General features: G+C 37.4%; 2 protein-coding genes across 3 annotated transcripts; one reads left to right on the top strand and one right to left on the bottom strand.

The window, feature by feature from the left end:
• The first annotated feature begins 24,409 nt into the window (after positions 1-24,409).
• Positions 24,410-147,749, top strand: waw (Translation factor waclaw). The gene is made up of 17 exons (XM_090383233.1): positions 24,410-24,510; positions 31,639-31,678; positions 39,183-39,288; positions 54,944-55,092; positions 56,680-56,760; positions 62,235-62,396; positions 85,036-85,100; positions 93,330-93,533; positions 98,128-98,257; positions 103,695-103,804; positions 105,935-106,062; positions 112,059-112,129; positions 117,600-117,701; positions 121,350-121,483; positions 135,225-135,270; positions 138,272-138,484; positions 147,577-147,749. The coding sequence occupies exons 1-17, from the start codon at positions 24,410-24,412 to the stop codon at positions 147,700-147,702; spliced, it is 1,968 nt and encodes a 655-aa protein (XP_090239359.1). The 3' UTR covers positions 147,703-147,749.
• Positions 147,750-158,473: 10,724 nt separating this feature from the next.
• LOC150079778 (methionine adenosyltransferase 2 subunit beta-like) lies at positions 158,474-182,490 on the bottom strand. 2 transcript variants are annotated; one of them, XM_090382730.1, is made up of 6 exons: positions 182,416-182,490; positions 178,446-178,653; positions 175,201-175,315; positions 166,378-166,530; positions 162,377-162,570; positions 158,474-159,107 (listed from the first exon to the last, which is right to left on the bottom strand). In XM_090382730.1, the coding sequence occupies exons 2-6, from the start codon at positions 178,632-178,634 to the stop codon at positions 158,835-158,837; spliced, it is 924 nt and encodes a 307-aa protein (XP_090238856.1). In that variant the 5' UTR covers positions 178,635-178,653; positions 182,416-182,490; the 3' UTR covers positions 158,474-158,834. The 2 variants fall into 2 exon arrangements, with proteins under 2 accessions (XP_090238856.1, XP_090238857.1); XM_090382731.1 differs by lacking the exon at positions 182,416-182,490 and adding an exon at positions 181,700-181,743.
• Between the last annotated feature and the right edge of the window lie 43,413 nt (positions 182,491-225,903).

Here is a 225,903-nt window from a genome sequence, read left to right as displayed (position 1 = left end):
CTGCGAATCTCTCTGCAACCAACAACCCCTTTTCTTTTTCCCTGTCTATATATATAGGTCCACACTTTTCCATTCCCCTCAACTTGTATCGTTTTGCAGGTCAGCTCTTCGGGAGGAGTAAAAAGCCAGGGACTGTCATCCAGGAGACTTGACACAGCCCAACATGAGATTTATGAGGGGTAAGGGAAACATAATATTTGTATAGGGTTGTTTCTCCAGACTGCCTGGCAGCGGTTACAAGACATAAAGCTCACTCACTCCTACGCAAGGCATCTTCAAACAACAAATATCCTGTTGTTACCTGGTTCAGATTACACTAAAAGGGTGTTTCTTTTTAGCGGTACTCTTCTTTCCCGACAAAAGTCGCATACTTTCTCACCGTTTTTGTAAATATAACATCCATGATGCTTGTCCGATTGGATCGAATAACGACCCCTCGCTGTAACCCAGCCGGACAAATTACGGTGCAATAATGTTTCAACCGCTGCTTTTCGAGCGTGGCGTCAAAAGGGCGTATGTTTGTGCGGATAAAAATAGCTTTCTGCAAGGAGTGGTTATTAGTCTTTAAATAAAGTAGGGGCAAAAATACAGGGTGACTTGGAGAGGAGACTGCTTCTTAAAGGCATGCCAAGAGGTAAAAATGAAAGTATTTTTACATATTTCACACCTCCGTTCGTTCGAAAGACCTGTCCAGCTGAGCCTTAAATTTATTTAGGATATTAATTTCCACAACGAAGGATGGAAGTCTGTACCACTAACAAACCACCCGCTGGCTAAAGGCAAATTTCCTCAAGTCTATCCTACATCAATCTTTCCTCAATCTGAATTTATGCTCTCTCAGGTGATTATTCTGAGCAAGAGTAAGAATCCCATCGGCATTGAGCATGCTCAAACCATTCAAGGTTTATACACCTCTATCAGATCACCTCACCGGTGATTAGTCTCCACAAACTGTAATTTGCAAAATTTAAGCCTTGCTTCGTAAGAGCAATCCTTTGTTCCATTCACTAATCTTGTTCCCCTTCTCTGTACTCGTTCCAGCAGCTCTACATCCTTCTTGAAATGAGGCCTCCAGACCTGTATACAGTACTCAAGGTGTGGCCTGACCATTGCCTTATACAAGGGAATAATCACGTCCTTATCCCTGCTAGAAATATTTCTGTATATCATTGACAATCCCGATGAGCTACTCTTGCAGCCCGTCTGCACTACTCAGAAAATTTTATATCTGCCTGCAAAATAACCCCCAGGTCCTTTTCATTCTCTACCACTGTCATTTTAGTACCACAGAGTTGATATGTTGCTCTATGGTTGCTGTTTCCCCTATGTAGTACTTTACATTTGTCAATGTTAAACTTCATTTGCAACCTCTCAGCCGATCTGCCCAACCTTTCCAGATCCTGTTGCAGCAGCATAGCGTCAGTAGTGTCCTTAACAACCCTGCCAACCTTTGTATCGTCTGCAAAATTGGATATTTAGCTTGATATACCATCAACAATATCATTTATACATACAGAAAACAATAATGGACCCAACACAACTGAACCCTGAAGGACTCCACTAGTAACATTAGTCCACGATGAGCAGTATCCATTGATTACCACTCTCTCTCTTCTGCCTCTCAACCATCCCTTTATCCATAGCAGCAATTTGCCTGCAATGCCACACTGTCCCAATTTGTGCAGCAGTCTTCCATGTGCAACAGTATCAAAAGCCTTTCTAAGATCCAAATATATGATATCAAAATTATTCTTTGCATCTAGCTCCTTTGTGACCACACCATAGTATCCAATCAAATTGGTCAGACATGACTTCCCCTTAACAAAACCATGCTGTGTCAGAACTATAAATATAATGTAAGAGCAATAATAATAATAATAATAATATTTTAAATTCGTTTAGTTAGCATTAGCATTAGTAGAGGCATTTGATGCAAGAAAGCAAGCTTATGCAGCATCAGCCAAAAAAAAAAAAAAAAAAAAGAAACCACTTCCACTTCACCCCTCTGTTCGTGCAAAATACCTGTCCAGCTGAGCCTTAAACTTATTTAGGCTATCAACCTCCACCACAAGGGATGGAAGTCTGTTCCACCAACCAACCACCCGCTGGCTAAAGGCAAATTTCCGCACGTCTATCCTACATCTGTCTTTCCTCAATTTGAATTTATGCCCTCTCAGGTGATTATTCTGAGCTAGAGGAAGAATCCCATCAGCATTGAGCATGCTTAAACCATTCAAGGCTTTATACACCTCTATCAGATCACCTCGCTGGTGCCTAGTCTCCAGACACTGTAATTTGCAAAACTTAAGCCTTTCTTCGTAAGAGCACCCCTTTGTTCCATTCACTAATCTTGTTGCCCTTCTCTGTACTCGTTCCAGCAGCTCTACATCCTTCTTGAAATGAGGCCTCCAGACCTGTATACAGTACTCTAGGTGTGGCCTGACCATTGCCTTATACAATGGAATAATCACCTCCTTATCCCTGCTGGAAAAATTCCTGTATATCATTGACAATACTCCTTGAGCTACTCTTGCAGCCCGTCTGCACTGCTCAGAGAACTTCATATCTGCCTGCACAACCACCCCCAAGTCCCTTTCATTCTCTACCACTGTCAGTGTTGTACCACAGAGTTGATACGTTGCTCCGGGGTTGCTGTTTCCCATGTGTAGTACTTTACATTTTTCAATGTTAAACTTCATTTGCCACCTCTCAGCCCATCTGCTCAACCTTTCCAGATCCTGTTGCAGCAGCATAGTGTCAGTAGTGTCCTTGACAACCCTGCCAACCTTTGTATCGTCTGCAAACTTGGACATTAATCCCGATATACCATCATCAATATCATTTATAAATACAGAAAACAATAATGGACCCAACACTGAGCCCTGAGGGACTCCACTAATAACATCAGTCCACGATGAGCAGTGTCCATTGATTACCACTCTCTGTCTTCTCCCCCTCAACCACCCCTTTATCCATAGCAGCAATTTGCCTCCAATGTCACACTGCTCCAATTTGTGTAGCAGTCTTCCATGTGCAACAGTATCAAAAGTCTTTCTAAGATCCAAGTATATAATATCAAAGTTATTCCCTGCATCCAGTTCTTTTGTGACTGCATCATAGTATCCAATCAAGTTGGTCAGGCAAGACTTCCCCTTAACAAAACCATGCTGTGTCTGAGCTATAACTGAAGTCTTGTCTAAATGATCCTGCAGTGCGTCTTTAACCAGTGCCTCCATTAATTTTCCTGGAACAGAAGTTAAGCTCACAGGTCTATAATTACTTGTGTCAGCCTTTGATCCTCCTTTGTGAATTGGGGTTACATTTGCACATCTCCAGTCTATGGGTACCTCCCCTGAGTCCAAAGAAGCTCTCATAATTATGGCTAGGGGTTTGCGTACTTCCTTTGCTGCCTCCTTTAATATAACTGGATAGATCCCATCCACCACGGGTGCCTTTCTTGTGTTTATCTTCAACAGTTTCTCCTCCACTTTACTCCCAGTTATTTCAAGATTCTGTAACTTACTGCTAGAGTTGAATACACCTATGGCATTCCCCTCGCTGAATAACTCCTCATGTGTGAATGTCGATGCAAAATATTCATTTAGTTTGTTAGCCACCTGAGCAGGATCATCAACACTTGACCCATCAATATCAAGTGGACCAATCTGATTCATCCCTTTCCTTCTAGAGTTTACATAAGTAAAGAACTCTTTGCTGTTTTTCTTTGCATCCCTTGCCAAGGATTTCTCGTAATCTGCCTTCGCCTGCCTAACCTCCTTTGTAACTTGGTTGCATATCAACTTGTATCTATCATAGACTTCTGTGTCATGTGTTAATTTGTAACTATCCCATGCATTTTTCTTCTCTGCCATATGCCTCATTAGTTCATCTGACATCCATTTTGGCCTAAACCTTGAACAATATTTCTTAGTTGGTATGTAAAGCCTAGTAGCTTCCAAGATAAGTTCTTTGAATGCTTCCCATTTTGAATTTGCTGTTGGTAACATCATCAGTTGGTCCCACTGTATAGAATTTAAATACTGTCTCAGTCCATCGTAGTCGCCTTTACGGAAGCAATAACCCTTCCCTTTACCCCTAATGGTAGTTACCTCTTTGAGTAAATCCCACTTCAGCACACTGTGATCACTGCCACCTAGTGGTTCATTTATCTGCAGATTCTTAATGCATGAAGAATCACTGCTGATAATCAAATCAAGAGTATTACTCCCTCTAGTTGTCTCCCGAACATGCTGATGTAGAAAACAATCATCCAATAAATCCACAAAAGCCCTGCTAGTGTGTGAGTATCCAGCCCCCAAATTCCAGTCAATATCTGGGAAATTAAAATCTCCCATTATAAGACACTCTGATTTACTGGCCCACTCTATTTCCCTGTACAGTTCCTTATTATATTCATCAGAGTCATTAGGCCTATAGCACACTCCTACTCTCAATTTTGATCTCCCAATGTTTATGTCACACCAAACTGACTCCACACTGCACTGTCCAGCGATATCGACTGGCTTCACTTCCTTGGTTTTTATGTGTTTCTTAACTAATAGCATAACCCCTCCCCCCTTCCTATCCTGTCTATCCTTTCTGTAGACGTTGTACTGCCCAAATTGCAGTTCCGCATCCCTTATATCTGTGTGACACCACGTCTCTGATATCCCAACAATATCTGCCTTCGATGTTTTGAGCAATACCTCAAATTCATCAAATTTATTTACTAAACTCCTAGCATTGGTGTACACGCAAGTATACCTGCACCTGTTTCTATTCTTAGCTACCCTAACACAACCCATGTGTTTACTTGTACCACAATGGCTCCCAGCAGTCTCTGAAATACCATGCATCTTGTTTTTCAGGCTTCTGCTCATTCTAATAGAAGCAGTGCAAGAATCTCTTTCACCTCTGCCAGTGGCTACTGTCAATCTATTGGTCTTTGTCTCCCCCCAAGCTAGCAGTTTTCCGACCCACCTAACACTGCCTCGATAGCATCAGCAAATATTCTTGCACCCTTTCTATTTAAGTGTATCCCATCCCTGTAGAAGCAATCTCTCCTGTTAACAAGTACAGTCCAGGCTGAAAAAAATTCTACCCCTTGAGCCTTGCACAATCTTTCCAGGGCCGAATTGATCGACAAGGCTCTCATCATATACTCCCTCCTATCGTGTCTGTGCAGAATTGCAGACACTTTCAAATTCAACCGTAATTCTCGGCTTTTGTTCAACAGTGACCTGTACTTGTTAAGTAATTCTGCCGGTCTCCTACTCTTAATATTATTAGTGCCAACGTGTACAACTATATCACCTTTTGTGCCCTTAAAAGATGATATTCGCTCTACAACGTCATCAACCTTTGCCCCTGGCAGACATAACCTGGTCCTGTTCCACCTATCTTTTTTACAAAGCATGTTCCCCGTTTCCCTGACAATAGAGTCACCAACAACTACTAGTTCCTTCGGGACCAGCGCATTCTGCCTTGGGGGTTGTCTCTGTGTCACGCGATGCCCAAGTGCAAGCTCTGGCGTTGATGTGGGCAGCTGAGAGCTTGATGGGCCCCTCAATTTAGTTTCTTCGAGGGCATCCACCCTGTCCTTCAAGCTCTCATATAGGCCCAAAAGAACGCCGAGTTGTTGCCTGATATCGATACACTCCTTGCATCGCGCACACACAAAGACATCCCCCTTGGCTGTATCATGTCCCGTACCCGATTGCTCTGCAAACATCAAGCAAACAGTGCATTTTATAAGGCTGTGAGTCAGAGGACAACTGCCCCCCTCAGTTCTGCTCTGAGCCACAGCACTTCCATTAGCTTGAGCCTTTTGCTTTGCTGCTCTGGTCTGAGTCATGATTCTATTAATTTATTAATTAATTATGTTATGTTATTAATTATATTACGTTTGTAATCTAAGTCGTTATATGTATTTATTTAAACGTACAATTTAACTGCTAACGAAGTTCAACTAACGCTATCTAGTACGGTATATAACCTACGGTATATCTAGTACGGTATCACAATGGCGGGAAAGTTAATAACGGTAGCGGTAGTTACGAACACGTGGAAACCCTTACCGATACTTTTACAAGGCCGAGTAAAGAATAAATACACCAAATTAATCAAAAAATCACAAAATAATGTTATACTACTAAATTTAAATCAAAAGTTTTAGAAAAACGTAATTGGAGTGTTCATATCAATTGTACTACTTTGCATGGCTTTACTTTATTTATAAAACTCAGCGTTTCATACCAAACAACTACACTTATAATAAATTTAAAAGAAGTAATTTCTTTTAAGAAATCTTGTATTTCAAGGAATGAGAGAGAGAGAGAGAGAGAGAGAGAGAGAGAGAGAGAGAGAGAGAGAGAGAGAAAATTAAAGCTACTGCGCGGATAGCACAGTAGTATCGTCATCGTCCTCCCCACACCGGTGGAAAAGGCCTGAGTTCAAATACCGTCGATTACGCGAGGAATTTTAATGGGTTTTTCACTCAGTTTCTGAGTTAGTCGGTCTCAGGCACAGACAGCAAGGTTTCCCCTCAGAAATTGGGAGTTCTCCATCCAGCAAATCGACCAGAGACAACGCAATTTACAGACATATTATACACTGATGAGCCAAAACATTATGACCACCTACCTAATATGATGTCGATCCTCACGTGCAGCCAAAATAGCTCGCACCCGGCGAGGCATGGACGCTACAAGATTTCTAAATGTGTCTTGTGGTATCTGATACCAACACGTAACCAGCAGATCCTTTAAGTCCTGTAAGGTTCATGGTTGAGACGCTGCAGATCGGAGTTGCCGTTCCAACACAAACCATAGATGCTCGATGGCATTGATGTCTGGGGAATTTGGAGGCCAGGGCAATATCTGGAAGTCTTCATGTTCCGCGAACTAGTCTCGAACAATTCGGGTGGTGTGGCATGGTACGTAATCCTTCTGAAAGACGGCACCACCAGAGGGGAAGACCGTTTCCATGAAAGAGTGTACCTGGACAGCAATGATGTTTAGGTAACATACTATAATATTTAGGCAACCTGGATAATTAAATTCATGTGCAGTGCTGTATGTTATGTCTGTTCTATGGTTGATTTGTCTGTTTGCTGGATAAAAAACCCCAGTTTCTGTGGAAAAACCTTGCTATCTACGCCTGAGACCGACTAACTCAGCCACTGAGTGAAAAAATCCCATTAAAGTTCCTTGCGTCATCGACGGGATTCGAACCCAGGCCTTTTCCACGGTGACTATACCACTGTGCCACCCTCGCAGACCGATGTTTAGGTAAAGTTTAAAGTGCATTTAGGGTCAGAGGGCACACCAGGGGTTTCCCCCATCTCCGCATAGTTTACCTTTTTTTTTTTTTTATGAAAACCCCAAACATGAAAGGTATCAAAACCTATAGTACTTAGTACCGTGCATGGGTTGAAGGAGAAGTATGGGGGGAGGGGGATGCCGCAAACTTTGCTCTAGAGACTAAACATGGGTTTCACCACTTCAAGCCTCCAGTAAGCAAAGTGGTGGTATTTCACCGGTTGATGAAAGTCATCTACCACCTATTGTGGTGTTATGCAGTTCCCTGTAAACGCCAGAGATTTAAAAGTGTGTGGATCTTGGAATATGTGGTGTCATGTACCGTTGTTCTTCTGGCCATTTAGCCGCCAGACTTTGCCCGCACTTAGCCCCATGGAGACAGACCAGGTACCTAATAGTTTGTATTTACACTGGCAGGTCCTGCCACCTAATTTCCTGAGATTTCAGTGGCTAAGACCTTTAAAAAAATAATAAAAATAATAATAAATAAATAAAAATAAATAAATCTATATATACATATAGTGATTATTTAATAATCGATTGCGTGGGGAGAGCACTTGAACTCTTCTTCTTCTTCTTCTTTGGTCCTTAGCTGGCAGCTGGGGGAGGCGGTTGGCCACGCAACCAGTATGCTGCTGTAGGTGCCGCAGGGTTTCGGACTTGCTCTGTGATGTTCTTCCATACCTTATGATCAATGGCGTCAGTCCTGGCCTGGTTAAGGTCGAGACGTCGGCTCCTCAAGTCATTTTCCACTTGCTTGGCCCACGTTTTCCTAGGCGCGGTCCGTTGGATGCTCCATTGGGTGGGTCGTTGTCTCCAAAGGAGTCTGGATGGTATTCTGTTCGTGCCCATTCTACATACGTGGCCAAACCATCTAAGCCTTCGCTTCTGGATTTGGTCGGCAATGGTTGGTTGCTGTTGGCATCTGGCGAGGATGGTATCATTAGTGATGCGGTCGCGAAGAGAGATGCCCAAGATCTGCCGCAGGCATCGCATTTGGAATACCTCAAGTTTGTTCAAATCTAACTTGAGACAAATCCATGTTTCCGATCCGTAAAGAAGAATGGGCAGAATCAAAGTCCGGAAGAGTCGGATTTTAGTCTTTGTGGAAATGTTGGTCCTCTTCCACAGACACCATTTGAGCGAGGCGAACGCAGTGGCCGCCTGTCCAATTCTGCTGTGGATTTCCATGGTGGATGCAACTTTCTTCTCCTGGACCAGCGACCCAAGGTATTTAAAGTCCTGCACTTGCTCGATCTGGACGCCTTCGAGATAGATGGTGGCTTGCGACCCATCTGTTGTCAGGGCCTTTGTCTTACCAGCATTGATCTTCAAACCGTATGGCCGGGCAATGCGGGCAATGTCGTAGAGGATGTCCGTGGCTTCAGCGTCGTTACTGGCAAGGATAGCACTATCATCAGCAAACATCAGGTCAGTCATATAGTGATCCTTGTCATATTGTATGCCCTGTCTGTTTCTGAATGCTTGCCTCATAATGGCGTCGACCACGATGTTGAAAAGCAACGGGGAGACTACATCCCCTTGGCGGACTCCAGTTTGGATGGTAAATTCCTCAGATAAATCGTTCTGGATGCGCACCTGGCTGGTTAAACCGTTGTATGCAGTTTGGAGGAGTGTGATGACTTTTCGAGGTACATGTTCAACCTCTAGTAGTTTCCATAAGGCAGGCCGGTGGACACAGTCGAAAGCAGACTTAAAGTCAATGAAAACAATGACGGTTCGCTATCCACACCGGATCCGCTCCTCCATTAGCTGACGAATGGCAAAGATTTGATCACAGCATCCTCGCCCGGGTCTAAATCCTGCCTGTTCTTCTCGACTAGTTTGCTCGCGATGTTTTTGCAGTCTTGACTGGATGATCTTCATAAAGACCTTTCCGATGATGGAAAGGAGGCTGATGCTACGATAGTTCTTGCAGTCCCGGTTAAACTCTGAGAAGCCAAAATGTGAGCGAAAAGTAATTTGGACAAAGTTAGATTTTGACGTGTGGGGCGTATGCTAGCTTGAATATAGAGAGGGGGGGGGAGACTGAAGGCTGGGGGCAGAAAGGCAGAAAGATGGGGTAAATAGTGAAGACGACCTCAATCAGATGTCAGTGGGGCATGCCCATGTCCCAGCGGAGAGAAAAAGAAGGGTGGCAAGAAGGGGACAGGAGGCCTGTCAACCTCCCCGCCACTAAGGAGGCTAAATTGGGCCAGGAAAGGGAACTGGCACAGATCGCCAATAAGGCTCGGTGACAATATACTTGTTATTTGATCAAATCTTTGGGTCGAGTCTGTGGGTCATGTCCGTGGTTATTACATCGAGGTGTTTAGTCCAGTCCGTGATTGTCACGTAGTAGCAATATATCTGCTTTTGTTCAGTTCCTTGGGTCGAGTCCATGGGTCTTGCCTGTGGTTGTCACATCCAGGGTCTGGTCCAGCCCAATCAGTGTTTATCTTTCATGGGATGTGGTCCTATCCTAAGTAGTTTGGTTCAGTTGGCTGAGTGTCCGTCCATGGAAATTGTGTAGTGGTTTACATGGCCAGGTTATTCATGGTTGGTTTGGTAGATTCCAATGATTTTTGGTGGTTTCGTTGAGGGAGGTAGCTTGGGTTTACATTGATTGTGGTTGCTGGATTGTGGCACAGTGAAGGGTCATCTTCTGTCAAAGAGGTCCTGTGCATATTTTATTAGTGCCCTGTAACTACCCTCCTCCTCTAGTATACGGTCCTCTTGGTTCTGTAATACATATTGGATTTCAGTGATAAGGCAGCATCGCAGGTCGTCAGATAAATGACAATGGTGCATAAGATGCTCCCATGTTTCTATCATTGTACAATAGCATGGGGGGGTGTCACTGAGTCCAATGTTTGTTAGTTTATGTCTGATGGCGCCGTGACCAGTAAGCAGGTATGTAACCAGCAGTCCTGGGGAGAACCAGTGCGGATATTCCGGGTAGACGGCTTCTATTATTGGCACGAATTTCAGTGTAATTTGTCCTTTTTATGAGTTCTCCCAGCGTGTTTGCCAGATTTGTTGAAGATGTAAGGTGAGTCTCCTCTTCTCTATTTTCATTGGTTAAGTTTAGTGTGAAATCTTGACATGTTACTGGTTTACCTTTGGAAGGGTTGTAGAGGAGTCCACAGCGAACTATCTCGAGGTCCAGGGGAAGGGCTCCCATAAGGACCTGGGGTGCATGAGTGCTGACCGTGTTGCAGGCTCGGGAGATCGTGAACAGTATGTATCTCTGTGCAGTTTCAAGCTTTCTTCTGTTTGTAGTTGTCGCTTTTTTATACCAGACTCCCAACGCATACAGGATGACTGACAGAAAGACAGTTTTTTGGAAGAGGGTGAAGGACCTTTTCCTCAGACCCCAGTTCTTACGGGTGATTCTTGCAAAGAGAGGAGAAATTTCTAATTTTGTTCCGGAGGTTGTTTATATGGGGGGGAGTGAAGGATAAATTTCTGTCTAGAATGACACCGAGGTGTTTCATTTCTGTTGTGAGCTTGATAATTAGCATTAGCATTAGCATTAGCATTAGTAGAGGCATTTGATGCAAGAAAGCAAGCTTATGCAGCATCAGCCAAAAAAAAAAAAAAAAAAAACCCCACTTCCACTTCACCCCTCTGTTCGTTCAAAATACCCGTCCAGCTGAGCCTTAAACTTATTTAGGCTATCAACCTCCACCACAAGGGATGGAAGTCTGTTCCACCAACCAACCACCCGCTGGCTAAAGGCAAATTTCCGCACGTCTATCCTACATCTGTCTTTCCTCAATTTGAATTTATGCCCTCTCAGGTGATTTTTCTGAGCTAGAGGAAGAATCCCATCAGCATTGAGCATGCTAAAACCATTCAAGGCTTTATACACCTCTATCAGATCACCTCGCTGGTGCCTAGTCTCCAGACACTGTAATTTGCAAAACTTAAGCCTATCTTCGTAAGAGCACCCCATTGTTCCATTCACTAATCTTGTTGCCCTTCTCTGTACTCGTTCCAGCAGCTCTACATCCTTCTTGAAATGAGGCCTCCAGACCTGTATACAGTACTCTAGGTGTGGCCTGACCATTGCCTTATATAATGGAATAATCACCTCCTTAATGGTCCTATTTCCTTTGATTTGGGGAGGTCTCCTGACGTCCAGGGTCCCCCGGAGTAGGACAGAGCTTGTTTTTTCTGAACATATTGCTAGGTTGTTTCTATCGGCCCATTGTTGGTGGCAAGCGCCCGGTTTGCTGTATTTTCCAAATTTGCTCTGCTGTCCTCGGCCAGCATCAGAATGAGGTCGTCTACGTAGGCTTGGGATGTGACATTTCCGAGATTGAGATTTAGAAATCCATCCATGACCTCGTTCCAAAGAAGTGGGCCCGGAACGGAGCCTTGTGGGCATCCTCTGTAAATTGATCTTGTTACTGTGCAGTATGGAGCAGTGACTTTGACAGATCTGTTGGACAGATATGTACTTATGCACTTAAATAGGTTGATTGAAAGGTTGGCCTCCCGGAGCCTGTCGAGGATGCTTGGCCACCAGAGGGTATCAAACGCCCCGACGAAGTCGATTGCAGTGACTAGGAAGTATTTCCGATCTGTTGTTGTGGCAGCATTGACAATGTTTTGCAGGGTACTGGGGTTTTTTTGGTCCAGCAAAACAGGCAAATCGACCAGAGAACACACGCAATTTACAGACACGAATACGGATTAATGTAATCATTTACGGGTAACCCTAATATAGTAATTTAATTTTTTTTCCCCTTTCCGGAAGCCGAACTGATTAGAGGACTCTAGAGCTGTATTTGAATAGTGTAAAGTGTAAAGTGTGTTTAGGGTCAAGCGGCACCAGGGGTTTCCCCCATCTCCGCGTAGTTTACATTGTGGGTGAACCAGTTGACTGGAAAAGCCAGAGATTTAAAAGTGTATGGACTTTGTATATATTTGATGCCTTGTACCGTTGTTCATCTGGTCATTTAGCCGCCAGACCCCTACTGAGGCCCGACGTTGTCCCACTTTAGCCCCGTGGAGGCAGACCAGGTACTCACTAGTATACAGTTCACTCTGGCAGGTCCTGCCACCTAATTTCCTAAGATTTCAGTGGCTAGGACCTTAAAAAAAAAAAAAAAAAAAAAAAAAATCGCGTACGCGTCGCGGGGAGCGCTAGAAGTCCAAAATGTTGGGCAAAATTAATTTAGATTGGTGATTTTAGATTGTGTGGAGCGTGTTCACGTTGCTATCAGATAGAGCGGGGTGAAGGCTGAAGACTGCGGGGCAAATAGACAGAAATATGGAGCCGAAAGGGAAGGCAACTCCAGTTTACAGTGGGGCATGCCCATGCCCCACCAGAGGGAAGAAAAAGGGTGGCAGGGTGGGGAGGGGACAGTTTACTGTCCCCTCCCCACCCTGCCAGGAAGAGGTTGAGACAGTGAGCCAGACAAGAGAGCTGGCTCAGGTTGCCAATGTGGCCTGTGTGCATGGGTGGGAGCAAACCAGACCGCAGGGTCAGGTCAGCACCATCCAGAAAAACTTGAGGCCCAGCAGAGGCGATCCAATGTTGGTTTGGCTGAACAGGTTGTGCAAAATGTCACAGTTGGGAGTCATTCATGGGAGTGTTGTCCCGTCCGGTAGTCAATGTTCTGGGAAGTGGAGTTTTCTCACTTCTCATAAGAGTTCCAGTTTTGTCTTGCATGAAGGATCAAGCAGTCAAACCTGACATCTGGTAGGGGGTCTTTGAGAAGCTTTGTTTGACACATCTATTCGAAGTTTGCAGGCAGAGGAATGGTCAAGCGTCTAGCATACAGGTTCTGGGCAAACTTGGAGAACGCTATATATGAGGCTTCATCTTCCAGTAAGTAGTGTTCCCGGTTTTTGGGATTAAGGCGCACTTGGATGATTAATTCAACACGAAGATCTTCATAAAATTCGCAGTCATACATCTGGTGTCCCCAGATGTATGACTGCGAAGGTCTCCACAGAGCCACATGCACACATTGGGTTGTTTTCGAGTCCTAGAAGGTGTAATTTGTGGCGGATCGCTCCATGTCCTGTTAGGATATACGTGCTGTACAAGCCAGGGCAAAGCCATACCGGATACTGTGGGTATATTTGTTTTAGATCGGGGGGGAACCTCCGCGTGACTTCCCCTTTTGTGGAGGTCGTCCAGCGCTGCTGCCATATCGATCGCAAATAGATCTGGAGTCTTTTCTTCTCCACTGTCCGATTTGCAGTTGGGTCTGTGGTGTGATCCTGGAAGGTAGTTGGATTTTAGCATTAGCATTAGCATTAGTAGAGGCATTTGATGCAAGAAAGCAAGCTTATGCAGCATCAGCCAAAAAAAAAAAAAAAAAAAAAAAAAAAGTAACATAAATAAATAAAAATAACCACTTCCACTTCACCCCTCTGTTCGTTCGAAATACCTGTCCAGCTGAGCCTTAAACTTATTTAGGCTATCAACTTCCACGACAAGGGATGGAAGTCTGTTCCACCCACCAACCACCCGCTGGCTAAAGGCAAATTTCCGCACATCTATCCTACATCTGTCTTTCCTCAATTTGAATTTATGCCCTCTCAGGTGATTTTTCTGAGCTAGAGGAAGAATCCCATCAGCATTGAGCATGCTCAAACCATTCAAGGCTTTGTACACCTCTATCAGATCACCCCGCTGGTACCTAGTTTCCAGACACTGTAATTTGCAAAACTTAAGCCTTTCTTCGTAAGAGAACCCCTTTGTCCCATTCACCAATCTAGTTGCCCTTCTCTGTACTCGTTCCAGCAGCTCTACATCCTTCCTGAAATGAGGCCTCCAGGCCTGTATACAGTACTCTAGGTGTGGCCTGACCATTGCCTTATACAAGGGAATAATCACCTCCTTATCCCTGCTAGAAAAATTCCTATATATCATTGACAATACACCATGAGCTACTCTTGCAGCTCGTCTGCACTGCTCAGAGAACTTCATATCTGCCTGCACCACCACCCCCAGGTCCCTTTCATTCTCTACCACTGTCAGTGTAGTACCACAGATTTGATACGTTGCTCTGGGGTTGCTGTTTCCCATATGTAGTACTTTACATTTGTCAATGTTAAACTTCATTTGCCACCTCGAAGCCCATCTGCTCAACCTTTCCAAATCCTGTTGCAGCAGCATAGTGTCAGTAGTGTCCTTGACAACCCTGCCAACCTTCGTATCGTCTGCAAACTTGGACATTAAGCCTGATATACCATCATCAATATCATTTATAAATACAGAAAACAATAAAGGCCCCAATACTGAACCCTGAGGGACTCCACTAATAACATTAGTCCACGATGAGCAGTGTCCATTGATTACCACTCTCTGTCTTCTCCCCCTCAACCACCCCTTTATCCATAGCAGCAACTTGCCTCCAATGCCACACTGCTCCAATTTGTGCAGCAGTCTTCCATGTGCAACAGTATCAAAAGCCTTTCTAAGATCCAAGTATATAATATCAAAGTTATTCCCTGCATCCAGTTCTTTTGTGACTGCATCATAGTATCCAATCAAATTGGTCAGGCAAGACTTCCCCTTAACAAAACCATGCTGTGTCCTAGCTATAACTGAAGTCTTGTCTAGATGATCCTGCAGTGCTTCTTTCACCAGTGCCTCCATTAATTTTCCGGGAACAGAAGTTAAACTCACAGGTCTATAATTACTTGTGTCAGCCTTTGATCCCCCTTTGTGAATTGGGGTCACATTTGCACATCTCCAGTCAATGGGTACCTCCCCTGAGTCCAAGGAAGCTCTCATAATTATGGCTAAGGGTTTGCTTACCTCCTTTGCTGCCTCCTTTAATATAACTGGATAGATCCCATCCACCCCAGGTGCCTTTCTTGTGTTTATCTTCAACAATTTCTCCTCCACTTTGCTCTCAGTTATTACAAGATTCTCTAGCTTACTGCTAGAGTTGATTTCCGCGACTAAGCTGCTGTAACATGCCTAGGCGAATCACTTCAAGATCAAGAGGGAGGGTCCCAGTGAGTACTTGCAGTGCATGAGTAGATACAGTACGGCACGCTCTGGTGAGGGTTAATAAAATCGGTCGGTGAATGATGTTGAGTAGCCGACGATTTACCGCCGTAGAGGCCTTATGGTGCCAGATGCCAGAAGCATATGCAATCGCAGGGATGATGGCTGCTTTGTAAAGTATTGCAAGGGTTCTTCTTTTCAGCCCCCAGTCGCGGCGGGTAATCCTGGCAAGCATGGCAGCATAGTTTTTCATTTTCTTCTGGATGTATTTTAAGTGGGGTGTAAATGATAAATTTCGGTCCAGGATCACTCCTAGGTACTTGAGTTCTGTGGCCAACTTGATCGTTCTGTTGTAGATTTTTATCTGCGGTGGTCTGGTAGGAGTTAGATATCCCTTTAGTAGGATGGATTGGGTTTTGGTGGCAGAGATATTAAGGTGATGAGTTTCGGTCCACTCTCTTAGTGTAGAAAGTGCTGAGTTGGCAAGCGTTTCCAGTTGTGCTCTTGAATCAGCAGAGAGGATTAGGGAGAGGTCATCTGCGTATGCGAGCGCTTGCACACCCCCAGTTCCAGGGAGAGGAACTCATCCAGCACATAGTTCCAAAGGAGGGGACCCAGTACAGAGCCCTGAGGGCAGCCCCTGTGTAACTGACGTTCAACCTTGCAGTAGGGAGCCTGAACTAGGACCTTCCTATTGTTCAGGTAGCTCTGAATGCATCCATATAGGTTTGATGGCAGGTTGGCAGCTCTTAGTCTTGCGAGGATGCTCTGCCACCAGAGGGCGTCGAACGCCCCTGCAAAGTCCACAGAGATGAGAAGAAGTTACTTTCGTTGGCAGTTTGACGCGGCATTCATGATATATTCTAATGCATCCAGAGTGGATTTCCCCGTTTTGAATCCGAATTGTTTGTCTGTTGTTAAATTTGCTGCGGTGTAATGTACTTCAAGCCTCTGTCTAAGAAGTTGTTCCAGGACTTTGCTGAGTACAGACAGGGGAGATATAGGTCGGTAGGACTCCGGTATATGTTGCTGCTTTGATGGGTTTTTTATGATTAATTTTATGCTGGCTACCTTCCAGTCCGAGGGGAACCAGCCCTGACGAAGACAGTGGTTATATAAGTCTAACAGCAAGTTCGGGACATACTCAGCCACCTTTTTTACCAGTTCTGGTTCAAGCATGTCCAGTCCTGGGGTTCTTTTGTTTTTTATTTTTTGTATGGCAGTTTGTAAATCTTGCAGGGTGAATGGTTGTTCCACTCGGGCCGATTGGTAGGTTTTGTTGGCGTGGCACAGCTGATGCTGTTGAGGTGTGTTGTCCTCTTCGATGGGTTTGAAGGTGGCATTGAGAATGTTGTTGACGGTGTCGTGCCAGTTTTTTGTCATGGTGCCTTGTGGGGTGATGGTGGAGGGCGTGACCTCTCCCCTTGGTAACTTGTTTGTGGTTATTCTATATATGATGCTCCATGGGTCTGTATTGCCGACTGTGGAAACCAGATGCTCCCAGGACAGTTTCTTCCGCTGCCTGATCATCGCAGTGTAGTTATTCCTGGCTTCCCTGTATTGTTGTCTGAGGGGTTCAACCTCAGGAGGAGGCCAGGATCGTCTGGCTCTTTGGAAGGCACGTCTTTTCCTGTTCATATCTCTCCTAAGTAGGTCAAGTTCCTGCGACCACCACGGCACAGCGCCTCGCCGGGGGGCCCTTCTCCGGATCGACTGGTCTGCTGCTTGTAGGATGGCATTAGTGACAGCACGCTGGTGTTGATCGGGGGTTTGGTTGTGGAGGTTATTGGAAGACAGGTTCTCTGTGTTCCTAATTATGGCTTCTTTAAATTTGTTCCAGTTGGCCTTATCAACGGCATATCTGTTGAGTTTGTAGCTGTTTGTTGGAGCCCGGTGAAGCGATCTGTGCATCGTGAAGGTGATAGCCCTATGGTCTGAGGAGGTCCAGTCTTCCTGTACCTTCCAATCATTTAGGTGCCCAGCAAGGGATCTGGTAGCCATTGTTGCATTTATAGTGACCTCCCAGAGAGTGGAACTAAATGTGGGGAGATTGTTTGGTCGATTTAGGACAACGAAGCTGCTGTTAGCCAGGAATTCCTCCATATATTGGCCATTCCTAGTTCCTCGACGTTCAGGAGTTTCACTATGTCACAATGGCGATCGACAGTTTAGGTCCGCAGATACGAGGCTCCTAGAACCCACAAGTTCTGTTTGTACTTGATTTAGGTATTGGATGGCTGGTTGGATGTCTGCTCCTGGGCGGCAGTACAGAGAGATTATATATAGCTCTCCCAGTGGAGTAACAATGTGAGCGCAGGCCGCCCACTCCAAGCACAGGTGTGTTATTCTTGTCACAGTTATGTCAGGATTCCTGACAGCCACCGCAGCCCAGGGGGTGGCTCCCTCTACCTGAACAATTTTGTAGCTGAGTGGGTAACCCCGGACAGCACCCGCACAGGTGTAGGGCTCCTGCAGCAGAAGGATGTCCAGGTTCTCTTCTTCAGCTTTTTGTCTAATTTGACCAGCTATGGCAATAGCCCGCTGCGCATTCAGTTGAAGAAATTTGATACAGTTGTTATTGTACCTTTTAGGGAGAGTTCCCATAATTTATTCTTATTTGTTGTGCACTTCTTGCTTTTACGTATACCAGGCATTTGTTGTCTCGAACAGAGTACATGTGGGGAAGCTTCTGCCCCTTGCAGTTTGCGCAGGCTGGTTCTTTTCCTTTGTTCGGGCAGTTAGCATAGTTGTGCCCCTTCTCGGCACAGTGTCCGCAGGTTGGTTCCTGTTGGGCGCATGTATGGGTGGTGTGACCGAATCGGCAACATCGGAAGCATTTTGGCACCGCGATGTGTTCCCTAAAGCGGTGGGAGCTCCAGCATATGTAGATCCTTTCTTGTTTTGTGATGACTCTCCACGCTTCAGGGGTCAATCCGACCACCCAGTTGTTCGAGCTGCCATCCCTGGTCCTGGTTTGATGTTTGGGCACTACTAAACCTTTGTAGTCTCCGTCGGGGAAGTCTTGTTGCAGATTTCGCATGAAGATTTCTTTACAGATTGTCTCCGGAGTCAGATTCGGGTCTACGCCAAATATGATGACTGAGGGACCTTTTTCTTTAGGAGTTTCCGCCATGAGACCGAGTGTAGGGATCTTGGTGTTGTTGATAATCAATTTAGCGTCTTCTTTATTTTCCGTTTCGATTATCACACCAGTGTTTCTAGTTTTCCGTATGGAGCGGATTCTGGCTGTTTTAAATTCCTGCGTTAGCGAGTCAATAACCTTTTTTTTGACATCTTCACTTGTTTTCAGCGTATCTGAGTTGGTCGGTTTGAGTAGCACGAGATGTAGGGTGGGAGCAGCGTCTTCCTAGTTGCTGATTTGGTGGTTGTAGTGGTCGGAGCGCATTTCCCGTTCAGGTATTGGGACATTTTCTTTGCGGTTTTTCCGCTTCATTGGGGTGAGCCCGGATGGGATGTCCTCCCCCTCCTCCTGCAAGTAAATGATGACAGGATCATCCTTCTTCCTCTGAAACTGGTTATCGCCGTTTTTACCTTGTTTTCCTTCCATTTTAGTGTAATCCGGTGAATCGAGAACAGTTCGGATTATCAGGGTTACACCTCTATGTCAGGATTGAGCTTTTGGAATGTTGCAGGATGTGGTAGCGATTGATTTACTAACATCAGCTGACTCAATAACTGCTGTTAAAGCAGTAGCAAGTAGCGAACACGCTAAGCCTAATCACTGCGTTTACGGTGAAACAACCCGTGACATAACGTATTAGCATACGGTCAGCAGAAAGCTAAGCCTAATGAGACAAACTTTATAATATGTAAAGGAAATACCTGATAAAATAGACAAAACTTGCACAGGAAGTTAGATAGCGTCCACCTAGCTATAGGAAAAGCCTTCTTTCAGTTTATAATGCAAACATTACCTTAAAATAACAGCTACAGCATAAGCATCAATTTCTAAAGCATCGGTCAGCAGCGCCACCGCTGTGCATAGTGGTTTCCTGTCCTATTTCTTAGCAGGTGTTCCAGCAGTTAGTTGAGTACTGTTCCACAGCGTTTTCCGTCGTATTATGCGCTTGCCTATCAACGTACTCGTGAATCACTCGGCTTCCAGCAAGACCGCACAATACCATGTGAATCCAGAAAACACTGGGTTTCAAATGATCTTCTAGCAGTTAAATTGGGACAAAAATCTAGTGTTCTAAATTTACTCTGAGAAGTAAAGAGCAAATTGCAACATCTAGACACCCTGTGATTTTCACTCAGAGGAACCTCTTAGATAAGGGGGCCCCGGAGTGACCGCAATTAATGGTTCTTCTACAAGTTTGTTCAGTGAATTGCATGTAACTAGAAGGAACGGTCAGTTCGCAAAATAGTAACAAACAAGACAAGGTTTATTAAACATGTAAGTATACAAATGAGCACAATAGAACTGGTACATAATTTAAATTAATTGGTATGTAATTGTTAGGTAAATTAACTGAATCAAGCATTATCTTGCTGTTAGCAATATTATAGTTTTGTAATGTTCTTCATGTGGCTTTTGCACCAATTCGCTAGCAAGTACAAAATGATTGGTGTTTGTCAACACACATAACTGTTCAAATACTAGACAGGGTACTATATTAACTTAATAGTGTAATTAGTATTTTGACAGCTAGATTAATAAGTTGCAATATCTATTAAAACTAAGTACTAAGAAAATGATACAACAATTGTCTGGGTATATATATATATATATACATGTGAGGAAAGATGTCTTATAAATGTATTAAAACGTGTGTAGATGATAGGTTAGGCTTTGGGCAATTTAATACAGTTTGTTATTAAACAATAAGGGTTGACTTAACCGAATAATTCGGCACCGGCTCGGAGGGGGGGGGGGAATCTGTATCAGACGTCAATATGGTTCTTTTCTCATCTTTTCTTGGTAATTATTATTTTACTTCTTCTTCACACAATGACAAAAATCGGCCAACACTCTCACTGCTTTCATCTTCCTGTCATGTCTCACCCAAAGTTAATGTGTGTCTTTTTGCTTTGCCTCTTTCCAAAATATATATCTCTGCATCCCCTCTCTGAGCTCCCTAAGAATTGTTCTGATCTCACGAGTCAACTATGTGGGGGGGGGAGAAATAAATGGATATTGTACCATGCACGGAGTGTTGAAGTGACAGCTAATATGTTTATAAAGGTCTCGTTACGCAAGACGTGCTGTGTCTTGTCCTGCTAATTTTCGTATAACAATCTACTCCGTTCTTGGGACCTTGCGTGATCGACGGTCTTGTCCGCTCACAGGAGAACAGGTGACGTCATTGTAGTGTAGTATTACAGCGACCGCACCCCTGGAGTGATTGGAAACGAAAGTAAAAGTTTAAGCTCCGTCGAAATGACGCTGTCTTAAGTATATAGGGCTGTGGCAAAAGTAAAGGGCATCTTGAGGTACTGAATACCTCTTTTAAGGGCAAGAAAAAAAAACTAACAATGAAAATGTTTTCTTTTTTTTTTACAGTACTGTCAGGAGTGTTATGGGTCGGTAGGACCCAGGGAGGTCCTGCCGCTTTGATGGATTTTTTAGGATTATTCAGAGCGTTGCAATCCTCCAAGCGCGGTGGAAGTATCCTTCTTTTAGGCATTTGTTGTATAGTTTTAATATTTCCTCCGGAATGGTCTCGACTGTCTTCTTAATAATCTCTGGTTCTAAGAGCTCTTCCCCTGGGGCCTTTTTGTTCCTCAGCTTGGCAGCTGCAATCTCCAGCTCAATCCTCCTGAAGGGTTCCTTTTCCTGTGTTGTTGTTGTTGTGTTGGGGATATTTTGTTAACAAAGCTGTGTTTGCTCCAGGGTGGATGGATCCAGATGTTCTGGAAACATTGCATCTAGGATGTTGTTAATTGATTCTTGCCATGTCTTTGTATATTCTCCTTTCTGTTTCCTGGTTGCGGGGATGACTTCTCCTCTTAGGAGTTTGTTAGTGGTCACCCAATAGATCACTCCCCAGGGGTATTCATTTCCTGCAGTGGAGACTAGATGCTCCCACGTGCGTCTTTTTTCTTTCTCGAATTTTGGCTGTGTGTCGATTCCTTGCTGTACGATATTGCTCTCATAGCGCTTCGACTTCTGCAGCTGGCCAGCTACGTTTGGTGCGTTGGAAATTTTTCCGGCATGCGTTTGCTGTCTGCCTTAGCAGTTGCAGCTCAGGACTCCAGCAGGGTACTGCTTCTGGAGACGGTTTCTTCCTTTTTATGGATTTGTCTGCAGCCTCTGTGATGAGCTTCAATAGTTCAGCTTGTTGGTCTGTACTTGATTGTTCCATTTTGAGTGTATGTGCAGTCATCTGTAAGATTTCCTGGAATAGGGGCCAATCGGCCTTTTCAATAGCATACCTGTGTTACATTTGTCTAGGTATTGTGTTTCTGACTATTGATCGATTCAGTTGGAAAGTAATTGTTCTGTGGTCGGATGTAGTCCAGTTTTCAGTGACAGTCCAAGAGGTGATGTGTCCGCGATAGATCTGGTGGCCAGAGTAATGTCTATCGTGGTCTTTCCCATCGTACTAGAGAATGTCGGGAGATTGTTTGGCTGGTTTAGTATTGAGTAGGAGCTATTTGTAAGATACTCCTCAAGGCGCTGCCCTCTTCCCCGCACCGCGTCATTCCGGGGTTTCACTATACTACGCCGGTGAACAGCAGTTAACATCAGCGCCTATGATGATTCTTGCATTTGGAAATTCTGTACGGATGGTCTGCAGGTAGGTTATAGTCGGGAGGATGTCAGCTCCAGGCCGACTGTATAGTGAGACTGCATAAAATTTAGGTAAAGTGTATCTAGGGTCAAACGGCACCAGGGGTTTCCCCCATCTCCGCGTAGTTTACTTTGTGTGGTGATACAGTTCACTGTAAAGGCCAGAGATTTAAAAGTGTATGGATCTTGAAATGTGTGGTGTCATGTACTGTTATTCTTCTGGCCATTTAGCCACCAGGCTCCTGCTGAGGCCCGACGTTGCCCCACTTTCGCCCCGTGGAGGCAGACCAGGTACAGAGTAATTTGCATTTACTCTGGCAGGTCCTGCCACCTATTTTCCTGAGATTTCAGTGGCAAGGACCTATAAAAAAATTGCACGTTGTATGTTGATCACATACATGTTTCCCGGTTTGAAGGGGTTGCGTTTGAAAATTTAATGGCCGAGGAGAGGGCGAAATAATTTAAAGAAGCTAGAATTTTGGTGTGGGTCTTGGCTAGCATAGAGATAGAGAGGGGAGGAGAATGAAGGCTAGGGGGGAATAGCTAGGAAATACTGGGGTCAATAGAGTAGACGACCCCAGCATGTGGCAGTGGGGCATGCCCATGCCCCACCAGAGAGAAAGATGTGGGATGGCAGGGGGAGACAACGAGAAGGCTGTCACCTCCCCCTCTGCCAGGGGAGGGAGGAAAGTGTGCCCGGCAAGGGAGCCGGCACAGGTCGCCATATGGCCTGGCAGCTGCATGTCTACTTGAGTCAGGTCTTTGGTTGGGTACTAGTTGTCCAATCCGGGTGTAGGTTCCTGTCTGTGGTTGTCACTTGGCAGCAGGACAGGTGCCTTAGTCAGGTCTGTAGTTGTGGGTATTTAGTCCAGTCTGTGGTTACTTATGTCTCTGTCTGGAGTCATGGTCATTTGTTGTTTCTTCCTGGGATACAATCCCTTTGTGGATTGTCTTGATGGTGACTGTCCGTGCACCTTATATGGTTGTTTGCAAAGTCATATATTGTGGGCTTGGGAATCGCTATTGTGGTTGTGGGGGCGGAAGAGTATGCCTTCTGTCAAAAAGATCTTGTGCAAAGTTTGCCAGTGCTTTGTAGCTGTGCTCCTCCTCCAGTAAGCATTCCTCTTGATTCTCTGGTACATAATGTAATTCTGTAAATAGTCGGCATCGGAGGTCTTCATAAAGATTGCAATGGTACATTAAATCCTCCCACGTTTCCACTAAGCCACAATGACAGAGGGCAGTGTTGCTCAGTCCAAAGGTCATAGGTGGTAAAAGTCAGTGCGCCTGGTACATGGATGACTGGACCCAGGGTATTCCTGCAGAACATCGCCCAAAGCATGACACCGCCGCCACCGGCTTGTTTGTTCCATGGTACATCCAGGCGCCATCACTTCCCCAGGTAAACGACGCACAAGTACCCGGCCGTCTAGAGCAGGAAACTTGATTCATCGGACCAGACGACCTTCTTCTAATCAATCAAGGTCCAGTTTCGATGCTCGCGTGCCTATTGTAGGCGCTGTCGCCGGTGAACCTTGCTTAGCATGAGCCCTCAGAGCGGCCTGCGTCTATGCAGCCCCATTTTTAGCAGAATTCAATGCACTCTGTGTTGTGACACATTGCTCCCGTCACCAACATTTCAATTACCGGCGAGTTGCACTACAGTCGCCTTTCTGTTGCCACGTATCATCCAGGAGATCCTTTGTTCACCTCGAGCATCGATGAGCCGTGGTCGTCCAACACCTCTCCGGCGGTTCTTGGGTTTCTCCTCCTCGGACCACTTTCGGCAGTACTAACCACAGCTGACAGTAAGCACCCCACCAGCCGTTGCGTTTAGGATATGCTCTGATCCAGTCGTCTGGCCATTACAATTTGGCCTTTGTCAAACTCGCTTAAGTCCTCTGCCTTTTCCATCTGAAGAACAAGAGTAACACTGCTTAACGGAACTCAGCATCAGGTGTTTTTATATCGTGTCCCGACCGCGCACGCGCATTAGTTCACCTGCAGTTGCTTCGATTTACAAAACGACTCGCTGGTCATGTTTTGGCTCATCAGCGTATAAATGGGTATATCGAAGAAATTCCGGGTGACTCTAATAAAATAATTTGAATTTTTGAATTTGTTTAAATTCTATGAAATATCATAGGTGTGTTTTCTCTAGAAATGTTGAAAACTGACTCTTTCCCATTGCATTTTTCTGGGCTTTCGTAGCAGGTGGCGCGCTAGCAAACGAAAATTTATATAATGTGGCAGAATAATGTTGTTGCATGTGTAGTTTCAAAGGTTGCAATGAGAATCTTAATACATGCATCTTTTTCGAATATATAACCGCTATTTCTAGCTTTATTAGAAATTATGGTTTTTAAATTGTCCTCTGGTGGTAGTTGTAATATAAAATGGATAAATCATTATTTAAAAAAGTGTTTAAGTAGGACGCATTTATTTCAACATTACAAGTGAGTAGTGAGAACTGCAACAGCCCTATACGTAGTTTTGTTGCAAGATCAGTTCACAGTTCGTGGAATATATCATGATGAAAATAAGTCGAAAATATAATTTTTTGACAGTTCTTTGTCATGGCCTAATCGGAAAATTTCTTTTTTGCTCGGTTCTCCCACCTTTCTCTCTCTTTCACATACATAACCCCAGGGGCTCACATTTGGTGAGTATGGGCTTGGCACACCCAGGGTTCTGAGTTGGATATCATCATTTTTCTCTTTCTTGGTGATTCCCTTCTCTCTCTCTCCCTCAGGGTAACTCAGGAAATTTTTTTTTTTTTTTGGCTAGTGCAGCATAAGCCTCGGGCTTCCTTGCACCATATAGCTAATAATAATAATGAAATAATAATAATAACAACCGTAAATGTTGCATAATGTGTGGGAGGAATCCGAAAAACATTCTTCAGAATGACTGTACAGTACATACTGTCATTTTGAATTTAGGGTCATAATGCCACTGGTGGTTTCCTATGCAGTGTATGTAGTCTGTGATGGAATGCAGAACTACTGCAAAAGCCAGGAAAAAGTGTAGTGTCTAGTTTATGCAGTACATGTATTGTGTTTTGTTCTGTTGCATCTCTAGCTGCTTGGCCTCAGGGTACCAGTGTTGCCCGCCGCCACCGCTGGGAGGTGAACCAGGCTGCTCGTCATACCCTGGCTGGTCTCCACCAGGGTCAGTTGAGCTTTCTGGATGGAGACCAAGTAAAAAAAAAAAAAAAAAAAGGAAAAAGGGGAGAGTGGGGAAGATAGTACAAGTGGTGGAGTCAAAGTAGGCAAAATGAGGAGGATGAGAAAAGAAGGTATCCTCCAGTGGAAAGAAGAAATGGGGGAAGGGAGGAATAGGAATCACCCATGGTCTGGGAATCCACCGAAGGCCAGGAAAAGGAGGACAGCTTGCACAACAAGGGAGGTCTGCACAGGTGAGCTCCAGATTGGAATTCCACATCTGGCAAATGTAGAAAGCATGTCCGCTGCACCTCACCAGTCCGAGAGTATAATACAGGTGTGAGAAAACCTTGACAGTCCGTTGGTAAGGCGATGCTCTGGCACCTTAGAACAGGGTGTAGTGCAGTAGAACATTTATTATTAGTAGTATGATGAGAGGAAAGTTTACATAGCACCAACAACAACAACAAAAACAGTAAAAAATAACGAGCTGATGTGACTGGCTAGGTCACATCAGGTGCCACGTAATGACACCTGATGTGACCTAGCCACAGCTAGACATGACATGATAATTTACTTTAAGAGAATGTAGAAAGAATTTATCAGAAATTTTTTATTTATTTATTTTTGCTTATGCTGCTGCATATTTGGTGTTTATTGTGCAAAAAGGGGTAAGAAGAGAAAGAGTATAATGAATGCAAAGCAAACAGCCCCAAGCATTCATTATAATAGAAGATGGGCAGGAAGGCCCAGAATCTTATTGCATGGTGAATCTTATTCCCTACTGTAGTTGCCATTTCAACTTGTGAATTTTGCACAGTGCTGGATGGTCTAGCTTTATGATGATTTTGGTGTTCTCCTTTGGACATTAGTTTACTGGCTTTCCAAGTTTATATAAAATAAATTTGATTCAACAAGTTTTTAAGTTACTTTTATGAGCTTCCTCTAAGTCAGGTTCATTCTGAGTGTGTTTATTCTAAAGTTCATTCTAATCCCATTTCTTTTGTGATACATAAAGGTAAGGTAAACTGTAACCATTATCAACCCACTGCAGGATGGAAGCCTCCTCAACAATTCGTGTTGAGGGAAATGGACCATAATCTGCCATGCTGGTTCAGTGCGGGTTGGCAGATTGACCGTATTTAGCACTCGGGTTTGAACCCTGGTCTACTCAGAGTGTGTGCCACTGCACTCCCACTCTTGACCACTTGGCTACTGACTACCAATTGACATTTGCACATATGCAATAAACACTGTAGTCTTCGTTTCTGTGTGAATCTCAGCAACTGAACACACTGATTTCCGGTTAGTTAAAGCATGCTATTATGTGTTATGTGCCACATTAAAAATGTCAAAATGATCACTATCACACAGTACCACGGAGAAAAGAATATTCTTGCATAAAATGAGTAGCGGAGGTCAAAAACATTCCATGTACTGTTTATTGTGTAGGTGCGATATTGACATACCAAATAATTGAATGGATTGTGCAAGCTCAATGCTAATGGCATTCTTCCTCTTGCGTGTACTACACATGAAGGGGAATAAATTCAAATTGAGGAAGGACAGTTGCAAGATAGGTGTGCAAAGCTTTGCCCTTCAGCCATTGTGTGGTTGATTGTTGGAACAAACTTCCATCTGTTGTTGTGGAAGTGGGTAGTTTGAATAAATGTATGGAAGATCTGGACAAATTATTGGAGGTGATGGACAAGTGATTTGGGAGGTTTTTTTTTTTTTTTTTGGCTGATGCTTTATAAGCATGCTTTCCTGCATCATATGTTAATACTAATAAAAATAAAAAAAAATGATTATTTTACTAAACATGTAAATGAAAAACAAATTGAATCAAAGAAGTTCATCGGATTTGCTGAACATACACCTGTTGTTTAAATATATATATATTTACAAAGTATTTTTTTTTAAAAAATTATTTTATTTTATTTTATTATTTATTTTTTTTATAATTATGTTATATACCCAAAACCCGTATTTCATTCTGAAAAAAGTTAGTATCTTTTTTTGGATAACAAAAGGAGGACAGCAACATTATGCTCTCCTTTTTGGATTTTAAAATGTAGTGACCTTATTGATACTACATGGAATGAATGAATGGCTTTCTGAGTTTATACATATTGATTAATGCTGGGTATCTAGTGATTATCAGTAGTGGAATTATGCCAATTAGAAGGGGAATAAATTCAAATAGATTCATTTTTCAAAAATTTCCATTCCTGTTAGCTTTAAGTCAAAGTCAATGCAACAAGGCATCATTCGAGGTAGTGCAATACATGGCAACTCGTGAAGGATGAGCACAATAAGAGATACAGATAAAATTATGCCATTTTACACTACAAATGTAGTTTTTTCGTTTAAGAGTTTTCTATGGTGTATTTACACCAATAGGCCACTCCGTAGCCAGGTGGGAAGGAGCAGCAGCAGTGCGTAGCACAGCTTCTTGATTAGACCGGGGTTCGAGCCCGTCACCACCAAATATGGAGGATGTGGAAAGGTCAGGGAATGACCACCGCATATCCCGGAGCAATATGGCCTTAGTTGCTAATGCTCCTAAAAACCAAATAACAAACAAACAATTTACACCAGTATTATATAGATTCCAGTTAGCATGTATAGTGGCCCTCCATAATTGATCTTCATTGTAATGGTCTACAGGGCTGGCTCAAGTTACTTCTAAGGGTGCACTGTATATAGGCGCCTCCGTAGCCAGGTGGGAAGGAGCGGCAGTGCGTAGAACACGCTTCTTGATTAGACCGGGGTTCGAGCCCGTCACCACCAAATACGGAGGATGCGGAAAGGTCAGGGAATGACCACCGCATATCCCGGAGCAATATGGCCTTAGTTGCTAATGCTCCTAAAAACCAAATAACAAACAGCACTGTATATAGGCATCACAAGCATAGGTGCATAAGACAGCTATGACTTTCTTGTCTGATATCAGCAAAAAATGTTTGTTAATGCTTAGCTGTGTTGGCTATTCAAATGTCTTATGAAATTCATTATCAGTGTAAGAATTTGAGATAAAATATAAATTTCAGTATCACAAGTTTTAATATTTTTAGACCTCATACAGTACTGAAACTACATCTTGCACACATCAAAATGAAACTTCAAGCAAGTATTAAGACATTTTGATTCTTATATAGCCAATGAAAGTTAATTTTAAATTAGTTGTGCTGTACATAGCAAGCATTCACTTAGCATGATTGAAGCTCAGGGATCACATTTATGGCTGGGAGGTGAAATCTTCAAACTGTGTGATCAGAAAAGGGAAGGGCGATGTGAGTTTTTATTTGGTTGACTCAGATAGTGCCTGTAATTTAGAAAAACAGAGTTGATGCTATTGACAATGAAGAAAAATATTACTAATCAGGATATAGATGGAAGCAGATAACTAATTTATTTATTTTTGAATAATCACTGGATTACAGTTGCTTTTTTTTTTTTGTGTAACATGTACATCATCTAATGTAACGTGATTTTTTTTGACATGTTCAGAAACATCTCAAAAACAATCAAAACATCTCAAAAACTCTTTGAACATGTTTCTGAGACAACATGCACAAACTGGTTAAATTTGTTACATACTAGCAGTGGATACCAGATCAAATAAATGCTTAACTGAAACAGATGAGAGGAATGAAAACCTGATAAGTTTTAATCAGCAGTATTTCTTATTTATTTTATTTTTTAAAGGCTGATGCTACATAAGTATTGCTTCCTTCCATTATTTTGTTAATACATGTTCATAGGGAAACTTCTTATTGACTCATTATTACTATCATTCCTTTAAACATTGTCAAATTTATTACTGTCACTTGGACATTAATTCGTTAATTTATTCTTTTCCTTATTTCCTATTTATGCACTATACTGTAAACTGGATTCCTGTAAACATGTCTCATTTGGAAGTTTGGGATCATTATATGAGAAATTGACGATTTTGAAATTTTAATTTTTAAATATATAAAGCATTCCTGTTAATGTTTTTATTTTAAAGTATGGCATTATGAAAAAAAAAAAACTGCATTTGCCATTTAAAATGTTTAACTCATTGAAAGAATAGTAGAAGAGGAGTTGTTAAAGCTCAACATAAAAAAAAAAAGGCACCTGGGATGAATGGAATCTATCCAATTATATTAAGGGGGGCAGAAAAGGAGGTAAGCAAACCCTTAGCCATAATTATGAGAGCATATCTGGATTCAGGAGAAGTTCTTTTGGACTGGAGATGTGCAAATGTATACCAATTCACAAAGGGAGGTCAAAAGTAGTAGTAGTAGTGGCATGTGATGCAAGAAAGCATGTGTATGAGCTTATACAGCATCAGCCAAAAAAAATCACACCATTCCCTCCAAATGCCTGTCCAGTTCTTCCTTAAATTTATTCAACCTATCAACTTCCACAACGACAGATGGAAGTTTGTTCCAGCAATTAACCACCCGCTGGCTAAAGGCAAATTTCCGCACATCTATTCTACATCTGTCTTTTCTTAATTTGAATTTATGCCCCCTTAGGTTCGTAATCTGAACAAGTGGAAGGATCCCATCAGAATTCAGCGTGCTGAACCCATTCAAGGCCTTATACACCTCAATCAGATCACCGTGCAGGTGCCTAGTCTCCAGCCACTGCAATTTGCAGAACTTAAGCTTCTCTTGGTAAGAGGATCCCTTCATTCCCCTCACCAATCTTGTTACCCTTCTCTGTACACGCTCAAGTAAATCTACATCCTTCCTAAAATGAGGCCTCCAGACCTGTACGCAGTACTCATGGCGTGGCCTGACCATTGCCTTATACAGAGGGATAATCACCTTTTCCCTGCTAGAAAAATTCCTATTTATCATTGACAAAACTCCATGACCTGCCCTGGCAGCCTGTCTGCATTGCTCAGAAAACTTCATATCTGACTGCACAATTACTCCCAGGTCGTTTTCATTTTCTACCACCTTAAGTGAAGTACCACACAGTTGGTACATTTCTCTGGTGTACTTCTACCCATATGCAGTACTTTGCATTTGTCAAGGTTAAACTTCAGTTGCCACTTCTTAGCCCATCTGCCCAAATTATCTAGATCCTGTTGCAGTAGCACACTGCCATTACTGTCATTAACAACCCTGCCAACCTTTGTATCATCTGCAAACTTTGACATTAAGCCTGATATACCTTCATCAGTATCATTGATAAATATACAAAACAACAGTGGACCCAACACCGAACCCTGTGGGACTCCACTAATAACATTAGTCCACGAAGAGCAGCACTCATTGATTACCACCCTCCGTCTTCTCCCACTGTGACATGAAAAAATTAGGCCCGTTAGCTTAACATCTGTTCCGATGAAAATAATGGAGTTTCTGGTTAAAGATGTAATGCATGATCATCTAGACAGGAATGAACTTATACTGCAGTCACAGCATGGATTTGTTAAGGGGTCATCTTGTCTGAAAACAATTTTAAAAAATCGAAAATCTTACATTACAGTAAGAAATAATTAACAATAATTAAAAATCAATTTAATGCAATTAAAAATTAAGTAAAAAATTAATTTAACGAAAAAAATGCAAAACGATTTTCCTTCCTAAGAGTTTCCTTCCTTTTGTACCCCTGATTAATCATCTGGTTCTTCTCTGCACCTGTCCCATCAGATCCACATCTTTTCAAGGGAAGGAAAATAGTTTTGAATTTTTTTGTTAAATTAATTTTTTACTTGAATTTTAATTGTGTTCATTTGATTTTTAATTATTGTTAATTATTTCTTACTGTAATGTAAGATTTTCAATTTTTTAAAATTGTTTTTGTTTTAATTTATGGAGAGTATTATACGGAAGTGTCCTACGTATCATATTGAGGTAAATTTCCCTTATTCTTTTACAAATATTGATATTAACCTAGAATGTATTGAGCATTCTAGGTTAATATCAACGTATTTAGCATTCTAGGTTAATATCAATGTATTGAGCATTCATAAAAGACTGATTTTTTTTTTTTTTTTTTATTTTGGTAGTTGTTGGCGCATCGGCTTCTGTGGCCATATTGCACCTCCCAAGGTTTTTACAGTACTTTGATCCAAGCCCGAGGCGGGAATCGAACCCGCAACCTTTGGGTTGCCGGGCAGGTACTTTACCCACTCGGCTAGCCCGGTCGGCAGCATCATAAAAGACTACTGTACAAATTGGAGCAATGTGGCATTAAGAGTAAATTTCTGCTCTGGATAAAGGTAGAAGAGGTGTTATTGTTTGTGCTAATTTTAGATTGCTAGAAAATGTTTAATTTTGTTTGGGGTAGGATGAGTCCACATGTTTAATTACAAGCTTATTTATTTTAGGTATTATTGAAAATTTTGATATAATACATAAATAAAATTTTGACATAATATATAATTATAATATCTAAATTTTGCCATTGTAGGTTATGTTCATCAGTAAAGTATGTAAAAAAGAAGGAACAAGTAAGTATGATTCATTTTCTTTTTAAAAATACTTAACTAATTTTTGCAGGATACAGGGCTTAAAATTAGATAGATAAATTAGTTGTGATGTTCTCAGAAGGCAATCTTATTATTGTGTATATGAAGTCTTCTTATGTGTATATCTTTTGGGAGCCTTCATGACTAGCACAGTGATTATGGTTGATTACTATTATTCCATTCATATGGAAAAGGCTTGGTTTGGGATGGGAGAAACTTTTTCCCCCCTCCACACTACTGTAACTGAATTAGTTGGTTTTGGGCATGGATCATCAGGAATCAACTTGAAGCCCAAGACAAATAGTCTGACTGGGCTGACTTGTGTTGCTGTAAGGAGCCTGGACTCCAATTTCATCCCCCCCCCCCAACACACACAATGTCCAGGCTTTGGACATTTGACCTGGCTCTTCTCAATGCATTTGATCCCAGGTAAGAAGTTGCATTACTTTTTCTGCTGGAAACTCAGGTTTCTTGTGCTAAAAAACACGCAAAGCAACTCAAAAATATATACAATTTACAGACACAACACTGACTAGCTGTCTTGGAGTTTATACTGAACAGCATACTCTGGAATCAGTTTTGTTTTAAAGTAGTTAAAAATTTACAATAGAGTTACCTCAATTTTTTTCCATAGGGTGACTTCTCTTCAAAACTCTTCAAATCTGACATCTATTACTCACGGTTTAAAATTATTCAAATTATATATATATATTTTTAAAATATTTAAATGTGTTCAATCATCTAAGCTCATGAATGAGCAGACACCCCCAGGATTTGTCTGCTCTCCCTTTGCTGCCATCTCCATGGCAGAGAAGAAAAATGCATGGGATACATATAAATTAATGTGTGACACAGAAGCCTATGATAGATATAAGCTGGTCTGTAACCAAGTCACAAAGGAGGTTAGACAGGCAAAGCCAGATTATGAAAAATCTTTGGCAAAAGATGCAAAGAAAAATAGAAAAGAGTTCTTTACTTATGTAAACTCTAGAAAGAAGGGGATAGATCAAATTGGTCCACTTGATATCGATGGTTCAACCGTTGATGATCTTACTGAAATAGCTAACAAACTAAATGAATATTTTGCATCGACATTCACACATGAGCAGTTATTCAGGGAGGGGAATGCCAGAGGTGTATTCAACTCTGGCAGTGAGCTAGATGATTTTGTAATAACTGAGAGGAAAGTGGAGGAGAAATTGTTGAAGATAAACATAAAAAAAGGCACCCATGGTGGATGGGATCTATCCAGTCATATTAAAAGGGGCAGCAAAGGAAGTAAGCAAACCCTTAGCCATAATTACGAGAGCTTCTTTGGACTCAGGGGAGGTACCCATGGACTGGAGATGTGCAAATGTGACCCTAATTCACAAATGAGGATCAAAGGGCGACACAAGTAATTATAGACCTGTTAGTTTAACTTCTGTTCCATGAAAATTAATGGAGGCACTGGTTAAAGAAGCATTGCAGGATCATCTAGACAAGGCTTGGGTTATAGCTCAGACACAGCATGGTTTTGTTAAGGGAAAGTCTTGCCTGACCAATTTGATTGGATACTATGATGTAGGCACAAAGGAACTGGATGCAGGGAATAACTTTGATATCATATATTTGGATCTTAGAAAGGATTTTGATAATGTTGCACATGGAAGACTGCTGAACAAATTGGAGCAGTGTGGCATTGGAGGCAAATTGCTGCTATGGATAAAGGGATGATTAAGTGGGAGAAGACAGAGAGTGGTAATCAATGGACACTGTTTATCGTGTATTAATGTTATTAGTGGAGTCCCTCAGGGTTCAGTGTTGGGTCCATTGTTGTTTTCTGTATTTATAAATGATATTGATGATGCTTATGCTTAATGTCCAAGTTTGCAGACGATACAAATGTTGGCCGGGTTGTTAAGGACACTAATGACAGTACGTTGCTGCAACAGGATCTTGAAAAGTTGAGCAGATGGGCTGAGAAGTGGTAAATGAAGTCTAACATTGACAAATGTAAAGTACTACATATGGGAAGCAGTAACCCCATAGTAATGTATCAACTCTGTGGTACTACACTGACAGTGGTAGAGAACGAAGAGGACCTGGGGGTAATTGTGCAGGCAGATTTGAAGTTTTCTGAGCAGTGCAGACAGTTTGCAAGAATAGCTCATGGTGTCTTGTCAATAATATATAGAGGAATTTTTCTAGCAGCGATAAGTAGGTGATTATCCCCTTGTATAAGACAATGGTCAGGCCACACCTTGAGTACTGTATACAGGTCTGGAGACCTCATTTTAAGAAAGATGTAGAGCTGTTGGAACGAGTACAGAGAAGGGCAACAAGATTAGTGAATGGAACAAAGGGTTGCTCTTATGAAGAAAGGCTTAAGTTTTGCAAATTACAGTGTCTGGAGACTAGGTACCTGCGAGGTGATTTGACTGAGATGTATAAAGCCTTGAATGGTTTGAGCATGCTGAATGCTGATGGGATTCTTCCTCTTGCTCAGAATAATCACCTGAGAGTGCATAAATTCAAATTGAGGAAAGACAGATGTAGGATAGATGTGTAGAAGTTTGCTTTTATCCAACGGGTAGTTGGTTGGTGGAACAGACTGCCATCCTTTGTTGTGGAAGTTGATAGCCTAAATAAATTTAAGGTTGAGCTGGACAGGTATTTGCAACGAACGGAGGGGTGAAATGGGAGCATTTTTTTTTTTTTTTTTTTTTTGGCTGTTGCTGCATAAGCTTTCTTGCATCATATGTCTCTACTAATGCTAATATTTAAACTGTTATGAAATGTATGGTGAAAAGGGTTATTTCGGAGTTTTATTCCTGTTTTTTACTATCTGTTTAGAATGCAGGACTTTCATCCATTTGCTACACAGGAAATGAGGATCATTAATAAATATGGTCAATATTTATTAATGATATTGAAGAAATCATATCAGGCTTAATGCCAAATTTTGAGATGATACAATGGTTGATAGGTTGGTCAATGACTATAGTACTGCATATGGGTAGCAGTAACCCTAGAATAACATATCAACTGTGTGGTACTACACCGAGGGTGGTAGAGAATGAAAAGGACCTAGGGGTAATTGTGCAGTCAGATATGCAGTTTTCTGAGCAGTGCAGACAGTCTGCAAGAGTAGCTCATGGTGTCTTGTCAATGATATATAGGAATTTTTCTAGCTGGGAAAAAGGATGTGATTATCCCCTTGTATATGGCAATAGTCAGGCCACACCTTGAGTACTGTATACAGGTCTGGAGGCCACATTTTAGGAAGGATGTAGAGTTGTTGGAATGAGTACAGAGAAGGGCAACAAGATCAGTGAATGGAACAAAGGGTTGCTCTTACAAAGAAAGGCTTAAGTTTTGCAAATTACAGTGTCTGGAGACCTGCGAACTGAAGCGTATAAGGTTTTGAATGGTTTGAGCATGCTCAATGCTTATAGGATTGTTCCTCTTCCCTAGATTAATTGCCTGAGGGGACATAAATTCAAATTGAGGAAAGACAGTTGTAAAATAGATGTGCGGAAGTTTGCTTTTAGTCAGCGGATGGTTTATTTCCGGAATAAACTTCCATCTGTCGTTTCAGAAGTTGACAGCTTAAATAAATTCAAGGCAGAACTAGAGAAATATCTGGAGCGAATGGATAGGTGAAATGGGAAGGGTTTTTTTTGCTGATGCTGTCTAAGTTTACTTTCTTGCATCATATGCCTCTACTAATGCTAATCAGTGGATGTTACTTCAACAGCTCTAAGAAAATTAGGGAAGTGGTCTGGTAAATGGCTATTGAAGTTTAATGTTGGGCAAATGGAATATACTTCATATGGGAAGTAGTAATCCTAGAATATAACATACCAACTGTATGTTACTGCACTGAAAGTAGCAGAGAGTGAAAAAGACCTGTTATACAGCAATTTTTATGAGAATGGATGAGGAGGGATTTATTCTGCTGTGAAAGGCAGTGGTTATGCCACATCTTAAATACTTAAGGTCTGGAAGCCTCATTTTAGGGAGGATGTGGGTCTATTGGAATGCATGTAGAGAAGAGCACTGAGATTGGTGACATTAACAAAAAGGTACTCTTATCAAGAAAGATCAGTTCCACAAATTGCAGCATCTGGAAACTAGGTCTCTGTGACGAGATCTGATTGAGGTGATTAAGGCTTTCAGTGTATTGAGTAAGCTAAATGTATGCCCCCCCACACATGTAATGTCTACTCTTGTTAGACATTACATGTGTGGGGGCATAAATTTAAATTGAAGAAGGATGTTTGCAGGAGAGATGTGCAGAAATTTGCTTTTAGCCAGAGGATTCTTGGAACAAACTTCCATCTAATGTTGTACAAGTGGGTAGTTTAACTGAATTTAAGGAAGAACTAGACAAATTATTACAGGTGATGGGAAAAGTGATATGAAAGTGTTTTTGTTTTGGTTGATGCTGTATATGCTCTGCTTCCTTGTATCATTTTCCACTACTGATACTAATATTAATCTCCTTTCTCCCTTAGAACAGCCTCAATTCATCAACATGGACTTTATAAGGTGCCAAAAGCATTCCACAGGAATTCCATTCTTTAGTTCTGTGCTGCAAACAGCTCATTCCACCTCATCCTACAGATACTCAATTGGGTTGAGATCCATGACTACACTGCCCAATGATGGTAAAGTTGCCCTCATGCTCCTAAAACATTCCTGAACAATTCGTGCCTTATGAGATGGTGCATTATCCTGTCTGAACCCACTGTTTCTAGATGGATGGATAGACTGTGAGCATGAATGAATGTGCTTGGTCAAGAAAAATGTTCAAGTTGGCTGTGGCATTCATAAATTGATGCAGCTGTATCAATAGACTTAATATGTACCACAAAAACACTCTTCCACACTACCATACTTCTACCACTAACTTGCAATTTTGATATCTCGCACTATGGATTCATTGATTCGTGATGTTCTCGTCATACTCTGGTCTTGCCATCAGCATAGAGCAACTGGATGGTGGCAGATCTTTGGATTCAGAGACCTTTTTTACACATCTCAAATGTCCATTGGTGTCCATGTGCCCAGTATACCAATAGCTGCTCATTTTTTAGCTGGTGAGAATGGAACCTGGTAAGACTACCTACAAAACTTGTTCTTAAGTTCCAGTACATACTGCTTTTTCTCCTCTTCTGTTATCTCAAAGACCTTTGTATTATTTACTCGAGTCAGTTTTTTCCTTTCCTTTCCAACATCTATATCAAGTGTACATCTTACCATTCTGTGATCACTTCCAACATTTACCTTATTCAGGACGGTAACATCATTCACAATATATCTTCTGTTAGTGAGGATGAACTCGATTTCATTAGTAGTTAATCCATTTGGACTCTTCCATGTCCACTTTCTGTTCACCCTTTTCTTGAAAAAAAGTGTTCATTACTGACAGTCCTTGAGATTCTGCAAATTGCACAAGTCTTTCACCTCTTTCATTTCTTTCACCAATTCCAAAGTTTCCTATAGTTCCCCTTTCTGCACTGTTTTGTCTTTTTCCAACCTTAGCATTGAAGTCCCCCATAATAATAGTGTAGTGGGTTTTCTGCTCATCTAGAAGACTCAGTTTCGGTGTACATTTCTTCAACCTCTTCATCATCATGGCTCGATGTTGGTGCATAAATCATTATAATCTTTAGCTTGTACCTCTTAGAAATCTTGAGTATTAGTCTTGACACTCTTGGTGATGTACTTTTGAATTCCAAAATGTTGTTTTTAAAATCTTTATGGACCAGAAACCCAACTCCACCTTCACTCCTTTCACTGTTTCCATTGGTGTACAGTAGATTTCCACTTGATAAACTTATAAGTGATTCATTTCTTCTTCTTGTTTCAGCCAAACCGATGATATTCCAATTCACATTTTCTAATTCCTTTTCCAGCTCTAATATCCTGTCTTCACCGATGAGTGATCTTACGTTATAACAGGCCAAGTTCAGTTTCTGTGCATGGCAGCCTGGTCATACCCAGAGATTCTTAGCACCCTCTGCTTCCACTCTGATCCTCTTGCTGCCGTAAGAGGGAGAGTGAAAGCTGCTGGGGACTGAGGGCCATTTGTATTGTCGTGCTGTCATATGTTGGAGTGTTTGGTCTTTTCCTCTTCACACTGACCAGGCATCTTGAAGAGAACCACTCTACACGTTAGTTGCCACCTAAGTGATGTAACAGGGCTTACTATTGAGGTGTGCATGAGTGGATTTTAGGGAGGCAGGCCAACCGGACTTCTCCTAAATCTTCTGTGATAGAGAGATATTGGATCCATCCGTGTTTTAGGCTGAGTGTCTGATAACACACAGGATACCTGTTCCACACCAAATAACAAACAACAAAATAATAAAACCAAATAACAAACAACAAACAAACATCTTCTGCAACATCTAGATTTCATGTACCTTCTACTCTCTTTAAAATTCACAAACTGCACACTTCGAAATCATAATTTTTTATATTCTCAAACAAGCACAAGTTCAGTAGCACAGAACCCAGGGATCTGCCAACAAAATACAATGGACCCCTGCTTTAAAGATATAAAGCACACATTTAACTTTATTATCTTACCAATTAACAAAGTTAAATGATACGTGAAAATTGGAAGAATATTTTTCAGTTAGCAAAATAAAAATAAATTTATGCTCACGTACGTAGCTTAATTAATACGTACTGTAATATGTACATACTAACTAATTGATATTTCTGTTCACTGACTTTTTGGTTGTAAAATTTAAAACAGTAAAAATGATAAGCAATTAATAACAAAGAACACGATACTCACAAGTGAGATACGGAGTAACGAGTTTCTGAAAATTTATTTATGTTTTTTATATGATTGAATATTTCATGGAAGGGGAAACACATTTCACCACAATAATATGAAAACCCACGGAATTCCAGCTATTGGTACTGTAGCAAATGCAAGAAGATCGAGTTTACTACCAGTTTATAATTGATTACACTAACAGAAAAGACCAATAAACCAGAAACTGCAAATTGTTTTTATTGTTTTTTAGTAGTGACCTCCAGATTAATTTTCTTAAAAAAAATAAGAAAATTAATCTGAAAAATTTATCAAATTTTTGTAACATTAGTTCTCTTGTAAATTTTAACTCAGCTTATTATGCCAGTGATACATGATGACGATCTTGAAAATATTCCATTTATTATGATAATTCCCGCTTTTCATTTGTCCTGAAAATGCATGTGCACAAGTTTCAATAAACTAGCTTGGCATTCATTTACAGTTGTGAATTATTTATATAATATTCCCGTGCTGATAAATTTTTCAAATGGTTACTAAATACTGCCTTAGAAAAAAGAGAACATTTTAATAAATTTAAAGTGCAAACATGTGTAAACACAAGAGCTTAAAAATCCTTGTTTTCATTATCAGCTTGCTCATGAGGTTGGTGTTACTAACATATTAAATTTGTTATATTATATACATTATTTATTTATTTTTAAATTGTAGATTGATACAACAAAGTTTGAAGTTAAAAATATTCGAAATTTTGGAATTATAGCCCATATTGATCATGGGAAAAGTACTCTTTCTGACAGACTTTTGGAATTTACAGGTTAGTATATGGAAATATTATATGGAATTAGTTTTAGTTCAGGGTTTTCATCTTTAGATCACACTATATAATTCAGAGTGATTCAAAAAAAGAAGTAAACTGTGAACTACGAGTAAGCAAGGTTCTGGTTTATTCCTATTAAGAACAAGTTAAAAATATGGTTTCTATATTTTAAAACCAGTGAGAATTTTCTGGAAGCTCAGTGAACAATGTCAACATAAAATAAGAAACAAAGGATATATAATTTCATCACTAAAGAAATACATGTAATGAGAATATAACATCACTTCACAAATGTAAGTTCTATTTCTGCTCAATATTACAATGGTCAAATGGATCGAATGCTACCACACTCTCAGTAAGTTAAATTGTGTTCGTGCTTAGCAAACTTAAAATTTTTGAGCTTTATTTTTTTTAGTTTATTTGTTTTAATTAGCAAGTTAATTATTACTTTATCGATCAGACTATTAATTCATTTTCAGGATTTATTTTCTTAACAGGATAGCATACTGAATGTTCCATTTCATAATTAGCAATACAAATTAAACAGTATCAATTGGTGTCAATACTTTACTTCTAACTCATGTATTAATTTGCCTTGTTACTATACACTGTGCTGCCACTTTATTGGGTACACCTACCTAGTAGCATGTTGAGCCTCTTTTAGCCTTCAAAACAGCCTGAATTCGTCTAGGCGTGGATTGAACAAGATGCTGTAAATGTTGTGCAGGAATGGAGTACCGTGTAGACACGAGTGTGTCGTGTCACACAGTTCCTTGAGATTCGACGAAGGTGTACAATGTTTTGGGATGAGCTGGAAAGGGCTGTTTGCCTGCAGCAAACAGCCCTTTCCAGCTCATCCCAAAGATGTTCAATAGGATTGAGATCCACTGACTGAGCGGGCCACTGCAGCAAAGAAAAGTCATTGTCATGTTCCTGAAACCATTCCATAGTGATTCAGGCTTTGTGCACTGGCACATTATCCTGCTGGAAGTAACCATCTGACTTAGGATAAACTGTCAACATGAACGGATACACTTGGTCAGCAACAATGTTTAGGTACGATGTGGCATTCAGATGTGAATCTGTGGGTATTGATGGACCAAACGTGTGCCAAGAAAACATTCCCCACCACCTTGCACAGTAGTTGTCAGACATGACGGGTCCATGGATTCATGTTGTTTTCGCCAAATTTTGAGCCTTTCATCAACATGATGCACCAGGAACTTTGACTCGTCAGACCAAGCAACTGTTTTCCAATGCTCGATAGTCCAGTGCTGGTGTTGCTGTGCCCACAGGAGGAGTGCTCTCTCATTCTTCATTGATAACAAAGGTACGCAATGTGGCTGTTGGCTGTTGTAGCCCATTCGCGACAAAGTGTGACTAGTGGTCTGTTGCGATATTTTGTTCTGTGCACCAAGGTTGTATTCTGATGTGATGTGCGACATTGTGGCTTGTCTGTTTGCTTGCACAAGTCTAGCCATCCTCCTCTGACCTCTCTCATCAACAAGTGATTTTCTTCCACAAGAATGCCATTGAGAGGATGTTTTCTGTTCATTGCATCATTCTCAATACACCCTTGAAACTGTGGTGCATGAAAAGTTCAGCAGAACCGCCGTTTCGGAGATGCTTTGTCCAGCACGTCTTGCACCTACTACCATGCTACGTTCGAAGTCCATTAGATCACTCCTTTTCCCTATTCTTGCTACGGTTTGCATGCTTAACTGATACTAGAAAGGTTGTTCTGCTGCATTTATATCCACAACTGTGGTCATGTGACTTGCAATGTTGTGGCACAGCAGGGGTGTGCCTAATAAAGTGGCAGCACAGTGTATGTCTTTCAGCACCTTAAAACTTAAGCTTCCACTAGTTTCTTTAGCCACAAACATATATTAACAACAAATTTATTTACAACGGATAAAAGACTTGTGTATAAAAACAGTCTCTCTAACTCAGCCCTTTTTTGTGTACTTTGTATCACATCCATTATTTTCCTAGTATAGACATATCTTACAGATAGTGTGAGTTTTTTGCTAGCAATTCTTTAGCTATCTTATCTATAAGCTAAATAAAATATACAAAATTGCATTATTCCTTCTTTTCATACCTTCATAACCCAGTCTGTAGTGTATTATAAGTCCATCCCTCAGCTGGACATTTTATTGCATAAATAAAACGAATTAACAAGGAACAAAAGAGTTGACTTACAATTTTCCATTCCAGATGTGTGTTTTACAACAAAAAGCACATTTTGGATTGTATGAAATCTACAAAACAGTTTCAAAAAAATCATAGGAATGAAAATTGGCATTTATTATTCATGGAATGTACAGTTATTAGGGTGACCTTGTATATGCCCCAGCAATAATATAGGTCAACAATAGAATATACCACCCCTTTTGTGACCCTGAGTCATCCCCTTGCAGATACATCCTTTACTTTTAAACTGTTTATACCAATTGTAACTTACGTTGGTGGTGGATCCTTTTAATAGTGTATACAAAAATCACATTGCACATTAATTACTGAAATCGTCTTTGCAAAATAGATGACACAAAATTCTTAGCTTTTACTTCGGAGAAGCCAATGTAATATTTTCTGCCTGTCAGATGTGACAAAAATTGTTTTACCTATCAAGGTATTTAAAAAAAATTACATTTTGTGTATTATGGGACATTTGAGAATTTACTGTCATATGAACATCTGAAGTGTTTACTTCTTTTTGAATTACCTTTGTATAACAGAATATAGTTTGTGCTTTTTAATTTTTGACATATGTAGGTTTTCAAACTGCTATCAATGAGACAGTATTCGATATTAATGAGATGGTATTTTGAATATTTTAGCAGTTTGTGCATGTTCACAAAAGCCGACCGGGCTAGCCAGGTGGGTAAAGTGCCTGCCTGGCAACCCAAAGGTCGCGGGTTTGAATCCCGCCTCGGGCTTGGATCAAAGTACTGCAAAAACCTTGGGAGGTGCATTATGGCCACAGAAGCCGATGCACCAACAACTACCAAGTTCACAAAAATGATGCAAAGAAAAACAGCAAAGACTTCTTTACTTATGTAAACACTGGAAGGAAGGGGTTGAATCACATTGGTCCACTTAATATTGATGGTTTAACTACTGATCCTGCTCAGGTTGCTGACAAAACTGAATATGTATTTTACATTCACACATGAACTCTGTAGGGTGGTGGACGCCAGAAGTTTATCAAATGCAGTTTATTAAACGGGGAGCTAAATGAGTTTGTAACAACAGAGAGGAAAATGAAATAGAAATTGGTGAAGTTAAAGTAACCATTAAAAAAAAAAAGCTTAACTTCTCTTCCATGGAAAATAATGGAAACAATGTTTAAAGAATTAATGCAGTACCATTTGGACAGGAGTGTCAGTTATACTGCAGTCACAGCATGGATTTGTTAAGGGGTGATCTTGCCTGACCAGTTTGATTGGAAACTATGATGCAGTAACCAAGAAACTAGATGCATAAGATATTTTATACTTGGATTTCAGTAAGGCTTTTGACTGGTGATTCAAAACTCTTCTGCTAGACTTTTGGAGCACGTTGGGAGATAAATGTAAAACTCTTATAAGCATGAGTCCAAAACACACCTTGTTGAGTTAAATAAACTTGAAATTTTCTAGTTAAATAAGTATATGAAATAAATCACAATGAGTCAACACCATATTCCTTTATGTATATCACTTGTTTTAGGGGCCTCACCAAGTATAAATTTAAAATTAAGGTGATGCCATGTAAATACCAATATTCTGTTTATACTTTGTCATGACCACATAGCTTCATATCTCAGGAGTTTACAATTAATTAATTTGACAAGAATATTTACTATCATTATACTATATTTAGCAGTTAGGTGGACTCAAACCAAAACTGAAATGTCTATGCCAACAACACTCCCATATTGACCACCAGCTATTTTATGCTCTGTTTCCAACAGAATTTGCCTTTTCATTGGAATCACTTACTCCTATATGCCTTACATTGATGAATTTTGGTGAATTTTTGGTGAATTTTTTCATGTAAAAGAAATGAAATAAATTAAAATAATAAATGGTAGACTGTTTCTTGCTTTCAATAATCATCAGAAAATAAATATGATCCATAATTTTAAAAGAACTTCATTTGTGTAATAGATGACTCGCGTTACAATTACAAGACTCCCTGGATTTGAATGGCTGAACAATGTTGAAATACAGCCTTTACACATGTTACTATTATATAGTGTCACAGCATCTGCTTTGAGGACAAAAGCAGAAAACCATTAATAGTTAATAGACACTAATACAGAAACGGTGTGTATAGAGTCATTTGTGTGAAATTAGACATTTCTGTTGCATTTGTAACTTTGCATTTCATAGGTGGTGGAGTCAATAAGATTATGCCTTAATTAGATAAATAATTAAACAATTTAATCAAATAATCACTTAAATCATGTGAAAGGAATAGTGCTGAAACTCCAGCACATTACATATTTAGGTAACTACTACTGTTATCATATTAGATTTTTTACATTTACACAAGCCTCAAAACATCATTTTGAAGCTTGCAATATTTATTTGAACTCATATTCTCATACCCTTCTCACTATTTCAAGACCTCTGACCAGTTGGTGTCTCTCTATATGTATATATAATATTAAAATTGTGTATAAAAATATTGTATATATAATATTAAAAGAATAAGTGCATTGTAAGCTAAACATTTATCTTGAGCTATCAGACATTTTAAAGACGATAAAAAAATGTTCTTGATATAGTCATTATTTGCATGGCGTTGTAACCTTTGTAACCTTTTGGAGAGAATTGAGATGAATTTAACACCATGATTGATGTTTAATTTATATTCATCATTAACTCTTTCATGAGTGAGTTATCCAGTATGGGTTCCCTATATCATGAGTAGGTTCCCTATAACCAGTTTTCAATAGGATTAGGGTCTGCAGAGTGAGTTTCTTCATGAAATTTTGGAGTATTGTGAAAATGAAAACTTTGTATGTTAATTTTTTTTTTAATTTCAACTTGATTGCCCACTAATAAAATTATTTTCAAAAATCAGATAAAAATTTAAAATTTAAAATTCACAAGAATTGTTTAAAAAGTAAACTTGTCATTTGTGTGTGTGTGTGTGTGTGTGTGTGTGTGTGTGTGTGTGTGTGTGTGTGTGTGTGTGTGTGTGTGTGTGTGTGTGTGTGTGTGTGTGTGTGTGTGTTAATTTGATTTCATCAACTTTTTTATCTGAATTCCAAAGAATTTCTTCAATTGTGGATGCTCTTTCTAAAATTGGACAACAGTGGCTGACTAATGCAATTTTCAAAGCTGTTTTTGTTTTGCCATCTTTTAACTGTCTGTTATTTAGTTATGCGTGTCCAGATTGTAGTACATTCTGGAAAAATTTCAAGATAATTCATACATAAATGTAATAATTATTATGTAAATGTAAAGGAGTTCATACATAAATGTAAAGGTATTCATACAGTTTATATGTGTATAAAATGTATGAATTACATACAATTTATGAGAGCAGTGGAAAATGAAAAAGACTTGGGGGTGATTGTGCAGTCAGTTATGAATTCTCCAAGCAATGCAGACAGACTGCCAGGACAACTCATGGGGTTTTTTCAATAATATACAGGAATTTTGCTAGCAGGGATATGGAGGTGGTTATCTCATTGTTATAAGGCAATGGCCAGGCCACATCATGAATACTGCATACAGGCCCGGAGACTTCATTTTAGGATGTAGAGCTGTTGGAGATACAGAGAAGGACAATGAGATTAGCAAGGGGAACAAAGGGATTTTCTTACCACAAAAGACTTCAGTTTTTCAAATAGCAGCATCTGGAGACTAGGCACCTGCAAGATGATCTGATTGAGGTGTTTAATGCTTTGAATGGATCGTGCAGGCTCAGGGCTCAGTGCTGATGGAATTCTTCCTCTTGCTCAGACTACACACATATGGGAGCATAAATTCAAATTGAAGGATGGTTGCAGAATAGATGTGTGGGAGTTTGCCTCTAGCCAGCAGGTGGTTGATTGCTGGAATCAACTTCCACCTGTTGTTGTGAAAGTGGATGGCAAAAATAAATTCAAGTAAAACCTAGACAAACTATTGGAGGGGATGAATAGTTGAAATGGGAAGGGGTTTTTTTATTGTTTTTTTTGGCTGATGCTGTGTAACCTTGCTCTCTTGAATCATTTTCCACTACTAATACTGAGTGATCAGCTCCCAGGAGCCCTTTGTAGTATAATTTATTTTAGCATTTATTATACTACCCTCATGAAATTTCTTAGCATAAAAACCAAAGAAAAAAAAATTTTCTTAATCTTTTCTTTTTGTAATTTGTTTTTCAAATACAGTCCATTCTGGTTATTTGGGACATATCGGGACTAGTGCATTTTGCCCCGATTAAGCGGCTGCCCCAATTATCCGAAGTTTCACATAAATAGTTACAAATACAATGTACCCCCCCCCTTTACAATTAGTTCACTGTACAATCAAATCACATTACGACGAACTCACCATAGTAAAGTACCGTTCACTATACAATGTGTAGTAAGCACCGGTCATTGTGGTCACGTTTGTGAATTGAATTTTAATTCTATTAAACAGCGATTCTAATTAGAGAAAATATGAGGAATATTATCCACAGGCTATAAAAGTAAAGATATATTAAGCACAAATTTACCCTTTATTACCTTACCAATTAAAAAATTAAATGATATGTGAAAATCGGAAGAATACATGTGAAAATCGGAATAATTAATACGTATTGTAATATGTACATATGAACTAGTTGACATTTCTGTTCACTGACAATTGTGGTTGGGGGTTAAAATTTAAAACAGTAAAAAGATAAGCAATCAATAACAAAGAACACGGCACTCATAAATTGCAAGTAACACTATACGCGCAAGTGAGAATGGAGTAACGAGTTACAAAGCTATAAAAATAGGAATGAAGAGATGATCTGAAAATTAATTTTTTTTTATATGATTGAAGATTTCATGAAAGTGTAAACTCATTTCACCATAACAACCCACAGAATTCTAGCTGTCGGTATTATCGCAAATTCAGTAAGATCAAGTTTACTGTCCGTTTATGATAGATTTCACTAACAGAAAAGCCCAATAAACAGGTGACTGCTAATTGTTTCTATTGTTTTATGGTTGTGACCTCCAGAATTTTGACCAAACCACGTGGTACCATCGGAGACAATCGTAGGTAATTTCCAGTGCTGCGGTCTCCTGCCCCGATTAAACAGCATGCTGTCCCAATTAAGCGAAATAAACCACGGCTATTTTCTCGACTGGTTTCTGTTTTTTAAGATTTGCCCCAAATAAACGGCTGCCCTGATTAACCGGTAGCCCAAATAACCAGAATCCACTGTATTTTTATTGTTCTTGCTTTTATATGTTGATTCTGCATAAAAATATACAATCATATCTATTGGTTTTCTATGCCCTTGTAGCCAAGCACAAATTCTCAAATTGAGAGCAAACTGGCTGTCTTTCATGGGTAATTTATGTGGTCACCATTATGCATGATGAAAGATAATTAGCATTAGTAAAGACACATGATGCAAGAAAGCAAGCTTATATAGCATCAGCCAAAAAAAAAAAAAAAAAAAATACCCCTTCTCTTCTCATTTCACCCATCCACTTGATCCAAATGTTTGTATAGTTCTGACTTGAATCTATTTAAGCTATCAACTTCTATGATGACAGTTGGAAGTTTGTTCCAGCAATCAACCACACACTGGCTAAAGGCAAGCTTCCCCACATCTATTCTACAACTTCAGTTGCCACCTCTCAGCCCATCTGCCGAACTTTTCTAGATCCTCTTGCAGTAGCATACTGTCTGTAGTGTCATTAACAACGCTGCCAACCTTTGTATCTTCTGCAAACTTGGACATTAAGCCTGATATATCTTCATTGATATCATTGATAAATACAAAAAATAACAATGGGCCCAGCACTGAACCCTGGTGAACTCCACTAATAACATTAGTCCATGTAGAGCAGTGTCCATTTATTACCACTCTCTGCCATCTCCCATTCAACCATCCTTTTGTCCATTGCAGCAACTTGTCTTTAATGCCATACTGCTCCAATTTGTACTGCAGTCTTCCATGTGCAATAGTATCAAAAGCTTTCCTAATCCAAGTATATGACATCAAATTATTTTTTGCATCCAGTTCCTTTGTGACCACATCATAGTATCCAATCAAATTGGTCAGACAAGACTTCCCTTTAACAAACCCATGCTGTGTCTGAACTATTACTGCAGTCTTGTCTAGGTGATCCTGTATCACCTCTTTAACCAGTGACTCCGTTATTTTCCCCGTAACAGAAGTTAAACTAACAGGTCTATAATTATTTGTGTCACCCTTTGAACCTTCTTTGTGAAATGTGGACACATTTTCACATGTGCAGTCCATGGGTACCTCCCACAAGTCCAAGGAAGCTCTCATAATTATGGCTCCGGGTTTGCTTACTTCCTTTTCTGCGTCCTTTAATATAACTGGATAGATCCCATCCACCCCAGGTGCCTTTCTTATGTTTATCTTCAACAATTTCTCCTTCACTTTGCTCTCAGTTATTACAAAATCATCTAACTCACTGCCACAGTTTAATTCACCTCGCATTCTCCTCCCTGAATAACTCCTCATGTGTGAATATAGATTCAAAATACTCATTTAGTTTGTTAGCTATTTCAGTAGGATCATCAACGGTTGAACCATCGATATCAAGTGGACCAATTTGATCTATCCCCTTCCTTCTAGAGTTTATATAAATAAAGAACACTTTGCTGGTTTTCTTTGCATCCTTTGCCAAAGATTTCTTGTAATCTACATTTGCCTGCCTATCTTCCTTTGTCTCAAACCATTAAAGTTTTGGTTTCTCTCAAACCATTAAAGACTTGGTTACAGACCAGCTTATATCTATCATAGGCTTCCGCGTTGCCTGTTAATTTGTATGTATCCCATGCATGTTTCTTCTCTGCCATATGCCTCATTAGTTCATGTGACATCCATTTATGCCTGAACCTTGAAAATATTTCTTAGTTGGTATGTAAAGCCTAGTAGCTTCCAAGATAAATTCTTTGAATGCTTCCCATTTTGAATTTGCTGTTAGCATTAGCATTAGTAGAGGCATTTGATGCAAGAAAGCAAGCTTATGCAGCATCAGCCAAAAAAAAAAAATAAATAAATAAATAAAAAATAACCACTTCCACTTCACCCCTCTGTTCGTTCGAAATACCTGTCCAGCTGAGCCTTAAACTTATTTAGGCTATCAACTTCCACGACAAGGGATGGAAGTCTATTCCACCAATCAACCACCCTCTGGCTAAAGGCAAATTTCCCCAGTCTATCCTACATCTGTCTTTCCTCAATTTGAATTTATGCCCTCTCAGGTGATTATTCTGAGCAAGAGGAAGAATCCCATCAACATTGAGCATGCTCAAACCATTCAAGGCTTTATACACCTCTATCAGATCACCTCACCGGTGCCTAGTCTCCAGACACTGTAATTTGCAAAACTTAAGCCTTTCTTCGTAAGAGCACTCCTTTGTTCCATTCACTAATCTTGTTGCCCTTCTCTGTACTTGTTCCAGCATCTCTACATCCATCTTGAAATGAGGCCGCCAGACCTGTATACAGTACTCTAGGTGCGGTTTGACCATTGCCTTATACAAGGGAATAATCATCTCCTTATCCCTGCTAGAAAAATCCCTATATATCATCGACAATACACCATGAGCTACTCTTGCAACCCATCTGCACTGTCCAGAAAACTTCATATCTGCCTGCACAACTACCCCCAGGTCCCTTTCATTCTCTACCACTGTCAGTGTAGTACCACAGAGTTGATACGTTGCTCTGGGGTTGCTGTTTCCCATATGTAGTACTTTACATTTGTCAATGTTAAACTTCATTTGCCACCTCTCAGCCCATCTGCTCAACCTTTCCAGATCCTGTTGCAGTAGCATAGTGTCAGTAGTTTCCTTGACAACCCTGCCAACCTTCATATCGTCTGCAAACTTGGACATTAAGCTTGATATACCATCATCAATATCATTTATAAATACAGAAAACAATAATGGACCAAATACTGAACCCTGAGGGACTCCACTAATAACATTAGTGGAGTCCCTCAGGGTTCATTGATTACCACTCTCTGTCTTCTCCCCCTCAACCACCCCTTTATCCATAGCAGCAATTTGCCTCCAATGCCACACTGCTCCAATTTGTGCAGCAGTCTTCCATGTGCAACAGTATCAAAAGCCTTTCTAAGATTCAAGTATATAATATCAAAGTTATTTCCTGCATCCAGTTCTTTTGTGACTGCATCATAGTATCCAATCAAATTGGTCAGGCAAGACTCCCCTTAACAAAACCATGCTGTGTCTGAGCTATAACTGAAGTCTTGTCTAGATGATCCTGCAATGCCTCTTTAACCAGTGCCTCCATTAATTTTCCAGGAACAGAAGTTAAACTAACAGGTCTATAATTACTTGTGTCGCCCTTTGATCCTCCTTTGTGAATTGGGGTCACATTTGCTCAACTCCAGTCCATGGGTACTTCCCCTGAGTCCAAGGAAGCTCTCATAATTATGGCTAAGGGTTTGCTTACTTCCTTTGCTGCCTCCTTTAATATAACTGGATAGATCCCATCCACCCCAGGTGCCTTTCTTGTATTTGTCTTCAACAATTTCTCCTCCACTTTACTGTCAGTTATTACAAGATTCTCTAGCTTACTGCCAGGGTTGAATACACCTCTGGCATTCCCCTCGCTGAATAACTCCTCATGTGTGAATGTCGATGCAAAATATTCATTCAGTTTGTTAGCTACCTGAGCAGGATCATCAACAGTTGACCCATCGATATCAAGTGGACCAATCTGATTCATCCCTTTCCTTCTAGAGTTTACATAAGTTGAGAACTCTTAGCTGTTTTTCTTTGCATCTCTTGCCAAACATTTTTCGTAATCTGCCTTCGCCTGCCTAACCTCCTTTGTAACTTGGTTACAGATCAACTTATATCTATCATAGGCTTCTGTGTCACGTGTTAATTTGTATGTATCCCATGCATTTTTCTTCTCTGCCATATGTCTCATTAGTTTATCTGACATCCACTTAGGCCTAAACCTTGAACAATATTTCTTAGTTGGTATGTAAAGTCTAGTAGCTTCCAAGATAAGTTCTTTGAATGCTTCCCATTTTGAATTTGCTGTTGGTAACATCATCAGTTGGTCCCACCGTATAGAATTTAAATCTGTCTAAGACCACCGTAGTCACCTTTACGAAAGCAATAACCCTTCCCTTTACCCCTAATGGTAGTTACCTCTTTGAGTAAATCCCACTTCAGCACACTGTGATCACTGCCACCTAGTGGTTCATTTACCTGCAGATTCTTAATGCATGAAGAATCACTACTGATATTCAAATCAATAGTATTACTCCCTCTAGTTGCCTCCCGAACATGCTGATGTAGAACACAATCATCCAATAAATCCACAAAAGCCTTGCTAGTGTGTGAGTGACCAGCCCCCAAATTCCAGTCAATATCTGGGAAATTAAAATCCCCCATTATAAGACTCTCTGATTTACTGGCCCACTCTATTTCCCCATACAGTTTCTTATTATACTCATCAGAGTCATTAGGCCTATTGCACACTCCTACTGTCAATTTTGATCTCCCAGTGCTTATGTCACACCAAACTGACTCGACACTGCACTGTCCAGCAATGTCGACTGGCTTCACTTCCTTGGATTTTATGTATTTCTTAACTAATAGCATAATCCCTCCTCCCTGTCTATCCTTTCTGTAGACATTGTACTCCCCAAATTCCAGTTCAGCATTCCTTGTATCTGACAGCACATCTCTGAAATCCCCACAATATCTGCCTTTGATGTTTGAGCAATACCTCAAATTCATCAAATTTATTTACTAAACTCCTAGCATTGGTGTACACGCAAGTATACATGCACCTGTTCTTTTTCTTGGCTACCCTAACACAACTATGTGTTTATTTGTACCCCAATGATTCCCAGCAGTCTGTGAAATATCCTGCATCTTATTTTCCAGGCTGTGGCTCATTCCAATAGAAGCAGTGCAAGAATCACTTTCACCTCTGCCAGTGGCTACTGTTAATCTGTTAGTCCTTGTATCCCCCAATCTAGCAGTTTTCCGACCCACCTAACACTGTCTCGATAACATCAGCAAACATTCTTGCACCCTTTCTATTTAAGTGTATCCCATCCCTGTAGAAGCAGTCTCTCCTGTTAACAAGTACAGACCAGGCTGAAAAAAATTCTACCCCTTGAGCCTTGCACAATCCTTCTAGGGCCGAATTGATCGACAGGGCTCTCATCATATACTCCCTCCTATTGTGTCTGGGCAGAATTGCAGACACTTTCAAATTCAACCCTAATGGTAACATCATCAGTTGGTCCCACCGTATAGAATTTAAATACTGTCTCAGACCACTGTAGTTGCCTTTACGAAAGCAAAAACCCTTCCCTTTACCCCTGATGGTAGTTACCTCTTTGAGTAAATCCCACTTCAGCAGACTGTGATCACTGCCACCTAGTGATTCCTTTATCTGCAGATTCCTAATGCATGAAGATTCACTACTGATAATCAGATCAAGAGTATTACTCCCTCTAGTTGCCTTCCGAACATGTTGCTGTAGAAAACAATAATCCAGTAAATACTGAAAAGCCTTGCTAGTGTGCGAGTGACCAAACGCAAATTCCAGTCATTATCTGGGAAATTAAAATCCCCTATTATAAGACACTCTGATTTACTGGCCCACTCAATTTCCCTGTACAGTTGTTTATTATACTCATCAGAGTCATTCGGCTTATAGCAGACTCCTGCTCTCAATTTTGATTTCCTAGTGCTTATGTCACAACAAACTGACTTGACACTGCACTGTCCGGCCATGTCAACTGGCTGTACTGTTTGGATTTTGTGTTTGTTAACTAGCATAACCCCTCCACCCTTCCTATCCTGTCTATCCTTCCTGTACACGTTGTACTCCCCAAATTCCAGTTCTGTATTCCTTATATCTCTGTGACACTACGTATCTGATATCCCAACAATATCTGCCTTTGATGTTTTGACCAACACCTGAAATTCATCAAATTTATTTACCACACTCCTAGCATTGGTGTACATGCAAGTATACATGCACTTGTTCCCATTCTTAGCTACCCTAACACAGCTCATGTATTTACTTGTTTTGCAATGACTCCTAGCAGTCTCTGGAATCCCCTGCACCTTGTTTCCCAGGCTGCTGCTCATTCCAATGGAAGCAGTGCCTGAATCATTTTCACCTTTGCCAGTGGCTACCGTTAATCTATGAGATCATGTATCCCCCCAAGCTAGCAGTTTTCTGACCCACCTAACACTGCCGCAAATATTCTTGCACCCTTTCTATTTAAGTGTATCCCATCCCTGTAAAAGCAATCTCTCCTGTTAACAAGCACAGACCATGCTGAGAAAAATTCTATCCCTTGATCCTTGCACAATCTCTTCAGGGCTGAATTGATCGACAAGGCTCTCATCATATACTCTCTCCTATCGTGTCTGGGCAGAATTGCAGACACTTTCAAATTGAACCCTAACTCACAGCTTTTTTTCAACATTGACCTGTACTTGTTAAGTAATTCTGCCAGTCTCCTACTCTTAATATCATTAGTGCCAACATGCATAACAATATCTTTTGTGCTGTTAAAAGATGATATCTGCTCTACAACGTCATCAACCTTTGCCCCTGTTAGACATACCCTGGTCCTGTTCCACCTATCATTTTTGCACAATATGTTCCATTTCCCTGACAATAGAGTCACCGACAACAACTAGTTCCTTTGGGACAAGCGCATTCTGCCTTGGGGGTTGCCGCTGTGTTGTGTGATGTTCAGGTGCAAGCTCTGGCATTGATGTGGCGAGCTGAGAGCTTGATGGGCACCTCAATTTAAATCCTTTGAGGGCATCCACCTTGTCCTTCAAGCTCTCATATAGGCCCATAACAACGCTGAGTTGGCGCCTGATTTCCTCACACTCCTTACATCGTGCACACACACAAAGACCATTCCCCTTGGCAATATCATGTCCCATTCCTGATTGCTCCACAAACATTAAATAAGCAGTACATTTCAAAAGACTGTGATTCAGAGGACAGCCCCCCCTTCCAGTTCTTCCGTGAACCACAGCACTCCCATTAGCTTGAGCCTTTTGCTTTGCTGCTCTGGTCTGAGTCATGATGTCGATTTAATTTCAAATAAAATTTCAATTTCAATTCCAAAAATGTAACCCTAAACTTATATCCCAATGCAGTTATAACACTTTATATATATATTTCAGTATCGAGTATTATCTCTGAGTTACGTTATATGACTTTCGTATCTCCCGTCAAGTTATATTTATTAATTTACAATGTTACGTTTGTAAAATCGTTATATGTGTTTAGTTAAAAAAGTACAATTTAATTGACAATGAGGTGCCTCCGTAGCCAGGTGGGCAGGAGCAGCAGTGTGTAGCACACGCTTTTTGATTAGACTGGGATTCGAGTCCATTCCCACCAAATATGGAGGATGCGGAAAGGTCAGGGAATAACCACTGCATATCCTTCCGAAGCAGTGTGGCCTTAGCTGCCAATCCTCCTAAAAACCAAATAACAAACAAACAACAAACAATTGACAATGAAATTTAATAAGATTAATAAATTTTACTGATTAATTGATAATACTATACTATACTAAGCTAACAGATTTCTAATACAGTGCTACGTGTTTTGCTATCTACTTTTATGTTAAACTTTATGCTATCTAGTTCGGGATATATGTTGTATCGTATAACAATGACAGAAAGTTACGGCGCCTCTGTAGCCAGGTGGGAAGGAGCAGTGGTGCGTAGCACACGCTTCTTGATTAGACCGGGGTTCGAGCCCGTCACAACCAAATACGGAGGATGCGGAAAGGTCAAGGGAATGACCACCGCATATTCCCAGAGCAATATGGCCTTAGTTGCTAATGCTCCTAAAAACCAAATAACAACAACGACGGAAAGTTACGAACGGTAAATCTACGGACGCCAAGTATTAATTAACTTTCAAAATCACTATATAAATTGAAAATAAACTGAGGAGCTTGACTAGGTCTATAAGCTACTTATAGAAAATAATTTAATATAACAATTAAATCAATAAAACGGCTAAATGTAATTAAAAACTTAGTGTTCGCCGGAGCTGGAAAATCTTGTCCAACATGCAGATTGGATACCCTTGCCAATAAAACTTATATATTGCCACAAAAGAGTCCTGAGCCTTTTGATAAGTGTGGCACTGGTATACTGGCTGCCAAAAAATGGCCACATGGAAGATGTAAACACCTGTAGCCACCTTGGAACTGTGTTGTCATATAAAAAGAATTTTTAAAAATTTTTATTTCTCTTTTAAATGAAAGCTTTACTACTATTTGGTGTTATTTTTATAACACCAACAAACATTTAATTTATGTTCTTCCTCAATTATAGGAATGGATAGTTTATTTATTAGCAAACTTTCTAGATTAATTTAACAGTTATTTTCATTTTAAGCACAATAATTTTATTGAATATTATTGCAGGTACAATTTCAAAAAGTGAAAACCATCAGCAATTTCTTGATAAACTTCCAGTGGAGAAAGAACGAGGAATCACGGTAAAAGCACAGACTGCATCATTATTCTATAATTATAATGGAGAAACATACCTTCTTAACCTAATTGACACTCCTGTAAGAATTACCATTGATAATATTTTTAGAAAAATAATAATTGAAATTTTTTGATTCCACTCTTCTTATTGCAATAAATTTCATTTATGTTGTTTATCTAAATGGTAACATCAGATGAGACCAATCTGTTTTATTCAGAGAGTGTTTTATTAGCTACTCTTGAGTATAAATAGCCGTTATAAAATGTAGAAACTGCAATTTATAATGTATATTATGTTTTTCTAGCTTATTAGCTTATCAGTTAAGTGGAAAAGTTGTCCGTGATATTTGGTTATTTTTTTATAATCATATAATGGCAGTAGTTATTTTTTTAAAAAACACCTTTCATAACTTTAGTGGTTACACAGAATTATTTTTATGAAAAAAATTAAAAATGGTTAAAAAATTAAAAAGCAGTATCAGAGTATAATTTTTTAAATTTTTTTCTGTGCTGTAAGTATGTAAACTTAAGTACTGTAAGTTTCTATTCTGCTTTTTCACTACTATAAGCATGTGAAATATACAAATTTGTACATTGTGAGAGATTGAGCCAGTACACTTCTACAAAAAAGTGTACAGCTCATTGATAACTGTGGCACTGAAAGCAGGACAATATGTAAGCATCTTAGTCAGAGAAGTTTTAATGTATATTAAATGTACAGAAAGCTGTATCAGAGTGTAAATAGAATTTTTTAATTTAAAAAAAATGTGTTAAGTAACTTTTGTAATTTTTTCATATTGTTTTATTCATTTACTTTTTGTAGTTAACCTTCACACCTTAGCTCCTCCTTTGTGGATTCGAATCCCCCAAATTCAAAGTTGATTCCCTAATGGTTAGCCTCTTGATTAAAGCTAATGGTTTGGCTTCTGCTTTGAAGCCTTCTTCAGTATGACTGGACAAATACCATCAGTACCCCATGCTTAATCACTATCAAGCTCAGTAATTTTTCTATTTGGCTTTCCTCTGCAATATCGATAAAATTTACCTTACAGTGCTCAGTTATGCTAGCACAGTATTTCCCAGCCTCTGACTATCCTTGCAAATAGTGACAATGAAGAGGGCAGCTCATAGTCGTGCCTGTAAAATCTGTGAAGGATGATTGGTGCTGCCTATGACATAAGGAACTAAAGAGATTAGGAACAATTAAGTTACTATACAACTAGCAGTTGATAATGCTGTCTTTTTGACAAGAATAAGTGGCGATTCATATGCATAATTCTGACTTGTCTTTCTTAGTGACCTTAATCTGGGAAACAGTACGGTGGGATCATGGTGACTATGATAATCATATTAGAGTGGGATAGTGCATCAGAATGAATTTGAACTGAATTCTAGAGGAGTTTTGACCTATCTCAAAGGTTAAAGAACGGAACTATGTACCTCATTCCCTGTATGATATTGTAAATATTTGTTTGGGTTGCCAAAGGTTCCTGGGACTGCCTAGTACAATAAAAAAAAAAAAAAAAGTGCAAATTGATGCAAGTATTCAGCTCGCCAGACACATTTGCTGACTTAAAGAATTAATTTACCAATATGCATTTTCTAGTACTAATTTCAATGCTAATATTGCTTTTTCATATCAGTGAAAATGTATAATTTTTTTTTAGGGTCATGTAGACTTTCACTTCGAAGTGTCCCGCTCATTAGCAGCATGTCAAGGAGTCATTTTATTAGTGGATGCTAATCAGGTATTGCCATGATAGGACAATTTAAAATTAAGATACAACTTCACTTTAGGTTCTTAATAAGGAATAACTTAACTAACTGAAATTTACATGCTAAACATTTCAAAACTCTGTTGCTCCCTCATCACTGGATATATTACATGACAATAAAAGCTTACTTACATGACAACAGCAAGAGAACACCTAATTTTTTAACACTGTGTTTGAAAATGAGCAGTAAGTTGAAATATTGTCTGTATAAATTAAATTCAATTTGCAGTCCTGTTAATGTGATATGTTACTCCCTGTAAATGGCCGACCGGGCTAGCCAGGTGGGTAAAGTGCCTGCCTGGCAACCTAAAGGTCGCGGGTTCGAATCCCGCCTCGGGCTTGGATCAAAGTACTGCAAAAACCTTGGGAGGTGCACTATGGCCACAGAAGCCGATGCACCAACAACTACCACAAAAAAACTATCCCTGTTAACAAGTTACTTCAGTTCAGATGTTACATTTTCAAATCTCTTCACAGTATATCAGAATTTTTTTGTTTGTTTGTTTTTCATGTATATTATGTGACCAAATGCACTATATGTACAGATACATTATAAATACACTATATAACTAAAAGTATTCAGAGACATATAGGTAGTTCTCTTTTCATTCAAAAACCTAATACACAGGGCTACCTTCATCCCTTTCTGGGTATAAAGGGTAAGCAACAGCCATTATCAATCCTGTTGACATAAATGGACAGTGCAATGTTGAGTCAGTTTGGTGTGACATAAACACTGCAAAAGGGAAAATGAGAGTAGGAGTGTGTGTTATAGGCCTAATGACTCTGATGAGTAGAATGAACAGTAGTGCAGAGAAATAGAGTGGGCCAGTAAATCCTAACGTCTTGTAATGGGGGATTTTAACTTTCCGGATATTGACTGAAACTTGTGGGTTGGTCACTCGCATGCTAGCAAGACTTTTGTAGATTTATTGGAGGATTGTTTTCTACAGCAACATGTTCGAGGGGCAACTAGAGGGAGTAATACCCTTGATCTGATTATCATCAGTGATTATTCATGCATTAAGAATTTGCAGATACCACTAGGTGACAGTGATCACAGTGTACTGTTGTGGGATTTACTAAGATATAACTACCATCTGGGGTAAAGGGAAGGGTTTTTGCTTTCGCAAAGGTGACTACAATGGTCTCAGACAGTTTTTAATTCTATATAGTGGGATCAACTGATGATGTTACCAACGTTGAATTCTAAATGGGAAGCCTTCAGGAACTTAATCTTGAAGGCTACCAGGCTTTTCATACCAACTAAGAAATACTGTTCAAAGTTCAGGCCTAAATGGATGTTAGATGAATTAATGAGGCTCGTGGAAGAGAAAAAAAAACGCATGGGATGCATATAAATTATCAGGCGACACAGAAGCCTATGGCAGACATAAGCTTATCTGTAAACAAGTCACAAAGGAGGTTCGGCAGGCAAAGGCAGATTACGAAAAATCTTTGGCAAAGCAAAACAGCAAAGAGTTCTTTACTTATGTAAACTCCAGAAGAAAGGAGATGAATCAAATTGGTCCACTTAACATAGATGGTTCAACTATTGATGATCCTGCTCAAGTTGCTGATAAACTGAATGAGTATTTTGCATCTACATTCAACATGAGGAGTTATTCAAGGTGGGGAATGCCAGAAGTTTATTAAACTTTAACAGGGAGCTAAGTGATTTTGAAATAACTGAGAGCAAAGTGAAGGAGAAATTGTTGAAGATAAACATAAGAAAGGCACCTGGGGTGGATGGGATCTATCCAGTTATATTAAAGGAAGCCGAAAAGGAAGTAAGCAAACCCGGAGCCATAATTATGAGAGCTTCCTTGGACTCGTGGGAGGTATCCAATGGACTGCAGATATGAAAATGTGTCCCCAATTCACAAAGGAGATTCAAAGGGTGACACAAATAATTATAGACCTGTTTGTTTAACTTCTGTTACGGGGAAAATAATGTAGTCACTGGTTAAAGAGGTGATACAGGATCACCTAGACAAGTCTGCAGTAATAGTTCAGACACAGCATGGGTTTGTTAAGGGGAAATCTTGTCTGACCAATTTGATTGGATACTAAGATGTGGTCACAAAGGAACTGGATCCAAAAAATAATTTGATGTCATATACTTGGATTAGGAAAGCTTTTGATTCAATTGCACATGAAAGACTGCAGTACAAATGGCATTAAGGACAAGTTGCTGCAATGGACAAAAGGAGTGGGAGATGGCAGAGAGTGGTAATAAATGGACACTGCTCTATGTGGACTAATGTTATTAGTGGAGTTCCCCAGGGTTCGGTGCTGGGCCCATTGTTATTTTGTGTATTTATCAATGAAGGTATATCAGGCTTAATGTCCAAGTTTTCAGAAGATACAAAGGTTGGCAGTGTTGTTATTGACACTACAGGCAGTGTGCTACTGCAAGAGGATCTAGAAAAGTTCGGCAGATGGGCTGAGAGGTGGCAACTGAAGTTTAACATTGACAAATGCAAAGTACTGCATATGGGTAGCAGTAACCCCAGAGTAATGTATCAACTGTGTATTACTACACTGACAGTGGTAGAGAATGAAAAGGACCTGGGGGTAATTGTGCAGGCAGATATGAAGTTTTCTGAGCAGTGCAGACAGTCTGCAAGCGTAGATCACGGTGTCTTGTCAATGATATAGAGGAATTTTGCTAGCAGAGACAAGGAGGTGATTATCCCTTTGTATAAGGCACTGGTCAGGCCACACCTTGAGTACTGCATACAGGTCTGGAGGCCTCATTTTAGGAAGGATTTAGAGTTGCTAGAACAAGTACAGAGAGTGGCAACAAGACTTGTGAGAGGAACAAAGGGGGTGCACTTATGAAGAAAGGCTTAAGTTTTGCAAGTTGCAGCATCTGGAGACAGGAACCTGCAAGGTGATCTGATTGAGGTGTATAAGGCCCTGAATGGTTTAAGCAGGCTCAATGCTGATGGGATACTTCCGCTTGCTCAGACTAAGAACCCGAGGGGGCATAGATACAAATTGAGGAAAGACAGTTGTAGAATAGATGTGGGGAAGTTTGCCTTTAGCCAGAGGGTAGTTGATTGTTGGAACATACTTCCATCTGTTGTTGTGGAAATTGATAGCTTAAATAAATTTAAGGCTGAACTAGATAAACATTTGGAGTGACCGGATGGGTGAAATGGGAAGTTTTTTTTTTTTTGGCTGATGCTGTATAAGCTTGCTGTGCTTTCTTGCATCATATGGCTAACTAATGCTAATCTACTGCAGGATGGAAGCCTTGTCAACAATTCATGTTGAGAGAAATGGACCATAATCTGCCAAGCTGGTCCAGTGTGGGTTGGCAGATCGGCCGTATTTAGCAGTCAGGTTCTGGAGTCCTGGCAAACTCAAAGAATGTGTGCTACTGCACTCCTGGACCACTCGGCTACCCTCTACTAACTTCCAATAGGTTCGAATGCATATCCATTTTTCCTGCAGCTATCAGATCCAGTTTGGTAGAGGATCATGTTTTGCTGCATCTAATCTGATGCACCAGTTTGTCCATGAGTGTTCAGTGGGGTTGAAGTCCAGGTTTTGAGCCAGCTAGTCCAACATTTCCACTAACAGACCAAGTCTGAACTAGGTGAAATAGCTCCATAGCATCAGACCGTCTCCATCAAAATTCATGGTCAGGGCAGTACATCCAACAGCAAGCACTCTCTGGAGTCTTTACACCCAGACATATCAATTGGAATGAAACATTGTGTAGAAAGATTTCCCATCTCATAGCACCTACTGCCACTGTTCTAGAATGCTTGAATGTTATGAATGTCACCGCTCCCATTGGCCATTTCATGTAAGTAACCATGATGGTAAGCTTATACACAACTGCCCTGCCAGTGAAGCCATGGCTATGCAGCTTCCTGCAGATTTTTGACATACCAACCGATGTTTTGTGTTTTCCACAGATGACTTATGTGAGGCTCAAACTACCTTACCTTCTTAATCATTCATAAAAGTTTGCAAGTTCTGTAAATTTGTGAGATTGTTCTGACCCTTTTTTTTATTTTATTGTTGGATTAGTATAAAACAAAGCTACGATGCTCAGTATGTTCTACGTTGTATTTCAGTATTTGCAGAAGAATAAGAGAAATAAGATGGAAGGTTCTATGCAATTATATTGAGGTAAATTTCTCTTATTCTTCTTCAAATACATTTATTGTTGGATGTATCACCTACAGTCTTCCCTCTTTGAATATCATTCACCAAAGTGGATTTTAGGAGGTTCAGATGAGTCTCAGTTGTGTGCTCAGAAAGATTACTAATATGGCATCCAGCCACCGATATTGAAAATCTGTAAGCATCAATCCATGACTAATACTAGCTTCTCACATGCTGCTGCCCAAGTAGATCCATGAGATCTGTATTGGTATGTCTGAGCTGATACAAGCACACAGGAGATGTCGGGTACAATACACAGTATGCATGGAGGAATGCATTTGATCATATAGTGTATTTCCTCTCAAATGTTTTTTGGTCTGTGTGTTTAGAGGAGTTCTCCTCCCCTCTTAATTAATATCGAGATTAACCCCTGTTTTGTGAGAATTTTAACGCTAAATATTTAATTTAAAATTTAATCCTCTACTTCTAAAATGGCATCCAACATATGCCACCTTTAAAAATTTTTCTGTTATTTTTTAAATTTGTAAATAAAGTTAGCTCCTGCCAGTATCTCTAAATGATTATACAATATTTTCTATTTTTGTTTTGATATACTATGAATTACAAGAAATCAATCTTTTTGTTTAATTTTTAATGGATGCCAGTGAGAGCTGTCTAATCTTGAAATGAAATGTGAACAGCTGGCAAAAACCCGATGCTCATGTGACACCTGTCAGGTGCTACACAAGCATCTGTTTCTGTTTGGGGGATGAGTGTCCTTGGAAATTCAGAAGAAATTTTTAAAAAAATTCTCTGTTATTATTATTGGTTTCTGTCATTTATCTTTGTTCAGTGTTTTGTAATTGAGATTAGCAATTCATAATTAATAGAATGCCATTTTTTATTTAAAAAACCTTAAAATTAAATTCTTATTCTAATTCTATTAAATCTCACAGATGCCATATGAGCATATGTGTTCCATTTAGGATGCGGCGCCTCCATAGCCAGGTGGGCAGGAGCAGCAGTGCATAGCACACACTTCTTGATTAGACCGGGGTTCGAGCCCGTGCCCACCGAATATGGAGGCTGCGGAAAGGTCAGGGAATGACCACCGCATATCCCCGGAGCAATATGGCCTTAGTTGCTAATGCTCCTAAAAAAAAAAAATAACAATTTAGGATGCAAGTCATGGAGGGTTAATGTTAACTTTTTTTACCAAGTTGATTAAATGAACTGTATGTAATTTTACATAATAATGCTATTTTTTATAGATCATGATATGTATTATATGTGAATTTATTTGTGCCTAAATTTTCTAATAGGGGGTTCAAGCTCAAACTGTAGCCAATTTCACCCTTGCTTTTTGTGGTGATCTCACTATCATACCTGTTCTAAATAAAATAGATCTCAAAAATGCTGATCCTGAAGGTGTTTCCTTTCAGATGGAAAAGCTTTTTGGAACTGATAAAAAGGATATTTTACAGGTTGTATTTTTTTTTTCTTTGCATTTTTTTAAAAAATATATTATAAGTGAAAGTTTAAGTTAGGTTTCTTTAAAATAGTCCATTCATTTATGATTATTATAAGGTAGCATTTATTAAAATTTACCATGATATAAAGTAATTAGGGGTCTAAAGCCTCATGCTACGAGGTAGAATGACTAACATGTAGGTTAGTGCAAATGCATCATTTTAACATAACTATCTACCAAAGTAGTTAAATTAATGAATTAAATTGAGATATAACCAAAACGATGCCAATTTAATTAATTAATTTAACTACTTTGGTAGATAGCTATGTTAAAATGATGCATTTGCACTACCTACATGCTAGTCAATTTACCATGATTTAAATTTTTAGTGTGTTAGCAAAGAAACAAGGAATATATACAGTGGACCCCCACTTTACAATTGATTCACTGTATGATCAAATCAATTTACGATGGACTCTCCATAATAAAATACTGTTCACTACACAAGTAAGCGCCAGTCATTGTGATCATGTTTATGAATTGAATTTTAATTCTATTAAACGATGATTCTAATAAGCAAAAATAGGAGGAATATTATCTACATTCTATAAAAGTAAAGATGTAAAGCACAAATTAACACTTTATTATCTTACCAATTAACAAAATTAAATGATACATGAAAGTTGAAAGAATATTTTCCACAGGTTACAAGTGAAAATAAATTTACTCTTATGTACATAGCTTAATTAATACTGTAATATGTGCACATATTACAGTTAATATTAAAGTTAATACTAATTGATATTTTTGTTCACTGACATTTTTTTTTTGGGTTGTAAAATTTAAAACAATAAAAAAGATAAGCAATCAGTAACAAAAGACACAGTACGCACAAATTGCAACTAACACAATATGTGCAAGTGAGATATGGAGTAACAAGTTTATGAAGCTTAAAAAGTAGGAATGAAGAGAAGATTCAGAAAATTTATTTATTTAGTTTTTTATATGATTTAAGATTTCATGGAAGGGAAACAATTTCCCATTCCATGAAATTTTTACGTAATAGTGTAAAAACCCACAGAATTCCAGCTATTGGTATTATCGCAAATGCAATAAGATTGAGTTTACTACCCATTTATAATAGATTGCACTAACAGAAAAGCCCAATAAACTGGAAACTGCAAATTGATTTTATTGTTTTATGGTAGTGACCTCCAGAAATGTGCTTTAGAAAAATATCACAAAGGCATTCAAAATTGATTCTTATAACGGAACATATGATAAAAATGAAAGTGTAGTGCATTTTAATTATTTGAATTGGATTTTTAAAATATAATTCTATAAAGTGGCTGATTCTACTAACCAGTGATCATGTTAACCGGCACCTACTTATTTCACTTTATGATTGGTTTAAAATTGTCCCTGACTAGACCATATGGCCCTCCCTCTCAGCCAATAGCAGCATTTGTAAACATCGAACTTGTGTTTTGTTTTTGCATCCTTTAGTTGAAGTGATTTTTTGTGCTGTGCTTATTTGACATAAATTTAATGTATTGAATTCGTGTACATACAACATTATGTAAACTGATAATGTGGTCCCTAAAGAGCGTAGCAAGAAGAAAATTTCAACTTCCAAGGTCTTGGAACGAATTACCAAAGAGCAACATATTATTGGGTTCACATTATGATATTTTCATGATACAATGGTGTCTCTGGAACTGATTAATATCGTAACGTGGGGGTCCACCGTAGTATCTTGTAATATTTAAAATAAATAAATTTATGTACGTTAAAAACGATTTATACGTATATTGGATTACCTCCAAATTAGTCTCAAGAAGTGCTATATTTGCAAATTTTAATTTGTATAAAAACAGTGATAGACAATACAACATATTGTATTGTATTGTATTACATTACACAATATAATACAATACAGTGATAGATTGTATTGTGTAAGGGATGGTAAAAATGTGGCATATTTTTACCATGTCTGCATAAAATAGTATGAATGTTAATCCTTTTTCTCAGTTGTGCTTATTTTCAGAATTTATAGATTTAAGATTTATATGATTTAAGATTTCATAAATCATATAAATTCCATTTAATTCAGAATTTATAGATTCATAATTTTTAGATATTTCTGATGCCATTGTTCTTAGAAATCCTCTTTAATTTATATTGAAAAATTTTAATTATATTAAAATTTACACAGACTACTGCAAGGTAAAAATTTTTGGAAGCGATCCAAAATCTTGCTTTTTAGCAAAACTATAATAAAAATATTCTGCTAGTGATTTTTGTACTTAACTGACAAAAAGGGGAAAAAATAGTATCAGTACTCACACATACATCCAATTCAAATAAAGAGTTATATCCCGTTCTTTAGAGAGAAAAATATCTCAATACTTCTCCTTCTAATTGAGAAAATTAATTTATATTTTGTCATCCACTGAACTAAACCATAAACTGCTTTAAAATAAGAGTTATAATGGTGTGCACCAAAAACAGATACTTAGAACCCTTAGATATTGGAAACCTAACCCACATGAATTCTGATATTTGATAACCTAACCTATTAATTTGAGTAAATTAGTGAGGTTTTTTATTTCAATAATTAATGCTAACATGGCAAAACTTTCATATTCTCTCAGCTATTTTAATCTTAATCTTAATGTTTCATCAGAGCTTTTACATTTATTTCCCTGGCACATACTACAAGGTGCACCAATGAACTGACATCAGAACTTCTTTTAAACTGGCTTCAGTGCATTGTCACCTTAGCTAGTTTTTATTCTGAAAAATGCAGGAAGCATGGTGTCCAAGATCTTATCTTTCTCTAATATTGCTAGGATGCAGAATTTTCCAATATCTTTAAATGGAAACAAACTGGTTTGTTTCCATTTAAAGAAAAAAAAAAAACAACATTAATGCTCTCAAACATTTCTGAATACAATACAGCAAAAGCTCTATTTGTTACTCTGTAAAAAACAGAAAATTGATGTATATCTTAAAGACAGGAATTCCTGTGCAAAGGTGATTTTACCAACTGCAGTCTCTTCTTCAAACCTCAAATTCTCTGAGTTCAATACTTTGTTTAATTTTGTCATTTTAATGAGACGGACCAAGAACATGATGCCATTACCATTGAAAATCCTTTTTCAAACCGGCTGCTGGAGAAGTTCACATTTAACAAAGAAACAATTAAATCTGAGATTAATAGATTGCTTCTTCCTAACTTCATAGGACTGATTTAATTCCTAAGTTTGTTATCAAGATTCAAGCCTTTATTTATTTTTGATGCACTCAGCAGTATTTTTTAACAGATGCCTGCACCAAAATATTTTTCCTAATAGCTGGTCAAAGTAAAATATCTTTTCCTTTCCCAATTTACCTAATCCATCTCATCTAAAGACTGGTGATCCATAGCCATTTCCTCACCTGCTTTAAAGTTGAGCCATTTCTGCACCCAAAATTACCATACAAATCTTTCCAAGTTTTTTGCCATAATGTTTTACAAATTCGTTATGACAAAAAGGGTGCTTCCACCACCATTAACTTTGTTGCCACAGAATCTCTGCACAGTGTTTCTCAGTTGAATATCATTTATCTTGATCTTTCATCTGCATTTTATGACCATTAGACCTTTGCAATTCGTGACCTTTCTCTCTGAGATAGTGCCGTTTTTGTAGACATTCTCACTTTTATCTAACTCTCCCTTTTTATGATAAAACCCTAATTCTTTCTAACATGTCCGTCCTCCGCTCTGTCTAGTTCAGTTTCCTTGGGTATTCCTCCTTTCCTGCAAATAAATATTTCTCTTATTACTTATTTGTAAAAGAATAAGAGAAGTTTACCTCAATATGATACATAGAACACTTCCGTATGATACTCTCCAGAAAGCAAAACGAAAACAATTAAAAAAAAAAAAAATTGAAAATCTTACATTACAGTAAGAAATAATTAACAGTAATTAAAAATGAAATGAACAAAATTAAAAATCAATTTAACGCAGTTAAAAATTAAGTAAAAAATTAATTTAACGAAAAAAATGCAAAACGATTTTCCTTCTGAAGCTGACAATGCTTTTCGACTGGAACTTAAGTAGGGATTATTTGTCTTCACGCATGCGCATAAAGGACCACGAGTCAGAGATTAGATATGGCCGGCAAACATTAACAAACTTCTCATGTAATTTAATTTCAACAGTTTCTGCACTTAATAGTCTCGTATAGTTACGTTGGACACTAAGTATTTTGGTCTCATTAAATAAAAAAGTATGTTTTTCATTAATGGCATTAAAGGCTAACTCTGATGCTGCTGAACAAGAAGCACGAACTGAGGCTGCTTGTTGATTAACACGAAAATTCAGAGGAAACCACATAGAACCCTGATAAGACGTCGCAATCACCGCAAGAAATGTTGTATAATAGGCCATTTATTTGTGTTGCGAACGAGGAAAGGACTGAGCGATTGTTCAGTATAGTGTGTAATTTCCGTACTGGCCTGGCTACAATTTAAATTTGGTATCTTTAAAGAATCTGTTAAGTTGTTTGTGCCACTGTTCAACATATGGGACAGAAATAAAGTATTTTTTGATATTACTATTGTTGGTTGGCTGTATTTTTTTGTACTCTATTCTTAGCTTGTACTCTAATTCTGTCTATTGTAGTAAGTGGGTAACCCCTGTTTAAGAATCTGCTGGTTAATATTTGTATTTCTGAGCCCAAAGCAGATTCTGTCGTTGAATATTTATAAGCATTGAGAAATTGATTAAAGATAATTGATCTTTTGTAGGTGAACGGGTGATAGCTGTTATAATGTAGAAGCATACCGGTATTTGTAGGTTTATGATAGATGTTAAATTGGATTTTATTCACAAACCGAGTAAGTGTGAAATTTAATGACTTAGTATCCATGTTCTACCTCTCCAATGTAAATTTGAGTCTAGAATGAATATTATTAAATGAATGTAAAATGTCTTGGATAGTATCATCAAAGTTTCTTGCGACAACCGACTAACTGGTTAAAATAAATTTTATTAAAATAAAAAATGATATATATACATAAGATAAAACAGAAATAAAATAAGATAAAAGCGTTAAAATACAACAAGATAAGAAAGTTAAAATACAACAAGATAAGAAAGTTAAAATATATATAATAAAAGCGTTAAAATACATAGATAGTAGCTTTTGAAGCGGAGTGCCTCTTCATCAGCTAGTGTATGAATGGTGTACTTCAGTATATATTAATGATCACAATAGCACAAGTCAGCTGGGCATGATCATGTATCGCGAGTCTGGTGTCGGTAAAGCAGAATTACGTACATATGATGATCACCAGCGCTCATCGCACTGCTATACAGTACATTCTATAATAGGGTGTAAGTATACTCCCCTCGTCCCATTCATAGTACTATTATTGGTGGCTACGTGTAGTGCTTCAAGCCATGAGCGCTGGCAGTAATCATGTGAACAGTTGACGATTTCAATATCCCGTTGAGGATCAAGATTGTGCTGCTCAACCCAATAATGTTCGGCGACTGCGGAGCGTTCAAAATTAGCGGTTTGCAGAGCCACCTCATGCTCAGAAACCCTATCTTTTAATGAACGCTCCACAGTCGCCGAACATTATTGGGTTGAGCAGCACAATCTTGATCCTCAGCGGGATATTGAAATCGTCGACTGTTCACATGATTACTGCCAGCGCTCATGGCTTGAAGCACTACACATAGCCACCAATAATAGTACTATGAATCGGACAAGGGGAGTACACTTACACCCTATTATAGAATGTACTGTATTGCAGTGCGATGAGTGCTGGCTATCATCACGTGTACGTAATTCTGCTTTACCGACACCATTAATATATACTGAAGTACACCATTCACACACTAGCTGTTGAAGAGGCACTCCGCTTCGAAAGCTACTATCTATGTATTTTAACGCTTTTATCTTATTTTATTTCTGTTTTATCTTATGTATATATCATTTTTATTTTAATAAAATTTATTTTAACCAGTTAGACGGTCGTCACAAGAACCTTTGATGATATAGTGCTACTATTGGTAATGGCTAGAACATTGTCTAAATACCTCCCACAGTATGTGATATGGGGTAGAAAAGGTGTCAAATGTATATGTTCAATTGTTGAGAGGTAGATCTCCGATATTAGGCAGTTCAGGCTTAATTCCATTGACAAACCAAAAATTTGTTTGTATGCTTTGTCTCGAAAGGTGATATAGTTGGCTTCAACTAAGAGTATAATTAAGAGAAAAATTTCCTTAAATGGAAGCTTCGTATAATTAATCAGTATCGCATTATTATTTAACATATCCCAAAGAATATCTAATGTGTATTCAGCGTTTACATTCATATACAATGATGTAACATCTAGTGAGAATAAATTATCATTATTGCCAAATCTACAGTCCTTAAGCTTATTAAATAGTGTATCATAGTTCTTAATCCCAAATTGTATCGCCCGTCTAAAGGCTTTTATAATGCTATATACACGTGTAGCCAAGGATGAAAATGCAGAGTTTCTGTAGGAAACAGTAGGCCGAATAGGAAAGCCAGTCTTATGTAATTTTACCTGACTGAAAAGTGTAGGAATATTGTATGTTCTGGCCTTCAATTCCTTTAACCGAGCCATAGTAATGTAGTCGTTTTTTTCGATACGTGGTTAACATTTTATTGTACTGATTGACCAAATTGGTAAATAGTGCCAGGTCTGCTTCAACATAAGCGGAGGTATCTGATACAACTGACTCTAACTTATTAATATAATCAGGTTTATTGAGTGTTACCACTGTATCTCCTTTGTCAGCTCTCTGAATAATAATGTCTTTATTTTCCTGAAGTTCACGTAAAGCTGAACTGTCATGTGTATTCAATTTAGACAGTCGCGTTTCTTTTATGTTATTCACCACCTGGTTAACTTGTTGTATAAATAAATCTTTTTGTGGAACATTACGAAGTCCAAATTCAATATCAATTACGCACTGTTTTTTAGGTAGTTTTCGAGGTGGTTAATTATAATTTAATTCTTTGGATAAAAGGGAAATCTGGTCTTGCGATAGCAAATACGAGGAAAGATTTGTAACCTATTGATATGTCAGTTTGTTAGTTTGTTGCATGTTGGGCGAGGGGTGTTCGCGAACTAGCTGAAGTATTCTGTGGTAGACTGTTGTGCGTATGTAGTGGGGGGACCTCGTCACACAACTCATATGCATTTGGTAGCAAGCTCGCGACAATGTGTTAGAACTCGTATGAATGTGTCTTGACCCTCCTGATAATGTATTCTCTTTTTTAACGTCTCTTTTTTATTTCTGAGGCCTGTACTTCACGTCATAAATCAAATCGCCCCTATTCAGTAATTTTCATTCCTGTGATTATAACATACGGTTGAAAAGCATTGTCAGCTTCAGGAAGAAAAGACGTTTTGCATTTTTTTTGTTAAATTAATTTTTTACTTAATTTTTAATTGTGTTAAATTGATTTTATGTAAAATGCAAAATTTTCGTTTTTTTTTTTTTTTTTTTTTAAATGTTTTTGTTTTAGTTTCTGGAGAGTATCATATGGAAGTGTTCTATGTATCATATTGAGGTAAACATCTCTTATTCTTTTACAAATATTGATATCAACGTAGAACGTATTGAGCATTATAGCTCTGGTTCATACTATCTTATTACTTATGTAGGTGACTTAAAAATTTAAATTTTTTCTCAATTTGCTGAGAGCAGTATCATAAAACAACCATCTTGAAACATTCAACAGCTGCACTGGTGTGCAAAATTTAAGGACCAGTCAGGTTTTCACCTGTAGCTTCTCATAGGAGTGGCCTGGATATGGGAAAAGCATACCATAGGAACCTCGTGAGGTACAGAAATTATGAAGGAAAAAACACTGACACAACAACGGAAACAAAACGGTACAGAGGGACTTTATTTGAAAATGGCAACGTAGTACTGGCTGCCATGATACAGATGCATCACTGCCAAAGATGGAACAAAGGGAAGAGGTGGTCCTCAGTAGGAGATATGGCCACTCCCTAATGTCGATGCAGGCTTTGCATGACCTGTGTGGCACCTCCGTAGCCAGGTGGGCAGGAGCAGCAGTGTGTAGCACACGCTTCTTGATTAGACCGAGGTTCGAGCCCGTGACCGCCAAATACGGAGGATGTGGAAAGGTCAGGGAATGACCACCGCATATCCCCGGAGTAATATGGCCTTAGTTGCTAATGCTCCTGAAAACCAAATAACAAACAAACAAACAGCATGACCTGTCCATATTTAGAACAATGTTGTTGATAAGTTCTTGCGGTTACATTGTTATTCCTCTGTCAGCACCATCTTCAGCTGGTGAACATTTTCTGGTGAGTGTGGACGTTCTGCTAGATGTCTCCCCAGAGCATCCCATATGTGTTCGATGGGATTTAGATCGGCTGAACAAGCAGGCCAATCCATACGAACAGTGTCCTCACTTTCCAAAAGCATATCAACAGCTGCAGTGCGATGGGGTGTGGCGTTATCATCCATAAACACGAACTCGGGACCAATGGCACCTCGGAATAGGTGCACATGGTGAAGGATTACCTCAGTACAGTAGCGTGTACCGGTTACAGTGTACCGCCTTCCAGTATCTGGAGTTGTGTACATCTATCCAAGATAATGCCTCCCCAGATGAGAACACCTCGACTGCCATATCGATCTCTTTCAGTGATGTTTGTGGAGTGATATCGTGTGCCAACCTCTCACCAGATTAGCTGACATCCAGAATTGCTGCTGAGACTGAATCTACTCTCATCAGTAAAGAGTACCTTAAGTAAAGATTTTGTGTAACCTTTTGAAATAGTGTTGATCCTTAAGTTTTGCACACCAGTATACTTTAGTCAGTTTGTTTAACTTTTGTTTTAAAAACTGATCTCTTGAATATCAAGGTTAAAACTATTAAAAGCAATTCACAGAAGGGTACACCCTCCGGACTGTCGGCGATATGGTAGTGATTGACAGGAGGAGATGTCCACTGCTTTCCCCCTCTTCCCTACTCCGTCCACTGCTTTCCCCCTCTTCCCTACGTACATTCCAGAGAATGGTCACATTATCTCCAGAATACTTGTCACTGCGTTGGGGGTTTATGAATTTTGCTGTTCGGAATGTCATCATCATCATCATCAGCCATTTTCAATCCACTGCAGGATGAAGGCCTCTCCAGCGACTTTCCAGTTCCTTCTGTTTTGAGCAATGGCCATCCATTTACTACCCACAAACTCATGAATTTCATCTATCCATCTCCGCCTTTGTCTTCCAGGTTTTCTTCTAGCTCCTCTTGGATACCATTCTGTTATTTTCTTAGTCCATCTGTCATCATGTCTTCGAGCTATGTGTCCTGCCCAAGACCATTTTAGTTCTTTAGTTTTGATAAGAATGTCCTTTACTTGAGTTTGCTGCCTAATCCATGTGTTTCTCTTCTTATCTAACAGTCTGATTCCCAATATAATTCGTTCCATTCATCGCTGTGTAGTTCTCAGCTTCTCTTCCATTCTTTTGGTGAGTGCCCAAGTTTCACTTCCATGTCATGGTGGGGAGTATACATTGGTTCATTATTTTACGTTTCAGACAAACTGGGATATTGCTTTTCAGTATGTGACTATACTTCCTGAATGCTATCCATCCAAAATTTATTCTTCTCTTGACTTCCAGCCATTTATCATTATTACAGCTAATAACTTGTCCCAGATAAGTATATGACTCCACCTTTTCAATTACTGCTCCTTCAATCATTATTTCCCTTTCTGTGGCATACTTGTTCATCATTACTTTTGTTTTAGCCATATTCATCTTTAGTCCAAAATCCTTACTAACTGTGCATAACTGATTTAAGATTTTCCTCTAGTTCTTTGTGATCGTGGCTTATGACTACAATGTCATCTGCAAATCGTAAATGGTTTAGGTACTCTCTGTTCACATTGACTCCTTTCTGCGACCAGTCTAATTTTCTGAAAGCTTCCTCAAGGGCAGCAGTAAACAGCTTCAGAGATATTGTGTCTCCTTGTCGAACTCCTTTCTCAATTTTAAATTTCCTACTGTCTTTGTCTAGTCTAATAAAGGAGGTAGCATTCTCATATATTTTCTTAAAATTCATAATATGTGGGGTGTCTATGCCTTGTCTTTCCAGTGCCCGAAACATTGCCTTATGCTGTATGGAGTCAAATGCCTTTTCATAATCCACAAATGCCAGGCATAATGGTGTTTTATATTCATTTGCTTTCTCCATTAGCTGTGATATTACGTGAAGGTGATCCATAGTTGAGAATCCTGTCCTAAAGCCAGCTTGCTCTTTCGGTTGATTCTCATCAAGTATTCTTTCTAATCTGTTAGTTGTGAACCCTTGTGAACAACTTGTAGATGTGGGATAACAAGCTAATTGGTCTATAATTTCCAATTTCTGATTTATCTCCTTTCTTATGCAGCAAAACTATGATTGCATTATTCCACTGCTTAGGCGTCACACCTTTTCTAATGCATTTTGTGAAGAGCCTTGCCAGTTTTTGTGTTATGTCTCTTCCTCCCAATTTTAACAACTCTACAGTAACTTCATCTTCCCCCGGGGCTTTCTGATTCTTCATTTTCTTCAATGCATGTTCTGCCTCATCAGGAAGAATATCGGGTATGTCATATGTGTTGCTAATTTGCAATACATCTTCCTCACTGCTGACATCATTCCCTCGCTCCTTGTATAATTCTCTATAGTAGTCTTCTGTTATTTGAATTATGCCTTCTCTGCTGTTTATAAGTACACCATCGCTATTCTTCAGTTTCAGTATCATTTGTCTTTCTGTATTACTGCTCATGGCTGCTGATTTAAATCCTTTGTTTTCCCTTAATGCTTGTTCTACTTTTCTTGTGTTAAATCTTCTTATGTTCTCTCTGAGTCTCTTTCTAATGGCTTTGCATAACTCAGTATACTCAATTTTCTTCTTGTCAGTGTTTATCTTGCTCTTCATTTTTTACTTTCGGTTCATCATAACAAGTGTTTCTTGACTAATTTTTTCTTCCTTGGATTTCTTTTTCCCTATAGGTTTCTTGGGCTTTATCACTTTCAGAAAGTTGTAATATTCCTCGTCAATATCTTGGTCTTGAGCAGTCTGCAGAAGCTCAAACTTGTTCTTAAGTTCCAGTACATACTGCTTTTTCTACTGTTCTGTTATCTCAAAGACCTTTTTATTATTTACTCGAGTCAGTTTTTTCCTTTCCTTTCCTACATCTATATCAAGTGTACATCTTACTATTCTGTGATCACTTCCAACATTTGCCTTATTCAGGACGGTAACATCACGACGGTAACATTCGGAATGTCACATGGTGTTAAATTTGCTTTGTCTTTGCATTTTTTTGTTTGTTTGTAGGTTTGTATCTGATTGGCTGATTAGGAATGCGTAAATTTAAAAAAAGTGGTGTTTGGTTTTGCTTGTTTGGGGCTGAATAATATTGGGAGTGTGGGGACCCCAGAAACAAAAATTAATTAAGAAATGTTACCTGATGAGTTATCTGATTAGGAATGCGTAATTTCCTACATTCAGCTTTTGCCTTCGTTGTGTGTGTGGATGCTGCTGTGTTACTGCCATGATTTTTTCCATTTCTCGATGCCATATCAGAGATATACAAGCCGGCAGTTCAGGATAGTAATTGATCAAGGACATAGAACTGGTTAGGTGATTTTTTTTTTTTTTTTTTTGTCTTTTTCACATGAAATCGTCTAATAATGTATGCCCACAAAAGGAGAAGTTATGGAGTGGCAGCCATCACCAAAAAAAAAAAAAAAAAAAGTATTTCTGTCACTGACGTGCATCAGCATTTGTCGTTGTGTAGAAGCAGTTGCATGTGGTGTGAATTTTTGTTCCTGAAATTATCTAGTAATATACAGCAGCAAAAGCGGGGGTTAGGGGGCTGCTGTCCCCACCAAAAAATGAAAAAAAAAAAAAAAATGTTCATGAAATCATCTAGTAATGTATGGGCGAGAAGAATCAGTTGATGGGCTGTACATGGCGCGAATTTTTGTTATTTATTTTTAAAAAAAATTGCTGTTCTGTTTTCTTCATTTCATCTCCTACATTGTGATCTCATGTGATATATTGTGATCACCGAATAGCGTGCATTTTTGTTACTTGATTTTTAAAAAATTGCCATTTTGCCATTTCTTTTTCTTCATTTTTAGCTCTGACATATTGTTATGTCACATGACATCCACCTGTAATGTGCAGTCAAGGAGAGGAGGGGGAATGCAGTGAGTGGGCAGGTCACAACCCATCAATCACTGCTTTCCCCCTCTTTTCCTCGATGCCCTTTTGCAGGGTGTACTCATCTCTGAACCTTCACCGCACTGGCTATTAAAACAGAATCTAGCTCATGTATCTCAGTCATCTAAATTATGAAATATATCAAAACACATCTTACCAGTAATGTTGTATGGCTCAGAAAGTTGTGCTCTGGCAGTGCCTCTTATCTTAAAATTCTTAAATCCATGGAATATCATATGCTCTGCTGGTGTAATGTGAAAGCCAGATTTCCCTTTTTCATATCTCGAACTACCATTTATTTTGAACTACATGTACTACATGTACTTCGACTATACTCCACGTACTGTGTACTTTGGCTGTACTCCATTTGACACTCTATTACAGCTGAAGTCTGAAAAATGTTTCTAAACCACATTTGGGCTCCTAGCATATTTCCCCCAAGGACAACAGAAAGAACAACAGCTGCACTTGACAGGTTTTTCACTGTTCCCACAATTAACATTATTAACAAACCGGAATTTGATCCTGAGCTATTATCTTGTAATCCCTATTACTTTAACCAGCATATTAAACAAACTCCAAGACAGCAATGACTATGTTATGTTATATGTGAAAAGTGTATTAAATTTATAAGCAATTATATGTTTGTATGTTTGCTTACTTAGGCTACATTAAATTATTCTAATTTACTGCAATATATCTAATTTAAAAGTAAATGGCCATTACAATTTTGTAATATTTGTGTTAGCCCATCTGGCTTGTATGCTCTAATGGTCATCACTACGAAGTGTATTTATTAAAAATACATGAATAAATAAACATCATAAATTATGTTTGTTTATTTATATATTTTTGTGATTCTGTCTTGTGGATAATAATGTTATTTCTAAAAACAGGTATAAACCCAAGCTTTTCACTATCTCAGGAAGGAACAAAGCAGCATTAGACATCACAATAGAATTAAAATGCAATGATAGCATTAATTATTAAAATATTGATATTTGGGAACCTAGTTCATGAATTTTAATATTAGAATGAGTTGGATGAATTTGTATCCTTTATTTGTCATTTCCATACCACTTAATATGTCCAGCATATTGTAGGAATGTTATGACTGCACTGTATCTCAGCATTACCCGTGGCTGGCTGACAAATATAAATTAATGATCTTGTTAAAAAATACTGCAACAAACACTGATTGATATATAACCACCTGCTTATTGTAATAGCATATATGTCAAATTTACAACACTGTGTTGACATCTGTGTTTTCTGAACTTCTTTATACATAGCTTTAATATAAATTTGAATGATGTATTGTTTGCAGTTATATATGAATGTATTTTTTTAAGCAGGCTTTGTGCCCTAAACACTGATTTGTAACCACCTGCCTATTGTAATGACATATATGCCAACTTTATAATACTGTTTTGACATCTCTGTGCTCTGTACTTCTTTATACTTTTTTATAATATAAAATTGAATAATATATTGCCTGCAGTTATATATGAATGTATTTTTTTAAGCAGGCTTTGTACTCTAAAACATTGGACAGGCCCACCATAGAATATATCATTTTTCAAAGTTTTTTTTGCCATCAAATGAGAAGATTAGTATTAGTTCTATATATTCTGGGAACGAGAGTAGCCTGTGCGGCTGAAGCTCTTTGACGCTCTTGGAACAGAGAAGTTTTTCCTGATTTATTTTCTGATTTTTTAGCTTAAATTGTCATATTAACTTATTTCTAGAGTAGCTTTATAGTTTAAAGTTTAACTTAGACAGAGATTTTGTAGGTATTACTTAGTATCGGTAACAGTATCAAATCCACGTGTTACAAATTGAACGAGAGGTCTTTTTTTTAACCAAATTTAGTCGATTTATTAACCAATTGTTATATTAAATTATCTTCTATAAGTAGATTATAGACCTAGTCAGGATCCTTAGTTTATTCTAAATTGAGATAGCGAGATTTGGAAGCTAATCAATATTTAGTCCGTAGAAGTACCGTTCGTGAATTCCCTCCATTTTTACACAATAGCATAAGCTTATTGTAGTATAGTGCATAATATAATATTGTCAATTAAATTGTACTTTTAACTCTATATATATACATATACATATATATAACGACTTAATCGTAACAAATAATTAATACATAACTATAGTGGTACACGTGATACGGAAGTTATATAAAGGGAACTCATAGAAAACACTAGATACCGAAAAAATAAATATAGCGTTATAACTGTTTTGGGATATAACTTAAAGATTTAATTTTGTTTTGAAATTTTATTGAATTAAATCGGAATCATGACTCAGACCAGAGCAGCAAAGAAAAAGGCTCAAGCTAATGGGAGTGCTGTGGTTCAGGGGAGAACTGAGGGGGGGCAGTTGCCCTCTGAATCACAGTCTTTTAAAATGCACTGTTTGCGGAGCAGTCGGGTACGGGACATGATACTGCCAAGGGGGATGTCTTTGTGTGTGCACGATGTAAGGAGTGCAAGGAAATCAGGCGACAACTCAGTGTTGTTATGGGCCTTTATGAGAGCTTGAAGGACAGGGTGGATGCCCTCGAAGGAAATAAATTGAAGGGCCCATCAAGCTCTCAGCCGCCCACATCAACGCCAGAGCTTGCACTTGGTCATCAGGCAACACAGAGGCAGCCCCCTAGGCAGAATGCGCTGGTCCCACAGGAACTAGTAGTTGTTGGTGACTCTATTGTCAGGGAAGCGGGGAACATATTTTGTAAAAATGATAGGTGGAATAGGACCAGGGTATGTCTGCCAGGGGCAAAGGTTGATGACGTTGTAGAGCGGATATCATCTTTTAAGGGCAAAAAAGGTGATATAGTTGTACACATTGGCACTAATGATATTAAGAGTAGGAGACCGGCGGAATTACTTAGCAAGTACAGGTCACTGTTGAAAAAAAGCCGTGAATTAGGGTTGAATTTGAAAGTGTCTGCAATTCTGCCCAGACACGATAGGAGGGAGTATATGATGAGAACCTTGTCGATCAATTCGGCCCTGGAGGGATTGTGCAAGGTTCAAGGGGTAAAATTTTTTTCAGCCTGGACTGTACTTGTTAACAGGAGAGATTGCTTCTACAGGGATGAGATACACTTAAATAGAAAGGGTGCAAGAAGTTTTGCTGATGCTGTCGAGGCAGAGTTAGGTGGGTCGGAAAACTGCTAGTTCGGGGGGATACAAGGACTAATAGATTAACAGTAGCCACTGGCAGAGGTGGAAGTGATTCTTGCACTGCTTCTATTGAAATGAGCAGAAGCCTGTAAAACAAGATGCAGGATATTTCAGAGACTGCTGGGAGTCATTGCGGTACAAGTAAACACATGGGTTGTGTTAGGATAGCCAAGAATAGAAACAGGTGCATGTATACCTGCATGTACACCAATGCTAGGAGTTTGGTAAATAAATTTGATGAATTTGGGGTATTGCTCAAAACATCAAAGGCAGATATTGTTGGGATATCAGAGACGTGGTGTCACACAGATATAAGGAATGCGGAACTGGAATTTGGGGAATACAATGTGTATAGAAAGGATAGACAGGACAGGAGGGGCGGAGGGGTTATGCTATTAGTTAAGAAACACATAAAGTCCAAGGAAGTGAAGCCAGTCGACATCGATGGACAGGGCAGTGTCGAGTCAGTTTGGTGTGACATAAGCATAGGGAAATCAAAATTGAGAGTAGGAGGGTGCTATAGGCCTAATGACTCTGATGAGTATAATAAGATATTGTACAGGGAAATAGAGTGGGCCAGTAAATCAGAGAGTCTTATAATGGGGGATTTTAATTTCCCAGATATTGACTGGAATTTGTGGGTTGGTCACTCACACACTAGCAAGGCTTTTGTGGATTTATTGGATGATTGTTTTCTACATCAGCATGTTCGTGAGGCAACAAGAGGGAGCAATACTCTTGATCTGATTATCAGTAGTGATTCTTCATGCATTAAGAATCTGCAGATAAATGAACCACTAGGTGGCAGTGATCACAGTGTGTTGAAGTGGGATTTACTCAAGGAGGTAACTACCATCAGAGGTAAAGGGAAGGGTTTTTGCTTTCGTAAAGGTGACTACGATGGTCTGAGACAGTATTTAAATTCTATACAGTGGGACCAACTGATGATGTTACCAACAGCAAACTCAAAATGGGAAGCATTCAAGGAACTAATCTTTGAGGCTACCAGGCTTTACATACCAATTAAGAAATATTGTTCAAGGTTTAGGCCTAAATGGTTGTCAGATGAACTAATGAGACATGTGGCAGAGAAGAAAAATGCATGGGATACATACAAATTAATGGGTGACATGGAAGCCTATGATAGATATAAGTTGGTCTGTAACCAAGTCACAAAGGAGATTAGGCAGGCAAAGGCAGACTACGAAAAATCCTTGGCAAAGGATGCAAAGAAAAACAGAAAAGAGTTCTTTACCTATTTAAACTCAAGAAGGAAAGGGATGAATCAGATTGGTCCACTGGATATTGATGGTTCAACAATTGAGGATCCTGCTCAGGTGGCTAACAATCTAAATGAGTATTTTGCATCTATATTCACGCATGAGGAGTTATTCAGGAAGGAGAATGATGTAGGTAAAGTAAACATTGGCAGTGAGCTGGATGATTTTGTAATAACTGAGAGGAAAGTGGAGGAGAGGTTGTTGAGGATAAGCATAAAAAAAGGCACCTGGGGTGGATGGGATCTATCCAGTTATATTAAAGGAGGCAGCAAAGGAAGTAAGCAAACCCCTAGCTATAATTATGAGAGCTTCTTTGGACTCAGGGGAGGTACCCATAGACTGGAGATGTGCAAATGTAACCCCAATTCACAAAGGAGGATCAAAGGCTGACACAAGTAATTATAGACCTGTTAGTTTAACTTCTGTTCGAGGTAAATTAATGGAGGCACTGGTTAAAGAAGCACTGCAGGATCATCTAGACAAGAATTCAGTTATAGCTCAGACGCAGCATGGTTTATTTAAGGGCAGGTCTTGCCTGACCAATTTGATTGGATACTATGATGTAGTCACAAAAGAACTGGATGCAGGGAATAACTTTGATATTATATATTTGGATCTTAGAAAGGCTTTTGATACTGTTGCACATGGAAGACTGCTGCACAAATTGGAGCAGTGTGGCATTGGAGGCAAATTGCTGCTATGGATAAGTGGATGGTTGAGTGGCAGAAGACAGAGAGTGGTAATCAATGGACACTTCTCATCGTGGACTAATGTTATTAGTGGAGTCCCTCAGGGTTCAGTGTTGGGTCCGTTGTTGTTTTCGGTGTTTATGAGTGATATTGATGATGGGATATCAAGTTTAATGTCCAAGTTTGCAGATGATACAAAGGTTGGCAGGGTTGTTAAGGACACCACTGATGCTATGCTGCTGCAACAGGATCTGGAAAGGTTGAACAGATGGGCTGAGAGGTGGCAAATGAAGTTTAACATTGACATATGTAAAGTGCTACATATGGGAAACAGTAACCCCAGAGCAACGTATCAACTCTGCGGTACTACACTGACAGTGGTGGAGAATGAAAAGGATCTGGGGGTAATTGTGCAGGCAGATATGAAGTTCTCTGAGCAGTGCAGACGAGTTGCAAGGGTAGCTCATGGTGTCTTGTCAATGATATACAGGAATTTTTCTAGCAGGGATAAGGAGGTGATTATTCCCTTGTATAAGGCAATGGTTAGGCCACATCTTGAGTACTGTATACAGGTCTGGAGGCCTCATTTCAAGAAGGATGTAGAGCTGCTGGAACGGATACAGAGAAGGGCAACAAGATTAGTGAATGGAACAAAGGGTTGCTCTTACGAAGAAAGGCTTAAGTTTTGCAAATTACAGAGTCTGGAGACTAGGTACCGGCGAGGTGATCTGATAGAGATGTATAAGGCTTTGAATGGTTTGAGCATGCTCAATGCCAATGGGATTCTTCATCTTGCTCAGAATAATCAGCTCAGAGGGCATAAATTCAAATTGAGGAAGGACGGATGTCGGATAGATGTGCGGAAATTTGCCTTTGGCCAGCGGGTGGTTGGTTGGTGGAACCGACTTCCATCACTTGTTGTTGAAGTTGATAGCCTAAACAAATTTAAGCCTCAACTGGACAGGTATTTCGAACGAACGGAGGGGTGAAATGGGAGTGGTGTGTTTTTTTTTTTTTTTTTGGCTGATGCTGAATAAGCTTGCTTTCTTGCATCATATGCCTCTACTAATGCTAATATAACTTTTTAATTTAAAAAATATGCCTTTTTGTGTTAAAAAGGTTTTTTGTATTAAAGAGTATGCCATAGTATGCCAAGTCTGTGTACTTTGCATTAATTTCAAATAATACTGTTGTTATGAGCCACACTCTCTTGGCTCGAAAAGTTTTATCTACAGATAAATATAACTTCATAAGGAAGTGAAATACTATTTATTTTAACATTCTAGCCTGATATGGCCATTTTGATGGATATTGGCATCATGTCATCATAAAATGACCAGTCCTATCATTGCTGCATTTGACTTCTCAGTGATGATTTACATCTCAAGACAAATTATGCCAAATGGTACAGGGAACAAAAAGTTCAAAAGAATTAGCTGTTTTTACAACATCACAGTTCATACAGAAATATTTAATTGAATAACTTTCACCTATTTGTAAATGCATTGAGTTGCCATGCAGCTTATCACTGTGCAAGTCCTGCTGCTAAATAACTTCTTAATACACATACTGGCCAAAAAATATGAACCTTTGTATTAAGATAGTCACAGACAGAAGAAATGAAAATAAATGCATGAATAAATGCAAATAGATGCAAAGAAAACTGATGTGGGGCGATGATATGTTGCCTCGTTGAGTATAAAGACTGCACAGGCTGTTTGACTGCAGTAATCTGGAGCCAGAATGGGGAAAATGCACGATCTATCAGACTTTGAAAAATATCTTATCATGGGTGCATGTTTAGCAAGAGCCATGATTCAAGAAATGAAAAACATAACTATTTACACTATAAGCACCCATCTCAAAGGTTTTTAAAGACTGGAAGCCAGCAGTTCTTCCACATCTCAGAAGCACTACTTCAAGAGCAAAGCTGTCATGCTCTAAGGAGGACTCTATGAAAAAATAGGACATCCAGTATGCAACAAATAACATCTGAATTTAGCCAAGCCCAGAACTGCCCTATTTCAGCCCTTACCTTGTGCAGGGAATTGAAAAAATTGGTATTGGCAGTTGCTTGGCTATTCGGAAGCCACTTGTTTCAAAGAAAAACAGAAAAACTTGCTTACTTCACAATGTCGAAAAATTCACAAATGTCAAGAATATTGGTTTTTATTATTTTTTTTTTATGTAAACCCCAAACACGAGAGGTGTTAGAACCTATAGTACTTAGTACCGTGCTTGGGTTGGAGGTTGAGAAGACGAAAGAAGATATTTGTTGACATTGGAGACTTCTGTAGACTGTAATTTTCACAAAATACGTATTGAAGGAAGGTTGTTCCAGAAAACGGCAGTTGAATGAATAAACAAGGAAGATGAAAAGTTGGTTCTGTGAGTTTGAAGTTGGACAGTAAATGGATGTTGGCTGGTGGCGGCACGTGTTCGGACTGTTTTGAAAGAGAGAGCAGGAATTATAGAAGCTAATTCAGAAGAACAGTGCCCATGGAAGTATCTGTAGAAGAGGCATGCAGCAGAAACAGTACGTCTATGAAACAGCGAGTGCAGAGACTCTGTTAGAAATGAGTCATTAATTAACCTAACTGCCCTCTTCTGAATGGAATCAAGAAGCCTGAGAGAGGTTTTGGAGGCACCACCCCAGGTGTGGGAACAATGTTCCATGGCAGGGCGGATTTGCGATTTATACAGAGTGAGCAGCTGTTTGGAAAGTAACGCCTAGAGCGAGAGAGAAAACCAAGTTTAGATGCAGAAGAAGCAATATTTGCAGTGTGCTTGTGCCAAGAGAGATTAGAAGTCAGGGTGATCCCCAAAAGAGATATATCATTTTGCCTAGAAATCGGAGTGTCACTAAAGATAAGCATAGGAGCAGAAGAATCCTTTTTGCGAGATATAAGACAAGACTGAGTTTTAGAAGAGTTGAAATCAACTAAGTTGTCTTTGCCCCACTGGAGAATTACCCGAAGATCGCCATTTAAGGAATTGGTAGCAGATTTTCGAGAAGTTGAAGCTGATTGAGCAAGACAAGGTTTCTCAAAATGGAAAGTGGAATGCAATGTGCTTTCATCGGCAAAACTATGGATAGGATTTCCAGTCAATGGAAGAAGGTCATTAATATACACGAGGAAAAGAGTGGGGGAAAGAACTGAACCTTGGGGGACACCAGCATTATTGGAGAAGTTAGAAGACAGAGAGCCATCTACCATCACCCTCAGTGAGCAATCAGAGAGAAAACTGGATAACCAATACTAAAAACAGTTGGCAAACCATAAGATGGAAGCTTGTTTAGAAGACCTTTATGCCAAACACGATCGAAAGCCTTTGAGGTGTCAAGAGCAACTACTTGTGTTTCACCGAACCTTTCCATTGAATTAGTCCATAAATGGGTAACATAAGCCAGAATATCACCAGTGGATCGACACTGACGGAATCCATACCAGCGATCGTTGATCAGACGGAAGGTTTCTAGGTAGTTTAAAATTTGGCAGTGTGAATGGATAGTGGAACAATGGAAAAAAGTCATGTGGTCAGACAAATCACAACATGTTTTGCTTAGCCCTAATGGTAGACAGAGTGTGGCAAGAACCTCACGAAGCAATGGACTCTGCTTGTCTTGTTAAGACAACCCAAGCATCTGGATGTGGTAACATGGTATGGGGAATGTTTTGTTGGCACGGATTGGATTTGTTGATACCAGTGAATGGTCGAATGTCATCTGTGGAGTACTTTAAATTTGCGTCAGCTCTGCTGCACCCTGCAGCGGTACACTTTTATCCCAAAGGTGATGGTCACTTTATGGATGACATTGCAACAACACATCTTGGTTTGGAGAAAATGACATGGATTTCCACCATTTTCCCTGGCTCCCACTTTCACCTGATCTGAATCCTATTGAGAATGTGTGGGATATGCTGGAAAGAGCTATTCAGAAATGAAAATCTATTCCTTCAACTTTCCGCAGCCAAGAATATTTTTCTGGAAGAAGAATTAAACCAAAATGCCCTAAACCACCTCATAGAATCCATGCTGCACACTTGTTGTTATTATAAACAAAGGCATTCTGATTCAAAACCGGTTCCCTGGTGCAGTAGAGATTATTCCGAGATAGGATTGGGTACGAGAGTACACGTGAACAAGCAAAGTTTTTATGGCTCCAGCTAATAGAGAAATTTTCTTAAATTTTTGCTTTTTTATTGATTTAAATTGGCATATTAATTTACTTTCTAAAGTTGCTTTATATTCCTAGTAACAATACTTTAGTTTAATTTGAACTTAGTTAGCTATTTTGTAGGTTATTACTTAGTATCGGTAAGGATATCTAATCCATATGTTGGACAAGTTTTGCAGCTTCTGCAAAAGCTAAGTTTTTAATTATATTTAGCTGGTTTAGTCACTTAATTGTTTGATTAAATTATTTTCTATAAGAAGCTTATAGACCTAGTCAAGCCCCGTGGTTTATTTTGAATTTAGATAACACAATTTTGAAAGTAATTAATACCTCGTGTCCATAGATTTACTGTTTGTAACTTGCTGCCATTGTTATACAATACAACGTGTACCCTGAACTAGACAGCATAAGTTTCAACGGAAAACTAGATAGCGAGTATAGTAGTATCAGTTAATCAGTAAATTTACTAATCTTATTAAATTTCATTGTCAATTTAGTTACATATAAATTTCATTATATGTAACTAAATACATATAATGACCTAGTTTTACAAATGTAACATTATAAATTAATACATATAACTTGATAGGAGATAAGAAAAAGTCATATAATGTAACTCGAAGATAATGTTCGATACTGAAATACATATATGTAGTGTTATAACTGCATTGGGATTAAGTTTAGGGTTATATTTCGTATTGGAATTTTATTTCAAATTGAATAGAAATTATGACAGACCAGAGCAGCAAGGCAAAAGGCTCAAACTAATGGGAGTGCTGTGACTCAGGGGAGAACTTGTTTTTTTTTTTTTTTTTTTTTTTTTGGCTGATGCTATATAAGCTTGCTTTCTTGCATCATGTGCCCTTGCTAATGCTAATGCTTAAACTGAATAAAGATTCATATTTTTTTAGCCAGTATGTGTATAAAATGTTCTTAAGATAGAATTATGCTTTCATTTGCATATAATTTACGTTAATATTCATTTCATTTACATACACAGGTCTCTGCAAAAAATGGAACTGGTATAGAAGAATTACTAAATGCAGTAATCGAAAGGATACCACCGTGAGTATTATGTATACTTATTCATCTGGCAAAAAATTAAAGAAATACAAAGATGTTTAACTTAATTTTCACCTGAAAATCTCTATTTTTTTGTCTTAAATGCCAACATAACATTGACTGCCTTGTGTTTGTCTTTTTTTTTTTTGTTTTTTTTCCCCAATTATTTTGAACACCTTATTTTAATTTTTTACTTAAATTTAAAATTGTAATTATTTGCTATGATATGGAAAGCTTGAACATGTGAAGTTTGAAAGATTATTCAAGCAGACTAATGTTTCATGTTCTTTGGAATCAAATCACCTCCACTTTTGGCCTTTCCTAACCAGCAAATGATTGAAGCTCATCTTCAATTATTTGCTGGTTAGGAAAGAAGAAGAAAGTAAGAAGCTAGAATGATAATGGATAAGTTGTCCTTTTATGATAGAAATGATGTATAAAAGTTTTCTGTTCATGGTTTCTTTTGATTTTGATAATTTCTGATAGGCCAGATTTTTCTTGATGCTGTTTGCTGGTAAGCTCTGATACTTAGTTACATGAGTAGCTGTGTGATGTTGTTTGTGTTTGTTCATGCACAGTAGTTAGTTTTCTGTTTATGAGGGGGGAAATCAGAGCATTCCAGAGAAAAACTGTATGACCACAAACCATGGCCACCCAACTCAGAATTTCTTGGAAATATATTTTTTTCCTTCAGGCAAGTGGGAAAAAAATGCCTCTATTGTCAGTGAGAAGTATGTGGGACCACCCCTCAACCACCTATACCTGAAATACACTCTATTTTTATTAATTCTGTGTTATTTCAAAATTCGAGATTTTCTGAAATCCACATGTAGTATTAAATATATATAAGCTAGAAATTATTTTATTATGAGATTTTTCAGATAATTTTTGGATAGTAGTCTTTTTATGTGGAAAAAGTGTGAAAATATAGAGGTATCACCCTGACCAGTCACATAGGGAAATTGTACAAAAGAATAGTAGAGAGTGGAGTACAAGAAAAGGTTGAGAGATGGATAAGGGAAGAGCAGACTGGCTTCGGAAAAGGTAGATTAATCACAGATCTAGTTTTTGCTGTGAGACAAATGATAGAAAAACATCACAAGTATGGAAAGGAGCTGTGCATGGCTTTTTTGGATATTGAAAAGGCAGCTGATAGCATAGAGAGAAGATATGTATGGGAAGGGTTAACAAAATAAGGAATACGAACATCGTTGATAGAGAGTATTGTATTAAAAGTCTATACAAAGGGAGTGAAAGCTGTATGAAAACAATGGTTGGAAACATGGGCTGGTGTGGAATTAATAATGGACTGAGAGTAGTGCACTCTCACTGCTATTGATCATAGTGGTTATGGATGATATAGCAAATGCTGTGGAGACAAGGATTGGGACTAAAAAAAATGAAAGTGATGATGTTTGTCAATGATTTCTTTATTTATGGGGAGAAGGAGCTGGTGGAAAGCTGGATGGAGGAGACAAACAAATACAATTTAAAGTTTAGTGATGCAAAGAGTAATGTAATGAGAATGTCAAGAAAGGAGGGGATTAGCATCTTTATTGAGAGAAAGAAGATTGAAAAAGTGGACAGTTACAGTTATTTAGGGAGTACAGTAGATAAAGAAGGGAGAATTAATAACAAGATATGTAGAAGGGCAGAACAAGGAAGAATGTTTTTTTAACTGTGTAAAAGATCTAATTTGGAGAAAGGAGGTACCCGAGAAGTGCAAGATACTCTATAGAGTTTATTATGTGCCAGTAATGGCCTATTGATCAGAATCATGGGTAATGAGGGAGAAGGATATTAGCAGAATGCAAATGTTAAAAATGAAATTTTTGAGAGGGGCGTGTGTGTGTGGGAAAAGACCAGGAGAGATAAAATAAGAAACATGGCCATTCAAGGAGAAAGTGGGAGAAGAACAATTACAAGTGACTGAGAGGAAAAGACTGAAGTGTTTTGGACATGTAAAGAGAATGGAGGATAAAAGATTGCCAAGAAGGATATTAGAAATAGTAGTAGTGGCGGCATGTGATGCAAGAAAGCAAGTGTATGAGCTTATGCAGTATCAGCCAAAAAAAAAAAAAAAAAAAAAAAAAAATTACAAAATAATCCCCATATCTGACTGCACAATTACTCCCAGGTCTTTTTCATTTTCTACCACCTTAAGTGTAGTACCACACAGTTGGTACGTTTCTCTGGGATTACTTCTACCCATATGCAGTACTTTGCATTTTTAAATGTTAAACTTCAGTTGCCACTTCTCAGCTCTTCTGCCCAAATTTTCTAGATCCTGTCACAGGTGCCTAGTCTCCAGCTGCTGCAATTTGCAGAACTTAACCTCTCCTGGTAAGAGTATCCCTTCATGCCCCTCACCAATCTTGTTGCCCTTCTCTGTACACACTCAAGCAAATCTACATCCTTCCTAAAATGAGGCCTCCAGACCTGCACACAGAACTCAAGGCGTGGCCTGACCATTGCCTTATACAGAGGGATAATCATCTCCTTTTCCCTGCTAGCAAAATTCCTATATATCATTGACAAAACTCCATGACCTGCCCTGGCAGCCTGTCTGCATTGCTCAGAAAACTTCATATCTGACTGCACAATTACTCCCAGGTCTTTTTCATTTTCTACCACCTTAAGTGTAGTACCACACAGTTGGTACGTTTCTCTGGGGTACTTCTACCCATATGCAGTACTTTGCATTTGTCAATGTTAAACTTCAGTTGCCACTTCTCAGCCCATCTGCCCAAATTTTCTAGATCCTGTTGCAGTAACACACTGCCATTACTGTCATTAACAACCCTACCAACCTTTGTATCATCTGCAAACTTTGATACTAAGCCTGATATACCTTCATCAATATCATTGATAAATATACAAAACAACAGTGGACCCATCACCGAACCCTGTGGGACTCCACTAATAACATTAGTCCATGAAGAGCAGCAACCATTGATTACCACCCTCTGTCTTCTCCCACTCAACCATCCTTTTATCCATTGTAGCAACTTACCCTTAATACCATTCTGCTCCAATTTGTACAGTAGTCTTCCATGTGCAACAGTGTCAAAAGCTTTCCTGAAATCCAAGTATATGATATCAAAATTATTTTTTGCATCCAGTTCCTTTGTAACCACATCATAATAACCAATCAAATTTGTCAGACAAGACTTTCCCTTAACAAACCCATGATGTGTGTGTGTGTGTGAATTATTGCTGCAGTCTTGTCTAGATGATCCTGCAATGCATCTTTAACCAGTGACGCCATTATTTTACCTGGACCAGAAGTTAAACTAACTGGTCTGTAATTACTCATGTCACCCTTTGATCCCCCTTTGTGAATTGGGGACACATTTTCACATCTCCAGTCCGTGGGGACCTCCCCTGAGTCCAAGGATGCTCTCATAATTATGGCTAAGGGTTTGCTTACTTCCTTTGCTGCCTCCTTTAATATAACTGGATAGATCCCATCCACCCCAGGTGCCTTTCTATAAGTTAAACATAGACAATTTCTCCTCCACTTTGTTCTCAGTTATTACAAAATCATTAAGCACCCTGTTACAATTTGATAACCTTGTGGCATTTTCAAACCTTAATAACTCCTCATGTGTGAATGTAAATGCAAAATACTCATTCAGTTTGTTTACTATCTGAGCAGGATCATCAACAGTTGAACCATCGATATCAAGTGGCCCAATCAGATTCATCCCCTTCCTTTTAGAGTTTATATAAGCAAAGAAATCCTTGTTGATTTTCTTATCCTTTGCCAAAGATTTCTCGTAATCTGCCTTCACCTGCCTAACCTCCTTTGTGATTTGATTACAGACTAGCTTATATATCATAGGCTTCTGTGTTGCCTGATAATTTATATGCATCCCATGCATTTTTCTTCTCTGCCATGAACTGAAAATGGAGAGTAAAAGACCAAGAGAATGCTGAGAATAAAGTGCGTGAAGAGTAATGTGGAGAGGAGAGCCATTTGCTGGGAGGAACTGGAGAGAGAGAGAATTGGTGGGAACATAGACTGAAATGAAAAGGACTGATTTCTTTATTGACCCAGCAAGAAGTTATAACAACAGTGGATAAGTTGTCCTTTTATGATAGAAATGACCCAGCAAGAAGCTAGATCTACAATGGATGTTGTCCTTTTATGGTAGAAACAATGTATAAAAGTTTTTTGTTCATGGTTTCTTTTGAGTTTGATAATTTCTGATGGTTTCACAATATCATAAAAGAGTTCAGAATAAGTAAATGGATATAATATAATTAATATTTTATGATTTTAAACTCTAATAATCTTAACCATATGTTTTCATTTATAAGTGAAGTTTGAGGATATCATTAGTAGTAATATTATTTTAAGATATAAAATAGAATGGTGTAATCAACTAATAGTGTCTCAAATTAAACACATTTTATATCACATATGAAGATTGCTGCTAACTGCAACAAGTGATATGTACACTGGCCAAAAACATACACTGGTGTACAAAACTTAAGGACCAACACTATTTCTGAAGGTTACAACCACAAAATCTTTACTTAAGGTATTCTTTACTGATGAGAGTAGATTTAATCTTAGCAGTGATTCTGGACATCAGCTAAGCTGGCGAGAGGTTAGCACACGGTATCACCCCCCGCAAACATCACTGAAAGAGATCGATATGGCGGTCAAGGTGTTCTCATCTGGGGAGGCGTTACCTTGTATGGATGTACACAACTCCAGATACTGGAAGGTGGTACTGTAACCGGTGCACACTACTGTACTGAGGTAATCGTTCACCATGTGCATCTGTTCCGAGGTGCCATTGGCCCCGAGTTCGTGTTTATGGGTGATAATGCCACACCCCATTGCACTGCAGCTGTTGATATTCTTTTGGAAAGTGAAGACATTGTTCGTATGGATTGGCCTGCCTGTTCCACCAATCTAAATCCCATCTAACACATATGGGATGCTCTGGGGAGACACCTAGCAGTATGTCCACACCCACCAGAAATATTCACCAGCTGAAGATGTCACTGACGGAGGAATGGACTATGTTACCACAAGAACTTATCAACAACATTATTCTAAATATGGACAGGTCATGCAAAGCCTGCATCGACATTAGGTGTGGCCATATCTCCTACTGAGGACCACCTCTTCCCTTTGTTCCATCTTTGGCATTGATGCATCTGTATCATGGCAGCCAGCGCGGTTGCCATTTTCGAATAAAGTCCATCTATACCGTTTTGTTTCCTTCATCATTTCTGTACCTCACAAGGTTCCTTTGGTATGCTTTTCCCATATCCAGGCCACTCCTATGGGAAGCTACAGGTGAAAACCTGACTGGTCCTTAAATTTTGCACACCAGTGTACAAATCTTTGTATTAAGACAGCCACAGACAGAATAAATGCAAATTGGTGCAAAGAAAACTGTGATTTGGGTGATGATTGTTGCCCCGTGAAATATAAAGACTGCACAGGCTGTTCAACTGCAGTAACCTTAAGTCAGAATGAGGAAAATGTATGATCTCTCACACTTTGAAAAAGGTCTTGTTATTGGTGCACATTTAGCAGGAGCTGACTCAAGAAATGTAAGACATAACTGCTTTCTCAAAAACATCCATCTCAAAGGTTTTTAATGATGGAAAGCAAGTGGTTCTTCCACATCTTAAAGGCATAAATGTAGCAGAAAAACAATACTTCAAAAGCAAAGCTGTCATACTCTAAGGAGGACTGTATTGGAAAAATATCACATCCAGTATGCAGGAAATAACGTCTGAATTTAACCAAGCCCTATTTCATCCTGTATACCCCGTGCAGGGAATTGAAATTGGATATGGCAGTTGCCTGCCTATTCAGAAGTCACTTCTTTCAGAGAAAACAGAAAAATCCACTTACAGTGGTGCCAAGAACATTGTGATTAGGCAGTGGAACAATGGAAGTAAGTCATTTGGTCAGAAAAATCATGATACACTTTGTTTTTCACTGAGGCAGCAGAGAGTGTGGTGAGAACCTCACACAGTAATGGACCCTACTTGCCATGTTAAGCATTTGGAGGTGGTATCATGGTATAAGGAATGTTTTGTTGGCACAGACTGGGGCTGTTGATACTGGTGGAAGTGTAGTGTTGATTGTCAAGTGGCACAGGGGGTCGCCCCTCCCCCAACTCTGCATTTGTATACTCTTTTTTAATACTCCATGTCGCAGTACAAACTCTGTAAAGGCAAAAGATGGTGTGAGTTTGTGTTGATCTGTTGTTCCTCCAGCCATTTAGCTGCAAGGCCCACGTTGCCTATCCACTACCTCAAGGAGGCAGGCCGGGTGTAGTAGGGAATAGAAAGGCCTCTGGCGAGGGTGAATCCTGGGTTCCCTCCTGATCTGTCTCCTCCTCTCCCTTTTTCACCTTCCAGAGGGGTCTTTTCTGGTAAGTAAAAAAGGGAGGGGGACAGACGAGGGGGGGAGGAACAGATGAAGAAAAGGTGGATGGTAGGAAGACTTTCCACCAGGAAATGAGAAAAGGGCTAGAGGGACATTCCTATGGGAGGAGCCCATCCTCCATGCAAGGGGAGGGGATTATTAAGAACATAAAAAGATTTGTGGTGTGGAGTTTCCCCACCTCCCATCCCAACCAGGCAAAATGGTTGGGATGGGAGGTGGGGAAAGGAAAGAGGTATTATGGAACATCAAGTCATATGGCCGGAGTGCCCCATGTAGGAAAGGACATCACACTGTGGACATGCAGAACTCCTCTGTTAGTAATCCCATAGTGGTTAGGCCAACTGAAACCAGTGTCAGCATACTCACACCATGCTTTGGATCAGGGGGCATGATATCAGCAAGACAGGGGGTTTTCTAATAGGTTTCTTCCACTGGAGCAAATTAGGATGACCTGTTAGAACAAAACACACACACACACACTACATGCACTTAGCCCAACTGCACACCTGTTATACTTACATTTACACAATCACACACTTTTTTTTTTTTTTCTTTGCACCTCCGTAGCCAGGTGGGCAGAAGCAGCAGTTCTTCAGCAGTTCATAGCACACACTTCTTGATTAGACCGGGGTTCGAACCCATGACCACCAAATACGGAGGATGCGGAAAAGTCAGGAAATGACCGCCGCATATCCTCGGAGCAAAATGCCTTAGTTGCTAATGCTCCTAAAAACTAAATAACAACATAACAACAACAACACAACAACAACAACAACACTTTTTTTTAAATGCATTTTGGAACAGAATGAATAACAACACGTAACACTCTCTCACGCATTTGTCTTCTTACATTCATCATTATACAGACAGACAGAACACAGGTGCTACCTAAATATTATGTACAGAGCAGTATACCCTGAATAGGACACAGCACACTCAATTTTTTTTTTTTTTTTTTTAGTTAGGAAACTGATTACTGGTGGAATGTTGAATATCATCCAGCGAGTACCTGAATTTTGTATCAGATCTACTGCACCCTGCAGCATTACACTTTTATCCCAAAGGTGATGGCCACTTTATGACTAAAGTGGCCATCACCACTTTATGCTTCGTGCCAGAATCATGCAAGAATTTGTCATGTCAGAGAACATGACACAAAGTTCCACCATCTTCACCTGATCTCAACCCTATTGAGAATGTGTGGGATGTGCTGGCGATAGCTCTTTGTCCTCTTCCTTCAACTTTGTTGCATCTGTGTGATATTTTGCTGGAAGAATCATTACAATTAGACTAAAACATACTAAAACATCTTATAGAATCCATGCCATGCCACATGCTTGCTGTTATGTGAAAAAGAGATGGCCTGATTCAATATTGAATAAAGGTTCATATTATTTTGGCCATTGAGTGTGTGTGTACTTGGAGAGGTGCCAACTATTACTACCTACAACTAAGTAATTAAAATAAACAAGTTAAAGAAAACTATGAAACTACAAAATGGAAGTATTTCATTTGAGATATTAGGTAATTGTTATTGCTAGACACTTTTGTTTTATCATTTTAGTTACAAACTTAAGTTTCATTATAATGGTTGGATATTTGTATAAGTTTAGTAATTAAGTTTTCATTTATGATTTAATGGTGTGAAGTAGGAGAATTTTTTTTTATAATAACTGTACAAATAAATAAAAATTATTAATAAAAAATCTTTTCAGATTTATTACTCAAGATATATATAAAATAGTCTATTTTTTGACAAAATATTTTATTGCAATATTGTAATTTGGTGTATTAATTGTGATTTTTAGGCCTTCTGGTAATTCACAGAAACCATTTCGTGCTTTACTAGTTGATTCCTGGTATGATCGTTTTCACGGTGTGGTTGCCCTGTTAGCTGTTATAGATGGTAATGTAAAAGCAGGGGATCAGGTAACATCACATATGACAAATAAGTCATACGAAGTTCGTGAAGTAGGGATTTTGCATCCTGAGGAAACTCCTGTTGATCAGCTGTGAGTAAGCCTGACTGAGGTTATATAACAACTAAGCCTGTTGATTAGCTTCATTAAGAGCTAGTATATTGATTTAAAAGGATTTGGATAGTATAATTTATTAAATGATATTTAAATATTATCATGCAGATCGTGTAAAGTTGCATAAAACTGCACATAATAACAATAAACAATATTTCATATGTAACTATTACTCAATTGTATGGCAGCCATTTCATCTCTGTTGTAGTAGCTGTGTAATTTTTTTTTGTACACTATCACTAACAGTATTGGGGCACCAACAAATAACCAGAATTGCGCAAATTGTTATATATTTGTTAATTACTCTTTATGAATTGCCTAAAACATGGTTTTGGGCAATTTGATTTGTGGATATCTCCCACAAAGAATTCAGTAATATAATTCACTGTTAAAACTTTAGACAACAGGAAATGTAACGGATGCAAAAAAAATGAAGGAAATCAGTAAGAACTGAAGAAATGATTAAAATAATGGGTATATGAATCAGTGATAAGATATTAAACTAGGTATACAGTTGTGAAGACTTAATTTATACAAGTGTGTATTCATGAGCTGATTTAATGGTTATAAAGGCTAAGAAACTTGAATAATTCTTGGAGGAAATTCTGCTCCCTCTGCGATCAACCAACTGCAGCCCTGATTTAAGAATTCCTCTGCACCCTGATGGGGTTAAAACCCAGACCTTTTCATATGGTGGTGAAACCACTATACTGTCACAGAACATTTGAGAAGAAAAAAAGATCTTAGTTTGTATCCCTACAAAATGAAAGTGAAACAACAGTTGAAGCTGGCATAATCAAAGCTACCTGGTAATATGTTGCACTCTCATGGGACTTTTTGGATTGCTGGGCATATTTTATATATATATAATGTGTGGTTTGTAAAATATATAAAGTGTCTGTGAAAATGGAAATGAAAAGTACACAAGATGCCTGAACTTAGAGAAGTTTAAGGGATAGTCGTAAGTGGAAGTGAAGTAGCGGTTAAACAGTGAAAATAATTTGAAAAACCTAGTACAAATATGACCTGGGACTAAGGAAAAAAATAAAATAAAATAATAATAAATAACAAAGAAATAAATAAATAACACTATATTCAGATATGGGAGGGCAATTTTAGTAAGTGGTCGAATCAGGGGATGGCAAATATGCAAAATCTGAATATAGTAGATGAAAAAATGATACATAGTCAGGAAATTCACTACTTAGTTAGTAATCACTGTTCATGACTTCCATTTAAAGTTCTTTCTCAGAATGAGATTACTGTTGCTTTACTCTCTCTAAGTTTTTCACATGTTTAGTTCGAATTCGTCTTTTCTACTTTTTGGAATCCTGTATATTTGGCTTTTTATTCATGGGCTTATTAAGTGTGTTTCTTCCCTTATTACAACCACTAGGTTTGGCACTTTGCTTCTCTGACATCGTCTCAGATCTACTATCTGTATGGTAACCTTGAATCATTTAACCAGGCCTTTTATTTGGTGGGATAAATTTTATCTATGGATACGAAAATTCTTCTTCAAGGTTTTTAATTCTGTTTCCATCTATAGTTTTTTTGCCTACCAGAATTTTTGTCACGCCCTTCAATGGATTCACTAAACCTTCAGTCAACCTCAGTTGTGCCAAACTGAGTTTTTCTCTTTCTACCATGGTTTGTCATCTCGGAAGTTTGGAGCTGTGATCTATAAACAGTGTTCTCTGATCATCTAAATTTTCCCAGAATTTATCTTTTGTAATTTTTGGAATTATTCTTGTTCTACTTTCTGCCTCACATGTTTGTATGTCAGCGGCCTTTTGTTTGGTGTTCATGTTTTTAGGCCATCTTTCCCACTTTTTTTTTTTTTTTCAACTATAGAGGTCATCCCTATCTGTTTCTATAAATCTATATAACTCGGTGGCTTGTCATTGTTTCTCCCTTTTGTATCCTGACTGTGTACATCTCTCCTCCACTCTGCTTAATGACTCCAGGTAACTCCCACTTTTAGTTTTGGTTTTGATTTCCCTTCTTCTCTACAAGCCTATGGTATTACACCCATTTTTTCTAATGTTTGCTTATACCAGAACCCTTTCTTTAAGGTTCGGCCTTACACACCCAGTAAGTTCATGGCTTATGTATTTATTTTTATATTAACTATTGATTATGTACTGGGCATCATGTGGAGGATGTGCATTTTGCTGCCTCTAATGATAGCTTTATATTTATTTATTTTATTATTTCATTTCACTTCATTCTAACTTTTAAGCCATTATTCAAATATAAATCAGGTGGTAGTAGTGGGTTTGATGTGCTAAAGCTGCACCTATACTGCCATCTATGTTTTCTTTTCTTTCTGTCTATATAAGCTAGTTAAGCTTACATTATGTCAGTGGTGTGGCTCTGCTTTGGAGTGCTGGTCTGTTCTATAGTTTATTTTTCGCTGCATAAGGACCACCACTATGCAAATCCTCTGCATTTGTGGATCGATCAGGGAATGAAGGGGTGGTTCAGTCCTTCGATCGGTTTGCCTTTGTAACGATTTGTCTAGCGATTGAAATGCAGCATTTCCACGACCATTATTGGCCTCGTGGTCCTCTGTCGATATGGAGCATAATGGTCAGTCTATTATTTTGTTACTTTGTTTTATTTTAGTAGTTCATTTTAGTCTCGTTTTGGTGATATTTCATGTCTCTTGGAACTGGTACCTTACAAGGGGGTTGCCGCTAAATTATTATATAATTGGCTTTATATTTTAAATTTAAAATTTAAAATGGATTTATTATTAATTGGGTTTAATTGAACTTCTAAATTATTTGGAGACTTTCGGCTGCAGTTTCAGTCTTGTTACCTTTACTTTTTCCCTCCCTGTTGATTTCATTTTTATCTTAATTTTTGGCTCTACAGTTTTGCCATGCTACTGGCATATGTATTTATTTTTATATTAACTATCGATTATGTACTGGGCATCATGTGGAGGATGTGCATTTTGCTGTTTATTTTCTTATTTCATTTCACTTCATTCTAACTTTTAAAGCCATTATTCAAATATTTATATATATATATATTTTTTTTTTTATATATACAGTCCATTCAGGTTATTTGGGACACATCGGGACTAGTGCATTTTGGCCCGATTAAGCGGCTGCCCCAATTATCTGAAGTTCCACGTAAATAGTCAAAAATACAATGTACCCCCCTTTATGATTGGTTCACCGTACAATCAAATCACGTTACGACGAACTCAACATAGTAAAGTACTGTTCACTATATGATGTGCAGTAAGCGCCGGTCATTGTGATCACATTTGTGAATTGAATTTTAATTCTATTAAACAGTGATTCTAATTAGCAAAAATAGGAGGAATATTATCCATAGGCTATAAAAGTATAGCCAAATTTACCCTTTGTTACCTTACCAATTAAAAATTAAATGATACATGAAAATCGGAAGAATATACGTGATAATCGGAATAATTAATACGTACTGTAATATGTACATACTAACTAGTTGACATTTGTGAATGGGGGTTAAAATTTAAAACAGTAAAAAGATAAGCAAACAATAACAAAGAACACGGCACACACAAATTGCAAGTAACACAATACATGCAAGTGAGAATGGAGTAACGAGTTACAAAGCTTTAAAAATAGGAATGAAGAGAAGATCTGAAAATTAATTTTTTTATATGATTGAAGACTTCATGGAAGTGTAAACACATTTCACCATAATAACCCACAGAATTCCAGCTGTCGGTATTATCGCAAATTCAGTAAGATCGAGTTTACTGTCCGTTTATGATAGATTTCACTAACAGAAAAGCCCAATAAACAGGTGACTGCTAATTGTTTTATGGTTGTGACCTCCAGAATTTCAACCGAACCACGTGGTACCATCGGAGACAATCGTAGGGTAATCTCCAGTGCTGCGGTCTGCTGTCCCAATTAAGTGAAGTAAACCCTGGCTATTTTCTCGATTGGTTTCTGTTTTTTAAGATTGCCCCAAATAAACAGTTGCCCCAATTAACCCATGGCCTAAATAACCGGAATCCACTGTATATATATATATATATTTTTTTTTTTTTTGGTGTGTGCGGCTCCAACCAAACTATGGCAACTCCATGTGTAAATGTACAGATACCATACAGATCAATCGTGCATAAGATCAATCAGTGTGACTGACCACTTGCCTAGCTCACAGCAGCCTGCTGCTGTGAGCTAGGCAAGTGGTCAGGCAATTTAGCCTACTCCCCTAGGCTAAATTTAAAAATAAGCTAATGAAAATGACTGGGACTATTAAACTATTTATTGAACATAGTGTAATGTGTTAATTAAATCAATTTGACATAGCTCATTTTTGAGAAATGAAATGAATATCACCTATATTTCCATATTTTGTTATTTTTGTTATCTGATGTTCTGAAGATATAGTCTGTCTTTATTGTGTCCAAATAAAACAATCAACAAATCAGATGTGTTCATGTATTATCTGTCATTTTGTATATGAAATATTAAGGTTTTTATTTATTTATTTATAAATTTTTTAAATATGTATATTTATATTGTATGTGTATCTATGAGGCAATAGTTTGTAATTTTAGGTGTACTGGCCAAGCTGGTTATATAACAGCCAACATTAGAGATTCAAAAGAAGCTAAAGTAGGAGATACATTTTTCCATAAGAATCAGAATGTAGATCCTCTTCCACAAATTGCCTCTGCAAAGCCTATGGTTAGTGTATGTTTTACTGATATGCTTCTTATTTCTTCATGTTACTTTTCTTGATTTCGTACAAACTTTTCAGATTCTTTTTAATTACCAACATCCCTTCTTCTAAAGTAGTATTTGAAATTTTTATGCATAGAAAGTTTAACCTGGTGGTAGTGACACATCACATAACAGATCACTTGAAAATAACGATCCCACTTTTACATTAATCAATGATTAAATATTAAATATTTTACAACTTTTCTACACACATTCTTCATGAGAACCTGTCAGGTGACCTGCCATGTCTTTGCAACTATTTGACTTTTTGCTCGAAGGGTGGTGTGGTACTGGATCAGCACTGATGCTGTTTGTTTATAGCTTCAAGTTACTTGTTTTAGTTCACCCATTTGTTAACTAAACATCTACAGCCCAACAGTGGTTTTTGATTGTTTTTCACATGGTGAAGATGGAAAAATAAAATCTGATATTCTCTCCAGATGGTCTCTATACTACAGGAAGCAAGATACGGTTTTGAATTTTGAAATAAACTTGAAAATGGAAGTAACTAACAGTATTGAATATATACTCTATAATATGTTTTAATTTTTTAATAATATTTAGCATTAGCATTAGTAGAGGCATATGATGCAAGAAAGCAAGCTATGCAGCATCAGCCAAAAAAAAAAAAAAACCACACTCCCATTTCACCCCTCCATTTGTTCCAAGTACCTGTCCAGCTCAGCTTTAAATTTATTTAGGCTATCAACTTCCACAACAAAGGATGGAAGTCTGTTCCACCAACCAACCACACGCTGGCTAAAGGCAAACTTCCACACATCTATCCTACATCTGTCTTTCCTCAATTTGAATGTATGAACTCTCAAATGATTATTCTGAGCAAGAGGAAGAATTCCATCAGCATTGAGCATGCTCAAACCATTCAAGGCTTTATACACCTCAATCAGATCACCTCGCAGGTGCCTAGTCTCCAGGCACTGCAATTTGCAGAACTTAAGCCTTTCTTCGCAAGAGCAACCCTTTGTTCCATTCACCAATCTTGTTGCCCTTCTCTGTACTCCTTCCAACAGCTCTACATCTTTCTTAAAATGAGGCCTCCAGACCTGTAAAAATTCCTGTATGTCATTGACAAGACACTATGAGCTACTCTTGCAGACCATCTGCACTGCTCAGAAAATCTCATATCTGCCTGCACAATTACTCCCAGGTCCTTTTCGTTCTCTATCACTGTCAGTGTAATACCACAGAGTTGATACATCACTCTGGGGTTGCTGCTTCCCATATGTAGTACTTTACATTTGTCAATGTTAAACTTTATTTGCCACCTCTCAGCCCATCTGCTCAACTTTTCTAGATTTTGTTGCAGGCAGCATACTGTCATTAGTGTCCTTAACAACAGTACCAACCTTTGTATCGTCTGGAAACTTGGACATTAAGCTTGATATACCATCATCAATATCATTTATAAATACAGAAAACAAGAATGGACCCAATACTGAACCCTGAGGGACTCCACAAAGAACATTAGTCCACGATGAGCAGTGTCCATTGATTACCACTCTCTGTCTTCTCCCACTCAACCATCCCTTTATCCATAGCAGCAATTTGCCTCCAATGTCACACTGCTCCAATTTGTGTAGCAGTCTTCCATGTGCAACAGTATCAAAAGCCTTTCTAAGATCCAAATATATGATATCAAAGTTATTCCTTGCATCCAGTTCCTTTGTGACCACATCATAGTATCCAATCAAATTGGTCAGGCAAGACTGTGCCTTAACAAAACCATACTGTGTCCGAGCTATAACTGAAGTCTTGTCTAGATGATCCTGCAGTGCTTCTTTAACCAGTGCCTCCATTAATTTTCCTGGAACAGAAGTTAAACTAACAGGTCTATAATTACTTGTGTTGCCCTTTGATCCTCCTTTGTGAATTGGGGTCACATTTGCACATATCCAGTCCATGGGTACTTCCCCTGAGTCCAAAGAAGCTCTCATAATTATGGCTAAGGGTTTGCTTACTTCCTTTGCTGCTTCCTTTAATATAACTAGATAGATCCCGTCCACTCCGGGTGCCTTTTTTATGTTTATCTTCAACAATTTCTTCTCCACTTTACTCTCAGTTATTACAAAATCATTCAGCTCACTGCCACAGTTTAACTCACCTCTGGCATTCCCCTCCCTGAATAACTCCTCATGGGTGAATGTAGATGCAAAATACTCATTTAGTTTGTTAGCCACCTGAGCAGGATCATCAACAGGTGAACCATCAATATCCAGTGAACCAATCTGATTCATCTCTTTCCTTCTAGAGTTTACATATGTAAAGAACTCTTTGTTGTTTTTCTTTGCATCCTTTGCCAAGGATTTCTCATAATCTGCCTTTGCCTGCCTAATCTCTTTTGTGACTTGGTTAGAGACCAGTTTATATCTATCATAGGCTTCCATGTCACCCATTAATTTATATGTATCCCATGCATTTTTCTTCTCTGCCACATGTCTCATTAGTTAATTTGACATCCATTTAGGCCTGAACCTTGAACAATATTTCTTAGTTGGGATGTAAAGCCTAGTAGCTTCCAAGATAAATTTTTTGAATGCATCCCATTTTGAATTTGCTGTTGGTAACATCATCAGTTGGTCCCACCGTATAGAATTTAAATACTGTTTCAGACCACCGTAGTCGCCTTTACGAAAGCAAAAACCCTTCCCTTTACCCCTGATGGTAGTTACCTCTTTGAGTAAATCCCACTTCAGCAGACTGTGATCACTGCCACCCAGTGGTTCCTTTATCTGCAGATTCCTAATGCATGAAGATTCACTACTGATAATCAGATCAAGAGTATTACTCCCTCTAGTTGCCTCCTGAACATGCTGATGTAGAAAACAATCATCCAATAGATTTGCAAAAGCCTTGCTAGTGTGTGAGTGACCAACCCACAAATTCCAATCAGTATCTGGGAAATTAAAATCCCCCATTATAAGACTCTCTAATTTATTGGCCCACTGTATTTCCCCGTATAGTTCCTTATTATACTCATCAGAGTCATTAGGCCTATACACACTCCTACTCTCAATTTTGATCTCCCAATGCTTATGTCACACCAAACTGACTCGACACTGCACTGTCCAGCAATTTCGACTGGCTTCACTTCCTTGGATTTTGTGTTTCTTAACTAATAGTATAACCCCTCCTCCCTTCCTATCTTGTCTATCCTTCCTGTACACATTGTACTCCCCAAATTCTAGTTCTGCATTCATTATATCTGTGTGACACCACATCTCTGATATCCCAACAATATCTGCCTTTGATGTTCTGAGCAATACTTCAAATTCATCAAATTTATTTACCAAAATCCTAGCATTGGTGTACATGCAAGTATACATGCACCTGTTCCTATTCTTAGCTACCCTAACACAACACATGTGTTTACTTGTGCCACAATGACTCCCAGCAGTCTCTGAAATACCCTGCATCTTGTTTTCCAGGCTGCTGCTGATTTCAATAGAAGCAGTGCAAGAATCAGTTTCACCTCTGCCAGTGGCTACTGTTAATCTATTAGTTCTTGTATCCCCCGAAGCTAGCAGTTTTCCGACCCACCTAACACTGCCTCGATAGCATCAGCAAATATTCTTGCACCCTTTCTATTTAAATGTATCCCATCCCTGTAGAAGCAGTCTCTTCTGTTAACAAGTACAGACCAGGCTGAAAAAAATTCTACCCCTTGAGCCTTGTACAATCTTTCCAGGGCCAAATTGATCGATAAGGCTCTTATACTCCCTCATATACTCCCTCCTATTGTGTCTGGGCAGAATTGCAGACACTTTCAAATTCAACTGTAATTCATGGCTTTTTTTTCAACAGCGACCTGTACTTGTTAAGTAATTCTGCCAGTCTCCTACTCTTAATATCATTAGTGCCAATGTGTACAACAATATTACTCTTTGTGCCCTTAAAAGATGATATCTGCTCTACAACGTCATCAACCTTTGCCTCTGGCAGACATACCCTGGTCCTGTTCCACCTATCCTTTTAAAAAGCATGTTCCCCATTTCCCTGACAATAGAGTCACCAACAACTACTAGTTCCTGTGGGACCAGCGCATTCTGCCTTGGGGGTTGCCGCTGTGTTGCGGCAACCTTGCTGCTTATTTATATACGTAATAAGCAGAAATATATGCACATGTGCATGTTTGAAATTTCAAGCACTTAATGGTCTTTTAAACTGGAATGTGGAAGAGTATAAGAGATTGTTTCTGTTTTATGTCTAAAACATTTTTTTTTTTTCGATTTTCTTTAGAATTAATATTTTTAAAATTCATTTAAAAACACATAGCATGTTTTAAAATTTTTACTGTTTTATTAAAAGTTAAAAGGTAAATATAGTAATTACTGAAATCCATTAAGAATATTGACATTGTGTGAGCAGAATTCAAAAATCCAAAACATTTTCCAGAAATTACAATGAAAGTTGTGCATCTGTGAGGTGACCCGCCACCATTTTTGTTTTTACATTTTGGGTGCCACAACTGCTGGAAAATTATTATTACTTTTAATATTAATACAGGTATAGCAGTGCAAAGTACTCTGTCATGTAAATACAAGAATTTAATTCACACCAGTGATAGATAAAATGTAATACAGTTATGAATTTTAATTACAAAGAGTACTGGAAATTCACACTTGGCAGCTGGCAGTGAATAGTGTTAGATGAAAGAGAAAATCACTAGTACTGAAGAAAATTAAGTAAAACAAAACAGCATTTAGTAACAAACTGGGTTCTCTGATTGATTTGGGTCATATATTAGTCATTTGTTACTAAATACTGTTTTACTTCCTATGCATTTTGCACTAATGGTTATTTCATTGTCTTTAATTGCTAATTTGACTCCCTTCATTATCTGCCACCAACCACTGGCTTTTGATACAAGTATTGCTTTGTAAGCATGTCAGGGTTTCTCTGTCACAAATTGAGAATTACGATCTTCTATTTTCTTCCCATGTATTTTGTGTTCACTTTGCCTGCATTATTGCTGATTTATTATTTTTATTGATAAAAGAAATAAAACAAAATAACATAAAATGGTGGTATGCCTATGAAGATAAAACAGCTAGAGTTTACAACACACAGAAAACTTAAAAACTAAATTAAAGTATAAATTACTAGTGTACTATTGAAACAGGTTCCTAGCTTTGTTAACATTCTGGTCCCAAAGTAGATTTGGCTGTGTTGGTACCTTCCTGTCTTGCTATGCTATGAATTTAATTTTCGTGACTGTAAAGGAAAGTTACCTCTTTCATCTGAAATAAAAAAAAAATATATATATTTTATTTAAATAAATTTTAAACTTATATAAATTAAACCATCAGTATTTATAATTATCCTGTATGCATTTTTTTTTTTTTTTATAATATACACTTATATATTCCATATATAATTTTAGGTGTTTGCAGGAATTTTTCCTATGGATCAGTCAGATAATATATCATTGAAAAGTGCAATAGAAAGGTTACTCTTAAATGATTCAAGTGTTGCAGTGACGTTAGAAAGCAGGTGAGTGTTAGCATTATACCTGAGATATTTACAGTAATCACACATGTGTACATACATGCATGCACATTTCCAAAATTCATGTTTAGGTGGTGAAAAGGACATTTACCTAAATTACTATATGAATTAACCTAACTTCACAAGTTTACATATGAATAGTCGAGTTACCTACACTACCTTCTGGTAACTTTCTCATAATTATTTTTTTTAGAGAAAAGCATTTTTGATTTTTTAAATGTTTAAAGTTCTTTTCGATGACTATATATAAATTGGCTGTTTATTTTTAAAAGAATGCATTTTCACTTATATAGGAATTTTAGAGCATAAAAGCTTCAAGATATTACATTTGTAATCTGTATGTGGTCTGAATAAAAATCCATGTTTTTCTGTGGTCTGAAGTAACATTAATAAGGTTTCAAATTTGAGGCAAAATATGGTTTTCTAGTCAGTATATAGATATATTACTGCTGTTTGCTGTTTAAAGCATTTGGTTTGATTATTGCTGCATGTTTGAAGGATTTCCTGTATTTTATATTAAATAAAAACTATATTAGGATATAATATTATTCAGTATCAAGGAATATTCAAACAACTCTAATATTATCTCACTATATTATGACTATCTGCTATGCTCATTTAAATTTACTAGTACACATTCATTTGTCAGTTCTGCAGCCAACAATTTGATATATTTTGCAGGGGATGGAAAAGGATTTCATCACTTTAATATCATTTATTCTGTTTATTCTGATTCAGTGTTTTTTTATTTTATTTTCATTATCAAAAAAAAATCTAGTTTTATATTTTCTACAATTAGTTCAGGTTCTAAAGACTAGCAGCTCTATTTTTCACGGAACACAAGTAGTAAGGTCAGCTCACTTTGAATATGTTTACTAAATAAGAAGAGTATAAGGTTATTTATATAAATACAATATTAAAATAAATACATTTCAACTTGTCCTACTATAAATAAATAGATTAATGGTACATTGGTAAGAGACAAATTCCCTTTGTAGGAGAAGATGCCAGGGAAATGACATATGCATTTGACATTAACAAGTACTGTGTAGGCTTATCAAACATCTCTGATATGAACTCGCTATATATTATGGCTATCTATATGCTCATTTGCCGTATCGAAATTTGATGCATTTTTGAGAAGATGAAAAAAAAGAAAAGAATTTTATTATCACTTAATATCATTTATTTCTCTGTGCTCTCATTTGTGTTTTTTTTTTTTATTATTTTATTTAATTTATTTTTTATATTACATTTAAATTTAATAAAAATCAGTATATTATATATACTGAATTTTTTTATATTATGTATAAATCTACATTTAATAAAATTACATGTTTTAAATGTAGATTTATGTTTTCTACAGTTAGTCTGGGTTATTTATTCAAACAGGAATGATGATTTTACCCAAAAACAATGTTATATAGAAAAAAAAATGTAATTTTATTAATTTTCAATGTACTTCTCATTCTGGATGGTTATAATTAAAGTGCATTACTTTAGTAACCTGAGGTAGGAATGAATTGCCAGCAGATGAAATTTGGAACAGCTCTGTGTCTAACAGCCCCAGAGGCTCCCCCATCTCTTGCATGAAATTTGGAACAGCCAGTGCCTTTCCCATGTGTAAATGATGGACACAAGAGGGAATTTAAAAATAGCGACCCCAGGGTGCTCTTAGTAGTGCATGCACCAACTGTTCCATGTAAAAGTAAATCTTGAGATGTGACCAAACTATCTAGAAAAGGTCAACATGGTACAAATGTCATGTTTTGTTGGTAAAACTCATTTGCCAAAACAATGGTAACCATAATTAAATGTCAAGTAACAGTATACTGCAATCGTTTTAAAATTGCCCATGTGTGAAGCAACTAGATTATTCATAAAAATAGCATCTTTGCAAAACTGTACCAATATTTAGCAAAGGTTAGCAATTCATTTTTTTAAATGTTTTAAAATCAACTTCATACTCATTAAAAATCTACACAACCTATTAAAATACTGATTACATTAAGGATTGATTTAATGGTTTTGAATATAAGTACCAAGTATTTACAATTAATTAAAAATGGAATAATCTCAATTCTTTAATATCAGTTTTCTTTTCCCTTCATTTAGCCCTGCTTTAGGACAAGGCTGGAGATTAGGATTTCTTGGCCTCTTGCATATGGAAGTGTTCTCACAGAGATTAGACCAAGAATTTGATGCACAAGTTATTTTAACTGCTCCAAGTGTACCATACAAAGGTAGAAGAATATCGGCCACAAATTTTAGTGCATCTATTAAATATCTTGTAATTATTAAAATAATAAAATGGTTTTCAGGTCTTATTTTCAAACTAAGTCACAAAAATTTAAGAAATACTATTGATAAAACACTGCTGTAATCAATAATAGGTCAAGGAGCCTCCGTAGCCAGATGGGCAGAGCAGCAGTGCGTAGCACACGCTTCTTGATTAGACTGGGGTTCGAGCCCGTCACCACCAAATACGGAGGATGCAGAAAGGTCAAGGGAATGACCACCGCATATTCCCAGAGCAATATGGCCTTAGTTGCTAATGCTCCTAAAACCCAAATAACAAACAAATAAACAACAATAATAGGTCATGCAAGCTTATTTTTATTTTAGTCTTAAATTAAGTGAATTAAAGATACATTCTAATATACTATTATATTATAAATCAACAGGAATTACCTTTATTTTAGATATAGGAAGCTTCTTTTCCAACTCTCCTAGTCCAACTCACTAATAATTCTTGAGGATGGCGATATCTATTTTGTAAAGCAGGTGGGACATCTTCCCCACTGTCAGAACCGTAGTGTTCCGACTGTGCAGTCTCAACAATGAGCACTCATGACTGCTGTCTACAAACACCATACTTCTGGCAGCATGGAAACCATTACTTGGATTGGCATAAAATTAGATTTTGAGGTCTAAACTGTTTAATAAATATGGACCGATTATTTCTTTTGGTCCTATAGCTGGACTTTAGAGTTTAATTTAGGGGTCTAATAAAATTGGATGTTGGGGGGGGGGGATTATTCTCTACATTCCTTAAGTCAGACTATAATTTTTCGGGCGTCATGTTCACAGGAACGGAGCAACTCGCAATTAATCACAATGAGGGCGCTGACTCTCTTTAGAAAATACAGCTGCGAGTTACAGGCTCTGAAAAAAACGATAAGTGTTTGCTTTTTATTTACATAATTGTTATTTTATATTGTACTTAATACGTAGTCTTATAGTTCTAATTACGCTGGTTATTTTAATTTTAATTTATATAAACAGTTTTTGTAGTTATACGTAATACTTTATAAAACCGTTAGTCCATTCGAATCTTGCAGGCATTGTTTTTTGTTTGTAGTGATAGGGAATTCAAATTTTTAATTGAGGTAGCTAGGTAGCTCTAACGTATAATTATAGAAACAGTAATACGCTTCACTGTTTCTATTAGATAGCCTAGTATTGACATTTAATTTAATTTAATTTATTGATCTTATTAATTTAAAATATCATGCCCCAAACTAGAGCAGCAAAGCAACGGGCACAAAGTGGCAGGAGTGCTGTGACTCGTGGGAGAACTGAGGGGGGGGCGATTCTCCAACGCATCACAGCCTAAAAAAATGTGCAACTTGTGAAATGTTAGCCGAACTATCTGGAACGGAACATGATATTGCCATGGGGGATGTCTTTGTGTGTGCGCGATGTAAGGAAATCAGGCAACAACTCAGCGTTGTTATGGGCCTATATGAGAGTTTGAAGGACAGGGTGGATGCCCTCGAAAGATCTAAATTGAGGGGCCCATTAGGCTCTCAGCTGCCTACATCAATGCCAGAGCTTGCACTTGGTCATCACGCAACACAGCGGCAACCCCCAAGGCAGATTGCGCTGGTCCCAAAGGAACTAGTAGTTGTTGGTGACTCTATTGTCAGGGAAACCGGGAACATCCTTTGTAAAAAGGATAGGTGGAACAGGACCAGGGTATGTCTGCCAGGGGCAAAGGTTGATGACGTTGTAGAGCAGATATCATCTTTTAGGGCCACAAAAGGTGATATAGTTGTACACGTTGGCACTAATGATATTAAGAGTAGGAGACCGGCAGAATTACTTAACAAGTACAGGTCACTGATGAAAAAAAGCCATGAATTAGGGTTGAATTTGAAAGTGTCTGCAATTCTGCCTAGACACGATAGGAGGGAGTATATGATGAGAGCCTTGTCGATCAATTCGGCCCTGGAAAGATTGTGCAAGGCTCAAGGGATAGAATTTTTTTCAGCCTGGACTGTACTTGTTAACAGGAGAGACTGCTTCTACAGGGATGGAATACACTTAAATAGAAAGGGTGCAAGAATATTTGCTGATGCTATCGAGGCAGTGTTAGGTGGGTCGGAAAACTGATAGCTTGGGGGGATACAAGGACTAATAGTTTAACAGTAGCCGTAGACAGAGGTGAAGGTGATTCTTGCACAACTTCTATTAGAATAAGTAGCGACCTGGAGCGAGGGGTGTTGGGGGTTTCAGGGACGGATGCCAGTCTTCGTGAAACAGGTGGGTATATGGAATGTGTTAGAGTAATTAAGAATAAGAATAGGTGCATGTATACTTGCATGTATACCAATGCTAGAAGTATAGTAAATAAATTTGATTAATTTGAAGTGTTTGTCAAGACATCAAAGGCGGATATTGTTGGGATATCAGAGACGTGGTGTCACACAGATATAAGCAATGCCGAACTGGAATTTGGGGAGTACAATGTGTACAGACAGGATAGGAAGGGGGGAGGTGTTATGCTGTTAATAAAGAAAAACATAAAATCAAAAGAAGTGCATCCAGTTGATGAACAGTGCACTGTTGAGTCAGTTTGGTGTGACATAAGCACTGCGAAAGCAAAAATAAGAGTAGGAGTGTGTTATAGGCCTAATGACTCGAATGAGTACAATGAACAATTGTACAGAGAAATAGAGTGGGCTAATAAATCGGAATGTCTTATAATGGGGGATTTTAACTTCCCAGATATTGACTGGAACTTGTGGGTTGGGCACTCACACACTAGTCAGACTTTTGTGGATTTATTGGATGATTGTTTTCTGCAGCAGCATGTTCGAGAGGCAACCAGAGAAAGTAATACTCTTGATCTGGTTATCAGCAGTGATCATTCATGTATTAGGAATTTGCAGATAAAAGAACCACTAGGTGGCAGTGATCACAGTGTACTGACATGGGATTTACTTAAAGATTTAACTACTATCAGGGGTAAAGGAAAGGGTTTTTGCTTCCGTAAAGGCGAGTACAGTGGTCTCCGACAGTTTTTAAATTCTGTACAGTGGGATGTTACCAACTGACGATGTTACCAACAGTAAATTCTAAGTGGGAAGCATTCAAGGAATTAATCGTGGAAGCTGCTAAAAGGTTCATACCTATTAAGAAATATTGTTCAAGGTTTAGGCCTAAATGGTTGTCAAATGAACTAATGAGACTCGTAACAGAGAAGAAAAATGCATGGGAGGCATATAAATTATCAAGCGACTCAGAAGCCTATGGCAGATATAAGTTAATCTGTAATCAGGTCACAAAGGAGGTTCAGGAGGCGAAGGCAGATTACGAGAAATCCTTGGCAAAAGATGCTAAGAAAAACGGCAAGGATTTCTTTACTTATATAAACTCTAAAAGGAAGGGGATGAATCTGATTGGTCCACTTGACATCGATGGTTCGACTGTTGATGATCCTGCTCAGATAGCAAACAAACTGAATGAGTATTTTGCATCTACATTCACACGTGAGGAATTATTAAGGTTTGAAAATGGCAGAAGGTTATCAAATTGTAGCAAGATATTTAATGATTTTGTAATAACTGAGAGCAAAGTGGAAGAGAAATTGTTGAAGTTAAATGTAAGAAAAGCACCTGGGGTGGATGGGATCTATCCAGTTATATTAAAGGAGGCGGCAAAGCAACTCAGCAAACCCTTAGCCATAATTATGAGAGCATCCTTGGACTCAGGGGAGGTTCCCACGGACTGGAGATGTGCAAATGTATCCTCAATTCACAAAGGGGGATCGAAGGGTGACACGAGTAATTACAGACCAGTTGGTTTAACTTCTGTTCCGGGTAAAATAATGGAGTCACTGGTTAAAGATGCATTGCAGGATCATCTAGACAAGACTGCAGCAATAATTCAAACACAGCATGGGTTTGTTAAGGGAAAGTCTTGTCTGACAAATTTGATAGGATATTATGATGTGGTTACAAAGGAACTGGATGCGAAAAATAATTTTGATATCATATATTTGGATTTCAGGAAAGCTTTTGACACTGTTGCCCATGGAAGACTATTGTACAAATTGGAGCAGAATGGTATTAAGGGTAAGTTGCTACAATGGATAAAAGGATGGTTAAGTGCTAGAAGACAGAGGGTAGTAATCAATGGGTGCTGCTCTTCTTGGACTAATGTTATTAGTGGAGTCCCACAGGGTTCAGTGTTTGGTCCACTGTTGTTTTGTATATTTATCAATGATATTGATGAAGGTATATCAGGCTTAATGTCGAAGTTTGCAGATGATACAAAGGTTGGCAGGGTTGTTAATGACAGTAATGGCAGTGTGCTACTGCAACAGGATCTAGATAATTTGGGCAGATGGGCTAAGAAGTGGCAACTGAAGTTTAACCTTGACAAATGCAAAGTACTACATATGGGTAGAAGTAACCCCAGAGAAACGTACCAACTGTGTGGTACTACACTTAAGGTGGTAGAAAATGAAAAAGACCTGGGAGTAATTGTGCAGGCAGATATGAAGTTTTCTGAGCAATGCAGACAGGCTGCCAGGGCAGGTCATGGGGTTTTGTCAATGATATATAGGAATTTTGCTAGCAGGGAAAAGGAGGTGATTATCCCTCTGTATAAGGCAATGGTCAGGCCATGGCTTGAGTACTGCGTACAGGTCTGGAGGCCTCATTTTAGGAAGGATGTAGATTTACTTGAGCGTGTACAGAGAAGGGCAACATGATTGGTGAGGGGAATGAAGGGATCCTCTTACCAAGAGAGGCTTAAGTTCTGCAAATTGCAGTGGCTGGAGACTAGGCACCTGTGCGGTGATCTGATTGAGTTATATAAGGCCTTGAATGGGTTGAGCACGCTGAATTCTGATGGGATCCTTCCACTTGTTCAGATTACGAATCTAAGGGGACATAAATTCAAATTAAGAAAAGACAGATGTAGAATAGATGTGCGGAAATTTTCCTTTAGCCAGCGGGTGGTTAATTGCTGGAACAAACTTCCATCTGTCATTGTGGAAGTTGATAGGTTGAATAAATATAAGGAGGAACTGGACAGGCATTTGGAGGGAATGGTGTGATTTTTTTTTTTTTTTTTTTTTGCCTGATGCTGCATAAGCTCATACATTTGCTTTCTTGCATCACATGCCGCTACTACTACTACTAATCCGAAACTTTTGTCTTATGTTGTAGTGTTTGTTCTTCACGCATGCGTATAAGTGACTAATCGTCGGACAATAGGAATGGCCTACGGATATTAATTGAAGTTTCATGTAGTTTCATCTCTAAGGTTTCTGCAATAAGTAGTTTGTGATAGTTGTGTTGAATATTTATAATTTTTGTTTCATTAAAGCTGAATGAATGTCGTTCATTTATTGCGTGGAACGAAAGTTCCGATGCATTTGAACGTGTTGAGCATTTAATAGCTCTCAATTATCAAATTCTAATATACTGAAGAAATGCAGTGTTCTTGTAATTGTGTAATATTGAAGTTTAAAATTATAGTTGGACCCTCATTTTTTTATTTTTAAGGATTATTATTATATTTAATTGTCATTTTTTAGTATTAACTCTCTCTCTATATATATATACATATAAAATAGATATAGTATATAATACCAATGAATTAAAACTATAGAAATAGTGGGAAGATAAACTTGATATGTCAAATGCACCAAAGTGCACAAAGCAGCAGCAAAGGATGCAAATGTATATATATTTCTATATTGTAATAAATATGAGTTATACGACAGCCAAAAGAAAAGATAGCCGAAATAATTAAAAAATAATTAAAATAATTTTATTTTTAATTATTTTAATGTGATAAAGAAATAATTAAAGATAAATAATTTTTAATTATTTTTTAATTATTTCTTTTATTCATATTTTGGCTATCTTTGCTTTTCTGTCATGTAACTCATATTTATTACAATATATATATATAATATATTTATTTATTTTATTTTTTGTAGTAAAAATAAAAGGACAAAAGAACATAAAAGAATATGGTGGAGAAGAAGTAATCGTAACAAATCCATTGAAGGTAATGTTTTTTAAGTCAACAATAATTATGTATTAAGTATAATTAAATTTTGGGCACAATTAGTCATAGTACCTTAATAATTCTCATTTTATAATTGTCCATGGATCGAAATCTTAATAATCACTTGAAGATTAACAGGCATAATCCAGTTTGTCAAGTAATGTATTGTAATACACAGTTATCCATTTATTAACCAAACCATTGGCCAACAGTGTACTGAGGTATAAGAAATGTGCCATCCAGACATAAGGGATGCAGATATTGAATATGGTGAGTAAAATGTATACAGGAAGGACATTGTAGGATAGGAGGGAAAATTATGCTGTTGGTTAAGAAGCACATAGAGTCCAAGGCAGCCCACTCAATTTATATGGGGTGGCCAGTGGAATGCCCAGTCAGTTTGGCATGATAGAAGGGAAAACTAAAATGAGAGTAAGGGTTTGGCATAGATCAAATGACTGTGATAAGTATGATGAACAACTTCGTAGACAAATAGAATGAACTAGTAAATCAGAATGTCTTATAATGGGGAATTTTATTCTTTCAGAAATTGACCAGAACTTGTGGATTGTTCACTCACACAGTAGCTGAAATTTTCAAGATTTATTTGGATGATTTTTTTTTCTTCACCAGCATATTAGAGAGGTAACAAGAGAAAGCAATATTTATTATCTGATTATCAGCTCTTCATGCATTTAGAATGTCCAGATAAAGGAACCACTAGGTAGCAGTGATCATAATATATTGAAGTGGAATATAACTACTGACAAAGGTAATGGGATGAATTTTGTTTTCATAAAGGTGAAAACACCTTAGACAGTTTTTAAATTCCTTTTGAAGGGCCTGACTGCTCATGTTACTAACTGCAAATTCTAGCTGGGAAGCATTGAAGGAAGAAATCATAGACACTACTACTCTAAATTTTTATACTAGCTAAAAATGTTATTTGAGGTTTAAAATTTTATGTTTAAGAATTATTATTATATTTGTCCTTTTTTATTCTTTAGCTCTAATTAACACACACACACACACACACACACACACACACACACACACACACACACACACACACACACACACACACACACACACACACACACACACACAAAAGTTCTCAGACTGGTGCTGCTGCAGTCATGTTTTACAAATATGAAAATAAATGGAAATGGTAGGTTAAAACTTCCTCCAACAGATAGTGATACAGAGATTGTCCAGTTAGAGTGACAGGTTGCAAGTAACAACCAGTTTTGTTAATACCATTAACGTTCCCTGTCACAATTTTGCAACACAGCAAAAGTGCATAATTTAAATAAATTTAAGGAAGAATTCAACAAATTATTATTCAGGTGGACAGATTGGCATTAGCATTAGTAGAGACATATCATGCAAGAAAGCAAGCTTATACAACATCAGCCAAAAAAAAAAAAAACCCCAGTTTCAATTTCACCCATCCATTTGCTCCGAAAGTTCATCCAGTTCTTCCTTGAATTTCTTTAAGCTGTCAACTTCTACGACAGATGGAAGTTAGTTCCAGCAATCAACCACCTGTTGGCTTAAGGCAAAATTTTTGCACATCTATTCTACAACTGTCTTTCCTCAGTTTGAATTTATGTCCTCTCAGGCGATTAATCTGGGCAAGAGGAAGATTCCCATCAGCATTGAGCTTGCTCCAACCATTCAAGGTCTTATACACCTCAATCAAATCACCTCACAGGTGCCTAGATTCCAGACACTAATTTGCAAAACTTAAGCCTTTCTTTGTAAGAGCAACCCTTTGTTTCATTCACTAATCTCATTGCCCTTCTCTGTACTTGTTTCAGCAGCTCTACATCCTTCCTAAAATGAGGCCTCCAGACCTGCCCAAGGTGTGGCCTAATCATTGCCTTATACAAGGGGATAATCACCTACTTAAACTTCATATCTGATTGCACAATTACCCCCCAGGTCTGTTCATTCTCTACTACCCTGAGTGTAGTACTACACAGTTGACATGTTACTCTCGGGTTACTGCTACCCATATGCAGTACTTTACATTTGTCAATGTTAAACTTCAGTTGCCACCTCTCAGCCCATCTGCTCAACTTTTGTAGATCCTGTTGCAGTAATGTACTGTCATTAACAGTCCTACCAACCTTCATATGGTCTGCAAACTTAGATATTAAGCCTGATGTACTTCCGTCAATATCATTAATAAATACAGAAAACAACAACAGACCTAAAACTGAACCCTAGGGGTTCAGTGCTAGGTCTATTGTTGTTTTCTACACTAATAAAGAGTGAATGCATATCTACATGAGCACTGTAGACACTTTCAGCATATTGCATAAAAATTTTAAGAAAATTTTGTTGTTTTGCAAGCTGGGTGCATTTTAATTGGATAAATTGGATATGATCAAAATTATAATAATGATAAATTATGCCACTAAAAGGAACAAAGTTGCCTTTATGCAAGGAGCATAATATTAAATTCGTGACAGAGAAAAACTTAGTAAAACAACTTGCACGCATGCACAGATGGAGCAGTCATTTTTAAATAAGTACTGCAGTGGAGATTAGTACATTAGCAACATAAGTCATATCCAAAGCTTTCATATTTATGAAACATAAATTATGTGTTGCAGCTGCCATTAAAAAAATAATAGCCAAATTCATTACAGCTACCAGTAGTATCAACATTTAAATAATTAGATTGTGAAGAATTATCTCTCTGGAACTTCTAGTTTCTAGTTGTCGAATTTCAGTAGTAATTGTTTAGTAACATCTGCAAAGGTGGCAAGTTGTTTTGAAGATGTTACTAAACAGTTACTAAATGGTATTTAATTAGTTTAAAAATGGACAGGTAACGCTGGAAGATGAACCTTGCAGTAGACACCCTTTGACATCACGAAATGGCAAAAATGTCATGAAAGTGGAGGAACTCATGTGAAATGATAGGCGAATGACTATTGTTGAGATTGCTCATGAAGTTGGACTGCTGATATTTTTTTTGAAAAATCTACTCAGGATTCGAAAAATGGTCACTGGAGATGAGTTCGGTGTTTGCCTATGACCCCAACAAAGGTGGAATCATCCAAATGGTGCACAAAAATGTCTCTTTAGCCACAAGTCTTGTGCAGCGCGGCCGTAGCCAGGTGGGCAGCAGCAGCAGTGCTTAGCACACGCTTCTTGATTAGACCGGGGTTCGAGCCCGTGCCCACCAAATACGGAGGATGTGGAAAGGTCAGGGAATGACCTTTCCATATCCTCATAATGCACCACAAATTTGTGACTAGGGGAGAAGCACTACTACTGCTTACTACATTGAGGTTTTGACATAGTTGCATGAGAATGTGAGGTGAAGTCAACATGAAAAATGGAAGGATGGCTGGCTCTTGCACCATGACAATGTGCTCGGTCACATGGTGATCGCAGTTCTTGTCTGTGAAAAAAATCCCAGTCATGCAGCAGCCACCCTACAACCCTGATCTTGGCTTCTGGCTATTCTCTAAACTGAAAATGGGGCTTCAGGGTTGTTGTTTCATTACAGTGGGTGACATCAAAAAAAAATGCTGAAGCTGTCCTATGTGCACTAACAAAACACAATTTTAAAGAGTACTTCAAAGCTTGGGAAGAATGTGGAACAAGTGTGTCTGTATGTAAATGTGCAGAAGGAAGGTACTTTGAAAGTGAACAGTACTGTGAAGGTACTGTTCACTGAATAAACTTTTATAATAAAATTCCAGGAACTTTTTGAATGTACCTTATATATTGTATTGTTAAATATAAGTATTTCTGTTTTTCTTAACTTTTTTATTTATATGCTTATTTTTTAAAGTATGGTGAATAAATAATCAGAATCTTGGACACAATTTGTTATTTGAATTTCCATCTTTTTAAAATTTAATTTCCAAATTAAAAACCCAGGTCATATTTTAGATTAACTGAAATTTTGATTAAGCAGAATTTGGATTACATCATTTTATGTCCCTGTTTAACTCTTAATAACATTACCAGTTTTGTAGACAATAAACACTATTCACAATGAACAACATCTTTATTGCTATTTATTAGTGATGACAGTGGTGCAGTATTTTGATATATTTGCTTCCTTCTTTATCAGAAATTACTTGAAGTTGCTTATGGTATCTGTAAATACCTTTTCCTGAGTCTCGTCTATATGCACTTTGTTGATTCATACACTGGAGTTTTCTAATAATTATTAATATAATTGATTGTATAGTTTAATATTTTTCTGTGTTTCATGGCCTCTACTACAAATATAAAAGTGGTCCATGGTTTCCACCTTAAATATAAAAGTTGATTACATACATATTAAAAGACTGTCACATGGATCGGAGCATGCTGAAAAGTTTTGAAATATTGCAGTTCTCTGTTAATTGTCTTACCTATGTACTGTACTGGAAACAGATGTTTCATCAAAGTGCTGTTTTCATCTCCTTGCAGGCCTCACTAATGAAAAATGCAGTTTATTGCAGTTGTTTCATTAGTGATAGTTATTTCATTAGTTTCATATTTCATTTTTTCATTAGAAACTGTTTTTGTTAATAGTGACTTATTGTTGCTTTCGTGTTTTACAGACTTGGAATTAATTATTTACAAATTTGTTTTTCAGTAAAATTAAATTTGCAATTTATCTGTATGTAATTGTTTTTGCTGTCCTTTTTTTTTAATTAAATTGAATTTAATTGTATTAATTTAGCTGAAAAAAAAATGAATTGAAATTTTTTAATTGAAGTTGAAGTTTATCTTAGGAAATTAAAATTATAACTTGTTTGTTATGTAAAATGTCAAACTAATTCCATTTCATCAGTTTTATGGCAGTTCTTAAATGTTGGGGTGCTCTCTCATTAAATAAAAATAAGAAATGTATTATTAGTGTTATTATATTGTGAACTATATTACAATATGACATTTAAGAGCAAACTCCATATAAAATAGTTATATTAAAGCAATGGTCTTCAAACATTTTGGCCATGTTGATTATGCAGTTTAAGGAAATGTGCACCAGGCTTCTGATTAAGAAAGACTGGGTAGTAAATATCGAACCCATTTTTTTCAAAATTTGAAATATAGTTTTTCTGAATGTAATTTTTTTTTTCTGTTAATTGGATAATATTTTCTCAATTTGGTATTCCTTTGTAGTGCTTGACTTCTTTGATCACTTATCCTTCAAACTACTATACTAATGTATAATCTATTGTAATAATCCATTATATTAAATATTTAATATAATGGATTACTACAGTTCTATATCATGCATAATGAATTTCATGATGTAACCAAAAATGTTATCTCTCTTAAAAATTAATGGTATATAAATCAGTAATTGGTTTGTTAACATTTGCAAGTTTATATTAGTTTTTGTATGCATATTATGTGTGTTATTGCATACAATAAATTTATATAGTTAGTGCTGGAAGAATGAAGAATTTTAAAGTTACAGAAAATTTGTTTTTCTTTATATATGCAGCTTCCAGATGTTAATATTATAACAGAATATTACGAACCCATGGTATTAGGTACAGTCATAACTCCTGTTCAGTATTTTGGTAAAGTAATGACCTTATGCATGGTAAGTATATGTATAAAAGTTCTAAGATCATGTTTCTTGTAATTTTGATTATTTTTGTTTATGATTAATATATATACAAATATATAATAAAATGTCTATCAAAAAGTTCTGAAACTAATTTTTCACTGTTGTTAGATCAAGATGATTATTTCTTGCTTCTCAAAAAAAAGGCAAAAAAATTAGCTATTTTTCTGAAAATTTCCTGAAAATGAATAAAATTTCTTAGAATTTAATTAAATTTCTCAGGAAGTTGCTTGCATGTTAAAGATAATTTATTTTTCCTTAAGAGTTATGTCTAATGTAAAGAGATCTGCATTTTGTTGTTAGTGCTTGTATTGTAATAGCACTTTGTGTTCTTATTACTGGCTTTAATATCCATGAAGCATTGATTGTTTTAGTATTAAAATGGCAGAATAATGCAAAATTTATCAAAAGTTTAACAAAGCCTTCAAAACTAAATATGTAAATAAAATTTTAAAAAATAATAATAAAATGAAACAAATAAAATATCTGTAGTGGGAAGATAAAATATCACCAAGTTTTACATTTTATTTCCTTCTCACAAATATTTATGTAATCCTCTTTAAATCTACCTAAACTCTGCCTCTACAAGGCAGATTGATTACTTTTGACAAAGGGAAAATTTCCTTATATTCAATCTGTAATTATCTTCCTTTAATTTAATTTATATATCCTTGTTTGCATCATCCTAGAAATCTACCATTATATTTTTTAAATCCTTTTATGGCTTTAAATCAAATCCTCCTCCACTTATACACAGATGCTTAATTTCCAAACTTGGTAGCTTACAGAACTGGAGTGTTTCTATATTTCTTTGCATTCACAATTATGTTACTCTTCTTTTTACTCTTTCAAGTAAGTTAGTATCTTTGCTGAAATGAGGCCAACCTGTGTACAGTATTCAAATATTTGGAATTAATATTTGTAAGTTGATTTCTTCTCAGTAAAATTAAATCCAATTTCAACTCTTCACAGGCCCCTTTGACAATTTATGAGTGGGATAATTTTTATGAAGTACTCAAGAAATTGTACTAGCACTGATTTTTAGTTTGGAAATATTGCAAATTCCTGTTTCCTATATGTGAACTCTACCAGAAATAGATATTTCAAAGTGCTATTTTCAATTCTTTGCAGGGTTCACTAATGAAAAACTACTGTTTATTGGGGTTTTCATTACAAACTGTTTTGTTACTTTCAACTTTTGGAGACTTGGAATTAACTGTTTCTCAATAATATTAAATCCATTTTCATTTCTTTGCATACTTCTTGACAATTTGTGAGTGGAATAATTACCTCCTTATTTCCACTAGCAAAATATCTCTATCAGCCAATACTGAGTATGCTGTCTTTGCAGCCTTACTAGAGAGTTGAGAAAACTTCATATTGGACTGTATTATAATCTCAAGGTCCCTTTTTATTTTCAGCAGTGTTAAGTATGGTACCCACTTCCTTATTTCCTCCTTATTTCCACTAGCAAAATATCTCTATCAGCCAATACTGAGCATGCTGTCTTTGCAGCCTTACTAGAGAGTTGAGAAAACTTCATATTGGACTGTATTATAATCTCAAGGTCCCTTTTCATTTTCAGCAGTGTTAAGTATGGTACCCACCTGATAATTTAACTTGGAATTACTGTGACTCAAATGCAGAACCTTACATTTGCTGGCATTAAAGCTTAATTTCCAGTTTTCGGTCTTGATACCAAGGAAGTGCCAGGTCCTGATGGTATTTTTCCACTTGTTATCAAAACCTGTGTCCTGAATTTACTCCCGTTCTGTGTCTCCTTTTTTTTACTTTCTTATTCCACATGTGTTTTCCCTTCTACTTGAAAATTTGCTCATACCAGCAAGTTCCTAAAAAGGGTGACAAATCCCTACCATCCAGTTATTGTTCTATTGCACTTTTACACTTTCTAAAGTAATGGAGAAATCTATTAACTGTCAACTCTTAAATTATCTAGAAATTTTCCGTATGATCAATGACTCCATTAATGCAGGTATTCCTCAAGGTTCAGTTCTTTCTCCCACTCCTTTCCTCTTGTGTATTAATGACCTTCCATTGACCAGAAATCCTATCCATAGTTTTGCATGATGATAGCACATTGCATTTCACCTTTCAGTTTGAGAAACCTTGCCCCGCACAAACAGCTTCAACTTCTCAAATATCCGCTACCAATTCATTAAATGCTGATCTCCAAGTAATTCTCCAGTGGGACAAAGATAACTTAGTTAATTTCAATCCTTCTAAAACTCAGTCTTGTCTTATATCTAGCAAAAAGGATTCTTCTGCTCCTATGCTTACCTTTGATGACACTCAGATTTCTAGACAAGATCACATATCCCTATTAGGGATTATTCTGACTTCTAATTTCTCTTGGCATAAGTGCATCACTAATATTGCTTCCTATGCATCTAAAAAACTGCATTTTCTCTTTTGTTCTTGGTGTTACTTTCCTTCTAAACATGTACTTACTCTGTATAAATGTCAAATCCTCCCTATCATGGAATATTGTTCCCATATCTGAGGTAGTGCTGCCCCGAAAACCTCCCTCAAGCTTCTAGATTTCATTCAAAAGAGGGCAGTTAGGCTAATTAATGAGTTGTCTCTAACAAAGGCTCTCCACTCTGTCATATAGACATTGTTTCTGCTGGATGACTTTTCTGTAGATACTTCCATGGGCACTGTACTTCTGAATTAGCTTCTATAACTCCTGCTATCTCTCTTCCAAACCAGTCAGCATCCTTTTACTTCTCAACTTTCAAACTCACAGAACCAACTTTTCTTCTTCCTCATTTATTTCTTCGACTTCCATTTTTTGGAACAAACCTCCCTTCATTCATATTTCCTCAAAATTACAATCTCCAGAAAAGCTAAGCTAAGCGGATTACTATGAGGTAAGTGCTGAAAATTAAGCTAAGCTATACATGCGATCTAATCTACAGAAATTCAAGGCTAACGTCAACAACCTTCTTCTTCTTCTTCTTCTTCTCAACCTTCAGCCCATGCACAGTACTAAGTACTATAGGTTCTAATACTGCTCATGCTTTGCATGGGGTTTTCATAAAAAAAAAAATAAAAGTATATTAAATTAAATAGACTATGCACTTTAAAACATGGTGAAACAAATATAAAATTGTTTAATGAAAATAAACGTGTATATTTTCATAGGTGCATAATCCAATGGTTTTGTAACAACAGCATATCGAGAAACTTTATAACCTATAATTCTTCTCACAGAGTTTTGAATCGTAAAATCAATTATAGTACTCAGTTTAATATTGTACTTTAAATATGAGACCACCTTAAGTACATTCTAGTACAACTTGACCATATGGTATTTAGTTTAAATTACCATATCCATGCCAAGGATTATTATTACTTTTATGCAAATGACATTTTATACTTCTATATTTGCCAGTATTATAATTGTAAAGATGGATGGATGTCTTTAAATCCTATTAATATCTTAACTATTAATTATTATATTTAATTTTAGTGTTTAACTTTTTTTCTTTATTGGACTGTTAAAAAAAAATAAAGTTATTAACTAAATCTTGAAATAGGATGACATAGTGATTTTATGTTAATTCGACTTTCTTAATTTTGACCATCTGACATTGCTTTCAGGACAGAAGAGGAGTTCAACAGCATTCTGAAAATATTGATGATAGAAATATTATGTTGCAGTTTAGGTTTCCTTTGAGTGAGACCATTGTAAATTTTTTTGATGACTTGAAATCTATTACCTCTGGCTATGCAAGGTATATCCTATTATTATTAATAAATTATTCTATCTAACCTTAACATTCTAACTGGCATTCTTGGTGTGTTTTATACACCAAAAACAGTAAAACTTATGAATTTAAATATCTGTTATTATGTGTGATACATGTGCAAATTTCAGTAATCCTCCAGTATGATATTTGCTTTCAATCTACATCATTGATTATTTTTTAATTGGAAAGGTTTAGCTATTTAGTTTTTTTGTACATAATACCACAAAATTTAACAAAAACTCTATGGCACTATGTATGTCAAACACCCATTGATATGGTAACTTTTTTTTGTTCTGTTTTTCTCTCCTGCTAGCTATCCTGCTAATGGTTATAGAGCTGCTCAGGATTTTTTTTGAGGGGGGATAACAACACTGTTTCTGATGATATTCAGTATTAAGAATTAATTTTTGAAGTTTCCAATTTATTTATTTTTTGCTTTTTTTTTATTTTTGTTTTTTTTATCTCAAAATTAGTGAAGTCAAGGCACCACATGCCTGCTGTTGTTATAGTTTTTTGCATGCTCACTTGATGGTCAAATTTCTGTTATGGGAGAAGTTAGAAATTAAAATCGAAGTATAACATATATATTTCTATTGTACTCATAATTAAAGCAATAATATCGCTAAAATGAAATTAAATTAAAGCTGCAGTTGATACCACTTGATACCATATTTTAAAGATGAAAATTAATTCATTTCCTATACACTGTGAGGTTACAAAGCCCCTTACATCAGAGTTAGTGTATTAGATCTGAGAGTTTTGTGATTTCGGAATATAACAAAGAAACTTAACTTTAATCATTAAATAATCAAGTACCTCCTTTAATTTAATTTTAGTGAAGTCTGCTTGACCACATTCTTTTCTCACAGTGTATAAAGTAATAACTTTTTTACCCTTTCATAATTTTTGTTCTTCATGCATTATTCCCTATTATAGGGAAATTATTACAACAGAAATTATAAGTATATCTTTTTTTGAGGGTTTATCTTTTTTTTTTTTAACTGCTGATTAACTTGCACAAAGTATCATTTAAATATTTTTCTTCAGTTATTGTATATTTAATAATTTAAATAGTAATATTTATATACTATTAGTCTTTATTTTTCCCTTGTTTCCATGATAACAGTGCAACCTGTTTGGATTATATGCATGTATAATTTCTGTGTTTCATAACATCGTCTGCTGATTCATCTAAATATTTTATCTTTGGTCATTATTAGTTTAAAATTAGTTTAATTACACAGTTAAATAAGAAAAGAAAAAAAAAAAGTGGCATAGTCATAAAGTTTGCAAAATTATCGCTTTCACTGTCTTTGCATAGAATAAGATGCAATTTATCAGTTTTTGTCTTAAATGAGAAGCTTGGCATCAGATTGTAAGAAATGCATAAATTGACATTTGAAAGCCCATGCGGTAGAAGAGTAATGAAGTTAGTTGGACCCAAAAGGATATTCTTTCTATGATAACAGTACAAGCTGCTTGGATTATAAGACTTGATTTCTGTAAATCTCTGGAAAATAGGCATCTGTAAGGTGCCTATTTTCCAGAGTTTTACAGATATAAGCTGGTCTGTAACCAAGATATAAGCTGGTCTGTAATGGTCAGACCATTACAGACAAGCTGTAATATAAGCTGCAAAATAAGCTGGTCTGATGAGCTTATATTACAGATATAATCTGGTCTATAACCAAATTACAAAGGAGGTTAGGCAGGCGAAGGCAGATTATGAGAAATCTTTGGCAAAGGATGCAAAGCAAAACATCAAAGAGTTCTTTACTTATGTAAACTCTAGAAGGATGGGGATGAATCAGATTGGTCCACTTGATATCGATGGGTCAACTGTTGATGATCCTGCTTAGGTAGCTAACAAACTAAATCAATATTTTGCATCTACATTCACACATGAGGAGTTATTCAGGGAGGGGAATGCCAGAGGTGTATTCAACTCTGGCAGTAAGTTAGATAATCTTGTAATAACTGAGAGTAAAGTGAAGGAGAAATTGTTGAAGATAAACATAAGAAAGGCACCTGGGGTGGATGGAATCTATCCAGTTATATTAAAGGAGGCAGCAAAGAAAGTAAGCAAACCCTTAGCCATAATTATGAGAGCTTCCCTGAACTCAGGGGAGGTCCCCATGGACTGAAGGTGTGCAAATGTATCACCAATTCACAAAGGGGGTTCAAAAGGTGACACATGTAATTACAGACCTGTTAGTTTAACTTGTGTTCCGGGAGAAATAATGGAATCACTGGTTAAAGAAGCATTGCAGGATCATCTAGACAAGACTTCAGTTATAGCTCGGACACAGCATGGGTTTGTTAAGGAAAAGTCTTGTCTGACTAATTTGATTGGATACTATGATGTAGTCACAAAGGAACTGGATGCAGAGAATAACTTTGATATCATATATTTGGATCTTAAAAAGGCCTTTGATACTGCTGCATATGGAAGACTGCTAAACAAATTGGAGCAGTATGTCATTGGAGGCAAATTGCTGCTATGGATAAAGGGATGGTTGAGTGGGAGAAGACAGAGTGGTAATCAATGGACACTGCTCTTCATGGACTAATGTTATTAGTGGAGTCCCTCAGGGTTCAGTATTGGGTCCATTGTTGTTTTCTGTATTTATAAATGGTGATGATGGTATATCAGGCTTAATGTCCAAGTTTGCAGATGATACGAAGGTTGGCAGGGTTGTTAGTGACACTGCTGCAACAGGCTCTAGTAAAGTTGAGCAGATGGGCTGAGAGGTGGCAAATGAAGTTTAACATTGACAAATGTAACGTACTACATATGGGAAGCAGTAATCCCAGAATAATGTATCAACTCTGTGGTACCACACTGACAGTGGTAGAGAATGAAAAGGACCTGGGGGTAATTGTGCAGGCAGATATAAAGTTTTCTGAGAAGTGCAGACGGTCTGCAAGAGTAGCTCATAGAGTCTTGTCAATGATATACAGGAATTTTTCTAGCAGGGATAAGGAGGTGATTATTATTATTATTATTATTATTAGCCATAAGGTGCAAGGAAGCCTGAGGCTTATGCTGAGGCTTAGATTATCCCCTTGTATAAGGCAATGGTCAGGCTACACCTTGAGTACTGTATACAGGTCTGGAGGCCTCATTTTAAGAAGGATGTAGAGCTGTTGGAACGAGTACAGAGATGGGCAACAAGATAAGTAAATGGAACAAAGGGCTGCTCTTATGAAGAAAGGCTTAAATTTTGCAAATTACAGTGTCTGGAGACTAGGCACCTGCGAGGTGATCTGATTGAGGTGTATAAAGCCTTGAATGGTTTGAGCATGCTCAGTGCTGATGGGATTCTTCCTCTTGCTCAGAATAATCACCTGAGAGGGCATAAATTCAAATTGAGGAAAGACGGTTGTAGGATAGATGTGCAGAAGTTTGCCTTTAGCCAGCGGGTGGTTGATTGCTGGAACAAACTTCCATCTGTCGTTGTAGAAGTTGATAGCTTAAATAGATTCAAAGCAGAACTTGACAAACATTTGGAGCGAGGGGATGGGTGAAATAAGTGGTTTTTTTTTTTTTTTTTTTGGCTGATGCTATATAAGCTTGCTTTCTTACATCATGTGCCCTTGCTAGTGCTAATAATTTGTAATGTGATCCGATTGAAGTATAAGGATTTAAATGTTAAGTAAGCTAAATTCTTTTGGCATCTTTACTTTTTCGCAGTCGTACACATAAAAGGGACATACATTTAAATTGAAAAGGATGGTTGCAGAATAGACATACACAAATTTGCATTCAGCCAAGGTAAATTTGGGATAAAATTACATCTAATGTTGTGAAATTGGGTTGTCTGAATAAATTTAAAGAAGGTTTGAGCAAATTATTGACAGAAATAGATAAATGAAGGGGGATTAATTTTTTTTGGCAGTTTTGTAACCTTTGTTTCCTTGCATTATACTAATAGTACTATTGTTAATAATAATATCTTATGAAGTACAACCAGCTCTGTCACAAATCAAAAAGACTATTGAGCCATCTAGTGATATGGCCCCAGTGTATGTTCATTGTGTGACATCACTCACCTAAGATTATGATTGGTAGTAATGTTTTCTAAATGAACCAAAATGTGAATTGTATTGAATAAGTCTTTTCTTGTTCTGGGCTCAATAGTTAAATAATATAATACGGTTCCACCAGAAATAAACTGTAACTAAGTTTAATGGCTAAGAATGATAAATGAGAAATATAATTAAATAGAAGCTTTTGAGATTTTTGTTTCCCTTCATCAGCAATGAAAATACATGCATAAAACATAAATGTTACAAATGGAATGTGCCAAGTGTGGTCACATCAAGAAAATAGAACGTACACGAAGATGCGTACTTAATGCTCAAACATTTACTGGGCAGTGCTAGGTGATTGTTGCTGTGAATGTAGGGTGCATGAGCTGAGTGCCAGCGTTTCTCACATTGTAACGCTACAGCCTCCATGATGGGGTGAAGCCATACGCCTCTATTGCAATTGAAAAAATTATGGCAACCAGATATGTGAAGTGACTCAAGCCACAGTTGTTGATGGAAATGGCGCGATTGGTCAACGACCTTGGGATTGAGGTCCTGCTGCATGGACCAAACGTGCTCTGCAAATGCAGAGTGTGCATAATCAGCTGATCGAATGGCCGTTTCATGTTATAAGATGCGGTCCTGGAGCCTTCTGGCAGATTCCCCCACATAGCAGCAACCACAATCGTGGCAGGTGATGCCACAACAGGTGTCTTCACCCTTGAGACAAGAGATTGCATTCCTCTACTGGGAAGTTGTGGGCACTTTATCTGGTACCCACATAGGATCTTAGAAATGCTATTTGAAGTGCCTGGGTAATATGGGATGTTGGAAGTAGAAATTGTCTCCTCAATTTTGGGGGGGGGGGGAACCTCGGACCTGCAGCAGGCTCTCGGGATTGTAAATCACACTTGTCTAGGACATAGGCAGGATAGTCACAGTTGGTGAGGTCGGCTTTTATTTTAGAAACTTCGTTATGCCTGACCTCCATGGAGCTAGAATGAGTCCAGGCCCGAGAGAGTAGTGCGCTCACGGTACTGAATAGGTGGAAGAGGGCATGTGCTGATCTGTAGTTGGTAAATTGGCCAGTGCACATGGGCTTTGGGTAAACCAAAGTTTTCAGGTGTGAGCCTATGCGCTGCACCAGAATATCCAGGAAGAAGAGAGTGATGTCTAATTCTATTGTGAACTGGATGAAAGCAGATAGGGAGATGAGATGTTGCAATAGCTGTGTCTCTGAACCTCTGGAGATAATGGTGAAGACATCATTGACCTAACGACACTGGAGGGTGACGCGGACCGGCAGGTTCAGGAATATGTGCTGCTCTAACTCCTCCATTGCAATGTTCATAATGACGGAACTGACTAGGGTACCCACAGCTGTGCTGTGGATTTTCTTGAAGAGGGAGTCACCAAACGTGACCATGCTGCTGGAAAAGCACAAGTTAAGGGCAGTACAAATGTCCTCATTGGATAGTGAGGTTCTATTTGGTAAGCTGGTGTCACTATTCAAAAGGTTTCTGGCATACACGATGTTTTGTTGCACAGGTACAGATGTATATGATGAGAGCCTTGTCGATCAATTCGGCCCTGGAAAGATTGTGCAAGGCTCAAGGGGTAGAATTTTTTTCAGCCTGGACTGTACTTGTTAACAGGAGAGATTGCTTCTACAGGGATGGAATACACTTAAATAGAAAGGGTGCAAGAATATTTGCTGATGCTATCGAGGCAGTGTTAGGTGACTGCTGGGAGCCATTGCGGTACAAGTAAACACATGGGTTGTGTTAGGGTAGCTCAGAATAGAAACAGGTGCAGGTATACTTGCGTGTACACCAATGCTAGGAGTTTAGTAAATAAATTTGATGAATTTGAGGTATTGCTCAAAACATCAAAGGCAGATATTGTTGGGATATCAGAGACGTGGTGTCACACAGATATAAGGGATGCAGAACTGCAATTTGGGGAGTACAACGTCTACAGAAAGGATAGACAGGATAGGAAGGGGGGAGGGGTTATGCTATTAGTTAAGAAACACATAAAAACCAAGGAAGTGAAGCCAGTCGACATCGCTGGACAGTGCAGTGTTGAGTCAGTTTGGTGTGACATAAGCATTGGGAGATCAAAATTGACAGTAGGAGTGTGCTATAGGCCTAATGACTCTGATGAGTATAATAAGGAACTGTACAGGGAAATAGAGTGGGCCAGTAAATCAGAGAGTCTTATAATGGGAGATTTTAATTTCCCAGATATTGACTGGAATTTGGGGGCTGGTTACTCACACACTAGCAGGGCTTTTGTGGATTTATTGGATGATTGTTTTCTACATCAGCATGTTCGGGAGGCAACTAGAGGGAGTAATACTCTTGATTTGATTATCAGCAGTGATTCTTCATGCATTAAGAATCTGCAGATAAATGAACCACTAGGTGGCAGTGATCACAGTGTGCTGAAGTGGGATTTACTGAAAGAGGTAACTACCATTAGGGGTAAAGGGAAGGGTTATTGCTTCCGTAAAGGCGACTACGATGGACTGAGACAGTATTTAAATTCTATAGAGTGGGACCAACTGATGATGTTACCAACAGCAAATTCAAAATGGGAAGCATTCAAAGAACTTATCTTGGAAGCTACTAGGCTTTACATACCAACTAAGAAATATTGTTCAAGGTTTAGGCCAAAATGGATGTCAGATGAACTAATGAGGCATATGGCAGAGAAGAAAAATGCATGGGATACTTACAAATTAACACATGACACAGAAGCCTATGATAGATACAAGTTGATATGCAACCAAGTTACAAAGGAGGTTAGGCAGGCGAAGGCAGATTACGAGAAATCCTTGGCAAGGGATGCAAAGAAAAACAGCAAAGAGTTCTTTACTTATGTAAACTCTAGAAGGAAGGGGATGAATCAGATTGGTCCACTTGATATTGATGGGTCAAGTGTTGATGATCCTGCTCAGGTAGCTAACAAACTAAATGAATATTTTGCATCGACATTCACACATGAGGAGTTATTCAGCAAGGGGAATGCCAGAGGTGTATTCAACTCTAGCAGTAAGCTACAGAATCTTGAAATAACTGGGAGTAAAGTGGAGGAGAAACTGTTGAAGATAAACACAAGAAAGGCACCCGGGGTGGATGGGATCTATCCAGTTATATTAAAGGAGGCAGCAAAGGAAGTAAGCAAACCCTTAGCCATAATTATGAGAGCTTCCTTGGACTCAGGGGAGGTACCCATAGACTGGAAATGTGCAAATGTGACCCCAATTCACAAAGGAGGATCAAAGGCTGACACAAGTAATTATAGACCTGTGAGCTTAACTTCTGTTCCAGGAAAATTAATGGAGGCACTGGTTAAAGAAGCATTGCAGGATCATCTAGACAAGACTTCAGTTATAGCTCGGACACAGCATGGGTTTGTTAAGGGGAAGTCTTGTCTAACTAATTTTATTGGATACTATGATGTAGTCACAAAGGAACGGGATGCAGGGAATAACTTTGATATTATATACTTGGATCTTAGAAAGGCTTTTGATACTGTTGCACATGGAAGACTGCTGAACAAATTGGAGCAGTGTGACATTGGAGGCAAATTGCTGCTATGGATAAAGGGGTGGATGAGGGGGAGAAGACAGAGAGTGGTAATCAATGGACACTTCTCATCGTGGACTAATGTTATTAGTGGAGTCCCTCAGGGCTCAGTGTTGGGTCCATTATTGTTTTCTGTATTTATAAATGATATTGATGATGGTATATCAAGCTTAATGTCCAAGTTTGCAGATGATACAAAGGTTGGCAGGGTTGTCAAGGACACTACTGACACTATGCTGCTGCAACAGGATCTGGAAAGGTAGAGCAGATGGGCTGAGAGGTGGCAAATGAAGTTTAACATTGACAAATGTAAAGTACTACACATGGGAAAAAGCAACCCCAGAGCAACGTATCAACTCTGTGGTACTACACTGACAGTGGTAGAGAATGAAAGGGACTTGGGGGTGATTGTGCAGGCAGATATGAAGTTCTCTGAGCAGTGCAGACGGGCTGCAAGAGTAGCTCATGGAGTATTGTCAATGATATACAGGAATTTTTCCAGCAGGGATAAGGAGGTGATTATTCCATTGTATAAGGCAATGGTCAGGCCACACCTAGAGTACTGTATACAGGTGTGGAGGCCTCATTTCAAGAAGGATGTAGAGCTGCTGGAACGAGTACAGAGAAGGGCAACAAGATTAGTGAATGGAACAAAGGGGTGCTCTTACGAAGAAAGGCTTAAGTTTTGCAAATTACAGTGTCTGGAGACTAGGCACCAGCGAGGTGATCTGATAGAGGTGTATAAAGCCTTGAATGGTTTAAGCATGCTGAATGCTGATGGGATTCTTCCTCTAGCTCAGAAAAATCACCTGAGAGGGCATAATTTCAAATTGAGGAAAGACAGATGTAGGATAGATGTGCGGAAATTTGCCTTTAGCCAGCGGGTGGTTGGTTGGTGGAACAGACTGCCATCCCTTGTGGTGGAGGTTGATAGCCTAAATAAGTTTAAGGCTCAGCTGGACAGGTATTTTGAATGAACAGAGGGGTGAAGTGGAAGTGGGTTTTTTTTTTTTTTTTTTTTTTGGCTGATGCTGCATAAGCTTGCTTTCTTGCATCAAATGCGTCTACTAATGCTAATGCTAATGTAAATAAGGACACAACTTCAAAGGAGGTCATGATCTTGTCCTGAGGGACAATGAGGTCTTTGATAAGGTGCAGGCATTCTTCACTGTTCGAAACGGTATTACTGGTATTTCGTGCTAGGGGTATTAGTAGTCGGGTGAGATATTTCAACAGTTCCTATGTTGGAGAATTGCAGCAAGAGACAATTGGTCTTAAAGGAATGCCTGACTTGTGCACTTTCGGTAGGCCATAGAACTTGGGGAGCTGGAAGCCCTTTGTCATGTAGTTGCCAACATGTGGTCTTCAAAATCTTCTTGGACTTCAACCAGTCATTAACTAACTTCAGCTGGTCGGGAACACTGGAGAATTGAAGCTGTTTTTAATATAATAATACATTGTAGTTTCTATTTAATTATATTTCTCATTAATTCTTAGCCATTAAACCTAGTTATCATTTTTTTTTCTTTTCTCCCAGTGGAACTGTATTATACAATTATAATATAATACATTGTGGTTTCTGTTTAATTATATTTCTCATTTATCATTCTTAGTAATTAAACTTAGTTATCTCCCAGTGGAACTGTATTATACAATTATAATATAATACATTGTATAATACATTGTGGTTTCTGTTTAATTATATTTCTCATTTATCATTCTTAGTAATTAAACTTAGTTACCGTTGTTTTTTTTTTTCCCCTCAGACTGTATTTATTATATTATGAGTTGTATATTATCTATATAATATCGGTGTATAGATACACCATAGACAACTCTTAAGAACCTACAAAGTAGTTGTTGTAGGCATCATTTGCTCTGTTTCTCATATTGTGCTCTGCCCTCATGACGAGTTGCCATGATATTGCACTACCTCGAATAAGTAACGCTTCACTAATAGAGAAGACTATTGTTACTTATTCTCGGTGAGTACCACCACCCATAAACTCTTATATAACAGTTAATAAACTCTTAACTCTTAACGTATTATGCCTTGTGCATTTAGTTATTTTTAAATATTGTCATATACACCTTTTGGCATCTCTCATATTGTGTGATTATCTTCACAACTGGGTCGTCATGTCTGCAATACCAGGGTACCTGCCCATCCACTGATGATAGGCCAATAGCCTTGAATGGGTGGTGGTACTCACCGAGAATAAGTAACAATAGTCTTCTCAATTAGTGAAGCATTACTTATTCAAGGTAGTGCAATATCATGGCAACTCATCGTGAAGGCAGAGCACAATATGAGAAACAGAACAAATGATGCCTACAACAACTTTGTAGTTTCTTAAGAGTTGTCTATGGTGTATCTATACACCGATATTATATAGATAATAAACTCTTAACTCTTAACGTATTATGCCTTGTGCATTTAGTTATTTTTAAATTATGAATTGTATTATTGACCACAATCATACTAAATCCAGTTAAGAAATAATTGAGATAAGAGTTAAAATAGAGTTTCTTATATTATGTTTTTTTTTTTTCGCTAAGTTATAATTCATTAAATATGGGAAAATAATATATTGTGGTTGCGATAAGAAAAAATATTTGCTAAATGTGGGATTTAATTAAACAGAATTATCATTAGTAAAGGCATACGATGCAAGAAATCAAGCTTATGTAGCATCAGCCAAAAAAAACAACCACTCCCATTTCACCCCTCCATTCGTTCCAAATACTTGATGGAAGTCTGTTCCACCAACCAACTACTGGCTGGCTAAAGGCAAACTTCCGCACATCTATCCTACATCTGTCTTTCCTCAATTTGAATTTATGCCCTCTCAGGTGATTATTCTGAGCAAGAGGAAGAATCCAATCAGCATTGAGCATGCTCAAACCATTCAAGGCTTTATACACCTCAATCAGATCACCTCGCAGGTGCCTAGTCTCCAGACACTGTAATTTGCAAAATTTAATCCTTTCTTCATAAGAGCAGCCCTTGAAATTCACTTATCTTGTTGCCCATCTCTGTACTTGTTCCAAAAGCTCTGCATCCTTCTTAAAATGAGGCCTCCAGACCTGTATACAGTACTCAAGGTGTAGCCTGACCATTGCCTTATACAAGGGGATAATCACCTCTTTATCCCTGCTAGAAAAATTCCTGTATATCATTGACAAGACACTATGAGCTACTCTGGCAGACCATCTGCACTGCTCAGAAAACTTCATATCTGTCTGCACAATTACCCCCAGTCCTTTTCATTCTCTACCACTGTCAGTTTAGTACCACAGAGTTGATACATCACTCTGGGGTTACTGCTTCCCATATGAAGTACTTTACATTTGTCAATGTTAAACTTCATTTGCCACCTCTCAGCCCATCTGCTCAACTTTTCTAGATTTTGTTGCAGCAGCGTACTGTCATTAGTGTCCTTAACAACAATGCCAACCTTTGTATCGTCTGGAAACTTGGACATTAAGCTTGATATACCATCATCAATATCATTTATAAATACAGAAAACAAGAATGGACCCAATACTGAACCCTGAGGGACTCCACTAATAACATTAGTCCACAAAGAGCAGTGTCCATTTACCACTCTCTGTCTTCTCCCACTCAGCCATCCCTTTATCCATAGCAGCAATTTGCCTCCAATGCCACACTGCTCCAATTTGTTCAACAGTCTTCCATGTGCAACAGTATCAGGTGATACTGTTGCACATGGAAGGTGATATCAAAGTTATTCCCTGCATCCCGTTCCTTTGTGACTACATCATAGTATCCAATAAAATTAGTTAGACAAGACTTCCCCTTAACAAACCCATGCTGTGTCCGAGCTATAACTGAAGTCTTGTCTAGATGATCCTGCAATGCTTCTTTAACTAGTGCCTCCATTAATTTTCCTGGAACAGAAGTTAAACTAACAGGTCTATAATTACTTGTGTTGCCCTTTGATCCTCCTTTGTGAATTGGGGTCACATTTGCACATCTCCAGTCTATGAGTACCTCCCCGAGTCCAAAGAAGCTCTCATAATTATGGCTAAGGGTTTGCTTACTCTTTTGCTGCCTACTTTAATATAACTGGATAGATCCCATCCACACTGGGTGCCTTTTTTATGTTTATCTTCGACAATTTCTCCTCCACTTTCCTCTCAGTTATTACAAAATCATCTAGCTCAAAGCCAGAGTTTAACTCACCTGTGGCATTTCCCTCCCTGAATAACTCCTCATGGGTGAATGTAGATGCAAAATACTAGTTTAGTTTTTTAGCCACCTGAGCAGGATCATCAACAGTTGAACCATCAATATTCAATGAACAAATCTGATTCATCCCATTTTTTTCTAGAGTTTACATAGGTAAAGAACTCTTTGTTGTTTTTCTTTGCATCATTTGCCAAAAGATTTCTCATAATCTGCCTTCACCTGCCTAACCTCCTTTGTGACTTGGTTACAGACCAGGTTATATCTATCATAGGTTTCCATGTCACCCATTAATTTATATGTATCCCATGCATTTTTCTTCTCTGCCACATGTCTCATTATTCATCTGACATTCATTTAGGCCTAAATCTTGAACAATATTTCTTAGTTGATATGTAAAACCTAGTAGCTTCCAAGATTAATTCTTTGAATGCTTCCCATTTTGAATTTGCTATTGGTAACATCATCAGTTGGTCCCACTGTATAGAATTTAAATACTGTCTCAGACCTCTGTAGTCTCCTTTGTGAAAGCAAAAACCCTTCCCTTTACCCCTGATGGTAGTTACCTCTTTGAGTAAATCCCACTTCAGCACACTGTGAATCACTGCACCTAGTGGTTCCTTTATCTGCAGATTCTTAATGCATGAAGAATCACTACTGATAATCAGATCAAGAGTATTACTCCCTCTAGTTGCCTCCCGAACATGCTGATGTAGAAAACAATCATCCAATAAATTCGCAAAAGGCTTGCTAGTGTGTGAGTGACCAACCCACAAATTCCAGTCAATATCTGGGAAATTAAAATCCCCCATTATAAGACTCTCTGATTGACTGGCCCACTCTATTTCCCTGTACAGTTTCTTATTATACTCATCAGAGTCATTAGGCCTATAACACACTCCTACTCTCAATTTTGATCTCTCAATGCTTATGTCACACCAAACTGACTCGACATTGCACTGTCCAGCGATGTCGACTGGCTTCACTTCTTTGGATTTTATGTGTTTCTTAACTAATAGCATAACCCCTCCTCCCCTGTCTATCCTTCCCGTACACATTGTACTCCCCAAATTCCAATTCTGCATTCCTTATATCTGTGTGACACCAAGTCTCTGATATCCCAACAATATCTGCCTTTGATGTTTTGAGCAATACCTCAAATTCATCAAATTTATTTACCAAACTTCTAGCATTGGGTACATGCAAGTATACATGCACTTGTTCCTATTCTTAGCTACCCTAACACAACCCATGTTTACTTGTACTGCAGTGACTCCCAGCAGTCTCTGAAATACCCTGCATCTTGTTTTCCAGTCTGCTGCTCATTCCAATAGAAGAAGTGCAAGAATCACTTTCACCTCTGCCAGTGGCTACTGTTAATCTGTTAGTCTTTATATCCCCCCACCAAGCTAGCAGTTTTAGGTCCACTAAATTAACTAAATAAATTTCACTGTAATCTTGTCAAATATAACATTTATGTTTAACATTATTTCCTATTTTGCAGTTTTATTTTAATAATACCTATAACAGCCTATGATACATGTGAAAATGGCATGTGAAAAGAATTCATTTAATTATGCCAGTAAGTTGTTGTTATAGGAGTTGTAACAAGCACTGTGAATGTAAATTAAAACACATAGTGTAGTGTGTTTTTAGTTTATTTTCAGTTGAAGTTTCTTAATTATTTTTTAAAAATCTGTACTGACTTTGCATGCTCAATTTTGTAAAATAGCAGTAGCTAGATTTTTATACTTATAGAAGTTAGAATTTTAAAATTTATTGCTGACACACAAAACTGTATTAAGGTGAATTTGATACATTGCAACCTCAGTTTTAAAATGTGATATAATAGTCCAAAGTACTATTCATAATTTTTTTTCTCTTCCTGCAGTTTTGATTATGAAAATATTGGATATGAAATAAGCAGCCTAGTTAAGGTAAGCATATTAAGAATAAGGGAAAAAGTTGCCTTAAGGTAATAATGATTATAATTTTGTTTGTACTATACTTAAAAGTTAAACAAAATAAAGTCCTTAAATTTGTTATCAGTACAGGCATTAACTGTACTTATAAGTTACTTAGTTCCTCAAAAGGAGATTTTCAACAAATGAGTGTCTTATCCCACCACTCTGAGAAGCTTGATTGAACCTTGATTGAAGCTTTTTTTAGAGGGTGGATGGCAAAAGCTATAATGCTCTGAATCCTTTTATCTTATGGACAGTTGTGTTGGCTGACATTGAACCCTGCTTGATGTTAATATGAACTTATAATTTGAAAGCATTGAATGTGCTAAATAGTAAAAGTGAAATGTTTTCTTGAATGGCAGCACTATCAACATTAAATAAATTTGGGAATAAACCAATATGAAATTGTGTACAGTCCAAACTTTTACAAATTTGAGTACTGTGTACAGTTCTGGAGGCCTCATTTTAGGAAGCATGTTGTGGGGTTACTTGAGTGAGTACAGAGAAGGGCAACAAGATTGGTGAAGGGAAAGAAGGGGTGGTCTTACCAAGAAAGGCTTAAGTTCTGCAAATTGCAGCATCTGAAGACTAGGCACCTGCAAGGTGATCTGATTGAGGTGTGTGTAAGGCCTTAAATGGGTTGAGCAGGCTCAATTCTGATGAGATTCTCCCTCTTGCTCTGATTATGAACCTGAGGGGCCGTAAATTCAAATTGAGGAAAGGCAGTCATAGAATAGATGTGTGGAAATTTGCATTTAGCCAGCAGGTTGTTGATTGCTGGAACAAACTTCCATCTGTCATTGTGGAAGTTGATAGCTTAAATAAATTCAATGAGGAACTGGATAAATTTTAGAGGGAATGGATGTGTGAAGTGTTTTTTTTTTTTTTTTTGTGGCTGGTGCTACATAAACTTGCTTTCTTGCATCATATGTCTTTACTAATGCTAAAGTATTTTTTTGACTGTCTCGTCATGGCATATATTAAACAATAATTACACTCAGAATTTCTATAATTGTATTTTTTTAATTATATGATTAAGAAAATAATACTTCTGTTCATGTGGCACAAAATATTGGTTTATTTTTAAACCAATGCTATATCAATGGCAAAACCTAAATATGAAATGACCTTATTCTTTAGGAAAACTTAAGAAATTAGAACACTTCACATGTATAAATTATGTGGACATAAATGTAAGAGTATTGATTCAAGGTAAAAGATGCAACTTTTTGTGAACTTTAGAGCTCATTATTAAGTATGGAATATAAGAGACAACTGCTAGGTTACAGTCACTGAACTTAAATTTATGCCACAAATAATTTATATGGAGTGAATTGTTTTAACCTTTTCAAGAGTATGTACATTTTTAAAGGTCATGCAATTCAAATAATGTATCCGTTACTGTTTTGAAATCTTCCAGTTCATGCTGCTATCTCTTATTTGTTTCCAATTAGTAGCAGAAACAGTTTTAACAGATGACTTAAAAAAGATTAAATTATCCAGCATTCAGACCAGTTGATGAAAAGTTAATGAAATTGAATAAATGATACATAAACAGATGTAGAGGATGGTGTAAGATTAAAAAAATATATAATTGAGTTTTGTTTGTTTTTTGATGATTTTTTAGATTTTTATGAAACTTTGCATATATTTTTTAAATTCTGATTTGATTTTTGATTATTTCACTCTAATGGTGGACAACCGAGTCAAAATCAGAAGGAATTAGTATTTTAAAAGTACTAATGTACAAATTTCAACATTTCACAAAAGAAATTTAACTCCCTTGATAGACAACTGCTAAGTTATAGTCACTTAAAATATATATTTATGTCACAAATAATTTATGTGGAGTGAAGTGCTTTAACCTTTTGTGGAATAATTATACATGCTTTTTGTTTGGGCCCTGAGGAGTATGTATATATATATTTTTCAAGGTTGTTTCTAACAGTGCATCTATTATTGAAATCTTCTGGCCCTTAGTAGAAAACTAGGTAATCAGGGTAATATTCTTAGGAGCTCACTCTGGAAAAAGTTAATTTTCGCTTTCCTAGTTAATATAAAGATAATATCCTCTTACACAAAGGATTTTATATATGTGTGGGGTTTTTTTTAAATAAAAATGTCATGAAAGACAGGATTTTTTTTTTTTTTTTTGAGGAATTTTGAAAACTGCATTTTAAAAGTATAAATGCATTTTTTTTAAATGTTGAAAGGTCATTTGTTTACATTAAAAACAAATGGGACAATTACATACTGCATTGGAGAACACAACTTTCTGCAAATTATAAGATTTATGAGTAATTCAATTTAACAAGGCTCAGAACTTGGCCACTCTTAGATTTTCATAAAATTTCATAATTGTTAGATATGAGGATATACGGATTTGGCACATGTTAGATGTGCCAAATTGTAGCTTTCTGGGTCGAACAATTCCAAAGTCATGGGACTTGTGGCACTGTTTCAAAGTTATAGGACTTCAAAATTTGGAAAAGTGTGAATGATAATATAATTGAAAATAAATAAACAGAGAGTTTTATTTATTTTTTTTTTTTATGAATAATAAACTTTGATTTTATTTATTTAGTTTTTTCAAATCCAGGTGGGCAACAAGCTTAGCCATAATTATTTGATTCAGTATTTCCATAGTATTTCCTACTCCTATATTAAAATAAAGGTTCTTTTCTGCACATAATATAAAAGCACACAAAATTAAATTGATATGTGTACTTAATATCGCATCTTTACTAACATTTAGCATCAGCAAACTAGAAAGTTAATTAGTTTCAGATTTTGTAAAATTTCTTTTATTTTTCAAAATATGATTATATTTTGAGAAATTGATTAAAAAGTTAAGAATATTTTGAAATTTATCAATAACCGTGACAGTTTTCATAGTATTGATTGCAATTATGAAAATCAAATAATTAAAATTAGAAATCATGCAAAGAAATTTTGATTTGCATTTTATCTGCAGATGGAAATTTTGCTCAATAGCCAGCTTGTTGAGGAACTAACAACAATTGTTCATACCTCGTGTGTCCGTCAAGCAGGAAGAAATCTGTGTCTAAAACTGAAGGAAATAATTCCACAACAGATGTTTAGAATACCTATTCAGGCCCGTGTGGGAGGAAAGATAATTGCCCGTGAAGATATTAAGGCTCTGAGAAAGGATGTGGTTGCTAAATGTGTAAGTTTTTAAAGATTTATCTTTTGATTTTTGGTAACTTTAATTGGTAATATTATTGACTCATTTTAGTTACATTAATTACAAAGGAGTGTTTTCCCAAAGATCCTGTTCAGTCCTTTTTCCTTTAAATCTGTTTAACATAGGTTTAATAATTAAATAATTAATTTAAATATTTAATAATTAAGTAATTAAATGTTTAATATGTAAAAACTTTCTAAGGGGAAAGTTTTTTTCATTACAGAGATTTCACTGTTTTACCATCTGAACTTACATAATATGGCCTTAATTGCCCATGAAACGTTAACTGTTTCAGGAGTGAACACCTTGATCTGTGAATTTCATGTGGGCTCTGGGATTAGATCACTTACATATGTTGATGTACATTTTTGGAAGTAGTTTCAAATATATTTCAAATAAAATGTCCTTTTATGTAAAAACTGCTTTAAAATATTTTCTAGCGTATGCTGCCAAATCTTATCTATGTTTTCCCAGCTAATAGTAGACGTGGTTTTAATACGAAAATAGCTTTGAAAATGACATCTGGTCATCACACCAGATGTCATTTTCCAGAAGTTTAGGAATCAAATGTGATACAATATGTTATCAAGGTTCCTGTAATATACACATAGATATAGGGGATAATATTATTTTAAAAAAAAAAAGTAATCAGTTTTTTTACAATTTTTTAAAATTTGGTTTCATTTTTGACAATAATTTTACTTTAATGATGGGAAATTAAGTCAAAATAAGAAGAAATTATTTAAATGCTTGTTTATACAAAATTTTCATTTTTACTAAACTTCAAACAATAAAGAAACTCACCATACAGAGCCCATCCCTGTTGAAAAAATGTAATTACAGGGATCCAAAGCAGTTTGGGAAACTCACTGAGAAAAGGATTAAACACCAAACCAAAGATATTAAGTCATTCAAATAGAATAGTACCTATTTTAACCAGAGAATTGATTTGAAAGCAAGCACCACACTGATTGCCAGGAACACTATGCTAAACATGCTGCTGTACTTCTCCATGTAGTTGTAACTTTTATTAGGTCAAGTGATCATAAACAACTGAAACCATATTTTGTTGTGCCTCACTGTATCATGCTCAGTGTAAAGACAAATTTTTTCTGCATATTTCTCTTAACCCAGCGGTAACATTCCAACCCCTCACAGGGCCAGTGGGGTTAATATTTATTTTTAATGACCTGTTAGTTGTGGATTAGTAGTTATAACTCTGTATACCTTCTTACTGGTGTCTTTTGCCCTGTATTTACTGCAGTTTGGACTAATCTATATTATTTTTCACTTTGTATAAACTTTGATCCCCTGTAAAAGGCTGCCAACCCCTTTGTTTACCCTATTGTGGCTTGCCACATGCAGTTCATCAGTAGTGGAACACATTCTTTCATCAATGTTAAGTTACATATTTCAGCTTTGTAAATTATTACATTAAAATAGATCTTTTGTTTATTATCCTGCAGATCTGGACCACCAATGTTTTAATACCTGTAATTTCTTGCTAAATAATAATAATAATAATTATTATTATTATTATATATTTTTTTTTCATTTATAGCAGGCCATAAACAAGTGGTTTTACCATGGTTTTATTCTGCAAATCTGGACCATGCAGTTGGTCTGTGGGGGGGGGGACTGCTCACATGTGGCTTGAAAAGAACAGAACTGAATGATTTTATGTAATTAGTTCAAGTTTATAATTTAGTTCAATATGGGATAAATAATAAAATTTATTATTATTTTTCATTGAAATATTTTAATTTCAAGGTATATTCTTGATTAATTTGTGGTGCTGAAACAATGTCAAAGTTTCCTGCAATAAATGTCTATATAAATTTAAATTTAGCAGTAATTAATAATATATAATCAATTTTATATTACCTTCTTAAACCTTCTTAAATATAAAAAAATTTTTACATGTTTTGTTTTTTTGCATTTTTGTTATCATTTTCCCAGAGTTATTGTACTTACAACACGAGTAGTATGGCATCCCGACAGGTGATGCCATACTACTCGTGTTGTAAAACTCGACCAAACTACTGCTGGGTTAAAGTGTGATTTCAACTATCTCTAGATTTTTTACTCTCCTCTAATGCATAATTTGCTGCATAGAGAGTTGAAAGTAATCTCAGGTTAATTTTAAGTCATTGAGGAAGGGAGAGGAAATGCATGTTAAATGAAACGTATGGTTGATATTTCTTGGAACTTAAACTCCAGCTTTTATTTCTACACTGTGTGGAAATGGCTTGAATTTGAATTCCATCATGACAGGAGGAATTTTTATGGTCCTTTTCACAATGATCAAATTAGCAAGGTCACAATACACTTAAACCTAATAGCCTTATTACTCTGATGCAAAGACGGTTGCCATCTGGTAGATAACTCCCTCCTCTGCTGTCACTAAGCTTAATTTTGCTATAATGAAAGAAAGTAGTATTTCTTCGTTCTCAAAGCTTGCTTTTGCTGCACTATGGTATTTTCCTAGTTCATTTTGGTATGGGGAATGGGGGATTGAGTTCACTCTGATCTTGTTTATGGTGCCACCAGGAGTGAATTTTTAAAATATATGAACTATGTGTAAGAAACTTATCCAACTGCTAATTTTCAAAAATAGGTATAGATTGGTTGAATGGGAAGAGGAGGAGGATATGAAATGCATTTAGGAAGTTCCACTTTGAAATGTGGCTGGAACAGGGGAATGTCATGAAGTTACTTGTGGTTCCTTTGAGGTAGCCTACCACTTTTCCTTTGGTACCAATGCCATAGATTATGGCTGATCTTTGTCCTGATCTCTAGTGATCCTGAAAAAATTTGTTTTAGATTTTTGGCCCAAGGTGGCTTTGCATAGAGCCTATTTAACCCTGCTGGTAGTGTGAGGATCACGGGGTTCTTGAAAATAACAAGCATGCATTAACTGTTGGTCAATGATAAAAATCTGCAATTTTATATTACCTTCTTAAATATAAAAAAATTTTTACATGTTTTGTTTTTTTGCATTTTTGTTATCATTTTCCCAGAGTTATTGTGTGTGAGAACAAATCTGGTTGGATGCCACCATGTTTGTTCTACTTTTAACTCACTAGTATGGGAACTTCATAGGTACCGACACTATGAAGCTTGAAATTGTTTGTTTCTAGTTGCTATTAATAGACCTCTCCCATGTTATCTATCCGTGTGATTATTATCAGTGGTTTTAATGGTCTTATATGAGGTATTTTTTGAGTGATTCATTATTACTTTTGAATAATAACAAAATGGGGAAGGTCACTCAAAATATAGTTAGCAACGTATGCAATATTCAAATTTTGTGCGCTTCATGGCATGCTAAATTTTGAAATATATATATATATATATATATATATATATATATATTTGTTACAATTGGAAAATGGAAGTGACTGACAGTTTCATCTTTATACTTTTTATGATTATAATGTTTTTTTTTTATTTACAACAAAATTAATTTTTTTAAATAAAAGGTGTAAAAAAAACCCGATCATTTTTTAAATATTTAATTTTTTATTAAAAACTAAAAAATTATGTACAGTGAATATTGCAATTCATTAAGAAAAGATGAAATATTAGTATATGCCAAGTGGAATTCAAAAATATCTAAAAGCTTTTTCCTAGAAATTTAAAAAAAAAAAAAAGAAAAGAAAAAAAAGTTGCCTGTTGGGTTTTCTGCCACCTGCTTTGTTACAACATTGGGTACCACCACTGTATTTTATATAAATTGATCAATCATTGATTTGCCCATGTGTTTACTGAATTGAAATATTAAGGTTACCTCATTGAGAGTTTCTGGTTTAAATTAACTAAATGCACCCAGAAGCTCCATTGGTAATGAACATTAGGATACAGTGTTCATTTTGAATCAGAAAACTCAGACACAAATTTTGACCAATGGTTCAACATGCATTTCCCACATGTAGAAATAAAACTTGAAGAAATGTATTTTCACACTCTGCTTAACATACTCCAGATTTTGACCAGTGGTGATTCCCACATATAGTGAAAAACTTAAATACATAAAGAAATCTAAAAGGCATTTCCTCATGTATGCGAGGTATTCCTTTCAATCATTGGCATATTTGCCAGCTGTAAACCTGCATTTTCTATTCATGGAAATGGTTGTAGTCATCTGAAAATTTTTATTTAGATACACAAGAAAAAAGAATTCCAACAGCAGATAACATTTCATTTGTTTCAGTAATTCACACATTCATTAACCCTTTCAAGAAGATGCTACATACAGAGATTTTCATTTTTCATGTGAGAGCTCTGGAAAGTATATGCAGAGACCTAGTTTTAAAGGTCACTTCATTGCTCCATTAATGTAAAAATTTTTTACTGCCTTTTGTTGTCTGTATTTCTAAGTAATTGTAGACACAATTTATAATAGATGGAAGCATGAAAATATATTTGAAAATAGGAGATCGCACCTGTTGATTTGTTTAATTTGTGCTTACAAAAGCTGAAATTGAAGAATTTGTGGAGTTCAAACGAGAATTTGATAAAACTGAGTCAAATAATACATAAATAGATATAGAGAATATTATTCCATCAAAAAAGGAAAAAAAGTAAAAGCAGGTTTTAAAATTTTTTCCACAAATATACTGTGTGAGATTTTTTTGTTCTGATTTGATTTTTGACAATAATTTTGGTATTGGGAAAAATAAGTAAAAATTAATATTTTAAGACATTTGCATACTAAGTTTTCGTTTTTACAAAAATTTCAAAATTCCATAGAGTCCAACACCATGGAAAATTCACTGCAAAGGACACACCCATCCCATGTGAGGCAAACTTACTCATGAAGGGGTTAATAGAACCTTTTTAAGCCTGCAGCATCAAATATAAAGTCAGACATAATAGAAAATGAGATTGTCTGTCAAATAGTGGATTGATTGACAGGCTGGCTTACCAGGCAAGCATCTGTTGAAACATCAACAGATGCCTCCAGTCCTTGAGGTTGTTGTAGACATTCTCCGATATGCCAGACAAGCTGTACTTGCTACCTGGGAGTCTAAAATGTTGATGGAACTGATATTTGGTTGACACTCAAGTCAAGTGTACCCAATTTCGGCAAAGTCTGGTCTGTGACAGCCATATCCTCTGATTGCACCTTCATGATGGTGGGACTGTTAGTAATCCTGGGTATAATCCCCATGTGCAAGCACACTGTGGGTGACCACACAGGTGTGAACCAACGTAAGCAGGGGTCAAGGTGTGTCACTCACACCACATGGAGAAATGCTGCCCCTCTGTGTTACCAGGCAATACTAGGTGGTAGGTGACTCTCATCAACCGGTGCAATACCACCACTTTGCTTATTGGAGGTGCGTAACCCATATTTAGTCTCCAGAGCTAAGTTCTGGTCAACCTTTCTCCATCTCTTCCATCATGCAGTATGACTGATGACTTTTGAGGTTATGATGGACATCATGGCAAGATCCAATCTTCCTTACAACGTGAGGGTACAGCTCTAAAATGGTGTTCACAGGCCAGCCGCTAATTTTAGTTAGTATACCAGATCAAACTTATTGGTAACTCTCTAGAAGGCTTCTGGATCAGCTAGTGTATAATCTTGCTACCACTACTCCCCCAGATAGTGACTGGGGGAGTCTGAGTAGTGTGTACGCGGGGGGGCATTGTCGAGGCCATGTTATGTCAAGGATCTGGGTATATTCTTACCATGTGTACATCATATCCAAAAAAATTCATTACTTTATACAGCATGTCATCCCCCACACTTTTTCTTACTATTCAATACACCATGAATTGTCAAACTAACGGAGTAAGCTTATCTGCAAAAATATTTTAACCTCCCAAACATTTTCTAGTTCATTTCACAAATATATGTGGTCTCAGTTCTAATCTCAACGATGTCCATTTCTACTTGCAGTCTGCCAAACCCCATGTACTTTTTCTGACAGAATCTTAGTTATCAGTTGATTCAACTAAGCTCATCTCAATTGCCCAAATTATTTGCTGTATGATTCCTTTCACTTCAAAGGTGGTACTTGTGCATATGTCCATTCCAGTATTCCCTGTCAGGGACTTGGTAATTTGGAATCTCCTCTTTTTGATCTTCTCTGACTTAAAAGCTCTCTACCTCATTCTGTCAAATTCATCTGTTGTCTCTATCGTTCTCCCAACTCCACTAATCACTTGGAGCTCTTCAACTTCCTCTCTTTGCAACTTGACTTTCTTCAGTCCAACTTTCCTAACAGTCAGGTAATTTTCCTTGGTGATTGTAATGTTCACAACTCCAGCTGGCTTCCATTTTCTAGTCACACAGACCCAGCTGGTCGAGATGCTGAGGCTTTTGCAATTACTAATGACCTCGCACAGATTGTTCATTTACCCACCAGAATATTGGACAATCCTAACCATACAGCCAATCTTTTTCTCACAAACAACCATTCTAGGTACATGGTTGAAGTGAGTGGTCCTTTAGCTCAGATCACAACTTGGTGATTGTCTCTTTTCCAATGGAGCCTTTATCTCATGGCTATTCCCAACCTCTGGTTGTTTGGCATTACAAGCATGCAAAATGGGATGACCTGCAAGATTTCTTTTCTTCTTTTCCTTGGTCAAATTACTGTTTCAAAACTTCTGATGTCATCGTTTGCTCAGATTGTGTCAGTGACATTATTATTGTAGGAATGGAATCCTTTATTCCACACTCCACTTTAAAATCTTGTCCTTTATCTAAACCTTGGTTTTCCAATAAATGTGCTAAGGCTGTTTAAGAGAAGAATGTTACATATCATAATTGGCTTGTTTCCAAATCTTCAGTTTCACTTTCTGCCCACACCAAATGTAAAGCCGTTATTATTCAGTCCAAACTAGATTTTCAACAAGTTAAGGGTAGAAAACTTGCTTCTTACCCTAATGGTAGCCAAGCATTCTGTTCTCTTGCCAAAGCTATTGGCCGCAACTTTTAACCAACTCTGCTCCCATGTCTGTCAAAACCAGGTGGTTCTGTTGTCGCTTCAGCCAAGGATAAAGCTGACCTGCTAGCATTCCATTTTTCTTCGAACTCATGTATTAATGATTTTGATGAATCTTGATGCAAAAAAGCTCCTGGTCCTGATGGTATTTCTCCACTTGTTCTCAAAACCTGTGCTCCTGAATGTACTCCTGTTCTTTGCCGCCTTTTTTCACTTTCTTATTCCAAAGGTCTTTTTCCTTCTGCTTGGAAATTTCTCATATCCAGCCAGTTCCTAAAAAGGGTGACAAATCCCTCCCATTGCAATTACTTCTACTCTTTCTAAAGTAATGGAGAAATCAATTAACCACCAACTTTTAAACTACCTAGAAACCTTCGTCTGATCAATGATCGCCAGTATTGATTCCGTCAGTGTCGATCCACTGGTGATATTCGGGCTTATGTTACCCATTTATGGGCAAATAAATTCAATGGAAAAGTTGGGTGAAACATAAGCAGTTGCTCTTGACATCTCAAAGGCTTTCGATCATGTTTGGCATAAAGGTCTTCGAAACAAGCTTCCATCTTATGGTTTTCCAACTGTTTTTTTGTAATTGGTTATCCAGTTTTCTCTCTAATCGCCTACTGAGAGTGATGGCTCTCTGTCTTCTAACTTCTCCACTAATGCTGGTGTCCCCCAAGGTTCAGTTCTTTCCCCCCACTCTTTTCCTCTTGTATATTAATGACTTTCTTCCATTGACTGGAAATCCTATCCATAGTTTTGCCGATGTTAGCACATTGCATTCCACTTTCCATTTTGAGAAACCTTGGCTTGCTCAAACAGCTTCAACTTCTTGAATATCCGCTACCAATTCCTTAAATGCCGATCTTCAGGTAATTCTCCAGTGGGGCAAAGACAATTTAGTTGATTTCAATCCTTCTAAAATTCAGTCTTGTCTCATATCTCGCAAAAAGGATTCTTCTTCTCCTATGGTTATCTTTGGTGCCACTCTGATTTCTAGGCAAGATGATATATCTCTTTTCGGGGATTATCCTGACTTCTAATCTCTCTTGGCACAAGCACATTACAAATATTGCTTCCTCTGCATCTAAAAAACTTGGTTTTGTCTTTTGCTTTCACGTTACTTTTCTTCCAAACAGCTGTTCACTCTGTACAAATCGCAAATCTGCCCTACCATTGAATATTGTTCCCACATCTGGGGCAGTGCTCCCAAAACCTCTCTCAGGCTTCTAGATTCCATTCAGAAGAGGGCAGTTAGGTTAATTAATGACTCATCTCTAACCTTCTTCTAATCTTCTGTTTGAAAGAAAAGGAGAGCCTCTCCACTCGCTGTCTCATAGATGTACTGTTTCTGCTGCATGCCTTTTCTACAGATACTTCCATGGGCACTGTTCTTCTGAATTGGCTACTATAATTCCCACTCTCTCTTTTAAACAGTCCAAACATGTGCCACCACCAGCCAACATCCATTTACTGTCCAACTTCAAACTCACAAAACCAACTTTTTATCTTCCTCGTTTATTCATCCAACTGCCGTTTTCTGGAACAACCTTCCTTCATGCATATTTCCTGAAAATTAGTCTACAGAAGTTCAAGTCTAATGTCAACAAATATTGTCTTTCGCCTTCTCAACCTCCAACCCAAGCACGGTACTAAGTACTATAGGTTCTAATACCTCTCATGTTTGGGGTTTTCATAAAAATAATAAAAAAAAAAAGTCCAGTTTTCCATGTTGCAAGCAACCTGGAAAACTGGATCTCAAAAACTTAACTGCAAATAAGCAAATTTCACCAATAGCACAGCTTCAAGGTATTCTCCTGTATTTATATCCCTATTATACCTCTCTTGTGGGTGCTTTTATTAATAGATTTTCAGACAATACATAACTTAGTGCGTGTGTGTGCATCTGTGTGTGCATATTTCTGGTTTTCGTATTAGAGTGTGTGTGTGTGTGCACACACACGCACACACACCCTAATACGAAAACCAGAAATAAAATTCCTGTATTTCATATAAACAGCATCAGAAAGTATTGGTAAAGAATTAATTCATTTACTTTTGTTTTCTTGACTGTTGTTTTAACTTATTATTTTATTTTTTTTTACCCTATTTTAGTATGGGGGAGATGCAACACGGAAGAAAAAGCTTTTGAAACAACAAGCAGAAGGTAAAAAACGAATGAGAATAATAGGAAGCGTAGAGGTTCCAAGAGACTGTTTCATCAAACTCCTAAAGAAATGACTTGTAAATTGAGGTTTGGTTAAAAATCACATTTGAAGATGAGCGAGCTTGTCATTCAACTGAAGTTGTCCTTTATAGTTTAGAACTTTCGACCCAATTAAACATTATTTAGAAAGATGTATATCAGTAAAAGGTGCCAGACCTTAAGAACAGAAAGTTGTAAATAAATTTGTACATTTTTGTATTCTAGGTAGCTAATTTTAACTAGCTGTCAGCAAGCATGTGGCCAGTTACTTCAATCAGTTTTGTGGGAGGGAAAAAAAAAGCAGGAAATAATTTAAAATGGGAAACTAAAAAGACAATCTGGATCTGGGTGTGATGCATTTAAACTTTAATTCTTAATTTTGACATTATATTGTATAATAAGATCAGAAAACATAATTTGTAGCAATAGTCTAGTTATCCAAAAAACATATTTCCCTATCAGTTGTATATAGCCAAATCTGGGAGTATCAAGTGGGCAATAAAAGAAGGAAACTAAACTCTGTGGAAAGTTATAATAGCAATAAGTATTTGCTGTGCATGGTGCCATAAAGAATGTTTATAGCTAAACTTTTCCAATTAAAAAATAATGATGGAGATCAAAAGTGAATTTCATATTGTAGAAAGATTAAAATCCACATTGATGTAATTCTAACAGATATTTAAATTTGTGAGTTTACTGTTTTTGATATATAAAATACACCACATTTGCCAGGCTGTTTAAAGAAAAAAAAAAAAAAAAAAGTCAATTTCAGTGTTTTTAGAAATAAATTTTGCCAAATAATGATAAAACTCTTGTTCAGTGCTGATTTTCCATTATATTGCTAATACAGATAATTTATGTGAAAACCAGACTAAACTGTTTTACATAACCAGCTAAAGTGATCTAGCACTTGCTATATCATATAAACATCAGTGCTTTATTGCCAAAATGAAGTATATTTATGTCAGATGTAGCTTGTTTTTAATAATACATTTTCTAAAAGTTTTACATTAATCCCAAATTTATTGACAGATCATTCTGCTCTACATCCTAACTAGTTGTTTTCCTTTGCTAAGGAGAAGGGATTTACAAATTGTCATCTACAGTTACTCTTCTGCAGCTTTAATGTGTGGTATCTATTATCAGTTACATTATTATAATTATATCAAAGCTGTCCAACATGGTCTTCTCCCACCACACACACACACAGAGTAAAGCCATGTGGCATCCAAGAATTAGCAACTGCCTCTTCTGAGAATGTGCCTAGAGTAACCACTAGGATGTATGTGTTAGAAATTAACTGTCCTGAAATAAAATTAAATCCTTGAAGCATTTAAATTTCCTATCTTTTCCTTGCCCATACTACTAAAATAAAGCTTTGTTGTTGAAAATTAAAATTCAAGCTACTACTTAAAAAAACTCTGCCTATAACTTTGCACAATGCAGCAAATGTTTTAATGTGTATATAAAATTTTGATGAATAGTCACGCATCCCCCAGGGTTCAGCCCATTGTTGTTTTGTATATTTATCAATGATGTTAATGTAGGTATATCAGGTTTAATGTCTAAGTTTGCAGATGATATAAAGGTTGGCAGGGTTGTTAATGACAGTATGCTGCTGCAACAGGATCTGGAAAAGTTGGGTAGATGGGCTGAAAAGTGGCAACTTGAGTTTAACATTGACAAATACAAAGTACTGCATATGGGTAGCAGTAGCCCCAGAGAAATGTACCAACTGGGTGGTGTTACACTCAGGGTAGTGGAGAATGAAAGAGAATTGTGAAGTCAGATATGAAGTTTTCTGAGCAGTGCAGATAGGCTGCCAGAGCAGGCCATGGGGTCTTGTCAATGATATACAGGAATTTTGCTAGCAGAGATAAGGAGGTGATTATCCCGTTGTATAAGGTCAGGCCACACCTTGAGTAATGCGGATAGGTCTAGAAGCCTCATTTTAGGAAGGATGTAGAGTTGCTAGAACGAGTACAGAGAAGGGCAGCAAGACTGGTACAAAGGGAGTCCTCTTACCAAGAGGTAGGTGCCTCCGTAGCCAGGTGGGAAGTAGCAGCAGTGCGTAGCACATGCTTCTTGATTAGACCGGGGTTCGAGCCCGTCATCACCAAATACGGAGGATGTGGAAAGGTCAGGGAATAACCACCGCATATCCCGGAGCAATATGGCCTTAGTTGCTAATGCTCCTAAAAACCAAAAAACAAACAAATCTTACCAAGAATGGCTTAAGTTCTGCAAATTGCAGCACCTGCGAGGTGATCTGATTGAGATGTATAAGGCCTTGAATAGGTTGAACATGCTGAATTCTGATGGGATTCTTCCTCTTGCTCAGATTATAAATCTGAGATTAAGGAAAGACATTTGTCAAATAGGTGTGCCGAAATTTGCCTTTAGCCAGCGGGTAGTTGATTGCTGGAAAAAATTTCATCTGTTGTTGTGGAAGTTGATAGCCTAAATAAATCCAAGTGGACAAACTTTTGAATTGAATGGATGGATGGGTGAAATGGGAAGGTTTTTTGGTTTTTTTTTTTGCTAATGTATAAGCTTGCTTTCTTGCATCATATGCCTTTACTAATGCTACTAATACATAAAAGAAGCTGTGCCATCAGTGTTATTTTCTGTGTTTAAATTAAATACAGTATATTAAATTAGATTAAATACAGTACACAAATATGAAAGTTTTAAGTATTTTAATTCAATTTTTAAATACAGTTTTTCTTGAAAATTGTTTCTTTTATTTCTGTTGTGAAAAATTATGTAAATGCAATTACCAAAACCTTAGAAAATGTTCACAAATATATATGCCAAAAAATATTGTATGGCAATTGACCACCAGAACTGTAATACTGTTTCATACTTTGAAATGGATCAAAGTGAACACTGATTTTTAAATTTTTTTTATTTCAAACAATACTTATCAATTGACAAAAGCTTAACCCATAGTTTTGATCATCCTGTTATAATCTTTTGTATCTTTAATAGTGAAAACTCTTAAAAACCTTTCCATCGTTAATATAACTACTTTTTCAAATTAGTTTTATGCCGCTTTTGATATATGTACATAGTGTTTGATCTTGGACTTTCTTCCGTGACTTTTTTTTTTTTTTTTTTTTAATTTTACAGTAGCAGTGGATTTCAGTCTCTCTATTTATTAAGACATATTCTGCATAACATTTTTATTGCTTACCCTAGTGGTCTGCAAGAAAGTGGACTCTGCTTATATGTGCCATGAGTGAGTTACATAGCAAAAACGATACAAGCATGCCTATCACACCAATTCTGAAAGGTAAGTTGTTGGAGACCTCCTCCCCACCAACAACAACTCTGGAAGCCAACATATGAGCAATTACCTAATGCAATCAGGCAGCTTTTTATTTTGAAACATGGAGGGCAAATTTTATAGGTGGGTTAGAAATATTCTTTTTTGTCAATCAGTGTTATATTTTATTACTGAGGAGACAAAACATTTTGTGGTCCCCAGCAAAGCTAGGAACAAAAAGGATCTAGAGCAAAAAAACATTTGTGCAACAGTAGCTTACCTAATAATAAAAAAAAATGCTTGTAATTTTTTTTTAATAAACACAGCATTTCTTGAAAATTAATAGTACAATTCAAAGTGAACTAAACATTGAAATGCCATTAAGTACAACTGTGTCAATTTTTTTTGAAAAATAATTACTGACATGATGGATAAATATTTCTCTGTTCATTGCTGCTCTAACCACTGTGAAAGAATATATTTTTGTAGTGCTTAGAGTAGTAATGACCTAACGTTTCTCACAAGAAATATTAATATACAATCACACAAGCTTCTAAAGTTAAGGTATTCTGAACACCCATGATAAATATGTGCATGAGTATCAATGGATTAATAAAGATTAGCATATTTACTAACAACCTACAACTGTTGGCACTAGTATTACAAGTAAAGCAATCAGCATTGTCTTCTTAATCATACTGATGAGTAACAAGTAGCATACTCCCAAATAACATTTAAATGCAATACAATAGTTCAAGATAATCTAACAGAGCTTTTTTCATCACTATTAAATTTTATTCCACTCCCTTCCAATAGAGTGCACAGACCCTCTAACTCTCCTAATCAAGATGGAAGACCCAGTTTTTGGCTCTTTCTCATGTTATCCTGCTGAAAACAAGTTTCTCCCAGTTTAATAATTTTGATTCATAATAATAATGATTAATGCATGTCAAAAAAACTTACAAAAATCTTTCTTTTATGAGAAGCTTCCTTTTAGCATACATAAATGATGCAAATAACTTTAAAATACAGTTTATTGTATTTCATAATAAAATGATAAAAGAAAAACATTTTTCACTAAAATTCATGAGTTGGCAGGTATGTGGGACAGGACAAAGTCAAAATGCAGATGCTAGAACACATTCTGTTTTGTCATAAACAGTCACAGAGTACAGTTTCCTCCAAATTTGGAAACCTAAACAACATCCTCTTGGAAGTTCACATCTCATTGCATATTGAAATGACTGGTTATTACATCTGTATAAAGCTTTTTATACAGATGTAATAACCAGTTATTACATCTGTATATAAAGTCTTCAACTTTTAGAAATTATGAAGACGTGCATTTTTTAATCAAGAAACTGTGCCCTAAAGAGTGTCTTTGAATTATTCAGTGGAAAGCTGTTTCAAAATTTGTATTAAATAAAAACTTACAATGAAAATTACATAGCCTGATTTTTTTAAATGGCAAGTCTGGGTGTAAATATCTTTAAAAAAACCACTATTATGCACATCATATTATTGTTATAAACAATATGTTCTGTCATGGAATTTTAGTCATAAATTATAATATATATATATAACCTCTTATAACACCACCAATAATATGCTTAGGTGAATTCAGCCTGATATTTTATGGGCCATTATTATTAACTAAAAACATAATTAAATTATGCTTACACCACAACAAACAATAACACATTCACTATTCTTGTATGAAATGAGAGATATATATATATATATTGGATGTATTAGTTAAAATGATTATATTGGATAAATTATCTGATTTTAACTAATTCCTAAACTAATGCTTTGGGATTAATTAAAGTATCTTTTTGATTAACTAACCATACCATAAAAGTATAATATGCAGATACTACACTTTTATCTTAGCTGAAAGGCCAAGAAGCAATTTGTATAATATGCAGAAGGAGATATCACCAATTTGACCTGGTTCCAAACTAATCACTAATATCTTATAAGAATTCATAGTTGGGACTGAGAATTAGTATCAGCCATACACAGTGCAAGGAAGCTCAAGGCTTTTGCTGCACCAGCCAAAAAAATAAATACTAAAATACACTATCAGTTTGACACCCATCTCATGTATTTATCCAGCTGACCTTTGAATTTCCCCAAGCTATCAGCCTCAACCACCTCTGGAGGTTGAGGCTGATAGCTTGGGGAAATTCAAAAACAACTACTTGCTGGCTAAAAGAACACTTCATGCAAATTCCATGTAACTCAATTTATGACCCCTAGTTCTGGAATGATTTATAACTGAAATTTTCACCCTCATTCATTTTACTTTCTCCCTTCAGAGCCTTGTACACCTCAGCCAGGTCTCCTTTAGGAAACATATCCAAAGCCTTTTCTTATGTGGATCTCTCTTTGCTGATCAACAGGTGCATTGCCTGTCTTTGGAGAAGCATCCTTTCAAGAAGCACTCAACATCTTTTCTTAAGTGTAGTCTCAATACTTAGTATTAGTAGTGGTAAATGCTACAAGAAAGGAAACTTATACAGTATCAGCCAGGATGGGGGGGGGGTGTTGTTAGCTGAATGTAAACTGTTTGAATAACTTGATTGCTGGAACAAGCTGGTAGCTTGTTCCAGATTTATCAACCACCCATTGGCTGAAGGAAAACTTCTGCAACCATCCTTCCTCACTTTGAATTTATGTCCCTTCATGTGCATAGCCTGAGAAAGAGGAAGAATCCCATCAGCACTGAGCTTGCTCAATCTATTCAAAGCTTTAAACACTCAATCAGGTGCCTAGTCTCCAGACACTGCAATTTGCAAAACTGAAGCCTTTCTTGTTGCCTCTCTCTCTGTACCCATTCCAGCAGTTCTACATCCTTCCTAAAATGAGGCCTCCAGACCCATATGTAGTACTCAAGATTGAGTACTCAACATTGCCTTATATAATGGGATAATCACCTCGTTATCTGTGCTAGCAAAATTCCTGTATATCCTGAGCAGTACCTGTCTGCACTGCTCAAAGAACTTCATATATGACTGCAGAATTACCCCCATCCTTTTCATTTTCCACTATTGTGAGTGTAGTACCACACAGTTGGTACATTACTCTGGGATTACTGCTACCTATATGCAGTACTTTGCAATTGTCAGTGTTAAACTTCATTTTTCAGCCCAGCTAGTTAATTTTTCTAGGTATTGCAGCAGTATTACTGTCAATAACTACCCTGCCAAGTCTACCTTTGTGGCATCTGCAAACTTAAACATTAAGCCTGATATACCTTCATAAATGTCATTAATAAATACAGAAAACAATGGACCCAGCTCTGAACCCTCATGGACTCCACTTAATATTAGTCCATAAAGAGCAGTCTCTCCCAATAAACCAACCCTTTATCCATAGCAGTACATGATGAGAGCCTTGTCGATCAATTCGGCCCTGGAAAGATTGTGCAAGGCTCAAGGGGTAGAATTTTTTTCAACCTGGACTGTACTTGTTAACAGGAGAGATTGCTTCTACAGGGATGGGATACACTTAAATAGAAAGGGTGCAAGAATATTTGCTGATGCTATCGAGGCAGTGTTAGGTGGGTCGGAAAACTGCTAGTTTGGGGGGATACAAAGACTAATAGTTTAACAGTAACCGCAGGCAGAGGTGAAGGTGATTCTTGCACAACTTCTATTAGAATAAGAAGCGACCTGGAGCGAGGGGTGTTGGGGGTTTCAGGGACGGATGGAAGTCATCATGGATTAGTTGGGTATATGGGATGTGTTAGGGTAACAAGGAATAGGCATACGAGCATGTATGCTTGCATGTATACCAATGCTAGAAGTATAGTAAATAAATTTGATGAATTTGAAGTGTTGGTCAAGACATCACAGGCGGATATTGTTGGGATAGCAGAGACGTGGTGTCACAAAGATATAAGGAATGCAGAACTGGAATTTGGGGAGTACAATGTGTACAGAAAGGGAGGGGGTGTTATGCTGTTAATTAAGAAAAACATAAAATCAAAGGAAGTGCACCCAGTTAATATAGATGAACAGTGCTCTGTTGAGTCAGTTTGGTGTGAGATAAGCACTGCGAAAGGAAAAATAAGAGTAGGAGTGTGTTATAGGCCTAATGACTTGAATGAGTACAATGAACAATTGTACAGAGAAATAGAGTGGGCCAGTAAATCAGAATGTCTTATAATGGGGGATTTTAACTTCCCAGATATTGACTGGAACTTGTGGGTTGGTCACTCACACACTAGTCAGACTTTTGTGGATTTATTGGATGATTGTTTTCTGCAGCAGCATGTTCGAGAGGCAAGCAGAGAAAGTAACACTCTTGATCTGGTTATCAGCAGTGATCATTCGTGTATTAAGAATTTGCAGATAAAGGAACCACTAGGTGGCAGTGATCACAGTGTGCTGAAGTGGGATTTACTCAAAGAGGTAACTACCGTCAGGGGTAAAGGAAAGGGTTTTTGCTTCCGTAAGGGGGAGTACAGTGGTCTCAGACAGTTTTTAAATTCTGTACAGTGGGATCAACTGACGATGTTACAAACAGTAAATTCTAAGTGGGAAGCATTCAAAGAATTAACCGTGGAAGCTACTAGACTTTATATACCGATTAAGAAATATCGTTCAAGGTTTAGGCCTAAATGGTTATCAAATGAACTAATGAGACTCGTGACAGAGAAGAAAAATGCATGGGATGCATATAAATTATCAGGTGACGCAGAAGCCTGTGGCAGATATAAGCTAGTCTGTAATCAGGTCACAAAGGAGGTTCGGCAGGCAAAGGCGGATTACGAGAAATCTTTGGCAAAAGATGCTAAGAAAAACAGCAAGGATTTCTTTACTTATATAAACTCTGAAAGGAAGGGGATGAATATGATTGGTCCACTTGACATCGATGGTTCGACTGTTGATGATCCTGCTCAGATAGCAAACAAACTGAATGAGTATTTTGCATCTACATTCACACGTGAGGAATTATTACAATTTGAAAATGGAAGAAGGTTATCAAATTGTAGCAGTGTGCTTAATGATTTTGTAATAACTGAGAGCAAAGTGGAGGAGAAATTGTTGAAGTTAAACATAAGAAAGACACCTGGGGTGGATGGGATCTATCCAGTTATTTTAAAGGAGGCGGCAAAGCAACTAAGCAAACCCTTAGCCATAATTATGAGAGCATCCTTGGACTCAGGGGAGGTTCCCACGGACTGGAGATGTGCAAATGTGTCCCCAATTCACAAAGGTGGATCGAAGGGTGACAGGAGTAATTACAGACCAGTTAGTTTAACTTCTGTTCCGGGTAAAATAATGGAGTCGCTGGTTAAAGATGCATTGCAGGATCATCTAGACAAGACTGCAGCAATAATTCAAACACAGCATGGGTTTGTTAAGGGAAAGTCTTGTCTGACAAATTTGATTAGTTATTATGATGTGGTCACAAAGGAACTGGATGCAAAAAATAATTTTGATATCATATACTTGGATTTCAGGAAAGCTTTTGACACTGTTACGCATGGAAGACTACTGTACAAATTGGAGCAGAATGGTATTAAGGGTAAGTTGCTACAATGGATAAAAGGATGGTTAAGTGGGAGAAGACAGAGGGTGGTAATCAATGGGTGCTGCTCTTCGTGGACTAATGTTATTAGTGGAGTCCCACAGGGTTCGGTGTTGGGTCCACTGTTGTTTTGTGTATTTATCAATGATATTGATGAAGGTATATCAGGCTTAGTGTCGAAGTTTGCAGATGACACAAAGGTTGGCAGGGTTGTTAATGACAGTAATGGCAGTGTGCTACTGCAACAGGATCTAGATAATTTGGGCAGATGGGCTAAGAAGTGGCAACTGAAGTTTAACCTTGACAAATGCAAAGTACTGCATATGGGTAGAAGTAACCCCAGAGAAACGTACCAACTGTGTGGTACTACACTTAAGGTGGTAGAAAATGAAAAAGACCTGGGAGTAATTGTGCAGTGCAGACAGGCTGCTAGGGCGGGTCATGGGGTTTTGTCAATGATATATAGGAATTTTGCTAGCAGGGAAAAGGAGGTGATTGTCCCTCTGTATAAGGCAATGGTCAGGCCACGCCTTGAGTACTGCGTACAGGTCTGGAGGCCTCATTTTAGGAAGGATGTAGATTTGTTTGAGCGTGTACAGAGAAGAGCAACACGATTGGTGAGGGGAATGAAGGGATTCTCTTACCAAGAGAGGCTTAAGTTCTGCAAATTGCAGTGGCTGGAGACTAGACACCTGCGCGGTGATCTGATTGAGGTCTATAAGGCCTTGAATGGGTTGAGCACGCTGAATTCTGATGGGATCCTTCCACTTGTTCAGATTACCAACCTACGGGGACATAAGTTTAAATTAAGAAAGGACAGATGTAGAATAGATGTGCGGAAATTTGCCTTTAGCCAGCGGGTGGTTAATTGCTGGAACAAACTTCCATCTGTCGTTGTGGAAGTTGATAGGTTAAATAAATTTAAGGAGGAACTGGACAGGTATTTGGAGGGAATGGTGTGATTTTTTTTTTTTTTTTTTTTTTGGCTGATGCTGCATAAGCTCCTACACTTGCTTTCTTGCATCATGTGCCACTACTACTACTACTACTTGCCCTTAATGTCACAATGCTCCAATTTGTATAGTAGTCTTCAAACAGTATCAGTACCTAAAATCCAAGTATATGTTATCAAAATTATTTTTGACCACATTGTAGTATCCAATCAAATTGGTCAAAGATTTCCCCTTGACAAAGCCTGTCTTTAAAATATAACTGCAGTCTTGTCTAGATGCTCTTGCATTACATCTTTAACCAATCATTCCATTATTTTCCCTGGAACATAAGTTGAGCTAACAGGTCTTTAATTATTCATGTCACCCTTTGTGAATTGGGGATACATTTGTACATCTCTGGTCCACAGGCACCTCCTCAGAATCCAAAGATACTCTCATATTTAAGAGTATGCTTACTTCCTCTGCTGCCTTCCTTAATATAATTGGATAGATCCCATCCATCCCAGGTGTCTCTTTTATGTTTAACTTCAACAATTTCTCTTCCACTTTCCCTTCCATTACTACAAAATCATTTAGCCCCCCCCCCTGCCGACCACTCAGCTATGTATTATGATATAACATACTTCCCACCTGAGAAATCTGTACCTGTCTCCCATCAAATTCCATAGAACAACTTCCAAAGATGAGAACAAACAAAACTTTCCATTTGTTCTCATCTTTTCTAATTGATTGGTCCCAACTAAAACATTTCAATATTTATGATATCCTAATGACTAATTATTATCCTACTAATTAGTGTGGTGGTTAGTTGAAAAACTAATCTAAAACAGCTAAATTCAGCTAATTTATCAAATATCAATTTAACTACTCATGTTAAACTAATACCTCAATTTCCACTCTTAAATATATACAATGGTACATTTCAAAAGTATGCCTGCCTCTCCCTTTATCAAATAAATTATACAATGAACTGAACCAAAAAACGATTCAGTTCTATGTAATATACTCAAATAAAGAGAAAAGAAATTTTTCTCAAAACACTGTATTGTTCCACCCAGAAAGAAGGAATGTGCATGTTATTGTTCGTAGTGATGTAATTGGTTAATTGCTGTTAGTGAAGTATTTTGTGAAAATAAATTTTAGATTTTCAATCCATGAAATAATTGAATCTGTTGCCCAACAAATTTTGGCTGTAGCATTCTTGATTCTATCCACACACCTCAGCTCAAGATTAAATTTAATTATGTGATAATTCTGAATTTAAACCAAAAGCAATATCTTTTGAATGTATCTTACATAATCAGCATATTATCTATCATAATAGCTGAGCATAATACAAAATTATACAGATACAAAGAGAGTTTATTAATAAACCTTTACAAAAGTAAAAGAGCACCACTATATATTAGCTTGTACCCTCCTGAGGTTGTGGTACAAACTGCCGGTAACTCTTGCGTACACCTGCGCGAAATGGTGTATGTTGACCAATTCCTATAGATTCCAACCGCCCTCTGCACAGCTGAGTATTGTGTGGCCGTGGAGCACCACTGCTTGGATTTGGATCAGCCACAATATGATTAAATGGTAACTGAAATACTTCAGCCATTACTTTAGTCATGCTGTATTTAGTCAAGGGCTCAGATCCACACCACTGATAAATTCCATTCATTCCTGGATCCTATGGGGAAAAAATAAGCATTTTTTTTTCACCAGAGAAGGGGGAGAGACCATAATTATATAATAACTACATTTTCAGGTGTGATGGAGTTAATTAGAAAGGAATGTTTTTTTTTTTTTTTTTGTTTGTTTGTTTGTTTTAGGATTTCCTATTAGCATCAGAAAGAGTGCATAATAACCATTATTCAGTGATGGATAATGGCTAAATGCAATATAAAATAATTATGAATTGAGACAATGTAATCCCTTTAGGCTTTACAAATTAGGAAATGAATTAGCATATTTTAAAAGGTTTATGTATGATTTTCATACTTTTTAACTTTTAGAAGTTAATTATGTAGTATAATAGGAAGTACAGTATTTTTGACTGAATGAACACCATTTCTTCCGTTGACAAAAAAAAAACCTCCTACCTAACGCCTTAATAAACAAATAGTTTATTTTATTGAATAAAATTTTTTCTTAAATTATCTGCAACTTACTATCACATCAAACTATTAGAAAATAGTTTGATATGAAGATTTAAACATTCCTCATAAAATAATGTTTTTGGAAATCTGATATAATATGAGACTGGCATTTCAAGGTCAAATGACATGCAGTGTGTTATAAAAGTCATCTGAAGAGTCCATTTTTCTGTCAGAAATTGTCTCATGATGCTACCTCACACTACATTATCAGCAAGGCAATTTGTAATAAAAAACAAATCCTTCAAGTGGACTATCCTCCCTGCTCTGCTGAATTTGCTTTGACTTCTTGCTATTCCTGAGTATCAAAACTTCACTGAAAGGGCCATATGTGTCTTTTAAATGAAGTTCAACCTACATAGAGGATACTAGAACGACTATCATTAAGCTAGCTCTAGAAATAATGCCAATTATTAGTATTAGTAGTAGCAAATGATGCAAGGAGAGAAGTTTAGCATTAGTTGTGGCATATGATGCAAGAAAGCAAGCTTATACAGCATCAACCAAAAAAAAAAAAAATTTCCCATTTTGCCCATCTGGTCACTCCAAATGTTTGTGTAATTCAACCTTAAATTTATTTAAGCTATCAACTTCCACAACAACAGATGGAAGTCTGTTCCAGCGATCAACTACCTGCTGGCTAAAGGCAAACTTTCACACATCTATTCTACAACTGTCTTTCCTCAATTTGAATCTATGCCCCCTCAGGTTCTTAATCTCAGCAAGTGGAAGTGTCCCATCAGCTTTGAACCTGCTCAGACCATTCAAGGCCTTATACACCTCAATCAGATCACCTTACAGTGCCTAGTCTCCAGATGCTGCAAATTACAGAATTTAAGCCTCTCCTGATAAGAGAATCAGTAGCATAGCCAGAGGGAGTGAATACTTCCCCCTAATATAAATTTTATTCTACTTGGTGCCTTCTTCCCAAGTTCCCAATGAATACATTTTTTATCCTTAACATCTGAAGGTATTTCAATAATGACATATGATAATTTTGCTCCCCTTCACTTCAAAACCTGGCTATGCCACTGAAGAGAACCCCTTTGTTCCTCTCACCAATCTTGTTGCCCTTCTCTGTACTCGTTCTAGCAACTCTACATCCTAAAGTGAGGCCTCCAGACCTGTATACAGTACTAAGGTGTGGCCTGACCATTACCTTATACAAAGGTATGATCTCTGCTTCCTATACATCATTGACAAAACTCCATGACCTGCTCTGGCAGTCCATCTGCACTGCTCAGAAAACTTCATATCTGACTGTAGAATTATCCCCAGGTCTTTTTCATTCTCCACCTCCCTGAGTGTAGTACCACACAGTTGGTACATTTTTCTTGGGTTAGTTCTACCCATATGCAGTACTCTGCATTTGTCAATATTAAACTTTAGTTGCCACTTCTCAGCCCATCTGCCTAACTTTTCTAGATCCTGTTGCAGTAGTATACTCTTTTTACTGTCATTAACAACCCTGCCAACCTTTGTATCATCTGCAAACTTCGACATTAAGCCTGATGTCTGTCAGAAGCAGTTGGTGGATTATGTCACCAGAATTAAGATAAAGCAAGAGAAAATAAAACAAGCTATGCCAGCATACAGTGCAAAATCTGATATCATCTTAAGTCAGGAAATTTAATTAATGATTATATAGTAAAATCTCAATTGTCAAAAGGTATAATGAGAGCAAACTCTACTATCATTTCTTTTCAGGGCATTTTCCTTATTCATTAACACATTTATCCAATTGTCATGGCAAGGTTTGATGAGCATAGTACCTTCACAGCATTCTGCTTGAGTTTTCATCCATTTGGAACATTTGCTCTCGCAAATGCTCTTTCATTGGCCTGAACACATGAAAATCATTGGAGACAACCTTCTCATTGCACAGCAGACTATGTAATACTGCACCTTGATTATCAAGCCTCACAACAGAAAAAAAAGTGTAGTTTAATTATACAAGCAAAAAGACATTGGCCATGACTCTTCCAGCTGATGGCTACAATTTCAATTTGTGTGATAAGGGGTCTTTGTGGTGCCACTCCATGCTGGAACACTGACATGGAAATAAAGTGATTAAATTATTCCCAAGTCACACATTTCTCATCATGAGTCAGTATTCACAGCAAGAAAGCATTTCCCTCAAACCTGTGCAATTATTCTGCTGATGCAGTGCACTGTGCCTTCTACCTGAATATTAACATCTTTAGTGCCCAATTTGCATACTCATTTTCAACAATAAGTGGCCATGAATAATTGTTTCCACATTTTCAACATTTATGCATAGTTTGGATACAGTATCCCACTGTAAAGCGCTTGATTTCCAAAATCAGTTTCTCAATACAACAAACATTTACAGTGGCAACTGTGGTTAGCTGAACACAGATGTACGGTCAATTGGTTACAGAAAACTTTTATACAAGTCATACACACCCATCTGTGACAGGATCTGTTCACCATATTGTGCACACCGTCTGCACAATATTCGTTTTTGCCTCCCTTTTTCACCACAAATTTGATAATGCACTGCCGTATTCTCAAAATGACAGATTCTGAGAGTACAATCACATGGCAAGAGGTAAGAAAAATGTTGCTACAAACTGGTGTTAGTACCTTAAAAATATATATAAAGTTAAGATCGATCTTGAACAATCCTTGTACATGCCAATACAATGCTACAGCTTCTCAGAAACTTTTTCTTTCACAGAACTCTTTATTTAAAATGTAAAGACATCTTTATTTTTCATATCAGAGATAACAGAACCTTGAATAATTGCAACTTTCCTACATTTTATTTGTGCATACATACCTGAATCTTCTTTTCTGCCATTTGGTAGCAAATAGCAGCAATATCAATAGTATGAGATGGAAACCGAATTTCATAATCAGAAACTTTTTTGGAAACAGATGTGTTCAGCAAGCTCTCCAAAAGAACAGATATGGCACTTTCGCCTAAGTACTCTTCATCACCATATAACACAGGGATCCTCAGTATACAACTATCTGGAAGAAAGAAAGAAATGAATTTCAGTTAAAGAACAGACAAGTACTTATTTTGAGTTTTCATTTTTGTAAGATGCAGTAAAGAAATTTTAATAAATTACTGCCACCAGTGTACTCGGTTGATATAGGATTCATTAGCATACTGGCCATATTTTTTAAAAGCACATATTTTTAAATACCTTACAACTAGTTTTTCACAGCTAATAACAAAACAGTAAAGCAGTTTCTGATCCTTGTTTCTTTTTTGAGGTATAGGAATTTGACTGATATCAGAGGTGAAACTATAAATTCTGCATCCCCCTGCTTGATTGCTAAACGGCCCACATTTTTTTAGCAACCATACTAAATCAGCCTTTGATCCCTAACTCTCCCCACTTCTGCAGTAGCAGACCTGGCAGTACAGTAGTTTTGCCACTGGCTAAAGTACTAACAAACTATTTAAGAAGGAACAGGGCAGACCAGGATCCCTCCCCCTGGCTTCAACACCTGCAGTGGCCTCTAATGATTATGTGGGGTAAAATAAATTCTTTGATGGAATTTGATAACCAGTTTATATAGAGGAAGACCTGTCTGTTAAACCCAAATGTCTATTCAACTCAGAAGAAATATATATATATATATATATAGTTGCTGGAGTTTGAAGAAAAAATGCTGTATTTTACTGCACAGATTTACCAGTTGCATGGAGTAGAAAAGTTTTAAATTCTGCCATATCATATAATAGAAAAGAGTAGAAAGTATTTGGAGTCTGAAGAATCTTGGGTACCCTCACTGGAGGGTCAGATGACTCCCTACTGATGTTTGACTTGCTTGGAAGACTTATGGAATGTAATGATGAGGAAACTCCTGGCACTGCTTTATTGTGAAACATTTTCAATGATGATAAGTACCATCAGACTGAGGCAGTTACTTCATCTGGTCATATATAGATGCTGTCTGTTATTTCTGAAGTCCGTTAAATTGATGGTTTATTGTATTTAAAGTATATGGCAATAAATGATATAAGATAGGTAAAACATACAGTAATCATTAACACTAGCGAGTAATGTCATTTAGTTGGCTATCTTAAACATCAAGAAAAAGGCATTATCAATGCCCTAAATAAAATCACTTTCTGTGAGAGAAATTACAATTTTATAAGCAAAGCTTTGGACAGAATAAGATTAAAATGACAAGAAGTGATAAAGCTTAAAAGAGGTAAACTTTAACGAGAGAAAATCCTATCTTCAAATGAGATGTCCTATTCGTGGGTTATTTCCATTAACAGTAAACTTCAAAATTAATTACACAAGTATGCCATGATAAATTAATTTATTCTATTAGCACAGGTTGATCAGGTGTCCCAGTTTGTTCTAGTAATAGTGGTGGTTTATGCAATAGCTTTACCCCCATTGATACATTATTATTTTGGAAACCAAATTACTTAATTTACTTTTCTTAAATAGAATGTTGCATTAAGGCAACCACTTCCCATGCTTACTACCTCAACCTCATTAGTAGTACCGAGAATTCATTGCTAACGTTCTTTCTAGTACACCATTCACTATCCCTTCTAATTCTTCGAAATATTCAAGATATAGTTTCGAACTCTTGCTAAGTTCAGTCACAGTCACAGCTCTGTATACATACTACACTCTGATATTTGGTGAAAGCAACATTGTGATCTGTTCTCTGTAATATTTCAAGAGGAAGGAAAGAACAGCAAATATTCTTTTCAGTGGATAACTGAAGTGGACATCCAAATCCACAACACATCTCTGTAGATGTGTTGTGGATTTGACAAAGTTTTTGAAGAACCCCCTAAGCAGAAATGCCAAAGAGAAAATGTACCTTTAATGATGAGTATTCAAAACAGTGGAGTTTCATCAAAAGAAAAAGAACTGATAATGAAGTGGAATGTGAACATTTGTACAGTTTGCATTGGTCATGGCAGGCAACCTGACGTAACTAATCATGTTAATACAAAAAAAAGGAGCACAAAATCAAATCAACTTGCCCTGGAAATGCTGAATTACCGTAGCAAATGAGTTTACAACGGTCTATTGTATTGTTAAGCACCACCATTCCTTTAGATAAGCTGATTGTAACAATGAACTATTTAAAGAAATATTTTATGACTCAGAAATAGCTGGTAAATATTCATATGCATGAACTAAAACTGCAGCACTTATTAAAAATGTTATTGAAGTATTTTGTAGACAAGACTTATTAGCAGATGTAAAAAAGTCACTATTTCAGAATATCTACAGAAGCAAGGAGTCACAAAACAGAAAAGGTTTTCCCTTTAGTTGCTCATTATTTTTGCAAAACAAAACAAATTCAGATAAAAATATTAAAAATTTAATCACTACCAATAACTTCCGATTCCATTGTTTATATCATAATCAACACACTTTATGAGTATGGTGTTGATATAAAAAGTGGTGGCTTAACAGACCTAAGAATTGGAGAAACTGTCTAGCATTTTGTTTATTTTTGAAATAAAATATCCTTTTATTTCAAAAATAAAAATTGAAAGGATATTTTTGCAAATAGAAATTCAATGGTCCGATGAATGAAATCACTTGGATATAAAAATCAATTCCATTATGATGTGTAAATGCAACTTGAATTTAAAATGTAAAAGTTTCTATGACATGACTAAAAAGTGATGAAAAGTTGATCAAGGCAGACAAAAGTAATTTAAAATATGACTGAAAGCACTATTTGCTCCTAATATGTTTCATTGTAACACTATTTATTTACTGAAGACATATGTAATTTGTCTGTTTTTTCAATGAATTATTGTTTATGTATTCTTCTGTAAACATATTGATTTAAATTTTAGAATATTAAAAAAACAAAAACCCACTGTCCCAGTTTTTTTGTTTTTTTTTAGAAAATGTCCCAGTCATTCCCAATCTGAAATAATAAATCAGTTTAACACACAATATGTTTATAATACTGCTGTATGTAGGTGAAGATTTCTGAATGAAATTGAAATTGTCATACTCACAGTTAAGGTTTTAAAAAAAAAACTTAAAAATGGTTCTTTGATAACCATAGATGCTATTTTTCCACTCTACTAAAACAATAACTTTATAAATGAGTAGCACACAGTATTTTCTAACAAAAAATCAAAAACAAAACTACATTTTATTGCTATCAAAGTTTATCGTTTTGCTGCAGCAAGAAATCACAAACTCCTGTGGTGTCTTTATCCCACTGCAAGCAGCAGTCTTACATAGCTGCAAAAAGCAGTGAGCATCTCTGCTGAAAGTGATCCCCCTTAGTTCAGAATGTAACTAAGCCAATTCACAAAAGAGTTCCATGAATGTTGGGAGTGTAGAATAAGCCAATTTCTAGGGAATTCTGGCCAAGGCTCCATCCATAGTTACTGAACTTAAATGGATGAGCCATTATTTAGAATTTCCTTTAAAAGGGAATAAACATTACATTTTTCTTTTTATATGAAATGTAGTTTGTTTGTCTTGGGATAAATTTTCACTCTGAAAACACCATCAATTTAAGTACATCATATATGCAGCATACTTTTTGAATTTTACACAGATATAAAATATCAAATGTAATTATAGTATTTAAATAAACATTAAGACACAGTGTACACTACAAATAAAATCCAGTTTATGTATGATGAAAATGGGAAGTAAAAGAGGAAGCTGTAAATAAACAAAACTGTGATTGGTAAGTGATATTTGTATTCCCCTATAAAAGTTATACAAGAGAAACTTCATGCAATTATCCATTTGCTTGGGTGTAAGAAAATTCTTTTAATGCACAAAGTAAAGTACTTAAGCATATACTTACCTGGATGAGCTTCTAAAACAGCCTGTTCAGCTTCTGCTTTGGTCTGCCCATATTTATTTAAAGGGTTGGGTTTATCTGTCTCTTTATATGGAGGATTTGAACCATCAAAAACATAATCTGTACTTATAAAAAAGAAGGCTATTCCTTTTGCAGCTGTAAGAATATAAAATATCTACGTTAAACTATTTGTATAATTATTTACTCAATTAAAAAAAAAAAAAATTATAAAACAAATACTTTACTAACATTGTAAATGAATTAATGCCCAACAGAAATGTATGCATTCAAAACAGCCATTATTGCATCACATAACACAAAATTCTCTCAACTTTCTGGCAGCCTCCTGAGTGAACATTCTCAGGATATTCTTCAAGAGTTGTAGGGGAAAGGGGAAGAGACATGTTGCATCAGTGGGTTACAATCCACTGATGTACTTAAGTAGTTATAAATTGGCATCATTAAGTATATCTCATATTGTGAATACCTTAACAATGAGTTGCCATGATATTGCACTATCTCAAATAAGTAAAGCTTCACCATAGGAGAAGACTATTGTTACTTATTTTCAGCGGATACCATCACCCACATTGCACCATTTTGGAACTTACTGGCTCCTCATCAGTGGATGGGAAGGTACCCTGGTGTTGCAATGATGAAAACCCAGTTGCAAAGTATAAATCCACAATAGGAGAGATGCCTGATGGTGTGGAGTAATTTAGATTACAGTATTGTTTAGAGCTAAAGCCTCAGGTTATGTAAAGAGTAACTAATGTACAAGTTAGTGCAATTGCAGCATTTCAGTACATTTTTCATTATTTCATTTGTTGCATCATTTCAATTACTTATTCAAGGTAGTACAATATCATGGCAATGACCGGGCTAGCCGGGTGGGTAAAGTGCCTGCCTGGCAACCCAAAGGTCGCGGGTTCAAATCCTGCCTCGGGCTTGTTCGAAGGCCAATCGATATGCTGGAAGTCAGAACTGTGTTCCTCAAACCATTCCTGCACATAAAGTGTCCGATAGCTCGGCACATTGTCATTTTGAAAGACACCATCGCCATTCAGGAAAAAGTGTAACATAGTGGGGCGTACACAGTCAGTAAACAGTTGACAATAGCGGAGACCAGTGATATGTTGTTCCAAATGCACTAGGGGTACAAGTTCCTGCCAGTGAAACATGCCTCACACCATACAACCGCCTCCACCGGCCTACACTTTTAATACCATGCATGATGGATGAAGAGCCTCATGTTGTTGATGCCAAATCCGCACACGACCATCCACAGTGTAGAGTAAATAACATGACTCATCCAACCAGCACACCTCCTTCCAGTCTTCTAACATACATTTTGCATGCTCTTTGCACCAGACGAGTCTTTTACGCCGATGAACCTTGGTTAGGGGAGTATGTCATAGGGGTCATTTGCTGATATAGCCCATACGTGCAAGCGTGCGATGCATGGTTGTGCCAGATATTGTTCCGGGCCCATATTGTATTGGATAGTCAACTCTTCAACAGTGCTGCGCCTGTTCACCTGTACAAGTCGTCAGACCCGGCGCTCACCTCTAACATCAACCTTTCACTGACTTTTGCGGTTTTGCCATCAGGCCGTTGTTTGACCATTTTGACACTAGTTATGGTACACTTTAACAAAGGCAGCTCTCAAACACCCCACCAGTTCAGCCATTTGGGAAATCGAGGTACCAACTCGTTGGGCTCCCACAATCTGTCCTTTATCAAAGTCCAATAAATCCTTCCTTTTACCCATCACGCTCAGAATTTTACTACCTACTGAACCGCCGACACCTTATCTATGCTATGCAGGTCGACTAACCACATACTCTCATACCTCAAGTGGTCAACAGGTCGCATTCATTTTTCATAGGGGTGGTCATAATTCAGTGATCGCTCAATGTGTATACATATTAACACTTGCTCTAATACAACCTGTTTATTGATATACTATTGTATAACCCATTATATAATGACAGAGAAAATCAGCATGTAAATCTACCCTACAGGAGACACTTTCTTTGTGAAACTTATCTTTAAATTTTCACTGACCTTACATAGCTAGCTTGATTATAAGCAAAAAATTTATGTAGCGGGGAGGATTTCCAAATTCTTTCATTATTGCACTTAGATTCTGCCCCAATAAATACTCTTCATCATGTAACCTGTTTATAGCTACTGAAAGAGCAAATGATATAGTGCTATTCTAACACTATATTACTAAGTTCTAACAAAATTTCCAAGTCTGGCATTGTAAGCTGCTCTGACTTTGACACTTCAACCAAAACTATCATCATTCTTTGGCTAATTGCTTTTTTCTTGGAAAACAATATTCTTTGGTATGAAAAGCCTAGTAGCATCTATGATTACTTCCCTAAATGCTTCCCATTTATAATTTGCTGTTGATAATATCATCAGTTGGTCCCACTGCATAGAATTTAAAAGCTGTCTGAAACCACTGCAGTCACCCTTATGAAAGCAAAGCCCTTTCCTTTACCCTGTTGTCTTTTAGTAAATCCCAAATCAGTCTACTGTGATCACTGCCATCCACAGCGTCCTTTACTTGCAGATTCTTAATGCATAAAGGATTGCTGCTGAAAATCAGATCACGAGGATTGCTTCCTTTTGTTTTCTCTCTAATATGCTGTTGTATTTAGAGAGCTGAGATTTCTTTAGACAGCTTTCAACTTTTTAACAAGGTTATTAATTAACACTTCAGTGACATTATTTTTTAGTTGTTCTCCATGACAGTATAATGTTTTGCCTACCACAACTCATTTGGAGAGTTTGGGTTTGAATTTTGTAAGAGATGAAGAACTGTTTGTGAAAAAGCTTTTGATATTGTTGCACATAAAAGACTGATGTACAAATTGGAGCAGTGTGGCATTAAGGGCAAGTTACTGCTATGGATAAAGGGATGGTTGAGTGGGAGAAGACAGAAAGTAGTTATCAATGGACACTGCTCTATATGGACTAATGTTATTAGTGGATTACCCCCCCAAGGACACTCATTATTGTTTTCTATTAATGATAGAAGGCTTAATGTCTAGGTTTTAAAATTGGCAGGGTGGTTAATGGCAGTAATCAAAGTTGCTACTGAAATAAGATCTAAAAAAATTAGGCATATGGGCTGAGAAATGGCCATTGAAGTTTAACAGATGCAAGGTACTGTATGTGGGTGGGTAGGAGTAATTCCAGATTAACATACCAACTGTGTGGTACTACACTTAGGATAATAGAAAATGATAAAGACCTGAGGGGAGTAATTGTGCAGTCAAATATGAAGTCCTTTGAGCAGTGTAGATGGGCTACCAGGACAGCTAATGTGGTTTTGTCAATGATATACATGACCTTTCATAGCAGGAATAAGGTGATTATCCCATTGTACAAGGAAATAGTAAGGCTGCATCTTGAATACTGTATACAGGTCTGGAGGCCTCATTTTAGAATTGGGATCTGTAGGATTGGGTGCAGACAGGGGCAACAAGACTGTTGCTCCAGTCTCTAGGAACCCATATATATCAGTTCTCCCAACTGCAGCATCTGGAAATTAGACACCTGTAAGGTGATTTGATTGAGGTGTTTATAAGGTTTTTGAATTGGATTGAGTAAGCTCAATGCTGATGGCATTCTTCCTCTTGCTCAGACTACACACATGAGGGGAACATAAATTCAAACTGACAAAAGATAGTTACAGGACATATATGTGGAAGTTTGCTTTGTTTATTGGAACAAATTTCCATCTGTTGTTGTGGAAGGGGTAGTTTGAATAAATTCAAGGAAGAACCAGATAAACTATTGGAGGGGATGTACAGGGAATATGGGAAGTTTTTTTTTTTTTTTTTTTGTGTAATACTTCATAAGCTTGCCATCCATTTTTCCATCCTGCATAAAATAAAAATTAATAATGGCAACTCTAAATAACAGAGGACACAGAGTTGTTTGCCATCTCTTGTGAACAGAGATTCAAATGTATATTTGCACAAAGCTGAAATCAGCTAGCAAACATGATTAAATGGTCTAATTGTCTAATCCTAGGGGCACAAATATCCTTGGTGCACTTATCACCAATAATGTGAATAATATCAAAAATAAGATGGTAAAAGGAGCAAGTGATCACAGTGCCTCAAAAGTAACAACAGGTGAGATTTTGGTAATCCAGGGAAGATTGACATAATAAATATTTCTAAAAATAGCCAAATGTAAAATTTGCCCATTCACTAGAAAGTGAGTTGTTCCATGTGGATGGGTATGCTGGAGCTAATAGGTACTTTTAACCTATTAAATGCATTAAAAAATCACAGGTAGATTTATTAGCTATTTGAGCCTATTTATTTATTTATTTATTTATTATGCTCCCATTTCATAGCACACATCGCACTTCAACAAACAAGCAAAAGTTTATGCATGTGTAGAAATGTAAGTGTATTGTTTTAAACTGTATATTAATTTTAAAATATCAGTTTGCATCTTGCCATATTTCTAACCTAAGAATAAAATAATTTATCATAAAAAAAATAAAGAATAAATAAAGCGTGTTTATTTTAATGAATAAAATGAAAAGTATGCCTAAATTTTTAAAATTGCACCACACTGACAAACGATGTAATTTTAAAAAAATTACGTATATTATTTTGTTTAATCCTTCTTTAAATTTATTCAAACTATTCACTTCCACAACACGAGATTCAAGTCTGTTCTGACAATCAATTACTCTCTGTCTGAAAGCAAATTTTTGCATATCTATCCTACAAGCATCCTTTTTTCAATTTAAATTTATATTCCCTTATGGACATAAAGGCATATAAATATAAATAAAATCTCAGAAGACATAAGGGCATATAAATTTATATGCCCTTATGTCTTCTGAGAAAGAGTAAGGATACTATATGCATTCAATTTACTCAATCCACTTTAAATCCCTAAATGCTTCAATGGGGGTTACTTGCATGTGCCTAGTTTTCTGATGCTTAAATTTACAGAACTCAAATCTTTTTTCGTAAGAGTATCCTTTTATGTGCTTAGCCAATATTGTTGCTCTTCTCTATTCTCAAATGATCTACATCCTTCCTAAAAGGAAGCTACCAAATGCATGGTACTCAAGATATGGCCTAACCATTGCCTTATATACATATAATGTATATGCCTTATATACATATAAGGCAATACAGGTGTCTCTCGATTAGCACTGTTAACTGGAGCCACTTAATGTTGATTTACTAAGTGAATCCATTAAACAAGGGAATTTTAACTAGGTTGGCATGACTAGTGTTTCCATCTGATTTTAAGCAACAATTTCTTTATATAAAAATACTGAATGAAGCAGAAACATTTAAACCTTTAAATATAAAATTTAAATACATAAATTATGCATTAAATATAGTATATATATCACATTATATTCACACTAAATTGTATAGATATAATCCAAGAAAATGCATGGAAACTTACCTTAAAATTACTGAACTTTACATGTATGCTGTACCTACATTAATTTACAATACTGTAAATAATTGCATTATTGTTATCAATTTTCAGATTTCTAAACCACTAAATGTAGTGTAAATCTAGCATTGTTCCAAATTCAGTCTTTTTAGAATGTCCCATTTAGTTTCCAATGACAAGTTTTTCTGATAGCTTTTGCATCTTCTTTGTGTAAGTGTCAAGTAAGCTGACTCGATCTCTTTGAGACCATTTTAAAAAAAAAATTCAATCACATGGACACAGTACATAAACAAGAACTAACTGAAAATCAAAACTAAATTGAAAATAGAATCACTGAGTACTGTTGCTGCACAGTGTGCAGCTAAAGGAAATTCCTCATCAGGAAATCAGTTATTTATTTATTTTTTTTTTTTTTGCCAGTGCAGAAAAAGCTTGTAGCGTCCTTGCACTATATGGTAAATACTATTACTATGTTTATTACTATTACTAAAGAATAAGTTTTATAAACAACACTTCAATAAACTTCAGCTGATCAGAACCCCAGAATAGGCATTCCCTTTCCCATAACCAGGGCTTTTTTTGTGACGGTATGCAACGGTATACAGCATGGGTGGCATGCCTGGCACGCAGTCAGTGTCAGCCATGCCAGCTGCTTCCATCTATTAAGGAGATCACGTGACAATGGGCGGAGTCAGCACCCGTCAATCACGGCCGTATCGCTAGCAGTCTGGAAGGGGCCATTTCTGAATCTTGACCAAAACTTCATTATGAAATTATTTTTACTTATTTTTTTACTTGGTACTTACAGTATTTTTACATTTTTTATTTATTAAATAAGACTCACCTTTGACTTATTTTTAATATACTTGTATAATAAATTTATGCTTAATAAAATGTGTGTTAATAAAATTAATGGTCGAGATTCAGTATCGGATATAGCGTACCAACTGCTAGCGATACGGCTGTGATTGACGGGTGCTGACTCCGCCCAGTGTCATGTGATCCTTAACAGATGGAAGCAGCTGGCATGGCTGACACCCACTGCATGCCAGCCGTGTCACCCGTGCCGGCACGGAATTTTTCTTGATAGCAAAGAATGAGTACCGGCACCTATTTTTTTTACAAAAAAAGCACTGCCCATAACACTGAAAGGGCTATATAAAGCATTGGATGTACACAGTGTATGCCTTTGTAGACCACAGTATTTTACAGCCATGGACACAAGAAACCTGTGATGCTACAAAAAAATTAACACAGAAATGAAAATTACTCATGGATACAAAAAATAACTTTTGGGACAATAAAGAGAAAACAGCTTTCAAAATTTCTCCTAATCATTTCCAATTGTGCTAGCAATTCAGCCCTTTTCTCATTAATTACAGGATTGGTTAAAAATAAAGAACACCCCTTTGAAGGTAACTGCCATGAATTACAGTTTACTGGAAAATAGAACTGAAGCATAATTTATTTTTCAATGGGGACTCTCAAGCACTTGAACATATTACTAATCAGTAACTCCTCCTCCTAAGACATTTGAAGTGAATAGTGCAATTCCAGGAAACAGAATGCAACTCTGGGAGAAGGTATCAAAAAATACAGAGCACTGCGATGAACAAGTGGTGAGTGAACCATGCTACTATAAATTTATTACAAAATTATAAGGAATATATACACCGATGAGCCAAAACATAATGACCAGCAAGTTGTTATGCAAATCGAAACAACTGCAGGTGAACTACAGCATATGCGCTGGTCAGGACACGGTATAAAGAACACCTCATACTGAGCTCTGTTAATCAATGTTACTCTTGTTCTCAAATGGGAAAGGCAGCAAACTTAAGCAAGTTTGACAAAGGCCAAATTGTAATGGCCAGACGATATGCTCTGATATCTGACCCAGTCAGAGCATTTCGGATATGCTCTGACCCAGTCAGAGCATATCCGAAATGGCACAGCTGGTGGGAGGCTCACGGTCAGCCGTGGTTAGTATCTACCGAAAGTAGCCCAAGGAGGGGGAACCCACGAACTGCTGGCAAGGTGTTGGACAACCATAGCTCATCAATGCTCAAGGTGAGCGAAGGCTCTCCCAGATGGTACATGGCAACTGTGGTGCAACTAGCCAATAATTGGAATGCTGGTGATGGAGTAATGTGTCACAACACACAGTACATCGAACCCTGCTGAAAATGGGTCTGCGTAGCCGCAGGCCGCTCCGAGTACCCACACTAACCACGGTTCACCGGCAACAGTGCTTACAGCGGGCACGCGAACATCAAAACTGGACCTTGAATGATTGGAAGAAGGTCGTCTGGTCCAATGAATCATGTTTCCTGCTGCCTGCACCATGTGGACAGCTGGGTACGTGTGTGTCGTTTACCTGGGGAAGTGATGGTGCCTGGATGCACTGTGGGATGAAAACAAGCGGGTGGCAGCAGTGCCATGCTTTGGATGATGTTCTGCTGGGATACCCTGGGTCCAATCTTCCATGTGCCAGGCACTCTGATGTCTACCACCTACCTAAACATCATTGCTGACCAGGTACACCCTTTCGTCTTCCTGCTGAAAGATGGCACCCTTTCCAGTGCCATTTTTCAGCAGGATAATGTGCCATGCCACACAGCCTGGATTGTTTGAGACTGGTTCACGGAACATGAGGAAGCCTTCCAGGTATTGCCCTAGCCTCCAAATTCCCCAGACATTAATCCCATTGAGCATCTGTGGGGTGTGTTGGAACAGAAACTCCGATCTGTAGCATCTCAACCACAGATCAGATCTTACAGGAGTAGGATCTTACAGGAAATTCTGATCTGTAGCATCTCAACCACAGATCAGATCTTAAAGGATTTGCTGGTTACGTGTTGGTACCAGATACCACAAGACAACAAGACACATTTATAAATCTTGTAGCATCCATGCCTCACTGGGTATGAGCTGTTTTTGCTGCACATGGAGGACCAACATCATATTAGGTAGGTGGTTATAATGTTTTGGCTCATCAGTGTATTAACTAATGGTTACTGCATTACAGATGAGCATGATTGCCAAATTAATCATAAGAAAGGTCTCTTATAGAAAATTATGGGTCATATCCCTTAGAAAGAAAACAATTAATGTAATTTAACAAAATAAAATGTACATCAACAACTATATTTCCTTACAGAAAATATGGATCTTGAATTAACAAAATGAAAAATCTTAAGATAAACCTTAGGTCACAAGTAAATTTAGATGTTTACTTTGATTTAGATGAAGCATTTAGATGGCAAATGCTTCAGTTTACATTTTTAGCTAAGGGCAAACTAAGTTTGCTAAAAAATGTAAAATAAATCTTATGTTAATCAAATTGCAAAGTTTCAAGTCTATTACCTGCCAATCTGCTCAATGCCCGTGAGGAATCAACATTTAGTTTATGACTTTCATCATAATTGTTTTCCACTTTATCTGGAAACCTTTGTGCTGCACAGTGCACTATAAAAGTAGGCTATAAAAATAAAAATACATATACAAATATGAAATTTAATAAATTCATTTATTTAATTTCAATAAATTTCAATCGTAGAAAATGGTATGGAAACATCCACAGAAATAATTTAACTTTGATTACAAAAAGTGACAAGTAAATATTTTGAAAACTACAGAAGTCATACAAGTAACAATGTGAAAATAAGTAAATGTTGTAATGTAAACATATTAATATATACACATGAAAACAAAGTTTTATTGTAAGGCTTCAAAGGAAAATATAGAACTAAGAAACACAATGGTCTGTATTATACAAATTTTAAAAACATATTTATACTCCAGTATGACCACACAAGTCAGAGGAGTTTGCAACTAGTCATTTTAGCAAGAATATTATAATTAACCATATTTAGCAGTCTCATGTGCTAGAACCATAGTCAACTCAAATGTGCACATTACTGCACTCCCATAGTGGCCAACTGGTTATGTTGGGCTATGTCATTTATTTTATTTATATATATTTTTTTTTTACTGCCTGATGCTGTATAAGCTTGCTTCTTTATATCATACACTACTACTAACACTACTAGAGATAATTCATTAAATGTAAATGTGGTATGCTATGCAAATAAAGAGTGATGCTCTCTTTGGAACAAAGTATTTAACTTGTCCACTGTTATTATAAAATTGGCATTAATGCTAATGCTGCCCTCAAAATTTAAAGAGGAGCACAAAGAATTAAAAAAAAGCAAAGGTCCTTCTTCAACTCAAATCTCTCAAGGCACTGAAGTCAAGTTTTAACAGGCCTATTAAATTTCAATAATTTAAATTAAATTTTAATAAATTTCAAACGTATAAAACAGCATGGAAACATCCCTGGAAGTAATTTAACACTAATAACGAAAAAAGTGACAAGTGACTATTTCTAAAACTATGGGAGTCAAAGTAACTTAACATAAAATATGAAAATTTTGTAATGTAAACATATTAATCACACATATGAAAACAAACTTCAATAACTATCTTCTCAGTCTTTAACCCATGCACAGTACTGAGCACTATAGGTACTAATAGCTTTCATGCTTTGGATTTTCATAAATTAAAAAAAAAAAAAAAAACACTGGATGCATTACTGATTAAAAACTAATCAGCTATCCCACAACATAAGTAAAACCCATTATTGAGATTAGCTGAACTATATGCAACTTACCCTCTACTTCACCCCTAAAATGTAGTGCAAAAGAGGTGTCCAGATATTTATTTAAGGCATCTCTACTCAAAATAATGACTAAGATTGGAAACTGCACACGTGTAAATTCAAAAAAGAGTCATTGCCCTCCAACCTGGAAGCCATCTGAATTTTGCACAACTACATAATGGCCAACTTCAATGTGATTAACAGTGGCTAGATTGCATTTTATGATCTGATGAACTGCTTATCTTCATAATACTGTTAATATGTATAAACATGTTGTTTGGTTGAAGAAAAATCCACATGCGACAACTGATAAGCCATTACATAATGAGAAGGTAATGGTGTGTACTTTCTCATCCACTTTCATAATTATAGTTTTTTTTTTTTTTTTTTTAAGAAACTGTTAGCAGAGACCATTATATCTATGAATGGGCAAAAATATGTGTATACATTAGAAAATGTTGTCATTTCACACTTGAGACAGAGAGAGGATGTTTTGGACCAGTTGATTTTATAACAGCAAACATTTTGGTGGAATATAATTTTTAAATCAACAGAGCTTTTGAAACAAAGTGGCCATCTTGTAGTCTGGATATAAACCCTGGTGATTACTAATTGTGAGGTTATTTAAAATCTGCATCTACAGATGTGGATCAAAAGGTGTTAACCCCAAGGTCAACTTTCCTCTGCTGCTCATGATTTCATTACTAAAATTAGAATTGTTACTGGTTCAGAAGTGCAACATCTTGAGCAGTATTTGTAGCCACAAACAGATCCCTTACAATAAAACTTGGTTTCTAAATAATTATAGATATAATAAAGTTATGAACCAAATTAGTCTTTCTTAAACTGTGAAATAACTTCTTATTCCTAAGACAGAATAGGAAGTTATTAGATTGGCACACACCTGCCATATTAAGTAACTTTAGCATTAGTATTACCATTAGTTGAGGAATATGATGCAAGAAAGCAAGCTTATTCAGTATCAGCCCAAAAAAAAAAAAAAAAAAAAAAAAACTTCCATTTCACCCAGCTATTTATTTCCATTTCGCCCATCTATTTATAATTTTATTTAAACTATCAACTTCCACAACAAGAGATGGAAGTCTGTTCCAGCAATCAACTACCCGCTGGCTAAAGGCAAATTTCTGCATATCTATTCTACAACTGTCTTTCCTCAGTTTGAATCTATGCCCCCTCAAGTTCTTAATCTCAGCAAGAGGAAGAATCCCATCAGCATTCAGCTTGCTCATCCCATTCAAAGCCTTATACACCTCAATCAGATCACCTCGCAGGTGCCTAATCTCCAGCCGCTGCAATTTACAGAACTTTTACAGGGGTGGTCTTTCTTGGTAAGACCACCCCTTCATTCCACTCACCAATCTTGTTGTCTTTCTCTGTACTTGCTCGAGTGACTGTACATCCTTCCTAAAATGAGGCCTACAAACTTGTACGCAGTACTCAAGGCCTCCAGTACTCAAGACGTTTTAAGCTTATAAGCTTAAACTTCTTGCAATCTATGTGAAATGTTACAATCAATGACTGAATCATTGTATATACTGTTGGAATAATTTGCTACAAAGTATCTTATCATGACTTATCATTTCATTAAGACACTTCTATTACACCAATTACTCCAAATTTTCTAATTGTACTACTTCATATGATTATAAAATAAAAAGAGCATCCTGTATAACAGACATAGAATAAAAAAGCAAAGGGAAAATGGCACACAAATACATTTTAAGGTTTGAATTTACAGAGAAATGTATAAACTGATGTATGTGAGGAGGTATCGAAATCCTATTAGTTATTATATTATATAATTAATGTCCTAACTAATAATATATATCATATGTTTTCTTGCTGTTAAAGCCAAAATACTTTTCAGAACTGTTTAAAACATAATTATCAACAAATGAAAGAAACTGTTAGCTCCTAAAAAAAAACTCACCTGAAATTTTTCAATAATATTTTGCACTTCTTCGGTATTGTTTAGATCAATTTTAACTAAATCATCTTTAGCTCTTGAAAATGCTAGGCCAAGTGCATCCCATGATGCTTCTTTAAAATGATTTAGGATGACCCTTCCAAGCAAACCTGATGCACCTGTGATAAGGACCTTCTTAGGAACAGTTGTCATTATATCCTAAGTCCAGCTTCTAAAATTAGAGTGAAAAGTATGAAGTGAAAAGTATAAAACAAGCTAATATAGTTAATATTTTATGAATAATAAATTATATATTTGTTATCCTTCACTTTCAACAATTAAATTATAACAAATTAACATTCTGCTTTGGCTATATACAGCATTTTTTATACTATAATCACTTTATACTATAATCAACGTTATACTATAATCACTCTATGGTAGCAGCATTTCAGTGATGATGCATAACAAAGAAAAATTCAACTGACAGTTACACTATGTATACATGTTAAGAGAAGGAGATTATAATCTGACTAGTTATACAGATTAATATTGCAATGTTTAATGTGTTGATAATTGAAGTAATTGTTATTACTTCAATTATCAAATAACCTAAACTGTTATGTTGTTTAGGTAACTTTTTAAAAGGAATAATTACCATGAATATTGATAAGTTTTGTAAGCACTAATAACTACTTTTCACAAAATGATTATGTTAGTAAAATGCAATTAATAACTTTAATATACATAATAATACAAATTGTACAAAATAATTTTACAAAATAACTACTAGTGTTAGTAAATTAGCAATTTCTTAATTTCCAAAACTGTCTTCTAAAACCTGTGTAGCCTTTTTTAATGTAATGTGTAACAATTAAAAATTTAATTAATATTCCTAAAAATATTCCCTATTTTTAAGAAAGTAAATACTTCACATGGGTTTGGTCATAAATTAAAAAATTAAGTCAGAATGCAGGTAGCTTTCAGACATCTTCACCTATTCAATATTTGTGAAGAAAAGCATATAGAGTATTAATTAAATAAGTAGTAATAATAGAGCAGAACTTCATAGGCTGCCTAACATTATGATCAGAGTTAGAAAAATTCTGTTTTTATTAAGTAGTAGTAGCAGTAATGGCAAATGATGTGAGAAAGCAAGCTTATATAGCATCAGCCAAAGGAGGGGAAAAATCAGTTCACCCATCTGTACCTTCCAAGAATTTGTCTAGTTCTCCCTTGAATTTATTCAACCCATCCACTTCCACAACAACAGATGAAACCTGTTCCAACAATCAACCACCCGCCGGCTGAAGGCAAACTTCTGCACATCTATCCTGCAACCATCCTTCCTCAACTTGAATTTATACGCCCCTATGTGTGTGTAGTCTCAGCAAGTGGAAAGATACCATTAACATTCAACTTACTCAATCCATTTAAGGTTTTAAACACCTCAATCAGATCTCCCTGCAAGTGCCTGGTTCCAAGACACTGCAATTTGCAGAACTGAAGCCTTTCTAGGTAAGAGCACCCTTTCGTTTTCTTTACCAATCTGGTTGCCCTTCTCTGCACCCATCCAGAAGATCTACATCAGACTTGTATACAGTACTCAAGGTGCAGCTTAACCATGGCCTTATATAAAGGGATAATCATCTCTTTATCCCTGATAGCAAAGTTTCTGTTTATCATTGACAAAACACCATGAGCTGTCCTGGCAGCATGTGTGCACTGTTCAGAGAATTTCACGTCTGACTGAACAATTAGCCCCAGGTATTTTTCATTATCACTACCTGAGTGTAGTAGCACACAGTTTATAAGTTACTCTGAGGTTACTGCTACTCCCCATGTACAGTTCCTTGCATTTGTCAATGTTAAATTTCAACTGCCATTTCTCAGCCCATCAATCCAATTTTCCCAGATCTTGTAGTAGCTCACCCTAATGACTGAATTTAACCACCCTGCCAACCTTTGTATCAAAAGAAATAATAATAATATATATATAATTACCAGTATAAAGATAATTAATCAGCTTTAAAAATTAATAAGTATAAAATGCAGAAATAAAAAAGTATGTCAGTATGCAAGACATTTAAAAACAAAAAATTATATAAACTATAATTGTGAATTTATTATTAAATCAATTCACAGCACCAATACCATTTCACTTCAGATATTACTTTGATATTGATATTTATGTATTCATATTTTCCATTTTTTTAAAATTAATATTCTACACATTTTATATACTTGATTTATTACAGTTTTATGGGTGAACTTCATTAGAGTTTTTTATTATTATTATACACAATGTTAAATGTGTTTCACTCATTTTTATTTACTATATATTCTGTTCTGGCTGGTATGAATTATATGCAATTTGAACACTACAATCATAATGGAATGTAAAACATAAAGAGTATAAGATAACAGAGTATTTTAAAGAATATATGCATATGAACTGGTAAAAGAAAATAACTCAAAGAAATGAGCATTTGAAATAATTACACAAAACTATGGGATACACATAAGGATAAAATTGTACTTACATCTACTTATATAACTCGCAAGATAAGAATAAATAATACATAATACGTTTATAATTATCAAATTATATGTATGTCTGCATGTATTATACATAAGTGTGTGTGTTATTTATGAGATTTTTTATTATACGTGGTTTCTGTTATTGGGTACATCTACTGCCTTGTATTGCAACTTGCTGCAAAGACCGAGCTAAGTAGTATTACTTATATATACTAATTTTTTGTACAAGTTGTGGTCACGGGCAATGGCACAGCAGTTTGGCTAACAGAAAGTAAAATTAAGTGTGGAATTAGTATAGAAATAGACACTCCTGCCCTTGTATAAACTAATAGAGGAGAGCACGGAAAGAATTGGAGGAAAGTGAACAATATATAACTATGGCTCAGGTTATCCAGAAGCACAATTTCCTGTATGTGCTAGTAACAGCCCTAGATATTGTAGATATGTGGCTCAGCAAATAGTTACATGTATCCAAATACATAATAATCTTATATTAATCTTATTCTTTAATATAATCTTAGAATAATCTTACACTTTTGGCTGATATATGTGAAACAATAATTCCTCAGGATGCCACCCCATTTTATTATTCCAGTATAATATATACCAAATAGTCCAATTATTTATATATTTTAATTTAATTCATATATAAAAATTAAAAGATAATAAATTGGTTTTAAAAACAGCTTCATGAAAAGTTTAATTAATTAACGCTAGTAGTAATAATAATAACAAACCACGTTTTGGACAGAAACCAGGGAATGAACGTGATGCAATAAATTACAATATTCTAAATAATTGAGGGCAATGTTTTGTGTCTTCATTAAAGCATATGTTGTTATATGATAGGCCAAAGAAGTTATCGAAATATGACAGAAAATAAACATTCTGGATTGGTTAACCCTAGGGTCTCACATCTGGTGAGTATGGGCTTGGCACACCCAGGGTCCTGAGCTGGATATGACCATTCTCTTTCTTGGTGATTCTCTTCTACTTCAGACTCTCTCTCCCTCTCTGTCTCTTGGGGTTATTCAGAATTTTTTTTTTTTTTTTTTGGCTGGTGCAGCATAAGCCTCAGGCTTCCTTGCACCATATGGCTAATAATAATAATGCACGTTTTGCAGAAAACGTGGTAGGCCAAAGAAGTTAGCGCAATATGACAGAAAATAAACATTCTGGTTGGTTGGCAATGCACGTTTCTGCAAAACTTTCAATATTATTAATTAAATGGCGGTGTACGTAAGTATAAACTTTTCTGATTATCAACCAGCTGTTGATATATCTGCCTTAGCAGTTTATAATGAAAACATAATGGCACATCCTCCCACACCTTATTTTCCGCAGTTGTACTCACAACGGAGTATCACTCACGAGCTTAGAAAAACACACCCTATCATTCTGTATAAAAATAAAAGGGATATACATGTAACTACGGAAGTAAAGGATAGCTCACCGGAAGAGAATACTCCCTCAGTGCTCCATTGCGACTTTTTCTTCTTTTTTATCTTTTAAATCTTTCCTTAACAATCGCAATATCGTTCTGTTAAGAATTTAATTTATTTCACAATATTAGTGAGACAAAAATTGAATGATGCCGAAAATGAACGCAACCTGTTGAATTTTAAAAAAATAATAAGTAAATAAATGAAAAAAAAAATAGATATATATATTTCGCGCGTGAAGAATGGTACTGTTTTACCTTGATTGTAGAATACGTTCCAAAAATCCATAATTTTTTCTTAGTTTTCTGGTTAAAGAATAAAATCCTTAGCGTAAACTGAAGACTATGAACAAAAAAATATAAAATGTTCCTAAAAGCTCTGAGTATCATGGTCAGTGCCAGATTAGGGGAGTCTCTTTTAGAACCTAAAAATATGTGCATACAACCTAATCGCGTACAAATTAAAATGATTTTATTAGAGTCAAACAGAATTTCTCCTATATACACATATGTCCCAGGGGCTCACATCTGGTGAGTATCGGCTTGGCACACCCAGGATCCTGAGCTGGATATGATCATTCTTCTCTTTCTCGGTGATTCCCTTCTACTTCTGACTCTCTCTCTCTCTCTCTCTCTCTCTCTCTCTCAGGGTAATTCAGAATTTTTTTCTTTTTGGCTGGTGCAACATAAGCCTCAAGCTTCCTTACACCATACAAATAATAATAATAATAATAATAATAATAATAATAAAATATACAGTATATATTGAGTCTGTAAATAGCATGTGTTCTCTGATCGATTTCCCTGTTTTCCCTGACGAAAAACCAGTTTCTGGGTTTTTTTCTATATACCCATATAGAGACCTTGCTATCTACGCCTGAGACCGACTAACTCAGCCACGGAGTGAAAAAAGTCCATTAAAGTTCCTCGCGTCATCGACAGGATTCGAACCTGGGTGTTCCCCACCCAGTGTGGTGAAGATGGTTACGATAACACTGTGCCACTCCCGCGCACATTAATCATGTTAGTCGGGCCAAAACGTTGGGGGACCTGAAGTAGTAGTAGTAGAAATAGTAGTAGAGGTATGTGGTGCAAGAAAACAAGTTTCCATAGCATCAGCCAAAAAAAAAAAAAAAAAACATTTCACACATCCATTCCCTCTAAACGTCTGTGCAGTTCCTCCAGGAATTTATTTAAGCTATCAACTTCCACAATGACAGATAGAAGTTTGTTCCAGAAATCAACTACCCGCTGGCTAAAGGCAAATTTCCGCACAGCTATTCTATGACTGTCTTTCCTGAATTCTAATTTATGCTCCTTCAGGTCTGTAATCGGAGCAAAAGGAAGAATCTCATCGGAATTGAGCCTGATCAACTCATTCACGGCCTTATGCATCTCAATCAGACCGCCTAGCAGGTGCTTAGTCTCCAGACCCTGCAATTTGCAGAATTTTAAGCCTTTTTTGGTAAGACCACCCATTCGTTTCCATTACCAATCTTGTTGCCCTTCTCTGTACTCGCTCAAGCACCCTTTTATCCATTGTAACAACTTGCCCTTAATACCATACTGCTACAATTTGCACAGTAGTTTTCCATGCTCAACAGTGTGAAAACCTTTCCTGAAATCCAAGTATATGATATTAAAATTATTTTTTGGATCATGTTCATTTGTAACCACATCGTAGCATCCAATCGAATTTGTCAGACAAGACTTTCCCTTAACAGACCCATCGTGTGTCTGAATTATTACTGCAGTCTTCTCTAGATGATTCTGCAATGCTTCTTTAACCATTGACTTCATTTTTTCCCCTGGAACAGAAGTTAAACTAACTGGTCTGTAATTACTCATGTCACTCGTGTCAAGACGAAATTTTGACAGTAGCTCGACAGCGATAGCGGAGCTAAGATAGACGGTAACTGAGCAGATCAGCCGAGTTGAAGCGATCGATGTTCAGGTCTGTCCAGTGGCACTTAACGTTGCAGAGGCCTTTACTGAGCAGGAACTATCATCTGCAGCATATAGAATTCGAAATAAAAAATCACTTGGCTGCGATCTACTTGAGCCGGAAATAGTAAAGAAGGCAATTGAATATGCACCACAGCTAATCCTTAATCTCTTCACAACTACCTGATCTCTGGCAAGTTCCCCTTGGATTGGAAAGTCGCCCTTGTCAGGCTCATTCTCAATAATCCCAACAAGCAGCAAGAACTCCCTGATTCTTACAAGCTTATCGCTCTGTTCTCCATCCTCAGCAAGGTGCGGGAGAATCTCATTCGGCAAAAAACTGAAATAGTAGTAGTAGTAGTAGTAGTAGTAGTAGTAGTGGCACTTGATGCAAGAAAGCAAGTGTAGGAGCTTATGCAGCATCAGCCAAAAAAAAAAAAAAAAATCACACCATACCCTCCAATTGCCTGTCCAGTTCCTCCTTAAATTTATTTAACCTATCAACTTCCACAACGACAGATGGAAGTTTGTTCCAGCAATTAACCACCCGCTGGCTAAAGGCAAATTTCCGCACATCTATTCTACATCTATCCTTTCTTAATTTGAACTTATGTCCCCGTAGGTTCGTATTCTGAACAAGTGGGAGGATCCCATCAGAATTCAGCGTGCTCAACCCATTCAAGGCCTTATAGACCTCAATCAGATCACCACGCAGGTGCCTAGTCTCCAGCCACTGCAATTTGCAGAACTTAAGCCTCTCTTGGTAAGAGGATCCCTTCATTCCCCTCACCAATCGTGTTGCTCTTCTCTGTACACGCTCAAGCAAATCTACATCCTTCCTAAAATGAGGCCTCCAGACCTGTACGCAGTACTCAAGGCGTGGCCTGACCATTGCCTTATACAGAGGGACAATCACCTCCTTTTCCCTGCTAGCAAAATTAGCATTAGCATTAGCATTAGCATTAGTAGAGGCATTTGATGCAAGAAAGCAAGCTTATGCAGCATCAGCCAAAAAAAAAAAAAAGAAAAAAAAAAAAAAAAAAAAAGTAACATAAATAAATAAAAATAACCACTTCCACTTCACCCCTCTGTTCGTTCGAAATACCTGTCCAGCTGAGCCTTAAACTTATTTAGGCTATCAACTTCCACGACAAGGGATGGAAGTCTGTTCCACCCACCAACCACCCGCTGGCTAAAGGCAAATTTCCGCACATCTATCCTACATCTGTCTTTCCTCAATTTGAATTTATGCCCTCTCAGGTGATTTTTCTGAGCTAGAGGAAGAATCCCATCAGCATTGAGCATGCTCAAACCATTCAAGGCTTTGTACACCTCTATCAGATCACCCCGCTGGTGCCTAGTTTCCAGACACTGTAATTTGCAAAACTTAAGCCTTTCTTCGTAAGAGAACCCCTTTGTCCCATTCACCAATCTAGTTGCCCTTCTCTGTACTCGTTCCAGCAGCTCTACATCCTTCCTGAAATGAGGCCTCCAGGCCTGTATACAGTACTCTAGGTGTGGCCTGACCATTGCCTTATACAAGGGAATAATCACCTCCTTATCCCTGCTAGAAAAATTCCTATATATCATTGACAATACACCATGAGCTACTCTTGCAGCTCGTCTGCACTGCTCAGAGAACTTCATATCTGCCTGCACCACCACCCCCAGGTCCCTTTCATTCTCTACCACTGTCAGTGTAGTACCACAGAGTTGATACGTTGCTCTGGGGTTGCTGTTTCCCATATGTAGTACTTTACATTTGTCAATGTTAAACTTCATTTGCCACCTCGAAGCCCATCTGCTCAACCTTTCCAAATCCTGTTGCAGCAGCATAGTGTCAGTAGTGTCCTTGACAACCCTGCCAACCTTCGTATCGTCTGCAAACTTGGACATTAAGCCTGATATACCATCATCAATATCATTTATAAATACAGAAAACAATAAAGGCCCCAATACTGAACCCTGAGGGACTCCACTAATAACATTAGTCCACGATGAGCAGTGTCCATTGATTACCACTCTCTGTCTTCTCCCCCTCAACCACCCCTTTATCCATAGCAGCAACTTCCTATATATCATTGACTTCCTATATATCAAATTCCTATATATCATTGACAAAACCCCATGACCTGCCCTAGCAGCCTGTCTACATTGCTCAGAAAACTTCATATCTGACTGCACAATTACTCCCAGGTCTTTTTCATTTTCTACCACCTTAAGTGTAGTACCACACAGTTGGTACGTTTCTCTGGGGTTACTTCTACCCATATGCAGTACTTTGCATTTGTCAAGGTTAAACTTCAGTTGCCACTTCTTAGCCCATCTGCCCAAATTATCTAGATCCTGTTGCAGTAGCACACTGCCATTACTGTCATTAACAACCCTGCCAACCTTCGTGTCATCTGCAAACTTCGACATTAAGCCTGATATACCTTCATCAATATCATTGATAAATATACAAAACAACAGTGGACCCAACACCGAACCCTGTGGGACTCCACTTATAACATTAGTCCACGAAGAGCAGCACCCATTGATTACCACCCTCTGTCTTCTCCCACTTAACCATCCTTTTATCCATTGTAGCAACTTACCCTTAATACCATTCTGCTCCAATTTGTACAGTAGTCTTCCATGCGCAACAGTGTCAAAATCCACTACAACTCTGCAGAACTAGCCTCTTCCAGCCAGTTTGGTTTTAAACAAGGCATTTCCACCTTAGAACAATTAAAAATATTATGAATCAAGCAAACAACTGCAAATATAAATACTTCCTAGTAATATATATCGACTTCACCGGAGCATTCGACTCCATGTGCTGGCCGAGTGTCCTTTTTCGACCCCGGCTAGACAAACTACCAGGCAACTTCTACAGATGCATTACTACACGCTACCTTGCCGACAGAAAGATCATTGTAAAAGCCCCCCTATTGCCAAGTATCGAGGCAAGTTCACAGAGGCTGTCCGCAGGGCTCCATCTTAGGGTCCCTTCTCTGGAACTATGTGCTTGATGAATTTCTGAATATTGACTTGGGAGACGTTCACTCATAGGCCTATGCGGACGACCTCATACTGATGCTGGGGGTAGATTCCAGCTGAGTTAGTTGGTCTCATTCGAGAGATGCATGCTTTTTCTTGCGAAAACTAGGGTTTTCCAGCAAAACAACAAATTGACCACAGAACACACAATTTGCAGGCATATTACGTATATATACAGCACAATCTGGCTGATGTACAATAACCGTTGTCTATATCATTCAAGAAGATCAGAAACAGGAGTGGCCCTGGCACCAACTCTTCAGACCCATTGCATTAAACCCTGGGTGTCTCTCTCTGAAGAATGGCTCCTTATAATCCCCTGTCTGCTCTCCTTTAGCCATCTGAGGGATTGCTAAAGAAGACCAGACAGGAGACAAGAGAAGCTCGCTTGTTCAGTAACCTCTCATGTGCAACCATGTTAAATGATTTGCTAATGCCGAAGTACATAATTTTAAGGCTTGTTTCTTGCAGTTCTCTGTAATGACATCAAAAATAAAGCTAGTCAAACGATGTTTTATAGTTGCAATTCTCGTTGTGTTTCATTTAGGACATTATACTTCTCAAGATGATCTTATAATACATATTTAACCTAGTGTTTTCTGAAGGAAATCAACCTGATTTGCATTGCTCACTGCCCTTACAATCTTTATATTATCTGCAAACCTTAAAAAAGTCGTACCCTTTATTCCCTTGACTGTACACTTCATGGGTAGCACAATCGCCCGTCCTGTCCACACCGGGTGGAAGAGCTATGAGTTCAAATCCTATCAATGACGCCAGAAATTTTTATGGGCCTTTTTCACAATGTGGCTGAGTTAGTTGGCCCCACCGATGGTATCTTTACCTTGTCGTGGTGGTGGGACTTGCATGTCTCAATGATCTATAGAGCTATGCTGGTGGTAGCTTGCTTCTGGTAGGGTCTTCCAAGCCAGAAAGGTTTGTAGCTAGAGACCATGCAAAAAAAGATACCCTGGTCCTCCAGATTGGGGGTTGGTGCAATTGGCCAGCTCTCCATTCATCATGAAATACTCTTTCAATGCTAAAAGACCTAACAGAGAAAATTTTGAGACAGATTTCTGGCGAAGACAGTCAAGAAAGTCTAGGACTGAAAAAGTTAGAAATGTTGTGATAAGGAATACAATGAACGTTCAAAAAAACAACATTGATAAAATAGAGAAGAAAAGGTTAGAGTGGTTTAGCCATGTGAAGAGAATGGAAGACGACAGATTGCCCAGATGAGCCATGGAATGGATGCCATGGAGAAGAAAAAAGAGAGAAAGACCGAGAAGGACGAGGATAGAAGGTGTGAGAGCAGTTATGAATAGAAGAGAACTGGTGGATGGAGATTGAGAAAAAATAAAAAAAAATTAAAAAAATAATAATAAAGGGATGACTTTTAAATATTAGGCTGAGGAGTACGTTGTAATAACGGAATATAGGGTTCCCCCTGGTTTGGCGTTGGGCCCATTGTTGTTTTGTATATTTATCAATGATATTGATGAAGGTATATCAGGCTTAATGCCCAAGTTTGCAGATGATACAAAAGTTGGCAGGATTGTTCACAACAGTAAAGACAGTATGCTACTCCAACTGAATCTAGATAAGTTGGGCAAATAGGCTGAGAAGTGGCAACTGAAGTTTAACATTGACAAATGCAAAGTACTGCACATGGGTAGCAATAACCCAAGAGAAACGTACCAACTGTGTGGTACTACACTCAGGGAAGTGGAAAGTGAAAAAAACCTAGGGTAATTGTGCAGTCAAATATGAAGTTCGCTGAGCAGTGTAGACGGGTGGCCAGGGCAGGTCATGGAGTCTTGTCAATGATATATAGGAATTTTGTAAGCAGGGACAGGGAGGTGATTATCCCGTTATACAAGGCAATGGTCAGGCCACACCTAGAATACTGTGTTCGACTCTCATTTCAGGAAGGATGTAGAGTTGCTAGAACAAGTACAAAGAAGGGCAACAAGATTGGTGAGGGGAACAAAGGGGTGCTCTTACCAAGAAAGGCTTTAGTTCTGCAAATTGCAGCGCCTGGAGAGTAGACACCTGCGAGGTGATCTGATTGAGGTGTATAAAGCTTTGAATGGGATGAGCAAGCTGAATGTTGATGGGATTCTTCCTCTTTCTCAGATTAAGAACCTGACGAGGCATAGATTCAAATTGAGGAAAAACAGTCGTAGAATAGATGTGCGAAAATTTGCCTTTAGCCAGCGGGTGATTTGAACACAGGCGTTTTCCACCCAGTTTGGGTTGTTGTTGTTGTTATTTTAGGATTTTCAGGAACATCAGCGACTAACGCCATATTGCTCCATGTATATTCTCTGTAAAATGGATGTGTTCTCTCATGGAGCAATATGGCCTTAGTTGCTAATGCTCCTAAAAACCAAAATAACAAAATCATCTGTTCTGTGGTCGGCTTTATGTTTGCTGGAAGAAAAACCCTAGTTTCCTGGAGAAAAACCAGGCTACCTCGCCTGAAACCCACTAACTCAGCCACATTGTGAAAAAGATCCATTAAAATCCCTAACATCATCGACGGGACTCGAACCCAGATCTTTTCCACAAGATGTGGAGAGAACGGCGATTCTACCAACTGTACTATCCATGAGGGCTCCAGTGTGGGGAACACGGTGACGATACCACTGACATTTTTTTAACTGGTCTATAGTTACTCGCCGTCCTGGAGCAGAGTTAGTAGAATCGTAGATCTCATCACATCAGATGGAAAAGATCTCAGTTCGAATCCTGCCGATGACGGAGTTTTTATGGAATTTTTCACAATGTAGCTGAATTAGTTGGTCTTAGGCGCGGATAGCACGGTTTTTTCAATCAGCCGAAAAAAAAAAAAATACATTATCTGTTCTGATTTATCCTTAAATTTTTGCAAAACATCCACTTTCAAGACAACAGATGCAAGTTTGTTCCAACGATCACTTAATTTTCTGGAAGTTGATAAAGGAGCACATCGCTCTGATAGCTTCATGATGTGTGCATTCTTTTTTGTGCATATTATCCCTTTTAATGCTTTTATTCTTTTGTTTACTCTTTTATGGTTTTATTTTTAAGTTCTTTTGTTTTATCAGTAAACATTTCTAATTAACCTTCTTCCATTTCGTGGCTTTTGACAATATTTATTTTATGATATATCTTAATAAGGTAAGTGATATTTGTAGATATGAAAATAGCCGTGACATAGACCCACTGTTGTTTTATATATTTATCAATCATATCGATGAATGTATATTAGGCACAATCTCGAAGTTTGCAGATGATACAAAGGTTGGCAGGGTTGTTAATGACAGAAATGGTAGTTTGTGTTTCGTTTTTTTTATCGTATGATGTGAACAATACACGAAGGAACCAGTTTTTTCCTGCTTCCTTCGTGTATCGCGACCGTGATATCCAACCGGATAGTACGGTACCATCGTAATATCCAAGCCGAAGGCGGGATTCGAACCTGCGACCTTTGGGTTGCCAGGCAGGCACTTTACCCACTCGACTAGCCCGGTCGGTAGCAATGGCAGTGAGCTACCGCAACAAGATCTCTGAAAATTTGGGAAGGTGGCTGAAAAGTTGCAACTGAAGTTTAACATTGACAAATGCAAAGTACTTCATATAGGTATAAATAACCCCAGAGAAACGTACCATCTGTGTGGTACTACACTTAGGGTTATACAAAATGAAAAAGATCTGAGAGTAATTGTGCTGTCAGATATGAAGTTTTCTGAGCAGTGCATAAAGGCTGCCAGAGCAGTCATGGGGTATTGTCAATGATATACAGGAATTTTGCTAGTAGAGAAAAGGAGGTGATTATCCCTTTGTATAAAGCAATGGTCAGACCGCTTCTTGAGTACTGCATACAGGTCTGGAGGTCTCATTTTAGGAAGGATGTAGATTTGCTTGAGCGTGTACAGCGACGGGCAACAAGATTGATGAGGGGAACGAAGAGGTCCCCTCATCAATCTTGTCCTCCCACGAAAGGCTAAAATTCTGCAAATTGCAGCGGCTAGTGACTAGGCCTGTGAGGTGATATGATTGAGGTGTATATGGCCTTGAATGGGTTGAGCACGCTGAATTCTGATGGGATTCTTTCGCTTTTCAGGATTACGATCCTAAGGGGACATAAATTCAAATTGAGAAAGGACAGTTGTAGAATAGATGTGCGGAAATTTGCTTTTAGCCAGCGGGTGGTTAATTGCTGGACCAAACTTCCATCTGTCGTTGTGGAAGTTGATAGCTTGAATAAATTCAAGAAAGAACTGGACAAACTTTAAAGGGTTAAAGTTTGTCCAGTGTTTTTTTTTTTTTTTTTTTTGGTTGATGCTACATAACATAAGCTTATACACTTGCTTTCTTGCATCCCATTCCTCCATTACTACTACTATTACATCGAGTTCCTCATGGTGAGAATACGGCTGAAACACAGAGAGAAGGAACTCCTGAAAGAAATAAGTGGAACTGTTCAATGGAGGCAATACTACCAAAATGGCAATATGGATATAATTCTAACCAGAATTTTTATTATGCAAATGAGGTATTTGCCTTTATTTAATACAGGGATCTTCGGTATTCTGAAGGTATTTTCAGTCAGCCAAATGTTCATCTGGTACCTATGTATCTAATTCATCTATTTCAGAAGCCAAAATTTTGGCAACAGAGATCAGATTTTATGATGGTTCTAGGGCAACATATAGCAGAAGAGGATAGATAATAGAATTAGTGTATTGTGCTATAAAAGTTTTGTTCAGAATGTATTAGAGGTGTTGCCATATGAATATTCATGGATTAGTTGCCCACGGAACAAATTTAGCATTGTGCTGGCAGGATGGCCCAAAATTCACTGAAAGATTTATTTTCGTTATAACTTTTTAAAAAAAATTTCAAGTTTAAAGCAGATGTGCGAAATTCATAATTAATAATTACACCAATCAACAACAAGCAAAATTTATTGAATTTTATTTTGCTATTGGAAACTCAATTATCAAGATTCAGCAAAAATATTGTTGTCATTTTAATAAACGTAATGTAGTAAGTGAAAACATGATCTGAAACTTGATTGTTCGTTTTCAGAAAGAAAGGACTGTTCGTGCCTATCCCGAAGTGGAAAGCCAGGAATAAGCCGTTCTCCAAGCCCAATTGAGCGTGTTAATGAAGATCTAACATCATCAACGAATTGTGAAACTCAGCTTAGAATGCGTGGAATATCTGTGCAAAGGATAATGAAGAAAGATTTGGGACTGTTTCCTTACAAGATTCCAATTTTGCACGACGTTTTACGCCGTGATTCGTCAAAACGACTAAGATTTGTGTCGATTTTCAGGAACTCGCAAGGGAGAGTCTTAATTATATTGAAAAACTCATTATGAGTGATGAGGATCAATTTCACCTAAATGGCTATGTCAAACTGAATTTGCGAATTTGGGGTTCGGAAAATCCAAGGGCCATTCATCAACGACAATGCGGAATTACTGCTGAGAGGATCATCAGACCATACTTCTTTGAAGATGATGATGGTCGTACCGTGACTATGAATGGCGATCAAATCAGGTCAATGCTGTAAATTTTCTTGTTTCTAGCGGTGCAAAATATGCCAAGAATGTGGTTCCAGCAAGGTGGAGCTAAAACTTGCATGGCAAGGGCAACAATACAGTTGTTAAGGGATCTTTTTGAAAACCGCAGAATTTCCAGATTTGGTGACGTCAATTGGCCTGTGCGTTCTCCCGACTTAATAGCGCCCGATTTTGTTCTTTGAAGGTATATTAAAGACCACGTGCGTGTTAATAAGCCCCAAAGACTAGCGGGATTTAAAAACATCATTTCCGTGGAAACTGAACAGCTTGATGCTGAGGTATTGCATCTGTACTGGATGTCAGAGCCAGTACTGTAGCTAGAGCTTTTGCCGCCCGGGGCAGTCCCTGAGTTGGTCAGAGCTATACTTTGTGACGAAACCAATGGTGGTCAGTTGTGTGATATAATTTTTGCATAATTAATGGTAAAGAAAAAATCTCATGAATTTAACTACCGTTTGAAATTAACAACATCGTTTTTTATTGAACAGCAAAAAATTTATAGTGTAGTCAAATCTTTCAGTGACTTTTGGGCCACCCGACAGAACTTGGGGTAGAATTCAACGTCCATAAGAACCTCACTGGTGGACTATAGCCACCGGCATATTTCCGAGCTTGCAATAAAATATAGTCAGGATTTACTTCAGTATATACTAAGATTTAATTTCCTCAATATAATTTAGTAATTCCTTGGAGTTCTTCATAGTTAAATAACGGCCCAGCGAAGCATCTCGTCTAAGAGTAGCTCTTGTAGAGATCATTCAACTAAGTGTGTCTCCATCAGTCTGAAACTTTACTTTCTGGTTACTAAAAACTGGATACAGAAAGTCGAGGATCATACTATAAGTGATGTGGTGCTATAGACGTAATATATGGAATGAAGGCACTTGCATGGTACCGAAAAATTACTTCAATGTAAAATTACGTTATCAGGATTAATGTTTGTTGTTCGCCAGTTATCACTGTTGATCAGTTAGAGAGTTAATGGTGGATCTGAGAATCACATTTGGTAGGAGCTATTTCTTAAGTTTCCGGGGTAAAAGCCTTCTCGAAAATTCTGGGTTAGTAGGAGGCATTAGGTATCAACTCTGTAGCTTACTCGGTGCTAAGACCTAATCACATTTAATGAAATAGCCTTTAAATAAATATTTTTTTTTGTTTGTTTAAAGATTTTATATCAGAATGAGAGCCTTCAAAGCTTCTTAATGTGCAGGTGCCAGTATAGCGACAACAGCTAATATGGTTAACCACATTAGCTGTTGTCGCTATACTGGCACCTGTTCATCATGCCCTGGCAATCATTCCACGTACGAAGTAGAAAAGATCTCGACCTCGACCCCTTCTTCTTCGTAGACACTCAAAAACTAATTGCCACGTGTGCGAACTACACTCTTATATCAGCTGTTCCCTAATTTAAGCTTTCTCCAGCGTCATAAAGCAGTCCATTCATACACAAGGATGGGTTATTAATATAAAGCCAGCTCAGTATATATAAGGAGAGAGTTTGGCACTACAGCATTCAGTAACAAAAACACAAAATGGGTCGGAGATGTGACCTAACCAATTTCCAATGAAGGATGATCTCGGGTGCCAGATTATCAGGGGCGAGTATCTTAGACACAGCCACCCTCTAGTGTTCTCATACAGTTGTGTCTTATGTGAATTAAGTGTATCTACAACCGTAGAAAAAAAAAACGCTGACTAGAGGTCTATAAATCGCAATGGTTCTCTAGTCGATTTTCCTACTTTGCCTGACGAAAAACCCGAGTTTCAGGGAGGCAGCAAGGTTTTCTCTCTTCTAGCAAAACAAGCAAATCGACCAGAGACACACGAAATTTGTGGAGATGATACACATAAGCAGATGACAGCATTCTCGAGTGGTCCTAATATCAATTTTTTTTTTTTTTTTTTTTTTTTTTTTTGACAAAGGGTCCTGTGCAAAATAATCATTTTTGCTTGTCCAGCATGCTGTCTAGCAGAATAGTGGGAATGAGAACAAAGCCATTTCACTTGAAGCTGTTTGCATAATAGAGTGAATCATGTTTTCAATGACACCGTACAGACTACCGTGTAGAGGTGTGGTGTACTCAATATGAATTTCTCAAATTCTTCTGTATAATTGAAATAAAATCATATACAAGCTGGTAGAGGATATGTAATTGTCTGTGGCATGTTTTCCTGGGATTCTTGTACATATTAATCACAGTCTCACTGTATATTTTTACAGGTCCATCATTTCTGATAAAATGAGATCATTAATGGTGACTACTTTCCTAAACCATTATGCTCCTCCCAATTTGGATATCATGGAATGGGCCAAACGAAGCCTAAATTCAGTACTATCAAATACTCGGCAACTGTGGGATGCAGTGTCGTTGGCATGGGCTACCATACTAACCATGTGCACACTGTCCACCACTTCGTGGAGTCTATGCTGTGATGTAGGTAGTGGTGTCTGCTAAGGGTAATGCAATCAAATGCTAAGTAGGCATTCCAAATGCAAAGCTATCTCAATGTTGTTGTCTTTTCAGTAGCATTTTAGAAGAATCCGCGACTATATTGCTCCACATATACTGTCTGTGAATTGCACGTGTTCTGTGGTTGATTTTCTGTTTGCTGAACGAAAAACTTGAGTTTCCGGGAGAAAAACCATGCTACACTCGCCTGAGATCTACTAACTCAGTACGTTGTGAAAAAGGCCCATAAAAATTCCTCACATCATTGACGAGACTCGAACTCAGGTACGTTGTGAAAAAGGCCCATAAAAATTCCTCACATCATTGACGAGACTCGAACTCAGGTATTTTCCACCCGATGTGGGTATGACGGCGGTTCTACCAACTGTGCTACCCACGATGGTCCATCTCAGAGCATATTGACATATTTTGAGTAGTCCACATAGGTAAAAAAAAAAAAAAATTAAAAACCCTATTTTTCTGTGTCTTTATGTCTGTTAATTGCGTATGTTCTATGGTCGAGTTGTCGGTTTTGCTGGACGAAAAGGGGGAAAAAACCTTGCTATCTACTCCTGAGACCGACTGACTCAGCCAGTCCACATAGGTACAACAACAACAAATTATGATATGAGGGTCACCCGTAAATGATTACATCTACACATATATTTTATTTTGTCTGTAAATTGCGTGTGTTCTCCGATCGATTTGTTCTGTTTGGCTGGACGAAAAAACCGCAGTTTCTGGTGAAAAAAACCTTGATATCTAGGTCTGAGACCGACAAACTCAGCCAAGGAGTGAAAAAAGCCCACTAAAGTTCATCGACGGGATTCGAACCCGGGCCTTTTCCTCCCTACACCGGGTGGAAACCCACGATGACGATACCACTGTGCTACCCACGCAGACAGTTCACATAGGTAGATAGAACATCCTCAGGTTGGGTCAATTATTAATTATTCTTTGAGCGCCATGACTTCACTTAAGAGCTTATCAGTGCATTCATCGCCACTCAAGGGAATTCGAGTTTGGGCACTGTTCAGGTTAGCTCCATCTAAGTTGCTGCAGCCACACTTCTCTACAAAATTGCACAAATGTAAAACTCAGTGAGCTAATTATTACTGTGGTAAATGTTAATTATAATAATTATTATTTCGAAAAGTAATTAAGTTTACGAACTAGCTTATTTGTTATCCAGTAATGGCACTTATATTATTCAGGAAACTAGGAAAGGCCGCAAATGTCTAGAGTTGAATCTGAATGAAACATCTATCTGCCCGCTATTCTTAAGTTGTATTTTATTTATTTGTTGTGATACCCTTAGAGATCACGTGTTTATTTTATTATTATTATTATTATTATTATTAGCCATATGGTGCAAGGAAGGCCTGAGGCTTATGCTGCACCAGGCAAAAAAAAAAAAAAAAAAAAATCTGAATCACCCCGAGAGAGAGAGAGAGAGAGAGAGAGAGAGAGAGAGAGAGAGAGAGAGAGAGAAGGGAATCATCAAGAAAAAGAAGAATGATGATATCCAGCTCAAGACCCTGGGTGTGCCAAGCCCATACTCACCAGATGTGAGTCCCTGGGATTGTATATATGCTGATATTTCATTTGAATTTCTATCTGCACCAGTAGATAAATTGTCAACGGGGTGTAGGATGAATTCATTTAGCAATGAACTTATTTTGGTTGATTGATAATTGAAAATAATAAAGATAAATAAACGAATTAAGATATTAATTTAAGATTTTATTTAAGCATTTCCCACACTTTTCTTTTCACCAATGAAGTGGATATCCAGCATTAACTAGAAAAATCTGTAGTCATGTATACTTTTCCATTCACTGCTTATACCTGTGTGAAATTACATTTCATCAGCAACTTCAGAAAAAAAAAAAAATAATAATAATAAATAAATAAAAATAAAGGTCTCAACTAAATGCTTAAAGAGAATTATGCAGTCATGTCGAATTTGGTCAAAAGTTACAAACCTATGTTAAACAAACGTTAAACAAACCTATTCAAGTTGTTTAATTTAAAAATACATTTTATTTTGTTCTTTCTATAATTACAAGAAATATAAAATATAAATTTTTGTGCATTATTAGTTAATGATATTTGTATGTTGCATGACGTTCATAAGGTTTTGGATTTTGATCTGCATTTTTTTTAAAAGTTTATAATAAAAAATAATGTTTAATTTGTTTTATAATGTTGTTTCACCTTGACACTCCGCGCCCTCTTCCGAATAATCTGCTTGTGCTCCCCACCATTTGTAAAATGAAGTTTTAATAAAATTTTCAGTTAGGCTTACTGATTTTATGAAATTTAGTCAATAAAAGGAAAACGAATTTCATTTTGAATGGAGCATTTGTTAAAGTTGCGGTTAATGTTGTCATTTTCTTAACTAATTCAAGTTTTGGGCCAAGTAAGAATAGAAATAATTAATTTTTTAAATTTTATGAATTTTGAATTTTTTATATACAGTATATATTTTTTTAATTTAAGCGATTATTAATTTGTATTATCTACACATGTAATTTCGATACTTTTTGAAAATAATTACACGGATGATGGATTCTTAAGTTGCTTGGTTTAAAAATTTCTTTTATCCTATAATGAAAGAAATTACTTCCTCCATTCCATAATCCCTTTGTTTAGTAACCATGATGCTCACTAGCCCATATCAACCCACTGCTATGTACACTTTGCCGCATGACCTTTCTTTTTTTTTTTTTTTTTTAAATCCTTCCATTAACAATGGGAGTTCTGTTAACACCCACAAACTCGATGTTGCCCTGCAGGGTTGAACAGGTAGCGAGGAATTTGTCATCCACCCATCATTTCCTAGTTGGTACAGAAAAGAGCTTTCACATTACCCTAGGGTTTTATTTTACACTTCAGAACTGGCTTAGAGGATATTATTCATATGGAATCGAAACATCATGAATTAAATGTTCGCATGCAACATGAATTCTGTTTACGATTTTACTGTCAAAAGCATGGAATAAATAGTTCAGGAGACAGGCGCTACTATAGTAATTATTGATACTTGTGAAACAGTTTTAAAAACATGTTTTCAAAACTTAAAAAAAGAAGGTGAGTAATGTCAGTTATTAATTATAGTTTTCCCAATTTGCAGATTTCAGTATTGAATATGCTCAGGTGAAAAAAAAAGTTAGCATCCGTCGATTAAAAGTAAAAATATAAAAATATGAAAGAGCAAACAATTTTTATGAAGAGTATGAAACTTTAAAAAAATATTAATTAAATTAACACTTATTCAAGTAAAGTAAAACAGGAGTCAATACTTAATATTTTGTGGTTAAACTTTTTAAAGAAGGCTTCATTAAAGTGATTTGATGGGCTTGTTTTATTCAACTCCTTTTTTTTGTGCACTGTTGTTGTAATCGTTCTAAAGAGAATTAGTGTTAAGCCATAAGTGTTATATTAATAACTTATAAAGAAAAACAAAAAAAAAAAAAACTGTGATTGGAGTATATTAATTTTCCCATTGAAAATGAGAGGTTATGCACATGCTTCATTCATTACCGATCTGTGCTTGCATTAGTTTGATTTAGAAGGTGGAAATTTGGAGTTTGGCCGCGGTCTCACGTCTTGAAAATATGCAGCCAATTTTTATTTATTGATTTTTTAAGTACGGATCAGCTGTACGGCAACAGGAGTTTTAGGTGATATTCCAATATTGGGGGCACTCTCGGAAGCTTTTTTTTTTTTTTTTTTGGTAGTTGTTGGCGCATCGACTTTTGTGGCCATAATGCACCTCCCAAGGTTTTTGCAGTACTTTGATGCGAGCCCGAGGCGGGATTCGAACCCGCAACCTTTGGGTTGCTAGGCAGGCACTTTACCCACCCGGCTAGCCCGGTCGGCTCTCGGAAGCCGGAGTGATCCTACTTGTAGAATGAGATCACTGGTCCTTGATTAGAGGGTAGAACGATCGGGAGATGTGTCACTGATCTTCAATGTCCGTTGCCATGATTGGCATACTGTTTACTTGCTTATTTTTCATTATTTTATTTATTTATTTTTATTATTTGGGGGGGGGGGAAGCACAGGAAAATCCTATGATCTGATTTACCGGAAGTATTTTCTTTTGGTTTTTATGGCAGTATCGTACAGAAACCCCGGGGGCTCACATCTGGTGAGTATGGGCTTGGCACACCCAGGGTCCTGAGCTGGATATCATCATTTTTCTCTTTCTTGGTGATTCCCTTCTACTTTTGACTCTCTCTTCTCTCGGGATAACTAGGGAATTTTTTTTTTTTTTTTTTTTCCTGGTGCAGCATAAGCCTCAGGCTTCCTTGCACCATATGGCTATTAATAATAATAATAATAAAAAAAATTAGGGTAAACAATTTTTTTGCGGGAAACTATTATTTCTCCCTGATGTGGCTTCCAACCCGTGACGGGTACTTCTACGAGGTGCACAGGCAGGTTGTTATGTATTGTGTTACTGTTGGTCGAGGAACTCTGATTGTCCTACAGGTGTTCAGGATTGCGACATTCTGGAGTTCCTTGTATGTGTTTTCTGGGAGATGTATTGCTACTAGGCTGTTATGTAGGGTTTTTGGGACCGTACCGATGGTTGACACGATGATGTGGTTGGTCGTTACTTGTTGGATATGCCACATCTCTTTGATATTTTGTCTTAGGTCTGTGTACTTCTTAATCTTTTCCTCGTGAGTTTTCTGGAGTTTGCCAGTCACCGCTATGTCAGTCAGATATGTACCGTTTTCCTTCTTGTCGACAAGAGTTATGTCCGGTCTGTTGTGCTGGATTGTTCTTGTCCGTTATTATGGCGCGGTCCCAGTACAGCTTGTGTGTTGGGGTCTCTAGTACGGCCTGGGGTTCGTACTTGTACGGTACACGCTTTTTGATCAACTGATATTTCCTTGCTAGCCTCTGATATATTATTCTGGCTACCTGGTCATGTCTACGAGTGTGTACTCTGTCTGGGTGATCACCTTACATTATTATTATTATTATTATTAGCCTTATGGTGTAAGGAAGCCTGAGACTTTTGCTGCGCCAGGCAAAAAAAAAAAAAAAAAAAAAAAAATTGAGTTACCCCTGAGAGAGAGCTCCCATCTCTCTCTCAGCCCCTGGGGCCATCCTGCTGTTATGTGTTAGATCGTTTCTGAGGCCAAGTGGCATCGTCGACGTGGGTCATCTGACACTCCGGGTTCCTTGGTGATGTGTTTTCTATAGTGTCTGGTGTTGATTACCTGGTCTTGAATGGTGAGCATGAGTCCTTCAGTCTCGGGGAAGAGCGTCCCGCTCGTTAGCCATGCATTGGAAACCATTTTATCTATGTAGTCTTGATTATTGTAGTGTCTACCATGGAGTGTACTTTGCCCATCTTTCTAGCTTCGGGTATACCGCTCTGTCTTCCTTATGGCTTGGTAGAATGTTGCTATGTTTTTCTGAAAGTAATCCTTCAGGTTAGCCATCGCTGTCTTCTGTTGCTCGATGTGGTCTATCAAGCCCCTTCCTCTGTCTTTCCGAACTATTGTCAGTCTGTCCACGGCTGACCTCAGGTGGTGTTGGCGGCTCATGATATCTGCCAGCTCGCTGTTAGTCCAATCTATGATTCCGAAGGAGATCATTGATTGGACTTTATTATTATTATTTCAGAAGATGTCGAATAAAGTACTGTATTGTATTTGTATTTATTTATTGGCAGAACAGAAAACTGATACGATTATTACTTTAGGGATGGGATTTCCATTTCATTGACGTGAGAGAAAAATGGAGAATACCAAAATAATCTGAATATCAGCACGAGAGAAAAATAAAACATACATTATAAATAGAAATTATACTAAGATACATAATGAACCAAATAATGTAAAGAATGCGTTCCGATCCTAACTTTTTCCTGCTCCTGAAATTCTCAGCATGATTGGTATGCATATCTGTATCGTGATCTTAGAAGTTCGTGGAATGATTCACAGCCATGAAAGAAATTATTAGTAATGACAAATAATGCAAGGAAGCAAGCTTATACAGCAACAGCGAAATAAAAAAAAAAAAAAAAACCATCTCTTCTGAATACCCTTTCTAATAATTTGTGTAATCTTTTCTTAAATTTATTCAAAGTACCTACTTCCATAGCACCAAAAATGAAGTTTATTGTCCCATTAATCATTTATTCTCTGGCTGAAAGTAAATATTCACACTTCTATCCTTTTTCCATTTAAATTTATGTTCCCTTATGTGTGTTGTCCGAGAAAGAGTTAGAATGCCATGACCATTTGGTTTACTCAATCCATTTAAGGCCTTTACTTCAAATGGTAATTTTTTTTTCTTGGCATTGGAGATGTCATTATACTTTGGCCATTAATCAGATATAGTAGTTGAGGGGTGGCCCTACTTGATTGTTGGGAAAGTTAATTAATTGAATATTAAACTCTGAAACACACAAGAATCAGGACGTTTATTTTATGATGAAATTGCAGAGCGGAATGTAAGAAGCAGGGATGACTAGAAAGAAACTGTAGAGCAAAATACTGCTCAAACTTCACCGCCACAGAACCGAAGGAAGAAATTTCGCCCATCTCAATGGAAAATGGAACAAAAAATCAAGTCGCCTCTTCACCATCAACGAGGATTCCATCACCTTTAACATGTGAACTTTGAAAGTTTTTTTGCATTTCGTGCGAAAAAAAGAAAGAAACTGAATAAATGAAACGCACCCTCTTCACTCTCCAAATGCTATTATCAGATTTTCGTTATTCCCCCATACCCGTGTTTAATTATTGTATAAAGGATGTTAATGGATATTGTTTTACCTATGTAAAAAATGAGATTTGAAAGAAGCTATTCTTAATGTTCTCCCCTTGAATTACCTTTATTTCTAGGCTCGTTCGCATATGTATATGTGCCTGTTGTCTTCACCATGTCCGTCCTTCTGCATGTAACAGAAGTACTCCCAGTGAATGGATTTTCATGAAATTTTATATTTAAGCCTTTTAAAAATATTTCTCGAGCCATTCCAAATTTCATTAAAATCACATAAAAAGAAATCCGACAAGTATTATGGAAAAAATAAAATTTATACATTATATGTAGTTTTAGTGCAGTATTATTAGCTTTAGACAGTCTGTATATAAGACTCGTGAACGTGGTGTCATCTGTGAAGAAATACAGAGAGAAAAGAGACTCTTAAAAGTATATGGAAGAATAGTAATAAATATTATACAGTTTAAATTATTTTGAACAGCTAAGTTTAGAGAACGTAAAACTATACAGCTTTATGAAGCGTTCTATAAAGTTATAACCTTAGTAATCAGTTGATAAGGCGGTAACTGTATTTACTTTTCACTTTATTAATCACAGAAAAAGAACAAAAATTCATTAATTTAAACAAAAAAAAAAAAAAAAAAAAAAAATGGGAACGATCCCGAAATGCAACGCACAGTACTGCTTACATTAACTAATTTGTTTTATATTTGTACGTAGGATTTAAATAGATTTTTACATCCTAAAAACGTATTTACTATTCATCTTTAATAATAATTAAGTTTTAGTTCGACATCATAAGTACCGAAAACTCAAACTCATGATTTCTTATAAATATGTCATCCAAGGTGATATTGGCTGGCATCATAACAACGACTCATCAGTTTCGGCTATGAATTTTGGTTCCACAATTAGGATCCCTGAAAAGCTTGCAAGTGAATGCTTCGAAAAAAGTGGTAATAATCCAGTACAGCGTATCCAACATATCAGTTGAAGCTTCACAGTAGTCGAAAAGACATACTGTTTTACTGGAGGGAAAAAATTACAAGAAATGCTTACTCCTATAGAAAAAAAGCCTTAATCACACGAAGACAGGAAAAATGAAATAAAATTGCACAATCCTCCACCGAAACCCCGATGACCCCGTCCTCCCTTCAATAATACCATATTCCGATGACAGTGCCCTCTGAGTGTGTCCCCGATATTATTAACAGTGAAATTATTTATTCAAGGGAAGAGTCCAATATCAACAAGTTTCTTCTGACTTTTCAGTCTCTTCACGTACCAGGGAACAGGCTTTCATACCTTTCGTGTTTGGAGTCGCTGTGTAAAATAAATAATAATGACAAAGTGCCGTGTGTAACTACCGAAGTCAGCAGGAATTTAATAAAATTTTCTTTTGTGCGAATTTATCAATGGATGCGTAAACACAGCTTATTTATACACACGAGAATATTTCATAATTATAATTGTATCTTAAGGAAAATAAGCATAAATTGGTTTGGACAGAAAATTTTTAACTTTCTTGGTATGTCGCAAACGTTTTGCAATTCATTTTATCCTGTTTCAATCATCTATTATGTAAGTTACGAAACATTTAAATTTATATTAATGATTTAATATAACTTTCCCTCTGCATACAGTTTTCCTGCAATTGTACAGGTACTTGCAGATGTGTTGTTTTTTAGAACGCTGACCTAAATGTGCTTTACTTGAAAATCCACTTATTGTTGGCCACTGGACTGATTAGTCTTCTCCATACTTCCCTCTAGGAAGTCTACTGTAGCAGACAAATAATTTAGCACACATAGGAATGTTGTGCCCTTCGTGCTTGACATGTCCACGGTGATTCTCGGTAGCGACGAGTTTTATTGCTAAAATGATGTTACGCATTTAGCGAAAGCTGGAGTCTTTTCCCTTCTCTCAGAGACAGCAAGTATTAATTCTATTAGTTTTTCTAATAATCTAGTAGAACATTTTGTTGGATGTGAGGTACCATATAATCTGGTTTGTAGTTATTTGTTTTAAACCAAAGGGACTAGCAGTGTTTTTTACTAACGTGTGTCAACTATAAAATTAGTGGTGAAAGTGGTTTCGATAAAACATTCCGCGTTTGTACTAATAGTTATTTTATTCTGAATCTGTTTTAATAAAGATGTTAATACTCTATATTGCAGTTCGTTCTGATACTGTATTTTCTTTTTCTAATATTTTCTTGTTTGTCGCCTGCTATATCATCTTTCGTTTGGTGACAAATTGTCATTTTTTTGATGAAACAGACATCAGCTTGTCAAATATTTTGGCATTTATTGTTCATACAAACGAGAAGTGCCAAAAGATTAGACGAGCAAAGCGCGCGCGAGGTTATTTAACGGTAGATTTTTTTTCTTTTTTTTTTTTTTTTCATTTTTGATGAGAGAAGATTTTTATTTTTAATCACATTAAAGCGATTAAAAACCTGAGGGATTACATCCAGAAAAACAACGCCCATCTACCAGGTCATAAAGAAGATAGATAAACGGCACACACTGCTCAATCTCAACGATGGAACTCCATCCACACAGACAGAAAGAAACGAAGACAGAAAAGTGGCAGAGAAGGCACTACAATGACCTCCAAGACTAAATAGATAAAATGGCTTCCAATGCATAGCTCACTCACGAGCGGGACACTCTACTCTGAGACCGAAGGATTTATGTTCACCATCCAAGACCAGGTATTCAATACCAGAAACTACAGTATTTTCAGTATTTAAGTGTAGTTGTGTTTTTGAAATCCAGGAATCAATACCAAGAACTACAGAAAATACATCGCGGCATTCAGGTGTTCACGCAGTACTCATAAGCACGACCAGATTGCCAGGATAATACATCAGAAGCTAGCGAAGAAATACCAGTTGATCAAAGAAAGTGTACCGTATTACAAGTACAAACCTCAGGCCGTATTAGAGACCTCTATTCACAAGCTATACTGGGATCGTGCCATAATAACGGACAAGACGATCCCGCACAACAGACAAGATGTAACCCTCAATCGACAAGAAGGAAATGACTACCTGCCTGATCGATGTGGCGGTACAAAACACCAGCAACCTCCAGAAAACCTACGAGGAAAAGATCAGGAAACATACAGACCTAAGACAGGAAGTCAAAGAAATGTGGCATGTGGAACAAGTAATGACCAACCCGATCACCGTGTAAACCACCGGCATGGTGCCAAAGAGTCCCCACCTAGAAAGAACGGGCCTCCCAGAGAATACTTACCTGAAACTCTAGAAAGCCGCGATCCTGAACACCTGTAGGATAGTATAGTTCCTTGATCGACAGTAATAACAATAATAATAGTAACTGGACACAACTAACCATCCCGTGACAGCTACTGGTACCAGTAGCTGTTACGGGGCGGAAAAAATCTCATAAAGGAGAAAAAGTTTTTTTTTTATAACAACTAGGGGGCTTCGCTCCCTGCTCGCTTCTTTTGATAAAGTAAAATAAAATACTTACAGAAGCTTTCGACACTGTGTGCGTCTCTTCCTCTGCGATGAATACATAAATACGTTACATATGGAAATCAAGCATGATACCGCGTGGTCATGTTAGATAAACATAGCGTGTGACCACTTGTTTTACTTGTTTGCTTGTTTTACTGTGGTAAACAGAATTTTACTTGTTTTACTGTGATAAAACTTCTGTTACGTATTACCATGTAACCCGCCCTCTGTTCTCCCATTGGCTGAATAAATATCACTAGGAGGAAAATTATTTTAATGTATAGAAAGATAAAAAGAAACAGAAGAACCAAACGAAATATGTATTATCAATAATACATCTTTTGTTTGGTTCCTCATTTCTTTTGTTACAGATGATAAATAAAACTACTTATGTATGGCCAGCTAATGCCATTGATAGCATTCTTTTATATTTAGCTGTAGCATCACGGAGACTGTTATGAATCACAAAAAATAATACATAATACTTTTACACATTGCAAATACTCAAGTACTTAATTGTTAAGTAATATACTGCAATCTTTAATTAGATAAGAGTGGGTTATTTTACTTTTATATGTAATTATTAGTTAAATAAAGATACAGATTGCGTAAAAACAAACTGTGATGTTTATTTATTTTTTTTTTTCTTTGTAGGGTTTTAGGCGCATTAGCAGCTTAGGCCATATTGCGCCGCATATATGTCTGTAAATTGCGTGTTTTCTGTGGTCGATTTGTGGTTTGCTGGACAAAAAACATGCTATCCTAACCCGAGACTGACTAACTTAGTCACGTTGTGAAAAAGACCCATAAAAATTTCTCGCGTTATTGACTGGATTCGAACTCAGGTCTTCTCCACCCGTTCTGGAACGCAGTGGCAGATCCAGAAAAAAAATGATAGAGGGGGGCACCATTTGTGACGGGGGAACAGTTTTATGCACTAGAATGACGATCACATTAGCATCAGTGTTGTCAACTGTAGTCAGTTGAAAATAGCTGAGTCACAAAGCAAAAATAGATACAATCCTATGTTAACAATGGAAAAAAAAAATTTTTTTTGTAGCTAAAGGGAATTTAAACGATTGGTTTATATTTCCCGAAAAACGACAAGGGGGGAACGTTCCCCGATTCCCCATCCTTGAATTCGCCCTGCTGGAAAGGACGATGATTATGCCAACTGTACTACTACGAGAGCCTGATGTGGCGTAAAAAAATTACTTCTTGCGATCTTTCCGATTCCATTGGCATCCGGTCTCCCCTTGAGGTTGGCGACCTACTGGTTGAGAATTACTAGCAGAAGTCGTCCTCGTGATGTTTTAAACTGATTGAGTAACGAGTAGGACTGGAAGATAGTATGCATAGTATTAGGGTCAGGCGCCACATGTGGTTTCCCACATGTGCCCAATATGTACGCTGTGAAGAAATACAGTACATGTACTACTGTAAATGCCAGAAAAGTGTTGTGTGTTGTATATGACATATGCGTTAGGTTCTGTTGTGTGTCCTGGCATTTGGCCGCAGGGCCCCTGGTGGGATTCCATGTTGTGTTGTCCGCACACACACACACCACTAGGAGGTAGTAGGCTGCCCATTATTCTCTGGCTTGTCTCCGCCAGACTCGAATAGTTATGTAAATTCATATTTTTCTAGATACTGTTTTCAGTGGTGTACCTTCTCTTCTTGTGCAGGACTGGATTTACATATAAGCTAAACAAGCTACAGCTTAGGGCCTCGCATTACAAGGGGCCTCGCTCCATCTTAAAAAAAAATTTTTAATATCGTCACAGGTGAAATATAAGAGAGAAGGGCCTCATACTTAGGGCCACAACAAGTTTAAATCCGGCCCTGTTCGTGTGTTAATAAATTTCTAACAATATCAGTCTTATTTTTAAGTACAATTGCAAATCTTCTGTTCTGCATATAAATGCATAATATAATAAAATGAACATTGTATAAAAATGGACATTATTTTGCTTATCTCATTTGCAACATAATACGATAACTGGCGTTAGCTATTTTAGAGGTCGTATTACTGAGCTGTTGGCAACATTTCATTGTAAATTGTTTTAGAGAAAAACAAAAGTAGCATTCACAGCTGGCTAAACAAATAAGAAATGAAAATTAAAAAATCACGAGCGGAAAATTGCTGACCTGAGACACTACCTATCTCGCCCACAGGCAAAAATATTTACTCCCACTCCACTCAATTTAATAATTAGTTTCTCTTTGTTGACAATAGGAACGTGACAAGAAGGATACAATTTAATTGTCTGGTGTTTATAACGGTATAATTCCACGCGATCATTTTAAGTTACGCAAGTTTTTGCAATTTTTTTTGAACAGCTACTGCCATTGTGAATATGAAATATTTTCATAGTTCTTTTGGTGTCATTGACCATGACGCCACCACCACCAAAGTGAAACTTTACAAAGAAATAAAGCTTCTAGCTCCGTGAGTAAGAGAAAAATTGATTCCAGAACAAGTACAGTACTGCATTAAATGTTATATGCAAGGGTTACTATGCACTATCAAGTGAAAACATTCTAACCCCCTCCTCCCCCGTGTTTTAGCAATCAGCCGTTCCCCCTCGTCTGATGGCACTTTTAGAAATCTTTATTGCAATAATAATAATTTTCGTGGTAAAAACCAGTAAATGTGACATTGCAAGTTCTTGGAACGCGGTCCATACAAAGTGGATATAGATGTAACTATATCCACTTTAAATCCACTTCAGAAAAGGAAATTACGATGCCTTAAGGTACTACATGGCCTCTATTAACTGGGTAGATATCGCGCAGAGAATGAATACGATTGAACTGTGGTACGCTTTTAAAACATTAATCACAGATGCCTTGAATGCGTATATACCATTAAAAAAATACTCCACGAGGAGGGTTCCAAGTTGGATGACTAGTGAAGTTGCCGCATTACTTGAGCAGAAAAAGGTGGCATGGAAAGGTTACAGAACAATAAAAAGTACTGAAGCCTATAACAGCTACAAGGTGATGTGTAATAGAGCCACAGAAAAGGTTCGACAGGCAAAGGCAGTTTATGAGAAATCACTAGCAAACAGAGCAAAGAGGGGGGATAAAGAATTCTTCACATATATAAATGCCAAGAAGAGCAGGACAAACCAGATCGGACCTTTATGTAAGGGAAAGGGGATAGTAATAAATACACCAGCTGCCGTTGCAGATGAACTCAACAGTTATTTTGCATCGATATTTACAAATGAAAAGCCTTTTGTGGCAAAGGGAAATTGTGGGAGCGAAGTTAAAAAATATGTAATTAATGATATTGAAATTTCCCAAGATTATTTAATGAAAAAACTTTCGAGCCTACAGACCAGTAAGGCCCCTGGAGTTGATGGAATATACCCTATAATCTTAAGAGAGGCGGCAAGCGAGTGCATTGAACCATTGAGGCTAATTATGCGAGCATCATTAGACTCTGGGGAGATTCCCTTGGATTGGAAAAGTGCAAATGTATCTCCCATACATAAGGGTGGCTCTAAAAGTGAAGTTGGAAATTATCGACCTGTCAGTCTGACTTCAGTAGTAGGGAAAATCATGGAGGCAATGATCAAGGGTGGAATTCAGGATCATTTGGATCGAATTGAAATTCTCAAGGATACTCAGCATGGTTTCGTAAAGGGAAAATCATGTTTAACAAATCTGGTTCGCTATTTCGAAAGGGTCACTCACGAGCTGGATTTAGGGAATAATTTCGACATTGTTTATTTAGATTTCAGCAAAGCTTTTGACTCAGTCCCACATGAGCGGTTGCTTTATAAGCTGGAACAGGTTGGAATCACTGGGAAAATCCTTAGATGGATAGAAGGATGGCTTCAGGGCAGGAGGCAGAGGGTTGTGATAAATGGCTATTCCTCAGATTGGGTTGATGTAAGAAGTGGGGTTCCCCAAGGATCAGTATTAGGACCACTGTTGTTTTTAATTTTCATAAACGACATTGATGAAGGGATAGAGGGCGTGATGTCTAAATTTGCAGATGATGTTAAAATTGGGAGAGTAGTTAATGATCACTGTCAAGCTGAGCTTCTTCAGAGAGACCTAGATAGACTTCAGGAATGGTCAGAAAAATGGCAGCTGTGCTTTAATCCAACAAAGTGTAAGGTATTACACCTGGGAAACAGTAATCCCAAAAAAACTTATTCACTTGGTGGAGTTCAACTAAAGCCAGTACTGGAGGAAAGGGACTTGGGTGTTACGATACGGTCAGACATGAAATTCTCTGAGCATTGTAAACAGGTTGCAAGGAAGGCCCATGGTGTCCTATCAATGATCTATCGAACTTTTGCAAGTAGAGATAGGGACGTGATAATCCCATTATATAAGGCTTATGTTAGACCACACTTGGAATACTGTGTTCAAGTATGGAGACCGCACCTGAAGAAAGACATCGAGCTTCTTGAAAGGGTGCAAAGAAGGGTAACTCGCCTGGTGAGATCGGCAAAAGGGCGTCCTTATGAAGAAAGACTTCGAATATGTGGGTTGCAGAGTTTGGAAACTAGACACCTTAGAGGAGATTTGATTGAGGTGTTTAAGGCTCTGAGAGGCATCAGTAAAATGAATGAGGACAAAATTTTCAAGATTATAAATGATGCTAGAACTAGGGGACATAAATTCAAGTTACGGGGGGAAATGTTTAGATTGGATTGCAGGAAGTTCTATTTTAGCCAGCGAGTTATAAATTACTGGAATAAGTTGCCTTCATGGGTGGTAGAGGCCGAGAGTTTGGGGAAATTCAAAGGTCATCTGGATAGTACTTTCGGGTAAGGGAAGCACATAGGATGATAGGTTTAATTTCCTTTTTATTATTTTTTATTTTATTAATTATTATTATTTAGTTATTTATTTTTATTTTTTTGTTTTTATCATTGTTTTGTTCGGATTTATTTTTTTTTTATTTTTTATTTTTTTTTGGCTGGTGCAGCATAAGCCATAGGCTTTCTTGCACCATGCGGCCGTTACTAATACTAATACTAATACTAATACTAAAATATGAGCAGTAAAGTGAGAAATTGGAAAGTGAAGACAGAGTACACACAGAGTGACTATAGGGCTACACACCTTACTATTAGGATGGGTTGGACTTCAGACAATAGGTCTAGATCAGAAGATCTTAATAGGTTTTCGGTTAAGACTATAAAATGGGACAAATTCACACAAGCTTTGAGACTTTAATTTGAAGGATATAGGTGATACCTCCTAATAGTTTGTGAGCCTTAGAATATGCGACATACGCGCAGAATGTTTTATATCGACCGTTGAGCTATTCGTGCAAGAAGAAGAAGGAAAAAGGGTAATGTAACAGTCCCTTGGTGGTCAGAGGAACTTTCTGTTCTCCGGCGTGAGACAAATATAACAAGAAGGAAATTTCGGATGAGAAGGAACTGGTCTGCCAATGAGGTGGAATGGTTAACGATCAGTTATAAAAAAAAAAAAAAAAAAAAAAAAAGGAATATTATAAGGCAATTAAGGAACAAGAAAAGATCTTGGCAATATTTAGTCAAGGAGGCAGGTAATCAGGAACCGTGGGGTTTGATATACAAATTATCTAGGAACAAAATAACGACAGGAGATATTTTTCATTCTGTTAATTTTGATGACAGTCAAACTCTTGATTGGGCATCTTCTATATCTGCGATTATAAATAGTTTTTACAAGGAGGACAATGAAGAGAATGATGCTCATGGCTTCACTTCATGAATGAATCTTTGAAACTTTGGACCCCCCCCCCCCAATATTCATCAGATCTAGCACAATCGGACTTTTAATTATATCCTAATTTGAAATATCTAGCTGGCATACATTTTCCCATCGACAGTGACGTCATTGCTGCAGTAGATACATTTCTGGAGACCCAAGAGAAAAATTTCTTCGCAGTTCGATTCAACGCATTGCATCATCGGTGGGGAAAGTGCATTGACTCCAAAGGGGGACTAAGTAGAAAAGTAACACGTTACCAGACACCTCAAATAAACCTTTCATACTCAGGCCACGAACTTTTCAAATGCCCCTTCATATCTCCGTTTAATTATCAACCACGAAATTTAAAATTTCCTGTGTGTAGTTGTAATTGCGTCATTTTGTGTCAGTAATTAAAATAACTGTGTTTAATTAATATACTTTCACACAATTTCAACTAGGGTATACACAGTATATTTCGTTGAAAGAATTACTTTGTGATACTGTCTAGCCGGTATCCGTCCCTTGATAAGTAGTCGCTGTGTGACACTTGTGTTATTTGGCCAACAGCCGTATTGTTTCCGTAGTCCATTGTCCTCAAGAGGCTTTGCACAGTCATTCAAAATGTAGGTCACAAACACCGGGTTAGAAATGAATTAGATTGCACTCATATTTCTATCTGAAACACAAGTTAATATATTTGCTGTCTTGTTAATTAAAAAAAAAAAAAAAATGCAATGAAGTATTATTGCCTAAGGTTGCACATATGTGTAGTTCGATATTCTGTTTTATTAAATACGATGTTTTAAAATTAATATTCAGAACCATCTTTACAAAAAGAAAAAAAATGTAGCAAAAGTGAATCTTTGTTTAAAACCACAAAAGACCAATTGCAAACATGGTAATATAATGCAGGGGAAAAAATGTCGCTTTAATTTTAGTTCATTATAAACTGGGAAGCAATGCGCAATTCCTATATCGTCATATTTTTGCTTGTCAAAATATGATTGCGGGAGGAAAAAATACAAATAAAACGTAACCCAAAATTCTGTAAAGAATGCATATCGCGTGTAATATATGTAATGAGGCCGAGTGACGTCATGCCATTTCACGTTTTCTACGTTTCATGCATAATGAGACAAAATGGTGTCTTTTTAATTTATTATACGTTATGACAACTAGTGATGGGTATAATTGAGAGATCATAATCCAATGCAGAACTTATGCTTTAGTTTTGATAACACTCGTTCAACTCAGTTTACTGGAATTTTTTTAAAACTTTTGTTTTCTTTATTTCATAATCGCCTATTTTAATTTAGAAGAAGAAGAACTCTTTATTGCATACAAAAGGTACACGCCGTACACAATACCCTTCACAGCTACAAGCCAGGGGTTTACAGTAGAGGCTAATACAATGTAATAAACAAGGATGAGATAGGAGAAAAAAAAAAAAAAAATATTACTAATTATACAAGTGTAGGATTAAACATTGGAGAAAAAAATGACAAAGTTACATATGAAAATATATACACAACAGCATGTTATCAAGTTAAATTATTCTCCAGGGAGCAGTCCTTTTACAGTGCCGGAGTCATCTGAGCAGGCGCACAAAGTTGAAACACTGTAGTGATGGATCTATGGCAGTGATGGACAGGTACTTTGGAGGAGGTTCTAATGTCCTGTGACATAGTCCTCAGAAGGAAGTCGATGGAGTAATTTCTGCCTATATTTTTTACCGACTGCGAACTTGTAGAGGTCGCCGGTCTGGCGACCTCTACAAGTTCGCAAGATCTCTACTTTAACCGGTTTGGGGCGGCCTGAAGGACTGGATTGGCCCTAAGGCTTGGTACTGGGATTCTCCATCCGCAATTAGCCCAGAAGTCTGGTTCCAAAATAATGCCAGCCATCATTTTCACAGCAATGACGAGTCTTCCCTCATGGATAATGGCAGGAAGACGTCTGATGTTTAGAGCTTCCGCCATCTGGGTGGTCCTTAGTGCAGGGGGAAGCCGAAATTTCCATATGGCCCACTTCAGTAGCCAAAATTCACCCGCGAAAATCCGTCTCAGATGCGTTGTGGCAGTTGAGGTCCAGACTTCTGCGCCATAAAGTATGACCAGATAGACACTTGTCTGAATATATTTGCACTCAACAGCCTGGTCATGGACATGCATAAGTTGTTGCTTAAGGAGTCGACAGAACTTTATTTGCAGGTGGCCTACGTGTTGTAGAAAGGAGAGCTTCTGGTAAAAAATAACGCCCAGATCGGTGTGTTGCTGAATAGCAGAAATCGCGAATCCTCTTAGATTTTGGCGCATTATAGCCTTAGTTGCTGATGCGCCATAAAAATCCTAATAACCAACCAACCAACCTCTTAGATTGGGTTGCATCATTGTTGGGTTCTGATTTTTTGACTTCTCAGGATTGATGTGAAGGCCGAAACCGGAGAGGAAGGCCTCGAAGTTCTGGATTTTCTGTAGGATTAAGGCATTTGTGTGGTCAGCAGTGTCTTCAAGGTTGATAGCACTTAACAGCTTTATATCATCAGCGAAGGTGATAATATCAGTTCGGCCCATCACGAAAGGCAGAAGAACAGCTGAGAACAAGATACCAGAGAGGACCCCCACCTTGTGGGACTCCAGCTGTAATAGTTCTGGTGTAGCACCGATTGGCATTGCGAACAATAATAGTCCTGTTCCCAAGCATTGTCTGAATAAACCAGAGCACGTCTCCGCTAATGAGGTAATTAATACTCACGTAGTAGCCTTGCCAACGCGTGAACGGATACGGAATCAAGTGCCGCCTGGACGTCGATATACGTAACGGTTATTTCCGAACCGTGCTCAGATGCCTCCAGGATCTTGGTAATGGCGGTGACTAGATTTGTAGCGGTGGATCTTGACCGGGTAGCATAGTGGATTTGCGGTGGCTGATATGGCATTATTTGGGTGGATAACGTTTTCAGAAGAGATTTCTCAAAGAGCTTTAATAGGCTTGATGCAGAAGAAGTCGGACGGAAGTGACAGGACTGAGAAGCAGAGCGTATTTTTGGCAGCAGTCTTACTAGATAGACATGCCATATAGAAGGGAAGAATTTTTGATGAAGGATTTTGTTAAATAACGACAGAATGGGATCAACAATAAACGTACTCAGACAATTCAGCATAAACTGAGGAATCTCGTCGGCGCCGGATGCGGCCGTAGGTGCTAAACTATTTATTGCATCGATCAGTTGATATTTGGTGAGTTGAACTTAATTTAAGGGGTCTGTTGAAATAGGATTGATTGGGAATTCCATTGGTGTAGTGGATTCTGGCTGAGCGGCGAACCTAGTTATATGGTCGAGCCAACTGCGGAGTTCGAATCCCGTCGATGACGCGAGGAATTTTTTGTCTTTTCACAACGTGGCTGAGTTAGTCGCTCAGGCGAGGGTGGGATGGTTTTTCTCCCGGAAACTTGGGTTTATTGTCCAGAAAATCGACCACAGAACACACGCAATTTATAGACAATATACACGTAGCAATATGGCCTTATTCGCTGATGCTCCAAAACCTTACTACTACTACTACAGTCCTGCAAATAGTGACATAATCGAAAGTTTCAATCAGTTTTTCTCTCGACATTGTCACAGTGTATATCCCACCAGTTCCAGACGCACAAGTAGTTGATTAACTCCTAAGTTGGCTGCTTGACCATCTCCATTCATGACTGAAGCACGTCGTATGTGGGGATTTCAATCTCCCAAAAAAATATTCTGGGGAGCCTCAAGAGAAGACTGAGTCAGCGTCTAGACATATTAGGTCTTAAACTGGTGAGCACACCATCCACAAAGGGTGAAAGCACATTGGACTTCGCGTTCGCGTCAGCAAATTATGTAGCTAATCAAAACTCTACAAACAATATACAGTCTGATCATAACCCCATCATTCTCTCTGTGCAAATAGAAATGCCCATCACTTCTGGCAGGAGGAAAGTCACAGCCAAAACAATTACAGCGCCTAAATACCTCAATCCTGAAAGGAGTGTTTATGCGGCCCAAGCAATCCCATGGGATGTCTTTGTGGAATGCGACCTGAACTCGGGATTGACCTAATGACAAGATGGATAACCACTGTCTCTCTCTATGCTGCAACGAAGAAGCTAACCATTACAGAGCATTCAAAGGCCTGGTGGAGTCTAAAAGTCTCTGAAAGCTTCCAAGTCAAACAGAATATGCACAAGAGGTGGAAAAACTCCGGCTCACCCTCGGACAGACTGCTTTCTCCCGAGCTAGGGCGCTTTTTATTAGGAAAAAGAAAAAGGCAGTAAAACTTCACCTAGAGGCTACCATAAGTAAGGGGAAGCCCTTCCATAGAAGCAAATCAGAGGACACCATCAATTCACTCAACCTTCTGCCTTCTTCAGGTCTTTTCCACCCGGTGTGCTACCAGGAAGGCCTTGCAGGAGTAGAAGAACAACCTATTTGCTTGGAGCATGCCACATTAGCTGCGATGAATGTTTCCATGAAACATTCACTCCAGAAAACAAAAGCAATCCGAGATCATGATGGAACCACTCCACCTTGTTTGACTGTACGTATTTTTTCTTCAGTTGATCGTCTCACATAAACTCTACGCTTGGATCCAAAAATTTCAAATTTAGATTCATCCTTCCAGAGTACGTTTTTCCAATCTTGAATTGTCCGATATTGATGGCCTGCAGACCAAACCAACATTTTATTTCGATTTTCCGGTTTTAATAAGGGCTTTCGGATGTTCGATTTTATAAGTTACAACTCTTACTCAATTTATATTATTGCCAAACACTCCAGAATCATCTACAATTTTCTATAATATAGAAACAATACTCCTACTTTCTAAAATATTCAATACTCACCTAAAATATTCAATACAATCGTTCAAGAAACAGTGCTCTGCCACATTCAAAGGATCATCTAGACAGGACTGCAGCAATAATTCAGACACAGCATGGGTTTGTTAAGGGAAAGTCTTGTCTGACAAATTTGATAGGATGTTACGATGTGGTTACAAAGGAACTGGATGCAAAAAATAATTTTGATATCATATATTTGGATTTCAGGAAAGCTTTTGACACTGTTGCGCATGGAAGACTATTGTACAAATTGGAGCAGAATGGTATTAAGGGTTAGTTGCTACAATGGATAAAAGGATGGTTTATGGGAGAAGACAGATGGTGGTAATCAATGGGTGCTGCTCTTCGTGGACTAATGTTATTAGTGGAGTCTCACAGGGTTCAATGTTAGGTCCACTGTTGTTTTGTATATTTATCAATGATATTGATGAAGGTATATATCAGGCTTAATGTCGAAGTTTGCAGATGATACAAAGGTTGGCAGGGTTGTTAGTGACAGTAATGGCAGTGTGCTACTGCAACAGGATCTAGATAATTTGGGCAGATGGGCTAAGAAGTGGCAACTGAAGTTTAACCTTGACAAATGCAAAGTACTGCATATGGGTAGAAGTAACCCCAGAGAAACGTACCAACTGTGTGGTACTACACTTAAGGTGGTAGAAAATGAAGACCTGGGAGTAATTGTGCAGTCAGATATGAAGTTTTCTGAGCAATGCAGACAGGCTGCCAGGGCAGGTCATGGGGTTTTGTCAATGATATATAGGAATTTTGCCAGCAGGGAGAAGGAGGTGACTGTCCCTCTGTATAAGGCAATGGTCAGGCCACGCCTTGAGTACTGCGTACAGGTCTGGAGGCCTCATTTTAGGAAGCATGTAGATTTACTTGAGCGTGTACAGAGAAGGGCAACAAGATTGGTGAAGGGAATGAAGGGATCCTCTTATCAAGAGAGGCTTAAGTTTTGCAAATTGCAGTGGCTGGAGACTAGGCACCTGCGCGGGGATCTGATTGAGGTATATAAGGCCTTGAATGGGTTGAGCACGCTGAATTCTGATGGGATCCTTCCACTTGTTCAGATTACAAACCTAAGGGGGCATAAATTCAAATTAAGAAAAGACAGATGTAGAATAGATGTGCGGAAATTTGCCTTTAGCCAGCGGGTGGTTCCAACGACAGATGGAAGTTTGCTGGAACAAACTTCCATCTGTCGTTGTGGAAGTTGACAGGTTAAATAAATTTAAGGAGGAACTGGACAGGCATTTGGAGGGAATGGTGTGATTTTTTTTTTTCTTTTTTTGGCTGTTGCTGCATAAGCTCATATACTTGCTTTCTTGCATCACATGCCACTATTACTATTACTATTCAGGAGTCTTCTGCACCTTTATGGAATATTTTAGAAATTTCTTAAATATTTATTATATATTATTTAAGTTTTTTAGATTTTTATACACAATAGAAAATATTTTAATAAAAACTTTGAAAATTAGAAAAATGAAACGTGATTCCAAACTTTTAGGCAGAAATGTATGTATGATATATATTTTCCTAGGAGCTACCCACTCCATTTTATAACAATAAAAAAAAAAGTATCGGGTATTTTTCATATTGGGTATATCTGTTCGTACCGCTCGGAAGGTGTTAAGGTGGCTGATCGTTAAAAAAAAAAAATCAAACGGACTTTTTTAAATGCATAGATTTATATTTAGCGTGTCCACAATTAAGTTCACAGTAGTTTATTTTCAAACTCGTCGAACATCATTAGTTCGATGTAGTAGATCCTAATTTCCTCAACTGTAGTGTCACTGGAGATGAATGGTCGGTGCTTCAGTACGACCCTGAGACCAAGGCCTAAAAAGTTTCGTTTACAGAAGTCCAGGATCAAGACGATGCTGATCCTGTTTTTCGACAAACAGGTGTGATTCACAAGGAATTTACCTGAAGGGGGAGAGTCAATGCTGTGTTCTGCGTACAGGTTCTTCAAAGACCTTTGAAGGGCATTTCCCAGATGAGGCCACAATTTCGAGAGAAAGGCAGCTGGTTCTTGTTGCACGACAATGTCCCCCCCCGTCCATTCCGCTTATTATGAAGACATATCTGACTAAACGCGGCATTATACACATCAACCAACCACCTTACTCTTCCGATCTAGCACCAGCGGACGGACTTTTTCCTTTTCCCCAAGATGAAAACTGTCTTCAAAAAAATAAAAGCGCTTCAGGATGTTGAGGACATACAGAAAAAAAACCTGACTGCCGAACTGATTACCACTTCTTTGGAACCCTTTGCTGATTCTTCAGAAACTTTTAGAACGGTTTAATAAGTGCATTCATTAAATGCACTTATTAAATGCATTTAATAAGTGCAAAAATAAAACCATTTTTGAGCTCCTTCGAAGACTTTGTGTTCTTTTTATTGCCCCAGTCCGAGAACTTTATTGCGACACCTCGTATTTATTTTGCAGTCATTACACATATGCGGTCGGAACTGTTTCACACATGATAGCGCCTGGATCCCCTTCAGTTGGATCTTACATTTTACATTACAATACAACAAGTTACATCAAAGCTATTTAAACGTACAAAACAAAAATTTAAGAAGAATTTTTTGTTATTAACACCAAATGTCATATTTTTATCGAGTGTCAAACGAAATTCCTTTAATGCATTCCTTTCCTTGATTTTATATCAGAAAATTTATTAACGACATCGGTAAAATCCAAAATTGCAGCCACATCATTTTCAATTGATAGTAATGCTAATGAATTTAATATTGCCTGCGACATTGATCGCAGATACGTTTTAATTGGCTTTCATTTGCTAAAACTCCTTTCCTCACTTGCTACAGTTAGTGGAATTGTCAGCATAACTCTCAGTGCTACCCATAAATTTGGCAATGTATCTTGTAATGTAATTTATTGTTATTTATAAATTTCAAAATACTTAGAGTCTTTTTCAGGTACCTTATCAGCATCTCAATTTATCATTAAATCACTAATTATTATCATTAAGTCACTATAACACAACAATCTGGATTTATTAACAATATAGATTACATAAAACTTAACATAACAGAGAAACAAACAAAAAAAAAATTTTGCGAGCAAAAAAAGGATTCGTTATTCTTAAATTTAAATTAAATTTAAAAATCAAAATCGACTTAATGTGACAGCGAAGCGTTACTGGCTCTCTAGTTCTATATAATTATTCTAAAAGTCGTGTAAATTGCAAACAAATATTTAGTAACATAAAATATTAATTATTCCTTCCACTACAGATTGTCATCGAGATTGAAATATGACTTTTCTTTCGTAAATTTCGCTTTTAACTCTTATAAATATTTACTGGGTCCATGTACGAGGAAATCTCTAATTCAAAGGGAGAATAAAAAAAAAAAATGTTTCGTAAATAATTTAAGAAAATAATGGACATGCATGAGAGAATACAAGAAGAAGAAAACGAAACGAGAAAACGAAAACGAGAAGAAAACGAAAATATGTTTCCCGCACGAGCAGAGATTTAATCGCAATATAACATACTTAAAACACATTTCTAACATATTATTATTATTGTTATTATTATTAGCCATATGGCGAAAGAAAGCCTGAGGCTTATGCTGCACCAGCAAAAAAAAATTTTGAGTTATCCTGAGAAAGAGAAAGAGAAAGAGAAATAGAAGGGAATCATCAAAAAAAGAAGAATGATGTTATCCAGCTCAGGACCCTGGGTGTGCCAAGCCCATACTCACCAGATGTGATCCCCTGGGGTTATATTTTAAATGTGGAACAGAAATAAAAGCAAAAAGTATTGGAAGTTCACCCGACTTAAATTTAATAAATTGATTTTATAGAAAAATGTAGTACTTACCAGATTACGTATCAATATTGATTCTTAGCGTTGAAAGAATATGACGTTTTCACTGCAAACTCCTAAACACAAACCAAAAAAGCGCGCTTCCTTCTTGCTGACAACCAACGCACTTATAGTTAGAAGCTTCTTGAACGAATGCACGCAAAGAAGTGATCGCTATTGCAGTAAAAATGTACAGTAAATGGAAATGCAGGAAGGGACCAAATGGGAGCAATAAACTCTAGTCCGCAGTAAGGAGGCTTGAAAAATAGAATCCTCGTGGCTACAAATAGGTTGAGATACAAAGAAAATACATGGAAGGGTTGACATATACTGTATATTAACCAGGCTCTACTCTTGATACTTCTTTCAGGGTAGAGCCTGGAAGAAGGCAATAAAAGCGCCCCTTTCAAGGGAGCTGCCATTGTTTCGCAAAATCAGTCCATCTCTGAGGGGTGTGAGAGAAAATTTTTGGTTAGTCTGCTATTTCCGGGTTCTCTATCCATTTTCACTAAAATCTTTGAAAGGCGGAGGGCCTTTGCATCGGACTCATGCCACGTAACTGATGCATTTTCGACTCTTCACTGCACTATAGAGAAAGGGCCTCCACATCTTTCCCCAAATCTTTCGTCTCCCCCCTTCCACGAAGCATTACGCCCTCTCAAATCTTTGACACCCCAATGTCAAATACCCCAAATTGTCAGGGTCCTGGGCATCCGCTGGCTCGTTCGTAGCTCGGGTCGGCCCTCTTCAAGAACTTACTTGCCCAAACATCCTATAATATTTGTTACATCCCTCACGCGTTTGCCCAGGGCCGTCTTTTGTGTCCGCAAACCCTAGGCACTCTTCATTCCAAGGCCTCACTGTATTATATCAAACATATTAAAATGCCATTGCCTTAAATCTAATATTTTGTTTTTAAAGAAATTGGAAGGTGTTTCTATACATTTAGTATTGAAGTTATTTCCATTTACTTATTCTGGCACTAACTTACTCGCAATACGAACTTTGATGATACTGCTAACGGTTTGCTAACACAAAAAGCCGAAGAAAGAATTTATCATAGAAATCTTTGGATTCTATTCGAATTCTCTTTTTTCGTTGTTGGGTGTTAGGAGCATCAGCGACTAAAGCCATATTGCTCCGTGTATATTATCTGTAAACTGCTTGTGTTCTGAGGTCGAGTTTCTATTTGCTGGACAAAAAACCAGAGTTTCCAGGAGTAAAAACCACGCTGTCCTCGTCTAAGACCGACTAACTCAGCCACGCTGTGAAAAATGTCTATTAAAATTCCTCCCGTCATCGACAGAATACGAACTGAGGTCGTTTCCACCGGTGTGGGGAGGATGGTGATCCTACCAACTGTGCTACCAACGAGAGCTATTTTTTCGTATGCCCTAGGCACAGTGCCTAAAGTGCCTAATGGAAAAGACGGCTTTGCCGTTGCCCAAACGTCCTACATACGACCATTTCAACCTTGGCATTATTTCTTTATAACTCTAAGCCAAAACCCTTAACTTTCCATAAAGTAAAAACAAATTTACTACGAATTAATCTAATTAAAACCTGATTTTGCATATAAAAACCCCCCAGAGGCTTTTTATATTATACAAATGTCTTATTGTAAAATTTAATACGTCTGATTCTTCTAATTAAAATACAATTAATTAATGCATGTATATGTAGAACTTGCAAGTAGTAGAAAACGGGAAGTTGTTCTACCACTTTCAAGTTCCACCGGTTTTGAATCGGCTAGACCAGCGCGTTTTTAATAAACTGCGGTTTAGTATTAACTACCTGCAAGTATTAGAAGTGGTGTTCTCAGAACTGTGTGTTCTCATGAAGTGAAACAGAAGAATTTTATCCTCAAACGTAGGTAGATATTTAAGTACTTTAAGAAATAATGCAAAGTATAATAATTCAGAAACTAGTCAATTGTTGAGGGCTGTAGTGTGCGAAACGGAGAAAAATTCACAAGGGTGCGAATTACCTTTTTTTAAGTAATAAAAAGTGCGCAGTCTAAAATATTTGCGCCAATGGTTTAAAAAATACACCACTCCAACTGTATGCAAAGACGTTATGATTACAGAGTAGCAAATATGTTTTTTATGTTTCAGAGCATGAGCGTCAAAAGAAAATTGTGACCGGAAAACTAAAAATGGAATTAGCCTCTGGCTGAATTTAAGATACCATTTTCCTACAAGTAGTAAATCAATAAGCACCAACTCCTTCCTACAAAAAGCATAACACATTACACTTTTTATTATACGTATATTTATTTCATATATGTAAATTATAATTATTTATTGTCAGTAATGTCAAGGTCATGAGACTTCGGTAAAGTTTACAACTTTTTAAAGTGTATAAGAAGGGTATTTACTAAATTTGCAAATTGTTAGGGGAATTGGGACAAAGGATAATCTTTTAAATATAAATTAAATTGTGCGATGCAACAAATAAAAATAATAATAATAATAAATAAATAAAATAAATAATTAATGATAATAATTAAATAAAATAAAATCCGGAACGAAAATAAGGAGAAATTTATAGGCTTGTAAATTGCACTTTGTTTCTCATTCTTTTGTGGTCAATGTACTTTCTTGTATTATTAATTTCAATTGGCAATGTGCACACAGCAGGACATTGATTTTCCGAACCAACCAAGAATTCAGCAGATACTGCCATCCACACACGTGCTGGAGAGGATAGGGGTTGCGTGACCCTTGATAAAAATAATACTTTGATAAAATAGTAGTAGTAGTAGTAGTAGTAGTAGTAGTAGTAGTGGCACATGATGCAAGAAAGCAAGTGTAGGAGCTTATGCAGCATCAGCCAAAAAAAAAAAAAAAAAAAAAATCATCACACCATTCCCTCCAAATGCCTGTCCAGTTCCTCCTTAAATTTATTTAACCTATCAACTTCCACAACGACAGATGGAAGTTTGTTCCAGCAATTAACCACCCGCTGGCTAAAGGCAAATTTCCGCACATCTATTCTACATCTATCCTTTCTTAATTTGAACTTATGTCCCCGTAGGTTCGTAATCTGAACAAGTGGAAGGATCCCATCAGAATTCAGCGTGCTCAACCCATTCAAGGCCTTATAGACCTCAATCAGATCACCGCGCAGGTGCCTAGTCTCCAGCCACTGCAATTTGCAGAACTTAAGCCTCTCTTGGTAAGAGAATCCCTTCATTCCCCTCACCAATCGTGTTGCTCTTCTCTGTACACGCTCAAGCAAATCTACATCCTTCCTAAAATGAGGCAGACTTGTACGCAATACTCAAGGCGTGGCCTGACCATTGCCTTATACAGAGGGACAATCACCTCCTTTTCCCTGCTAGCAAAATTCCTATATATCATTGACAAAACCCCATGACCTGCCCTAGCAGCCTGTCTGCATTGCTCAGAAAACTTCATATCTGACTGCACAATTACTTCCAGGTCTTTTTCATTTTCTACCACCTTAAGTGTAGTACCACACAGTTGGTACGTTTCTCTGGGGTTACTTCTACCCATATGCAGTACTTTGCATTTGTCAAGGTTGAACTTCAGTTGTCACTTCTTAGCCCATCTGCCCAAATTATCTAGATCCTGTTGCAGTAGCACACTGCCATTACTGTCATTAACAACCCTGCCAACCTTTGTGTCATCTGCAAACTTCGACATTAAGCCTGATATACCTTCATCAATATCATTGATAAATACACAAAACAACAGTGGACCCAACACCGAACCCTGTGGGACTCCACTAATAACATTAGTCCACGAAGAGCAGCACCCATTGATTACCACCCTCTGTCTTCTCCCACTTAACCATCCTTTTATCCATTGTAGCAACTTACCCTTAATACCATTCTGCTCCAATTTGTACAGTAGTCTTCCATGCGCAACAGTGTCAAAAGCTTTCCTGAAATCCAAGTATATGATATCAAAATTATTTTTCGCATCCAGTTCCTTTGTGACCACATCATAATAACCAATCAAATTTGTCAGACAAGACTTTCCCTTAACAAACCCATGCTGTGTTTGAATTATTGCTGCAGTCTTGTCTAGATGATCCTGCAATGCATCTTTAACCAGTGACTCCATTATTTTACCCGGAACAGAAGTTAAACTAACTGGTCTGTAATTACTCGTGTCACCCTTCGATCCACCTTTGTGAATTGGGGACACATTTGCACATCTCCAGTCCGTGGGAACCTCCCCTGAGTCCAAGGATGCTCTCATAATTATGGCTAAGGGTTTGCTTAGTTGCTTTGCCGCCTCCTTTAAAATAACTGGATAGATCCCATCCACCCCAGGTGCCTTTCTTATGTTTAACTTCAACAATTTCTCCTCCACTTTGCTCTCAGTTATTACAAAATCATTAAGCACACTGCTACAATTTGATAACCTTCTTCCATTTTCAAACTGTAATAATTCCTCACGTGTGAATGTAGATGCAAAATACTCATTCAGTTTGTTTGCTATCTGAGCAGGATCATCAACAGTCGAACCATCGATGTCAAGTGGACCAATCATATTCAACCCCTTCCTTTTAGAGTTTATATAAGTAAAGAAATCCTTGCTGTTTTTCTTAGCATCCTTTGCCAAAGATTTCTCGTAATCCGCCTTCGCCTGCCGAACCTCCTTTGTGACCTGATTACAGACTAGCTTATATCTGCTTATATCTTATATCTAGCTTAAATAGACCGTTTTAACTGGCATGACCCTTACCTGAAATTATTCTCGAGCGAGCCTTGTAAAAAAATTGGCAGCACACCCCTGTGTGCATGTGTCAGTATATTTAGCTAGACTTGCTTTCAGTTCGCACTAACGCGGGCAGAAACACAAATACGAAGTGTCATTATTCTTTTAAGATCAGTGTGTTTTTTATTTATTTGTTTATTTTATTTTTTCAGAATATAGCACAATAAGCAGGCTTAGTAGTGTCGAGCCAGCTTTGTACGCAACTGCCTAGGGTTTCCGACATCCGTAGGGAAGGGGGAATCTATTATACATTTTAATAAATCAGTCTACTACTAAGTGCCAGGCACTCAAGATGAAGGATAAGTAGCTGAACCTGAGGGGCTCACATCTGGTGAGTATGGGCTTGGCAAACCCAGGGTCCTGAGCTGGATATCATCATCCTTCTCTTTTTGGTGATTCCCTCCCCCCCCCTCTCTCTTTCTCAGGGTAACTGAGGAAATTTTTTTGGCTGATGCAGAATAAGCCTCAGGCTTCCTTGCATCATATGGCTTATAATAATAATAATAATAATAATAATAATAATAATAATAATAAAGGAATGGACCCCACAAGAACCCACGTGATAAGGCCAAATAAAATCCTGTGGAGAGTAACAGACCACCTCAATCGGCAAATAATGCCACATTACCTTGACAACAATGGTGCGACGCTGGAGGTTATCCACACAGCCATATATTGTGCTCCCATAGCAACCACTAGGATTAATGGAAAAGAAACGAGACACCAGCAGCAGAAGAACCGAAAGCAGAAGGAATCGACAGCTTGGAAAAGAAGACTTCAGCAGAAGATAGAGGAATTAAGAGTCAAGATAGGTCAGTTGACCCAGTACCAACAGGGTAATAGAAGTAAGAAATTGATTGGAAAGGTGAAGAGCATCCTCAAGAGAGACAGCAGCGTCCACAGCAAACATGAGACCAGAAAATCAGAGAATAGGAGAATACTTGGACACACTGAAGCAGAACCTCCTTGCACTCAGCAAGAGACTACACTGATACAAAGAGAGCTCCCAGAGGAAAATAAACAACCGAATCTTCGATGAGGATCAAAGAGCCTTCTACAGGAAAC

This window comes from Mastigoproctus giganteus, chromosome 10, assembly GCF_048544385.1.
Source record: "Mastigoproctus giganteus isolate SK-2022 chromosome 10, ASM4854438v1, whole genome shotgun sequence".
NCBI lineage: Eukaryota > Metazoa > Arthropoda > Arachnida > Uropygi > Thelyphonidae > Mastigoproctus > Mastigoproctus giganteus.
This window is presented reverse-complemented; position numbering and strand designations above follow the sequence as displayed.

Bases quoted from the DNA above. Each gene is read 5' to 3' on its own strand.
- waw (XM_090383233.1), top strand. From the start codon at position 24,410: ATGGTTTTTAAATTGTCCTCTGGTGGTAGTTGTAATATAAAATGGATA. The intron at 103,805-105,934 runs GTGAGTGTTAGC...CCCTTCATTTAG, and splicing joins GCAGTGACGTTAGAAAGCAG to CCCTGCTTTAGGACAAGGCT. The intron at 138,485-147,576 runs GTAAGTTTTTAA...ACCCTATTTTAG, and splicing joins AGGATGTGGTTGCTAAATGT to TATGGGGGAGATGCAACACG.
- LOC150079778 (XM_090382730.1), bottom strand. From the start codon at position 178,634: ATGACAACTGTTCCTAAGAAGGTCCTTATCACAGGTGCATCAGGTTTG. The intron at 166,531-175,200 runs GTAATAGACTTG...ATATTCTTACAG, and splicing joins GGCATTGAGCAGATTGGCAG to CTGCAAAAGGAATAGCCTTC. The intron at 162,571-166,377 runs GTAAGTATATGC...TCTTTCTTCCAG, and splicing joins TGTTTTAGAAGCTCATCCAG to ATAGTTGTATACTGAGGATC.